Source organism: Homo sapiens, chromosome 1 (genome assembly GCF_000001405.40).
Source record: "Homo sapiens chromosome 1, GRCh38.p14 Primary Assembly".
In the NCBI taxonomy this organism is placed as follows: domain Eukaryota; kingdom Metazoa; phylum Chordata; class Mammalia; order Primates; family Hominidae; genus Homo; species Homo sapiens.
Window position 1 is genome coordinate 168,363,868 of NC_000001.11, and position 274,040 is coordinate 168,637,907.

A 274,040-nucleotide genomic window follows, 5' to 3' on the forward strand; every position below is an offset into this window, starting at 1 on the left:
GACAGTGTGGCAGAAGTCCCCTGTGTACTGCCCCACTTCCCCACCACATGAATGCTCATATTCCCATTGAGCTCCAGGTGTTGGGAGGACAGGCTTGCCCTGCAGATCTGGCTCATACTGTGGATTTGCGCTCAGTCCCCATTCAGCAGCTTCTCTTTTTGCTAGTTCTTCAACTCCCAGTTATGCTGGTTGGTGATATGTAATGTGTCACTTTGCTGGCACGAGATTATTTAGTTTTCATGGTAGCCTTAATAATCTTGTGACACCAATTACTGTTCTATAATGGTAAGAAAAATAATGGCTACCATGTTAAAAAATGTATCAGATACCAAGCATGGTACCTGGCTGTTTACATGTGATATTTCTTTTAATCTTCATTTCCTTGAGGAAGATATAATTTTTTCCATTTTGTAAGTGAGGAAACGGAGGTCAGTAATCATTAAGTAACTTTCCCAAGGTCCCAGAGCAAGGAAGAGTAGGAGCTTGGATTTCTAAGCCTTTGTCTGACTCCAGAGCCTGAGCTCTAAACACTGTACTATATTCTCCCATCATGCAGATGGGAAAAAGAAAGGTGAATTTCACCATTACCTTTGTAAAATGCCAATAGTAGATTCCTTAGGCTAGAGCTTGCTCTTCTCTAACTCACTGTAATGTTTACTTTTGAAGTAGAGAAACTCCGTAAGCATGAAACCAATGTAAGCTTGCCCTCCAGCACAGCCACATAGATACGCTCAAACCACACCAGGCAGACATAAGCCACCCAGTCAAGGTGGACTGTGAGAGGGGCAGGTGGCAGTGTCAGCTCTAATATCTTGTCCTGGCCACAGTCTTTCTTTCCCTACCTGGAAGAACATGCAATGCATTGCCCGCTTCCTTTCCCCTGTCTTGCTTGTCTTGGTTTTTCTCTTCTCCTCCCTTTCCCTCTCCCTCTCCTCTTCTCTCTTTTCTTCCCTTTTTTCTTCTCTCTCCCTCTTGCTTTCTTTCCTTTCTAGCTTAACAATATTCCCCACCTTATCCCCTGGAATTTTGCCCAGGTACTTTAGAAGAATCTCCCTCCTTTACTTCCTTTTCTTTTTTCCTCCTTTATCTCTTTTATTTGTTTAGTCCATTTGTAGACCATTTTTTAAATTATCATTGATAAATGCATGAATATTGCCATCAAAACATCAGTGGAAAGGAAAGTTCTATATCTGAGGGTGAAATTAGGCAACTGGTATAGTCAGGATCAAAAATCCTGGGAGTCATTTTAGAAAAGCCAGGTCTGGCGTGGTGCCTCACTCCTGTAAACCCAGCACTTTGGGAGGCTGAAGCGGGTGGGTCATTTGAGGTCAGGAGTTCGAGACCAGCCTGGCCAACACGGTGAAACTGAAAAAAAAAAAAACCAAAAAACAAAAATTAGCTGGGTGTGGTGGTGGGCTCCTGTAATCCTAGCTACTTGGGAGGCTGAGGCAGGAGAATCGTTTGAACCCAGGAGATGGAGAGTGCAGTGAGCTGAGATTGTGCCAGTGTACTCCAGCCTGGGTGACAGCGTGAGACTGTCTCAAATAAAAGAAAAAAAAAAAAGAAAATCCACACAAGTTTTTAGATACATCTGAATACAATTTTAATGAAAACTGCTTTTTTCTCAAGCACTGAAATGAGTAAAAACATTTAGTGATGGGCAGTCGGCTAAGACTGGGAAAGCAGAAAAATAATTAAATAAGAAAAAAATCATGCACTCAAAGAACTCCCTATCTAGTTTTACCCATTATTTAAAATCATCTTTGACATTCATTCCTAGTATCAGAGTTATTTGTCTCTCCCTACTAGGTGACTTTTCTTTCAACTACATTTTGGATGGGAATTTTTGCAGGTGGTTTTGGAACGCAGCCACCTTTTATAAAAACAATTCTATGGGAAAATGCATTTTTAAGTTCACAGAAATGGACTTGGACACGAGTGGAACACAATCCCTTTGTACATGAAGGCTGCTCTGTGAGCTTCATTGGACGACTACTCTCTGTCACTAGGTTGACTTACGGCTGAAAGAAATCTGTATCTGGCACCACCTGGTGTTTGAAGGAAAGGAAGTGCTGCTGTCAGCATTTGTCCCAACCTTTCACCTTATCATGACACTAAGAAAACTCCAAGCTGGCAATGACATCCACAGGGGTAGAAGCAGTTTTCTAAATGGGACTGGTATTTCTACCAGCCATTCAGTTTGATCTTTGGGTTTTAGCTTTATGTCTGTCCTCTTGTTACAGCCCTTCCCTGCCACCTTTCCTGGCTCCTGCCACTCTGTGACACTTTCCTCTACCACGAGTGGGTCACTTTATCCACAGAAATCATGTGGTGGCCTGGGAATGCTGTAGCTGTGGAGTGGCCGGCAGGGGAAGGGAGACGAGGGCCCCTGAGAATCTTGGTTGTGCACTGACAGCAATTGGAGCAGGGTGAAATAGATAAGGGCCATGAGAGGGCTGTGTCAGCTGTGGCTAGCACTGTTAGGATGGTAATGATGATGATGATGCCAGATGGAAAGCTTGGGCAGGGAAAGAATGGAGGAAAGGAAAGAGGGGAGCGTCAGATTCTTCTGTTACTGGAAGGCTCGTGAAAGAAACAGCAGTACTGGGTATTTCATAATACATGCCACTGGGTGAGAAAATGAGTTTCCTGAAATTATTATTTTAAAAATGGCAGTAAAGAGAGTCTACTTAAGTAAAATTAGTCATGAAAAGTATGGGGTCCACAAATCTGGAGGTAGATTTAAATCAGGCAGAGGGCCCAAAAGAGGATGGGGCAGTTTGATAGATTATTCTCTTTACATTTCCTCTAAGCTTTGATTTTTTTCAAAACATCAATGCTGTGACCATGGACTTATGGAGATGAGGTTGGGAGGTGGTAAGGAGAGGAGAGCTCAGAATGTGTAGATCTCTTAGCTGAAAGAGCTGCTGGTGTACAAGGGAGGTGACTGCATAGTTATTTATGAGACCATCGGCAAACTCGGAGGCATCTTGTTTTTTGAAAACTATCTTCAGGAAAACCAGGGCTCCCTAAATATTATGGCACATAGCACCATTTTCTGAACACTTATGAATGCTCGGAAGATATATAATTCTGTCAGAGAGTTACTTATTTAGCCAACCTGTGTTTACTCAATACAATTCTCTGGCTAACAGAATAGGAGGCAGGGGGTGAGAGAAAGGTGTAAAAATAAAGATAGGGCCCCTTTCTTGAGAAGCACATATTCCTTATGAAAAGACGATACTAATACGTAGGGATCAATGAAGGCAAGATTGGAGGCAATACATAAGGCAATATGGTACCATGTATAAAACCTGTAAATGGAGACCAACGGGGAAGGCCAAAGCCCCCTGGGTGGGCTGGCTGAGGAAAGTGGCATGAAGGAGTTGGGATTTGAGTTGGATCTTGAAAAGTGGGAGGATGTCAGGTTGGCAGAGGGGAAGGAAGTCACTGTCGGTAGAAGAATAACCAGCTGATGAGGGAATAGGGAATAGATGTACTGAATTGGCACAAAGGGCAAGATTTGAACTGAGTGGAAGTTGGGAGTTAGGGACAGGCCAAAGTGAGAGTACACAATCCTATTAGCCAGTGTTGTGTTGATTTTTTTTTGTTTTTTGAGACAGGGTGTTGCTCTGTCACCCAGGCTAGAGTGTGGTGGCATGACCATGGTTCACTGCAACATTGACCTCCTGGGCTTAAGTGATCCTCCCACCTCAGCCTCCTGAGCAGCTGGGACCACAGGCGCATGACACCATGCCTGGGTAATTAAAAAATTTTTGTGGAGAAGGGGTCCCACTACATTGCTTAGGCTATTCTTAAACTCCTGGACTCGAGCGATCCTCCCACCTTGGGCTCCCCAGGTGCTGAGATTACAGGAGTGAGCCACTGCTTCTGGCTGATTCTTGATTCCACAGGTGATGGGGAGCCACTGCAGATGTTTGGAAAGGAGGAATGACATGACTTGAATCATAGACACACTTCATTAGAGTTGGAAGAATCCTTAGAGAGCATAAAACTCAAATCCTTCATTGCATATGTGAGGAAACTGAGGCCCAGAGAGCAAAGATGATTTGTTGAAGGTTGTCCAGCAAGTTAGTGGCAAGGCCAGGTCTCTGATACCACCTAGCAGTCCAGAGGCCCTTCCCTAATGTTTCAGGGTCCTGTGCTCTTTGGCATATTCCAGTCTTGAGGACAGAGTCCAGGTCTGCTCATGGTTGCTGTCTTCTGCTGACCCAGACTCTGCCTCTGCCTCTTCCCTGCCACAGTCCCTGTTTTCTATCTAAGATTTGGACATCCTTGTGAGAGAAGCAGCTTCCTTTTGGTGCAGAGAGCTAATTCCAAACAATGATTGTATTCAGAATGACTGGGGAGTTGGAAATACGGCTGATGAGTAATCTATCATACAGCTTGGACATTTGTTCTTTCATCAAATATTTACTGAGCACCTAGTAGGTAACAGGCACTGTGCAACATGCTGAGAAGACAACTGGGTTTTTAGGCTAGTGGAAAAAAGAGAATGAGAACATAGCTTAGGAAGTGACATGGGTACAGAGAGCACTGACCCAGTGTGGAGCAGGGGTTGGGAAGGCAAGGAGCAGTTGGGCAGGCAAAGAGATAATGGGGAAGGAAGGAGGGAGAAAGAGAGAAAGGGAAGAGAGAGGGAGAGAGAGAGAGAGAGAGGTGATTTCAGGGTTTGCACGAGGCTCAGTGTGTCTGAAGCAGTGTGTGCTGGCTTGGGAGACTGGGAGATGGGGCTGGAAAGGTAAGTGGAACAGACTGTAAAGTCTTTTATCGACCATTTAAGAAGCTTGGATTTTAAATAGCAAAGAGTGGGGAACAACAAGTGTTTACAGATGTCTACTCTATCCCAGATATTGTCCTAAGCCTACTACTAACCTCAATCAGTTTTTAAAGCAACTCTAAGAGACTGGGGCTATTATTATTCCCCTTTTACAGATGAGAAACCTGTGCTAGAAATGAGAGTCAGGATTGAAACCAGGTAGTCCAGCTTCAGAGACCATGCTTTTTAGCACAGCCCCTGGCCTTTGTGGCCTCATTTAAGGGTTTCAGCAGAGAAAGGACATGGCCAGATAGAAATATTGGAATGGCAGAAGTAGCCGGAATCTCAGAAAGACTGACTGACTGACTCTGACAGGATCCGGGGCTGAAGGAAGGAGGCGGTGACCATGGAGTTAGGTGAGCTGCTCTACAACAAGTCTGAGTATATCAAGACGGCATCTGGGAACAAAGTCAGTCTCCAGTCAGTGTTGTGTGGAAGCCAGAACATACTTCTCAATCGCAAGACCATGTGGTGAATGACTGTATTATCTGAGGGGATCTGGAAAACATAAGAGATGGACTCCATTGTGTTGTGAAAAGTTGTAGTGTCATAAGGCCACCATTCAAGAAATTCAGCAAAGGTGTTGAATTCTTTCCTTTACATATTGGGGACCATGTCTTTATTGAGGAAGAGTGTGTGGTCAACGCAGCTCAGATTGGTTCTTGCATTCATGTTGGCAAGAACTGCGTGATTGGGTGCCGGTGTTTGTTGAAAGACTGCTGCAAAATTCTTGACAACACAGCATTACCTCCAGAAACTGTGGTCCCACCATTCACTGTCTTCTCAGGCTGCCCAGGATGCTTCTCAGGAGAGCTCGTGGAGTGCACTCAGGAGCTGACGATTGATGTCACCAAGAGCTATTATCAGAAGTTTTTGCCCCTGACACAAGTCTAGCATCTCTGCCTCATGTCTTGAATCTGCTTGAGCTCTAAGATGAACCTGGGGACAAAGTAAGCTAGTCAGCACCTACAAAGAGCTCTTGTGTCTTTGACATCTACCACCCTCCTTCTTTAAAAAAATTTCTTTAGAATTTCTCAATCCTCAAGGCTCTAAGCTCTTAAGAATTTACTAACAGATGGACCATCTGGAGGAGTTGTCTTCAAATGCTGTGCTTACACCTTATCTGTGACCAGTCACTTTGTACCATTATCCGTGGAACACAGAATCATCTGTTCCCAACGCTCCAGCCCCTTGGTCTTGTGCATGGCTGGATCCCACCGGAAACGGGCCTGCACAGCAGCAGCACCCTCCTGGTGTGGAGGTTATGTAGCTGGTGAGCTGCTCACAGCCATACACTGCCCATGCCGAGCACCTCCCACACAGGTAATGCCCAGCTTTTCTGCTGTTAACACATTTGGCCAGTTGTTGCAATTGCTCATAATCCTGGGAAAAGGTGTTTGTGACTTTTCAGAGCCCAGATTCCTGTTGGCTATTAAAACTTGAAGGGAGGGGTGATTAGTGTTTCTCTCTCTTCTTCCTAAAAGGACCTTAGCTGTCCTAGGGTAGTTAGTAAAAGGCTTTTTACCATTTTGACCTAGGGCCTTTGGCTTTCACTAAAAGTGGGGACCTCAGCATCCCAGATTTTACTTCTGCCAAGTGTTAGATTTGATTCTCTCATGTGGATGCGTTAGTCAGGTGGTTACTCCTTGCCTCAAGGTACTTACCTTATTTCATTGAAGACACCGCATTTGTGAACTCTTGCTCCCTGGCCTAGAAAAATTCAGCCTACCCTGTTTTTGCCATAAACTCCACAATTCACACCAAAATGTCTGTACTTAGAGACCATTTGCATCTATACATGAAGGACTCTTGAAATCAGTTTGTGGGCACAGAGCCCCAGGAGTAAATGAAGTTGCTAGGGCTATTCTGACCATCTCCTTCTGGCCAACAGCACAACCCTTCCTGGTTCTGCTCTGACCTCTTAGCTTAGAAGGAAGATTTAGAAGTGAGGGGCTGAGAAGGTTGGCCTTGCTTAATGCTCTGATCTGTAAGTGAATAGGGCAGAACGGTTCAGCCTTGAAGGTTAGAATTTAGCACGAGCTATCCTGACTTAACGTCCATTTGTGGGGTTTGCAAAATAGAACAGCTGTATGTAATCATTTCCACTATTTCCATGTAGAACTCCTTTCTAGTTTGTCAGTTTTTAAAAACATTTATACATTAAAACCACCAAAATATATAGCTCAGACAAGATGGAAGTTAATTTCTTTCTACCTTAACAGTGCAGAGATAGTCACCTGGTCCAGGCCAGGCAAGTGGCTGGCTCCATGATGGCATCAGGCACCCAGGTTTCTACTGTCTTGCCATGTGACCACAGTTACCAACAAGGGAGGCTGCAAATTTAGTTTCTACTTGGGCAGCCAAAACTCTGAGGAAGGAGATTCTGCTAGTAAAAAGGAGTGGGGGGAGAATGGCCACTGGGAGACGACAAGCAAACTCAACCAGGCCTCTGTGTTGGCTTCCTTTCCTCCTGCTGCACGTGAGCCTTCTCTGTGCCATTTGGGGCCATAACAGCTGACAGCTCCAGTCCTGCATCCTCCCAGCTTGAGGGTCCTGAATAAAAGGTTTCTTCCAGTCCAGTTCTAATTCGGAAACTCCCAAAGTTCTCAGTGGTTTGTTGTGAGTCCCCATGCCCTCTTGGATCAGTCACTGTGGCCATGCGTGTTTGGCCACGTGATTAATCCAATCTGGGTCATGACCTTTTCTCCTCCAAAACAAGGTGCTAGGAAGACAAAAACAATAGCTACTACGAACAGTAGGAGTTTATAATTATGTGCTGATGTATTTGAAGATGTTGATGGTCGTGAGTGTGTATCCTCGGAAAGGCCAGCTGGACTCTGTCTCCATGGTGGCTCTCACCCTAGGGACCTAGGAACAGTCCGTCACCACAAATTACTTTTATAACCCTAGAGAAGAAAGTCTCCTTGTCCTCAGAATACTTCCTGAAGAACAACCAGATGGGAAGGACCTTGATTGGGACTCTTTCCAGTGGGCTTGGGGCAGAGGGAATTTAATGGCTCACATAGCTGAAAAGGCAGGGCTAGATTGGGCTTTGGGCTGCATCCCAGAACTCCAAACAGGGATCTGTCTCTTCGGCTCTCAGCTCTGCTTTCCTTTGAGTTGGCTTTATTCTCGGGCTCCATGGTGTGGCCCCACAGCACCAGTTATTGGTAAAAAGAGCTCCCATTTGCTGACAGAACTGCTGGATTTAGTTCTCATTGGTCCACACGAGGAAGGTATCCAGCCTCAAGTCATCACTGTGGCCAAAAGATGGAATACACTGAGTGGACAGGCCTGGCATGTGTATCCACAGAGACTGAGAGTTGGTGCTGATGGTATGGTGGTGGATGAGATTACCAGAAGAAGGGACAAATGGGTGCTGGGCAGGAAAAAGCATCAGCTGCCCAGTTTAGGCCTCTCCTCTTTCCCTGGCGTCTTCACTTTTCCTCCCTATCCCTGCTGTTCCTTACCCTCTGCCCAGTCTCTCAGTACTCCTGGTCTTGGGAAGGTGCCTTCTGAGGATGCTCCTGGCACGGGTACCTGAGCCTGGATTAGAGGGCAGGGGGAGGATGTCGCCTAGCCAAAGTGGGTGTTCAATAAAGAACCATTTGGAGATGGTTAAAAAAAAAGAAATGTTAGAATGACCACTCTGGCCACAGTGAGGGAAGACCTGGGCCAGGTAAGGAAAATGAGCTGTGAAGAGCTGCCCTTGAAAAGGGTGGGGCTGTAAGAAGAAAATCATTATCTTCAGCAAACTGGAAGACGCTGCTATCTCTGATTCTGGAAGTGGCAGTTGCTTCCTTCACAGTGCGGTCAGGAGAGCCTTATGCACACTGAGGCTTTTTAGCTGCTGGAATAGATGCACATTTGTGGGTGTTTAGGAGAAAGTCACAGAGCTGACTGAGGAAATGGAGGAGGGACGATGACAGTCAGAATTATGTATGACTGAGCCAAGTGCCTCCCGAGGGCTACAGTGGAAAGCACTGGAAAAAGTCAGATGGACAGAAAGCAGGAGGGCGTGGGGCACAGGAGGAAGGTGCAGCACCAGTCTACACACCCTTGATGGCAGAGAACTCTGTCAGTATGCCCCATGCAGGAGCATCGTTCCCCTTAAGGCAGAATAGGGAAGAGAGGCAACATCTTGGGTGGACATTAGGAAACACCCCCAGCAGCAAGGGGATGCGGGGAGATGATGACCCCTGAGTGTCCAATCAGCTCCTCTGTCAGGCGTGAGTCAGCCTCAAAGAGGAGCTTCCCAAGCTCAGCTCTGGATTCTGGCCATACAGAGGTGGCCTGGCCCCTCACTCATGGCTCTGCTCCTGGGGCAGAGCCTCTAGGGAGAATAACGCAGAGAGGCAATGGGCTGGGAGAAGGAAGGAATTCTGCAACTGGGGATGACGTGCCAGTGTTCAGCTTTGCCTTTTCAGCGATAAGGCCTGTCTGTTGCTGAAGGGTGAGAAGATAAAGGAATAATGGCCACTGGGCCTGACCCAGGAAGATCCTGTTCTTCACCCTTCACAGCCTAAATTACTAACACCTAACACAAGGCTTAGCATGCAATTCATGCTCAAAATGCCTGCAGTGCACATCAGGAAGTCCTGCAAAATCAGATTGATAGCTGGAAATAGTGACGGCATGAGGGACCGACAGATAGGAGAGGTCAAAAGTGTATATAGAGTTTTGCGTTTTGCAAACCCAGACTGGGGAAGAGTTGAGTGGGCATCAGTCTCGCTCTGGAGTGGGACAGTGGCTTCTGAGACAGGACACTTCCTTTATAATAAGGAAGCCTCTGAGACACTCCTCTTTTGAAAACAGAGAGAAGGGACTTGCTTATTGGGTTAAAAGCTCATCTTGTTCCAAGTCTTTGCTATTGTGAATAGTGCCACAATAAACATACATGTGCATGTGTCTTTATAGCCATAAAAAATGATGAGTTCATGTCCTTTGTAGGGACATAGATGAAGCTGGAAACCATCATTCTCAGCAAACTATCGCAAGGACAAAAAACCAAACACCGCATGTTCTCATTCATAGGTGGGAATTGAACAATGGGAACACATGGACACAGGAAGGGGAACATCACAAACCGGGGACTGTTGTGGGATGGGGGGAGGGGGGAGGGATAGCATTAGGAGATATATCTAATGCTAAATGACGAGTTAATGGGTGCAGCACACCATCATGGCACATGTATACATATGTAACAAACCTGCACGTTGTGCACATGTACCCTAGAACTTAAAGTATAATTTTAAAAAAAAAAGCTCATCTTGTAAGAAAACCCAGGTTGGCTGTGGACTTTTCATGGGGAGGATGCTGCAGCCTGCCTCCCTCCTGCTGCAGGCTGACTCATTCCCTTCTAGACAGACAGATTGTGTCCTGCGTGGGAGTCGCGATGCAGAGCCCAAAGCTGTTCCCTGAGAGTTACAGGAATTACAACCTGCTGAAGGGAATAATTGTTCTAAATATGTTCTTTTTTAGTATATGTGTGCTGAAGCGAGCACTAAATATCTTCTTTTAATGAGACTTTATTTTTATTATTATTTTATTAATGGAGTCCTAAGAGGAAACAGCAAGAACCACTGTCTTTAGAAAACCATTTGCTTTTCTCTTTGGAGGTGTTTGGTCAATTGGCTCTGAATTCTAAACCCTCCAGTCAGGTCAGGCCTGACTTTTAGTGCCCCTGTGTTTGGAGAAAATCCTGGGCTAAAATCCCCCAATAAGGCTGCTGCCTTGGGATCAGAGTCTCTGGGTGATCTCCCCTGGTACATAGCATCACCTAGGGATCTAATGCTTAGCAAGGACCTGAAGAAGCATTACTGGTTCATTATGGTTAGGACCTGTCAGAACAGAGCTGACGGCTGTCAAGGCCTCCAGGGCAAAGAAAAGAGCACATATCATACATGTTATTTTTCCATGTGCCCAGGCAGAAAGCTCACCTCCCCAGGAGGAAGCTGGGCTGGCAGAGGTCCTCATTGCTTGTGTGTGGCACCTCCTAACGTCAGATGATTGCTTTTGGTTCTGTTCTGCTAGAGATGTGGCAAGAGCTAAATTTTTAAACATTCCTAGTTTGCAAAGCTTGGGTACTGTGCCTGGTGGTTGCTGATAATGCAGGAGACATCCAGGCCAATTTTTACTAAGTGAATATGAACAAGAGAGGGCCCTGAACAGCAAGATCTCCACTGGGGGTCATCAGGAGGTAGGCTGCACACAGTGCCCAGCTGGCTTGTTAATCCAGCGCAATTTAACAACTGTCTGCCGAGTGCCTGTTGAAGGCCTGGGGCGGGAAGGTGAAAGGTAGGCCCACCTCAAGTTGCTCGTGGATAGCAAATTCTTCTTTGATAAAAGTGCTGAGAACTCAGCTTTATCATGTATAAAATGGAAGTATAGAAACCTAATGGTGTCCTTGGGAGAATTTAAAGGTACAATGCATGTAAAGTATGTTATACATGCCTAGCCCATAGTAGGTGCACATTATTTGTTGAAGGGATAAATGAATGAAAGTGAATCAAAGGAACAAATATGAGTCAAGCATGCATATTGTGCTGATAGGTAGTAAGTCTGAGCTAGTATTTTAACCCACTTCCAGGTGGGGGAAGGTGCAGGTTAATTTGGGATGGGCTGACCTATTACATAAGTCAGAGAGTGTGAAGGCTGAGAGCTGATGATCAGAAATGGGTCTCAGAGTGTTGGGTTGAGTTGGAGGCACACAGCCAAAGTGTTATCGGACCAAGGGGGCTTTGGGAGATTCTTGGGAGCCAGGGCCCAGCATTAGTGGTGATCAGAAAGGCAGGGCCAGATCAAGGGTGTGCAGACAGAATGGGCAAATGAACAGTAAATTTGGAGGCCTGGGGCCCTCCCTGCTGCTGGAGAAGTGTTTGCACGGGTGGGCCTTGTCTTTGAAAGGAGGTGGAGAAAGGAAGCTCCTTCTATGAGGCACTTAGATTCATTTCTATCTTCCTAGCCTGAGCACAGAGAAGTATTATATTAATACATACTGGTTTAAAGGTTGTTTCTCTTTCCACTGCTTCCACCAGTTTACAGCTTAGCCTAAGAGATAAGGGTGTAGACTGCGAGCCAGGTTCCTCTGTCTACCTCTGCTCTGCCTCTTACTAGGTGTGCAGTCTTACTAGGCAACCTCCTTCTGTCTCAGTTTTCTCATTTGTTAAATATGAATAATACCTCATAGGGCTGTTATAAGGATTGGATGAGTTACCATAAGTCAAATGCTGAGAATAGTCACTCATGCATTGTAATTTCTCCAGCAACTCTTAGGCATTATCATTACCTTCACCACTGAAATAAAGATCCATAGAACTCTGGCAGGTAACCAAGCAAGAGAGTCCTGATTGGGAGGAAGGACCTTTGGATCTCATCCTACAATGTTGTATCCTAATGCCTAGAGCCTGGCGCACAGTAGGTACTCAATAAAAATTTGTTATTGTTGAATTGTATAGAGTGGGGTTGCTGGTGCAGGGTAGGGAAGGAAGGACAGGACCCAGGGTCCTTTAGGCAATTGCCTGACTTCGGGAAAATGAGGCAGAAAATTGGTGAGGGTCTCCGGACTTGGGACCCAGGCACAGCTGGGATTCTGGGGCCACAGACTTGGGGACTGATCAGTGTGGGGAGCAGGAGAGGCAAGGGAGAGGGAAGAGTGAGAATGACTCTGACTGTGGCCAGCTCCATTCTTGGATAGGCAGAAATCTCGTGTTGAGTCTGTAATCAGCTCTTTAACTTGCATAGGATAGGAGTGTTGGGTCAATATTTCTGGTTATCAGGAGTCTTTTATGTAAAATGGAAATGATAATACCAAAAATATGTCCTGCTTTTCTAAGTCATATGTTTGTTAGTAAGTATCAAATAAGGCTATACCTGTGAAAGTGCTTAATCAACTGTAAATTACCATGGAAATATTATGACCAGTATAATTTTCTATCTCATTGAAACCTTGATTCCTTAGCATGTCTTCAACTTTTCTGTCTCTGGGATATTTGCATTTTCAGAGAGAGTCTAGAAAAAAAGCCTTAATTATGTCAACGGAATGAATGGTGAAGACTGAAATATCAGAAAGGTGCTTCTGTGCCAGAGAACTTTCTAATCCTGCACACGAGTACTATGATCGCTGGGAGAGAAGAGCCAGGGAAGAAGGTTTAATAAAAGGGTGGCTGCAAAATGCTTCTAATTTCCATTACTGCTAACCTCCACAATTCTGTCTGTCCTTCTTTTTTAATCTCACTAAGTTGTAAAGTGTCACAGAGGGTCAGGATGGGAACTCTGTCCGTGAGGCTAAGGTGAAGGCAGGAATTGGCCTTGGGGGACTTCTGTCCCCAGAGAGTACAATGCCTGTTGCTTTTAAATATCTCTTATAAATAAATTGAAAATATCATGTTGCAGTAATATTGAATCCACTTGTACACATGCAAAAATACCTCCAATGAACCCTCCAGGGAAATATTCCCCTTCAACTTCTTTCCTTGTGCATGTAAACCTCTTTTTTCAATATTGATCAATCTACGTACAGCAAATCATGTATAGCAGGAAGCAACCCCTTCTTTTTTGAAAGAGGGAGTGTCATTCTCTTTCCATTTGGAAGATGATTGGGAGAGATAAGTTTGATTCTTATTTCCCACAGTTTAGTGAGGAATGAGTGGAACAAACTAAGGAAGGTTTTAGTTAGGGAAGTAACACAGTTCTGTAGAGAAATCACCACCTAGTTGCATTTAAGGAGCTGTCAGCCTTGAAAGTTAAAAGAGTGGACTGGGCGCCGTGGCTCATGCCTGTAATCCCAGCATTTCGGAGGCCAAAGTGGGAAGATCGCTTGAGCCCAGGAGTTCAAGACCAGCCTGGGCAACATAGCAATACCCTATCATAAAAAAAAAAAAAAAGTTAAAAGAGTGAGTGAATTTCAAGTGCTTCCTGGCAGGTGAGGTATCCGCTGTTTATCCTCACACAGAAATGTTTTCTACCCTCCTTTTCATTGACTATCAGAGCTACCTGACCAGAAGAATTGCCCTTATGCATAATTTCCCTCTCAGCTCTCTTTCTCATGGATGTTGATTAGTTAATGCGTACATTTGCTTAAAGATATTAATTGAGCAGTATTTGATTTTATAGTATGGCTTTTAATAGTAGCAAAGTGTGTGGGTTCTGCTAAAAATTTACCCCCAAATGCAAAGTCTCTTTTCTCTTTGCACTCAATTTTAAGGAATTCCATTCAAACATTGGTAAGAGAATACATTACTGCGAAGATGCAACGATGAGGACGGGGCAGCAGAATGGGGACAATGTGGCTGGGGCATGGGGTCAAGTCCAAATGAAGAGGTCAAGCTATTGAGAAAACAATTGAGGGCAAGATTGAGAGAAGTGTGAAGGAAACAAAAGAAGGGGTGAGTTCCAGTGCATGTGTAGAAATGAGGATACAGACTCAGATGATGCTGCACTCACAAATTCTTGGTAGGGAGGGCATCTTGAACCTAAGCACAGCTTGTCCTAGGGTCTAGACATGAAGAATGAGAGAAGGGCCTGCTGGGGATCTTTCAGCATGAGGACATGCTTCTCAACCTCCTCCTGTTCATGGTCTACATAGAGAATGATCGCCATGGTATGCCACATTGAGGTAAACTGAGGGGCTGCTGTCTGCACAGGGGGTCTGGCTCTGCAGCTTTTGACCTTCAGTGCCAGCCCAGCAACCCTGGAGACTTCAGGGGAAGGATATCTCCTGGCACACCAGTGATCTATCTGCAGCATGCTTGTTGGAAAGCTCTGGTTTGGGGAACCTACTTGTCTTCCCCAAGGGAGAGAGAACTGAGCTACACAAGCTTTTTTTGAAGAAGGCAGGTGAATCACGAGGTCAGGAGATCCAGACCATTTTGGCCAACATGGTGAAACCCCGTCTGTACTAAAATTACAAAAATTAGCTGGGTGTGGTGGCACGTGCCTGTAATCACAGCTATTCAGGAGGCCAAAGCAGGAGAATTACTTGAACCAGGGAGTGGGAGGTTGCAGTGAGCTGAGATCGTGCCACTGCACTCCAGCCTGGTGACAGAGCAAGATTCCATCTCAAAAAAAAAAAAAAAAAAAAAAAAAGAAAAATGACTTGGAGGTCAGAGATAAAGGACAATTTTGAGTGTAGCATTCATTCTGCAGGACTCCGTCTAGCCCAGGCCACTGCATGTTAAACAATGTTTATTGGGCTCCTGCAAGTGCCACACTGTGTGCAGTGAACAGAGTGCTCCACTGAATATTGAAGAAGAGGAAACTGTTTTCTGAAATCTCGGAGACAGCCCAGCCCAAAGTTGGGAGGGCTTCTACTGCATTATTGGTCAGACACTGTGGCCCTGGCTGTGGTGGGATGGGAGGCATTGGCACATTTGTAGCTCTGGCACCAGGAGCAGCTTCTTGGGGCTGGCACTGCAGATTCAGAGGAAACAACAGGAGGCTGTGGCCTTGGCCATGCTGAAGGCTTTTCTCCCATGGTGTCCATGGAGACTTTGTGCTTTGGCATCACCTTTGAGTTTCAGAGACCTCAGGCATTGCAGCAGGGGAGAAGAAAAATGGCTGAAGCCACGTGGTGGCCGAGAGTACACTTTGGTGAGCACATATGGAGACATATTTTGGGGATTTCCCCAGTAGATATGTTGACTTAGGAGGGAGGTTGGGATTCTCTAATGATGAGTAAGGGCAGTGTTAAGTAATGCTAAGGAATGAATGTTTGTGCCCTCCTTGTCCCCAAATTCAGATGCTGAAGCCCCAATTCTCAATACGATGGTATTTGGAAATGGGGCTTTTGAGAAGGAAGTATGGTTAGATAATGTTATGAGGGTGGGGCCTAGGTCTGATGGGATTAGTGGCGTTATAAGCAGAGACATCAGAGAACTCGTTCTCTCTCTCCCCACCCACAGGCACTGGGGAAGGGCCACATGACCACACAGTGAAAAGGTGGCTGCCTACAAGCTGAGAGATGAGGCCTCGGAATGAAACCTGCCTGGCTAGTGTTTTGATCTTGGATTTTCCTGCCTCCAGAACAGAAAATAAATTTCTGTTGTTTAAGTCCTGGTCTACGGAATTTTGCTATGGTAAGTAGCCCGAGGGGACTAATACTAATACTAATAATACTAGTAATGGCCAAACCTTGCCATCACTCTTATTTTAACTCCAAAGATGTGCAGCCCAGAGAAACATCTATACATGCTTGAAGGCAAAGCCCATTCTCTAGCAACGGGTATTCTTTAAGCCACAGTACTTATGGTGGGCAACGGGTGTGGGCAGAGCAGACCCTCACGGTACCTCAGCTGGACTCTCTGCTGGGTCCTTACAGATTGTGCTACTTACTTTTCATGACAGCCTACAGAGTGGGTATCATTATCTCCACTTTACAGATGAGGAAAGTGAGATTCAGAGAGTAATTTCCTAGCAAGGATGGTATCCAGATTTGGATGCCTGTCATTTGATTTACACTCAAGTTCCCATTCTCTTGAGCAGAGCTTAAGCTAGGGAGTAGAGAAGCTAGTATTGTATCCAAGAGCTATCTAAATTTGAATTTCATATTCTTTTCACTCTATCACTCTAATTCTCTATACTCTGGGAAGACAGTTTGTTTTTCAACTATTTTAAGTCTCCATTTCATTCTTAAAAGAATCATATTTTACTCTTAAAAATACATAGTTAAATGTTATTAGAAAGTAAGACCTACATTTTCAAGAATTGAGACAAAATGTCTTCCTTGCTTCTCTAATGAAAATTTGGTTTGGATAATTTGTTTTGTTTTGTTTTTTAAGACAGGGTCTTGCTCTGTCACCCAGGCTGGAGTGCAGTGGTGGGATCTTGTCTCACTGCAACCTCTAACTTCTTGGCTTAAACGAGCCTCCCACCTATGGCCTCCTGAGTAGGTACAGGTGTGCACCACCACACCCAGCTAATTTTTATATTTTTTTGTAGAGGGTTTTGCCACGTTGGTCAGGCTGGTCTTGAACTCCTGAGCTGAAGCAATCAGCCCAACTTGGCCTTCCAAAGTGTTGAGATTACAGGTGTGAGCCCTGCCTGGTTTGGATGATTTTTACATGAAAGAAAGGGTCTGGTCAAAGCATTGATATAAGTGGATTGGACTCCCCATTACTTCACTTCTGTCCAAGAAGCTTCCATTTCTTGAGGGCTAGAGAAGGCAAGTTTGGGAAAGCTAGAGGGGGAACTGAAAAACAAGTGACTATATTAAATGCATTTATTGGGCCTAATAGCTGGTGAATTTGGTTGAAATTGAATATAAAATAGAACAATTGTGAGTCAGAGGTTAAATGAAGCCATTTGAAGGGTGTTTCGGGGAGACCATCTTCATCATCATCATTATCAACACTGACAGTTATGTAGCATGCTAAGTACTTTCCATATATTACTGTATTTAATCTTCACAATGGCTCTAAAAGTAGGTACTGTTAATATCCCCATTTAACAGGTGAGGAAACTGAGACTTAGAGATATTGTTTCCCTAGGTCACTGGCTGGTTAACTGTGAAAAATAAGGGATTTTGGTATTGCTGAGTGTTGCCTACATGAGTGGGGGCAATCGTGGTGTTGTGCCATTTGGGGGTGGTTTGATTTTGATTCACTAAGCAGGAAGATGTTAGTGAAGTTTAGGGGCAGAAGGTGATGTGTTTAGAGCAGTGGTTTAGGACAATTAGCCAGCCCTATCCACGATGTATTGAAGCAGGAAGATTGGTGCTCTGAAGACCAGCTAGGAAGGTATTGTGTGATTCAGAGGAGAGGAGATGAGTATTTGAATTGGGTGGTGGCAGGAGGTCTGGTAATGAGGGGATAGATGCAAGAGGCTGTCAAAGGAAGAGGGCATGGTCTCTGGATGAATACTGAAGTTGAAGAAGGATGAAGGACTTGAAGCTGATTTCAGGATTTCAGACTTGAGCAATGAAGGAACTATGAGGCCTTCAGCAGAAGTGGGAAGTGAGCAGGTGGAGCTTGTTTGGTTGGAAGAAGAGGAGTAGAGTAGGTGCCTTGAGCTTTAGTAGAGAATCTCTGGATGGACTTATAGAGCAGGCTGGCAAGAGGTCAGTTTTAGGGGTAGAGATTTGGGCAATACCTGCAAGGTGGTGATAGTTGTAACCTTGGAAGTGTGTGCTTCCAGGCTGGGCTCCTAAAGCCATGGGGTCCAACCTTGAACCATCCCTTGGGGCTTGGCTTGCTCATCTCATCCCTCTATCAGGCCTGTCATCTAGTCCAGGTTGAAACCTAGTATGGGATAGAAAATAACATCCTTCCTCAAGATGCTTTTCTGATATCTTCCACAAGTTTGTCAAAATAACTATACAAATCTAAAATGATTATGAGAAAATGGTGCCCCCTGGAGTTGTGCAATATGCACAACAAGCACCAGCATAGTCATCCTGCATTAGCCCTTATGGTCCAGATATTTTGGCCTCCACATTCACCCCTCCTTCCAAGCTTTCCTGGCTGGGTTTGGCACATTGGCTCTGGACTGGGCACTTCTCAACCAAATCAATGCCACTGGGTTCTCCACTATTATGTGCCTCAGGTATCAGGTTCTGTAGCTGCTTCAGTGTTTCCCTAGCTCTCCCAGCCTCTCACTCTGTCCAAGGTCAAGAGAAAGGAAAGATTGAGATAGTAGAAAGATAGTCAATATCAGGACTTTAGGGATCACCACTCTTATAGGTGGAAGAGACAAAGTGACAAGAACGCAGAAGTTGAATGACTCAGAGCCCCAGTGTTTGGGCTCACAGTTCAGTACTTGTTCTACTGGCCTATGCTTCCTCCATTTTACAAGTCCCAGGCAGCAGTGCTTGATCTTAAAAGCAGCCTTAACATATTATAAAATGCAAAGGCTGTATGTGTGTGGATTTATTTATTTATTCTCTAATAACTATTGTATCACTCAACTTATGTCAAACTAAATTGCAATTTCTGAACTGAGTACTGTCCTCCAGGTCAGTTCTCTTTCTGCCATTCTATACTCAGATGTCTCTTTTGTATGCAAGTACAGATTTTTCTCTGCTTGATTGGTAGACATCTAGAGACCAAGTGCTGCATCTGATTAATTTGTTTTTTATAACACTTAGCATGATGAAGCAGGCAGATAAGTGCTAATAAGGGGTATTGGTGATTCTGTCATCTTCCTGGGAAGAGGTCTAGGTGGCTTCAAACATAGCTATTTGTTAACTTGTAGGTCAGTGGTAAGGATGGGAGCCAACAGGGTGATGGGAGGATAAGGAGTGGAGGGAGGTGGAAAGTTCTGTCTCAGAAAAAGCCATATTATCCACTCCTTTATAGTAGAAAAGCATTGGGAACATAATGGTTAATTTAATATTGGTATGTATGAACATACACATTGTGGCAAATTTCCAAAATTTTCTTTCTGTTAAACCTAACTTTGGTTCGTTACAAAATATCAGGAACACCAAAGACACCTTGAAAGCTAATCAAATTGGCAAGTAGCAAAGCTTTGTAAAAGCAAAAAAGTTGAGGCTAAATTGATTGCTGTTTTGGTAAAATAATAGTTGGTTGTGCTGGATGGGGAGAAGCCAGTATTCTGAGGATTTAGGAAACGAAGTAATAGCATTCCTCCTTCACTTGCTAAGTTTAATGTAATGCTGTCACAGCAAATCAGCTGCTTTTGACTGTTTACCTGGAAGTATTTGAGTAACAATTTGATGATTAAGGCAGATGGTGTAGTGAAACATCCTATGTTATGTTTTCTTATAGGTGATATTCTAAGCATTCAATTTGTCAGTTTCTGAGATTTTCTTTCCATCTTAGTTTTTTAGAAGTCAGAAAATGACTTTTCACATTCAGTTAGGGTATATAACAATGTTAACGTAAGTTTATGAGCTGAGTAGGTAGTTAATAAACATCCTTTTAAGTTGTAATGCTTTGAAATAGCATATTAAAGGGTTGCAAGGGAAAATTGGAACATCAGTGTGAGTTATTTTACAGTCATTTGTAGGTCTGTTTGTGACCTTGGCCTTTTCACACTTGTTTGTCTATCACCTTTAGTATATTACTCTTTGGCACAGGTTGTCTAATCACATTAATTTTTGCATCAAAAATCCCTTGGTTTAGTGATTCTTAATGATGTTTATTTTGGAAAGTCATGGACCTGAATTCTTTGAGTAGTTCATGAAAACCATATACCTTTCCCAGAGAAATGGGGTGCATATAATTTCAGGAAGTTCAAGGTAGGGAAAACAAGCTAAAAATCCCAACTTATTTCATCTCGAGAACTTAAATTGCCAGCTGTATTCTCCTTCTTCCCTTTCCTGAACCCCTTCATTTGCCCCTTCCTAAACCAGCAACTGCACAGAGTGGCGAGTAAGAACACAGCTTATAGTAGCAGATCAATCCGGAGTAAAACAGATACCCACTGACTCTGCTTCAAGAATACTGTGCTAATGAAGGCGAGATACTAAATTTGAACCAAGCCCACTTAAATCATGAATTCATATAACAAATAGCACTTGAGCACCCACTATATTCCCGGCTCTGAAACAGGTCTGAAAATGAACAGTGACTAAGATGTGACTCCCAAGGGGTTCAAGTCCAGTGCTGTAGATCAGCTTAGAAACAATTAGTAAAATACCAGGTCTTGGTTCCTTTACAAGGTCAGATAGCATCTTGAATCCTAACCAAGTCACCTCACAGATGCATAGTTTCTAATAAAAAGGACTGACAAAATTTCATGGGAAATACACCTAAAAAATGTACGTTTTATTAACCACAAGCACCTCTGTACAGATTTGTCTAGACATTTCCAGTGTTGGAATACTTCTGTTGTGTAAGTTCCTGGAAATGGACTTGCTAGATCAAAAGGTTTGAGTATTTAAATTTTTAATAGACAGAACCAAATTGGCTTTCAGAAAAGGTTGTGTCAATTTCCTATAAAATCCCTGTCATTTATGAATGGTAATTCTTGTTCAGTGATTAATTTGCCAAGAAATATTGATATTTCCTTACATGGGCCTCTGTGTAAGTTTTCTTTCACTTCTTTAAAGTCTTACTTGTCTTCTTCTTCTTTTTTTTTCTTTTTTTTTGAGATGGAGTCTCGCCCTGTCACCCAGGCTGGAGTGCAATGGCGCAATCTTGGCTCACTGCAACCTCCGCCTCCTGGGTCTAAACGATTCTCCTGCCTCAGCCTCCTGACTAGCTGGGATTACAGGTGCCCACCACCACGCCCAGCTAATTTTTGCATTGTTAGTAGAGACAGGGTTTCACCATGTTGGCCAGGCTGGTCTCGATATCCTAACCTTGTGATCCCCCCACCTCGGCCTCCCAAAATGCTGGGATTGTCTTACTTGTCTTCTGTGGGAGAATCCTGTCATACAAATGACCTCATCCTCTATTGCATCTCTGATGGATTGTTTTTGGAATCTCACTTGTCCTTGTCCTCCTTGTAGCCTTCCGCCAAATGCTCACCTCCCAGTTTCTCTCCCATCGGCTGTTCTGGGCCTGGTCTCCATTGCTGCTGGCCTGCTTTGTCCCTATTCTCGTCTCCAGCAGCACATCAGGGCCTCTAGGAGTGAAATTTATTGCGCCTTTCTCTAGACCTTTGAAACAAAGAGCATTCCTGTCTTTTCCCTTGCAGGAAGGGAAAGTGGATTTAGCTAAGCATGGATAAGATTCTGGGTTGAGGAGGAGAAAAGGGATAAGGAGGGAAGAGAGAGATAATGTATTTTTCATTTAGCAGTGGCATCAAGCTTTTCAATTTTACTTTGGTCATTAGAGAATTTTTTTCGTTGCGTGTGACTTTTTGTTGATGCTGGCTTGGAAGTGAGAACTCCGTGGCCTGGCCTTCAAGAATCACAAAGGTCAAGGCTACTACCAGCCCACTACCCTCATGCCAGGCATATAAAGTGCTACCATAGGTGCGAGGTTAGACACAAATGGCACCTCTGCATACATTTTTAAAAGCATCAGGTGGAGGCAGTCCTAAGCCTTTTCTTCAGGCGAACTCAACTCGAAGCCAGAATGCCTGGTTTGGTAAGAAAAAGGCAGGTTGTACTTCAGCCCCCACTTACATTCTTGGCTACATGTCTTTGTGCAGTAACCTATGAAACTGCACACAGCAGTCCTCACGGTAGTTTCCATACCTAGCTGCTGCTCTAAGGGTCTCTGTGTCAGTGGCTTCTAGTGTGCTCAGGGAGACACACATATGACCTGAGGACTGAGCAGAGGCCTCAGCCTCAACAAATTCATCTTCCTTCAAACTTCCCTGCCTCGACTGACTGCCCTGTCTGCCTCTTGCCTAATATCTCTCCCGTGCCCTGGAAGCAGCCACATTGAGGTGTTTTGCTGTAATATGTCTTGTTTTAGTTAGAGCAAGTTTTGTGTTCAGCTTTGGTTGATGGCCCAGCTGTGCTGGCACCTCTGAACCCAAGGCATGTGTCATTGGCTTAACCTTGCTGGTGATAAGGCTGTGTAAGTTAATGCTAGCTGCCGTAACAGAGACACTCTGAAATCCCAGCTGCCTACCACAAGAGAATTTTGTTTCTAACTTACAAAGCAACCCAATGGCTGTGTTCAATGGACAGTTGGCCCTCTGTATCATGGGTTCTGTATTTGTGGATTCAACCAACCATAGCTCAAAAATACTTGAAAAAAAAATGGAGAAGAACAATACAGTATAATAACTATTTACATAGCATTTACATTGTATTAGGTATTATAAGTAACCTAGAGATGATTTAACCTATATAGGAGGATATGCATAGGTTACACGCAAATACGATATCATTTTATAAAAGGAACTTGAGGATCCTTGGATTTTGGTATCTGTGGGGATTCTGGAAGCAACCCTTCCTGGATACTGAGGGACACCTGTAGTGATTTAGGGATCAAGGCTCCTTCTATCTCCCTGCTTTGCCATCTTAGCCTGAAGCAGCAGGAGAGAGAGAGGGTGGAGATGGCCTCATTTTGATTTGAGAATGACCTATATCACTTCTGCTCAGAGCCTATTGGTAGGAACTGGTCACATGGGGCCTGAGTGCAGAGGCTGCTGGGAATGCTTCTCCAAAACAGTTTTATAGCATGGAAGGGGATGGCTAAACTTTGGTGGCAGAAGGCTGTCTCCACCACAGGGGCTGAGCTGAAAACGGCATCAGGGTCTCTAGCTTCCTCTTCTCTGCCCAGTGGTTACCCTTTTCTTCCGTGGGGAGAAATCCTTATACTTATTGATTGACGGGCTTTGCCCAGAGATTAAGTTAATTGAGGCTTCAAGTAGGAAGAGAGAGGTGAGGAGAAAGAGGTTTTAACCTTTCTTGATCAGATTTGCCTCTGTTCCTGCCCCACAGAGTGAGCGCAAACCCCTTCCCAGTCTCCCGCTGCTATCCATTTTCTCATTCCTCGGATCCCAAAGCAAAGTCACAGATACATTCGCGTGGGGATCATTCGGGACCCCTCCCTGGTTCCCTGTCCTGGTTTTTTTTTTTTTTTTTTTTTTTGCTGATTTTGCCTTTTAATAAAGGCAGCTTCCTCCCTTCCTGTGTTTGCTGAGGTGGGTGGGAGTGGGAGGACAGCTCTTGGAGTTCTGGAGAAGCTCAGGGAATCAACCAAGTCTGACACAGGCCAGTGAAGCCCGCGGGAGGCGCGGCCGCGTGGCTGCGGAGGTGTGCTTGCTCAGTGACGTCAGGCGCGGCTGCCGTTGCCTCGGCAACCTCACCTGATCCGAATGCCGTGGGCACACACGCTGACTTCTGGGCTCTCTGCTTTAGTGACGAGGAGCTAAAAATGAATCGCACTATCCCGAAAAAGCAACTTAATCATCAGGAGATACTATCAAGTACTCATGCAACCTGTAGGTGGAGACTGCTCAGGGGAGTGGATGATGTTGGAATAACCTGAAGGACACGTGGGGGACCAGGAATTCTTTCTTTTCACATAAGATCTTTATGTCTTTCCAGTTTCCTTTTTCCAAAAGGAAACTGCTAGTTTGCCGTCTAACAGTGCTGTTCAGTTCCACCTGTTTCACATGTAAAGTCTCATTGAATTACGTGGCCCATTACCCGTGAGGGTTCTGGAAATATCACAGAGGTGGGCACCATTAGATGCCAACATGGTAGAGAAGGGGAAATGCCTCCACTCAAAGCCTACAGATCCTCAGCTACCCACGTTCAACAAATGTGTTCTTTTTCCTCTCATGCTTGTTTTTTGAGCCGCTGAGATGTTCGAATGTGCCAATTTGAATTACATGCAAGAAGCAGGTCACAAGAACTAGTGGTTGAGACAGAATTGCTTTAGTGGCCAAACACCTAGGCATTTGCATGACACTGACCCACTGGCTCTACCACTTCCTGGCTGTGTGATCTTGACCCAATTAATTAACATCACTGAGCTTCAGTCTCATTGTAAAATGATAGCAATAGCTACTCCATGGAGTTTTAAGGAATAAGTGACATAATGCATGTAAAGTGCTTCAATAGGTACTCAAATAAATGATGGTTATTTCTCCTCTTTAGAATACTTCTTAAAATGCTTCTGGTCTGGGGCTGACATTTGCACACACTGAGCCTTTGCACACATTAGAAAAAGTGCCTCAGCTGGCATACAAATTCAGCAAAGGTCCTTCCTCCTCCAGCCTAATGCAGGCCTGTGCAGGCTCCCAGAGGCTTTATGGTTTGGCAAAGAAAGAGTAACCTTCACATCAGCATGGAGCAGCCCTGGCTCTGAACTCCTACATCCCTAGTTTCTCTGTAATTTTCCTGGAAGGCAGCTTGGAAGAGTTAAGTCTAATAGAAACATTTAAAAGATTCAAAATACATAAGGGATGGGGAAGATGAAAGTTCTACATAGATCTAACCATCCGAAATCAGGTGTCAGTTCAGCATTGCTGGTTTCCTCTCTCCTCTCACCACAGGCCTGCTTACTCCCAATGGCTACCCTACCTGTTACAAGCTGCAGGCAGCATCAGCAGCTTGTTTTTTTTTTTTTCTTCCTTCTTGTTATTATTATATTTTAAGGTTGGCTTGTTGTGAGCTGGCACTGGATAAGGTGTGACCTTGTTACAGGTGGTGTAGAACTTAGGAGAATTTGATGCCGGCTCCGAAAGCCCCTGCTCAAAGCTGGCTCCTTGGGACTGTTTTCTCCATTGGGGTGCAGCTATGATGAGTATTAGAACCATTCACTCAATATGCATTTGCAGAGCAATATCATACACCACAGCCTGGTCTGAACTCTGGGATCTGACAGGTTGGACATAGTCCCTGTTCACAGGGGACTTGTATTCTAATGTGGGAGAAGAAAGAAAGTGGTCATTTGGTCTTGTATATATATGTACACCTGGGAATCCTTGATTGAATGCTTGGATTTTATATAAGAATAACATCCAGTTAGCATCTGGATGATTATAACTTTCTCCAAAGAGAATTTATCTCTGCTTCTGGCAGGCTGTTAAACTAGGGGTACATCACCTTAATCCTGTTTGGGATTGAGAAGATTCACAGCTGTGTTTCAGTTTTGTGTGAATTTTTCTATTTCTAAGTCACTTTTACTTCAAGGATGTGTCTGCTGAATAATGACTCCCCAAAGACATCCACATCCTAATGCTCAGAATCTGTGAATATGTTGGGATATACAGCGAAGGAAGAAAAGTTGCAGTTGGAGTTAAAGTTGCTAATCAGCTGGCCTTAATATAGAGAATATCCTAGATTTCCGGGGTGGCTCCAACATAATCACACGGGCCCTTAAAACTGGAAGAGGGAGGCGGAGGAGGAGGTCAGAATGATGGACTGTGACGAGAACTCCATCTGGGCTTGCTGGCTTTGAAGATGGAGGAAGAGGGCCACCAGCTGAGGAATACAAGTGGCTTCTGCAAATTGGAAAAGGCAAGGAAACAGATTCTCCCCTAGAGCCTCCAGAGGGAAAGCTGCCACCTTGACTGGAGCTCAGTGAGATTATCGTCAGACTTCTAACCTACAGAGCTATAGGTTAGCACCATACCTTTGTGTGGTTTTAAGCCATTACATTTGTGGTAATTTGTTGCAATAGGATACTAATGTAAGGGGTCCCTGCTGAAAGTCTTGAGTGTTTCTGAGAGCATCCTCTTGGTGGGTCCTGAACTCCAAGTTTTGTTTCCGTATCTCTGTGAGACTGCTAAAATCCTTCCCTTTTACCCAATGGTTTCTGCTTGCTGCTTACAAATCAGCAACTGCTTGGAGTGCAAGAGCTGTCCAGAATTCAGAATCACTTCTCTGCATTTCCTTTCTTTTAGGAATCAGTTCCCTCAGGTTTGGGCTGCCTTGGTAGCCCTGAATTCAAATATATGTCTCTCCAGCCATGTGGCACTTACCAGCTTCTCAGTGTGTAGCCTCAGGCTGCTTATGAATGAACAGATATATATGCAATAAATAATTGTGAGCTATTTGTTGCCGTTATCATTAATTGAGTTTAGGAAATCCTGGCTCAGCCTAATGGCTTTGGGCGAGTCATTGCCCTTCTCTGGGCTTCTTTTCGTTCATCTATATAATGAGGGTTTCAGATTAGATTATCTCCAGGTTCTTTTCCAGCTCTTGCTATCTGCAATTCTGGGGTGACCTCTATGTGCAGGAGAGCACTGTGTGGACTGGTTTTGTGAGGGTCTAAAAGGTGGAGTCCCTGTGGAGAAAAGGGAACTCTTGCAGACTGTTGGTAAGAATGTAGATTAGTATAGCTGTTATGGAAAACAGTATGAAAGTTTCAAAATAAATTAAGAATAGGAACTACCATACAACCTGGCAATCCCTCTGCTGGGCATACACCCAAGAAAAATGAAATCACCTTGTAAAGATATCTGCACTCTCATGTTCATCGAAGAATTATTCATAATAGCCAAGATATGGAAACAACCTGAGTGTCTGTTGATGGATGAATAGATAAAGAAACTGTGGTACATTATTACAATGGAGTGCTATTCAGTCCTAAAAAAGAATGAGATCTTGCCCGTTGCTACAAAATGGATGAGCTTGCAGGACATTATGCTAAATGAAATGAGCCAGATACAGGAAGAAAAATATTGCATGATCTCACTTATATGTGGATTCTAAAAAAATTTCTAATATACTGAGATAGAGAAAAAACAGAGGTTACTGGGGGTGGGATGGGGGGAGGAAACGGTGAAGTATAGGTCAGAGGATACAAAGTAGCAGATATTTAGGATGAACAAGTCTAAAGAGATACTATACAACATGAGGACTATAGGCAATAAAATTTCATTGTAAATAGGATTCACACTAAATGAGTAGATTTTAGCTGGCTCCCCCCAAAATAGGTAACTGAGATGATGAAAATGTTAATTTGCTTCACTATAGTAATCTTTTTACTATCTATACGTATTCCATAACATCATCTTATGTATCTTTTTTTTTTTTTGAGATGGAGTCTCGCTTTGTCACCCAGGCTAGAGTGCAGTGGTGCGATCTTGGCTCACCACAGCCTCCGCCTCCCTGGTTCAAGCGATTCTCCTGCTTCAGCCTCCCAAGTAGCTGTGATTACAGGCGTGCGCCACCACACTCAGCTAATTTTTGTATTTTTTTAGAAGAGATAGGGTTTCACCATGTTGGCCAAGCTGGTCTCGAACTCCTGACCTCAGGTGATCTGTTTGCCTTGGCCTCCCAAAGTGTTGGGATTACAGGCGTGAGCCACAGTGCCTGGCACTGTTATATATCTTAAATATACAAAATGAATTTTTTTCTTCCTGGGCCTTTTTACACAATGAAATTTACTTGAAAGTGAAAAAAATGGTGAAGTCCTTGCCCACAAGGTGATCCCAGTATCCTTATTATATTGATGAAATAGGCCTATTTATGCAGAAAAAAAATTAGAGAACCAAATAGCATATCATCAAATGATGAGACGATACAGAGCAGGCAGAGAGCAAGATTTCAATTTTGATCTAATGAAATGACACAGCCAAATATTATGAGCTCTTGTCTCTAGAAAAATAGCAACCATAAGCCTTAATACTTTCATGTCAGCACAGTTTGGTTAATTAATCCATGATTAATCAGGAAAGTTAATTGAATTCACAGAATTTAACGAACTAACATCATGATGGATTTAGGATCCCAATGGAGTTGCAAGCTTTCTAACATTGGTTATTTGCACAAGCTGTGATTTTGACCTGACGATTGAGGTTCTTGTAAGCAGTGTGGCAGTTAAATGGATGGCAGTGGGTTCCAGATTAAATAGGATGGCATTAGGTGGTATTTTGCAGGCTCTGCAGTTCAGTTTGCTTTCTGGGAAGGGAGTCAAGAAAAAACCAATAAAAGCCCTTGATTATGTAAGCATTAGACCAAAGCAAGGACTCCTCAGAGAGTTCTAATTCTTATCGTCTTTGCCTCCTCAGTGCCCTAGTGCATTGCTTGGCACATAGTAGATAATTAGCTAACTAACTGAATGAATGCATGCATGAATAAATAAACAAACGATTTCTCCATCCATCTCTGAAATACATATTCAATAAATTACCCTGTTCCAGGAACTAAGGTAGGTACTGTATCTAAAAGGTGACTAATAAGCCCTAGTCCCCGCCCTGGGAGAGTGCCCAGTTTCATCAGGGTAGCTGTCTTCCAACAAGTAATTGCATACAATTTGACGTAGTATCAGGTCAGTGACTAGAATGGGAAGGACAGAGAGAAGGATCTGAGGGAGGCTTTCACAGAGGAAGTCACACTTGATCTAGATCTTCATGTGCGAATAGATGTTTGCCAGAAAGAGAACTGGGGAAACCATAGTCCACAGAGAAGGATGGCGTTACTGTTAGGAGGTGCAAAAGCAGAGAGCCTTTGAGGAATGCTGAGTGGCTTTGTGCAGCAAGAACGTGGGAGGAAGCAGAGGGTGGAACCAGAAGGAGGATTGGAGCAAGTTTGAAAAAAGGAGCCGAGAATGCCAGTTTAGGGAGCCTCAACTTTATCTGGACCTAAAAGGGAGTCTTTGGAGGATTTTCAGTATGTGAGTGACATGGTCAGATTCATGTTGTAGGAAGGAATTCTTGTAAGTCGACTCAGGTGGGTTGGAGGAGAGAGAGACTCACTGCAGACTCTGGTTAACAGTTGGTATAGACAGGCACAGTAAGACGGCAGCAGGTTGGGTGGGGAGGATAGGTGGCCGTGGTGGGAGGAGGATAGAAGGGCACAAGCTCTGGTCAAGTTAATTTCTCTGAGCATCCTTTAATCTGTAAAATGGGAAAAAATAATTCCTGTCTCATAGGGTTGAGATTTTGATGAGAAATTGCATGCAAAACTCTAAGTATTTATTACCTGGCTTGTAATAAGAACTTAGTAGATATTAGCTGTTTATGATTCACCTGGAGAACAATTATAAGAGCCCCAACTAAGGCAGTAGCTATAGGGATGGAGCTCAGGGATGAAAATGAGAGACATTTAGGAGGTTGACTAGAATGCTGAGTCATGTTGTTGCCCCTGGAGCTGAAGGCAGTTTTATGCTGACATTTGCTGCTACACAGTCGGCTCTGCTGGCTTCATTATAAACTTCCCATGAGGCCCTGGGTCATTTGACCTTGGGCCATCCTGGGCTGTCAGGTAGAGCCCACAAAACTAAGTCAGCCTCCATCAAGAGAGGCCCCGCTCTGGTTGACAGCAGCTGTACCTGAGCATCATTGCTCCTGTCCTGGCAGGAGCCCAGGGCATGTCTTGCCTATGTGCTGTGATGCATGGTGATCAGCTTCACTCCTGAGCAGCAGAGCCACATGGGCCCTCCATGTGGAGCAGCAGACGTGATCTGCATTGAGAAGGAGGCTCAGGTGCAGATAGCAGCTTCTGTGAGCCCCAAGTAGGTGCTACTCACCGGGAGAGACTTGAGGGGTGCCGGGAAGGACCTCTGCCCACTGACTTTTCTCTTGGTCTGAAGCCCTGCTGTTAGGAACCTAATCGTTTGTATTTAAATGCTCTTTGTCTTCCACTGAATGCAAATACCCCAAGGAAAGGTAGTATATTCATTAAGGGAAGGGATAATAATGGTAACAGAAATAATAATAATATTGTGACATCAAATATTTATGGAGAACTGTTTAGTATCACTAAACACCATGATGGGCACCTTCTATGCATTGCCTCATTTGATTGTCTGACAGTCCTATTAGGTGAATATTATTACACATGCAGAAATGAGAACTGTGAGAAGTTAAGAAACTTGATTAAAAACACACAGCATGCCATGCATCATTGAGAGCACTGTGATAGAGAGACCGAGAACTAGGGCAAGAGTGAGAGTGAGAGCTGGAGAGAGGCAGATGTTGGGTATGGGATGTTGAGTAGGTGTCCCTGCAGGGGAGAAAAAAGGAGAATGGAAGGTAAAGGAGTAGCTAAATTCTGGCCAGGACTGGTTCTGCTTACTTCATAATCATTAAATTTACAGATTTGCTTCCCTCCATGCCACTGGTGCTATCTTAGTTTGGAGGCACAGAGATGATCACAGAGCTCCTAAGATGGGTTGGGTTAAAGACTCTAGAGAGGACTAGCTTGACTGTCTAAGAGATTCAACTTTCTCTAAGTCTGTCCAACCACAGTCAGAGAGAGCAAAAATCCCTCAAGATCCAGGACTGGGGATTAATAGTTTTTGCATTCCCTATGCAAGGCACAGGGCATGGCACTCAGTAGGTGCTCAATAGATGTTGACCTTAAAACATTACCTAAGGAGTCCCACCAGAACTCAGGTTTGTTCACCTCAGAACCCTGCACACCCCTCTGACTGCTCTCTCTGTTTCCAGTGATAAAGGAATCAGAGCTTCTTTACTTACGCATTCAGGAGGGACCACAGGAGAATCAAATGGAATTGAACTGCATTGTTTATTAATGATCGCTCATCTGAACTATTTAAAATTTTAATCCTAAATTCTAAGTTTTCAATCAGAAGTGGGCAGAGAAGACACCGATGGACAAGGCAACTAGCCTGTTCTTCAGGGTTGTGGTAACACATGTATCTCAGACACAGGGTCAGAATGGCTTGATGGTCTCCAAGAGGTATAGCATCCTAGCAGTAAACTGTATATAAACTGTAAAGGTAACATGGGCAGCTCCAAAATGACACTGGAGAGAGCACTGGAAGTTAGGAGGTCCTGGTTTTGCCACTAGTTGTGTGACCTTGGATATCATGTTCCCTCTTTGGGCCTCAATTTGCTCATTTGTAAAATTGGGATATTGGATTTGATGAGTAGTTTTCAAACTGCATTGAGATTTGGAGTTTTGATAGTTTTACAATCTATTCCAACTCAAACCTGTTACATTTGGCTTCTGCCCTCCCTATTGCACTGAAATGGAGTCACCAATGCTCTGCAAAATAAAGAGCACTTTTTATTCTCTGCATTCTTTCTGGGAACCATTTTCTTTTCCTTCCTTCCTTCCTTCCTCCCTTCCTTCTTTCCTTCCTTCCTTCCTCCCTTCCTTCCTCTTTCTTTTCTTTTCTCTTTTCTTCTTTTCTTTTCTTTTCTTTCATCTTTTTCCTTTTTTTTTTTTGGCAAGGTCTTGCTCTGTCACCCAGGCTGGAGTGCAGTGGCATAACCACAGATCACTTTAGCCTTGAACTCCTGGACTCAAGCGATGTGATTCTCCCACCTCAGCCTCCAGAGTATTTCAGAACACAGGTGTGCACCACCACATCTGGCTAATTTTTAAAATTATCTGTAGAGACGAGGGTCTCCCTATGTTATCCAGGATGGTCTTGAACTCCTGGGCCCAAGTAATTGTCCCGCCTCTGCCTTCCAAAGTGCTGGAATTGCAGGCAAGAGTCACTGTGCCTGGCCCTGTGTAGACCATTTTCTTCCAGAAGTTCTTTTTCCTTTTGACTTCCCAGATCATCTTGAAGCCACTATCTTTAAAGTCCTAATATTTTAATGGTAATGAACTTAGGCCATTTATATTTAATAAAATTTGTAGTTTCCTTAGGAAAATGCCCATATAAATTAATCACATAAATGAATGGAAACACACATACAAAAATACGTGGGAGAATGTGTTTTATGTTACAAAAATGTGATTTATACTCAACTTTCTAAAGCACAATTATAAAGTAAGGAAAAGTGCATAGCTTTAAGGAAGTAAGCAAATTTATTAATAGATTTTAATATTGAAAAAATAAAGCAACTTGAGAATATTTTGCTCCTTCTTTAGGAGGTGCAAATGGTTGCCACTGGAAACCATTCTTGCACTGTTCACAGATTGGACAATGATGCATCTAATTAGAACAAGAGTGTAACGGAGAGTGTTTTCCAAATTGTGGGTCAGGTATAAATAATTAGAGGAGACGTTGGCAGGCTTATTATTTGTGTCTAGCTTAATTTTCTTCAGATACATGTTCATATGCAAGACTGCATTAAGATCAGACTTAATTTTCACTTAATCCATCAAATAATTTTTCTTAAGCTCAATCAAGCAATGGTACAGTGATTGAAAGAAGCAAATTGTTCATATACTCCAACATGGCTTCATGTATCATTATTACAATTGATGTCATGACTTATTCCTGGAAAAATATTAAATAGCTATCATCCTGGCCTCATAATTGAGGGGATGGGTGATTTAAAAAAATTTAAAAGATATCTGACTTGATTTGTAAGTAATTTTGACCCATAACATAATTAGGGGCCAAGCTATAAACCATGCATAAATACATGGAATACATTTTGGCGAAAACAAAATTAAGATTAAGATTGTCATTATGAATCTCTTAAGTGGAGAAAGAGAAAGTCATTAAAGATTCCACATAGTTTTCTCTTCCTGGTTGCTTAGTGTTAGCACTCAATCAGATTCATTGAAAAAAGTAGTCCTATGCTGAAATAAGAGTGTTGAAAGAATGTGTGGATGTATTTTAGTGCTGATACCCAGTTACTATTCTAGGTCTATCACTACGATAACTTTTAGCAGTTGTCATGTGTTCTTAGGCAAATCTGCTAACTTCTTTGAGCCCCAGTGTCTTCACCTGTAAAAGAAGAACAATACTAGCAATCACACCCACATCATAGGCCCACTGGAGGCGTAATGACTTTATATATGGAAAACTCCTACCACAGTGCCTGCAACTTGGTAGGTCCCCACTCAATCCAGCTCCCACAAATGTAAACAAGCAAACACATGTGGAAAACACATGGGCTCAGGCACAGAAGGACAAATATGACTTTCATGTAGGCATGAAGATTGTCTCATGGGTCATAGAGCAATGAAGACAACCTAAAGAAAAGGAATGGCTCAGGCAAGCAAGTGGACTATTTCGTAGAAACCACTTGAGGCAAAATTCTTCATTTTTGGTGATCATTACTATGCTCATTTTATATGCTTGTTGGTTGCTAGTCAGCCATGACATCTCATAAGAGTTTCTAAAAAGGAGTAGATTAAAATTTATAATATTGTTTCTTCCAATTACTCATCCCCACTTAGCCTGCAGGAATAGCTGATAAGGATCTTTTGTAAACTGGTTTCTCAGAATCACGTTCATAAAGCTATAATTTAAAGCCTTTTCATTCTGTGGAATGTGATCCAATGTTATTTCTTTGTGGAGTGGAAAGTGGTAGGTGGAGAGTGGTTGGAGACTGAGGGGATCAGGGCAAGGAGAGTGAGAGTAAAATTTGGTATAAATATATGTCACCATCTTCTAAATTAAGTATAACATTTGGTCTCTTTCTTAGATATACAAGTTGTCTCTGAAATATTGGAACATTTTCCTCTTATTGAAGGTTCTGAGAAAAGATTCCTGAGTTTCCCCAGGGCAGGATCTGCCTACAAGTAGCTGACAAGGTGGATGAGTGATTTGCCAGCTTGAGGCTTCCCGGGGACTGCTCTGAGAATTGGAGGGGGCCCAGAGCCAACTTAGGGTGTGGTTCTAGGCATGGGGCCATTCATACTGGGAGCACCCGGGATGCTCTTTTCTAGAGAGCATCTGGGTAAGAGTGGTGGTGGCATCTGAGCACCAGTGTGCAAGTCCTAGCTCTGACAAGTGAATGATTTCAGGGAAGTCACTTAACCTTTTTGTTTCTGATTTTCTGTGTCTGAAATGTGCAGATTATGGTATCTGTCCTGCTTATCAGAAAACACTGTTTTGAAGAGCAAATTGTATAATGTATATAAAGATACCTGGAAAACAAGAAAGCTTAGTACAAATACAAACCATTCCAGGCTAAAATGGAGATTCTGCGCTGCTTGAAGGAGGAAGGTGTGTTGGAAATGGTACCAACAGGGCTATCCTGATAAGTGGAGGGGTGTGGCAAACCGAGAGACAATATGGAGTGGTGGCTTTTAGCCACCTGAGGTTGAATCCTGATGCTACCACTTACGGCATGCACATCAGGATCATGTTATTTAACCTCTCTTAGTCTCAGTTTCATCATCTGTATAATGGGAATTATCAAATATTTACTACCTGGGTTGCTGTGAAAATGAAATGAGAAAATACATGTAACGTGCTTGCCATGTTGTAAGCCCTTAGTGAATATTAGCAACATATAAATAGACATAACAGCTCTTCTAGTTTTGTGCTATGGGCTGATTTCATGTATATGACACTTGTTTTTTTTTTTTTTTTACACAAGACCTTTCCCAAGTTCTTTGTGCCCTACATAGGGGAGGTAAAATGAGGGAAATCACAAAAATTGTGACAATTTCTAGATTAGACATAGTGTAGGTGTTGTCATGTCTGCAGTGTAGAAGTCACCTTGGAAAGAGTTTGCTCATATTTCTTAAACATTTTTTAGGGTTGTCTTAGAGATGATCCAAGAACATTTTCTTTCATTCATTCAACAAACTTTTACTGAGCACTCAGTGTGCGTAGGATGAGCTAGGCTAGGAGATAAGGATGCAGTGGTGAGTAGGATAAATAAAATTCCTCTGCTAAAGAAGCATATGCTCTAGTAGGGAAGACACAAAAAAGTGTATATTTAGCATGTAGTATGTAGCAACTAGAGCTAGGAGGAAAAGTAAGATAGGGGAAAGGGACAGCATTGTCTTTGGGAGGACCCAGGGTGGAGACAGTAGCCACTCTCCCCTGTTCAGAACCCAGGAGCACAGAGTGCAGGTCACAGCTCAAAGGGCATTGTATTTGGCTGTCCAATGTGGCTGTTCTTTTTTTTTTTTTTTTTAATACAAGCATCCATTTTTGTTTTAAGACATGAAATGAGGGAATGACCACATATCCTCTCTGTCTCTAATTGGAGACAGTGAGTTTGGGCAGTTAAGATCCTGGGATCATAACCAGGATAAGGCAGAGGTGACGATCTCCTCCTGCCTGGACCCCTGTCCTGGCCCATCACTACCCATAGGGTAGGGGTGTGTGTGTGTGTGTGTGTGTGTGTGTGTGTGTGTGTGTGGTCTGAGTGGGATGGGAAGGTGGATGGCTTGGTATACATAAGGTCTTTTTCAGAACACTTGAAATGCAGACCTTGTCTGATAATACTTCTGTGACTCGGGTATATTATCTTCACAGCTCACAGTTTCATGGGACATTTGTGCAGATGAAATTGATCAGCAGCAGGAGGAAAATAGTCGTTGCCTAGGCAACCAGTGGATGACTCATCCAGGCTTTGAAGCAGCCAAAGCCATGAGACTGCAGTAATTTTCCAGATGCTTAACTCGCCTTCCTCTTTCTCTTCTCTTTCGTTGTTTCCCACTCTCCATCCTTCATTTCTTTCTCCACACCCACTTCCCTGGATGCTGCTCACTAGATCCTGAGCTCTCTGGAGCAGGTATTGAGACCTTATCCCACCACTGCATATGTGGCTTGATCTGCTGCTGCTCCTCATTCTAGCAACCAGGGGATGGATGGCCAGGCTGCAAAAGTCTTATTGCTACAGAGCTCCAAGATGCTGCTTGTTGCCTTTAATCATAAAAAGTTTAAGTGAGTGTAGCACCTTTTCTCCTAATTGAATCTAACCTAAGCTTATCTGTTTGTCTTAGAGATCTGCAGAGCATTTCTTTGAGGAGAGGCAGTTAAACCTTGGGCTTCCCCAAGCAAAGTTGTGGAAATGATATTTAAAGGTGACAAAGCCCCTTTTGACAGCAGCTCTCTCTGCTGGGTCTTCTCATCCTCTTGGCTCACCTTTCCTCACTCATAGTCTGGGGTCTGATTTTCCAGGCTCTTCTTAATTATCCACCATATTCCCCTCTAAAAAGCAAAGTGATAGACGTTTAAACCATTCCCCTTTCCAAAGGCATTTTCATTTTAACAAAGAGCTTTCAAAGGCAAAGTATTTCAAGACCCCAAAGAAAAAAAAAATCTTTAATTAGCTTTTCAAATACAGATTTAGGCAGAGGGGCTTTGGTGGTGGTCTGTGCCTGGTAAAAAGGTTTTCCCCTGCACATCGTATGTGCAGTACCTTCTTTGCTGCTGATACTGACTTTAAAGACATTCATATTGGATACTTGTTGGTGCCTCAATTTTGTATCCCACCCCACCCCCCATACATGTGTATTCCATTCATATGTGTACACACACACACACCCTTGAGCAGCAGGAGCAACTGATGGGGAAAAAACAAACCCCAAGTGATAAACTTTAGTTCACTCGCTTTTACTAATTGGATGTATGTCAAGCATCTATTCAATGCAGAACATGGTGGCCATCATTGGGACTGGGATGTCTCAAAATGGCTTACAGTCAGAACAGATTAAAGGCAAGCAGACACACACTTCTGTGGGAATGAGTAATACAGTTTGGGGAGAGGGTGCTGCTTATGACTGCCTCTCAGAGTTTGCCCTCTGGGTCCCTTTACTGTTCTTGGTCTTAATTAATTCAGTTGGCTCAGGCCCATGAGAGCTTCCTCACTGGTGCTCCACCTGTCCCACCACAGTGTCACTCCACCTTGAGGTGACCTGCCTGCACAACCACCAGAGTCACAGACAGATGCTCGTTCCCTTCATCCTTTCCTGAAGACAGCTCTCCTTCTGGTTGCAGGGACCTTCACAGTCTGAAAAGACGCTGAACACATATCCTTCCAGTCTGTTTGTGCATTTACACATACAGAAACACACATGACTTCTGAGATAGGTGAGTCCTTAAAGGGTACACACTCCAGCCATCTGTCTAGTGCCGGCATCACTTTGAAAGCATCTCCAATGGTCATCGTTGTCATCTCACTGCACTTGAATGCCCCAGAATGAGCAGCTGCTTCTCACAAGAAAACTCCTTTGTTTTTGGACAAGTTTTAATGTGAATTTATTTGTGCACTTATTGAACAATTCCTTTACTCAACAAAAATGAATTGACCTGCCCATGGTTTTTAGACACTGGAGGTGCAATGGTGAGCAAAACCATCATTGCCAACATGGCTTATGGTCTTCAGGGGAGGCAAAATTAACTGAACAATCAAACAGAACTATATTACCGACAGGGAAGAGTCCTGGGAGGCAGCAGTGCCTGGGAGGGAGCAATGAGACCATAGGGTAGGGAACTCTGGGCCAGTGAAGATGGAAGGCAGGGGTCAGGGAAGTCCAGAAATGGCTTCCTTGGGAAAGTGATGCAGGGGCCAAAGAATGGAGTTAGCTGGGCAGAGCGGGGTTGGGTGGGAGGAAGAGCATTCCAGGCAGAAGGAATAGATTGTTAAGAGATTATCTTGAAGTGGCAGGAACCACAGCAGGTTTGAGAAAGGGAAAGGAGGCCAGTGTGGCTGGAGAGTCCAGAAATGGGCAGCAAACATGGCTTCCAGGACACTGTGGTGGAAGCCCCAGCTTACTCGCAGTGCAGTTCAGATGAGGGAGCGATAATGGTTTCTTGCTTTTTCTCTCCTTCTTCCTCTGCTCCATGTTGCCCTCCTCCTCTGACTTCTTCTGTTTTTTTTTTTTTTTTTTTTTGGGAGCTAGTGCTCTATAACTAATTTGGTCTTTCTCAGAAACCCCATCTGCTGAGGAGCAAAAATTTCAGTTTCAAAGCTTAGTGTGAAGTAAAAATATAAATACAGACAGTCCCTGAGTTATGGTGGCTCAACTTAATGATTTTTTGACATAATGATGGTGTAAAACTGTCACAAATTCTATGTAATGTACAGTATTCAATAAATTATTTGAGCTATTCAATGCTCTATTATAAAATAGGCTTCGTGTTAGGTGATTTTGCCCAAATGTAGGCTGAGGGAAGTGTCCTGATCACGTTTTAAGGTAGGCTAGCCTAAGCTACAATGTTCAGTGGGTTAGGCTGTAGTAAATGCATTTTCGACTTATAAGATACTTTCAACTTATGACACATTTATCAGGATGTAATCTCATTGTAAGTTGAGGAGCATCTGTCACCTTTTGTGAGTAAACATGCTCAGATGCAGCAACCCTGACCTGCAACTCTTCAAGATGGTTTTGAAGAGTAGGGTGGATTTTGGCTTACTTGGTACTTGTAACAGTAATGAAAAAAGAGACCTTGGAACCTTGCAGTGACTTGGACTGTCTTCTGCTTTTTTCAGTCTCTTCAGAAGTGTCCTTGTCTTCCTGGCCTCCAATTGCTCTGCTGATGTTGGTGGCTGTGGCCTGCTACTTGTGCATCTTGTAGCTGGGTTCTTTTTCCTTTTCTCTCTCAAATTGGTCAGAGCCCAGCATCTGCCCCCAGGATGATCTGATCTTGTCTCTGCTCTTGCTGTATTTTTGTCATGTTCTCCGATGGCTTTGTCCACATGTCCACCTGAAGTGTGTGGAGTAAAGTCTTCTGATTTCTGCTCCTATAAGTCCTGGTGCAGCAGGATAATTTAGGAATCAGAGAGACCAAAGGTCGAGGAGGATATATATTATTTATTATTTAGGTGCACCGGCCCAGTCAGATTAACATCCAAAAAGATTGAGCCCTGAACAAAGAGTCCGGTTACTTTTTAAGTATTTTGTGGGCCGGGGAGATCTGTGCAGGGGGAAGTATATTACAGAAGAGAGAAACAAAGACAGTTATTCAATTGAGACATGCATTACATTATTTCTTACTTTCCAAGGAAAAACACGTTTTATGACTTGAGTTTATCTGCCTAGTGACCTTGCAGCTGCACAGCTAGAGAAACAGGGTCTTCACAATGCCTGGGAAAGGTGGAGAGATAAGACTCACTAGCCACAGAAAAACAGGCAGTTAATTTTTAAAGGACTTCAGCTCTTCCTCTTCCTCAAGGGGAATTGGGTTTTCTTATATACAATGATATAATGAGTTTTTGCTTACACATTCTTTAATTTCTTTTAATTCCTGTTTCACTGGTAGGCTGTGGGCTCTCAGCTAGGAACTCACTGTATAAGGGGATGTGTGCAGGATGAGAAGTATGGACTAGATGTTTTGTTTTCTACCACAGAACAGCAAGGGGAACCTTCTGTGTTCTGTGGGGAACCCATGATTTCGGCAGCCAGACTTGATTCTGGATTAAGCTAAAAGAGAGGATAAAGGAATTCAGGAAATCTTTTCTTGCATGACTACTGGCTTGCTGCAAAATTCCATTTTAAAGTAAAAAATCAGAATATGAACTCTTCCTCCCAGCTTCTTTGCATTTTTCCTTTACAGTTTTCATCTTTCCCAGAGCAGATGGATGGCTCTGGCCATCTAGGGGATACATTTACTTTTTTGGGTTGGCAGAAGAGAAAAGTGTGTGGGGTGTGTCCATGTTTCAAAGTAGGATTTCTGTTACTATACTATTTTAAGGATTTTGGGTGCTTCTCCCTAGGATCACTGGGAAGTCACTGAAGCATTTTTAGCAAGGGAGTGACAGATTCAGATTTGCATTTTTATAAAGACCTTGCTGTCTACTGTAGAGAATAGATTGGATGGGGCAAGCTACATACAGGCAGATCAGTCGGCAGTTAGTGTGTGGTGGCAAAGGAGATAAACAGAGACAGAATTGAGGGATGTCTAGATGGTCAGACAATAGGATAGGGAGACGGATCAGATATAGGGTTGAAGGAGAAATAGGTATCAAGAAAGAACCTCAGTTTCTGCTTTATATGACTGGAGAAATCTGGGGACCATTTACTGAAAAAGGGAATAGAAGGAGATCCAGATTTAGAGAGTGGTGAAAAAATGATGTCCAGTAGGACATTTTGAGTTTAAAGTATCTCAGAGAAATGCAAATGGAGATGATCAGTAAGTGGTGGGATGTTTGAGTCTGAAGCCCAGGGCAGAGTCATTTATGTGTAAATGTCTTAGTCTGTTTGAGTGGCTTAACAAGATACCACAAACTGGGTAGTTTATAAACAATGGAAATTTATTTCTCACAGTTCTGGTGGCTGGAAATCCAAGATCAAAGTGTCAGCAGATTTGGTGTCTGGTGAGGGCCCACTTTCTGGTTCACAGATGGCTCCTGCTAGCTGTATCCTCATGTGGTAGAAGAGGCAAAGCAGCTTTCTGGGGCCTCTTTTATAGGGGCACTAATCCCATTCATGGGGGGTTCCATCCTCATGACCTAATCACCCCCTAAAGGCTCTATCTCCAAATACATCACATTAGTGACTCACTTTCAACACATGTGTTTGGGGGCACATACACATCAGACCATAGCTGTAAGTGAACATATGTGCAGTGGAAGCAAACAACCCAGGGAGGGAGCATGGAAGGAGAAGAGAAGTGGGTGTTGGATGATGAAAGAAAGCACAGAGGTCTGGTGGTAGATAGAGGTGACTTATATTAAAAGTATACAAAGAATTTATAGTAAGAGAGGCTTTTCTTGTTAAAGAGGGGAAAGCCTTGAGCACTTTTAAATACACAATCCTGAGATAGTGACAAAGTGAAGAGGAGAGAGTAGATGGATTTAGAGCACAGCTTCCCTATCTCCTTTCTCAGATAGGGAAAAAGAAACTTCCTCTATGACATAAAGGAGGGAGCAAGGGTTCACCTAGAGAAGATAGATTTGTAGTGGGGAGACCAGGACGTGAAGGCATTACCATCTGATGATCTCCGTTTTTGTTGTCATGTAGGATACAAGATCTCCTAGAAAGTGGATTGGCTTTTAAGGATGGAGTTTTGGTTGGGGATTTAAGGATGTGGTAAAGGTGTTGCTGTGAGGTAATGGGAGACAGGTGAACTGGGACAAATAGGGTAGATGATAGTATTTTGTTGTGTCATCTCCAGCCTTAACTTTATGTGTTTTTCCCACTCTGGCCTTTTCTTCTCTGACTCTTCCCAACCACTGGTTCTCAGGATCTATTGCCTTCTCCATTGGATTCTTTCCCCATCCCACCCCTAATTACTATCCTCAGACTGAGAAAATGATGCACCCATTGAGTTAACAAATCAAAGAATCACTCCATAAAGGTCAACCATTTGTTATTTGAATAAAACTTTAAAAACGAAACAAAACAAAACACCATTTCCCTTAATTCTCTGTAGCAAATTCTAAAAATTTACTTCCCTTCTTCCTTTTCCCCAAACTAGGTGTGCTAAGATTCCCTATGAGTTGCCCTTCTGCTAAAAGATTAAGAGAGGAGAATAAGTTCATGAGCATGGCAAGGCTGCCGGAAACTGCGAGATCCAATTAAGACCATTGTAAGCTTTGCTGCCATTAGAGGAAGAAAAGTTAATTGTATGAAATGAAGAAATATTTGAAAAACACAGTAATTTCAAAACATCTAAAAGCAATTATTTTGTTTTGGTCTGCGTGGAAAACATTAGAGTAAAAAACAGATTGAAAAATGAAGATGGCTAATGCTATTAATGACAACTTTATAATAAGAATACACGAAAAACAGTATGTATGACTGCCCTTCAAAACCGTAATATATTCTCAATATGTCAATATATGAACAATAAAAATATGCATAAAGATATAATGAATATATTGTACAATAAAAATATACATGAAGATATAATCAATATATTGAGAATATATTACCGATTTATTGGAGTGTAGCAGGATAGCATTAGCTACAGAATATAATTCTTCCTTTTAGAATTGTGATTGAAGTTCAAAGCTGAGCACAGAAGGTGCAAAGAGCATATATTCTACCTTCAGAGGACCATTGTGAGTTGCTGAGGCCAGTCTTCAGAGGACTGTACATAAAGAGGAGAACTGAAGAGAGAGGAAAAGGCTATCTTTTACAGGAATGCAGTGTTTGTGTTAAGGGATGATTCTTTTTCCTCCTCTTTGCCTCCTCCCCCTGTGGATATTGCAAGAGAGCTACCTATAACATTACAAATGGCTAAGGCAGGCCCTCTTGTAAGTTTCAAAACCACTGGGGCATCTGATTGTTGGTGGCTATTGGGGTATGGAGAAAGTCAAAGAAAGAAAGTGAGAGAGAGAATATAAATAAGGAGCTAGAATACATTTCCCCTGTTTGGTGTGATAAGAATGCTGTTGTTGAAATTAGATTTGGCTGCAGGTGACAGAAAACCTAACATAGCAGTATGACTTAAGTTAGATACTTATCTTGCTCTCTCATATAAACAAAGTCCATGGATCTGGGCAATCTAAAGGACTTCCAGTTCTGGTAATAATAGAGAGGCAATCTGGGCCAGCCACCGCTGCCAAAGGCAACAAAAAGCTGGGAAGAAAACCTCTCCTTAAAATCATCAAAGAGCTAGCAAGATAGTGAGACATACCAGGCTATGACCCAGAGAAATGAGTAGCACCAGGCCGCTTTTGTCCTGGGGGTACTTTTCAGTTCAAAGGAGACCAGAGAGACTGATTCGTACTTTCTGGTGGCTCCTGAAGAAGAGAGAAAAAGCAGTAATTGGTGGACCCTGGTGAATCACCTCTGCTTTATGCTGTGGCCCCAAGGGGCTGTACTTTAGGAGTGTAGATAAAACAGAAATTTATTTCCTTGCACAAAAGTCCAGTTTCTTTGTGTCATATGATGTTCCACAAATCCAAAGGCCTTCAACTTAGATTAAAGTGGTCTTCTACTGCTAATGTCTCTAGTGCTTGGTAGAAGCCAACAAAAATGCCCTAAGAAAATAATAATGTGTTAGGTCTCAAATTATTTCAGCAAATACTTTTGTTTCAAATAAAATATGGAGTACACCATCAAAGATAATGCAGCACATGAGGAAATAAGACATGATGAATAAGAACCAACAGAAAAAAAGACAGTTTAGGTACATAAGTGATAATAGATATTGGAATTATCAGACAGAGACTATAAAACAATTGTTTGCTCTCTTCGAGAAAATAAATACTTGAAAATTTTAGCAAAACCCAGAAATTCTAAAAAGTGACAGAATAGAGTTAAAAAGAGTATCAAATAGAAATCCTAGAACTAAAAAGCTCAATAAGAAAAGAACTCAGATGGAATTAACAGAAAATTAGATATAGTTGAAAAGAGAATTAGTAAATTGAATATTATTAGAAGAATCTATCCAGTATGGAGAGCCAAAAGGATAAAAAGACTGAAAAGAGGGTAAGAGACAGGGAGAGTACAGTGAGAATGTAGGACAATCATCTGACTCTTAGAAAGAGGGGAAGAAAATAGTGCATCTGTCAAATTTTTCTAATGGGGCAGAGGTGATATTTGAAGTGATAATGACAGAATTTTTCAAAACTGATTAAAGACATTACTCCATAATTCTAAGAAGTCTAATGTGTTCCAAACAATATATTTAAAAAGGATCCATGCTTAAACATATCATAGGAAGAAATATTAATACCAAAAAAATACCTTGGATTACCTTGAAAGTAGGAATAGTTTGGCCAACAGCTAACTTCTCAATAGGAGCAATGGGATTACAAATACAGAGCACTCAGCATTCTAAAAGCAGAAAACACCAAGTTAAAGCTCCATGTCTAAGGAGAATAAAGACATTTCCAGACAAAGCAAAACTGGGAGAATATGTCATCAGCAGATCAACAGAGAAGGAAATACTAAAGGATAAAGAAGAAGGAAAATGATGCCAAATGAGAGAATTTAAGATGAATGAGAATGTTAATATGCAGATAAATGGAACTAAATAATGCTGTATAAAGTAATCATCAGCATCATCATCATGTCCTTTGGAATTTAAAAAAAATCTACAGAATTAAATATAGGACAACAGTTGCCTACAATGGGTGGAGGAGGGGTCAGAGAATGGAGTTAAAATGTTCTAAGGTCTTTACATTGTCTAGGAGGAGTGAGGGTATCAATTATCATCAGAATTTGTTAAGTCATAAATACACATTATAATTTCAAGGGCAATTATTGAAACAATTCAAAAAAGTGTGTAATTTATGAACTAGTGGAGGGGAAGAAGTAAATGATTAAAATATAATCAAATACAGCAAGAAAGAAGAGAAAAAATGTAGAATAGGCATGTAGTAAATAACCGACTTAAGTGCTAACATGTCAAATTATGTTACATGTAAGTGGAGTTAAATACCCTAACCAAAGTTATCTGACTGTATTAGAAAGAAAGCATATACTCTTTACAAGAGAACAGCTTAAAGACTGCAAGTAAAATGTTAGAAAAAGATATACCATACAAACTGAAACCAAAACCAAAAGTCAAAGTACCTATTTTAAAATCAGATAAAATAGACTTTAAGAGAAAAAAAGCATTATTAGAAATAAACAATCTCTAGATAATGACAAAGGACAATTCCTCAGGTTATAAGTCACTTCTAAATTTCTGTACTCCAAGTAACATAATCCCAAAATACATAAAGTAAAAATTATCAAAACTTCAGGAATAAGTAGAGAAACTGACAACCATAGTGGATGATTTTACTACACTTCTGTCAGTAATGAATAGAGCAATCAGACAAAAATCAGTAAGAATTTAAAAGAGTTGAACAACACATTGAACAAACCTGAGAATATTTGGGGAACTGTTCTAGGTACTGGGGAAAGAGCAGTAGATAAAACAACAATCTTGGCTCTCATAGGGAAAGCTATGAAGAAACATCAAGCTTAGAAGGTAATACAGTGTACTAGGGGTTGAAGGGTGGTTTGCAAATTTTAGTGGGGTGGTCAAGGAACACCTGACTGAGAAGTTGACATTTGGGCAAAAATGTCAAGGTGGTGGGAGGAAAAGCATTCCAGGAAGAGCGAATAGCAAGGATACTCCTAATACCACATCCCAGCTCTCTCCCATTCCCGAGGGATGACCTCAAATATGAGGAAAGAAAGGGATTGCGTGAGAAAGGGAGTGGCAAAGTGGAGGGAACTTGACCTTGGAAAAGAAATCTAGAGGCAGAAATAAAATTTTGAACTTTGTCTCAAAAAAATTCTAGCTCTGGTCTTGGCTCAGAGGAAGAATAAAGTTGTAATGATGAATTTTTATTTTACAGGAATTTATCCATTTTTTATTCTATAGTCATTTATGCATTAAATAAAATTTCAAACCAAACACAGAGATCTCTAATCTCACCACCTTTGCAGGATTATTTTCATTAATTAGTTTGCCTTCTTGTCTTATCTATATGGATGCCTCTTTTTTTCAACTCATAAAACACCTTTATTGAGACCAGATATGAGTCACAGAGTTAGGTGACTCATCGCCCACAATTTCTTTGAGCCAGAATCTGAAGGTGAAAGGGTGATGATTTCCACGGATACCCTGTGAAGAATGGTTCTGGGGCATTCAACTGCACGAGTTGCTTGGTAGCTCCTGAGGGCATGATGGGTAATAGAGGATTAGAGCAGTTGAGTCAGAAGTCAGGGTCCTCAAAATAGGAAGGGCTGGGGCAAAAGCAGCACAAATAAGCCTAGTTTCTATTCTGTACACATGGGCAAAAAGGCAGCAAACAGCAGCATAAAAGGGAAGGAGGCCCAAATTAAAAAAAAAACTCACAAAACATAACACTTTATCAATAAGAAATCAATTTTCATCAGTCCACCCTGAGAGAAGCCATGGAAAAATTTAACCTCCTCAGCAGAAACTTATTCCTAAATTTCTAATGAATGTATACTCTTCACTGCAGATGTGGGTTGGTTCTGAATTTAGAATTATTTTGGAAAGTGATGGAGTCCCAAAACAGGAGGCTTGGGTGGATGGGCACTTTCTTGTCTTCAGAGTTGTGCTTTGCTGCTTTCCCCAGAAATTCCAGACCCCTCGGAAATCAAGTGGATGGGTTTCCTCTGCACTGCTGCTGTTGACTTGTTAGCCCATACAGTATGGCTTTAGCTGCTGCTTCTCTCTGGCTGGCTTTTACCCCAGCTTTCTAGGGCCCTATTGTATTTTTCTTTTTTAAGCTCTTAGCCAGAGTGGTGTTGAGTTTCATTCTTAGACTCCTTAATGCCAGGAACTGTAGACTCCATGTTTTGCACTTTCTTATCTGTCACATACTGGGGCCAATCATTGGGTCTTGTTGGTAGGAAATCCCACTGTCAGGTTGCTGGGAGCATTGCAAAGCAGACTGAAGGAATTCCCTGATGGGTAGGTGAGGAAGCCGTGAAGGCACCTCCCGACCCAGGCCATGCAATGTGAGGCTGAGGTGCCAGGTACTTCAATGGCGGGATCCTGGTGACCTGGTGCTGTCCAGGGCACTTCCTGTGCTCAGCTGTTAGTCTGGGCCCTCTAACAAGCCAGTGCCAAGATGGGATTAGGTGTGTGAGATTTTATTAAAGGACCATGAGAGGAAATGGGGAAGAGGCTGGGAACACTGGGAGAGCTATAAGACTGAAATGCAAATCTGACCCCAACGGAAGGAGGGAGGAAGGGGAAGGTAGGTGGAAGCATTTTAGACTTCTGTGTAGCCTAGGGAATGTTCAAGAAGGCCTTTGACAGTCCTGGAGCCTCAGAGTGCCATGTCTCACAGGAGCGGGTCAGCTGTAGCATCCTTGCTGCTCTCATCTATGACCAGAGCTTCTGGGGAAGCAGGGCCTCCATACAAACACCACAATGGGTTTCAGAGAGCAATGCATTTCACAGAGCAGGAGCTGGCACTACTGTCCATTATGCTCCAGGGTTGGAGTGGTGGTGGGAGGTGCTTGTGGGGGTTTGGAGGTTTGCAAGGTGCGTACCCATGGCTGCTATATAAAGTTCTAGAACTGTCTTACTAGACCGCAGATAGGTGTGAATCTTCACCTCAGTAGGTGCTAACTGTGAAGTGAAACCAATTATATTCACATGGAAAAAAAAAGTATCTCTCTAGTAGACGTGACCTCAAAGGAAGGAAGCAAAAGCAGCAGGAGGGAAAAGGGCTCCAGGTGGAGGGAGTTGAGCCTTTTATTTGGGCTGTGAACAGCGCCCTTCACCATTAGACTCCATCTTTACCGCGCTTCATTCTTCGCAGCCTCCTCCTAAGACACTAACTAGCAATTCCAAATATTTCATCTTCACTCACAGGTTATACTCCTTTATATGACCTCCGAAGGCTAGCTGATGTATTTTTCCCTTGAGGATTGAGGTAGGACAGAAAAAGAATAAACCATATATGTGGGCTGCTGCCTGCAAAAGTCTTTCCAGATCTCTAGTGAGTGACAGCCCAGGGTAGCGTTTGGTGTACCAGCAAGACCCTGCAACCCTCAGTCAAGAAACTCAAGTTCTAGTCATTTTTTTTTGTCCATCAGTTACTTCATGATCCAGGCAGTTTGTTTCCTTCTCTGAGGCTTTAATATCCTCAGCTGCAGAATGAGAGAGCAGGCAACTTTTTTCAAAGGATTGATATTCTATAATGTCTATATGTTATTTTATTTTAAAATTAATTAATTATTTATTTCAGAGCCAGTGTCTCACTCTGTCTCCTGGCTGGAGTCAGTGGCATGATCATAGCTGACTGCAGCCTTGAACTCCTGGGCTCAAGGGTTCCTCCAGCCTCGGTCTCCCGTGTAGTCCTCTATTTTAAAATGGCAGGTGTGTACGGGAGAGGCAGTGGGCTGGAAATCAAATGTCCTCAAGTTTTACCAAACACTTCTTTCTGCCATTTTTCTACTTCAATTATTGCATTTCTACAGTCCTGAATTGTCATTGTTTACTTACATGTCTGCCTTTAAACTGTGAATTTCTGGAGGGCGGGATCCATATCTCTCCTATGTTCCAGAGCCCCTTACACAATGCCTAGTACACAGCGAGTGTGCCGTGAATGCTGGTGGGATTGGCTAAAGAAACAGTGATGCGGCCGGGCGCCGTGGCTCACGCCTGTAATCCCAGCACTTTGGGAGGCCGAGGCGGGCGGATCACGAGGTCAGGAGATCGAGACCATCCTGGCTAACACAGTGAAACCCCGTCTCTACTAGAAATACAAAAAATTAGCCTGGCGTGGTGGTGGGCACCTGTAGTCCCAGCCACTCGGGAGGCTGAGGCAGGAGAAGGGCGTGAACCCGGGAGGCGGAGCTTGCAGTGAGCTGAGATCACGCCACTGCACTCCAGCCTGGGTGACAGAGCGAGACTCCGTTTAAAAAAAAAAAAAAAAAAAAAGAAAGAAACAGTGATGCAGTGGCTAGATGTGGTTAGCACTGTGAGAAACTGTGAGCTTGACATGCCTGGGTTCAAATCCTAGTTTTGCCACTTGCTAGTTGCGGTCCTTGGACAAGTTACTTTTTGAGCCTCCATTTCCTAATTTTAAAATGGCTGTAATAGTTCTTACCTGGCAAGGTTATTGTGAAAATTAAGTGAGATAATTCATGTCATGTGCTTCTCAGCACATGGCAGATGCTGTTTTGAAGACTTTGTCACTTTGGTCCTGTGACCATTATGCTAAAGGCTAGAAGTGAAGGTTGGGGAGATTAGTAATTCGATTGTTAATCCATAACAAAATATTTCAGGATATTTTGGTCTGCATTTTGCAGGAAATATCTTAATTCTAACCTGCATTTTATCATCTACCACAGACCTAAGTAGTCTTTTAATTGGCAGTAGCATTACTGTCTCTGTCTGTGAAAAATAGGCAGTTCTCCAAAGACCTTTCCATGTCTGTGCTGAAAGGTACAATGCAGAATTTTGCTGTAGTGAGTCTGCAGGCACTGTCTTGCTGAGGAAGCATCTTAGACTTCCCGAAGCTGGCTTTGTGAAGTTGCTGTTTCACATAATAATACATTTGGCCTAGAAAGGGCCTCAGGAACATCACTGTCTTTTATACTGTGAACCCGATTATATTAAAAAACTCCCAAAGAGCAAGTCAATCACTTTTCTCCTTGGGCCTCTTTGATGCCATTTAGAAAGGTATCTTGTCAGTGGAGTACTGGTACCTGTACCTCCCTGTGATCTATATGGTCTGGGGCAAGGTGCAAATCAAATGCCCCCTGCCTTCTGTTTGTAGAAGAAGAAAAGCAAAAGACAGGAAAATATATTCATATTTACTAACCTGGGACTTTCTGATTGGAGACTGATTATCACTTGCTGTTCAAGTTTAGATGGGTCAACAAAAAAATGTATCTCCATCCTCAGGAACGTCATTCCAGTTGAGTTTGATTTTATTTATTCATGTGCTTGTAACTAAAAGTTTCCTCTGGAAGGAATAAAGTTATAGGAAATTAAACAAAATTATTAACAGTTTCTCTGTCTTCTTAATGCCACAATTAAATATTGCTCCCACTAATTATAATAGTAGTTATCCTTCATTGAATAATTAGTATATGTTAACTATTGTGCTAAGTGCTTTACATGTTTCATCTCTTTTTCATTTTTAAAACAATTTGCAAGGAAAGAAGTATTTATTCCCTATTTTGCTGTAAAGGAAACTGAGACTCCACAAATGACAGATCTTTACCTAATTTCATTACAATGTCCTTCATTTAATACTCTGCTTACCTGACACGCAACTCTGCCTTCTGAGCCCTCGTGTCTACATTTGTAGGCCTTCAGTCTCTTCCCTCACTGTTGTTCCAAATGCAGTCTCAGCAGTGACCCTAGTATCTGAGTATCTGAGCATGGGCTGGCTGCAGTCCATCACTATTGGTTGTTCTGGGACCTTTTTGCTTTTTTGCTTATATTCTAGGTAGATGAGGATATCAGGTCACTACCAGAAAGGAGCTATGGTGCTGTGTTATTTTGTAAAACTGGTGGTAAATATATGGCATTTGATAAATCTTGAGATGGTATAGGCTCAAAGTAAAAGTGGGTTTTAGAAAGTATTTAGGCAGGCCGGACATGGTGGCTCACACCTGTAATCCCAGCACTTTGGGATGCTGATGGGGGTGGATCACTTGAGGTCAGGAGTTCAAGACCAGCCTAGCCAATGTGGTGAAACCCTGTCTCTACTAAAAACAAAACAAAACAAAAATTAGCTGGGTGTGGTGGCAGGCGCCTGAGGAGAAGGTAGCAATATTCAAACAATGTGATCATAGGAAACAGGGCAGCGCTTCGCAGCTAACCCAGTGAATTCAAGTCTATCTCTGACACCAGCAGGATGTTTCCTGCTACAGCTTAATGGTTTTCTCTGTTCTTAACATCCTAACTTCCAATTAAAATTGTCTCTTAAGAGACCTGTGGATCCAATGCCCTCATTTACAGATAAGAAAACGGGGCCGGGCGCCGTAATTCACGCCTGTAATCCCAGCATTCTGGGAGGCCAGAGGGGGAGGATCACGAGGTCAGGAGTTCCAGACGAACTGGGCGACAAAAAAAAAAAAAAAAAAAAAAAAAAAAAAGTAAAGAAAAAATCTATCTCAAAAAAAAAAATAAAGTATTTAGGTAAATGTATACAAGAGGTTTTACTACGAATATGCGGACTAAGATTCCTATGGCTATCACCTCTTCTTTTGTTCTGCTTCTCTTGGGAACATATGTTCCTCAAGTCCCAGCAGGCATCTTCATCAGTTCTACTGGACAATGTGTGGTGCCACCCAGCCCATCATTCTGGTACTCATTTCCACCAAGTGTGGATGGCGGGTTGGTGAGGGAGAGTGAAGAGGTGCCTGGTATCTGCAAGCCTGGTTTCTCTTCTCAACTGTACCACCCACCAGCTATGAGACTTTGGGGGAAGTCAATTAATCTCTCTGGGCTTCAGTTTTCTTTTTTTTTTTTTGAGACACAGTCTCGCTCTGTCACCCAGGCTGGAGTGCAGTGGCACGATCTTGGCTCACTGCAACCTCTGCCTCCCAGGTTCAAGTGATTCTCCTGCCTCAGCCTCCTGAATAGCTGGGATTACAGGCGTGTGTCACCACACCTGGCTAATTTTTGAATTTTTAGTAGAGACGGGGTTTCACCATGTTGGTCAGGCTGGTCTTGAACTCCTGACCTCATGGTCCGCCTGCCTCGGCCTCCCAAAGTGCTGGGATTACAGGCATGAGCCACCGCACCCGGCCCAGTTATTTTATCTATAAAACGAGGGCACTGGATCGACAGGTCTCTTAACAGACCATTTTAATGGGAAGTTAGCATATTGAGAACAGAGAAAACCATTAAGCTTTAGCAGGAAACATCCTGCTGGTGTCAGAGATAGACTGTTGAATTCATTGGGCATAGCTGCGAAGCGCTGTCCTATTTCCTATGCTCAAATCATTTGAATATTGCTACCTTCCCCTCAGATGTTGAAAGCATGTCTTCCTTTTTCAGATGAGAGATCCGAGGCTAATTTTGGCCATTGGTTGGCCATGGACTCTTAGTTATTGCTGATTACTTAATTTGCAGGGCAAATGCAATGTCAAGGAATGGCAGATGACTGGCAGCTGATGTGATGGTAGCCAGGAATAATTGCCAGTAAATGGAGAGGGCTGCCCTACTTTGCTTTACTAAAGTTAGCAGGCGCCTGCAGAGACTTGTATGGCTCCTAATGATTTTTGTTAAGTTTGGAGAACAGTTGGACTGTAGATTAATTTCACCATGTTTCTTCCTGACATTTTTCATTTAAAAGGTGCTAAAATTCTAAAATGAACAAAAATCAAGTGTCTTCTTTACTCAAGGGGAAAATTGCCTCTTTGCAGAAATGCTTTCTAAGGAATATTGACTTCTTGATTTGACTGAGACATTCATCTGTCATGAGCTTCCTCACTGACACTACTTACCTTTCTTCTTCCAAATATTTGTTTCTATGCACGTTTGTTCTTTCTTCTCTTTTGTCTGAGATAAAAAGATAGTGTTCTTCCTTTCTAAGTACCAACTCTTCCACCTGCACTCTGGAATTATCTTTCTGATTTCAAAAGTAATACATATTTATTGCAGAAAATTTGGAAATTGTGGAGATGTAAAAGAAGAAAATAATATCACTCATAATCCCACCACGTAGAGACAGTTGCTGTAAACATTTTGAGGTCTTTCTGATTTTTTTCTAAGCACACTTTTTAAAATAATAAAATTGGGATTCTATTGTACACTAATTTGAATGGCACTTAAAAAATTAATATACAAAGAGCATTTTCCATGCTATTAACTTTTTTTTGAGAACCTTGTTTTAATGACTGTATTGAATTTTATTGTGGGATTGTATGCTAATTTGCTAAACTGTTCCTTTCACCTGGCATTAAGGCTTGTCCCTGCACTTTTGATCCTGTCCTTTCTTAGCTCCCCTGAGAGTGCGCCCTTCCATCATGCCTCTGCTCTTCCTTCATCACCGTGGCATTTTCCGCTGATGCTTTCTTGCATCTTCAGGCACACAGGTGCATCTCTACTCTCATCTCTAATCTGCTGTGTCATTTTGGATGTTTCCCATTTCAGCCTCTGGTTTTTTCATGGTATCATAGTCTATGAACTGAATGTTTTGTCTCCTACAAATTAATATGTCGATATCCTAACCTCCAATGCGATGGTATTTGGAGGTGAGGCCTCTTGGAGGTCATTAGGCCAAGAGGGTGGAGCTCTTATAGATGGGATTACCGCCCTTATAAGAAGAGGCTTGAAGGAGCTTACTTCTGTCTTCCACTGTTTGCCATGTGAGGATCAAGGCTCATTTTTCCTCCACATGCACCCCTTGATCTAATCTAATTGTATTGCACGTGTACACCCAGACATTCTGCTCATGACCTCCTTTCTGGCCGTCATGCTTAAGCATGATACATATTCATCGAAACTACTGACAAAAATGTCAAACCTCAGCCCTGTGGCTCAACATTAGGGACTTACAAGATGAAGCCAATCTACTTATCAACAGTCTTTAAGCAAAGATGATTTAGCCAATTGTTTATATAGAGAATGGTTGAACATTGCAGCCCATGTTTCTCCATTCTGCCTCCTGGAATATTGTTAGTGGTCCATTTGAAACTTTGGAGTAGGTCAGACATGCTGCACCTCCACATTTCCCTAATCATCACATCCAGCTTCTCAGAGCAAAAAGGGAGGAGACATTGTCAGGTTCTGATCTTCATGAGGCCATGCTGGCTCCTGGGGATTACTGCTGCCTCTTCTAAAGGTTCAGAAGATTTCTTATTAAGCCACTCCAAATTTGTGAATTTTTTTGCTCCCTGTTTGAAAAATTGAAACTATCTGTGTTGATTGTTTGTTGATATCCATAAGGTGACAGATGGAGGTTGCAGGCCATGTGCCTGGGGTGCACTTGAAATGGGTCCGTGGTCTTTGTAGGCATTTGTTGTGGGGAGGACTTAGTTCTCCTGCTTTCCCTCTGTTCCATGACCCTGAACTAAGGCCCACTGCCCCTTCTAATGCTGCAGCCACCAGCTGCACATAGTAGGGTGGTAGGCAGAATAACACTCCTGAAAGATGTGCATGTTCTAATCCCTGGAACATGTGAACAGGTTGTCTCACAGGGCAAAAGGGCTTTGCATATATGATTATATTAAAGATTTGAGATGGGGAGATTATCCTAGATTATCTGGGTGGGCACAATGCAATTACATAGGTCCTTAAAAGAGTTAAAAAAGGATTTGAGGATGGAGGAAGGAACTATGAGTCAAGGATGCAGGCAGCATCTGGAAGCTGGAAAAAACAAGGGAGCAGATTCCCCATAGAGCCTTCAGAAAGAACATAGCCCTGCTGACACCTTGATTTTAGCCCCGTGAAATCCATTTCAGATTGCTGATCTCCATAACTGTGAAATAATAAATCTGTGTTGTTTTAAGCCACCAGAGTTGTGGTGATTTATTATCACAGCAATAGGAAACGAATACAGTAGGTAACCAACAGACATTTTAAATTCTTGAGTTTTGAAAAAGGCCTTAATACCTGTCTACTGTGATCCTTATCCTGAATTCCCCTTTTTATGACTTCTGTCAAAGGGGAAGCCTGTGGTGGGAATTGGGATTGGAAAGAAGAGTACAGCCAAAGGAAAATGGGAGATGAGAAAGCATAGGTAAGTATGCTTTATTTTGGAGACATAATTCATGTAACATTTCACCCATTTAAAGTATAGAGTTCAGTAGATTTTAACATATTCAAAGAGTTGTGCGACCATCACCACAATTGATTTGGGAACATTTCATCATTCCAAAAGGAAATCTACCTATTAGCAGTCATTCTCTAATCCCTCTCACCCCCAATTCCTGGCAACCATTAATCTACTTTCTGTCTCTATAGATTGATCTATTGTAGACATTTTACACGCATGGAATCATACTGTATGTGGCATTTTATGTCAGGCTTCTTTCACTTGGTATAATATTTTCAGGGTTCATCCATGTTGCAGCATGCATCAGAACTTCATTCCTTTCTATTGCTGAGTAATATTCCATTGCATGGATAGGACCACATTTTGTTTAACAATTCATCAGTTGATGGACATTTGGGTCGTTCACACTTTTGGCTTTTATGAATGATGCTGCTATGAATAATTGTATGCAAATTTTTGTGTGGATATATACTTCCATTTCTCTTGGCCGTATACCTAGGAGTGGAATATCTAGGTCATTTGGTGACTTTATGTTTAAACCTTTGGGGAGCTACTAGTCTGTTTTCCGAAGGAGCTGCACCATTTTCTTATACCTTCCCACAAGCAATGCATGAGAAACCATCATCCACAGGAATTCTTGCTGGCCTCTGAAAGTTAGGTAAAGGACATAAAATGCAAAATGTGGATAAGAAAGAGTGGCCTGGATGTTTTCAGAAGTAAAACAGCATCAAAAGAAACTTGGGTGACCAGTTGGCCTGGAAACTCTTGAATGATACCTGGATTTTTTTTTTTTCTTTCTGAGAAACAGTTCATACTGGCTAAAATCTATCGGCAAATGGCTGCAATAAATTATTTTGATGATTTTAGTCTGTTTGGTTTCTTTGCATTTCATTTGATTAGTTTTTGAGAAATTCTGATGACTAATGCCTCTGAAGAGCTTCTTGAACCACAACACAATGGGGCAGGACTAAGTGCTCCATATGAATAAACACATACTATTATTCTTAGTTAAAAATAACATCATTTCAAGTTGAAAAGCATTGTGCATTTTGGAATTTTCATTAATTTGTTAGGGTTGACATAATAAAGTACCACAGACAAGGTGGCTTAAACAACAGAAATGTATTCTCTCATAATTCTGACGGCTGAGAGCTGAATCAAGGTATTGGCAGGTGTTGTTTCCTCGGAGGCCTCTCTCCTTGGCTTATAGGTGGCCATCTTCACCACCTATGGGTATGTCTTCACATGGCCTTCCCTTTATGTGTATCTGTGTCTTAATCTGCTCTTGTAAGGATATCAGTCATGAGGGCCCCCCTTGATAACTTCATTTACCTTAGTTACCTCTTTTTTTTTTTCTTTCTGAGACAGAGTCTCACTCTATCACCCAGGCTGCTGTGCAGTGGCACCATTTCAGCTCACTGCAACCTCCTCCTCCTGGGTTCAAGTGATTCTCTTGCCTCAGCCTCCTGAGTAGCTGAGATTACAGGTGTGTGACACCATGCCCGGCTAATTTTTGTATTTTTAGTAGAGACGGGGTTTTGCCATGTTGGTCAGGTTGGTCTCGAACCCCTGACCTTGTGATTTGCCTGCCTCGGCCTCCCAAAGTGCCTACCTTAGTTACCTCTTTAAAGACCTTACCTCCATATACTGGGGGTTAGGACTTCAACATAGGAATTTTTGGGGGATACAATTCAGCCCAAGACAAAGTTCAGTATCATAAAATCATACTTACTATACCAAAGGGGTCTGGGCTAGTGGAGAAAACAGACTTTAAAAATCTATATTATTTTTACTGTGTGTCTTTAGGTAAAAGCATAAGCCTCAAGTCCTTATTAAACATGGAAAGATGTTTATTCTTGGTGCAAGAATGAAGGGTACTGTGCGACTTAGAGCAGACTCGAGAAAAGGTTAAGTGGATGGATTCTTAATTGTTCTTCTACCTTCCCCTACGTTTCCCCCTCACTCATTACAGTTAGGTATCAATATCTTCTTGCTGTAACCCTTCCATTAAAACCTGTTCTCACTATCTGCAACTTATTCATGCTATAATATGAATGTCCGACAACCACTTCAGGAGTTTTTTTCTGCTTAATGTTTTATTTTTCCAGAGACCCGAGCCTTAAGCCAAAGGAGTCATGCCTTAAAGGAATTTCAGAGATCAGTTAGGGGATGAAGAAAGTATTTCCTGAAATCCTTTTCAGTACCCTGGATATCACCCCACCCAGATAATTGCTTACTCACCCTTTTACAATGTCAGCCTTGATGATAACTCAGACGAAAGATGTACTTAATTAAAAATAAAGCCCAACACCAGAGAAAGATGTCTTGTAGACAAATTTTCTAGCCCTAGTGTTACCCACCTGTGTTGCTAATGATGGTATACTTTTTAATGTGAGTCAACACGTGCTGGCTCCCATTTTCAGTGTTCCTAGATTTTTATCTGCCTGCCTTATTTTCAGAGGAACTGGCCTAACATCTCATGAGTGTTGATACTATTAGAACTGACCAATATTTGGGTTGGTTGGGGGGTGGGGTGGGCCTGGGAGGCTGGCTTTCCTGTTGGTCTCTAGCCTGTAGAACTGTTGTTGTCGATCATGTAGAATGAAAACTCCAACTTTAATGGTGCTCATTACATCATTCACTGTCTGAAGAGCATGCACACTGTAAGTTACCACAAGAAATGATAGCCGAGGATGGAAGCCTGAATATATTTGATCTTCATGATTTCAGTGTCTGGAGTGATGACTAGATATCTTTGTACCACTTTCCTTTCTAGTGGCTGAAAAGGTGTCTGATTCAACAGAAAAGTCCTTCAAAGTTTATACAAAACAATTTGTCTCAGAGCTTCTTGATTATGTAAAGGCCTCTTTAGCTTTGAAATGAGAAAATAATCGGAATCTTCCTATTACATTCTGGGAAACATACTCAGAGACATAACAATTCAGGAGGAAAAAAGGACAAAATGCCTTCCCGTCTCACCAAAATTGAATTAAATAAGTGGAGCCTGGCAAAGGGCAGGCTTTATGTAGAAGTGATTTCCCCCTAGATCTAGAGATGACCTGATAGCCAAAGGTTGAGATTCATTTGATTAAAGCCTAAACTTCCATCTTTTATGTTATGAGTCTCTTTGAGATTTATAATCCTCATTTATAAAATGGGATTAATATTTTTACTTGTTAGTGTTACAACAAAATAAGATAATATAAGGTTTGTAAAGCACCAAGCACACAAATATTAGATTACTTTTCCTTGCCTTGGTAGCAAAACTCTCTAAAAAACTCACTTATTATGAACATGTTGAATTTGTTTGAAAAGTAGAAAGAGAATAGTAAGATGAACACAACTTAAGATGAACACACCTAGATTTAACAATTGTTAACATTTTACCATATTTACTTAATCTCTTTTTAGTTATTTTCTGAAGAATTTGAAGTAAATTACAGACATAACTTTATTTTAACTTGAAATATTTAACATGTGCCTTGAAAAATGAACATATTCCCCTATAACTACAGTATCACTTTAGTCTAACAAAACTGATAATAATTTCTCAACATCAGCTGATACTTAGTCTATATTGAAAATTTCCGGTGGTTTCCAAATGTCTTTCAAAGCTGATTTATTCAAGCAAGATCCTGATATGAGCATCTCATCAGGGAACTCTATTTTATCTCATTGCTGCCCACTAAGGGGGCCAACCTTGTTCTGTTGTTTACTAGTCAGCAGATCTGAAATTCCTCCGTAAGTCAGGCTAGGAACATACTTTAAGCTAACTCAATACACAAACTTAAAAAGATAAATTGTGCACAACAGCAAATGACTCATATGTTTTCAGGGACTGTTTGAAGACTTGAAGTTGTGGTCTTCCTTTTGGTACATCTCAGCGTGCAAGCATAGGTGCTTGAATGACAGGAAGATGATTAGTGATAGTGGGTTTGGGGTGATGCAAACAGGAAGAAAAACTCATTTACATGGGGAATCTAAAATAATTAAATGTACAGAAGCAGAAAGTAAAGTGGAAGTAGGAAGGGAAACTAAAATTCGGGGATCCCAGTGGAGGAGGTGGCTTTGCATGAGGATGGAATGGACTCATCAGTACCCCACATAGGTTTAACTTACCACTTATCATGGCTCAGTGGAAAGGCACAGATCTGGGTCCAGATCCCAGCTCCACTCTTCTAGCTGCATGACCTTGGGAAAATTACTATACATTTCATACTTTAGTTTTGTTTTTTCTTCTGTGTTGTGCTAATACTTTTGTCTACTTTCCATAGATGTTGAAGAGATTATAGCAGGTGAACATAGAGTTCTAGTTATATAGTAACCGCACATAAAAAGTATCTATCTATCTATCTATCTATCTATCTATCTATCTATCTATCAATCATCTATCTTCATTATTATTATTATTACAATACTTTACCTCCTATGGTGGTTGGTGCTTCCAGCTCTATTGATGAATGCATCCCACACACAATTGTGCTCAAAATGTCATGACCTAAAGTGAAATAAATACAGGAGACATAGAGACTTATCATAGGATAGGGGTTTTTTGTCATATTTCAAGCAAAGCAGTTCTCCCCTGATCCCTGTCCATCTCCTAACCCTCTTGGTCCATATGGAGGTACTGCAGCTCAAGGTCACAAGGCTATCCATGGCTGAAGCCTCTCTCTAACTCCCAGATGCCAAGACCTTGCAAAGCTCTGCCTCCTGCTGGCCCTACTTCCCAAGGTCAGTCCTGGACCTAGCCCGGTGGCCAGAGGGTCTTATAAGCACCCTCAGCTCAGCTCCAAAGAGAAAACTATCTCTCCCAACTACCTTGGTGGCCAAATTATCCTTTTCTAAAGCAGCTTTATTCCTATAGAATTTAGAAAGCAAAATACTTTTGTTTTCCCAGGAGAGAGGTTTTCACAACAGTGTTTGGCAGGTACTTGTCATTGCTCAAGGGTTGCTAGGAGACAAATGAAGGCTGGCTTAAGACAGTTGCAAAGCATGGAATTCTACTCTCTAGAACTGCAGTCTTGATTTCAAATTTTAGCTTGCATCTGAATCACCTGGGGGTAGTTAAGATTCAGGTTCCTGGGTCTCTGGGTCTGGGATAGCTTGTGTTTCTAATAAACCTTCTAGTATAGATGACCCAGGGATCAGGATCACACTTGGAGAAACATGGAAGCAAGTCAACTTGCCTAACAGTGAGTCTGTGGAAGTACCTCTCTGGCAATTGGTTTTCAGTGAATTGATTAAGAGCTGGGAAACATTTTCCTAAAGAAAATAGGGTCTTTTCAGCATGATTTCAGGGATATAGATCTCCACAGTCATTTATCAGTGCTGGAGTGGTGTTCGGGATTCTTTGCCTTTATTATCAAAAGCTTCTGTAGCCTGTTATCATTGACCTGATCATTGACCAGGTAGCCAGGAGAGGGAAGGAGGAGCTTTCTAGGCCATGGAACGTCACGTGAAAGGCCTGTGAAGGGAAACATATGAAGAGCTGAAGGATCTGAAAGGTATTCAGCAGGTAAATTAATATGATTTGGTGCTAGATTGGCTTTGGGGAATAGCATGGAAAAGATGATGCCCATGATGGGTTCTGGTTTCTGCTTATCCACCTGGTTGGTATCATTCAGGAAGTTAGGAAACACTAGGAGAAGAGTCTTGTCTTTTTTTATTGTTTCTTTGTCTGGAGGATTGGGAGATGGAAATGAGGATTTGGTTTTGGACCTGATTAATCTGAGATGCTTTTGAGATATCTAACGGAGATGATAAGTAGGCAGCTGGGCTGATGGGCATGGGGCTGGAAGGCATCTGGGTTCGACACAGAAAACTATGGGTCATGTGGGAATTGGTGGTTATGGAAGCTGTGGGTATGGGTGAAAATTTCCAGGGATAGTGTAGAGGGAGAATCATTGAGTTCTAATGATTGACCCTGAGGAATCTTAACAAGTAAAGTACAGGGAGAAGGGGAGGAGCCAGCGAAAGGAAGCCTGAGGGAAGCTAATTTTTCTCAAGTGAAAAGTTTAGGCATTAAAAGTCAACTGGAGGGGCCGGGCACAGTGGCTTATGCCTATAATGCCAGCACTTTGGGAGGCAGAGGCGGGAGGATCGCTTGAGGCCAGGAGTTTGAGACCAGTCTGGGCAACATAGCAAGACCTCATCTCTATTAAAAAAAATTAACTGGAAGAAACCAGTTGTTAGAAGGAGGTTGAATGTACTAGAGAGAGAAAGATTCCACATGAGATGTACATAGAAAGGCAGGAAGGATGGGACCTACAGCCCTGTGTTCCAAAGAGGTTATGGTGACACTGTCACAAAATATTTTGCTGAATATCTGTCAGGACACAGGTATTCTGAGAGTGTCACAGGGTTTTTGATCTCTGAAGGGCTAGTGTGCTTTGGCTTTGGCTTTCACGTTGACTCCTCTGCCTGGGGAAGAGAAGTCTCTATGTACATGCAAGAGCTGTGCATTTTTACAGAGACTCAGGGCTGAGAAGGGTTTCTGTGTGGGAAAGTTTATCTCCAACATTGCCTTCAACCAGGCTGGTCATGCAGTGTCCATAGTGCTCTGTGCCCTGACTTGGCTTCAAAAGGAATGGCCTGGAGAGACCAATACTTGTTTATTCTTTTCTATTTTCCTCTACTGAATTATGCAGCCATACAGGATTCCTATTATAAATTCCATGAATCAGCTCTTCCTAATGAAAGATTTTTGCATTTTGGGGCAATTTTTGTGGAAATATTTTGCAAAATGTGAAGTGACAGCTGCCTCTTGTCAGACACCCTGATTCCAGCTGCACTAGCAATTTGGGTTCCAGAAAGTTCTCAGACAGGAAGGAGTCATGCTATAGACACAAAACAACCCATACATTTAATTCCACTGGAACTGCATTTAGATCCTACGGTCATGCTAGAGAAAGTTTGTAATTCTGGAATGGTTGCTGAGAAAGACTGTTTCCAGATTTTTACGCATCTATTTGTAATTTCTTGGTACCGATGATCAGTTTAATGAATGTCAACTGAGCACTTTGTCCAAGTCCCTGGGTGGGAGACAGATGAACAAGGCATGGTCCACATTACCAGAGTGCTGGGGATAGATGGATTCACAGACACAAAGTCATCATCTCTGCAATACAGAGGAAACAAAATGAAATGAAACAGTAACACAGAAGCAGAGAAGGTGAGGGAGGTGATGGAGTGTGTTTGTGTGTGTGTGTGTGTGTGTGTGTGTGTATTTAAGGGTGACACTGGCAGAGCTAGGACAAAGGCTGGAACTGGAAAATGCTCATAGAGCAGATGACAGTCAAGTTGGATCTTGAAACATGGGTGGGAGTTTGAGAGGCAAAGATGGAGGGTGAAGTGGGGAAGCCAAAGTCAAACACAAGGTCTGTTTGGTTATATTTGCTGAGCAGAGCTGTTACTTTGTACCTCTCTAGTCCACACACCTTTGATGAATTCCCACCACTTGCAAAATAAAGCCTAACCCTACAGCCAGTTTGGAGTAGGGAATGTCTGGCCATGCAGTTGATCTTCATTTTGCAGGTAGTGGAGAGTTATTGAAGGAGTTTGGCCTGGAGAGGTCCGAGGTAACAGCTCTGCTTAGCAAGGTCACCAAGGGGAGAAGCAGAGGAGTGAGTTGCGGGGCAGAGAGGCCTGTTGGGGGGCTGTGGCAAAATCCTAGGTGAGAATCCATGAACAAGAATGAGAATAGGAACAATGGGACTGAAAAAAAAAGATGGCAGCTATGAGGGAAGGACATAGAAAGGAAAGGGTGAAGTCAACAATGAATTGGAATCAACAGACGTATTTACTCAGCAGAGACAGTTAATGTTTCTCCCCTACCCCTAATATTTCCTCTCTTCCTCTTCTTTTGTTATGGAAATACTAGCTAGGTACGTGGTTACTCAGGATAAAGACTACATTTTTTTCCAGCCTCCTTGCAGCAAGGGGTCTCTAGGTATCAAGTTTTGGCTAACAGGATGCAATGGGACAGTTTCTGCATGCTCTCTCTTCCTTCTCCCCCTACCCCCATTTCAATTCTTGGATGTGGCTGGGATGGTTGAAGCCCCTTCCAGTCATTAACAAGGGCTCTGCAGGACTGGTCAACAAAAGAGAAGGAGTCTTTGTCCCTGACACCATGGACCAGCCTGGTAAGCACCCAGACTTTTATGGGAGGAAGTAATAACTACGGTCTTCGTTAAGCTACTGTTATTTTGGGTTTTCAGTCACTCACAGGTAAACCTAATTTGAGCTGATATAAATGGTGACTGATTTTGGCTTCTGCTGACAAACCCAGAGACTAAAGGTAGGAGCCTGGGCCCCAGGAGAGGGGATGTTGGAAGGAACATCCCATTCAGGAGAGCAGGGCAGGTTCTGAGCACAAGGTAGCAGGCTAATGCTAAGAAGAAAGATGATCAGGAAGAACCTCTGCCCATGTGCTGTCTTTCGGCCCTGGTAGAGTTTGTCACATGCTAGAGTCCTTAGTTAGCAATGTCTTAGGAAGTGAAGGGGGATGCCAGTGTCCAGGCTTGGCTTTACAGAGAACAGGATGAGCAGCTTGGGCAGCCAGGAGAAGCTGTTATGAGTTGGCCAGGGATAAAGGACAGAGAGGGGGTATCTGGAAGAGGCATAAGAGACATCTTGGACAACATAAGCACTTCTGGGCATCCTTAGATGTATTTGGGAGGGTACTGATAATTTTGTCTTGCATAATGGGGGAGCTCAGATGGTCATCTTCCAAATATCAAAGGGGACAATTTGCATTTGGCCTTAGGTTAGAGGTTGGCCTAGGTGACCTCTAAAGCTATTTTCAAGTCTAAGAATCTATGATTCCATAAAACAATCAAATCACTAGCTTGATTTCCTAGTAGACATCATTCTTGTTTCCCCTCAACTGACTCTAGGCCAGAATCTTTTCTGCCAAGAGTAATGTGTTCAGATGGTGTGCATGTACTGGCCGGTGGGGCTAGGATAGTAACATTGTGATTGGGTTTTCAGTCCACTAAGGTCCTGCTAGTGCTGACCCTGAAATGGGACCAGACTTGAGAATCACCTGGGAGGAGGGCCAGGATGCGGATGGAAATGGAAGTCCTGGAAAGGAACACTGGGGTGAGTGCCAGGCCATACGATACTTATTTTTAGAAGGTGTAATGATCAAAAACAAATTTTTGAGCAGGAAGCATTCCAGGACTGGATCTGGGGGCTGGGATCCCAGGAGAAGGGAAGCCAAAGGGACAGGTAAGGTCCAATCTGATGTGGCTGGTGGCAGAGAGGGTGGCTTCACTTGGGGAAGCCTCTGTCTGTTTATTTTTTAATGTGCAGAAATGCTGAATGAGAGAGATATGATTTAAACTAGGGAATTGGAACTAGCTGCAGAAACTCCATTTACATGTCAACCAGTACCAGGGGGCACTGTGGAATGTGCAATGATGTGCCTTTTGCTTAATCTGTGCATATATTGTATCCTGAGACTTTCTGACACTGTAGAATATGCTTTCTTATGGAGAACTGGGTAGGCAGCTGGGGAGGAAGTTCCTGATTCCGGAAGCAAAGCTTCTGAAAGAGAAATGCCTGCTGCCCTGGGTGGCAGCTCTGGAAAGTTAGCCAAGTGGTGGCAAAACCAGGAGGGAGATTTCATCATGAGGACCAGATCTGGGTATATTTTATCTCCAAATTAATTAATTTATTCTTTTGTCATCTTATACCATCTATATATTTATATCATTCATGTACATCTTATATTTATTTTATTTACCATCACATAGCACTAAATCCTATATACTGCTTGGCACAAAATTGAGTCTGTCTATCTACCTATCTATCTATCATCTATCTGTTTTTGGAGGGAGCTTAGTTGATCACTTTTTTTATTTTTTTGGGATGGAATCTCATTATGTCGCCAGGCTGGAGTGCAGTGGTGCGATCTTGGCTCACTGCAAGCTCTGTCTCCCGGGTTCACGCCATTCTCCTGCCTCAGCCATCCGAGTAGCTGGGATTACAGGCACGCGCCACCATGCCCAGCTAATTTTTGTATTTTTAGTAGAGACAGGGTTTCATCATGTTGGCCAGGATGGTCTCGATCTCCTGACCTTGTGATCTGCCTGCCTTGGCCTCCCAAAGTGCTGGGATTACAGGCGTGAGCCACCGCGCCCGGCCTAGTTGATCACCTTTTAAAGATCGTGAGAGGCATTTTATATTCTGCTCCAGGTTGGCTTAGATGATCTGTAAGGACATCTATCAATTGATCACTGCTCCCCCTCATCATCTATGTCTAAAGTGTTTTTAGAAATAATCCCTTCAGCAAATGCTTATTCTGTCGCCTCCTCAGTATATTAACCCTTTGGGACAACTTGCCCAGAAAAACATTTCCAGACATATCTTACTCAGTAAACAGAGGGTTATGTTCTACGGATAGAACACTGTGAGCCCAGGCAGCTCTGCAATTGCAAAGAAAAAAGCCCTAGTCCAGAATTATTTTTAGAATGCAAGAGAGGCCAAATACATTGCTGTACTATATCAGAAAAAGGAAAAGTGGAGAGGGAGGGACACTATGGAAAAGGCAATGAGCATAAGAATGAATTTCAGGGAACCAAATCAGCATACAAATGGTGAGAGGCAGCCCCACTGGAATCCTTCATCCTGACAGGTCCCAAGGCACAAGCTGGGCACCTTCTTGAGGAATGAATCATTTCAGCCTGCAGTGGGGGGAGCTGGACAGCCAAGATCTGCCAGAGACAGATGCTTCTCTGCAAGTGAAGAGTGAGGGCACTGCAGCCAAGTGTCCCCGGAGCACAGTGTGGCTTTGCAGAGGGGAGAAAAGGGCAGGAAGCAGCACTGAAGGACCCTTTCCCTGGGAACAGGCACTTCCACCCATCTGCTCCCCGAGGTCTCTGAACATCCCTCAGGGGCTCAGTGGACTGGTGTGAACTCAACTCTCTGTATTTTCTTGTGGTAGCCTTGAGGTCTCATGCCTTTTGAACTCGTGGGAGGCAGTATGAAGTTGGAAAAGCATTTTTTTTTTTTTAAATGAGATCAACTCAGTTTGAATGCTGGCTCAGCCTCTTAGATGTAAGATCTTGGACTAGCTACTTAACCCGTGTAGGCCTCAATTTCCTTGTCTGGAATGTTGGGATATCTCCTAAGACAGTTACAGAGACTAATTAGTAATAAACAACAATACTTTTAGTGTTTTTGATCTATAGAGGATTCTCAGTAAATGTTAATCCTCTTCCCCTGGGACCATGTTTTAGACCTGGCACCTGTGGAATTTGTATGATTTTGTAATTAATGGCTACCCCACCTAAGATGGCACCAGCAATATGCCTAATGTCACTGGACCCAGGTGAAAACTGACCAGCTGAGAATGCTTCACAGCCTTCACCAGAGAGGGGACAGAGCCACCCGCTTAGGAATCCCTGACCAGACAACACCAGCTGTTTAGAAAATGCCCACCCTGTACCCTGCTCTGTGCTAGGGACAGTGAAATAAGTATACATAGCTATTTAGAAGAAGACTTCTGCCCTGAAGGCTTTATAATCTGGATGGGAGAGGAACTCTGACACTTGATAGATTAGAAGCTCTGAAACTTAGAAACAGACGTACAACCCCAGACATGGTCTACATTGCAGAGTACCTGAGGGACTATGACGTTCTGGCCAAGAAATTCTCTTTTAATGCAGCAAAAGATGGCAGTGTCCCTAGGGCTGAAGCATCTCATGCTGAATTAAACAGATTGAGAAGGACTGATAAAAACAAATAAGAGCTAGTATTTCTTTAAGGGGTTTTTTGTTTTTTTTTTGTGTGTGTGTGTGCCAGGCCTTGTACTAGTCACTGTACTCGTTCATCTTTATTGCAGCCTGACAAGGATAAGTAATATTAACCACAGTTTAGAGGTGCAGGGCTGGATGCTCTGGGAGGCAACCCAGCGTCACAAGGGAAGGGCCAAGATTCAAACCTAGATCTTTCTGACCCTAAAACTCGATGTTCCTTTGACTATGATGTGCTGCCTCTCACAGAATTAGGCAGCACATCCCTAAGAACTGCTGAGTAGGTAGCATTTCCCCTAAGAACTCTCAGACATTCGTTTGGAGTGAGGACACCCAACCCTGGTAGAAATATAGCAAGTGGCTCATTACAGCATCACAGGTAGAGGGAGGGAGTTAGGAAGGTTGAGTTGAAAGCACCCCTACCAGTCTGCTCCTCTCTGCAGAGTGCAAACGCTCCCCACCACAGCCAGCTCTGGGTCACTTCCTTGGCTCTGAGGGGCAGAGGCTGCCTGGCAGGTGCTCTTACCTCTCCTGGGTCCCCAGAATGAGGTGCTTTCCTCAGGGAAGGACTATTGCAGCCAGGTGAGACAGATGGAAAAGGGGAGCACTTTAGTCCCGGGTCCTTGTTCTAAGTCTTCCCTTTCCTGACTGGTCACTGAACCATCCAGGCCTGAAAACTGGGTTAGTTTTACCATCTCCTTCCCAGGGTTTTGAGGGAGTAAGGTAAAGTCCTAGAGTGAGAGAGCTCTGTAAAGTGCTGCATCCATGCCGGGTAACATTTGACCATTTGACACATAGCACTGTGGTGGGTGAGGGGTAGCTTTTTTTTTTTTTTTTCTTAAAGTGTAGGTTCTTAAATTCTCACTGAAAATAGACTCGAAACTACATTCTTGGCAGAGTACGAGAGAAAGGCCTGACTGAAGCCATCAAACTTCTTTCAGGGAGCTGTTGGCTGCAAGGAGAGCCTCAGCTGAGGACAGTGTCTGAGAGAATAACCTCCTCAGGCCCCGCGGAGGGACGGATGCGTGCGGGTCACAGCCAGCCATTGCTCAGAGCAGCGTGGGCGGCCGGGAGGGCCCACACAGCACTTGACTGCTGCGCTGCAGCCATCATTCCCAGCAGGGCATCTTCTCACTCCACTTGTCTGGCATCGGCAGGGCTGCACAGAAGCCCAAAGATTGAGCCAACTGGGGTGGCAGAGAGGAGCAGTAAGAACGGAATGAAAAAAAAAAGAAAGAAAAAAAACAACCTCCAGCTAAATGCTATCCTACCATGAAATATCAGACTTTTCCCTCAAACCCTCGGTTCCCCTTTCACCAATCCCAAGCAAAATAATGGACAAGTCTGATTCTGTAGCTACAGCAGACACATGGTCTGGAAATGGGGGCTGTTACCTCCATTTCAGCCCTGGGTACCTGGAGGGTGGGGAGGGAGGCCGTGGACTGGATCACTGGGCTGCTCCTGTCCTTTACTCGGGGTGGAGTTTCTATCCGGGGTCTGGGTTGGCCCTGCCTTGGTTAGTCCTGGAGAACTGCAGCCTCCTCAGTCTTGCTGCAGATGTCAGGAGCATATTTTATAAAGATTGGATTCTCTTGCTTTGATCTCCTTGGGAGGGAGGATTGGTGGCCCCAAATCTGAGGATACTTCTCCTTTCAGAACTTGAAATCTGAAGGGATCAGAGGAGTTCCAGGGTATTCCATAAGGATTTGGATGGGCTTTGGGCTTCCGTTCCAGCAATTAACCAACCTAAGGAAACTGCTTAGGGTCTGGGCCTTTGCAGGAAAATCAGATTCCAGAATACGGAGGGTGAACAATCAGGACTCAGGCCACTACTCCCAATCATGAGCCTGTGGTAGTCAATGCCAGTCAACTATGATACTCTCTGAAACTGAGCCCAGTCTCCTTGGCATTAATCCCAGCACTTTGGGAGGCCGAGGTGGGTGGATCACAAGGTCACGAGTTTGAGACCAGCCTGGTCAACATGGTATAACCCCGTCTCTACCAAAAACAAACAACAACAACAACAAAAAAACTGGTCATGGTGGCTTGTGCCTGTAATTGCAGCTACTTGGGAGGCTAAGGCAGGAGAATCATTTGAACTCAGGAGGGAGGCGGAGGTTGCAGTGAGCTAAGATGGCACCATTGCACTCCAGCCTGGGCAACAGGGCGAGGCTCCGTCTCAAAAAAAAAAAAAAAAAAAAAAAGAAAAAAGAAGTCTTTTCAACAGAGAACTCTCTGAAAGTGTTACCATTTGTCAGGAGCTGTCACTTGAAATTCATTTTTTCATTCAATCGTGTGACAAATATTTACTGAGCTTTTACTTGATGTCAAATACGGCAGTAAGCATTGGAATAAAATTCTGGGTAAAATCAGAGAGTATTCCTGCTCTGCAGAGCATAAAGTTCAGTGGGAGAGCTCAAATATATCAACAAATGTAAAATTGCAATTGTGACAAGTATGTGTTAAGGGAGAAACATACAGTGCTCATAACCAAAAGATTTCACCTGGCTGGGGAAATCAGGGATGAAGGGATAGCTGAGCTGAGATCTGAAGGATGAGTAGGAGTTAACCAGGTTAGGTGGAGGTGTGGGTGGAGGAGCTGTGGGTGGAGGAGCACTTCAGGCACAGGGAGGAGCCTGTACACAGCCTGTGGTGGGAGGGAGGCTGCAGAGTGTGAGGGCTGAGCACAGATGAGGCTGGAGAGGCAGATGGAGCCTGTGGTCTGGGCTCTCTGAGCCAAGTTAAAGGGGTTTTGCTTTTATCCTGAGAGCAATGGGAGGTCACCAGGAAGGTTTATGTAGTGACAATGTGTGTTTTGAAAAGACCACTCTGGATAGAGTGAGTGTGCAGAATGAATTGGAGGAACTCATCAGGAATGTGGGTAGATCAAGGTTCTAGGTGACGATGTTACCTGCATTTTGTATGGTGGGTTGTGTTCAAAAGAATCTGGAAGTCACTGCTCCAGAGACTTCTAAGGAAATGGATCTGTTCTGGGGTTCTAAGCCAATAGGAAGGAACTCAGCACTGAATGGGGAGGGACTAATACCTATCAGATGATGACTGAATCATTAACTGCAGTCCTGGGGCCTTGGCCATGGGTGGCTGAAGGTTTTCCAGGGTGGTTTCACATTTCTGGGCTCAGAGACAAGTAAGCACCTCAAGCATCTAAGTCAATGCTGGAGCCAGGATTTAAATCCACATCTCCCAAATCCCAGGCTTGCTACCTGCAAAAAAGGGAAGAAGACACAAGTAGACAAATTTGCTTTTTTTTTTCTGGAGACAGACTCTTGCTCTGTCACCCAAACTGGAGTGCAGTGGTGTGATCTTGGCTCACTGCATCCTCTGCCTCCTGGGTTCAAGAGATTCTCCTGCCTCAGCCTCCCAAGTAGCTGGGATTACAGGCACGTGCCACCACACCTGGCTATTTTTTTTTTTTTTTTGTATTTTTAGTGGAGATGGGGTTTCACCATGTTAGCCAGGCTGGTCTCGAACTCCTGGCTTCAAGCTATCTGCCTGCCTTGGCCTCCCAAAGTGTTGGAATTGCAGGCGTGAGCCACTGTGCCCAGCCCAAATTTGCTTTTGAGGGCTCATGACTGCCACACGGGGCCCATCCCTGCAGAACATGTTCACTGCCTAAGCTGTCATGGGTTGGCAATGACTGCATCAGGTCCAAGGCTTCTTTTTGTCTCCATGAAGTTCTTTTCCAAAGTCTTATTGGACCAGTGACAGTCTGCCCCATTTCAAGAGATTTCTAGGAATGAAGGCTCCTGAATCCTGTCTTTTCTACATTTCCTGTGTTGGGCAAAGACTTTATTAAGATGCTCCCATCCTGCATCCTTGTACCTGTGGATCAAGCTCAGGATCAGGGGCTTCTGAGAGTATCAGAGCTCAGACATTTGGGATAACGACTGTGTTCCAGGCACCCTGTATTTAGAAATCTGACAAAGAGTGATGATATGAGCTGTGGAGAGCTGGTTCCTTGGGTTGCCACAGAAACCAAATCGAGCTGAATTTAGCATTAAATTACAGGGTACTCACAGAGATGGAGTCAAACATTTGTCTACTACTGCTTTTTTCTTTTCTTTTCAAATTGAACCTTCCTGGCAAGTGGCAAAACACCTGTTAAGTTAAATGGGGGCAGCAGGTTGTGCTGTGCTAAAGGTGTGGGTGTTCTGGAAGCTTGATAAGTGGCAGGGACTTAGCTTTTCACCCAAAGCAGGATTGTTGCCCAAGCATCTCCCTCCAGGTCTAGGCTCCTTCTGAGGAAGGAGTACCTCGAGAGGATAGCACAGATAATTGAACAGAGTCTGGAGCTATGGGTTCCAATACAGTTGTCACTAGCCACTTGTGGCCACTGAACACTTGCATTGTGACTAGTTCACACTGGGATGTGCTGTGAACATGAAACACAGGCCAGATGTCAAAGACCTTGCATGACAAGAACAATGTAAAGTGTCCATTAATTTACAAATATTGATTGCATGTTGAAATGATAACAGTTTGGATATATTGGGATAAATATGATTTGGTATTGAAATGAATTCCTCCTGTTTTTTTAATTATTTGTAATATTGTTACTAGAAAATTTAGCATTATATTTGTGACTCACATTGTATTCCTATTGGACAGTCCTGGTTCAGACACTGTTGTTCTGAGGCTGGATTGATTTTCCATGAACTGAAGAAGTTGTTTAACCTTGTGATACTTCAGATTCTTGATCTGCAAGATGGCAGTATTAATGCCATCCCTAGCTTCTTCATAGACTTGTGTTGGAGATTCGATGCTGATGTGGGCTCTGTAATGCACTTTCCTAATTTCCCTTTTAAGGACGAGGTACTCACTCCCCCAGCTGTCAAAGTGTTGGCTGCTGAGGACTCAGCCAAGTCCCTCTTCAGGCATTTACTGTGGCTGAAGAGAGCCACCCATGATGAGCTGGGCTCTTTTAGGTGAGTCTCTAAGATGCAAGTGGTTCATTCAGTATGAAGTACAAGCAGAGCCAGAGATCACCAGGAGCTATATGAGCAGGTGGCTCAGACCCCCACATCACCACTATTGTTTCCTCTCCCTCAGCAAGTACCCATGCCTATGGCTGCAGTGGAGGCTCCCTGATGAACAGCTGAGAGAGGAGAAAAAAGGTCAAGATGGATCACAGATGGGTTGGCTTTGTATGTGGGTTCCAGTTTCAAAATGGACTGCTATGAACTAAAGTTCCACTTGAGGGTGTCCCTGAAAGAGAGAGATGAGAGGAAATTCTCTCAATATGCAGAGCTTTGGAAGGTAGACCTAGTCATTCTTCTGTATGGAAAGAGAAGTGGATTAAAGTACAAATATATATTGGCTCATGAGGAACAGTGAATGGCTTGGCTGGTTGGTCAGGGGCCTGGAAAGAAAAAGATCAAATGGCCGGTGTCAGGGGCTGGGGAAGAGCATGGGGATGGGCAATGGGAGTGAGAACAAAGCACTGGAGTCTATGTATTGCATGTTAATGCCACCTGACAGCAGCTATTGTGGAAGAGGCACCAGATAACCACATAGACCGAATGACTTTGCCAGTTGACATCAGCCAGTCTTAGTCTTCAGCCATTCCAGTGTCTGAGCAATGGGTATGAAGGTAGAACAGCCATGGTATTAAGGATTCAGGTGACAATGTGGTATACCCTGTAAATCAACCACCACTGTAGGGGGCTGTGCTGCAAAGGGTGGAATTAATGGGTCCTGGAATTGAGGGGTGAATGTGGGAGTGGCCCTGCTTACCATCCCTCCCAGTGACTCACGGTGGATCCTGTTGCTCTCCATCCCCCCAGCAGACTCTGTGGGTCTAGAGGTGCTGGTTTCCAGAGGGAGAAGGCTTCCATCCAGGTATATGATAAGGGCCCATTATACTTTAAGCTGTCATTGCCATCTGTCTCTTCTAGCTCCTTGTACCAAGATATTCAGCAGGCAGGGAAAGGAATCTCCAAACCAGCAGGAGCCATTGGCCCTGATATCAGCAGGATATCAGTGCTGCTGTTATTTAAAGAGGGCGGGAGATAACCTGTTTGGCATTCAGGGGCTACATTGGGGTGTCTCTTGATACTCCCCTGCCCAATTTGAGGTAAATGTACAAATGTAGCAGCTACGGCCAGAGAACAGTGTGGTGACCAGGGGCTCAGTGTCCTCAGTGATGAGGGCTCGAGTCACCCCACCAGACATGTAGGCCAGCAGAAGCGTGGGCCAAGGGTGAGAGGACTCTGGAAAGGATAGTAGAGGAGGGGCAGCGTAAGACTCAGTGGCAGCCTCAAGATCAGAGCAGTAATGGCGATTGGTCCTATTAGTATCCCACTGAGAATTTCCCCAGGTGAAGAGAGCAGCCAGAATAACAGTGAAGTTGCTCCCAGAAAGGGCACACTTGGGCTGTGAAGCAAGTGAACTGGTGGTGCAAAGGGTGTGCTGTCCAGATTTCCCACACAGAACCGAGCTACTTGTCCCCTGACTGCTGGGAGTATTGATGGATGGCCAACGGCTCTCTTCTGAGTCCGTCTATAAAGATTACCCACAGTGGTTGGTGTGGAATACAAAGGCCTGGTTCCTTTGTCTTGATTCAGGACAACCTTGTGGCACATCCCAGCTCCCGGGCTTCCTGTAGGATTCATCTTCTCCTTCTGCCCAATCTTACTCCTCTCACTCCCTTAAAGATGTTATTTCTGAGAGTACTCCCCAGTAAACATCCTGCATACAAATCTCTGTCTCAGAATACGTTTCCTCGACCACCTAACCCAAGAATGATGTCCCAGTCACTGTATGGTGCAAAGCATGCTGAACTCGGCCTTGGAAGCTCTAGGTTCTGGTCAGGGCTCTGCCCTTTCATGGGTTGTCTGGCTGGCCCAGGTTCCCCATGTATGAGTTGGGGACAGCAAGGAAGGAGTTTGGACCAGGTGATCGAAGATCCCTTCCAGCTGTGACTTTTCATATGTGTGAAATGGACAGGGAAGGATGAGTTACATGAAAAGCTGGAATGATCTTTGCGAACCCTTCAGATGTCCTCTACATGTACAGAAACTAAGCATCGCAAGGGTGATGTGATTTTTTTCATGGCTTCCCTGCTAGAAAGCAGCAGAGCTGAGATTTGGACCCAGACTTCAGTCTGCCACGTTGTCTGGGTATATCCCCTTCACCATCTCTGAATCTGTAACATCACTGATTAGGGGCAAGGTGCAACAGTGGGTAGGACAGAATTTGAAGGTTGTTTAGAAGGTTCTGGTCAACCAGCTGCCCCTGCTGCATGTCTCTGGATTCTGTTACCCAGCAGGCAAGGCAAGCAGTCACTACACTGGCAGGGGTCATTCACCCTGAAAACAAGGAGGAAATTCTGCTATTTACTTACCTCAGATTGCTAGGATGTTATAGCCTTTGTCCTAGGACAGTGTTTCTCAAACTTCAACATGCAAATGAATAGCTGGGATCTTGTGAAAATATAGATTCTGATTCAGGAGGTTTGGGGTAGGGCCAGAGAGCTTGTATTTCTAACATGCTTCTAGGTATGGGTGCGGCTGGTCCTTTGACCACATTTTGAGTAGCCAGGGGCTAGAGTGCAGCTCGCAAACTCTGGGTGCCTCAGAAACCCCTGGGAACCTCTTAAAACTACTCATCATCATAGATTCAAATTCAATAGTATAGGATGAGCATCTCTAATTTTAACACACTCTCTAAGTAATTAAGGTAACTGCCAACACTTGACAACTATGGTTCTATAGCAGTGACCTTCACAGTTGCAGCCAACACTTGTGTTCCTGAATAAGCTGAACAGGTATCACACTACTGCTGCATGAGGAAGGAGACACAACTCTAGCCTGAATCACTGGGGACACAGGTGCTGAAATACACTGAGTGTTCAACATGGGCTAGGCACAGATGACCACAGAAAAAACCCCTGGGACTTGCCAAAATTACCCTAAGAGGGTTATAGTTTTATGAAAACAATCAAAATACAGAAATAAAATTTGTGATTACTTATAAAACTTATTTCCAAGGTAGTTGTAACCTGCATAACAAGGAGCTTTATGTCTATCTCAAGGTTGATGGGCAGTCGATGGGTTACTTGTGAGTTACACGTGAGGCCATTTCATGGTTTTTGCAACTCTGGCAAAATTGAGATTGAGATTGTAGACTTGGGATGCAGGAGCTGAGGGTCCTGCTTAAAAACACATTGCTTCATTCCCTGAGCTTCATTCTAGGGCTTGTCCAAGATGCCAATCTAGTTGGCATCAGCATTTTATACATGGCTTTCTTAGCCCATTTAGGGTGTGAATGGGTTCTTCGGTGACATTGGGTGGAGAAAAATAGACCTACCTTCCCTAACTGTCTCCAGGTGGCTCACCTGCTAACCTGCTTCTCAGAAAGACCCCCTTTTTCACCTCCCTGCTCACTACCAGCTGCCTGGCGAATGGACGTCCTCAATGCTTGGTAAGGGAGAAGGTTCTGCTGCCTCAGCACAGGGTGGGTTGGGCATGAGAGTGAGTAATGGAATGTCCCCAAGAAATCCACCCTCCCTGCCAAATGTGCGTGCCAACTTACACCTACGGAGAGTCTGGTTGCCTTTGCTTGTTCATCAGAAGAAAATAAGATGAACCCTGAAGGGAGATGCTGTTGGCAGGACAACCACCATGGCAGGCGTGGACTTCCCACAGGGCCTCTCAGTGCTAGGGGCTGGGGAGAGCAGTGCTGTCCTCAGGCAACCGACCTAGGACCTGCTACAGAAAGCCTCCTCTACTTGCTGGATTTACAACCCCAAGCAATTACTGCAAGTTGGGATAGCACAGGAGTGCAAGAGGCCTTCAGCACAGGCAGCCTGCAAGGAGAATGGAAGGCAAAGGGGTGGATTAATGGAGCCGAAGTCAGCCAGGACAGCAGGACTGGCCCCGTTCTCTAATGAGAGAGGTGGCCCAGATGCCTGTGGACAAAGCTCCGTGGATGGGACCTGGAAGCAGAATGGAAGGCCTGGGTTTTGCTTTATGGCCACCTTTTTTTTGAAGTGAAATGATGAGATCTCTGGACTCTTCTCTTTCTCTCCCCCCGCATCTTTTCAAGGCATCTTTCCTCCTGGTACTCACTGGCACATCCCCCACAGTATTACTCCTTATACTTCAGCTGAGCCCCTGCTACTTTCCTTGAAGATTTTTGTCCTTTATGTTCTATTCTCTTGTCATCAGGTTTGTTTTATGAAATAAATTACCTAATGAATTAAATAACCATCGACCATGGACTTAATTTTTGCTATATACCACTCTGGGGATTAAATGACCTCATTTAATCCTCAAATAAGGATTTTCCTATGAGTAAACACTTTTATTCTGGCCATTTTACAGATGAGGAGGATGAGGCAGACTGGTTATGTGACGGTCTGTGGCTGTGGAGCCTCCTCTGGTGGAAATCGTGGCACTGGTTTTCCTGTCCTTAGGCTGTAAAGTTGCAGCTCCACTCTCAAGTTTCTTTTTTTGGGGGTGGGATGAGAGCAAAGATAAGTAGAGTTCACAATTGAGTATTTTCTTTTGTTTCAGGAGATAATCATTCAGAAAAATCTCAGGAAACTTTGTCAATTGCAAAAACTGTTGTATTTGTTATCTCATCTGTTTGCTGGTAGTGATTAGAAATAAAACTTTTGAAATATTAAGGGCTGATGTAATTTTTTTGGGGGGGTGTTGAACAGGAAAGAAGATACTAAGCGAGAAACCAGAGAGCTTGTGTCCTTTTCAGTCATTCTTGGGGAAACAGGACCCCTAAGAGAGCAGTAGATGATGACAGCTTTAAAAAGACCAGGAGAGTGGATTTGATTTCTGAGGCCCTTGAGAAGAAATAGGGCATGGGGAGCTAAGTCCCCAGATGCTTAACTAGCAGGAAGTCCTCCAAAAGGCTGCAAGAATTAATCAGGTATTGGCCTCCTTTCAAGAGACTTGGGTTCTAATAGGGGAGCTAACATTTGAACATATACAGCTATACTACAAAGGATAATGTGGAAGAGAGAGGGGACTGTAGCTGGGATCATAGTGGGTGAGATCAGCAAAGCAGTAGTGAAGAAAACTCTGTTGCAAAATTTCTACTGCGGGCAAAGAGAAAGAAATCTGAAATGCATAAATTCGATCCAGCCTTTACTTGGCGTGGGAGAAGTCTGTGTTGGGTCTAGAACGGGGCCGCTGTGTGACCTTGAGCATGTCTCTTTACATTCAGATCCTCAGCTGAACGACAAGCCTCTAAGGCTTCCATCTGTTCTAAGCTGGAGGGGAGAAATGAAACTGTAAGAAAGGAGAAGGATGCGTGCTGCAGGGCTTGTCCAGGGTTTTCCTGGGAGAGTCACTGGTTCACAGTGTGACATGGGGTATCGGTACGAATTTCATAGGTGCCATTTTCTCCCCTCGCTGTGGAGAGCGGATCTCTTTAGGCACTGAGCCGCTTAGAACATCACTGCGGTTTTCAAAGAAATATGGTCTTGCAGTCCAGAGACAGGAGGTGGCGCTCTTTCTCCTGAAACAGATTGATGTCTGCAGCTTGGCTTGCAGACTGTGCGGGGGATGCAAACTGAATAAGATCTCTGCAGTCTGAAGGCATCCAAGGAGACCTGGGCAAAATGGCTGGTCAGGACTGCCTGCCAAGTATAACTATTCCCTCACTTGAATGCGCCCTAGAGGCGCCAGCTGTGCTTGGGCTGCAGCACCGACCAAGGTGAACACACACAGCCTCCTTTCCACAATTTTACCGTTAAGTTGCTGCATTTGCAAAGGAAAATCTTCATTGTCACAAATGATGACTGTATCTGTCTGGGCTTTAGATTGTGATAGGGAAGAGCCTCTCCATCTCTTTTGTATGATAAGTATACTTATCACTTATTACATGGGAAGGTGAGCGGTCCAGGGTCCTCCCTGCCATTTTAGGTGAGACAGCATCCCAGGAGAATGAAGAAAAAAAAAAAAAAGGAAAAAAAAAAAAGCAGGATCTGGGAGAATGTCTTACCTGGAGGACCTGGCTTTTACCTGGGAGATGTTGCAACTTCTCAGTGAGGAAAAACCTGACATTAGCTCTCCTTTGAAGACATTAAAGAAAAGCAAAAACAAAACAAAACAAAAACAAACGAACAAACAAGAAAACAAAACCAAACAATTTCATAATGAAGTGAAAAGATCACTGGATTGGAATTCAGGAGTCTAGTAAGGCCACTTACTGGCTGTGAGACTTAGTCAGGTCACTTACCTCTGGTCCTCAGTCTCACTTTGATTTTCAGTAGTTATTGATTACTACTGAAAATCAAAGTGAGAAAATTACTACTATTGATTCAGTAGTTATTGATTAATATCTCTTCCAGCACCACATTACATAGCATGTATATGTGTGTGTGTGTGTGTGTGTGTGTGTGTGTGAGAGAGAGAGAGAGAGAGTGAAGAGAGAGAGAAGAGAGGCAGGCTATCAAATAGAATAGCTTTTGGGGGGAAATTTGTATAAGGCAAGACAGAAACATACATTATTGGGGACTGAGGAAAGCCTTTCACTTTAATTTCCATTTCAATCATTGAAGCTCATAGTGACCATGCCCAGTGAAAAAGCCATGCCATTTTCTTCTTCTGGGAACTGAGATAGATCCCTCAGAAGTATCACAATCAATATATACATATGTACCTATGATCTCCATTCAGTTGCTAGAACGGCTGTGTGCCTTCCATCGAAGCCTCTCTTCTGGCTTCTGAGGTGGGGGGCAACTTCAACAAATCAGGTTCCAATGGGGAGAGAGAGGGAGCTCTTCCTTTGCTCCTGGGGCACTGGAAGCATGTGGTAGAGGTGAGGAGGGAGGAATCATGGTGGGGGCAGGAGGTGGTGTTCCAGGGACATGGGAGGAAACTGCAGTATTGCACTCCTACTTGATGGGCTTGGCCATTCATCAGCCATCACCAGCTGTCAACATGAACTGAGAACCTCCTGTGTGCAGGCTAGGCACTGGGGATGCCTCTGGAACCCCACGCAGTCTTTGCTGTCAAGGAGCTCACTGTCTCATCAAAAGAGAATAGATAGAGTCTGTTTTCCCTTTAGCCTGAACAAGCACATTTAGGCCCTAAGGGCTCAGAGGGCTCTCCTTCCCAATCTTCCTACCCCCTTGCCCAAGGTTTGGCTAGACACAGTCAGTAATAAAAAGGATGCTTTTCAGACCAATGGATGCAGCTTTGCATGTGCTTTGCCCAGTATGCAGATGGCTGCCAGGCCGCCCTATTGAGGATTCTGTTTGCGGGAATGTGCTCTGTTTCCTTAACTGTAGGCTTTGGGGACCAGAAGTGGCCAGGGGCTTAAAGGCAGCTGAAGTGAAGCAGCTCTTCTGCACACTCATCAGCATCAGGCTTCAAGCTGCAGTGAGGCATGGACCTGAGATAACTGCAGTGCCCCAGGTGGGATGCTGCAGTGTCCTTGGGAATACCCGTGGCTGCTGCAGGACACACTGAGCACAGTGGGCCACGGTTGGGTCTGAGCTGCCAGCTGCAGGGTGAGCTGCTGACTCACTGCTGCAGCCATGAGACCTTTAGCCACTGGAACAGCACGGGGAATTCTTTCTTACTTTAAAGGAGTATGTGATGGAGAGGAGGTCAATGGGATGATAAGTCAAAGTGTGAGCCTAAAAAGCAGCTATAAAAATTTTCATAGAATTCTTGGGCAGAAATGTTTTTATCAGCCTTGGAAGAATGCAGTCATATTGGGGAAGTTATTCAGTCAGTTGGTCAGCATGTATTAAACACCCATCGTGTGCCTAGCGTTTATTGTGTGCTTAGATTATAAGGGGTAAATGAGGAGTAGAAGATGTTCCTTGCCCCACTTGGGGATTATGATAAGACTGGCACTTAGAGAGCCTTATTCTGTGCCAGACACAGCATTTGACGTGCGCTAGTTTATGTAATCTCACAGTAACACCATAAAAATTATAGGTATTTTAATTTATTCTACTGTAAGTTGAGAAGTTAGGATTTGAACCATGTCAGTTCAAAGTCAGAGCTCTTTACCACCATGCAATTATGTTGTTCGAGAAGTGCACACAACTGGAGAACAATACAGGGGGATTCATGGTTAAGTGCTAAATCATATTTATAATACAAGCATTTATGATGAGTCCAGAATAAATCCCTATCAATCTGCAACCCTGGGTCAGCTGAAGTGTGTAGATTTGCTTATGTTTAAGCAAATATTGAGCCTGCAGAGCGAGTTTTTGAGAAGGTGGAGGGTCAGAATGAGCACTCGTAAGGTCAGGGAGTGGCAGCTGTGGGTACCATCAAAGGGATAGCATCAGGTGACCTGCTGTGAGTCTCAGGCCACTGCGTGCCCAGAATGGTCCTAATTGTTGGGGAAAACACAGAAAGATAATTACACATATTTTTGCCCTTTGAGAATTCAGTCTGGTTGGATTTACCTGATCAATTAATCAACTTAGGAACTATTAGCAAAATAAGAGGAGAATGAGGTTCATAAGGAGTTGAAGAGGGCCCATGACCATCCCATTCAGTCTTTAGTGGGTCAATATTTGTGTTAGCAAGGAGACCATGAGCCTTTTAACAGATGATACTGACAAAGACTCAAAAGCTCTTAAATGTTCCTGTGGAGATACTGACTATACATCTGTGGCAGAGCTGACCAGAGCTACCTAAGCCCTCTGGTTTCAAGGATGAGAGATAATCCTGGGCAGCTGTCAGAGAAAAATCTCTCATGAAACTGATGAAATGCCTTTGTCTTTTGGCTGGTAGAGCTGATTTTTCCCGGGACACAAATGTGCCAACTCTCTGACCCAAAGCCCAGTGTCTCATACACTTCTCGGGCACTCATTTGGGCTCATGGATTTAGGTTACAGTATCTCCTTGTCTCTCTTTCTCTAGTATTTAGCTAAGGTAGTGACTGATACTATTGACCTGATCCTACTTCTGCTTTGCCCATAGTTATTAATTTTTTTTGATCCCTTTCAGGGACTCTATAGACTTTAGCTGGCTGGCTGAGTTCTGATGGGGGTTTTAGAAGCTTAAACATTGTGAGGAAGATGAAGAAATGAATAAGATCAGGTAAAGATACCTTCCTGGACAATATCCTTTGGCGGAATGCCAGAAAAGTAACAGATGAGTTCAGGAAGACTTCAAGGGCAGCATCTGAGACCCAGACCAAATCAGGGTCCCGGAAACCATGGAGAAAGCAATTTCCGTGACAGCCAAGCAGAAGGAAACTTATCAGCTCATACCTGAAAGAAGTTGCTCTGGCACTGTTTTATGGGAATGGAATTATTAAGAAGGTGGGGGTGGGTGGTTATGGGCAATGAAGAATAGATCAAGCAAAAAAATTTGAGTTGAGGCAGGGATAACCAGAGAAGACTGATAACCATGTTGACTAGTCCCAAGCTAAAGAGAATGCTGAGGCTTAAATTACAATGATCAAGTTATGTTTCTTCTATTGAAAGGTCTCTATTCAGAGAAAATAAAGTTGTTTTTGAACTGGGAGTACCTGGCTGTACCTGTTCTGTACTGAAAGAGACCGAGCGAAGTGGATTAACACAGAAGAATAAAGGGGAGAAGCCAGGGCCCAATAACCTGTTATTTCAAAGTAAAACCACCGCCTTTGCGTGGTGGTGATGTAGGATTCTTTCTGTGTGGTTAGACTCACTGAGCAGCTTTCTCTTTGGGGCTCTCCTAGGCCTATTTCCTGGTGCAACCAGTGACTGAGTGAGACCCATATTCCGTGGTAGCTAAGAAATGGCTCTGGGCATGGGCTGGAAATAGAGATACTTAGAAAATTGTTAATTTCTCAGCTGGGGGTGGTGGCACATGCCTGTGATCCTAGCATTTTGGGAGACTGAGGTGGGCAGATTGCTTGAGGTCAGGAGCTCCAGCCAGCCTGGCCAACATGGTGAAACCCCATCTCTACTGAAAATACAGAAATTAGCCAAGTGTGGTGGTGCATGTCTGTAATCCCAGCTACATGGGAGGCTGAGGCAGGAGAATTGCTTGAACCCAGGAGGCGGAGGTTGCACTGAGCTGAGATCGCACCACTGCATTCCAGCCTGGGCGACAGAGTGAGAGTCTGTCTCAAAAAAAAAAAAAAAAAAAAAAAAAAAAAAGAAAGAACGAAAAAGAAAATTGTTAATTTCTTCAATGCAGGGTTGTGTCTCACTCATCTCTTTATCCTCGGCACCTAAGAAAGTTCCCAACACATCATAGTAAGCCAGTTATATATGTTTATTGAGCCATTTTAAATGATTTGTGCTTTGGGATTGGCTATGTGGAAGATAAAAGATCTAAAAGACAGTGTCCTGTTTCTGTTGCCTCAGAAGTATTTCTCAGATAATAAAATATTGGCAGATTTCTGATGATTCTCAAGAAAACTGGGAAATAGAGCTGAAAAACATGGAGGATAATAAGTTATCCCAGGAATAGAAGAAAAGAAAGTCCCTTCAAGAGAACTTATTGAGGTTTTGGTTTCTCCAAGGATAGTGTGGTATAAGGAGGCAAATTGTTGGAGCAATGTTTGCAGGAAATGTTTTCTCAACATATGAGGTGTTTGTCAGGTGGATGAGGACAGTGTGTGCAGGACGGATGTGGTACAAAAAAGCCCAGCCAGTGAACTTCCTGGGGTGGCTGTTGGTGGGTTGGTTGGGAGTTGGTGTAGCTGGGGCACAGGTGAAAGGTGGAGATGAGACTAAAAGGGCTACAGCTGTGGGTAGTATGATTCCATTTTCCTTCTAGAAAGATGACCCTGGTGGGGTGGCTCACGCCTGTAATCCCAGCACTTTGAGAGGCTGAGGCAGGCGGATCAGGAGGTCAAGAGAACTAGACCATCCTGGCCAACATGGTGAAACCCCGTCTCTACTAAAAATAGAAAAATTAGCTAGGCGTGGTGGCATGCGCCTGTAGTCCCAGCTACTTAGGAGGCTGAGGCAGGAGAATCACTTGAACCCAGGAGGTGGAGGTTGCAATGAGCCTAGATAGTGCCATTGCACTCCAGCTGGGGTGACAGAGTGAGACTCCGTCTCAAAAAAAAGAAAATACCAGAAGGAGGCCAGGCGTGGTGGCTCACATGGCTCACATCGGTAGGCAGAGGTTGCAGTGAGCCGAGATCGCACCACTGCACTCCAGCCTGGGCGACAGAGCGAGACTCCATCTCCAAACAAACAAACAAACAAACAAAAAAACAAAAAAAAAAAAAAGAAGAAAGAAAGACAACCCTGGGCATAGTGTAGAAGGAGAGGGGAAAGGAATGATGGGGAGGCAGCAGGTCCAGGTAGGATTCAACTGCAATAACCTGAGTGATAGCTGATAAGAACCTGAGCTGGCACAGTGTCAGCCGGCGGGAGAGGAGTCAAACTGGGAAATGAGAGGAGTTGCACCAGACTGAGCTTATCAGTTGTCTGGGGTTGGGGATGACAGAGCAGAAAGAGTCTGGGAAGGTGAACGTTCAGGGTTTGAGGTCCTGCTGCAAGGGACAACATTCTTTGAAATGTTTTTATCTTAAACATTCATGCAAATTTCTATTTTTTACTTAAAAATGTACCAATGTTTGCATTTCTATGAAAATAATATGTAAAACAAGTTTACAGACCGAACTTTCCTTTCCAAAGCTTCAGAGAAAATGGACATGTAAGAAAACTGCACCATGGTCGTGTGTGGTTTCTGATGCTCCCAGCAAATACCCCTTTTGAAAAGAGTGGAAGTCTTCCATGATCTGGCAACATCTCCCCTTGTAACCTTCGTTTTGGCCAAACTGATCTATTTACGGTTCCCTTAGCCTTCTCATGAATATTCTACTTCTCTGGTTTTGTATGTTTCAGATTTTCTGGTGCTTCTCCAGGCCATCTTCCAGGGCCAACTGAGATACTGCATCCTCCCTCCAGCCTTCCAGAACTATGAACCCCTTCTAGCTCCTTTCTCTGAAATTCAGCAGACTTTTTCTGCGCTGCTTTTATAATTTAACGGTAGATAAAATCATATGTAAAAAGAGCTAAAAAAAGTATTGTGACTATTATTATTATAGTGCTTCAAGGTTGTATGTTTTGTTTTTTTTCAAGCAGATTTTAAGTCCTAGAAGTCAGGGACTATGTCACTGATGTCTTTGTTGCTGCACTCAGCTCAACATATACTTTTTGGATAGATGCAGTCATTCTGTATATAGAAAACAAACTTATATTCAAGTAGAGGGAACAGATGGTAACTTTTTTCCCCCAGAATATATTTGTGACTTTAAGTTGAATGTTTATTCCCATTAAATGAACTATTTTATTTCCTCTGTAAAGCAAATTTAAATATCAGAAAATCAGGATATCTCCTCTCTTTATGTTTTCTCCTTTGATGTGACAAGTAAAAGGTAGGGCTTGGGTCACCTTAGGTGGCTGTGATTCTGATATTGTGCAAGTGCAAGCACTTTTTCTGTCAAGCCTGCCTGAGCCCAGTTCTTAGCTTTTAGGCAGACATTTCCCTGCTTGCAAAATCAAAAGCTAAGAGAAGTATGATGGGAAATTGCTTTCTAAAGACACCCATGCAGAAGCTTATGGCTTTCCCTGAAGGCCTCCTCTCCTTACACTAGGTTGGGTATTTCCACCATGTCACACTTTATTGTTAGTGTTGATGGCCTGGGCTCCCCAGTAGTGGAAGCTCCCTGGGGGGATGTCTGTGTCTTATAAGGCAAAATCTCATCAAAGAGTGTATTGGAGTTATTTCTTGAGAGAACATATGAAGAGAAAACTGGAAAATGTACCAGAAGGAGGTAGAAGGAGACAAAGATCATTTGATACTTTTTCAGTCCACTAAAGGTCTGAATCTGGTAATTATGGGTTGAGAAAATGGAGAGAAAAAATGCAGAGAATTTCTGGTGAAGCTGTTGATACAAATAGAAAGGCTGAATGAGGGAAGTCAAATAAAAAAAAGCAGAAAAGTATGGAACAAATGGATGAGGCTATGGTTTGGAGGAATCAAAACATAGTATATCGGTTAAGTGACTTTAGATTCAGAGAAGAAAATGGAGTCTTTTGAGTTCACTTCATCTCCTTTCATATCATCCTGGAACCACGTTCCAACTGGCAAGGCACTAGTTATCTACTGGATCTCTAAATCCTTTAGGAGGTGAATTTAACCTCCAAAATGTGCTTTGAATTGGTGGTTTCTTCACCATCATTATTATCGACGTCCTATGGCTGCCGTAACAATTTACCACACACTTAGTGGCTGAAAACAATACAAATGTATTATCTTATAGTTGTGTAGGCTAGAAGTCTGATATGGATCTCATTGGGCTAAAATGAAGGACTTGGTAGGGCTGCATTTCTTTCTGGAGGCTTAGGAGAGAGAATCTGCTTCTTTGCCTTTTCCAGTTTTCAAAGGCCATCTGCAGTCCTTGACTTGTGGCCCCTTCCCCTATCTCCACATCCAGCAATGTTACAGCTCTCTGCCTGGCTTTCATGATCACATTTCTTTCTCTGATCCTTTTTTTCTGCCTCCCTTTTCCACTCTTAAGGACCCTTTGATTACTTTAGGCCACCCAGATGGTCCAGAACAGTCTCCATATTTTAAGGTGAGTTAAAAGTTTCCATCTGCAACCTTAATCCCCTTTTGCCATGCAGCCTAATGTAGTCACAGGTGCTGGGAATTAGGGAGTGGACATCTTTGGTAGGCGAGGCTTTATTCTGCTTACCACAATCCTTGGTCACCATTATCCTGACCTGGATTGCTGCAAAGCCTGAGCTCTGCAGGCATCATACAGCCAGCAAAGAGCAGAGCCAGAATGTGAATGCAGGAGTCAGGCTGCCTGCATTCATTTTCTGGCTCTGCCATTTGCTGGCTGTATGATGGATGTTAGGAAGGCAAGCCTCTCTCAGCCTCAGTCTCCTGTTAAAGGAGGACACTAATTGCACCTACCTCATGGGTTGTTATTGTTGTGAGGATTAAATATATACCTGTCACGCAGGGAGCACTGTGTTGGCAATTGTTATTATTGTTACTGTTATTAGCTAGTTTCCTGGCCTCTACTCTCAACCCTCTCCACTCTATCCATACTGAAGCTAGAGTGATCTTTCTTAAACACAAGCTGATCACAGTCTTCCTTTTCATGCTATGAAAATCATTTATGCTATGGTGTTTGCTCCCCAACCTCTCTACATTGAGTCATATTAGGCTATTTGAAATCCGTTGAATGGGGCAGATATTTCACGTCTCTGTGTCTTTGTACACAGCACTCCTTTTGCCTGGACTTCCTTCCTCCCCTTGACTCTGTGTCCAACTTCATTCATACTTCAGAGCCAATTCTCTGAAATCCTGGGCAGAGCTGATTACCAACTGAACTCTTCTGCACCAGCTACGTATCTGTGCTCCACACCACTCACACCCGAGTGAGCCACACTGGCCTCATAGCTTCTGCCTGGAGTCTGGCACATACTAGATACTCAAGAAAAGAGTGTTGAGAGCACTGTGCTGGGAATTTATTCTTTGCAATTTATTGGAGTGTTTTCCTCATGAATTTTTTTCTGGTGTCTCCCTTCCCATGCTGCCAGAAGCATCCATTTGCCTCAAGGAGGAATAGGGTTTCTATAATAGGAATGCAAAATGAAAACTATCTAGCTTTTGATGCCCAGAGTAGGAATTATTTTAAAAAATCTTTTAGTTTTTTTTTTTAATTTAATAGTTTTGTGAAACCAGGACTTGCCAATTAGAAAGGGCTTTTCAAAACTTCTTTGGCCTTTTTAGTGTATTAAAAGCCAGCTTAGTCGAACTAGGTCTTAGAGATTCTTCTGTAGCATAGAGGGGACACCGTTTTCTGCAATTAACCTGGGCATGAAGTTTTGTTGCCCTGAGAAGAAGAAAGACAAGTGGCAGAAGAGCATTCCAGAGAGGAAAAGAAGTGAAAATCTCCCCCTTGAGTCCTGATGAATTTTGGGAAGGAGAGAAGACATGGGGTGGTGAGAATCTTGCATCACGCTTCTACCTGGTAGATATGGGAAAGCCAGAAGCAGAGGACATTTACATTTTCCTAGTTTCCTTTCAGGACTCTGGGAGGAAACTGCTTTGGAAGATATTCCTTGTGTCATATGGAACAGTCATGTTAGAGCAAAGAAAATGGCGAGCTACGGTTAAGCAGAGGGGGAATTTGAGCTCAGCTTCTAGAGGTCTTCCTCTGCTCTCAGGTAGAATGAGAAGAATCCAGAAATTTCTTCCTGCCCTACTGAGTGATGTGCCCTACTGAGTGATCATTGATGAACAATCATCCATGAATTCCTGAAGTTGAATAACAGGAAACTGTACTTGTTTTTCAAACCACTTGGCTACTGTAAGAAGCTGCTGGTCACAAAATGCATGTTCAAAAAACTGCAGTCCTACTGGCAACCCTTGGTTTGAGAGTGCAGCAGGGATACTCACTGCTGGCAATCCTGCCATATTTACAGCTTGTGTAAAAATATCATTCTGGGAACTTCGTGTTCTGTTGTCTACTTTGATGAACTCCGAATATGGTACTGCCTCACTTAAGATGGTGGGAGTTAGGAAGACGTCTGCTCCAGAGTTAAAAGCATTTGCAAAGTCATTAGCAATGAGACGTCGCACTTTTCTGTGCTTTGATGAAATAATTTTCCCAGTTTTCTTTTAATAAGAAAAAGTTTCCTGAGAGAATTCTTCCTCTCACCACATCATTGAACGCTTCTTGTCTAGTTGACGCATACATGGCTTCAACCATGGGTGGACACACTGAGTGGACACATCAGTGTCACATCTGTGACTACATTGTAGCCCATCAAGTCTTGCCATATTTAATGCCACTCCTGATGTGCACGATACATGATAGCAGACAATTGAATAACTGGTGTGAGGAATGGATACTTCAATTACTTTGGCCCCTTCAGACTCAAGGAGGTCAGCAGCTTTGGACCAAAAAGACTGTACTTCACTTAATAATTCTGGCACAAGATATTCCTTTGGAATTTCTATACATAGTTTGCTCACATCTGCCAAACCAAATAAATGGTTTAATAGGGTCCTATACTGTGGTACAATCATTGGTGTCATGTCCAGCCTGTACACTCAACACAATTGCTGCATCATCCACACATCTGGTTAAGATTCCTGGCACATCCATCAAGTTCACCAGGAGAATGAGACCATGATGGGAAACTAAACCATAGCTTGGTTTGAAACCAACAAGCCTGCAGTGAGCAGCAGGATTTCTGGTCGATCCTTCTGTAGCTGATCCTAAAGCCGACATAGCAGCCTCACTCCCACCTGAGCTTCCTCCAGTTATCAGCCAGTCTGAATCTTCATTCTTGCTGTGGGGATTCTGCTTCCTCTTTTCTCTATATTATTTTGAATAACTCAGGGGTTTTTAACTGGTCCAAACACACCATCTGTTCTTACAGATCCAATAGCAAACTCATCTAAATTTGTTTTTCCTATTAGTAGAGCTCCCTGATCCAACAACTTCGGAACTACTCTAGCGTTATAAGGTGGTACATAACCTTTCAGCATATTTGATGCACATGTTGTCTCAATGCCAGATGTGCTAAAGTTGTCTTTTACTGCAATAGGAATTCCATCTAAATCCCCAAGTGACTGTTCATGCTTATATCTCTTTTCTGATTCTTCAGCTTGTTTTAAGGCCACCTCTTCTGATGCAGTAATGTAGGCATGTAGAAACTTGGTCTTCTTGATAAGAGAGAGACATTTTTGACAGAGCTCTGTTGGCGTAATCTGGCCTTGTTTCAGTGCTGCAGAAACTTCTCAGAGGGTCCGGCCCAGCATGGTCCTCGTGCCCAGCCTGCCACCACAGGGGCCAGGCAAGGAGGAGAAAGAGGTCACCAGTTGCTAGTGACATTACATGGGCGCAGCCATCTTTAATCGTCACTGCGGGATTCTAAAAATTTTAAAAGCCACCTAAAGAGTGTTCCCAGTTTGCAGCAGGGTTATAATTCAAAATGTCACTTGCAAGTTGGTTATTTGGAATTCACAGGGGATATCTCTACATAGAAATAGTGTACTTACTAGTGACCAGGTTTCTAGCCCAAGTATAACTTAAAATGCAGCTGAAATAGAGCATATTTGAAATAAATAGTTGAAGATCATAATGGTACAATGCCAAAGTTTTTAAAAAAAATAACAAAAAAGAATTAAACTAAACCAGTTTATTTTGAATAGACTTTGAGGGAAAACACATTTAATTAAAAAGGGATAAGAGGTAAACGAAGATCCTAAAGAGGATGTCTCAGCCACTTTCAGGGTTTCACTGGCTCTTTGTAAATCTGATTTTCACTTGAATGTCTACAGATTCCCCTTTTCTTGTTATTGCTGTTTCTCAGGCATCAATCTTGTATATTGACTATGAAAATAGATTTCACATTTTTGGGTGGGAGGGGAGACTGGGGAGAATTCCTGTTATGTTCCAGGCCTGGAATCACTTGAGATACATCAAGGGACAAAACAAAGTTTCTGTTTCTGAGGAATTTTCTTTCTTCTGGAGATATTCAGACACCAAACTAATGAAAGATAGATATATCATAAAATATCAAGTAGTGATAAGTGCTTTGAAGAAAAAAATTGGCATAAGAGATGAGATTTTAGATACACTAACAAAGGCAAATCCCTTTGAAGGAGCTGCTGACAGAGTTCCTCAAAGAAGTAGGGAGTAATCAATGTGGCTCTGCAGGAGGAAGGATATTCTAGGCAGAGAGAAGTGAAGCTTAAAGCCCCATGCATAGGCAGTTTCCAGGAACAGCAGAAGACCAGTGTGAGTTGGGTGGTGTGGCAAGAAGACAGCATAAAATGTGGGGTCAGGGAGGTCGGACAGCCATGAAAGTACTCTGTGTCATACTCTAAGCGTGATTTTTTTTTCTATGTGTGAAGTTGTAAGTTTTTCCACGAGAATCATGAAAGACTTGTGTACAAGAGAAAGAGGTAATGGTAAAAGATGGATGAAAGAGGGAGAAAGCATTTTTTTTTGTCATATTTCTGAGTAAATAGATAATTTGAGATGTATTTACTCAGGGATAAATAGAAGGGGTAGAGCAGGGAACTAGTGAAGGTGGCAGGGGTCAGATAATTTCCAGAGCTGACCGCTAGATGGTGTATTTAGCCCAGGACAGCTTGGTTACTGTCCAGAGCAAGCCTGGGGTGGGGAGGAACAGAGCAAAACCACAAATTTACTTAGACTAAGAAAGTTTATGCTTCAGTGTAAAAACTTGTCACTTGCTGAAATCATGGGAAATAATTTTCCTAAGATAGAAGATAGTGAAAATTATGAGTAATTTACACAACCTTTATTGTTTTGATAACACTAATGTTCCTTCCTGCTTTCACATCTTTTTATAGGAATGAAGAGGGAGCTAAGACTTCCAGGTGCTCTAGATAATACCACCCCACCCCAGAACAACCACATGATTTACAGGAGAAGTGGAAGGGGGACTGAAAGTCTGTGTGCTCCTGCCAAGACTCCAGCCCCTTCTTCCTCAACATACACAGCCTCTCCATGACCATCAGACCACAAGGCCTGACATCATCTGGTTCTTGATCCCATTTTGCATGAGTTACTACAAGAATTCTGGGACTCTCAGGTCCTCCTCAGCCTTAGACTCTAACTCTCATAAGGGTCTCTGCAGGGTATGGCAATGGAGCCTCCCCATCCGCTTGCTCTGCTTTCTGATTCTCCATGGCACTTACGGCTCCTGCCATTTATATAGCTTATGTATGCTAGTGGGAGCTCTATGCAGGCAGAGGTTTGTGTCTGTTTTGTTTACTTCTGTATTCCCAGGGCATAGAACAGTGACAAACAGCATTTAATAAATATTTGTTGAAAGGTTAAATATTATTTACTTGGAAGAACAAGGCCGGATCTAAGCAGGCCTGTGCATGCATGAGAAGTGGAATACGGGATTTTCAAGAGCTTCTGCAGGCAAGGAGACTAAGTATTTCCTGCCACCTGCCAACTTTCTCTGTTTCCTTTGATCCCAAAGACCCTGTGGAGTTCTTATTGAAAGGATGGTTTAAATGACAACTTTCACATGATCTCTGAGAGCTGTGCAATAGTTGGCATTTGCCTGCAGGCTCTCCACCAAGGGAGGCTTGTTAGCCTAGAATGGGGTTACCACAGGGGATTGTACAATCTAATTTTCTGAGTGTCTTGGGATGTTGCTCCTCTCCCCACTCAGACAAGGAAGGCGTTATAATATAAGCCTTTGTATCATCTCTTTCACATCTTAATAATCAGTACAGGGAGTCCCCCTGCCCCTCAGGTGACATTAAAAGTGCTCAGTTTGTATAACTTGCATAAGGTCCATATGGCTTCTGCCCTTCCCACTACTCAGAGGCTACTTGAGAGGCTGCAGGGAAACACCCAGCTGTGGGAGTATGGCCTGCCCATGAACCCTTTAGCATGTTCCTTCCCCTTAAGTTTAGCTGCTTTATAGACTGTGAGCACCTTGAGGGCAGGTCTGGGTCTTGACCATCTTTGTAGCCCCGCAAACCAAGTTCAATCCCCCAAGCTCCCACTGCCAACCCAAGGTAGTTTTGTTGGTCTACAGCAAATGGTAAACTTGGCTGATATTGGCATGGTGATGACTTTCAGTTTTAATAGGGAGTGTCACATTTTGGCAGCAGGCATTGCAGTACCTAGGCCCCTGCCTGTGAGGACATTCCTTCTGCCTCTTGACTTGCTCCATTTGCTTTGTGTTGTGTCTAATGCATTGCCCTTAAGTCAGAACAGCTGGATGGATCTCTGTAGAATATTTTTTATTTAATGTTTTTTGAGAACCGGCAGGGAGAGTGCTGCTTGAAAGCACACAGGCCATGTCTATTTTCTTTCAACATCTACAACTTACAGAAAGAAGCTAGATCACAGGCACATGGAAGCTAAACTCTACCTTTTCTAATGTAAACAGGCCTTTTCATCTGCTTTCTCTCTTTGTGAACAGGGAGATCTGTAAGTGACATGGGTGAGTGATGGCAACAGTTGGCTCCCTAGGTGGTCTGATGGTGACAGTGACTCTGCTGGCACCTTGTGATAATTTTGATACTCTTTCCCAGTTTGTGAACATCCTCCTTTCTCCCTCCAGCAACTTGACCATTTCACTGCAGTTAGCACTTCCAGAAAGGGATAAACCAAGTAAGGGATGTGGACAGCAAATGAGTCAATTGTGCTGCAAGTTGGTCATTCCAAAAACATGTGCAACAAGAGGGAGAGGCTGAAATTAATGGCCAGGATAATGATTTGAGATTATTTATGGCACAGTGCTTCCCACTGAATTAGGTTGAATAATTCTTTTTTTTTTCATTAGCTCAGAGGGCCTTATATGTATATCTGTCAGAACAACAGTTCATTGAGGTGGGAGAAGAATGTTGTTTCTATCATTGCAGGAATGATGACAACCTCGTACATATCCCCTTTCTTTTTATGTAATATCCTCCAAAGTGGGGTACAAGCATTCCTTCTGTATGATAATTTCCTGGAGCACAGGAGTAAAATATTAGAGTTTCTATTTATTTGTATCTAAAATAAGAAAGAAATTAAGCTCTAAAAATATATACTATATGGGTTGACAGTAACTTACATATAAAATTTACAAGTAAATATATTTTGGGGGCACATGCTCAAAAGTTTTTACTCATGGGGTGGATGATCAAGAAACTTTGGACACAATGATATAAATAATCATGAGGAGAAAAACCCGTTGGAATATTAGAAGTTTCTCTGAATCAGGTAGTATTCAAAAGAGGAAAGATATGTTCATGTAAGTCATTATTATAACAACAAAATTTAAAATTGTAACTCAGGGATTCTCATCCCAGAAATATTACTGCATATTACCTTAAAGCTCATGTCAAGACAAGATGTCAAGACAGAAATTTAAACATGTCATGAAAAGGGCAAATAAAATTGACTCAAGTTGTGATTTGAATATGGAGAATGACAGAAGAGTTTCTGAGACACACTGTGGGGAAGGTGTAGCAAAATGGTCCCTAAAGGAGAGGTCTTAGTCTCATGTGCAGGCACCAGAGGTGTCTTGTGCAGGGAGCACTTGGTAAGTGAAGCATTGCTGTGCCATCCCTGCAATAGCACCAGCGATAGCCAGTCAGGATGGCCGTGCAAGAGCTGAGCCCCCTTTTCTCTTGCCCTTTCTCTTGTCAACCTTTTCTTCTTATTATTCTATTGAAAGGCACATTTTCTATTACTTGTTGGGGTATCTGCTGAGAGGAGATATGTACCTAAGAGATTAGACCAAATATATCATGAGATTCTTAACAGACTGAGAGTTCAGTGGGAATATTAAAAAGCAGGCCAGACACAAAGGCTGATTTTTCTATTACTGCCTTACTCCAAGACCATTCCATTCGGTTGAACTCTGCAAGTCAACTAATGCACAGCTCATCTCTCTGGCTGGAAAAGGGCTGCAGTTTCATCTTTTGGGCAATGCTAAAAAAAGTCTCACTCACTATTTTAAACTTGAGTTCTCCTAAGCAAGTGAAATAAGTCTTTGTTATAGATATTGAAGCTGGATGACTCCTCCCCATGGCCTGGTGTGGACTCCCTCTCTAGAAGGCATAACTATTGCTGGGTTAGCTGACTCAGAGGTTCATATACTCTCTGGCTGTGGGTCATTCTCTCTTCTGCTCTTTCAAGGGTCCTTAAGTAGGGAAGAATCAGAGTGGGAAACTGCTGGGTAGTGTTCCATCAAGGCAGCTATGGGAATGTTCGAGCCAAAGGAAGGTGGCTGAAGACATGGAGGGCAGGGGGCCAGTGTACAGGGAAGACCTAGTGGGGTCAGGACTGGTGTCAAGGCCAAGGTCAGTTATTGCACCCAGTCATGTATTCCTCATTGATGTCTTTATACAAAATGACAAATGTATACAAAATGACATGCTGGAAGCCAGCCAGCATTAGGATACAGGGACTTATGCCCCCTTTTCTGTGTTCTACTAGTTTGCTAGACTTTCATCTTTATTTTTGATATTTTTCCCCTCAAATTACTGGAGAGACTTTGAAATATGCAAGAGGTATCTCTTTTTTCAAATTCCATCTCTTGCCATCAGCATGAGGACCACTTTTGGCTTATGGACAGTCTGTAAGACATGTGGCATGTGCTGGTGACTTTCTTGTCCTTGCAAAGTCACAGGAATGTCACTGCCTGGATAGGCTTAGGAATCACAGCTCTGGCTTAATACCTGCTCTTTCTCTCCATCTATCTGGGGATGTTTGATGACTTTTCAGTGTAGAATGCAAACAAATGAAGATGTATCTAAGATGCCTTTGTTTAGCAACTGGCTGGCTATTTTATCATGGCTTTAAATTTAGCTTTTTACTAATGACTATGTGCATTTGGGAGGAAAGGCTGGCTTTGCAGGTAAGAAAGCAGCTGTGTGTGTCTTGTTTAATGCCTTTATCATATTGCCCTCTACAATCAAACTTCTTTTTCATTAGCTACAGAAATGTTTGAAATTAAGCCTATATTCAGGGCAAGACTGAGCACTTCAGAGGATTCAAAGAAGTAGGAGCCACAATTTCTTTTTTAGAAATTTCTTTCTTTTCTTTCCTTCCTTCCTTCCTTCCTTCCTTCCTTCCTTCCTTCCTTCCTTCCTTCCCTTCTTTCCTTCTTTTCTTTTCTCTTTCTTTCTTTCTTTCTTTCTTTCTTTCTTTCTTTCTTTCTTTCTTTCTTTCTTTCTTTCTTTCTTTTCTTTTTTTCTTTCTTTTCTTCTTTCTTTCCTTCTTTGACTTTCTGGAATGCCAGATAAGTAAGACACCCATGGGGAGCCATGGGCGGCTTCTGAGGAGAAAAGTCTCCTTATTGCCTTCATGGCTGTATGCCCCGAGAGCATAACGGCTCAGTGGCATGCCACAGGTTGCTCGGGGAAATAACACTGCCTTGAAGCAGTGGAGTATAATCAAACATCTTGGCTCCTCCTGAAACCTACTCCCACCCATTTCAGTCCCGATAAGTTAAAGATCTTAAGTAGTTTAGACACACGCCTTTGCTCGAGGAAATTCACAGAAACCACCACTGCTATACATCTTATTGAATGACTCACAAGTTCTCCTTCACTGATTAATCCTTTTCCTCATCCCTTCCTACCCTCCCATTTGCCCTAAGAACAAAGAGCTTGTAAACCAATAAATTGGGTGGAGGCTGAGAGCTCGGGGGTGTGAGCAAGCCTCCGAGGCTCTGGTCCTCTGGACCCACCTTTTAAACTCTTATTCTGTCTCTTTCTAAATCTTTTGTCTCTGCTGGACTCGGGGTACCCGCTGGGTGGTGTGGGGCTGTGGGGCTGGTTTCCCCAACTCTCTCTCTCTCTCTTTCTTTCTTTCTTTCCTTCTTTCTTTTCTTCTTTCTTTCTCTTTCTTTCTTTCTGTTTCTTTCTTTCTTTCTTTCTTTCTTTCTTTCTTTCTTTCTTTCTTTCTTTCTTTCTTTCTTCCTTCCTTCCTTCCTTCCTTCCTTCCTTCCTTCCTTCCTTCCTTCCTTCCTTTCTTTCCTCCCTCCCTCCCTCCTTTCTTTCTTTTCAAACGAAACTATTTCTTTTCAAACGAAACTATTCACTCTGATGATAGTTTCATTTGCTGTGCAGAAGCTCTTTAGTTTAATGAGATCCCATTTGTCAATTTTGCCTTTTGTTGCAATTGCTTTTGGTGTTTTTGTCATGAAGACTTGCCCATGCCTTTGTCCTGAATGGTATCGCCTAGGTTTTCTTCTAGGGTTTTTATGGTTTTGGGTTTTACATTTAAGTCGTTAATCCATCTTGAGTTAATTTTTGTATAAGGTGCAAGTAAGGGGTCCAGTTTCAGTTTTCTGCATATGGCTAGCTGGTTTTCCTGGAACCATTTTGTTGAATAGGAGATCCTTTCCCCATTACTTGTTTTTGTCAGGTCTGTCAAAGATCAGATGGTTGTAGATGTGTGGTGTTATTTCTCAAATCTCTTTTCTGCTCCATTGGTCTACATGTCTGTTTTGGTACCAGTACCATGTTGTTTTGGTTACTGTAGCCTTGCAATATAGTTTGAAGTCAGGTAACATAATGCCTCCAGCTTTGTTCTTTTTGCTTAGGATTGTCTTGGCTATACAGGGTCTCCTTTGATTCCATATGAAATTTAAAATTTTTTTTCTAATTCTGTGAAGAATGTCAATGGGAGTTTGATGGGAATAGCATTGAATCTATACATTACTTTGGGCCGTATGGCCATTTTCATGACATTGATTCTTCCTATCCATGAGGATGGAATGTTTTTCCATTTGTTTGTGTCCTCTCTTATTTCCTTGAGCAATGGTTTGTAGTTCTCCTTGAAGAGGTCCTTCACTTCCCTTGTTAGCTGTATTCCTAGGTATTTTATTCTGTTTGTAGCAATTGTGAGTGGGAGTTGATCTATGATTTGGCTCTCTGCTTGCATATTGTTGGTGTAAAGGAATGCTTGTGATTTTCTCACATTGATTTTATATCCCATGACTTTGCTGAAGTTGCTTATCAGTTCGAGAAGTTTTTGGGCTGAGATGATGGGGTTTTCTAAATATAAAATCATATTGTCTACACACAGAGACAACTTGACTTCCTTTCTTCTTATTTGAATATCATTTATTTCTTTCTCTTGCCTGATTGCCCTGGCCAGAACCTCCAATACTATGTTGAATAGGAGTGGTTAGAGAGGGAATCTTTGTCTTGCACTGGTTTTCAAAGGGAATGCTTCCAGCTTTTGCCCATTCAATATGATATTGGCTGTGGGTTTGTCATAAATATCTCTTATTATTTAGAGATATGTTCCATTACTACCTAGCTTATTGAGAGTTTTTTAACATGAATGGATGTTGAATTTTATCAAAGGCCTTTTCTGCATCTATTGAGATAATTTTGTGGTTTTTGTCTTTGGTTCTGTTTACGTGATGGATTACATTTATTGATTTGCATATGTTGAACCAGCCTTGCATCCCAGGGATGAAACCAATTTGATAATGTTGGATAAGTTTTTTGATGTGCTGCTGGATTCTGTTTGCCGGTATTTTAATGAGGATTTCACCTCAAGGTTCATCAGCGATATTGGACTGAAGATTTCTATTTTTCTGTTGTGCCGCTTCCTGGTTTTGGTATCAGGATAATGCTGGCTTCATAAAATAAGTTAGGGAGGTGTCCCTCCTTTTCAATTTTCTGGAGTAGTTTCAGAAGGAATGGTACCAGCTCTTCTTTGTATTTCTGGTAGAATTCAGCTGTGAATCCATCTGGTCCTGGGCTTTTTTTGGTTGGTAGGCTATTAATTACTGCCTCAATTTCAGAGCTTGTTATTAGTCTATTCAGGGATTCAACTTCTTCTGGTTTAGTTTTGGTAGAATGTATGCATCCAGGAATTTATCCATTTCTTCTAGATTTTCTAGTTTATTTGCATAGAAATGTTTATAATATTCTCTGATGGTAGTTCGTATTTCTTTGAGGTCAGTGGTGATATCCTCTGTATCATTTTTCATTGTGTCTATTTGACTCTTCTCTCTCTTCTTATTAGTCTAGCTAGAAGTCTATTTTGTTAATTTAAAAAAAAAACACAGCTCCTGGATTTGTTGATTTTTTTTTGGAGGGTTTTTCATGTCTCTATCTCCTTCAATTCTTCTCTGATCTTAGCTATTTCTTGTTTTCTGCTAGCTTTTGGATTAGTTTGCTCTTGCCTCTCTAGCTCTTTTAATTGTGACATTAGAGTGTCAATTTGAGATCTTTCTAGCTTTCTGATGTGGGCATTTAGTGCTATAAATTTCCCTCTAAGCACTGCTTTGCTGTGTCCCAGAGATTCTGGTATGTTGTCTCTTTGTTCTCATTGGTTTCAAAGAACTTATTGATTTCTGCCTCAATTTCATTATTTACCCAGGAGTCATTCAGGAGCAGGTTGTTCAATTTCCGTGAAATTCTGTGGTTTTGAGTGAGTTTCTTAATCCTGAATTCTAATTCTATTGCACTGTGGTCTGAGAGACTGTTTGTTATGATTTCCGTTCTTTTACATCTGCTGAGGAGTGTTTTACTTCCAATTATGTGGTCGATTTTAGAATAAGTGCCATGTAGCACTGAGAAAAATTTATATTCTGCTGATTTAGGGTAGAGAGTTCTGTAGATTTCTACTAGGTCCACTTGATCCAGAGCTAAGTTCAAGTCCTGAATATCCTTTTTAATTTTCTGTCTCATGGATTTTTCTAATACTGACAGTAGGGTGTTAAAGTCTCCCACTATTATTGTGAGGGAGTCTAAGCATCTTTGTAGGTCTCTGAGAAATTGTTTTATGAATCTGGGTGCTCCTGTATTGGGTGCATGTATATTCAGAATAGTTAGATTTTCTTGTTGAATTGTTCACTTTACTATTGTGTAATGTCCTTCTTTGTCTTTTTTCATCTTTGTTGGTTTAAAGTCTGTTTTGATGGAGACTAAGGTTACAACCCCTGCTTTTTTTTGCTTTCCATTTGCTTGGTAATTTTTCCTCCATGCCTTTATTTTGAGCCTGTGTGTGCCTTTGCATGTAAGATGGGTCTCCTGAGTACAGCACACTGATGGGTCTTAACTCCTTATCCAATTTGTCAGTCTATGTCTTTTAATTGAGGCATTTAGCCCATTTACATTTAAGGTTAATATTGTTATGTGTAAATCTGATCCTGTCATCATGATGCTATTTGGTTATTTTGCACACTAGTTGATTCATTTTCTTTGTGGTGTCATTGGTCTTTATATTTTGGTGTGTTTTTGCAATGGCTGATACCGGTTTTTCCTCTCCATATTTAGTGCTTCTTTCAGGAGCTCTTGCAGGGCAGGCCTGGTGGTAATGAAATTCTTCAGCACTTGCTTGTCTGGAAAGTATTTTTTTTCTCCTTCGCTTATGTGAAGCTTAGTTTGGCTGGATATAAAATTCTGGGTTGAAAATACTTTTTTTTTTTAGAATGTTGAATATTGGCCCCCAATCTCTTCTGACTTGTAGGGTTTCTGCTGAGAGGTCCACTGTTAGTCTGATGTGCTTCCCTTTGCAGGTGACCTGACCTTTCTCTCTGGCTGCCCTTAACAGTTTTTCCTTCATTTCTACCTTGGAGAATCTGATAATTACGTTTCTTGGGGTTGAACTTCTCGTGGAGTATCTTAACGGTGTTATCTGTATTTCCTGAATTTGCATGTTGGCCTGTCTTGCTAGGTTGGGGAAGTTCTCCTGGAAAATATCCTGAAGTGTGTTTTCCAGCTTGTTTCCATTCACCTCATCTCCTTTGGTACTCTAATCAATCATAGGTTTGGTCTTTTTATGAAGTCCCATATTTCCTGGAGGCTTTGTTCACATTTCATTCTTCATTCTTTTCATTCCTTTTTTCTCCATTGTCTGCATGTCTTATTTCAGTAAGGTGGTCTTCAAACTCTTATATCCTTTCTTCTGCTTGATTGATTTGGCTGTTGATACTTGTGCATGGTTCACTCGTGCTGTGTTTTTCAGCTCCATCAGGTCGTTTATGTTCCTCTCTAAACTGGTTATTCTAGCTAGCCATTTATCTAACCTTTTATCAAGATTCTTAGCTTCTTTGCATTGGGTTAGAACATGGTAGGAGCCACAGTTTCTATCCTCAGTGTGCTTACAGTTGGGGAAGTAAGACATTTTGGAGCAGGAGAAAGAGTGAGGGCTTTGAAGTCTGACAAACTTGAGTCTGTATTTTATAATCTGTAAAGTAGAAATAATAATTTATACCTTGCAAAGTGATTTTGTGATAAAGAAACACAAGATGTAAATGTTTGAATACTATTAAACATTATCATTATTAAAAACAGATGATCTTGCAAGCATATCTGTGAAATGCTGACCAACAGCACAAAGAAAGATCACAATCAGAGGGAGTTGGAAGCTGGTTGGTAAAGGCTCCATAAAAGAAGATTGTTGTATTGTCACTGATATTGTTAAGAGGAAGGACACCATGTGTGTCTTCATTCATTGCTTATCTCACACAGTGCTGCTGTTGCTAATGGACAGGTTGGATCCTGCTGTCCTTGAGAAATGGACTATGTCCAGTACGCCATATATGTCCCCCTGGGAGTTCATGAGGAGGTTCACCTGTGTAAGAGCAGGAGCGGAGCCACTCAGGCCTGTTGTAGGCATCACAGTTGGTAGAGAATAGAAAAGAGTCAGAGAAAGGGGGAAAGTGTGCAGAGAACTTCAGGTCTCTCAGACAACTGCCCAAGGGCAGGGGACGGGGAAAAGGGCCCAGGGGAGAGGGAGTGCAGTAGAGAGATGGCCTCTGCCGCCTTCTCACCAGACCACCTTTGCTGTGTTTCTGGGCCAAGGGTCTTGCCTTCATCTTCCTTTTCCATCCTTTTATCCGGGAGGATTGGGAGAAAATCCTTGTTAAGAAAAGGTCTCTTGGCCGGGTGTGGTGGCTCACGCCTGTAAACCCAGCACTTTGGGAGGCTGAGGTGGGTGGATCATGAGGAGATCGAGACCACCTTGGCCAACATGGTGGACCCTGTCTCTAAAATACAAAATTTAGCCGGGAATGGTGGTGTGTGTCTGTAGGCCCAGCTACTTGGGAGGCTGAGGCAGGGGAATTGCTTGAACCTGGGAGACGGAAGTTTCAGTGAGCCAAGATTGTGCCACTGAAATCCACCCTGACGACAGAGTGACACTCTGTCTCAAAAAAAAGAAAAGAAAAGAAAAGAAAAGAAAAAAAAAGGTCTGCTGAGGAACACTTTAGATAGCCCATATGCAGGAGGTAGTCCAGCATTCCTCATGTGTTGCCATTCTTTTTTCTTGTATTTTCATCCACTCATCCTTTCCTTTACCTCTTTCTACTCAGTTTTGTTCCTCTTCTCTCTCAGGGTCAAGGATAAGAGAGGAGAAAGAAGAGAAAGAGTGAAACGAGGGAAGGCAGCATAAGTGTGGTTATATCTAGTTTCCCTCTTGGGTGCTGGGCTGCTGGGAAAACTGGCACTTCCAGTGAATTCCTTCAGGGTTATGGAGACTGAATATCTTAATTAAGTGAGGTTGCCTTTTAAAAAGCCACTTGGATCCATTTTTATTGTGGTCTATAGTGCTTATTTCTTTGGTGTACAAATCTGATGGGAGAAGATCCATCAAAAGAAAGGGGAGGGGATAGAGGAGGAAAGAATGAGAGATGGGGCACTCTTGGTAGTGTGTCAACCAAGCCCTGGCTGCCTCAGGTACTGATTTGCACCCCTCCACTCCCTCCTCTGCCATCCAGCCTGGGGACCCCCATGCATGCCTTGTGCTTCTCAAATCTGCCTCTGCTTTCTTTCCAGGAGCCTTATTTCAACGCAACAACTTAGAGTTATTTCCTTCTCCTGTATTACTTTATTCCATCTTGACTTTCTCCCACTGTAGCAATGATCACACTGTAGTATATTAATTATCTTTTGGTTGCCTTTCCCGCTCAGTAGACCATAGTCTTGTTGGGTGGAGGGACTGTGCCTTTTTCTTGTTGCATGCATGTACTGGACACTCTAGTGATATTTGCTAAATGTTAAATGAGTGAGCAAATCCTGCCATGTGTAACCTGGCACTCATTTACCTTATTCCCCATCTCCTGAAACCTGGTTTTCCCATTTCACTAGCACAATCTTCTCTGGTGTCCAGTGTGAGAGTTGGCATAGAGTTCAGCTAGCACCTGCAGAGCCTTCCTGAGACTCCATTCTCAGAACAATCACAAAATGTGGTCATAATGAGCCAATGTCTTTTCTTTTTTTAATAGTTTAAACTTTAATTTTACATTCAGGGGTCCCATGTGCAGATTTGTTATATGGGGATTGTATTAGTCCGTTCTCATGCTGCTAATAAAGACATACCTGAGACTGGGTAATTTATAATTGAAAGAGGCTTAATTGACTCACAGTTCAGCATGGTTGAGGAGACCTCAGGAAACTTACAATCATGGCGGAAGGGGAAGCAAACACATTCTTCTTCACATGGCGGCAGCAAGGAGAAGTGCTGAGAAAAAGGGGGAAAAGCCCCTTATAAAACCATCAGATCTCATAAGAATTCACTCACTATCACGAGAACAGCATGGAGGTAACTGCCCCCATGATTCAATTACCTCCCACCAGGTCCCTCTCATGACATGTGGAGATTATAGGAAATACAATTCAAGATGAGATTTGGGTGGGTATATGTATATAGATATACCATATCAGGTATAGTGTGTGATGCGGAGGTTTGAGGTATGGTTAATCCTGTCACTCAGACAAGTGAGACAGAACCCAGTGGTTAGTTTTTCAAACCTTATTCCCCATTTCCTCCTCTCTCTAGTACTCTCCAGTGTCTATTGTGGCCATCTTTATGTCCAATGTTTAGCTCCCACATATAAGTGAGAACATGTAGTATTTGGTTTTCTGTTCCTGAGTTAATTTGCTTAAGATAATGGCTTCCAGCCACATCCAAGTTGCTGCAAAAGACATGGTGCATTTAGTGCTGCAATGAACATGCAAGTACATGTGTCCTATTTATTTTCTTTTGGATGTATACCCAGTAATGGAATTGCTGGGTTGAATGGTTAAGTTCTTTGAGAAATCTCCAAACTGCTTTCTACAATGGCTGAACTAATTTACGTTCCCACCAACAGTATATAAGCATCGCCTTCTCTCCACAGCCTTGACAGCATCTATTGTTTTTGACTTTTCATGTAATGACCCATAGGCTCAAAGTAAAGGGTCAGAGAAAGACCTATCATGCAAATGAAAAACAAAAAAGAGCAGGGGTTGCTATTCTTATGTCAGATAAAACAGGCTTTAAACGAATAACAGTAAAAAAGGACAAAAAAGGGCATTACATAATGATAAAGTTTCCAATTCAACAGGAAGACTTAGCTATCCTAAATATATATGCATCCAATATTGGAGCACCCAAACTCATAAAATAACTACTTCTAGACCTATGAAAGGACTTAGACAGCTACACAATAATAGTGGGGGACTTCAACACCCCACTGATAGTGTTAGAAAGATCACTGAGCAGAAAACTAACAAAGAAATTCTGGACTTAAACTTGACACTTGACCAATTGGACCTAATAGACACCTATAGAATACTTCATCCAGCACCCACAGAATACGCATTCTTCTCATCTGCACACAGACACAGAACATACTCCAAGATCAACCACATGCTTGGCCATAAAACACGCCTCAATAAATTAAAAAAAAATCAAAGTTATACTGACCATAATCTCAGACCACAGTGGAATAAAAACAAAAATCAATACCAAAAAGATCTCTTGAACAACACAATTCATGAAAATTAAATACCTTGCTCCTAAATGACTTTTGGGTAAACAACAAAATTAATGCAGAAATAAAAAAAATTCTTTGCAATAAGTGAAAACAGAGACACATCATACCAAAATCTCTGGGATGCAGCAAAAGCAGTGTTAAGAAGAAAGTTTATAGTGCTAAATGCGTACTTCAAAAAGTTAGAAAGATCTCAAATTAAACATCTAACATCACACCGAGAGGAACTAGGAAAACAAGGCCAGTGCCTTTACCTTGTAGCCCCAAAGAAGTCTGACCTCAAGAATTGGAATGTAGGATTTTTGAGGGAAACGGTGAGCCTGAAAGCAGTTAGGAAGTAACCTAATTCTCTAGCCACTCACAGAGGGTGCAAAATCTCAGACCAGCAAACAAGGCAGGGCAGAAAGGCACACACTATATATCAACAGGCCATGGATGGTCGTCACCATTCAGACTCTCCAATATTCCTTGTTAACAAGCTGAAATCAGATGATCCTCATTTTCACTTGAGCCCAGGGTTATAATTTCTTGGAAAGTGCAAAGGGAGGCAAACTATAATGGGAAGGAAGAGCAAGTCAACATGAATCTGAGGAAGGGGAATGCTTTTCATTCTGGTTTTTGAACAGGTGGTGGTCAGAGCTGGCAGAAAGCCCAGGATATGTCAGCAGTCCCGGAAAAGAGATGTTCTTGTTGTAAATCTCATGTTGATTCTTGCCCCTCCCTCTCCACCTCCCACTCTTACACATGCTCACGCTTCTTAGTAAGTACACTGGAGCTACCTCCCCCATGCCCCACAGCACATTGTACCTCTGCTAGCACAGGGATCACGTTCTGACTTACAGTGGTTGTGGGTGTCTCTGTCTCTTTCTCTCAAAACAAACATATTGGAGTTTCTCACTCATCGACATTTCTGCACCAGTGCCTGCAGACAGTTTTCCTCACTGTGAGGACTCTAAATACTTTCATTTACTGGAATTAGATTTACCCTTTTGGCTAAGGTGTCATATGGACAGGGGAATTACCAAGTCCAAGAGTAGTTTTGGCTTCCTGATGGGAAAGAGTTGTTGTATAACAGGAATCCTACCTAGGCCTCCTATTGCTCATTCCCAAGACAATTTCTTAGGCCCATCTTTGTCTTCCCAAATTGCCCTTATTTTTTGCCACTGCCAAGGCCCTATGGTCTCAGCTGGCTTCTCTCTCCTTTTAGGCCATTCTCCTTGCTTTGTCCCTTGGTACGCTTTAAACTTAACAGTTCCCTAAGACTGGTTCCAGAGCAAGGTCCTGCTTCCCTGCTATGTCTCATAGAGAAGTGAAACCTCTCTTGCTGCTTTTCACAGGGGAGAGAGACTGGGTCAAAAACAAAACAGAGAATCATACAAAGCTGTTCTTTAATTCCTGACTCCCTCATAAGACAGACTAGAAACTCTGGTGAAGTCTGTGATTTGCTCTTATCCATGAGGATGAGACTCTCTCAACTCCCTTCTTAAATACAGGCTGGAGGATAAAACTGAGGTCCTGCAGTTTGCATAATAGCTGACATCTATTGAGAATCTACTGACTACTAGGAACTATATAAGTTGTGTACATACTATTTTGTTTACTTTTTCAATTAACCACATGAGATAAATACTATTGTAGTTGCATTTTGTCAATACAGTAACTGAGCCTTAAAGAGATTAAGTTACATGTTCAAAATCCCCTAGCCATGAACTGATGGACTAGGGTTTATATCTTATTCGAAAAACAATAGTATTAACTAATGGTTACTCAAAAAGGATGTCTTTTAAATTCCAGTGAGAAGTTTGCATCTTTGAGAATGTTAGGATGGATAAACATCCATGTCACTGCTTCTCAATAAAAAGAACAATTATAGTATATTTTCTTATTGCTAGTCTAACCGGAAATAGTCTGGTTTATTACTTATAAACTAGTTCTTGGAACTAAGACCGTAAACCTTGACTTGGTGCAGGAAATGGTGTGGTTTTACATGCTCAGGAAACAATGACCAGAGTAAAATATTTGACAAATTTTATGCTCTGATTGAGAATTGGAGGCCTGGGGGAATACCTGAATGACTTGCATGCTGCTAAATATTTTTCCACAATATTTTTTTAATGGTTGCACGGTATTCCATTGTATGGTTGCAATATAATTTAGTTGCATGACATCTGGGCAATAGGGGAGTTTCTAAGAGCAGGAGGAATTTTAGAAAAGAGAAACTGAGTATTAGGTGTTCAGTAGCCAGCTTTTCCAGCTTTAGGAATTTTCTTGGGACTAGCTCTGTCCAAGGGGTAAACTATACATGCTGTATACTTTTCCAGGCAGGAAGGGGAAAGACCCATGCTTCTTAGTCTAGCTGCCTCCCAGAAACCTTTGCAAAGGTCATCCAACTCAATCTTGTAGTCTTGGAGAAGGCCAATTCAGATTCCAGTTCTCTTAAACCAGCTACAGAAAACATAACTTTTGTAACTCAGTAGGGTCAGGCTTATTTGTAACTTAGATTGGCTGAAGCCTTTATTAAGTGAAAAAAGATGGAAGCATAACAACATTCCTAACTGAATGCCATTCATGGAAAGAATGTCTGGAATGGAATCCTCTGTCTTGGCTAAATTTGAAAGAATAGCATATCCTGAAAAGAAGCATGAAGGAGATTATCTGATCTTACCTACTGGCTAAGGATCAAAATGTTAAGAAAAGCACACGAGATCATCTTTCTGAAGCAGGAAGAGTCTACGAATCAGACATACTGAATTAAGTCATGAACCAGAGTCATGTCCTAGAATTGTGTCCATGAACCTGGCCAAGACATTTCCTATTCCATTTCAGGTCCAAGATTCTCATAGTGCAGAGCTACCTTTCGAAACATTTAATCACAGATCTTCTTTCAGACTGGACAGTGATCATGGCATCTTTCAGGCAGAAAGAGGAGGGTTAACTTGGCTGGGAGAGGAGATAAGGAAATGTCTAACCAGTCTTCTCACCACCAAAAAACAAAACAAAACAATTCAAAACGAAACAAAACAAAAAAACTATTAGCACCTGGCACAGCACCTGTCATATAGTAATAGAAGCTTAATACATATTTTGTGAATAAATATAAAAATTAGAGGTTGAAGTAGAACTGCGGACTGTCCATTACCATGCTTGATACTTCAGTAGAATGTGTGCCAAAGAATATGGTCCCAGCTCCTCTCTGGGCTTAGGTCTGGTCTCTCCTCAGCTTCTCAGCTTTATAGGTCAGGAATTTCCCAAGCTATCATTTTACTTTGATCCTCTCAGGAACAGAAGTGAGAAAGAAGAGATGAGGTATAGCTAGAAATTTATGAGAAGGGATGGGAAGGAGAAAATAGTGCTGACTTGACCCTGTACTGACAGGGACACCTGCCCATCAGCAATGCTTTGAGCTGCAAGTAGAAGCTGGGGGGTCAGGGAGAGGCTATGTTGGTGGCTATAGAGTAACAGATGACCTGGTTGACCTTGATTATTGACCAACCTATTACAATGAAATGGTTGAGGGATTACAAGTACAGACACAAATAATTTTATATGTAATAAGTAAATTAATACTTTATATGTTTTTTTTTCTGGGAAGATGGAAAGCTGTTTGTTAGAGCAAAGAATTCTAATAGTGCCACATGTGTAATAAAAATCAGATTCATGACCATGACCTTCAGTTCCTGCTTTATGTTGGATTAGCCTTGGGCAAGTCAAATAAACTAGAGAAAAGAGTATTTCCATTTTCCTCTGTAAAACCAAGTTGGCCCAAACGTATATTCCTCCTTTTATATGATTAGTGTGAGCGTTCAAGCTGGGTGGAGGCAGGGCATCTCTTTTGTAATAAGTTGTCACCAGAAAGTCTCATTTTGTTGAGAAGAGAAACCCCTGCAATTGATGGGACTTGGAACAAACTTTCTGGGACACTAAATGGCAGGAGAGCCAGTGTTTTAAGAAGTCATTTCTGTCCTGGTTTGTTATTAAACTGTGGAGCTTCCTTTTCAAGATAGTAAAGATAGTAATAAGTCATGTAATACAAATTGATTCAAAAGGAGACTTAGGGGCTTACAGAATCCCAAGACAGACAAGCATTAAAAGTGCCTGCGGATCCGGCAGGAAGCCAATCCCCAGATGTTACTTTTGGCTGGGAAGGGTGAGGAGGAAGCGGTGGCCTTGCTCTGGCTTAATCTGCAGTGACAACCGTGGCGAGCATGAGTCACTCTGGGCCTCATCTGAACCCTATCTTGGCATCTTGCTTGTGGAGAGGCAGTGCTGTATAATGGTTCAGAGCAGGCTTTGGAACAGACTGCCTGGACAAGCTACTTAATTGCTCTGTTCCTTAGTTTCCTCATCTGCAAAGTAGGGGGAAATAGCAGCACCTACCTCGCTGGGTTGTTGTGAAGTTTAAATAAATTAATACATGTGAAGTACTTAGAACATTGCCTGGCACATTTGCTAGATGGTCAATAAATGTTGCATATTATTTTATATGGGCTATTTCTTCAGTTCAGTATTCTGAGTCTCTAATCTGAGAAACTTGGTGGCACAAATATTTCCTAGTTAGGCAAGCACTTTGTAATGTTTTTAATTTGTAATAGAAAACAAGGATAACTTAGCAAATGAATACCCACAAGCAAACACTGCACTTCATTTTAACCAGACAATCCAATATCTTTCCCTAGCACACTTTTGTTCTGAGAGGGAAATCAAAGAAACTAGAGCTTTCTTTCTTTCTCTTAATCCTGCATACCTTCCACTGTAGGTACCAACTGTCATTTAATAAAAGCTCTGCAGCAGAAGAGAAAACAGGCAGAGCAAACAGCCCTAATAATTTACTTATTTTTGATTCACATCCTAATAATAATGGTCACCATGGTTTAGAGTAATATTGAATTCCTATTACTTGCCACCTGTGCTGTAGTTAAAATGTCTTTTCTAACACTGATACCCCCTTATGTCCCATTTCCTCCACGATAAGAATTGTTATCTATATTTTTACCCATTTCAGCAAACATTTGTGGAATATCTTTCATGTGCCAGGTAATGTGCTAGACTTAAGTAGAATAATGTCCCTTCCTTCAAAAAGGAAGCAAAGGGGACATATGAGAAAAGGCAATGATCGGTAAAAGCACTAAATGTGAATATTTGGGAAATAAATTATTTAAATCACCATTTATTCCCCCTTGGAATAAATGATGATTTTCTTTAGCAGCGCATGTTGATAAAATTTTCATGTGTTTTAGCCACCCCCCCAAAAAAATCCCAAGTGCATTCAAGGTGAAATGACTCAGGAACCAAGCCTCATTTCAAGGCTCTAAGCAGCTTTCATACAGAACTGAGTCAATTACAAACATAAGACTGGCTTGGGAAGCTTAAAACAACAGGGACATGATGAGAATAAAATTTAAGCTTTGCATGGCTGACTTAAAGCTTTCCAATTAATTTCACAACATAATTGACTTCAGACTCCGTATTTTGTCCTGCTTTGGAGTAAATTATGCATATCATTTCACCACTGAGTGATCTCTGATGAATGAGTTTTCCTTCCCACCATAAGGAGGATGGCTCTAGCTTTCTTTTTCTCTGGGAGTATTGTTTTTCCCTTTTCTTCTGGTCTCATGGAGTTCCAGGGTCTAACCACTAAGGCAGAGCAAAACTAGAACTAGTTGGAAATCCCACTGATGAGTCAGAGCCCAGTGAATTAGTAACAGTGCTTGAGGCATTCCTCCTCCAGGGATCTTTTATGAAAGCTTTAACTCATGCTCCATTTTCAGAGAGAACTGGCAGGTACAACTCTCAAGCCCTAAATTTTCTCCAGAACTTGGACCCTACATATATATATATACTCATATATATACACACACACACACACACGCATATATACATATGTATATATATGTATATAGGTATATATGTGTGTGTGTATATATGTATGTGTGTGTATATATATAAAAAAATATAAATATATAAAAATATATAAAAGGCCGGGCGCGGTGGCTCACGCCTGTAATCCCAGCACTTTGGGAGGCTGAGGCGGGCGGATCACGAGGTCAGGAGATCGAGACCATCCTGGCTAACAAGGTGAAACCCCGTCTCTACTAAAAATACAAAAAATTAGCCGGGCGTGGTAGCGGGCGCCTGTAGTCCCAGCTACTCGGGAGGCTGAGGCAGGAGAATGGCGTGAACCCGGGAGGCGGAGCTTGCAGTGAGCCGAGATCGCGCCACTGCACTCCAGCCTGGGCGACAGAGCGAGACTCCGTCTCAAAAAAAAAAAAAAAAAAAAAAAAATTATAAAATATATAAATATATATATAAATATATATAAGTAAATATAAATATATATATAAATATATAAATATATAAATATATATATAAATATATAAATATATAAATATATATATAAATATATAAATATATATATAAATATATATAAATATATATATAAATATATAAATATATATAAATATATATATAAATAAATATAAATATATATAAATATATAAATATATATATAAATATATATAAATAAATATATATAAATTTATATAAATATATAAATATATATATAGTACTGCCTGCTGGAGAGTCCATTCTAGATAACCAACAAACCCTCAAACTTAGTTCACTATGTTTACTCCCCAAATCTGCTTCCCTTCTCATGTGATGCCAGAAAAGATATTAACATTCATCCCCTTGCCAAGGCTGGGAACTTCAGAATCATCGTTTTCTCACTCATCACCACCATCCAATATGTCACCAAGTTAGGCTGCATCTCTGAAGATCTCTTTAATCTGTCCCAGCCTCTTCATACAAAGTAACTGCCAATATCAAAGCCTGGTAGGAGGGGAGCATTGCCAGAAACCAGGGTTGGGGAGGAAGGATCGTCTCTTATTCTTGGAGCTGGCATTTCCATCCTCATTTTTTATTTGGATTAATGTAGCAGCTATAATCTTGTCTTCCTCCAATACATCCTCCAAATTGCTGCCTAAGTAATGTTTCTTTTCTATTTTTAAGGTAAAATATTTAATGGACAAATAAAGATTGTGTATATTCAGGGTGTACAACGTGATGATTTGATATAGGTATACATTATGTAATGATTACCACAATCAAATTAGTTAACACATCCATCACCACTCATGCTGTTCCTTAGATCTGCAGAACTTGCTCATTTTGTAACGAAAACTTTGTACTCTTGGACAAACACTGCCCCATTTTTGTCCTCCTGCCACGGACCCCCAACCCCTGGTAACCACTGTTGTACTCTCTGCTTCTGTAAGTTCAGCCCCTTTAGATTTCAAACGTAAGTGAGATCACATAGTATTTGTCTTTCTTTGTCAGGCTTATTTCACTTAGCATAATGTCCTTCAGGTTCATCCATGTTGTTGCAAATATCAGGATTTCCTTATTTTTTATGACTGAATAATATTTCACAAGTAATACTTCTAAAATGCATCTCTCTTACAAGAATTGTTAGGTATCTTTTGAAAAAAAAAGTAATGAAAGTGATATGTTTTGGCTGTGTCTCTCCACCCAAATCTAATGTTGAATTGTAATTTCCAATGTTGAGAGAGGGGCCTGGTGGTAGATGATTGGATCATAAGGGTGGATTTCCCCTTTGTTCTTGTGATAGTGAGTGAGTTCTCATGAGATATGATGATTTAAAAGTGTGTAGCACTTCCCCCTTCACTCTCTTACTCCTGCCCCACCATGATAAGATGTGCTTGCTTCCCTTTCACCTTGTGCCATAATTGTAAGTTTCCTGAGACCTCCCAGCCATGCTTCCTGTATAGCCTGAAAAACTGCAAGTCAATTAAATCTTTGTTCTTCATCAATTACCCAGTGTCAGGTAGTTCTTTATGACAGTGCAAGAACGAACTAATACAGAAAATTGGTACTGGGAGTGGGGCATTGCTATAAAGATACCTGAAAATGTGGAAGTGACTTTGGAACTGAGTAATGGGCAGAGGTTGGAACAGTTTGGAGGGCTCAGAAGAAGACAGGAAGATGAGGGAAAGTTTGGAACTTCCTAGAGACTTGTTGAATGGTTTTGATCAAAATGCTGATAGTGATATGGACAATGAAGTCCAGGCTGAGGAGGTTTCAGGTGGAGATAAGGAACTTACTGGGAACTGGAGTAAAGGTCATTCTTGTTATGCTTTAGCAAAGAGACTGGTGGCATTGTACCCCTGCTCTAGATATCTGTGGAACTTTGAACTTAAGAGAGATGATTTAGGGTATCTGGCAGAAGAAATGTCTAAGCAACAGAACACTCAAGAGGTGATCTAGCTATTTCTAAAAGCATGTGCTCATATACAAGAACAAAGAGATGATCTGAAGTTGGAACTTACATTTAAAAGAGAAGCAGAGCATAAAAGTTTGTGAAATTTGCAGCTTGACCATGCAATAGAAAAGAGAAACCTATTTTCCATGGGTAAATTCAAGCTGGCTGCAGACATTTGCATAAGTAAAGAGGAGCCCAGTGTTAATAGCCAAGACAATGGGGAAAATCTCTCCAGGGCATTTCAGAGACCTTTGCAGTAGCCCCTCTCATCACAGGCCTGGAGGCCTAGGAGGGAGAAATTGTTTTGTGGGCCAGGCTTAGGGCCCGGCTGCTCTGTGCAGCCTCAGGACATGGTGCCCTGTGTCCCAGCCACTCTAGCTCCAGCTGTGGCTAAAAGGGGCCAAAGTGCAGCTTGGGCCCTTGCTTCAAGGGGTGCAACATATGAGAAAGCCTCACTGACTTCCACATGGTATTGGGCCTGTGGGTGTACAGCAGGCTAGAGTTAAGGCTTGGAAACCCCTGACTAGATTTCAGAGGATGTATGGAAACTCCTGGATGTCTGGGCAGAAGTCTGCTGCAAGGGCAGAGCCCTCATGGAGAACTGCTACTAGGGCAGTGCCGAGGAAAACTGTAGGGTTGGAGCCCCCAGAGTCCCCACTGGGGCACTACCTGGTGGAGCTGTGAGGAGAGGGCCACTGTCCTCCAGATGCCAGAATAGTAGATCCACTGACAGCTTGCACTGTATGCCTGGAAAAACTACACACACTCAATGCCAACCCATGAAAGCAGCTGCAGGGGCTATAACCTGTAGAGCCACAGGGGAAGAGCTGCTCAAGGCTGTGGGAGCCCACCCTTTGCATCAGCATGCTCTAGATGTGAGACATGAAGTCAAAAGAGTATTTCTGAGCTTGGAGATTTAATAACTACCCTGCTGGATTCTGAACTTGCATGGGGCCTGTAGCCCCTTTGTTTTGGCCAATTTCTCCCTTTTGGAATGGGAACATTTACCCAATGACTCTACCACTGTTGTATCTTGGAAGTAACTGACTTGATTTTAATTCTACAGGCTCATAGGTGGAAGGGACTTGCCTTGTCTCAGATGAGACTTTGGACTTGGACTTTTGAGTTAATGCTGAAATGAGTTAAGGCTTTGAGGGACTGTTGGAAAGGCATGATTGTGTTTTGAAAAGTGAGAAAGATATGAGATTTTGGAGGAACCAGGGGTGAAGTTATATGGGTTGGCTTTGTGTCCTAACCCAAATCTCATGTTGAATTGCAATTTTTAATGTTGGGGGCATGACCTGGTAGGAGGTGATTGGATCATGGAGGCAGATTTCCCCCTTGCAGTTCTTGTGATAGTGAGTGAGTTCTCATGAGATCTGATGGTTTAAAAGCATGTGGCCCTTATCCCCACAGGCCCCTGCTCCATCATAGTAAGATGTGCTTACTTCCCTTTCACCTTCTGCCATGATTGTAAGTTTCCCGAGGCTTCCCAGCCATACTTCTTGCACAGCCTGTGGAACTGTGAGTCAATTAAACCTCTTTTCTCATAGATTAGCCAGTCTCAGGTAGTTCTTTATAGCAGTGTGAGAACAGACTAATACAGAAGGGTATGGGAGCACTTAGCCATAGCAGATAATAAAACATGAAAACAAAAGCAAACCAATGGAGCAAAAAAAAAAAGTCTAGAAATAAACCCAGAAATACATGGACATTATTCATAAAGAGATGGCATTTCAAATTGGTGGGGAGAAATATGGATAAGTAAATCCATAGCCGATGGGTGTGATGACTTATGCCTGTAATCCCAGCACTTTGGGAGGCCAAGGCAGGTGGATCACTTGAGGTTGAGAGTTTGAGACCAGCCTGGCCAACATGGTGTAACCCCGTCTATATTAAAAATAGAAAAATTAACCGGGCGTGGCAACAGGCGCCTGTAATCCCAGCTACTTGGGAGGTACTTGGGAGGCTCAAGCACCAGAATTGCTTGAACCCAGAAGGCAAAAGTTACAGCGAGCCAAGATTCTGTCACTGCACTTCAGCAACAGAGCGAGGGCAACAGAGCGAGACTGTCTAAAAAAGAAAAATAAAGAGAAAGAAAGAAAGAAAAAAAAAAAGGTAAATCCATTGTCCTTCTTGTCTCCTAGCTTTGACTGCAGAAAGGAGGTTCTTCTTTGTCTATTTATCCCCCTTGGTCACATTTGAAGTTGTGTATGAGAACATGAGCTCCCGGGGGCCTGCACGGTTTTCCTGGTCTGTTTTATGCTGCTGCTGATTTGATTTCAAGGTCCACATAACTTCTCCTTATAGTCCATTGGTCAGCTACATCTACCTGCAAGGGTGGTTGGAAATGTAGTTGCTAGATAAGTGACCATGTGCCCAGAAAGAAGGAAAAGTGGATTCGGGGGTGGGGGTGGGGGGTCGGGGGGGGCGTTAGCACTCTTTCCCCTTCATTCATTCCATAAATATTTCAACACCTAATGTGTGCCAAGGACATTCTAAGCATTATGGATACAATGAACAAAACAGATAAAAGATCCATGCTCTTATATTCACCCTTAGAGCAGCAATGGGGGAACACCAAAAACAATAAAAAATATCAGACAGCAATAAATGAAGTGGCCAAAATAAAGCAGACAAGCAGTGTGGGGAGTTCAGGGAAACGGGGTGGTGTGTTGCAATCTTAAATAGGGTGGTAAAGGAAGGTGCTCTGGGAAGGTAATATTTGAGGGAAGACCTGAAGGAGGTGAGGGAGTAAACGTGCAGATGCATGTGAGAGAAGAGGGATCCAGGCAGTGCTAAGAGGATGTGCAAACATCCCAGGCAGGATCATGCTTGCAGTGAGAGGAAGCTCGTAGTTGAGGAAGAACAAGGAGGTTATTATGAAGGGAGCAGAACAAGCCAGGGCGTGAGTAGTAGGAAAGGAAGTCAGATAGATAGCGGAAGGGATAGGGATGGGCTGGCAGATTGTGTGGAACTTTGAAGACTACTGTCAGAACTTTGGCTTTGACTCTGAGTGGGGCCACTGGAGAGTTTTGAGCCAAGGACTGTCATACTCTGACTTACATTTTTGAAAGGCTATTATTTTGCAACTAGATTATGAGGGGCAAGGACTGATAGGAGACGATTGTAAGGTAGGAGGCAGGGACTTGACTCCAGACCAGATTGAAGACTGGCTGAAACAAGGAGGAGGCACCGAAAGCACCTCTCCATAAAACACACCCACCAGTGCCATGACAGTTTACCATTGATTGCCATGGCAACACTCTAGAAGTTACCACCCCTTGCCATGGCAACACCTGGAAGTTACCACCCATTTTCTAGCTAATTCTGGATAACTCACCCATTAATTAGCATATCATTAAAAAGGGGTATAAATACAAATGCAGACCTTCCCCTGAGCTGCTACTCTCACACACTTTTTATGGGGTATCCCTGCTCTGCAGGAGCTGTCTCGAAGCTGTAACACTGCCTGGCTGACCAAGTAAAGCTGTTTTCTTCTACCTCAGGCTTGCTCTTGAATTCCTTCCTAGATGAGCAAAGAATCTGCCCTGCATCAATTGCAGTAGCCCAGGAGAGAGACAGTGTTGGCAAGAACCAGGGTGGTGGTGAGGGTATGGGAAGTGATTACAGTCTCTACATCCAAATATGTTTTCTAGTCAATTTGTGAAGAAGTCCTCTCCACCATGTACAGGTATTCTAAATAAATTAATGAATATATGAATGAATAAGCAAACACATTTACATTTATATCTGAATACGTAGCTCCTCTGTTTGAAGCACTCTGTTGTCTATTGGGTTTGACATAGTGAGACCTCCAAGATGTAGCCTTACTTATATTTGCAACCTCATTTTCTTTCATCTCCTCCTAGATTGAGTGCAAAACTGTCTCCTCTCTTCCTCTCTCAGCCTTTTCCCCTCTCCCCACAAGCCTCTCTATGTGAATCTCTTCTGCCACCTTCACAGGCAGAGACCATCTTCTTATAGTTTGCCCTGCATAATTCTCAGTTCCTGGCCTAGAGGAAGTATTTAGTAAAGTTTGCTAGACTGAACTAATTTCCTAACTCTTGGCATCCCCATCTATTTCCTCACTCCCTTATGTCATTTTTGTACTCTGTTTTCTTTTTAGTTTTTTTCCCTCTTTCAAAAATGAAGATGATACAAATGAGCTTATTTAGGACAGACACTAAAATTATCAACTGTTGAGAAGGTAAAACATTTATTTTTCTCAGTGTCTCTCTTTTTTTCCTTCTTTTCATCAGAGACACTTGAGTTAAAATTCTTACTTGCTAAGTTTATGACATTTGATAGGTTTCTTCACTTTGAGGTTTCTATCATTCTATCTGTAAAATGGGGACAACAGCGCTCACCTTTCAGATGTGGTTGCAGGTTGAGTAAGTAATATATACAAAGCATGCTGCTTTTATTTGAGTCTCATAAAAAGCTTTATAGAATTATAAAGTATTATATTCTCCCATCTTTACAGATGAGGTTCAAATTCACATGTCTTAAGTGAGAGAACCAGATAAGATTTCAGGTCTTTGTTTCCTAATTGTTTCCTATTTCACTGGCTCTTTCATTTGACTCCAGGGCTAGCAAAAACCAGTGTCCAAGCTGGGTGTGATGGCAATGCCTGTAGTCTCAGCTCTTTGAAAGGCTGAGGCACTTGAGCCCAGGAGTTGGAGGCTGACCTGGGTAACTTAATGAGACTCTGTCTCTAAAAACAAACACAAAAAACACACCAACAACAGGCAAGCAGAGAGTCAAATCATGAATGAACTCCCATTCACAATTGCTACAAAAAGAATAAAATACCTAGGAATACACTTAACAAGGGAAATGAAGGACCTCTTCAAGGAGAACTACAAACCACTGCTCCAAGAAATCAGAGAGGACACAAATAAATGGAAAAACATTCCATTCCATGCTCATCGAAAGGAAGAATCAATATTGTGAAAATGGCCATACTGCCCAAAGTAATGTATAGATTCAATGTTAAAACTCCCATTAAACTATGGTTGACATTCTTCACAGAATTACAACATATAATAAACTATTTTGAAATTCATATGGAACCAAAAAATGCCTGAACAGCCAAGAACATCCTATGCAAAAAGAACACAGCTCAAGGCATCACACTACCCAACTTCAAACTATACTACCAGGCTACAGTAATCAAAAAGCATGGTACTTGTACAAGAACAGGCACACAGACCAATGGAACAGAATAGAGAACTCAGAAATAACACCACATACCTATAACCATCTGATCTTTGACAAACCTGACAAAAACAAGCGATGGGGAAAGGATTCCTTATTTAATAAATGGTGCTGGGAGAACTGGCTAGCCATATGCAGAAAATTGAAACTAGACCCGTTTCTTACACAACATACAAAAATTAACTCAAGATGGATTAAAAACTTAAATATAAACCCCCAAACTATAAAAACCCTAGAAGAAAATCCAGGCAATACCATTCAGGACATAGGCATGGGCAAAGATTTCGTGATGAAGATGTCAAAAGCAATTGCAACAAAAGCAAAAATTGACAAATGGGATCTAATTAAACCAAAGAGCTTCTGCACAGCAAAACAAACTATCAACAGAGTGAACAGACAACCTTACAGAATGGGAGAAAATTTTTGCAATCTATCCATCTGACAAAGGTCAATATACAGAGTCTATAAGGAACTTAAGCAAATTTATGAGAGAAAAACAAACAATCCTATTAAAAAGTGGACAAAAGACATGAGCAGACACTTATCAAAAGAAGACATACATGCATCCAAGAAACATGAGAAAAAGCTCAACATCACTGATCATTAGAGAAATGCAAATCAAAACCTCAGTAAGATACCATCTCATGCCAGTCAGAAAGGCTGTTAATAAAAAGTCAAAAAACAACAGATGCCAGTGAGATTGTGGAGAAAAAGGAACACGTTTACACTGTTAGTGGGAGTGTAAATTAGGTCAACCACTGTGGAAGGCAGTGTGGCGATTCTTCAAAGACCTAGAGGAAGAAATACCATTTGACCCAGCAATCCCATTACAGGGGTATATACCCAAAGGAATATAAATCATTCTGTTATAAAGATACGTGCACGTATATGTTCATTGCAGCACTATTCACAATAGCAAAGACATGGAATCAACCCAAATGCTCATCAATGATACACTAAATAAAGAAAATGTGGTACATATACACCATGGAATGCTATGCAGTCATAAAAAGGAATGAGATCATGTCCTTTGCAGGGACATGGATGGAGTTGGAAGCCATTATCCTCAGCAAACTAATGCAGGAACCAAAATCCAAACACTGCATGTTCTCACTTATAAGTGGGAGCTGAATAATGAGAACACATGGACACATGGGTGGGAACTACACACTCTGGGGCCTGTCGGGGAGAGTGGGGGGAGGGAGAGCACCAGGAAGAATAACTAATGGATTCTGGGCTTAATACATAGGTGATGGGACATGGCACACGTTTACCTATGTAACAAACCTGCACATCCTGCGCATGTACCCCTGAGCTTAAAATAAAAGTTGAAGAAGAAACAAGCAAACCGCTAGTTGCAGAATTCTCAATATGGACTGGGCACTTCTGAGTGGGTAGTTTGGAATTTTCCTAAGTTGAATCCTAAAATGACCTCTGATCGATCAACATAATTAATGAGCTCCTTGCTGTGTGCCCAGCACTGCCAGTAGCTGCTTTAAGGGCCATAGATGTAAAATCACATTTCATGCTCTCATTGAGAAGGCAATCTAGCTGTGCTGACAATGCTGACTTCTGTGGAACAATAGTGGATATGACAAGCCAGAATATAACAAGATGTGGAGAAAGTGGTGTGCAAACTCTAAGACCTGCTGGACCAAAGAGCTGAATGAATGAGGAAAGGTGAGGCTGGGCTTTTCAAAGGCAAGATGTGAGAACTGTGTCCTAAGAAATGCATAGGATCTGGCTGGGGAAGCAGGAAATGGGGCATTTGGGGAGAGGAGATGGGGAGCAGCCTGTGGGGCAGCAGCAAAGCTGCCAAACTTCTGTTTTTCATGTACTCCATGTAAGTGTAGTTATCACAGTTTAAAAATATCTGAAGGACAGTGTCAGCAGCAATGGATTTCCACTAGATAGTTGGGTTACAGGATTAGAGCATGCAGGCTTACGCAGAGCCTGTTCCAATAGGTGACCTTGTCTGGGACTCCACATCAGCAGGGCTCATCCTGTCCTCTGTCCTGCTGTGCTCCGCTGTGGGGCCTGTTGCAGGCTGAGAATTGAAGGGGAAGAATCAAGTGCCAGGAGAGGGAGCTGGGGGAAGCCAGAGGCTGGCTCACCTGCAGAAGGGTGGGACACCTCCTAGCTGGAAGCTTGTCAAGCTTGGAGCTAAAGCTTAGTGTTGGCCACCTCTTGCTGAGAGGGAAAGGGAGGAAGTGAGAAGGGGGCACTTGTGTTCTCCCTGGGGCCTGGGATTGCTAATCTCTTTTAGGGAAGCAATGATTTGGGCTTCAGTGATAGTCTGACTCCAAACTATGGAGTTCTAAGGAAGCCAAAAGAGAAAAAGATTATCCCTGATTGAGGAGGAAGGACTCATGCTGCTCACACTCAAATAGCAACGTGAAATACAGTTTTCTTTAAACCACCCCTTAAGGAAATAACCACAAGGTTTAATATGACAGTTTTTGAGATAGTGAGAAAACTACAAACAAACTAAATGCTCAAGAATAGGGTCTTGATTAAATGAGTTATAGGGAGTTCCTATCAGGAGGTACAAAGCAAATATCAAAAGCGAGGCTGTAGAGCAGAAATCAGCGAACTGCGGCTCATGGGCCAATCTGGTGAGCTGCCTGATTTTTTTATGGCCCTTGAGCTAGGAATGATTTGACGTTTTAAATGGTTATCTAAGAGCTTACATAATAGCCTCAATTTTGCTTTGTAGCCTGCAAAACTTAAAACACTATGTAGCCCTTTAAGAAAAAGTTTGCTCACTATTGCTATAAAAGGAAATTTAATGAGATGCAAAATTTTTATTATTAATTAGGTGAGAATATAGTGTTAATTTGTGTCTAAGTTATCTGTTGCTGTGTAACTACCCTGGAATCTGGCATTTTAAGACACCTACCATTTTGCTTGCTCATTATTATGTGGGTCATGAATTTGGACAAAGCAGTGTAAGGATGTCTGGAGCCTTGGCCAGGATGATCTGAAGGATGAGGAGCTGGCTGGGATGGTTCTATGGGTAACACATGTGTAGGGATTTAATTGTCTCCATCTGTGACTGTATTCTTCTCCATGTGGTCTCTCCATGTGGCTAGCTTGGGCTTCCCTACTGCATGGCAGGCTGAGGGTAGATGGATTTCTTACATGGCAACTGGTTTCCCCAGTGCAAAAGCAGAAGCTGCCAGCCTCTTAAAGGCCAGGCATAGCTTCATTCTGCTGCATTTCACTGAATGTCCTAAAGAATTTCAAAGGTCACAAGGTCAGCCCAGATTCAAAAGAGGTGGAGAGATAAGCCTCCTCCTTTTTATGGGAGGAGCAACATATGTGCACAGAAGGCTGTGGGTGGAGCAATGTGGAGCTGTCTTTAGAGACCACCACTGTGGATAGTAAATATACACAGAAATGTACCTACATTCCACAATTTTAAGGGGATACAAAAATATAAAGGAATGGCCCTACCTATTCTATAAATTTGTGGTAGACATCTGTCATATTTACGCTTACCCGTCATCTTTGAATAACATTTTTAGATTTGAGTAAGTGAACCAATGTCTCACCTCCTTGCAGCTAGGATGCAAACATGTGAATATAATATTTTCAACAAAACAGAACAAAAAAAGTGTTAAGAAATCTTGAGCTTTGGAGCCAGACCATCTTAATTCAAATTTCAACTTTGCCACTGATTGTTCATGTGATCTCAGACTAGTTACATAATTTTATGTGCCTCAGTTCCTTCAGCTATAAAAAGGGATATTCATAGTACCAACCTTTTAGGGTTGTTTTGAGGCTTAAATGAGTTAATGTTTCAAAGAGCTTAGGATAGGCCTAGGCTCTGCCAATCAGACATAAACATGAAACTTTAATTCAAATATGAGACAGCAACTGACTCTGGATCTGTAAAGACATCCAACTTTTACCCTAGTCACAAGATCAAAATGGAATTGGTACTGGTGGGAGGAGTGGCTACAGAATAGTCTAGTTCCAGGGATTTATATGTTGTTTCCCCATTGAATTAGTTCTGTGTGATTTTGGGCATTATTCCTGAAAGCTTCAGTTCTAATCTGTTTTTCCAGCTAGTTCAATAATTCTGAGGGCAAATGTGTCTTTTAAAAACCTCCCCACCATCATTTTCCCTCTAAACTATATAGAGTGGATACAGTGGATTCTGTTGTTCCCAATTAAGAAGTGTGGCTGATATAAATGTGGTATGGTTTCAGGGATGCAAAGAAAGGCCTTTTGGACAATTTTTTATGTCTGGAATTGTAGCATCTGGGAATTTTCTCTAATGCTTTTATGTTGATATGCAAACCCTGGAAGGAAGGTGTCATATACAGAGTTTTTAATTATTTTTGTGTAAAGTGCTTTATTTGGAGCTGGAGTGGGGGCACACTAATTTGGATTCCTGTCTAAGCAGCTTGAGTCTGGAATGAGAAGTGAGATCTGTTCTGATTAATTTTTCTCCTTCCTTGTTCTCCAGAGTTGGGCAACATTACATTGTTTTGTCATCTCACATTTCCAAGGTTGCCTGATAATAACCAGAACTTGTTTTTGCCTTAAAATGTTTCACATTCTTTCCCCTGGGTGACACATAAGATTTACATAATTTCCATATTTGTCTGATTCACTTAGGCTAAATCATTCAGTAGATCCAAGAAATACCTTTGATGTCATGATTTGGAGCATACCCACATCCATCTGAAAAATGTTCAGTGGTCATTGGCAGGTACTGTCAAAAGATGCCAAGAACCTCGTGGAAGAAAATGTAAACATTTCTATACTAGAAGTGAAGCAAGAGCGGCAGCTAGGTTCACTTGAATATGTGTGTAATAGTTGTCATGAGAGGAGGGGTTGAAACTTAAAGAGGATTGTAAAAAATTTAAATGGAAGAGAAAATTTCTGGGTGGGTGGGGAGGGATTGCATAAATTGAGTGCACACCTTTAACCTATTGCAGGGACACCTTGCCAATACTCATAATGCTGCAAGAATCATGATAACAATGTTATTTCTTAAGATTCCATGAGGCAAACTACTATCATCTCTATATTACTCCATGGACACTCAGAATGGGTTATGGTGCCAGTCATTATGACCACTTTCAGGCAGATGAGTCCATCAGGCCTTCTTAGAGTGTTTGCTCTCTGCAAGATGGTGTTACCCCTGTGGATGGGGACAGAGAGACACATGGGCTAGGTAGACATGGTGAGGCACTCAGGCAACCCAGCATATCAGAGAATGGTGTTGGCTAAAGTATGGATGGGGGCAATAGAAATGGGTTGAGGGAGGGCAAAACAAAACACCACAGGTGATGAGAAGGGCCACTAAAAATAACATAAGAGCTTGTTGGAAACAGATTTCACACATGTATTTTACATTTTACTAAGAGGACACCTCTGCTTAAATGTTACAGAGGTCTGTGGCTTTTCTGTTTTTTTTGTTTGTTTGTTTGAATAGAGTATTTCTATGAAACTCTGCTTAAAAATGAGAAGCGCTGGGACCTAGAAATCAGAAGATTACACCTGGGTTCTTAGATTCATTTTTATGATCGGTGTGTCTTCAAGCCTGTTGGTTTACTTGGTTATGTCAAAAAGGTAACATCTGTAAAATGAGAAAGTAACATTCATGTTACTGTTGGTGGATATTTGATTATGAATTATAGACGAGATGATATTAGATAATTATTAATTTTTTAGGTATAATAAGGGAAAATGACATGTTGCTTGCAATTTACTAAGATACTTCAGTTTTTAAAAAAGACAGATGAATAGTGATTTGTTCATATTGTAAGTTTCAGGAGATGAATAACACCATTCTATCTACTTTTCTATCGGTTGGAAATTTTTCTTAATTAAAAGTTAGAAAAGAATACTCATCTTACTTATCTCACAGGATTGTTGTAAGTACCAAACAAGAAAATGGATGGAAAATGTTGTATAAACGGAAAAGCACTAAACAAATATGAGTAGTAGTTTTTTAAATTGTTCTTAAGAATAATACAAAAGATTACTGAGGCTTGAGTAGGCGGTTTTCCCCTCCCAGTGTTAAGGAAGCTGCCAGGAAGTTTGTACTGGGTGGAACTCACCGCAGTGCAGCAAAGCTATGGCCAGACTGCTTCTCTAGATTCCTCCTCACTGGGCAGGGCATCTCTGAAAGAAAGGCAGCAGCCCCAGTCAGGGCCTTGTAGATAAAACTCCCATCTCCCTGGGACAGTGTACCTGGGTTGGTGGGGTGGGGGTGGTGGGGGGCGGCGTGGGGGGGAGCTGTGGGCACAGCTTCAGCAGACTTGAAAGTTCCTGTCTGCTGGCTCTGAAGAGAGCAGTGGATCTCCCAGCACAGCATTCAAGCTCTGCTAAGGGACAGACTGCCTCCTAAAGTGGATCTCTGATCCCCATGCCTCCTGATTGGGAGATACCTCGTACAGGAGAGCTCTGGCTGGCATCAGGCGGGTGCCCCTTTGGGATGAAGCTTCCAGAGGAAGGAGCAGGCAGCAATCTTTGCTGCTCTGCAGCCTCTGCCGGTGATACCCAGGCAAACAGGGTCTGGAGTGGACCTCCAGCAAACTCCAGCAGACCTGAAGAAGAAGGGCCTGACTGTTAGAAGAAAAACTAAGAAACAAAAGCAATAACACCAACATCAACAAAAATGATGCCCACACAAAAACCCTATCTTTTCTTCACAGAATTAGAAAAAAACTACTTTAAATTTCATATGGAACCAAAAAGAGAGCCCTTATAGCCAAGACAATCCTTATCCAAAAAAAATAAATAAATAAAAAAGAAAGCTGGAGTCATCAAGCTACCTGATTTCAAACTATACTACAAGGCAAGAGTAACCAAAACAGCATGATACTGGTACCAAAACAGAGATATAGACCAATGGAACAGAACTGTGGCCTCAGAAATAAAACCACACATCTACAACCATCTGATCTTCGACAAACCTGACAAAAACAATCAATGGGGAAAGGATTCCCTGTTTAATAAATGGTACTGGGAAAACTGGCTAGCCACATGCAGAAAGCAGAAATTGGACCCCTTCCTTACACCTTATACAAAAATTAACTCACGATAGGTTAAAGACTTAAATGTAAAACGCCATAAAAACCCTAGAAGGAAACCTATGCCATACCATTCAGGACATAGGCGTGGGCAAAGACTTCATGACTAAAAGGCCAAAAGCAATTACAGCAAAAGCCAAAATTGACAAATGGGATCTAATTCAACCATAGAGCTTTTGCACAGCAAAACAAACTGTCATTAGAGTGAACAGGCAACCTGCAGAATGGGAGAAAATTTTTGCAATCTATCCATCTGACAAAGGGCTAAGATCCAGGATCTGCAAGGAACTTAAACAAATTTACAAGAAAAAAACAACCCTATCCAAAAGTGGGCAAAGATATGAACAGACACTTCTCAAAAAAAGACATTTATGTGGCCAAAAAACATATGAAGAAAAGCTCATCATCACTGGTCATTAGAGAAATGCAAATCAAAACCACAGTGAGATATCATCTCAAGCCAGTTAGAATGGGGATCATTAAAAAGTCAGGAAACAACAGATGCTGGAGAGGATGTGGATAAATAAGAACACTTTTACACAGTTGGTGGGAGTGTAAATTAGCTTAACCATTGTGGAAGACAGTGTGGCAATTCCTCAACGGTCTAGAACCAGAAATTCCATTTGACCCAGCAATCCCATTACTGGGTTTATACCCAAAAGACTATAAATTATTCTACTATAAAGGCACATGCACATGTGTGTGTATTGCAGCACTATTTACAATAGTAAAGACTTGGAACCAACCCAAATGCCCATCAATGATAGACAGGATAAGGAAAATGTGGCACATATACACCATGGAATAGTATGCAGCCATAAAAAAGAATGAGTTCATGTCCTTTGCAGGGACATGGATGAAGCTGGAAACCATCATTCTCAGCAAACTAACACAGGAACAGAAAACCAAACACCACATATTCTCACTCGTAAGTGGGAGTTGAACAATGAGAACACATGAACACAGGGTGGGGAACATCACACACCAGGGCCTGTTAGGGGGTGGGGAGCTAGGGGAGGGAGAACATTAGGAGAAATACCTAATGCATGCGGGGCTTAAAACCTAGATGATGGGTTGATAGATGCAGCAAACCACCATGGCACGTGTATACCTATGTAACAAAGCTGCACATTCTGCACATGTATTCCAGAACTTAAAGTGTAGTAAAAGAAGAAAAAAAAAAAAGAATAATACTAAGATTATCCCACTTTGCTCTTATCTAGGTGGATACTCTCAGTTTCTCTTCTTCTACTTTTAATACCTGGGTAATAAGAACAAAGAGGACCTATTCCAGACAGTTCAAGGGGAGGTTTTCTCCTAATGGTTTCTTACATTGTGCAGAATGGAGGCAACAAAGTCTACAGAGAATACTGGGGAAAACAGAGCGCTGGACTTCAGTCCTCTCTGTATATAGGGAATGGTCTCTAGATGCTCATGGTTTCAACGAATTTTAGTATACCACAGTACTCATTTCTACTCTCTAGCTCCCTGACTTCCAGAGAGAGCTACATGCTTGATTTCTAATAATGCTTTCAGTATAAGAGAGAAGAAAATAATGCAGGGTTAATTGCTGAGGTATTCTGGGATCACCTTTCAGTCATATATCTGGCATTTGCCCTAGAACCTTAAATCCTTGTGGAGAGAGAGTTTTTGGATAAACTGTACTAGCACAATGTCTATAGAAACATTTGTTCTCTTCTTGCATCTTCCTAAACTCTAAGGGTTATTCCTAAGAGTGGAATATAGCTACATTTTCTCCCTCATATTTTAATGAAAATATATTAATGATTAACCTGCTATACTTTGCTATTTTATTCACTTTTTATGTACAGTAGATTCAGGTTTTCCTAAGGGGTTGGAAGCACTCTGCTTGGTAAGAAAATATACTTTATATTTAGCTGTTTGCATATTAATGCTGCTGTACCAGCTCTTGTAGGGCTAATGCATTGGTGACACCAAATATTAAATTGCTTGTTCTCTTGTAGTTTGAATACAATGATGAATTGGAGAGCACAGATGTCCAGGCTGGCTGGAAGCCAGACCTCTCTTTCCTTCCAAACCACTAACACAGTGGAACCTTGGGTAACCTCGAAAAAGTCACTTTCCTTCTGCTACTTTCTCTACCTTTGTGAAATTAGGGCAATGATGTGTTCAACCCATTTCTTTCCTTAGGGGATATGAGTAAGGAAGAGGATGTTCATCAAGTACCCTGGCTACTTTAGAGGAGATGTTCTATTGAAGGCAGTAATAGGAAATCTTATAAATCATGAGACCTCTTGGGGGTGTGTTGCCTGGATACAAAATATTCATACTATTATTTTCTCTTTTGCAAATTATATCTATTGCACAATTGGGATTAAATTGGATGGGCATTTTTTTCATCCTCAGAAGTTATGTTGTTGTTTTGTTTTAAGAACCAAAAAGAATCCTCACTAAGTGATATAACGATAAGATTGACAAAATATATGAAATTCTTCTAGTGGCTTGGAGAGAAATATTTTACTAAAAAAAAAGCCCAGAGAAGCTATTCAGTTGATCATTCCTAGTAGAAAATCACTGTAAATAATTAAACATCAGGCACCCTTCTCAATGATTTCCACAGCCCTCTTATTAGGATAGAAACCTAAAATCATTATGAGAAAACCTCCAGACCCTTGTCACCAAAATGGAGTTCATTTCACAGCAAAAACTGACGTCTTAACATGAAAGAAAGCATAACCCTTGGTAACCTAGAATACTTCTTTTTTTTTTTTTTTTTTTTTTTGAGATGGAGTCTTGCTCTGTCGCCCAGGCTGGAGTGCAGTGGCGCGATCTCGGCTCCCTACAAGCTCTGCCTCCCGCGTTCACGCCATTCTCCTGCCTCAGCCTCCTCAGTAGCTGGGACTACAGGTGCCCGCCACCACTCCCGGCTAATTTTTTTTTTTTTTTGTATTTTTAGTAGAGACGAGGTTTCACCGTGTTAGCCAGGATGGTGTCGATCTCCTGACCTCGTGATCCGCCCGCCTCAGCCTCCCAAAGTGCTGGGATTACAGGCGTGAGCCACCACACCCAGCCTCTAGAATACTTCTATGTTTGGTTTCTGAGAAGAAGGGGCAAAAGAACAAATTGATATCCCATATTTATTTTGAGGAGACATTTCTAGGGCAAGTTCTTTAACTGTGGAAGACTAATTCTTCTTATTATTAGTCCTCCTCAATAGTCTTCAAAAGTCCTCTTGTAATTCTGTAGGATGAAGCTATTTGGCATGATAGTCCTGAACCACTACGAAGTCACAGAATCAAGAAGATTAGGGCTTCAAGGAACCTTAGAGACTACTAGACAAACCACTCTCCTTCACAGAAGAGGAAACCAGGGCCCACAGGAGGCCCTCATTGAAATGTATTTGATAGGCTGGGTGCAGTGGCTCACACCTGTAATCCAAGGACTTTGGAGGCTGAGGCAGGAGGATCACTTGAGGCCAAGAGTTCGAGACTAGCCTGGGCAACATAATGAGACCTTATATCTACAAAAAATTATCAAATTGGCTGGGTGTGGTAGCACACACCTGTAGTACTAGCTACTTGGGAGGCTGAGGTGGGAAGATCATTCGAGCCCAGGAGTTTGAGGCTGCAGTGGGCTAGAATTGTGCCTTGAACTTCAGCCTGGGGTCTAGGTGACAGAGCAAGAACCTGTCTCTAATATATATATATGTTGTCATGTGCAAAGTGTTTATTCATTAGTTCAACAAATATTCATAACACACCTGCTGTGTGTCAAGCAAACATTTATTGATTACCTCCTCTTTGACAGGTTCTTCAAAATACAATGGCGATGGATAATAATCCTCAAACAGAATAGGGTTTAATAGGAGAGGCCTCCTGCAAGCATATAATTACAGTGCAATAAAACATGTATGAAGGCAATGGGACGTAGAGAAATCCACTATTTCAAGAAATACCATAGAATAGCATTTCTTACAGTTTACCCTACAAACTACAATAATCTATAATATGAGGGGTATTGAGGAAACAATATTCTTGGCTATATAAGGTCAGGAAATGTTGAATACTTTTTTTGCTGGAGATGCACAGTGCCCATTAATGTATTAGAGAAGCATGTTAAAGAAGTTCTGCAATTTAAACATGCTTCTCAAATTTATTTGAGCATGGAAAATATCCCTCAACTCAACATTCTTTCCTGTCCCTCTTTCTCCTTTTCTTTCTCTTTCTGGTCCTCATCCTCTTTCTATTCTGGCAGAACATTTGTCTATATCTCTGCTCATGTTACATAGCAGAGAAGTTTTAAAAAGTGTTTTGGCCATCTCTCAGTTCATCAGAGAGCTCCATTAGCTAAGAGGTCATACTCTCAAAAGATTCAGCTAATGGAAGTTTACTGTAGTTCCAAGACATTGCTGGAATAAATGTCCCAATAGTAATAAATTAACATCCCCTCATCACATATGTAGAATGTTGAAGCAATAATGAATATAATTTGGGAAATTTGATTATTAACCAGAAGTGAAATAATTTGAAATGGAATATAACAAACAATTGCTTCTTGCTCTGCTACAATTAATCTAATATGCCTGAGATGAGAGATAATTCAGAAGGTATAAGATTTCAGAGCAAACACCTATTTGAAGAAATGCTATTAGCCACCAATAAATGCAGACTGGACCACATGTGTTAAAATACATCGGTTCTCTATTGCCAAACCTTTCTGACTGAAAGCAAACGTTTTTACAGTCATCTATTATACAAAGCCCTGAGTTATCTCCCCACACCTCCCCTCCCCACTCCCGCCGACCCTCGTGGTACTTCTCTGATTTTATGTTACTCTGTTCCCCACCTCACCCTGGAGTAGATTCCTCAAGCACAAGGTTATACACCCACCTCAAAGCTTTTTATCTGACTTTTTACTGTACCTGGAATCTTTACTGTACCTGGAAATCTTTTCTCCAGATATCTCCGTGGCTATACCCTGACCTTCTTCAAGTTTTTGCTCAAATATCACCTTTTCAGTGTCCACTCTATTTAATATCACGACTTCCCTCGACACCCAACGCTCCCCGCACTGCCCACATCCCTTTTCAACTTAGAACATAATGCACAATTTTCTTATAGGTTTATTTCCTATTATCTGTTTCTCCCTACTAGAATATAAGCTCTGGGAGGGTAAGAGTTTGTGTTTTCATTTACTATATATCCCTTATGCCAAGAACAGTGCCCTGATCATGGCATGTGCTCAATTAATAACTGTTGAATGAAGGAAGGAAAGACTGCTAAATTTTTACATTTTAATTGATGCTTTCTGCAGCACAGCACCACTGGGATTTGCAAAACAGGAGTTCAGGGCAGTCCATGTAATGTTTTTTCAGACTTGAAGATTATGCTGTGTTTATAATTTTAACAATTTTTAAGATAGTCTTTTAGTTTTTCCTTTTCTTTTTGGTTTGAAGGGTCATTGTATTGTCATGCTTTCCTCTGATTCCAGCTCTACACTTTATTTACAGTTCAGCTTTCTGGACCTCTCTTGTTTTTCACAAGAGTGAAAGTTTCTGGTGTGGCTGCCTGGTCATTTTTATAAAGCCTATGATTACTCTGATGTGTATATTAATCTCTCCAGCAATGCCCAGCAGTTTGGTGGAACTTTGTCCTCAGTTGCTTGAACTTAAAAAATGTCTAGAATCTGTTTGCCTAAGCTGTAGAGGCCTTTTTTGGATTGGACCTATTAATCTGTCAATACAGTTTGATTTATGTTCCTATTGCCTGTTTTTCTGCTTCTTTACATAGACAGAAAAGAATGCTCTGCAGTTTCTGTTGACTGATTTGACATTTTGCAATGAGGAGTACTTAGTGTTACTTGCTACTAGGAAATTTCATCGTGTACTCCCTCTTAGCATGTATAAAAAGTTTAACTAGCATGTTCCCTACATTCCCTGGCACAGATCTCCCAAAGATAAGCACTTTGCAGTTCTGCCACCTCAGAAACATTTGTCTATCCCTAGTATTTGCCTCCCATTTCCAAGGCTAGTTCCTTACACATGGCCTCCTATCCTGTATCCATTTGTTAAAAATATCTTTAGTGGTACAATTTTGAAAGTCATTGAGGCTTTAAATCAAGTGGCTTTGTAGGCTCTACTTAATTCTTATAACTATCCTTTCAAATAGCTTTTGTAGAATTTAAGCATGAAATAATAATAATAATAATGATAGGTAATTCATATATTTGAGTAGCCCTTTACAGTTTATAATGCTTAGTGGAAAGGGCATGAACATTGCAGACAGCCAAACCTGAATTGAAAACTCACTTGAACATTTATTAGCTTTGTAATGCTGAGCACCTTACCTCCCTCATCTTTCTAAGGGTGGCAGGAACACCTTGCAGGCTTACGGTATTGTTGGATGGGGGAATGGTGCTTGTACAGGGCCTAGTGTGTGCCTGATGCAGAGCGCTGGTTGGGTGCTCAGTTCAAGAGTGCTCCTCTATTTCTCCGCTCTTATACAGACTCTCTTGTTGTGACCTCCTGTTACCGCTACACCTGTTCTAGGTACTAGGATTTCTTATGAAAAAGAAAATCCTTACCCTGATGGAGCTTACCTTTTAGAAGTGGAGGCGGAAAATAAGAACAGAGAAAAACACACAAATATGTAATACTAGATAGTGATACGTGTTAAGGAGAGAAATAGGGTAGGGTGAGGGGGTAAGGATTAGGAAGAGGATGAGACGTGGGCAAGGGAGGCTAGTTTAGACAGTGGACCAGAGAATGTCCCGGAGTGAGTAGGAGAAAAAGTAGATGTGAATCTATGTATCTTGACTTTAATGGATTGTTTTCATTTAAGAGTTTGATAAAGCTGCCCTCACATTTTCTCCAGCTTGCCAGATGTGGAAGGAAGACACACTGGCCTCAAGTTTCCAGGTTCTTGTTTGGAGTTCTTAGGTGCAGAAGATACCTCAGTTGTCAGTTCTGAGTCACAGTGGCCATTTGCAAGGGCAGCAGTTCTTGATTTTTACTACCCAAATAATCCTATAGTTTTTGCCTCCAAAATCTCATTAGAGATGAGAACCTGTGTCTTATTTATATCTCTATCACCAACACTAAGATGCCATCATCTGTCCTATGGACCACTGCAAAAGCCTCCAACCTGGTCTGTGTGTATCAATTATCACCCCCTTCAATGTATCTTGAAGTTTGTCTGCAGCATCATTCTGGTGCTCAACCTTCTCGGAGAGAGTGCTCAGAGGAAGCAGCAGCAGGAATCACCAAGACCTATTTGCTGGCTTTGAGGGTCTGAGGGGCCATTGCTGGGGTAGCTTCAAGAGCCTGGCATCCCGATTCCTGAATCGCAGCCATTGGGATGAGTTCCTGAATGCAGCATTTCCATGGCCTAAAGGTCACAGTCACCCTAGAGAATCTGTTCAGTACCCTGAGAGTCATTTGTGGAACACCAGTGCACATGGTGCCCCTCCAGTCAGTCCAGTGACTATGCAAACCTTTCATTATATTCCGTCTTCTTGAATACCTAGAGTGCTTGCTATTTTCTTCATGGAATACTGACTGATGCTACTTGTTCTCTTCCATTTCAGTGCCTGGATATCCCTTTAAGGAAGGCTTGCTCTACCTTTTTCTCCTTTTAAAAAACAAAAACCAAACAACGATAACAACACTATTTTTGGGCTTAAATCACATGATTTAAGACCTCAAACTCACCACAATGGAGGAACCATATACTTGTATGCCTCTTTTCTATTTAACCCGACGGATTTCCAGATTCACTCTCCAAACACACCTTTTTTTATTATCCTCATTCATCTTTCAAATTCCCAGTTATTTCTATTATGTGCTTACCAATAAAGACTATTGTGAAATGAAGGATGAAGGGTCTTTGGAGAGATGAGGACTTGTTCTCCTTAATATTCTTCCATTCCTTTGACAACGAAATTATCCTGAAAATGAACTGTCATTATGATACCTGTGGAAGCAGAAAAGTCTAAAACAACACTCAAGATGGCTGTTTGGGAGAATATTCTTGATAAGCTATGCTAGAATATAGGTCAGATCAGCTATATAAATATCTAAGACAATGCTTTCAGGCACTAAATGCTACTCATAAAAAATTAAGTGGAATTTAGAGTGGTTTTAAAATTTATTACAAATGACAAATTGAAAAATAAGCCAAATGGGAATATAGATTTTATTTCTATATTTAGTGTAGGAAAGTCATAGGAATCCCTTGGCCAGTGATTGTGGAAAATTTAGTTTTGGAGCTGTAAGTGTTGAAATTCCCATGGTATTAAATTATTTTGATGAGTTCAAAAATATCCTAAATAATTAAAGGAAACATGTTATTAACTGTTTTTAACACTACTAGAGTAGGTGGTTTCAGATAATTTTTATGCTAATGGTTTTCTCTCCTAGATCTAATTTAATGGTCTGGAATGTTCTCCATTTGACCACCTGTCTCGATGGAATGAAGTCAACTAGTTTGCCTACTCCTGCTTTTTATCTTCCAGTGTAGATATGAAGAATAAGAAGAAGAGATTTTAAAATGTAGTGATGATTATACTAATATATTTAAGTGTATCTCCAAGTATTTTTAAGTATGTCTTTGGCTAAAAATGAGAACTTGTATTTTTAATTCAATGAAGGGGTCTATACTAATTAGAAAACCATTTTTTGGTGGGGAGAAAAGAGCAGTTATTACACATTTGCGCAATTTGTTATCTTCTAAATAAATTCATAATCTTATGTAGCATTCATACATTATTAATAAATTTCAGGACTTTTCAGCAGGAGTCATAAATTTTTAAAACTTATTGCATAATTTAAAAAATTAGGAGGGGAAACAAAATTTGGAATAGTGACATATTTTAAGAGAAAAATATATTCTCAAACTCTTGTTATGCTGATAACAATTTGCTAATTGCAAATCATCTCTATTTATTAAAGCAATTTCTCTAAGGACTAATAGATTACATGTTTTCAACCTCATATATTATTTTAGGTGTATGTGAAAATAGTGAAACTGTATTTCTTTAACAACATATTTTTTCTTTTTCTTTTTTTTTTTTTTGGGACAGAGTCTCACTCTGTCGCCCAGGCTGGAGTGCAGTGGCATGATTTTGGCTCACTGCAACCTCCGCCTCCTGGGTTCACGCCATTCTCCTGCCTCAGCCTCCTGAGTAGCTGGGACTACAGGTGCCCGCTCCCACGCCTGGCTAATTTTTGGTTATTTTTAGTAGAGTCAGGGTTTCACCGTGTTAGCCAGGATGGTCTCGATCTCCTGACCTCGTGATCCGCCCGCCTCAGCCTCCCAAAGTGCTGGGATTACAGGTGTGAGCCACCGCGCCTGGCCAACAACATATTTTTTCATTCAGACTTTTTACTTACCAGGTGGATCTTCTCCTGGTTTAGTGCATTCTGGAGATTAGATTATGGAGACTATTTCTGTTCATGAAAGTCACACTCTAAATCACTTAAGTTTCTGTGGTTTCCAGAAGAAGTTAAACATTTACGGGAAAAAGTCAACATCCTCGATAGCTCCAGTGTACTTTGGCATTTCCGTGGACATGGGAAAGAGAAACATGGTTCATAGCTCTCTCTGGCTTCTGCATAATGTTACACCAAATACCATATGCTCTGTCGGTGACAATTTTCTTCACTCATTGTGTCTTTTAACTCCAAATGTTCACATTTTAATAATTTGCTTGAGAAGAATGAAAAGTGACACACATATTACCTTTAAAAATCTATATTCCTTTTGGATATATCTTTTTGAAAACAGAATTCATATTTAGTGCTTTGGGTAAGGCAAAATTAAATTCAACCTTTTAGTTTATGTTCCTGAGAAAGGTAGTTTCAGAGGCATCAGAGAAACAATGAGTTCAGATTACATCATTTATTTAACATTTCCAAGTGATATGTTTTCAATTAAAGTTTTATCGGCCATGTATTGAATATAAATTCTTCTTTCTATTCAATATCTATTATAAAAGAATATGATTTCACCATGGTGTATGCCTATGTATTCAATTAAGAAAATTGCTTAGCTTAACTTCCTAAATTTTCCAATCAGAAAAGTTTTCCAACATTGAAATTAGCCTGCATCTCTGGGAAAAGGTAAGTGCCTTATGGCTATAGACACCAGACAGGTGCTGGAGGGCCGTCTCCTAAAGACACTGACAACGTTCCTTTTAGAGAGAAAGACTGAACTGGCAAGGGAGTATTGTCAGCAGCCATAAGGTTTTATATCCAGCTGCTGTGACTTGATACTGCTGATATAACTAAATCTGGAGAACATTTCTTTTAGTCTCTCCCTTTCAGGCAAGGGTTTTTGTCAGAAATACTATTCCCTGTTAGAGCAAGGACACTCTGTTGAGATGGGGGTTAGACATCTAGGTACTGTTCCTGTTCATCTACTAACTAGCTACACAATTGTGAGCACATTGCTTCTTTATCTGTTTCTCTAAGTCCTTCTTCATCAAAATAATTTGAATTTCCATTTTGCTGGGGTGAAACAGTAATTCCTAATATGGTGCTTCCCTTCCCCACATCCACTGGTTGTCTCAGAGCCTGCTCCCAAGACACATGTTGTCTTCAACTAACCTTGCTTAGGTTTGCAGGCAGGTAATTAGACAAGAGCGTCTTGGCATTTCATCTTCATCATGTCTATCTGTTTCACTAGAAGAATACAGTATTGAAGATTCTGTGTTATTGAAGTTTGGCGGGCATAATATTAATTGCATTATCTGATATATAATACAATTTTTCAAACACATAAATATTTTTTGAATACTTACAATGGGCAGTTAGCTAGATACCCAGTGCATGGGCTAGGGTTATTATATTAAAATAAAGGATTCAGGTCTTATTTCAAACTGCTTACAGTCTACTTGGAGATACAAGTCCTACAGAGAGAAATACACCTAACAACAGAAGGCTTGCTTTCTTACTTCATTTGGCTACAGCTCAATGTCACCCCCTTAGAGAGGCTACCATTGACCACTCTAAATCAAGTAATACCAAGACATACTCTCTGTTTCCTTACCCTGTTTTATTTTTTCTCCATAGAATTTATCACTAGTTGACCATTTATATTTTTATGTGTGTGTTCTCAAATTTGTTAGTTGCTTTTCTCCTTCACTCAATTTAGGTTGTATAAAGGTAAAGGCTTTATTTGGTAATTGTTAGATCACTAGTGTCAGCAGTAGTAGGTGGCACAATAAATACTTGTTGAATAAAGAAAGGAATGATGTATAAATTATATGCCCAGGGAGTAATAAACACAAAAGTGGACAATTCTGATAAGAAACTCTCAAGAAAATGGAATTATGATGGACACTTACTCATCTTTTAAGAATGAGTGAGAAATTCTAGACAAGCAGGGATAAGGGAACATTCCGAACTTGCTCTCTAGGCTGCTTAAGCAGGACTTGAGACGAGGCAGCAAAAGATACCTGGTTGAAACCACCAGTTAAATAGTTACCTATAACCTCAGCAATATACATTGGATAATCTGTCCACATAGGTTTAGAGAGGATCTAAGGGCAACGACCTACAAAACAAATAGTGGTTCAGAGGGAAAGGTGGAAGGGCTCATGTCAGCTGAGAGCAAGGGGGCAGAATTGATACCCTTCAGAAGGATACTCTCCAGCCCCACAAGGGTGCAAGACTCAGCACACAGGCCAGCACACTATTTTTCCTAGGATGAGGTGGGCAACTCAGTGATTCTTTGTATTCTGGGGCCATGCCACTGTACTTTAAAATGGGTTCTAAGACTGGATCTTTCCTGTATTTTCATACAGTTATGGATAAATACTAAATTTGCATATATTTGTTGAACTTAAAAAACTCATGTCATTTTCATAGTTGATAAAACCCAGAAACCATCAAATCTAGCACCTCAGTGAAACCAGAGCAGCATTCCCTTTTTGTCTGTGAGTCTTAAGCTGGTAAACCGGGGGTTGGTGAAGAAAGTAAACTCTGGGGTCTTTTGACCTCTTAATGTCCTTCACAGGCTGAGAGAAATCAAAGACTCTCGAGGAATTTTCCAGTGCTGTAGGATTGATGACTTTAGTCAAGTGTTGTAAAGAGACTGTCAGAAGATAAAAGCCAGTAGAGGTACAACATTAAACAGGGAGTGGGTTCACTTGAGTTTCTCTTAGCAAACTGCTCAAGCTTTCTTTCTTTGTCTTCAGATGAATGTGGTGTTTGATTTCACTTGTCACATGATCCAGCTGTTTCGGGAAAATACTTATGTTTTCCATTGAACAGTCCTGTTGCTATTTTTAGTTGATATTGTGCAGGCACTGCATCTTCTTGCAGGCATCATCTAACTCTCCAGCTGGCTGGTGTTAATAAGGCCAATATTGTGGGCTTGGTAGCTGGTTTTATGCCAATAACTTACAATGTGCATGTAGCTAGATACACTGGGCCCTCTCCCATGGGCAGCACCCTCAAGCTTCCTCAGGGCCTTCATGCTTTTGTGCTGTTGCTCCCTGTGCTGTTGCTTCTGGAATAAATATCTCCCAGAAGAGAAGATAGAGGCATCTTCTTCAGTCTGAAGGGCAGGGTATTAAATTATTATTGATTTGAATTAAAAATGGTTGCTTTAAGTGAGAGATCATGTATTTGTGGGAATGCTACCAGGCTAGAAGTTTGTAAGCCTGCCCTCTCTCTGGTTTGACCACTATTTGTCTGTGTGAATTTAGGCTATCACATAAACTCCAGGTCCTTGTTTGTTCATCTCTAAAATGAGAGAGATGGTCAGCGCTTCTCAATATTTTCAACAAAATTGTCTTCAATAGAAAAAAGTAAAAGCATATATATAAAATTGCCATGTTAGAGCATGCCAAGTAGTTCACAGTTCCCTTTTGCCTATAGGATAGTATAAACTCTTTCACTAAACATTCAAGGCCCTCTACAGCCTGGATCCAGTTTATCTTTCTGCCCTGCTGTGATATCACTCACTTCCATATATGCTGTCTGCCCGTGTGCCTTTGTTCATTCTTCCATCAGCGTGGAATGTCCTTTCTCCTTTCCCTCCCTCTTTATATCCAATGCATCTCTTAAGGCCTGCTTCAAATGTCATTTCCCATGCAAATTTTCTTTGATTCCTTCAGAAATAATCCCCTCCTTTTTAGTTTAACCATGCCTCTCTTGTTGTACACCCTTTCTGCTTTGCTTTTGAATTCATTTTCTTATCTCTTCTGCTGCTTTGTATGTTTCTTGGGGGTCATTATGGTTTCTGTTTCAACTTGGTATTCCTCTTACTTCCCTCCACTAGTTCGATATCTAGTACAGAATCTTATATGCTAGCACAGAAGCCTGTTTCCATTAAATTTTGTTGAAATAGTAAATTAGTCATAAAGAGGTTAAAGCAAGACAGTATTGCTGAAACAACAGCATCTATCTGCATTGCTGAAAAAAAATCCTTAAAGAAATTTTACTGTTGATTTTTCATCAATACCATAGCTTTTTAATTACATAATATTTAGTTAACCCTTCATTATTTATGGTCTTTTAAAAATATGTGATTACCTTTTATTTCTAAAACAGCCTTTGTAGGTATATAAACAGGCATACCTTGGAGATATTGCAGTTTCGGTTCCAGACCTCCCCAGTAAAGCAAATATTGCTATGAAATGAGTCACAGAATGGTTTTGGTTTCCCAGTGCATATAAAAGTTGTGTTTATGTTATACGTTAGCCTATTAAGTGTGCAATAGCATTATGTCTAAAAGATAGTGTACATACCTTAATTAAAAAAGATTTTATTGCTTAAGGAAACTGATGATCATCTGATCTTTCAGCAAGTTGTAATCTTTTTGCTGGTGAAGTGTCTTGCCTCAGTGTTCATGGCTGCTGACTGATCAGGGTGGTGGTGGCTGAAGGTTGTGATGCCTGTGGCAATTTCTTAAAATAAGACAACAGTGAAGAAGTTTGTCACATTGATTGACAATTCCTTTCATGAAAGATTTTTCTGTAGCATGTGATGCTGTTTGACAGCATTTTACCAACAGTAGAACGTCTTTCAAAATTGGAGGCAATTCTCTCAAACCCTGCTGTCACTTTATCAACTAAGTTTATAGAATAGTCTAAATATTTTGTTGTCATTTCAACAATGTTCACAGCATCTTCACCAGGGGTAGATTCCATATCAAGAAACTTTCCTTGCTCATTTATAAGAAGAAATGCCTCACCCATCCAAGTTTTATCAAGGAATTGCAGCAATTCAGTTACATCTTCAGGTTCCACTTCTAGTTCTAGTTCCACAGTTACTTCCTTTACTGATGTCTTAAACACCTCAAGTCATCCATGAGGGTTGGAATCAACTTCTTCTGAACTCCCATGAATGTTGATATTTTCACCTCCTCCCATAAATTACAAATGTTCTTAATGGCATCTAGAATAGTGAATCATTTCCAGAAGGTTTTCAAATAACTTTGCCCAGCTCCATCAGAGGAATCACTATCTATGCCAGCTAGAGCTTCGAAAAATGTGTTTCTCAAATAACAAGACTTGAAAGTTGAATTGATTCCTTAATTCATGGGCTGAAGAATGAATGTGCTAGCAGGCATGAAAACAACATGAATCTCTGTATATCTCTATCAGCGATAGGCTACGTGTGCTGGGTGACTACGTGCATTGTCAATGATCAGTAATATTTTGAAAGGAATTTTTTTTAATGTGCAGTAGGGTTCAACAGTGGGCTTAAAATATTCAGTAAACTATGCTGTAAACAGATGTGCTGTCATTAGGCTGTGTTGTTTCATTTATAGAGCACAGGCAGAGTAAATTTAGTATGATTTTTAAGGGCACTGAGATTTTCAGAATGGTAAGTGAGCATTGGTTTCCACATACAGTCTCCAGCTGCATTAACCCCTAACAAGAGAGTCTGCCTGTCTTTTGAAGCTTTGAAGCCAGATATTGACTTCTCCTCTCTAGCTACAAAAGTCTTAGATGGCATCTGCTTCCAATAGAAGACTGTTTCATTTACATTGAAAATTTGTTATTTAGTGTATCCACCTTCATCAATTATTTTAGCTAGATTTTTTGGATAACTTGCTGCAGCTTCTACACCAGCACTCACTGCTTCATCTTGCACTTTTATGTTATGGAGATAGCTTTGTTCCTTAAAAATTATAAACCACCTTCTGTTAGCTTCAGATGATTCTTTTGCAGCTTCCTCACCTCTGTCAGCCTTCATAAATTTGAAGAGAGTTAAGGTCTTGCTCTGGATTAGGCTTTGGCTTAAGGAAATGTTGTGGCTGATTTAATCTTCTATCCAGACCACTCGAACTTTCTCTGCATTAGCAATAAGTCTGTTTGGCTTTTTTATCATTCATGTGTTCACTGGTGTAGTACTTTTCATTTCCTTCAATAACTTTTTCTTTGCATTTACAACTTGGTTAACTGTCTGGCACAAAAGGCCTAGCTTTCAGCCTATCTCAGCTTTTGACATGCCTTCATCACTAAGCTTAATTATTTCTAGCTTTTTATTTAAAGTGAGAGATGTGCAAACATTCCTTTCACTTGAAAACTTAGAAGACATTGCAGGATTATTAATTGGCATAATTTAAAAATTGTTGTGTCTCAGGGAATAGGGAGGCTTAAGGAGAGAGAAAGAGATGAGGGAATGGTCAGTTGGAGCAGTCAGAACACATACAACGTTTATTAAGTTTGCTCTCTCATATGGGCATGGCCCAAAACAATTATAATAGTAATATCAAAGATCACTGATCAGAGATAGTCATAGCAGATAGAATAATAATGAAAAAGTTTGAAATATTGTGAGAATTACCAAAATATGACACAGAGACATGAAGTGAGTACATCCTGTTGGAAAAATGATGCTGATAGACTTGCTCAACATTGACTTACCACAAACCTTCAATTTGTAAAAAATGCAATATCAGTGAAGTGCAATAAAGTGAAGCTCAATAAAATGAGGTATGCCTAACTCCAATATAATGATGACATTAATCACCTGAAGTTAATGCAGACTCCACAACTTAAGGATGCAGTCCCCCACAAGACTACCCTCATTTTAGATGACAGACACAAAGTCAGGGGTTCCCCAGGCCACCTGCTATGATGAACTGGCTATGAATTTGGAGATTTCCATCATCTTCTCTGGTCTGATATTTGCTAGAATGACTTGCAGAACTCATGGAAGTGTTATAATTACAGTTATAATTATAAAGGATACCATTGAGGACCTGCTAAGTGAAGAGACTAACAGGGTGAGGTCTGGCAAGATTCCAAATGTAGAGCTTCCATTAACCCCTACCCTGTTGTCAGGATGCATATCTCTAGGTACGGTGATGTGTATTCCCCAAGCAGGAAGCTCCCCTGAACCTCACTGTTTCGAGTTTTTATTGAGGTTTCATCAGGTAGGTGTGATTGGTTAACTCACTGGCCACGTAATTAAGTTCAAGCTCCAGTTCCCTCCCCTCTCCAGGGGTCAGGAGTTTGTATTGTTAACATTTGGTTCAAACCCTTAACCTTGTAATCACACGGTTGGCCTTTCTGGCATGACCAGCCCCCATCCTAAGTTGTCTCCCTGGTGTAAACTAAGGTGTGGTCCAGGGTCCCACCATAAGTAACAAAGACACACTTGTCCCTTGGGAAATTCAAGGGGCATAGAACACATTTTTCCAGAAACCTGGGAAAAAGACCAGGCATATTCTTTATTATATAACAGTGGGAAAGAAATTATTACCCTCATTTTCAGATGGCACTGAGGAAGGCAAAGTGACTTGTTCAGTGTCACAAGGCTCAATAATAATGGAGCCAGAATACCAATCCTGGAGGTCTGACCCCAAGTCTCAGCCTCTATCACCGTGATAGATTCCCTACAGGGAGGCCAATTTCACATCATAATTGTCATTATATCTTTCAAACTTTTTTGAGTAGCTGGATCTGAGCTAAATGTTCCTTTGGGAACCATGATCACTGTTCCTGGTGGTTAGTAAGAGATCCTCCTCCTCTGGGCTGTGGCCCATTGATGCTGTGAGTGTGGGGTTGGCAGCCCTCTGATCAGGAGGTCCATTGTATGACAGGTACAAACAGTTCTGCAGACTTTGAAGGTGAGGCACAAGCCAGAGCTACCCTCTTTGTTGAACCATGAGGATAAGTGGATCAAAGGAGTCACAAATCCTCAATTTTAGTGTCCTTTTTTTCTGTAATTTCCACTTATGATAAGAGCATTTGTTATTGGCAAGCTATCTATCTATACGTTTACCATCTGTGTATCCAATCTATTCATCTAATCTATTTATGTGTCTGTCTGTCTATCTTTCATCTATTGACAAGCTTTCATCAGCCTTAAAGGCTGATTGTGGCTGTGGCCTGTTTCTTATAGTGGGGAAGGAAGTATAAGTAAGGTTGAAGGTCCCAGGCATGGCTAAAATACAAAATGATGATTTTTCTAATGTTGCTTCCTTCTCCCTTCTCCTCTCTTTCCTAATACCCCTCCCCCTCCAGTCTTTCCTACTCCCTTCTTCCTTTCCCAGCTTTCAGAATGCCTTTTTACTTCTCCTACATGGAAACATCATCTTGGTTGAACAATCATTCCTATGTGCCAGATATAATTCTATGAGCATTATGCCTATTAACACACACCATCCTCACTACTATTACCATCATTGTAAGTGTGAGAAAGCTGAAGCAAAGAGACGTTTAATGAACTTCCCAGAGTCTCCAGCTAGTTTGTAGCAGATCTGAGAGCTTCAAACCCTGGTAACCAGATGCCCGAGTCTGTACTCTTTACCACCTCACTAAACTGCCTTGATTAAATAAAAAGAATTTCAGCTTTGAAAGTTGGGTTAAGTTGCTGGCTTTTTTCCTTAAGACATATGTGACCTTAGTCATGTTGTAGAAGCTGCCCAAGCCTCAGTTCATTATCCTTTAAACAGGGTAAAGAAACCCTTCTTCAATATGATGCCACAAAGACAGAATGAGGAAATGTATTGAGTAATATACTCTCCACTCACTTCCGTTTTTCTCTTCTCCCTAGGACAGGGGCATGGAAGGACCTAGAGAAGGCGTTGATTCATGCTCTTCAAGACTCATGCTCAGCTTTGGGAGTGCAGTTGGGTTGCCTTTGCAGGAATGACCTTTTGAGACGTCACCCAGCTGCAAGCTGGCTCTGGCTCCTTATTGCCCCACCACAGCTATTGCCCAACTCACTGTAGGGAAAGAGTGGCTTGGTTTTTTTTCTTCAAAACTAAGACTTTCAGGAAAGTGAGCTGCAGTATCTGGAAAATCCAGATATGTTAAGTCACAGTATAAAAGTCTCTTTTACTCTTTCAGGACCATTTTTCCTTCTCTTCTGTGACACCTTCAGCCTTTGCAGAGAGATTGTGGGCAGGAGACCTGTGACATGGGTGTTTGCCTCTAGGAAGCACAGCAGAGACCAAAGCAGGGCACAGTCATTTCCACCCTGGCTTAGACTGTACTGCTCAGCACCGTGACTGGAGGTTACAAGGCCTTTGGCTGTAAGTTTACCTCTACAGGTTTTACTACTTAAGGAACTCCTGCCAATGGACTTTTCTTAAGCCTCAAGGTCAAGTTCAAGTTCCATGCTGGCTCTGTAGAGTTTTCTTGTCCTTTGCAACACAAATAATGGCCAGTCTCTTTAATTGATTCCCCTTAGTTCTGCTTGATTTTCAGTTTTTCACCTTACTCTCTCTAAGTATTAACAGTGACCTTCATGGGAACTGTGGTTGTTACCTTATTTCTTTCTTTGTTGAGTGCCTAGATCCTTGCCTGGAACTTGGCTGATGTCTAATAAATGACTGTTGAATTGAATGTTGACTGCCTGCCTTCCTTTCTGCCTTTTTATATATTACTATGGTTCCAGAACTTTCTACCATCTATCTCACAGATTCCTCATTAGACCCTTACATTGAGATTGTTCATTTCATTGGTCCTGAGGGATTCCCTTGACCTTTCCCCACTCTGTAAATACCAAGTTAGTCTAGCAGAGTGAAACAAAAAGTGAAGTTGGGACTAGACAGACTGGGCTTGGAATACTCATTTTTCAATTTACTTACTGCTCTGACCATGGGCAAGTGGTTCACCATCTCTGAGTCTTGCAAAATGGGGCGATAATGTCCAGAGCTGCTGCTGATAGCCCAAATAGCATCTTTGTGTGAATTAGAAAAGGGAATCTCCAGTGGCCTGTGGACCCTTCATGTGGCAAGCCGGGTGTGAGTTGGATTTTTAGCCTTTACTTGCTCCCTTGGCTGGTACATTCTGTAAAAATCATTCAAGGCAGCTCTTAAAGGACCTCTCTCCCAAGGCTGGCATGAAGGCTAAATGACACTGAGCAAGGGAAGAGCCTGGCAGAAAGCAGGGAATGAAAATGTTTTATTTTTTTGGTGCCCAAAATGAAAATAACACCATGTTACTTACAGTGTACATCCACTTTCCCTCCCATTAACTCCCACCTCTGCCAACCCAAAGTCCTCTATCTGTCCTGTACCATGGGAAAATCCTAGGCAATACTGAATTATCAGTGAAGTTAGCTACTGGAGTCTCACATCTCTTCTAAGGGTATTGTGTCCCCACCCCTACTCCAGCTTCATGAGCCCATTGCCTTCACTCTCTCTCTTTCCTCTTCTCCCTGCTCCAAACAAATTTTGTTTCTGGAAAGAAGCTGATCTCCGCAGTTTGAGCCTTTTCATCTTTCTAATTGTGTACTTACAGACTTTCTCTGCTTTTGGAGATAGCTCTGGCATTACTAAATACATGTGGGTCACAAAGTAATTACTTCTTCTGAGACATAAGGCAGATCTAAAAATGGACCCCTACAAGAGCTAGCATCTTATTGACTGAAACAGATCTCCCTAGATGCCCCAGTAGATACATGACATTTTGATAATTATATCTTTATCAGACACTAAAGTAAACTAATGCACTTTAAACCAAGCAATGTACACACCAACATTTCCTCTATATCTCTGACCCCATCCCATCATCAAGTCTTACAAAGGTCTGGTTGGTGTTTCTCCCCCTTTTTCTTTCTGATCTCTCCTGTGTACTGTAAGAGAGCAGTTAGGATTGCTCACATCTTTGTCCTTAAAGCTCCCAGTGGCAGAATATAGGAGGGAGAGTGGGAGGGGAGAAGATGCTAACTTCATCCTGCTCCTTGGTGTGCCCTGAATCCCAAACAGAAGTAGCCCTGAAGCACACTGGGACAGAGGTTTCAAGACTCTACAGTCTCCTAAACCTCACCCGAGTCTTGAGCTGGATGCTTGACAGGATTGCAGAACTCCTTTGCACAGTGACTCCGACCCAGTTTAGAGGGCTGAAATTTTAGATGTTGAACGTCCCAGGAAACCAAGCAAATCATGAATAAAGAAAAGGCTCACAAGCCATCGTTTTACATCTTGGTTAAGTTTTTGCTATGGTTTTTGTTGGTCTATTGTCAGTATAGCAGAGTGACTAAGTAATGGGTCATGAAGTGGATGATCTGGGTTTGAATCATCGCTTACACTTGTGTAGCTGTGCGAATGTGGACAAATAATATTTTGTGTCTCAAATTTCTTTTCAGCACAATGTGGATGATAATGGTACCTATGTAATTAGATTATTAGGAAGGGTAAATGAAATAGTGCTGATAAAGTGCCCAGTACAATACCTGGCACATTGGAAAAGTGCTCATAATCGCTAGCTGGTTATTCCTACCAGAGATAATAGTGACAACCAAAAGCATTCTCTTCTTTCCTGAGGAAGATTCATTTGAAATACATTTTTTGTTGTTGTTAAATATGCTAATTGGGATTTTGGAGAGCTTTCCCTAGCAAAGCAGGGAATGCTGCAGTGTGATGTTATGGAATGACCATCATTAGACTTGAATAGAAAGACCCAGCAAGGTATTAGTTCTGTTTCTGTCTTTATTAGACTATAATCTTGAACTCTTCACCCAAGAGGGCTTCACCTCAGTTTCCTAATCTGCAGAACAAAAGGATTGCATGAGATTAACTCTATGATCCTTTCCAGCTGCAAAGCCCTGTGATTCTTTGTTTATACTGAATATCTCTGGCTCAGGGAAGAGGCTGAGTCCGGACTCAGGTCCAAATGAAGGCTTGGCATATTGGTCAGTAGTTGGAAGGCCTGAGTTGTTGCCATTCTTGCCTTTGATCACTCACATTTGTTTCAGCAAACCGAACAGGTGAAGTCAGGGCTCTATCAGCTTGGACTTCCACATTCTTGCCTGAGCAGGTGGCCTTACAGCAACAGGCTTCCCAGGCAGACAGTTAAATGTTGGCAACTTATTCCACACAGAGACGCCAGAGGCCTGGGTGGTTCTTATTACTGCTGCCTAGTCTCTCTTGTTTCCTAGTTCTTGGGGAGGCCAAAATATTAAAAAGTGAATTCAGACATCTAATTAGACTCCAAAGCTGTGCTCTTGGGCAATCTGCTCTGCTGCATTAGTAATACTGAATCTTTATTATAAAAACTCTGGCAATTAGTCAATGGAGATGAATTAGTTGATGAGTAATTATCTATGTGAAAATTAGTCTATATGCAATAACAACTTCTTATAAAACAGAAATAAGACAGCATATGGGTAGGTTGGAACAGACATACAGACCATGAGGCCTTAGAGTCATTTGTGGCTAAAAAGTCCTCCACTCTTGGGGTCAAATGGCTGCTCTGTTACTGTTGGTCTGCTCTGATACTTGGCCATCCTCTCTCTCCCTCCCTCACAAAGAAGTCGTGGCCACACTTGGATATGTGGTGAAGGAACTAGCAATTGCTGGCTTTAATTTTAGGGCATAGAGGTTACTGGAGAGGAAAGCTATGCAGGTGACACAGATTTGTGCCACCCTGAATTCCCTCCCCAGGTAACTCCAGGAAATCTTGTCTACGTTTCCTCCAAGAAGGAAGTATGACAACTAGGCCACCCTGGCACTGTCACAGATGGATAGCACCAGAAGGGTCAAAGTGGACTGTGAGGATATTAGGGCTGATTTGTAACAGGTTCCCGTGTCACTAGAGCTCTTACGTGATCCCTTATAGGCACCCATAGAAGACTCAAACAGCACTGTGTACATTGGCTTTGGGGATCATGGGGCTAAAGGGTCTGAGGGGATGCAGTCTTCTTGTAATGCTGGATGGGAAAACACTTCCCATGAAGATATCATAGTTATTGTTTGCTCCTTAAATCTTAAGAGATACAAAAGAGTTTTCAGGTGGCTGCCCTAAAGAAATTGGCCAGTGGTTGCTCCCAGAGCATAAGAATAGATGGCTTCTCAGCGTGCTCATATATGCAACCCAGATGTTTGCTATGATTATTTGCCTTTTAAGGTTCAGATTTGACTCAACTGAAAATAATTTTACTTGGAAGCTCAATGCCTTTTCTTAGATTTCTGCAGTTTCACAAAGGGGCTTATGTTTCATAATTATCGTTAGTTCTGAGCCTCTGTGGCCATTGAATAGTTTAGCTTCTAGACCATTTTTTTTTTGTGTGTGTGTGTATAATTGTTGTTCTGCACTGGTCAGTGTGGCTAGGAAACTCAGCCCTGGTGTTTGATTACACGCACACACATACACACACACATACACACGTGTCATTTTTGTTGTGGGTCTAGCAGACTTTACCAAAGGACTGAAGGTTGGAAGAAAAGGCAAAGAAGTGTGGCATTTACTTCAAGCAATCAAGCAACTTAAAAATTTCAAATTTATTATGAAATACTTTTGTTAATAAAGGACCTTTGGATAGTCTACTCTGTTACTTGGCCATCCTCTTCCTCTCCTTCCTGCTTATTTTTTGGCTTGTTTACTCGATCTACTCATATACTTGGGGTTTCACCTTCCTCCCCAGTGATTCCCTAAAGATGGCTCAATCTCTAAGGAGATTCTGATGCCAGATGTTCACATAATACCTTCCTGCACATGCTACATATGTAGCATTGAGAGGAGTCTTAGGGCAGAGCTAATTTCTGATCTATGTTTATGTCTCAGCTGTGAAACAGTGGTCAGTCAAGCTGTACATGCTTCAGTCTGTTTCATCTCCAGGCCATTTTGTTTTATCCTTTCAAGAAACTGATTACCTTGTACAGACCATGTACCTTTATCACTGGAGTGAGTTACTTCAGGAATCTCACTAAATTCTTAGTCAATGATTGCTTACTCCTCTCTGATGTGTTAACTGGTGGCCCTTCTGGAATTCTGCCTTCTATCTATTCCCAAGACTGGGGCTCAGTAGTCACTTCCCCTTTGCTTTCTTCTTTGCGTCACTGAGAGAGAGCCCACACTGACCCCTTACTCTGGAATCTTCCTTCCTCTGGGCTCTATGCTAGCAAAGCCATTTGAAGATGTGTGTGCCCATAGTCTCAGGTGGATAGATGTATGTCTGAAGACTCTCAAGTCAGCCAATTGCCATTTTCCTAGGTCTCTCTTCCTCAGAGAAGTGCTCTTGAATGGTATTTTTTTCCATAGAAACTTCCTTTTAAGTCACCAATTAGTAGAAACTTGTTTAGAATCCACTACATTTTTGTGATCATGTATTAGTGCTGTGAATCATTATATTCTGCCCAATATTGAAGTTTTCATCATATTTTCATTCCTACTTTATATCTGATCTAATCAGGAACATATTGTGTTGGGTGAGTATAATTTAAATGCTCATTTCTGCTATGTGATACTTAGCCCCAAGCTTTTCTTTGGTCTTTGAAGGGCAATCTCATTCGTTTTACATTGCTCAGAACCCAGAATAGGCTGACTTGAATGCTTAAAATAGCCCAATGTCCCCATAAGCAGTGTGTAGTGGAGTCAAGTCACTGCAGGGGAAAGTCCACATCTCGGGTGTTATTGTGGTCAGAAGAAAGGTAAATGCCACAACTCCTTTCAGAGCTGCTCCTGAACGTCAGAGGGCTGCACCGTCTCTGCAGAGTTTGTGAGAGAGCTGGGCTGAATGACAGGGCCTGCTGTGTGACCTTACATGGCCTGCTGAGTCCTGGTTCCCAGGTCTGCCTTCCATCTTGCTGATGCAGAAAGAGACACATTTCCAAAATCTGTAATGAGACAGAACTGGGGTGGGAGTGCTCAGGAAATAACCCCTGATAGAGCCCAGAGGGAGAAACCACTGCAATCGAATGAAAGGACACTTCTTTCATGAGGCATCTGCATAGGGTTGAGAACAGGACTAAGGCATGTTGTGGGTGGCTAAAAAGCGGATGGGGTGAAAGTCCAAACTCACTGTCAAGAAGGTGATGTGTGAAGTGTGGGGGCTGAGGCTGAGGAAATGGGAGGACAGAGATCTGGGCTGGCAGAACCGAAGGAGGAGTGTTATCTGGGGGTAAGGGATGACTTGCTGGGGAGGAAGGTGACTTTCCATCTCTTCGCAGTGGTGCTGGGTGGTGGGAAGAGAGGAGGAAGCTGGGCTGGATGACGTAGTTTGAGCTGGGTGAGGAGCACATCATGACTTGTTATTATTTGTTGAAGATGTCTGATGCACGGCAAGATCATGGAGGAACCGCACATGTGGGATTGACTGACGTAACCAGCTGAATATACTCATCTGACCTGGAGAACCCTATAGGGGGAGAGTTAAATGTATTGACTTTCGCTCTAGACTTTAGTTCTGATGAACACAAAGTCATATGATTATTTAGATCCCAGCCTCACTGTTACTTCTTCAAGGGACTTTCCCTGATGCCTCACATTAAATTAAGTATCACAGACATATCCACACTATTAACAGCTGCAATTTTCCTTATTAGCACTTATTGGTATAATTAATCGATTCTACGTTCATCTGTTTAATGTCTTTCACCCTCTAGACCATTATGTTTCACAAATGCAGGAAGTGTTTGTGTCTCATTTATCATTGCATTTCAAAACCCAGCATGGTTTAATAATTTTTTGTTGAATGCATGAATACACACAAAAAAATGTTCACTGAGCACCAACTGTGTGCCAACTCTGAGGTGACTGCTTTGAGGAGATGGCATGAGAAGTCGGTGACAGACCTTCTTCACTGCATGGCTTGCAGGGCTGTGGTAGAGTCACACACACAACAACACAAGGCAAAGCACAGAACCAGCCATCAGAGAGGAGCAAAGGGGCTCACAGAGAAGACGGCAACTAGTAATGCCCTGTTTATAATTACCAGTTGCAAAGACTGTGAATGAAATAATCAATGAATCCTCACAATGAGACTGTGGGGAATGCAGGGTGGACATTATTATTTCTTTTTCACAGAGTGGAAATCAAGGATCAGAGGTGGTCTGAGATTTGCCCAGAGTGGTGGTGTTAAGTTTTTCCCTAGTACACCAATTTCTCATTCTTTTTGAAACAGATCTTGAAGATTGAGAATTCTTTTTTGTTGTCTTATACTGTGAGAGAAGATTGACAATCAGAAATTGACGGAAGGAATGGAGACAAAGCATTCAAGAAGGAGGGAACAATATTAGAAAAATCACAGATGTTGAACATTCTAGGATCTGGGAATCAAAGCTTCGAGTTCATTAGGGCTAGAGGAAATTTAGATCATTTAATCCAAGTCCTTTATTTTATAGATGCAGAAACAGACCCAGAGAGATGAAGTTACCCTGTCCACAGGCTCAGGGCTGGTTAATGTTAGAGGGATTAGCTGGGAGCAGGCCTTTGCTCATATCTACTTCACAGCATTCCTATAGCATCCTATGAAGTGGATTCTGGAATTGTCTCTAGTAGAGGAAATTGAGCCTTAGGAGATTAGGAAATTTAAATTTGCTGTGCTACTGACCAGGAAATCTAGGATTTAATCCTGTGTCTTAAATGATCCAAAGCCTGAGCTCTTCATTATGGTCTTCTCAAGTCTTTAGAAATAGTTTTGGAGGCTGTTGCTGGGACTCAGGGAAAGCATCACAGTGAGACGCTAACAGCAGGGTTGGAACTGGTGTCTACAGAGTTGAAAGGCAGGGCAGCTCTTTTCTACTACATTAAAGACTTAGTGTAATTTTAAGGATGTGGAGAAGGCTCTCCTTCCTAATAATAACTCTGTGTCATCATTCTGCTGATATCAGGAACTCTATTAACCTAAAGGATTTTTATTTCATGAGAGAATACTTAAACATAATTCCAAGTAAAGCCAATTCACTAGGTTGTGGATTTATTGGGGCTAACGGCAAACCCAAGGTGAGTTTTGAGCACACTGAGTTTGAGGTAAATAACGTGAAATAAAGTTAGCACTTATTAGTGATAATCATATCACTGAACTTGCATCTTGTGCTGCCCCAGCACCAAGCCCAGGGCATACAGGTTACCTTGTGTGACCTTTCAACCCCCATGTGGAGGACATTCTGCTTTCACTCCATTTTACAGATGAGGAAGGGGAGGCACAGAGAGGTGAGGACATTTGCGGAGAGTTACAAAGCCAGCAAATGGTGGATCCAAGATGTGAACTCAGGTAGGCCGTCCACTCTTTTAACTACCCCATGGGTCCAGAGCTCAGGATGAGTCATGGAAAGTTTTAATATGGTTGATCATCAGAGACATTACTAAGAAATGGAAATAGCCTATTAGGTTAGCAAGTTTTTGATATTACTCTGCTTCTACACCTGCCATGGGAAACTGTGGCATTGTTTGTTTTCAGGGAATTTTTCTGGTCTAGTTTAAGAAACTTAGAAAAGTGTGAGAAATCTTGCCACCGTATCTTAGACACCTGCTAAACCTCACATCACTTATCCTCAGGTTCAACCTGTCTTCCGGCTGTTACTTCTGTTAAATATTGCCTCCTGTCAGATACTCCATTGACAGAGTCGCAGATTTCTGGTATTCAGTTCCAATGATCCATCTGAAGGCTCCTGTGCTGTTTGCTGATGTCACCTGATGGACTGGCATTTTACTAAAGTGCACACAGGCCCTTTGATGTTTCAGCATCATTTAGCAGTCATTTCCTATGTCCAAAAGGTTTCTGGGGAAACCTGAAAGGGAGGGATTGGGGGAGGGCAAGTGTCAAGAAAGGTTAAATGTCAAGGAGGAAACTAAAGATCACTGACACGGGAGTTAAGGCATCGGATAAGGGCTCCCAGCACCCTCCAAGGTTCTTGTGCTGCCTCGGGCTTTGAGGTGTCATAGAAAGTCCATGACGTTTTGCATGCCAGCAGTGTCCACTGAGCCTGAGGTGGAGTACTGGCTTTGACAGGCTGGACTGCTGAGGTGGGTCTGGCTTCAGTCAAAAATAGATGCGTTTTGTGATAGCTGTTGCGAGCAGACGGTGCTGCACTTACTTATGTTAAAAATAAAAGTGCTGCCAAATGCTAAGGGACTTCAAAGTCACAAAGAAGTGTACTTGGGGGAATCTGCCACTTCCTGTCGTGCATATGAGAGTTTAGAGAGAGACTGACCGCAGCGTGTGCAGCATGGAAGCCAATTTGATGTTCGTAATGTACAGGGAGAGTGGAGAGCATTGTAGCGTCCACTCCCTGATGCGACGGAGGGCTGGATACAGATTTATTCGCCTCAGAACTCTGATGTTTGTGCAGGGCACTTCCAGCACACCATGTAACCAAATCCTATCCATTTACAAAACAAACAAACAAACAAACAAAAATCAATTTACTGCCTCCTTGCTTTCTATTTCCCTCACTGCCTGTGGTCTCCTGAAGGCCAGGGCCTGTGTCTCACTCAGAATCTCCAGGGCATAGCACAGCGCGCCAGAGAATTCTCTTTTGAATAAAGAAGTCTCCGTCTAGAGCACTGTGTCCATCCCCTTCTTGCCTCATCAAGGATACCACTCCTTATTGTTTCTTCTCTTTTTGTGGCAGATAAATGATCCCGTTTCCACAAAGTTTGTCTTCAGTGGCCACTGCACATTCTACCCCAATGCCTTCCACTGTCCTACCATGCCCTGATGAGAGGGACTGCAGGGGGAGTCTTCTCCCTGCCACCTCTCTGTCCCTGGTGTGATGGGCAGGTGAACCTCATTGCCAGTGACTCTGTTGGTGTTATGGGTAGATGGGGGCACTTGTCCCAAAGGAGTCAAAAAAGTCGGAGTGGAAACAATGACTCAGCTTGTCTTGTTCCGAGTCCGTGATAAAGAAGTCTGCTTTCTATTTGGCTGGATCTTTGACTTGGCTTCCTAGAGTCATCAAGAGAATACAAACAATCAGAAGAGAACTTCCACCTGCTTCCGTCCCCACTTCTCTCAATCTACTTTTCCTCCAACGAATGAAACATCTCTGTTCCTACCCAAGCCAAACCTTCCTCCAGGGCCCTGGACCCCATGTCCTCCTACCCATCAAGGGCATCACTCCAGCTTTGTTTCTGCTCTCTGGCATCTCTCCCACCCCTGGATTTTCCAATCAGCATATAAATATGCAATGTTGTCCCATCTAAAATTAAATCTGTCTTGAATGTACATGTTCCTTGATCTATTAGCCTATTTCTCTGCTCCCCTTTTGAGCCATAAGCTGAACTCCTCAAAAGGGTTATCAGTACTAGCTGTCTCCACTTCCTTTTCTTTTGAACACATTACAGTCAAGTTTCTTTTTCCTTTTTTTTTAAGTTTCTTTTCTTTCATCACTGAAAAACCAAAACAAAACAGAAATCCCACCTGCTTTTGTCAAGGTCACCAGTGATTAGGATGGTGATTTGTCTTACTCTATTCGGATCAGTTCTGGCTTTACGCATGTTGTCCTGTCATGTTTTAATTATCAAGAGCTTCTTTCTTCACTCTGAAAAGTGTTCTGATTTAGGCAACAGATTATTATATGGCCACTTATATCTCAGTAAATGACAACTCCTTTTTTTTCACTTTCTCGGGCCCAAGTCCTGGAACCATCTTTGCCTCCTCTCTTTCTCTCACAGACCCATATAATTCATTAGCAAATATGACATCTTTAAATTCAAAATATATCCACAATAGCATTATTTTTTTCCATCTTCTCCAATATTCCTGTAGTCCAGGCTACTGTCATTTTTACCTACTTTTTTAGTCACCTGCTAACTGGTCTTTCTGCCTCCACCTTGCCCCTCACTCCACCTAGAGTCTGTTGGTTACACAATAGCCAGGATGATTCTTGAGGCTCTCCCTGACCTGGCCTGGTCATCTACCTCTCTGCCCTCTACGACTCACCTTCTCAACTCCAGCCACACCAGCCTCTTTGTTCTTCAAGCACACCAAGAATATTCCTATTTCATCTCAGTATCTTTGCATTTGCTGTTCCCTCTTCTGAAATTCTCTTCTGGGTTTCCCTGTGTCTCACTTCATCATGTCTGTTCAAATTTCAGCTTATCACCTTTCCAGACAGCCCTCTTTCTATACAGTAAGACCACTACCACCATTACCTCCTCACAAACACTCTCTGTTTCCCCTTATCCCTCTTAATTTTTCTCTGTTATAGTTAACAACCCATGACATATTCTTTCTGTCTCTTCTGCTATAAGATAAGCTCATGAAGACAGGGACTTTATTTTGTTCTAGGCTTTATCCCTAGCACCTAAAACAGTTCATGGCATGTAATAGGCACGTGATAAATATTTGTTAAGTGAAAGAATGTACAAATAGATTTCTAGCCTTAAAAATGAGATCAATGACACATTTTTCAAAAACTTAAAAGTTGGTATCCATTGTGTACTGCAAGAGATACACATAAGATATGAAAAAAACCCAAAACTACAAAGGCTGTTTGTTTTCCAGCTTTTTTGAGAATAATTTGACACACTTACTTATGTTATTTGTATATATTCATGGGGTACAAGTGCCATTTTGCTACACTGATAGATTGCATTGTAGTAAAGTACATTAATCACTGGAGGAACTAAAAGGTCTTTTTGATATAAAAAGGTGACAACCAAAATGTCCCCAAACAGAGAATTTTATTTAAATTATATTATACCCATATGGAGAATATTATATAACCATAGGAATGATCAATAAATAATGGCAAGTGCTTATAATATGATGCTAACACAAAAATGAAAAAAGAAAACTAACTGTAGAGTCTCAAATATGTAAACATATGAATGTGTCCTTGGGAAGAAAAACCATGGAAGAAAATGCTCCAAAACATGAATAGTGGTAATTTCTAGATGGTAGAACTACAGGAAATTTAAATAGTCTTTATTTTTTTCTACCTTTTCCAAAATTTTCATCACACATATATTTTGTTTTACCATCAGAAACAATAACTTATTATATATTTGGAAAGTGATGGCATTCTAAATTCACTGAGATAAGATGTTTTCTTTGAGTTTTTACAAGTGTGGTAAAGATTTTGATAGGTCCACACATTCTCTCCTGAATCTATTAAGGCTAACACTGTTCATTTGGAAGTCAGCTGGCTGAGTTGGTAGCCCATGACCTAGGAAAACACAGGTTCAAAATTCTTGGTAGCAATATTATCTTTACTCATTAAAACAAGCTTGTTGGGGTTAGTAGTTGTTAACACTGGGTTGCCATTATATAATGAATAGGGGGTTGTTAACATAATAATATTTAATTCAGTAGATCTCTGAGTAATACAGAGTACACAAGTAACTATTATTAATCTTATTTTGTGAGGCTTTATTTTAATCTTTCATTAAACTTCTTCTCTTCTTTGTGCAAAGAAGGTGACAACATTCTTCTTTTAATTATTAGAGATAATAGTTTAAGTCTAAATGCTTGTGAGAGTGCTAAAAGTATTTTATGAAGTTTTAATTTATTGCAGAGGAAGGGTTGGCCAAACATAACATAGGTCCACTATTCAAAAAATCTGAAAGTCAAAAATCAAATTAACTGTTAAGATCCATGGAGTCAAATTTAAAATTTCTGTTCTTATTCTTCTTTGCCATCTGACTCTCGTGATAGAAATATGGAGACTAAACTCATGAGAATCTCAGGTAAAGATATCATGAATATGCATGTGCTCATTTCCCTCCTCCTTTGAATAGCTGTCTAAGCTGGGACCCAAGTTTAAAAGGGTCATCCATTAAAAATTTATATTTTGGGGTGAGAAGGATTTGACAGAGTAATAGTGAGAATAGGCAGCATTGTGCTGCCGTTAGCCAGCTTGGGAACTAGCTTGTAAATTGTGGAGTCTCATCTTTGTCACCGATCATTAGAAAAAAATCTTAACAATAAGAGTACAATTTAAAGAATAACAAAATGAACAACTGTGTATGTAGCCACCATGTAGGTTAACAAAGAGACTACAATAAGTAAAATGTTCTCGTGAGTGTCTCCCCAGTCTTACTATCCCTCACCCCTGAGATAACCACCTTTCTGAATTTTGTGTTAATCACTCTTTTGCTTCGATTTATAGTGCAATTACATACATATTTCTACACAATATGTTGTTGATATTTTGCATATTTTGAGCTTTACATAAGTGGAATTATACTGGATATATTTTGCTAATGTACGTTTCTTATAATATTAATTGAGATTTTTTTCAAATCAATCCATGCATCTGGAGTTTATTCTTTTTGCACAATATTCCATTGTGTGGACATACCACAATTTATTAATCTATTCTACTTCTGATGGACATATGGGTTATATTCAGTCATTGCTATTACAAAGGCTGCTATAAATATTCTTTTAAAAAATATGTGAAGGTAGGTATCTATGTAGAATGAGAAAATAAATCACAATAGATTATGGGGGCGTCTCCCCTCTGAGGCAGTTTTCCAGGCAATTTACCAGGGGTCTTCTCTAGAAATGCTTTCTACTTGTAATGTGCCTTCCCATCTCCATATAGAATATTCTACAACTCTCAGCAAAAACTCTTGGCCCATTAAATGGGCCACTGCAAGAAAAAGCCTGAAGCTTAAGCTTCATGAGTTTTTGGTACATCCTCTTTGGCTGGGCTCCCATCTGGGTTTAGAATTGTGGGCAGAGTCGGATGTTGGATGGGCCAGACTCTCTTTCAGTGAGTGGAATGGTCCAGTCACAGGTAAGAGCCTGATGGGAGAGAGCTAGGTCTTGCTGAGTCCCTATCATGTGCCTGGCACTGTGCATGGCATATTCTAGGTACTTCTTTCCCCTTCCTCTGTTAGCTCCACTTCATTTGTGGAAATATGTAAGACTCAGAGAGGTGAAGAATCAACCTGGATATGTCTGATTCTGTCTTTTTCTCACTTGGTGCTGCTAACGCCTTCCTACTGGAAAAGTTTTCATCTTGGTGGAAGGAGATTTACCTGTTCTTGAGGACACATTGGGCTCAGAAAGCAACTTGTGTATCCATCCAATGTAGGAGTAAAACAGCATACACACACTCATGTTGAGCCATCTACGTATGCGTTCCTGGCTTGAGGAAGGAGTTTTTAAAAATCAGAAGGAAATGATTCTTATTTGTGGTCAAATGCAAGTGGTGTTGAGGCTTCACTGATGAGAAAATTACCACTGACATCAGTGGGGAGCTCTACTTTCATTCCAAAGAAGTCTGGTGTGTTGGTTTTTTTTTTTTTTTTTCTCAGAGCTACTTCTAACTCTTCTTAAACTTATGAACAAATTTTACTGTTTGGGCCGCATTTTTTCCATTTATAATCCAACAGTTCTCAGTCCTCTAGGGTCATTATGATGATTAATGTGAAAAGAGTTTAGCCTTTAATAGGCCTATTTGGATACAGATCACATACAGCTATGAAAAGCATTGGTATTAGTTTTATTGGTATTGAGAAAAACATTTGCAAATAACAGTAATTTAGTTCCAAAAAATTGATCTCCCTTTGATGGAAGTGAAAAATGTATTATTTTTCCTTTTTATTATGAATATTATATAAAGAGTTTATGTTCATTATGAGCATTCTTAATATATCTCCTAGAACACATGTTCAAGAGCTTCTCTAGGTATAAACCTGGGAGAAAAATTCTGAGTCACTGGATATGTGCATGTTTAGCTTTCCCGAGGGTGTGCCAAACTGCTTTCCAAAGTATTTATACAAATTTATAAACCTAGAAGCAGGGAATGAGAATTCTCCTTTCCTCTACATATTTGTCAACACTTGTTATTGTTTTACTTTCTTATTTTTAGTAATCTGGAAGGAGAGACTTGGCATTTCATTTAGTTTTATTCTTCTCCTAATTACTAATGAGGTTAAAGTTAAGCACGTTTTCATTTAATTTATGGGTTCTTTGTGTTTCCTCTTCTATGAAACACCTGTTCATAGATTTTGCCCATTTTCAAGATTTTTTTGGTCTTTTTTTTAAAAAAACTAATTGTAGGAAGTATTTTTTTCTGGATATAAATTTTTTTTTCTCATATGTGTAGCAAATATTTCTTCCTAATGGTGTCTTGTATTTTGCCCTGTTTATACATCTTTAAATGAGCAGAAGTTGTTAATTTAAATGTCATTAAATTTATCAATCTTTTTCTTTAGGGTTTTAGTTTTTGTGTGTTTGTTAGTCATAAAGATCTTCCATATTTTCTTCTACAAGTCTTTTATTTTTTTCCCCCACATTTCTTCATTGTTGTGAGATAGGGACCTTATTTCATTTCCCTCTGTGTGGTTGAACACTAGATCCAGAAGCACTTATTTAATTGTCTGTTCTTTCTCCACTGATCTACAATGCCTGGCCAGTTATAGATTAAGTGGGTCTGTGTCCACACTCTTTCTCTGCTCCATGGGTCAGTTTGCCTATTCCTTCCTGATAGCACACTGTCTTAATTACCTGCCTTTAAACCAAGTGTTAATCTCTACCTATCTTCTAGGGTATGACCTGTCCTTCTCCTCTCTCCATCTAACTCGGTAGAATTGTATACTCCTGACACTTTATTTTTAAGTAGAAAAGTATTTTAATCTGTCACTGGCCATACAGCCAAAAGTGAATGTGCCACCTCTCCCTTTTTTCAAGGACTCTTTATCTTACAGAGTTGTTTTGAAAATCACAGAAGACATAATGAATGGAAAGGGTACTAGAGAAAAAGAAAACAGTCTTCAGTAATTTCTAGGATTAGGGAATTTTCCTTTCTTTTAAATCATTCTCTTTACTCTTCAGGTTTATTTTTCTCATCAGCTCATTGTCTCAATACATGTAATATCTCAGCTGATCTGTGAAATGAATTCAAAACTTTCAGACTGAAAGTGTAGATGCAGGAATACACTTTAAAGGTGCAACTTCCTGTGGCTGCTCATTTTTATTCTCTGCTTCTTGGACAAAATAGGTTTGGTGATTACACACCAGGCCTTGGGGCTGGGAGACATGAATATCCTTGGAAAGGGTACAGGATGAGCCGAGCCTTTAGAGACAGAAATAAACCTCACCTGTGTGAGACCCTGCAGGTGCCCCCTGCCCTCCTGCACCTACCCTCTCGTGCAGTTCCTCCCCTTCACATGCCTCACAAGCTTGCCTGGGAGCAGGGGGCCCAGGTCACAGCTCCTCCTACTCTTTTCTCACTGCCGAGATCCATCCTTTAGTAGGCAGGGGGGAGTGACAGTTAAAGACTCTGTGGCTTTCTCTGCAGTCAGTTGTGGGTGTGACCAAGCGAACGGGTACTTATATATGTTAGTATATGTCATCATGGGGGAAAAGAACAATAATGCTCTACTATCACTGTGGTGGGTTTTCCTCTCACCCAACTCAGCTCTTCTATTTTAATCTATAATTGTCCCAGCCCTTGCGCCCCTTGCAAATGTCACTGCATTCTTTCCTGCCTCCCCCTCATTCTCTTCTGTGACTTTTTAAGACTTTCTATGGGGAGGGCTTTAATTTAAGGGGGCTGGATGAATGATGCAGGATGCCTCCTCGCTTCATGTTCAGGAGGGCTGAAAACCACGTTGCTCAAGTCCAGCATATTTGCCTAAAAGAAACATGTTCTGTCACAAAATATTCTACTTCCTAACTTACCATACGAAATGACATGGAAAAATTTCCCTTTTTTTGGTCCTCTCTTTCATGCTAATACCTGAAAAGGGGAAGTAGATGGAAGTAAAGCAAATTTACATGAGGCTGAGTGCACGTGATTGAGTTCATCACTCTCCACTGAGAACTCTTCCAATGTGCACTTAGACTCTGTCCCAGTATCAATCCCAAATATGGGTACAATGAGGTGAAGAAAAATATTCAGACTGATTCCTTTTGGAGAAGATGCTATATTTATTTGTTTGGAAGAAATACTTTGATAAATTGCTTGAGTTGAATTGTGAGATTCCAGGGCATGTGCAAGCAATAACACTTGCTCTTCTAATTGTAAGGGTGAGATAAAGAGTACAATGCATTTTGCTTTGAAAAGGAGGGGTGCTAAGAGAGAAAAAAGGGACCAAGAGTGACTTGATGGAAGACTGTGGGCTATATGACGTGATACCATCCTTTCATCCCCTACTTCCCTGAAAATCAGAAAAGTTACTATCTTCCAAGTTCTTGATGGGAATGAGATATATATATATTTGCAGAAATCTGAGGAGCTGAGTGTGTCTTGTCAGCACAGATATGGAGTTGAAACAGAAACAGTATATTTAGAGGTTGGAGATGGAGGCAGGAAATATGACAAGAAAGGAGGAGTCTCTAAGAATTTGCAGAAACTAGAGAGCTTGCAAAAACTAGAATTTGCAGAAACTAGGGAGGAATTTGCAGAAACTAGAGAGTTGCAGAAACCAGAGTTTGACTTTACAAAGGCTGTGGAATTTGAGGCTTTAACCTAAACCTGGAGGTCAGAGAGACAGGTTATGACCATGAGGTTGCAGGAGGAAGGTGATGTGGTTATCATAAAGAACTGCAAAGCCTCTTATCTGGTGCAATACAACTTAGCTACTTCACAGCAGCTTGATTAGGCCCATCTCCCTTTTCTGCCAACTCTTTTTGCTTGCTGACTGTTGTACTGAAACTCTGGACAACTTGCATTGTCAGTGCTTATATGTGCTAGACAAATACTGGGTGTTTAATCCTTTCAGACTCCAGGACTCAAGGAGTTCCTTGACCACAGAAAACCTTGTAAGTATGTGTGTAGCAGTGAATCTATACACAAGCCAAGGTCTTGTCTCTTGAAACCAGAACCAGTGGCCTTCATCAAATCAAGGTACTCTCTACTTATGAGAGAAGTCTATGTGCAAATTTAATTTTGAATATTATATAAATTGAATCACATTTTATATGTGCCATAAGCTAACTCTAACCTTGAGAAAACGTTTGGAATTAACAAATACTCTGAATCTGGATCTTTAAATTCTTAGATTCTGAAGAGATTTCATAAGAAACAAAGTATGAAAAAAATAAAACTCATCTATTAATAACTTGAAACAGCAGGTGACTCTAATCTGGTAATCAGAGAGAGGACCCACATCATAAGCAATATTCACATAGTTATTTTGTAGACATGGACTAACATTAATTCTATCCATTTTATAAGACTATTTTTAAATAACAAAAATAAAATAATAAAGTTAAGGATTTATGTATACATTAAATTTAAGAACAAATGTGTAGATCACTTCCAGTCAATACAGCAAATGAAACTGATGTATACAGATCCCCTCCATTTCAAGTACATTGAAGTGCTGAGTAAAATATAAGATAATACGATACAATGTGAAGTAATTAATTTCTGGATTCAAAACTAGGGAAAGGAAATCTGGAGGTGCTAGAATAGAGAGTGAACTTAAAGACTGAACAGTGTGCAGGAGCTGGAGCTGAATAGGGCACAGCACCCAGAGAAGCAGGTGTAGACCTTACAAGTGGGGTGAGGGCTGTGATTTTCATGGGTGGAGAGACAGCAGGAGGTCTCAGCCTCCTATAAAGTGAGAAGTTGAAAATGACCTCTTTGCACAAAGCCAGACAGAGCAAATGCCCCATCCACAAAATAGACTGGAAAATATCTGTTTGACAGTCTGGAACAAGCGTGCCAGTGGGTCACATATTTTGGGAAGTGTATTGAAAAAGGGTGACCTAAGAAAAATCAAAACGTTAAACCTCTGTTGGGAGAAGGTATACAAACCTAATTTATACTACCTGTATGGTGTTGAAACTGTAAGCAAAGAAACCAACAGTAACAACAACAAAAAATCTCCACAAATCAAAAAATAGTGAAACTAGTGGGATACCAGCAAAGGCCAATGTGACACTGTTCCATGAGGACCTCTTTACCACAGACAGCAAGAGAGGGCGCTCCTTCAGAAGAAAGCATAAGTCAGAAAGTTCACTTACTTACATAAAGTACACAATATAGATAGAACCCCATGACCAACAGGGAGAGAGAAACAGAGAGAGAGAGAGAGAGAGAGAGAGAGAGAGGAAGAGATGACAAACCCAGTAAATGAGAAAACAAAATGCGAGGAAATACAGAACATAGAAAATAGAGAAGTCTGCAGGGAGTTATTTTTAAAATAACAACAGTTAAAATATTAAAGTAAATGGGCTGGGCGTGGTGACTCATGCCTGTAATCCCAGCACTTTGGGAGGTCGAGGCGGGCAGATCACCTGAGGTCAGGAGTTTGAGACCAGCCTGGCCAACATGGTGAAACCTTGTCTCTACTAAAAATACAAAAAATTAGCTGGGCATGGTGGTGTGCCCTGTAGTCCCAGCTACTCAGAAGGCTGAAGCAGGAGAATCACTTGAGCCTGGGAGGTGGAGGTTACAGTGAGCCAAGATTGCACCAATGTGTTCCAGCCTGAATGGCAGAGCAAGACCCTGTCTAAAAAAAAGAAAAAAAATTTAAAAAAAATGAAGTAAAGGATATAAAGAAAAAAATTAGAAAGAGCTAAACAAACATATTGAGAATGATAATTTAAAGAAACCTCAACAGACAGATTAAACATTAACTAGACATATTTGAAAAGAAAATAGGCAAATAGGAATTTAGCTCTGAAGAAATTAGTTAGAATACAGAACAGGTAAGGAAAATGTGGAAAATGTAGAAGAGAGGTTAAGAAAGATGGAAGATAGAATGAGAAGGTCCAACATATTTCTAATAGGAGCTCCAGACAGAGAGACTAGATGCAATAAAGGAGAAGAAATATCAGTGATGATGGCTGAGAATTTAACAAAACTGATGAGAGATGAGTTTTCAGATTGAAGAAATGCATTCAGTTCCAAGCAGAATGAATTTAAAAATTTCTACACCCAGACATATTGTAGTAGAAGTGGAAAACATCAAAGACAGAGGGAAAATTCTTAAAAGCTACTAGAAAGAAAAGATACATTTCTTAGAAAATAACAAAAAATTTCACAAGCAACGATTTTTTATAAAAACAATAAACACTAGTTGATATCTGTATTAGGTAATTCTTGAAGCACTATAAAGAAATACCTGAGGCTGGGAAATTTATAAGAAAAGAGATCTAATTGGCAGGCTGTTCAGGAAGCACAGTGGCATCTGCTTCTAAGGGGGGCCTCAGGAAGCTTCCAATCATGGCAGAAGGCAAAGGGGGAGCAGGCACATAATGTGGCAAGAATGGAGAGAGAGAGAGAGAGAGAGAGAGAGAGTTTGTGAGAGAGTGTTTGTGGGGAGAGGTGCCACACACATTTAAACAATGAGATCTCACCAGAATTCACTATCATGAAGACAGCACCAAGCCATGAGGGATCTGCCCACATGATCCACACATCTCCAACCAGGCCCACCTTTGGCATTGGGGATTACAATTCAACTGAGATTTGGGCAGGTACAAACATCCAAACTATATCAATATTATAAAAAGATGTCTTCAAAATGAGAATAAAATGTTTATGTCAACCTGGAGTCACACGGTTACATAAGCATACAAATGTGAGGCAAATAGTGACATTTTCAGAGATACAAAAACTTAATTTCCTAGTTACTTCAGTGAAAGAACTAATAAATATTACTCCTGGAGAAAAAAAATTAAACCTGAAGGAGGGATTGGGATGTTAGGAACAACTGAGGCTAAAAAACTGGTGTTATGCAGGTAATTCCAAATTAAGTACAGATGTACAAAAGGGATTAATTATTTTTAAGACAAATGGTTAAAAACTAGGTAGAACTAAAATATTATACTGTGATGGCACAGAAGATGGAACTTTTAAGACTAGAAGTAAAAGTTCTAAAATTCTTGTCTTAGCAGGGAGGACTATAGAGGATTCACTAATATGTAGATTTTCTTAAGCCAATATGCTTGTTGAATAAAACAAATAAACAAAACAAGTGTCTCTCTCCCTCAATGGGTAAAAGATTTAAACAGCTACTTCACTAAGGAAGACATAACGATGACAAATAAGCACATGAAAAGGGGTGTGATCAGTAGCTATTAAGAAAATGCAAATTGATACCACAATGAAATACCACTACCTACCTAATAAGTGGCTAAAATTAAAAAGACTGACCACATCAAGTCTTGACAGGAATGTAGAAAAACTGGAACTCCGACACATTGATGGTGGTAATATAAATGGTACGACTTTGGAAAACAGACAATTTTTAAAAAGTTAAACATGCACCCACAATATAATTCAGTGATTCCACTTCTAGGTTTTTGCCCAAGAGAAAAAGAAAATATGTCAATATCAATACCTGTATATTTATAGCAGCTTTATTTTTAATAGTCTCAAAGTGGAAAATACACAGATTTCCATCAACAGATGAGTGGTTAAATAATTGTGGTTTATCCATACAACAGAATATTACTAAGCAATAAAAAGAAATGAACTAACAATGAGAAAACATGGACGCAGGGAGGGGAACATCACACACCAGGGTCTGTCGGGAAGTGGGGGTAAAGGAGACCGAGAGCATTAGGACAAACATCTAAGGCATGCGTAGCTTAAAACCTAGATGGCATGTTGATAGGTGCAGCAAACCATGGCACATGTATACTATGTAACAAACCTTCACGTTCAGCACATGTATCCCAGAACTTAAAGTAAAATTTAAAAGATAAAAAAAAAAAAGGAAAACAACCTGCAGAAACATTTTGATTACTAATAGGGGAATTTGAATAAAGACTTTTGTATTCAATAATGTTAAGAAATTACTATTAATTTTGTTATGGGTAACAGTATGATTGTGGTTGGGTGAAAATGTCCTTATTTGTTGTTATGGCAATATATACTAAAATAAAAAAAAAAAGAAATGAACTACAAATACATGCAACAATTCCATGCTCATAATAATATCAAGTGGGCCCAGTTTGGTGGCTCACACCTGTAATCCCAGCAATTTGGGAGGCCAAGGTGGGCGGATCACGAGGTCAGGAGATCGAGACCATCCTGGCTAACATGGTGAAACCCGTCTCTACTAAAAATACAAAAAAAAAAAAAAAAAAAAAAAAAAATTAGCTAGGCGTGGTGGCGGGCACCTGTAGTCCCAGCTACTCGGGAGGCTGAGGCAGGAGAATGGCGTGAATCTGGGAGGTGGAGCTTGCAGTGAGCCGAGATCGCGCCGCTGCACTCCAGCCTGGGCGACAGAGCGAGACTCCGTTTCAAAACAAACAAACAAACAAACAAAACACCTGAGTGAAAAAAGTCAGAAACAAGAGTGTATAAGGTATGAGTCAATTTATACTAAACTCTAGGAAATGCAAACTAATCTATACTTGCAGAAAGCAAATCATTTGTAGTTTGGGGACGTGGGGGCAGGGAAGGATGAGAAGGAGGGTTATGCATGAGAAAACTTTTGGGAGTGATGGATATGTTTATTTTCTTGATTTTAACTTCATGGGTATATATATATATATGTCAAAATCTATCAAATTGTACACTTTATGTGCAAGTTATTGTATGTTACATCTCAATAAAGTAATTTTAAAAACAAAAATATTCATGTTAAAACGTAAGAATGACCACTAAAAGACTAGAAATAGAATGTATAACCTTTAAATTAGTAGAGGGAAACTAAGACAGTAAATATGACTTGATTCACCCAATGAATATGGGACAAGGGGGAAAAAATAGAAGAAATCATGTCTAAAAGAAAAAGTAAGATGGTGTAAATCTGGGGTCAGCAAGCTTTTTTGTAAAAGGCCAAATAATAAATTATTTTGGCTTTGTAGGTAATATCCTTATTGCAACGATTCAGCTTTACTGGTTGAAGGATAAAAGCAACCATCCTAGATGGCTGAGAGTGGCTATGTTTCACTAAAATATTATATACAACAGCACACGCTGGGCTACATTTTTCCCATGGGCCATAATTTGTCAGCTCTTGATATAAAAAATGTTTGTCAATAATCACAATATAAATAGAGTAACCCTATCTATTAAAAGAGTAGATTAAAAATTCAGCTATTTGCTACTTACAAACACACTTTTAAAAACGTAATGATAAAAATAAGTTGAAAGACAAAGATTGGAAAAGACGTGCCAGTAACCTAGCAAATAAAAGTCTAGAAAACAATAGCAGTCTAGCAACAACCAACATTTCTAGAGCCAGGCACTGTGGTTAGTGCTAAGGTCATGTAGTTGGCAAGTGCCAAGCTGGAATCCAAGCCACGCCATTTGTCTTCAAAGTCCACATTTTAAAACATCACTGTATTTTGACTATCAAACAAAACTGAATTTGAGGAAAGAAATAGTTAAAGGTATACAAAGTGATTTTACTGCATGAAAAGTGGTGGGAAAAGTGTCTAAACATGTAACAGCTGTGAACCCATATGCATCTAATAAAATTGGTATGCACGTGCATGCGTGTGCGCATGCACGCGTGCACACACACACACACACACACACACACACACACACACGAGCATTATATGGAGAAATTGACAAATCCAGAATCATAGTAAGGAATTTCAACACATCTTTTCCAGATCACGCAGATAAAACATTGCGAAGAAATACATGTATAAAATATATCAGTGCAAGTAACAACCTTGATCTCATATATTAAAATTTACACTCAACACATAAGAAATATTTATTTATAGAATTATTATAAAAATTGACCACAGAGATAAACATCCCGATCAATTTGGCTATTGTTTTCATTAAAGCAATGAGGTACTTAGAAATAAATCTGACAAAATGTTTGGAGAGACGGCATGCCGTATTGGATGAGCACAAGAACTCTGGGACCGAGTTGCCTGGATTCAAATTCTGATTGTTATACTTTCCAGATGTGTGACCTTAAGAAAATTAGTTAACCTCTCTGTGCTTAAGTTTCCTTATTTGTAACATGACAATAGAATGGGGGAAAATAATTGTTATATTTCATAAGATTGTTGTGAGTCTTAAATGAATTAATGATTTATGAAGTGCTTAGAATAGTGGCTTGGTACATATAAGTGTTCGTTAAATATATACCTAAACGTGAACAAAACCCACACAGAAAATATTGGAGGATGTAAAAATAAACCCAAATCAAGGAAAGTTAGACCAAGATTTAATATTATAAATACGTCTATTCTCCTCAAACTAATGAATATATTCAAAACAGCTTTAATCAAAATATAAAAGTTTTGTTTTATTTAGGCAAAGAGTATCTAAAATTCACATGGAAAGATAGTCAAGAAATCAAGACTAGTTTAAAGGATAACATGAAGAAGATGTTAACAGGCCATACAAATAAAATACCATGATAATAGCACTATATTAAATAAAGTCCACAGAATTGAATAGATAGGTCAGAAGCAAACCTAATCACATATAAGACCATGATATATCATAGAAATGTTGTAACAAATAAATGGGAGAAATAATTGACATTTTTTAGTGTACTCTAAACGTTTTCAGTCATAACCCACAGAAAAAAATATATTTTATTTTATGTTTCAGTACTCAACCAAAGCATATGTGTGTATGTGTTCTGTAAACACTGTTTACCTTTACTATATGAAATGTAGTCTAATATTTTCTATATAATTTAGTTTTTTAAAAAATGGTAGTTACAATCCACTAATTTAAAAAAAGCCCCATTAATATATTACAAATATAGAGTCTGAAAAATACTGGATTAGCTATAAATGTATAGAGAAAACTACCTTTCCATACTGAAAAATATAAAAATAGATCCTTACTTCATACTATACTTCAAAAAAAATTCCAGATAAAGTGGCTAAATATGAAAAACCTTTCAATCAAAATATAATACTTTGATGTTATACTTTTATGTTACACAATGATAAATGACAAAGAAAAACATCAAATAGTTTGAAAACTTCAATTTAAAACTTCTCCATTACTTCCATATAACTAAGAAAATAGGCCGGGCTTGGTGGCTCATGCCTGTAATCCCAGCACTTTGAAAGACTGAGGTGGGAGGATAATCTGAGGTCGGAAGTTTGAGACCAGCCTGACCAACATGGTGAAACCCTGTCTCCACTAAAAATACAAAAATTAGCTGGGGGTGGTGGCATGTGCCTGTAGTCCCAGCTACTCAGGAGGCTGAGGCAGGAGAATTGTTTGAACCCAGGAGGCAGAGGTTGCAGTGAGCTGAGATCGAGTCACTGCACTCCAGCCTGGGCAATAGAGTGAGACTCTGTCTCAAAAAAAAAAAAATCTATAGGATTTGTATCCAGAATATTAAAGAATTATTAAACATCAATAAGAAAAATCTAACAACCTAGTGGGAAAATGGACAAAACATACGAAAGGACCATTCACTGAAAAGGAAGTTTGAATGGCCAACCCAAATATATGAAAAATGCTCAAACTTCCTAGTAATTAGGGAAATGCAAGTGAAAACAATGAGACACTATTTCACAATGATCAGATTGGCAAAAACATAAGACTAGCAATATCAAGTTTTGGGAGGACAGGGGAAATAAGAATTCTGATACCATGCCATTAGGAGCAAAACATAAAACACAAACAATAAAAACATCCATCAACTGCTGGATAGTGCTTGCCTCTGCCCAGGGAGGACAGGAAATAGGATGGGGGATGTAGATCCTAAAGGATGTAGATCTTGTATTACTTTACAAAATATCTGAAGCAAATAAGGCACAGTGTCAATTGCTAATTCTGAGTAGAAAGTACATTGATATTTGCTATTTTATTCTCTGTATTTTTCTTCAAATTGAAAACATTTTCTGTGTTTTAAAAAATATGTAAAGAAAGACACTATTATCAAATTTACTTTCTCCTCAACTGATGACATGAACCAATAAATAACTATTGGTGACAATACAAATCCCCAAAAGGCCTTATTGCTGTACATGTTGTCATCAAAGTCCTCAATCGGAGTGGTGGGGGGTCGGGGGATGGGGCATAAATCTAACAAGGAAACTTGCCCCTCAAGATTGAGAAGAATCATTCCTCTGTTCTCTGTTTAGGTTTGTGTAAGCTGCAAGGAGGACCTTCAGAATTGGTGTGTAGAAAATCTTAACCCTTTAAGGGTTCTCAAGTGGTGGAGGAGGGGGGTGCAGAGTAGGGAGACGTGTCAGGATCACCCGGTGATTTTTTTTTTAAAAAGATTGAGAACCAGTGCTCTAGGCTGACTTTTCCTAATTCTACTTTAACTTCATCATGTTTCATTTGTGTGACCCAAATATCCATTCTTGGGGTATTTGAATCAATCAACTTCATATGGTGAGTTCAGTCAGTAGTTGTTTATTGAACACCTATATCATGCCTGGCACTGTAGTCTATTCTGGAGGTATAAAAGTGAACAAGAAACCACTGTTCCAAGGAGCTTAAAATCTATTTGAAAGGAAGCTTAGTGTATAGAGTAACTTATTTCTTCTGTAGGTTAATCAGATTAATGTTTTAATCATGGACTATTGGAGATTGCATTCTGATTTTTCTTTTTGCCAGAGTGATGATTGATGGTGCTCTGTTCATCCTTTAGGGCATCAATAATAAAATCAGCATTGCAACCATTCAGTCCTCAGCACAGTCTATGCCCAGCTCAGAGAACATAGAATGCTGCCAGCTATAACTTTTCATCATTTTCCTCAGAAAGTTTGAGTATGGCTTGAAACAGAAGTCTTCAGTATTTTATACTCTATTAGGGCTGCTGTGTTTAGTTGAGCAGTTTGTACATTGTATAAGGGTATCCAGCTGAGGAGGCAGGAGGAAGCTGAAATTCAGCCTAAGCTCTGCTCTTTTAGCCCTCTATGTGACTCCTTCTGCACAGAAAGACACACTTTTCCAAGTTGTCTGGCCAGAGGGGATGCCTTTTTATAATTTGCATGAAGATGGCATATGAACTAGTGGGTGGCCCTACTGACCACAACAATTTCCTAATTCAGTACAATCCGCAGAGCATATGTTTACTGCAGAGGTATCATTTGGAATACTAGGGACCACATGTTTATCCCAAGAAAGAAATGACTGAGAAAATATATTTATGAAACTTTAAAATGTTAAGACCAAAAAGGATTTTTTAGAAAACAAGTTTAGCCATCTAATTTTCCATGTGTAGAAAATGACTTTGAATTTCAGAACTTAACGGAAAGTTGGAGATCATTATGTTTAACTCCCTCATTTCATAGATGAAGAAATCAGTGCCCTGAGAGGAGAAGCAACTTTTCCAGGGGTCACAGTCACCCAGGTCTCCTAACTCCTAATCCAGTGTCCTTTTGATTTTACTATATTTATCACCACACAGCCAGTTAGTGGCAGAATGAGTGCAGGCCCCAGGCCATTGATACAAGTCAAGTAATATCAAGACAGTTTCCTAATTCAAACACAGGCATCTGCCACTAAAACTGGATGGCTAATCTTACCTTCTCCTTGTGAAGCAAGGAGAATATTGGGCAACCAGGGCATATTTCACCTGTGTCACCTCTGAAGAGCTCCACTTAAGTAGTCATTCTCTCTTCTCTCTGATGTCTCTATATCCTGTCCCACTTCTGAGTTAGGTGCAGGAACTGTGGTTGCTGTGATTGTACTTTCACATGTAATCCACCAGCAAAGATTGAGAAAAATCACTTTCTCTTCTGATATACTCATTACCCTGTAATCTAGGGAAAGCGGAGGGGGTAATCTAATTATCTTAGTCTTACTCTGAACCTGTTGTGTGTTATTTCCCCAGATGGCCAATAATTGGTCTTAGGCAGTGCTTACGTGTGAAGGTGACACATCTCAAGGTGAGCTGTTCTGGTGGGAATTGCTCTCTGGTGGGAGCATGTTCTTACTTCTTCAGGTTTCAGAGAATTCTGGCATGCTGCCCTTCTTTCCAGAGCTAATGAGGCATGGATAACCATTCCTTTTACAGTTGCTCTGTCTGACATGGATGGCATCATTGTCTGGCAACTTGATGAAGTATATATTTTGGAGGTGAATGCATGAGATGTGGGTTCTGATGGCCTACCTCAAGTCCTGGCTTTGCCACATAGTTGGATGACTTAGGCCAGTCACTTTATCCTGTCTGCATCTCAGTCTGTTCATGAATACAATGGACACGATCATACCTGCTGTTTTCCCTTACAAGGCTCTTAGGAGGATCAAATAAGGTAAGGGATGTGCAAGTGCCCATAGTGCCAGAGAGTTCTATAGTGTAAGCATCACTAGGCTCTATAGCGTAAGTCAGAGAGCTGACTGGGGTGGGGAGGCAGAGAGCAGGGTGGGGAGATGAGTGGGATTGTCTATCACAGGGTCCTGAGGCCCTCTTGGGGATTCCTGGCAATGAGCTTTCGAGCCAGGGTTGGGAGGGTAGGTGGGAGGTGCGGAGTAGAGGGATGGGGTTGGGGGACTCCTGCCAGGTGGAGAGGCCCCAGATGCAGCCTCAGCTTCCCACAAGATCCCTAGGTGCTATCAGTATGGGAATGCAACTCCTGAGCATCTGGTACCCATTCTCAGAACTTTTGCCTCCTACTTCTAAGGCCACTCTCATGGGATCCTTATTTTTTAAAAAAGAAGAGCAACAGGGAGTAGGACCTCTCTTGTAGACAGAGAAAAACTAGAGCAAAACTCTTAATGTGTTCAGTTGTGCATGACCAAGCATCTCCACAGAGTTTCAAGAGACGGGAGGCTGCATGCCTTATTCCGTGCTGACCCTTCTGTCTATGAATTTCAGCCCACACCGTGGAGTATTTGCATGATGTTCACCTGAGCTTCTCCCTTAGTGGGGGCGAGCATGGGACACTAAGAATGGAAGATGAATGTGTGTCTCTGACTATGTGTCTTTGTATTCCAGAGCCAAAAAATAAATACCCTGCAATGTGCTTGCTTTACGGTGCAAGCTTCCTTTAATTTTTGGTGTCACTCATCAAGTGTTGAGAGTAATAATTATTTATAGTGTTTATAACTGCTTTTGGCATCATGCTGCTTCAATATTCCTGATAGGGGGAAGGGAAGAGTCCTGTGGAGAGGAGGTGGGTATAAGAAAAAACTGGTTAAGGATTTTAGAGCTCGAGGATGGAAGGAACCTTGGAGAACATTTCTTCTCACCTTTTCTCTCTTCTGGTAAGTGGTCCTCCAGACTCTGCCCAAACACATTCAGTGATGCATAATTTACTGCTTCTCAAGTCAACCTGCTTCCTTTCTGGACAATTGCAATGGGATAAAATAATTTATAGAGTTATGCTGAAATATGCTTTCTTCTATTTTCAATTCTTTGGTTTTAGTTATATCCTAAAGGTATTGTCTCTCTAAAAGGATCAACCCTACATGACGCATTCAAGAGACATTGTCATAATAGTCCTACTGTTGCCTATAGGGATTCAATCAGAGTTTCAGGCATGGTAGAACCTGAAATTTCTCTAATAAGCAGTTTTGTAGATACCCTTTATGAGTTATGTTAGAGGAAGTTTCAGTAGAACCTGCAAAATGGTAAGGAAAGGGAATCCCAGATAGCGGTGGGATCTATAAAATTCAGGAATATTTAAAAAATCCTTAAGACAATGTACAAAGGACCCATTTATTGCCCACATATTATGCCAGACACAGTTCTGGCGCTGTGTCTACAGTGGTAAACACAATAGGCAAAGTACCTGCCCTCCTGAAGCATACCTTTAAATGAGCACAAGACCCCAAATCAAATGAGTAAACTAGTCAGTATCGTAAAGCGATAAACACTATGAAGAAAATGAATAAGGCAATGAGATAGACAGCAACTCTGTGTTTATCTGTAATTTTGAAATAGGAAAATATATCAGATTATTTTTCTTTGTGAGTTATTCTTTGGGAATATAGTTATGGAATCTTTCCCTCACCCAGGTGTAATAAAGATATTCTCCTATGTCTTCCTTGTTTCCCTTCCTTCCTTCTTTCCTTCCCTCCTTCCTTCTTTCCCCTTCTGCCTTCCTTTCCTTCCTCTTTCCTTCTTTTCCCTTCCCCCTTCCCTTCTTTTCTTTCTTCTTGCATTTAATGTATCAGAAGTCTATTTTTATACATGGTGTGAGGTAGGAAACTTATTTTATTTTTCTCTGTAAAATAAGCAAAAGCTTCCAGCAATATATTGTGAATAATATACCTTATTCTCATCTGATCATAGTTTATATATACACATACATACACACATATGTATGTGTGTGTATGTAGATGCATAATTTATAAACATGATTCTGAGCTTTCTATTGTTCTCGTTGTTAATCTCTAAATTAACACTACTGTGTTTTTTATTATCACAGCTTTATCTTATGTCTTAATATTTGATAGGGGAAACATTTACTCTTGGTTTTTCTTTTCCTAACTTGTTTTAGCTATCTGTGAATGTCTTTGTGTCATATAAATTTAAAAATTGTATTAGAAAGTTTTGCCCAAAAACTCTGTGGAAATTTTAACTGGAATTGCATTGAATAGTAGATTGATTTGGGGAAAACTGATATCCTTACAATGTTTGTCATCTGGTTCGTAAATATTTGCATCTTTTTTGTCCTTTAATAGAGCCAAATATTTCTTTTATATTAAAGCAATATAAATATATTATGAAGCAGAATGCAAAATCATCACAAATTTTAAGATAAATAATGGAACTTCAAGGGACTGTTACACTTCCAGTGTATTATAACTCCTTGCTACCAAGGCTTTCTTTTCTTTAGGAGAGATCTCTCTCCTCTGCCCTTGAGACTTGGCTGGACAAGTTTTGCCCTTATACATCATCCTGCAAGCAAACTCTCTCCTGAGTGGTTAAGTAGGTGGCTACTGGAGTCAGATCAGTTGTATTCAAATCCCTAATCAACTATTTATTAGCTGTGTAACCCTGGACAAATGCTTTAACCTTCCCAAATTCTTAGTTTTGTCAGTAGCAAAATACAGAATCAAGTAAGATAATGTGTGCCAAACGTTTAGCAGAGTGCTGGAGATGGAATAAGTGCTCAGCAAATGTTAGTGACTATTATAAGCAATTTTAAGCTATACTTGTTATGCTCTAACACATGGGCATGTGACTGTACCTGTCAATAAAAAAACAGAGAAGAAATATTTGCCCTATCAAACATTAAATGAGGTTTCTGAGGCAACTGCAGTCTAAAGCTATTCCTTGTTCTCTTCAAAATGCATAACTATTAAAAAAATCAAATGTGTGAGGTTAATCTCAATAAGCAAAAAACTAAAACAGACTACAAAAGAGTAAAGTTGAGGCATCTGGTAGGAGAGAAGCTTATACAATATTAAGTTTTTAATAGAAAAGAGATAAAAAGCTTTGCAATGGGAATTGTGAATGATTTTGTGGCCTAAGTTATAATATCCAGAATGAAAGTAGAGGCCAAGAGGCTAAGAGAGAAATCCTATAGTTATTACTTAGCAGAGTTTTCACTACTCTTGGCTTGGGGCAAGGGCAGAAGCAACAGGAAGGAAGGGTTGAAGGGTGTTTTATTATAAAGTTAAGCTGCAGTTGGGCAGGAAACCACAATGTCGAAGACATTCTCTTGAAGGAACTGTTAAGGTAACACCAAGAGCAAGTGATAATACTGAAGTCAGTGAAAGGGACTGCCAATGCAGGAGCTACTTCTTGAATTACCTAAAAAGTTGATGTACCACTCCCATTAGGGGGGATCAGGGTCCACAGATATCAGACTTTTAGGATAAATCAACTTTACTGCCACTGGAACTTTGAATAAACATCCAGGGTTAAATAAATTACTAATCAGTAGTAGTTGAAAGAAGAGGAAGACAGTCTATGCCTGGGGAAGTTTCATTTTAATTTTGAAATCAACAGTTATTTTTTAAAACTGTTACAATGTAAGGGCAGGTAATTTGTGTCAAATGGCTGTTTATAAAACTCTTAATGAAATCATATTTTTATCAAAAATGTATAATTATGATGGGTTCTAACAATGTATTATTTATTATTTCTTTCTCTTATCCATACCAGAAAACAGTTTAACTGCAGATCAAATTGCTAATACGATTAGTGCCTAGTGGAAATAATGAAATTGAAAATGTAAAGAATCAGGAGTACATAACCAGTTTCTAGGGGCATGCATTTATGAATTCAAATTATTAAGAAAATAGCATATATATATATATAGTTGATACACTGGATATTATACTAAGTGTTAAACTTTCCACTGAATCATTCCCATTAGTGTACAAACTTGTTATTTTTTCTCTCATGTAAAAATCAAAATAAACAAACAAAACACCATCTCTTGACTACACTTCCACTTCAGCTGTAGTTCTTTTTCTCTGCAAGCTTCTTTTTCTCTCCAAGCCTCTATAGTGATGCTTATGAGACAACTGTCGTCTAAAATTATTCTCTTTAAAGAGTTGTCATTAATTCTTCTCCCAGGCCTTCTCAACCCTTCTTCAAAAGTTTCTGCTCTTACCAATCCACTGACGCTTTTCCCCTTATAGTCATTCTGTGACAGCCATGCTGTTAAATCCAACTATTTTTAAGTTCTAATTTCTGACTTATTTACAGCATTTGGCAAAGTTGCTCACTCTATTCCTGCAAACATCCTCCTGCCTTGATTTCCAGGATACCACACAAGATTGGGTTTCCTCATATCTTTCTGACTTCTTCCCAGTTTTCCTTGCTGGTTCCTCCTCATCTTCCCAATCTGTGTCCAAGGCTCAGTCCTTGAACATTTTATATTTTGATCAACTCTACCTACATGCTTTGCCCATTATCAAGGCTTTAAGTGCCACATATAAGCTAATGACTCCAAAATTAGTATTTCCAGCTTAGACACGTCCTCTGGATTCCTGACCTAGCTATCTGACTACTTGACATTTTCATATGGATGTCTACTAAGCACCTAAACTTAACATGACCAAAACAGAGCCCCTAATATTCTCCCGAAAACCAGCAACTACTGCATTTTCCCACCTCAGTTAATAACAACACATTCTGCTAGCTTTTGAATGTGTTTGCTCTTGCTTCTCTAGTTCTTTTAATTGTGCAGTTAGGGGGTCAATTTTAGATCTTTCCTGCTTTCTCTTGTGGCATTTAGTGTTATAAATTTCCCCCTACACACTGCTTTAAATGTGTCCCAGAGATTCTGGTATGTTGTGTCTTCATTCTCATTGGTTTCAAAGAACATCTTTATTTCTGCCTTCATTTCGATATGTACCCAGTACCCAGTAGTCATTCAGGAGCAGGTTGTTCAGTTTCCATGTAGTCGAGCAGTTTTGAGTGAGTTTCTTAATCCTGAGTTCTAGTTTGACTGCACTGTGGTCTGAGAGACAGTTTGTTATAATTTCTATTCTTCTACATTTGCTGAGGAGTGCTTTACTTCCAACTATGTGGTCAATTTTAGAATAAGTGAGATGTGGTGCTGAGAGGAATGTATATTCTGTTGATTTGGGGTGGAGAGTTCTGTAGATGTCTATTAGGTCTACTTGGTGCAGAGCTGAGTTCAATTCCTGGATATCCTTATTAACTTTCTGTCTCGTTGATCTGTCTAATGTTGACATTAGACTCTATGGAAATTTTAACTGGAATTGCATTGAATAGTGGGGTGTTAAAGTCTCCCATTATTATTGTGTGGGAGTCTAAGTCTCTTTGTAGATCTCTAAGGACTTGCTTTATGAATCTGGGTGCTCCTGGATTGGGGGCATATATATTTAGGATAGTTGGCTCTTCTTGTTGAATTGATCCCTTTACCATTATGTAATGGCCTTCTTTGTCTCTTTTGATCTTTGTTGGTTTAAAGTCTGTTTTATCAGAGACTAGGATTGCAACCCCTGCTTTTTTTTGTTTTCCATTTCCTTGGTAGATCTTCCTCCATCCCTTTATTTTGATCCTATGTGTGTCTCTGCATGTGAGATGGGTCTCCTGAATACAGCACACTGATGGGTCTTGACTCTTTATCCAATTTGTCAGTCTGTGTCTTTTAATTGGAGCATTTAGCTTTGTTCTTTTGGCTTAGGATTGTCTTGGCAATGCGGGCTGTTTTTTGGTTCCATATGAACTTTAAAGTAGTTTTTTCCAATTTTGTGAAGAGAGTCATTGGTAGCTGGATGGGGATGGCATTGAATCTATAAATTTCCTTGGGCAGTATGTCCATTTTCATGATATTGATTCTTCCTATCCATGAGCATGGAATGTTCTTCCATTTGTTTGTGTCCTCTTTTATTTCATTGAGCAGCGGTTTGTAGTTCTCCTTGAAGAGGTCCTTCACATCCCTTGTAAGTTGGATTCCTAGGTATTTTATTCTCTTTGAAGCAATTGTGAATGGGAGTTCACTCATGATTCGGTTCTCTGTTAGTCTGTTATTGGTGTAGAGGAATGCTTGTGATTTTTGCCCATTGATTTTGTATCCTGAGACTTTGCTGAAGTTGCTTATCAGCTTAAGGAGATTTTGGGCTGAGACAATGGGGTTTTCTAGATATACAAGCATGTCATCTGCAAACAGGGACAATTTGACTTCCTCTTTTCCTAATTGAATGCCCTTTATTTCTTTCTCCAGCCTGATTGCCCTGGCCAGAACTTCCAACACTATGTTGAATAGGAGTGGTGAGAGAGGGCATCCCTGTTTTGTGCCAGTTTTCAAAGGGAATGCTTCCAGTTTTTGCCCATTCAGTATGATATTGGCTGTGGGTTTGTCATAAATAGCTCTCATTATTTTGAGATATGTCACATCAATACCTAGTTTATTGAGAGTTTTTAGCATGAAGGGCTGTTGAATTTTGTCAAAGGCCTTACCTATTGAGATAATCATGTGGTTTTTTTCTTTGGTTCTCTTTATATGATGGACTACTTCTATTGATTTGCATATGTTGAACCAGCCTTGCATCCCAGGGATGAAGCCCACCTGATCGTGGTGGATAAGCTTTTTGATGTGCTGCTGGATTTGTTTTGCCAGTATTTTATTGAGGATTTTTGCATCGATGTTCATCAGGGATATTGGTCTAAAATTCTCTTGTTTGTTGTGTCTGTGCCAGGCTTTGGTATCAGGATGATGCTGGCCTCATAAAATGAGTTAGGAAGGATTCCCTCCTTTTCTATTGATTGGAATAGTTTCAGAAAGAGTGGTACCAGCTCCTCTTTGTACCTCTGGTAGAATTTGGCTGTGAATCTGTCTGGTCCTGGACTTTTTTTGGTTGGTAGGCTATTAATTATTGCGTCCATTTCAGAGCCCGTTATTGGTCTATTCAGGGATGCAACTTCTTCCTGGTTTAGTCTTGGGAGGGTGTATGTGTCCAGGAATTTATCCATTTCTCCTAGATTTTCTAGTTTATTTGCATAGAGGTATTTATAGTATTACCTGATGGTAGTTTGCATTTCTGTGGGATCAGTGATGATATCCCTTTTATCATTTTTTATTGCATCTATTTGATTCTTCTCTCTTTTCTTCTTTATTAGTCTTGCTAGCAGTCTATCAATTTTGTTGATCTTTTCAAAAAACCAGCTCCTGAATTTATTGATTTTTTTTTGAAGGGTTATTTGTGTCTCTATCTCCTTCAGATCTGACAAAAAAGAGTCTGCATTGCCAAGACAATCCTAAGCCAAAAGAACAAAGCTGGAGGCATCAGGTAGTTGAAGCTACCTGACTTCAAACTATACTACAAGGCTACAGTAACCTTGTAGTATACTACAGCATGGCACTAGTACCAAAACAGAGATATAGACCAATGGAACAGAACAGAGCCCTCAGAAATAATACCACACATCTACAACCATCTCATCTTTGACAAACCTGAAAAAAACAAGAAGTGGGGAAAGGATTCCCTATTTAATAAATTGTGCTGGGAAAACTGGCTAGCCATATGTAGAAACTGAAGAGGGATCCATTCTTTACACCTTATACAAAAATCAATTCAAGATGGATTAAAGAATTAAATGTTAGACGTAAAACCATAAAAACCCTAGAAGAAAACCTAGGCAATACCATTCAGGACATACGCAAGGGCAAGGACTTCATGACTAAAACACCAAAAGTAATGGCAACAAAAGCCAAAATAGACAAATGGGATCTAATTAAACTAAAGAGCTTCTGCACACCAAAATAAACTACTATCAGAGTGAACAGGCAACCTACAGAATGGGAGAACATTTTTACAATCTACCCATCTGACAAAGGGCTAATATCCAGAATCTACAAAGAACTTAAACAAATTTACAAGAAAAAATCAAACAACCCCATCAAAATTTGGCAAAGGATATGAACAGGCACTTCTCAAAAGAAGATGTTTATGCAGACTGGATTTTGTTCTCCCTTATTCTATAAATAGAATTCTATTATAGAGACAAGTTGAAATAGATCTCAAATTGTTGCCATTGTCACAGCTGTAACTTGTGACTGATGTGTAAAGAACCATTACAAGCTGGACTCTAAGAGTGATCGATATAGCTTTCACCTCTGATAGACACTAGCCAGAATCTCTTCCATTATGGTTACCATCAAAGAGAGGTACAAGGTCAGAAATCAAACAACAATGATACACTACCTTTCCCTAAATATAATGAATAGACTAGGGAACTATTCTTAATAATAAATAATTTATTAATTAGAACATATAAGTGAATACAGAAGACATTTAAAAGTAAAAATACAAAGGAATAATTTTATTCATGCAGTGCTTTCATAAAAGGTGAGTATAATCTCAGTCCATGAGGGTGTAAAGTGAAATGAGCTGGCTGGCTGGAGACGGACAGGGTGCCAGAGACTACTAGCCAGTCAGGGTCACAGCTGTATTGGTCGATTGCTGGGTTCCTGTTGGCTTGGTCTGGATCATGTTATTTCTGGTGTTGGATTTCCTGTCCATGCTCCTGACCACGTCTCTCACCCACGTGGCTTGTGGATCAGCACAGACTTTTAGGCCACGTTTGGTAATAAAACTGTAACGCAAGGAAAAGACAGATGAAGTTAGCCACGTTCTCAAAGCCTCAGGGTCAGGAGTTAAGATCAGGGCAGACATGAAGAGATCTTGTGCAGAAATTACTGCAAGAAATAGTCTTTCAGAGCCATGAGATCATAAATGAGCACCCTTCTTCTGCCATCTATTTTAACATAAAGGAGAAATATCTGCAAGTAGTATCCAGCCCCTTTGTTCACCATAATTCACAGGCTCCTTTTCTCATCCATGTCACCAAATGTTGTAACAAAAAGACATTTGAGGCCATCTAGTTCCATTATTATATAACCTCTTCCTTTTCAAATTTGAAAATACTCATCTTATTTTTTTTAAAAAGGTGATTTTTACATTTTCATTCTTTAGAGCAAAGCTTGCAATATGTATTGGGAAGAGTTATTACTTCTAAAAATGAGATTCTGGTAGAAGAAAGGGACCATGTAGGTTGTGCATTGACTCATTTTCTTGAAATATGGCAACTGATAAAGTATGGGACTCTGCCTAACTCAACCCTAAGATCCCCCAACTCCAGTGAGGCTTGCAGGGAAACCCTGACATGAGCCAGCCATCTCTAAACCCAGATCTCAGAGCTGTGCACAGTATTCAACAGACTCTTCCACTAAGACAAATAGAGGAGGACTTCTATTCTTTCTTTGGCAGCCCAATTTCTGCAATAATCGCTATTCGGTTGGGCTGCAGAAAGACATGGTTGATAAGGAAAACTAAAGAGGTTTTTGGTTAAGTTGAGGTGTTCCTCTATGCTGACCTACTTTTCCTGAGGATGGCAGCATTTCTATAGAGTGTATTTCTATACCTCTAGGTACCCACCCAGCCCAACTTCTGAGGAGGCAGACTCACATTACTGCTCTCAAGGAGCCTTCCGTGATGGTGTAGGTCTTGATTCTGCTAACTGGCAGTCGCTGGGTAGTGAGGCTCACACAGGTCCTCCTATGTGAGACTTCACTCCCTACACCTGATGAGGAAAAAAAAACAACAGACAATTAAAAATAAAGCAATTACCCAGATCACAGGAACAATCGTCTGTTAAATTACTCTGAGAATGTTGTGAGAATATAAGGCCATTTGCTTTTTGGGGGAAGAGAGGACTGATAGGCATCCCGAATCTCTTGCCCGTCACAGATTCTTAGTAAATATTTGACTAATTTAAAAACTCAATCAACAGAATTGTTTCAGGAATTTCATGCTGAGAGAAAATAACAAGATGTTATCCCGTCTCTGTGTATATTTTCACTTAGACATTTGGGACGGCTAGCAAATGCCCCAGTGACACGCATTCATTCATTTATACAATGGTGCCTGTTGTGTCCCACATGTTTTATTAAGACAGACATTATCCCTGTTTTCATAGAGCATATCTTCTCATGAGGGAGCCAGGCAGCAGACAGGCAAACAGAAAAGATCATTTCAAATAGTGCAACATGTTACAGTACCATAAGTGAGATGACAGAGTAATGCGTGAAGAGTACTCTAGGCAAGGCAACATTCAGTGAGGGAAGGAAGCATGCTTTTGACTGAGTAAATAAAGGTGTTCCCCTTTTTAAATGGTCAAATTTCCCTCTCTGTCAGCTGCCTAAGATGCTGAAAAGAAAGAAGGCCAAAGGAAAGAAGGTGGCCCAGTCCCTGCCGTCGTGAGGAAGCAGGAGGCTAAGAAAGTGATGAAACCGCTGTGTGAGAAAAGGCCTAAGAGTTTTCTTAGGCAGGCATTGGACAGGACATCCAGCCCAAAAGAGACCTCCACTGCTTTGTGAAATGGCCCCGCTATATCTGGTTCCAGCTGCAAAGAGCTATCCTCTATAAGCAGCTGAAAATGCCTTCTGCCATTAACCAGTTCACCCAAGCCTTAGACCCCCAAACAGCTACTCAGCCACTTAAGCTGATCCACAAGTACTGACCAGAGACAAAGCAAGAGAAGAAGCAGAGACTGTTGGCCCAGGCTGAGAAGAAAGCTGCTAGCAAAGGGGTTGTCCCCACTAGGAAATCACCTGTTCTTTGAGCAGGGGTTAACATCATCACCACCTTGCTGGAAAACAAGAAGTCTCAGCTGGTAGTGATTGCACATGGTGTGGACCCCATCAAGCTGGTTATCTTTCTGCCTGTCCTGCGTCCTAAAATGGGGGTCCCTTATTGCATTATCAAGGGGAAGGAAGGCAAGACTGGGACATCCAGTCCACAGCAAGCACTACTGTCGCCTTCACACAGGTTTTGTATTGAAAACATTGATTTGCTCCAGAACATACATCCTCTGGTGCATCCCCATATTGTAACTGAACTCTCTAAGATTTTGATAATTTATCAAACTATATATTAAATGGGCAAAACCTACAAATGCATTTATAATCATCACCTCTAATCCATAGCTAACATTAATCAAAAAATTACTGCTTGTAAGGAAATCTGATGTTATTAAATAAACCATAATATTTATTTAATCTTAATCTCAGGTGATCATGTCTCTTATTCTATTCAGTTTATACATAAATAAGCACAGGCCCTGAGTGGTTAAGGAATTTACCTGAAATTACCCAATTAGGAAAAGTAGGAGCCCAGATACTAATCAAATTCTCCCTGTTTTGGAAGTTTACGAAGCCCTCTACAGTCAAAATCATCATTCCTTTCTTGCACATGGGAAGTTTAAGGCTCCCCTGGAGACAGCAGTTTAGTCCAGTCAAAACCCGAGTCAAACCCAAAATGTGTGCCCACCTGCCTTGCCTCCCTATTCTTTATCTCACAGACAGCTTCTCCACTTACCTTCCACAATGTATGCAGTGAGAGAGCAGATGCCAAGGAGGGCCAGGATGAGAAGTCTCATGGCTGAGGTCCCGCTGAGCTGTGCAGGGAGAGTGAGGATCGGGCTCTTTGAGGATCTCTTTTATGCCTCCAATGGTCAGTGCACTTCCTGTGGTGAGAGGGGGCTTTCGAGGTGGGTATAGGATCATGGAAAGTCTTTGCAATACTGATGCTTTTATTTTTCTTAAAAAAAAAAAATGTCCCTTTCCCTGTTCATACTAACCTATCGCCTTGTGGCCTTTACCCCTTTGTCTGTGGTTAATGTGTCAATTAAACCAAATGCATGCATAAAAGAAAACGTGGTTGTGTTGTCTCCTGCCACCAGCCTGAATTCAGATCTTCCACCGTAGACATGCCTGAAGGCTGTTCACTGCCATGGCCCACCACGGAAGCTGTAAAGGAAATGAGGTGGGGTGGTCACTGTGTTCCATCCCACCTCATGTGACATCCAGTGTGACATGAGGCTTCCACAACCATGGATCATGAGTCCCTGATGCCACCCTTTGACTCTCTCAGGAGGGGAAGAGAGGCTGCTGCCACACTGAGCTTCTCGATCCTTTGCTTTCTTGGTTCTCATTTTTCTCCTCCACCTTCATTCAAGTCACCCCCCTTTCTTCACCCCATCTCCCCAGGTACCCAAGAAACAATTAAATAACTGTTTAAGCATGTCTACATGCATGTGTTTGCTTTATTACAACTTAACATACACATTTATAGAAGCTTTTGAAAAGCTGTGCTGTACCAATTTATTTCAAATTAAAAAAGAAATAAAATTATAATCTTACCATCTGACAGTTTTCATTTTCAATATTTTTCCAGTGAATCTGCATTGGCATACATGTGTTCTCATAATTGTGGTAATTTTAAATGCTGTTTTAACACCAATTTAAATATCTTCCCATTTTTTTAGCCTTCATATTTCTACTTCGAGTAAATATATACACATACAAATTAAACCATTTTCTTATAACTTATTATAAAGATCAGAACTATAAGGTCGATTTCATTAATATACACTGAATTACTTCCCTTTAATAACCAGGAGTAGGATTACTGGGAAAAATGATATGATCATCTTTATAGCTCTTATTATATATTGCCATATAGTCTCCCAAAATGTAATTTTGATTTGCAATACTCCCAGTAGAATTTAAATATACTGATTGCACTGGAACTTTTCTGCCACTGAGTTTGTTGTGTGGTGGTTGTTCTTTATTTTACATAGGTATCTATAAAATGTATTTATTAAATATATGTGTAGTTAAAGGTCCTTTGCTATTAGGAATATGAAAATAAATTCCTATGTTTTCATAAAAAGTATAGGTTAACCTCTAAGAGACTTCCCACTAATCGCATTTGATTTTTCACCCAGACTTCATTCTAAACTTCAAACTGGCTCTTTAATGATCTCTACCTTACTGCACAATCACTCCTTGAACACTGGACACATCTTCTATTCAAACTGCTTCTCCTCATATTAGTCCTTAGCATGGAGCAATGTGTTCTCTTCCATCTAATTTCCAAATACTGATATATAGGGATCATCTTAGACTCATTGCTATCCACCTACATGTCATTCTCAACCAAACTGGACTAAGTATACCTTCTAGGTAGTTCTTTGAGATGTGTCCTCCTTTCTTCCCACACTGCTCAAATGTTAGGCCAATTACAGTGGACTAACTGGTTACCCAGACCAGGGCCTCCTCTCAGTCTGTTCTCTGCAGCTTTGCCAGGGTAATCACTGTAAAGCCTCAATCTAATCATGCCATTTCCCTACTGAGAACCTCTTTGCTAACTTCCAATGCCTACAGGATGTATTTCAAATCTTTCATTGTGATATATAAGAATGCTCAAGATCTAGTACTGCTTTCCTTTCAGACTCACCTTCCACCATTCACTCACACACTCCCAAACCTTAACAAACACATACATGTGCAGCCAACCCAATGGGCCAGCCTCTTTTATGCTCCTCACATGTTTCCTTTAACTGGAATACCCATGACAGCTCCCTACATAGTTACTTGTAAACTCCTCCTCTCTGTATAAGTTTTCCTGAATTTTTTTGATAAAATTAAGTTGTGCCACCCCTTTATGCTCTCTTAGAACTTTGTTCTGTTCTCATGGCTGTTCTGCAACGAATCTCATTGTGTTCTCCTACTCAATTACATTCCTGCGTCTCCCACTAGATGGCAGACTCTTTGAGAGTAGGAGATTCCCTTGTTATCTCTGGATCCCTGGCACTTGCAGAAAGCCTGTTACGTAATAATTGCTCAACAATTAGTTTTTAAATAAATGAATTATTTTTAAAACGCCAAAATTACAATGATTGTGCATTAAGTGAAAGATGACCATCTAAAAACATAAAGCCATGCTTCATGACATTGGTCTAAGCAAATAAAGGAAACAAAGGCAAAAACAGACAAATAGAATTACGTCTAACTAAAAAGCCTCTGCACAGCAAAGGAAATAATCAACAGAGGTAGAAGACCGCTTATGAAACGGGAGAAAATATTTACAAACTATACATCTGATAAGGAATTAATATGCAAAATATATGAAGAACTCAAGGAACTCATTAGCAAGAAAACAACACAATTTAAAAATGGGCAAAAGAGTGTAAAAACATGCCAAGTTATAAAGACCACCAATGCTAGGAAGAAACTGCATCAACTATCAAGCAAAATAACCAGCTAACGTCATAATGACAGTATCAAATTCACACATAACAATATTAACCTTAAATGTAAATGGCATAATGCTCCAATTAAAAGACACAGACTGGCAAATTGGATAAAGAGTCAAGACCCGTCAGTGTGCTGTATTCAGGAGACCCATCTCACATGCGGAGACACACATAGGATCAAAGTAAAGGATGGAGGAAGATCTACCAAGCAAATGGAAAACAAAAAAAAGCAGGGGTTGCAATCCTAGTCTCTGATAAAACAGACTTTAAACCCACAAGGATCAAAAGAGACAAAGAAGGCCATTACATAATGGTAAAGGGATCAATTCAACAAGAAGAGCTAACTATCCTAAATATATATGCCCCCAATCCAGGAGCACACAGATTCAAAAAGCAAGTCCTCAGAGACCTACAAGGAGATTTAGACTCCCACACAATAATAATGGGAGACTTTAACACCCCACTGTCAACATTAGACAGATCAACGAGACAGAAAGTTAATAAGGATATCCAGGAATTGAACTCAGCTCTACACCAAGTGGACCTAATAGATATTTACAGAACCCTCCACCCTAAATCAGCAGAATATACATTCCTCTCAGCACCACATCGCACTTATTCCAAAATTGACCACATAATTGGAAGTAAAGCACTCCTCAGCAAATGTAAAAGAATAGAAATTATAACAAACTGTCTCTCAGACCACAGTGCAATCAAACTAGAACTCAGGATTAAGAAACTCACTCAAAACCGCTCAACTACATGGAAACTGAACAACCTGCTCCTGAATGACTACTGGGTACATAACGAAATGAAGGCAGAAATAAAGATGTTCTTTGAAACCAATGAGAACAAAGAAACAACATACCAGAATCTCTGGGACACATTTAAAAAAGTGTGTATAGGGAAATTGATAACACTAAATGCCCACAAGAGAAAGCAGGAAAGATCTAAAATTGACCCCCTAACATCACAATTAAAAGAAATAGAGAAGCAAGAGCAAACACATTCAAATGTTAGCAGAAGGCAAGAAATAACAAGATCAGGGCAGAACTGAAGGAGATAGAGACATAAAAAACCCTTCAAAAATCAATGAATCCAGGAGCTGTTTTTTTGAAAAGATCAACAAAACTGATAGACTGCTAGCAAGACCAATAAAGAAGAAAAGAGAGAAGAATCAAATAGATGCAATAAAAAATGATAAAGGGGATATCACCACTGATCCCACAGAAATACAAACTACCATCAGGTAATAATATAAACACCTCTATGCAAATAAACTAGAAAATCTAGAAGAAATGGATAAATTCCTTGACACATACACCCTCCCAAGACTAAACCAGGAAGAAGTTGAATCCCTGAATAGACCAATAATAGGCTCTGAAATTAAGGCAATAATCAATAGCCTACCAATCAAAAAAAGTCCAGGACCAGAGGGATTCACAGCTGAATTCTACCAGAGGTAGAAGGAGGAGCTGGTACCATTCTTTCTGAAACTATTCCAATCAATAGAAAAAGAGGGAATCCTTCCTAACTCATCTTATGAGGCCAGCATCATCCTGATACCAAAGCCTGGCACAGACACAACAAACAAGAGAATTTTAGACCAATATCCCTGATGAACATCGATGCAAAAATCCTCAACAAAATACTGGCAAACTGAATCTAGCAGCACATCAAAAAGCTTATCCACCACAATCAAACTGGTTTCATCCCTGGGATGCAAGCCTGGTTCAACACACGCAAATCAATAAAAGTAATCCAGCATATAAACAGAACCAAAGAAAAAAACCACATGATTATCTCAATAGAGGCAGAAAAGACCTTCGACAAAATTCAACAGCACTTCATGCTAAAAACTCTCAATAAACTAGGTATTGATGGGATGTATCTCAAAATAATCAGAGCTATTTATGACAAACCCATAGCCGATATCATCCTGAATGGGTAAAAACTGGAAGCATTCCCTTTGAAAACTGGCACAAAACAGGGATGCCCTCTCTCACCACTCCTATTCAACATAGTGTTAGAAGTTCTGGCCGGGCAATCAGGCTGGAGAAAGAAATAAAGGGTATTCAATTAGGAAAAGAGGAAATCAAATTGTCCCTGTTTGCAGATGACATGCTTGTATATCTAGAAAACCCCATTGTCTCAGCCCAAAATCTCCTTAAGTTGATAAGCAACTTCAGCAAAGTCTCAGGATACAAAATCAATGTGCAAAAAATCACAAGCATTCCTCTACACCAATAACAGACTAACAGAAAACCAAATCATGAGTGAACTCTCATTCACGATTGCTTCAAAGAGAATAAAATACCTAGGAATCCAACTTACAAGGGATGTGAAGGACCTCTTCCAGGAGAACTACAAACCACTGCTCAATGAAATAAAAGAGGATACAAACAAATGGAAGAACATTCCATGCTCATGGATAGGAAGAATCAATATCATGAAAATGGCCATACTGCCCAAGGTAATTTACAGATTCAATGCCATCCCCATCAAGCTACCAATGACTTTCTTCACAAAATTGGAAAAAACTACTTTAAAGTTCATATGGAACCAAAAAACAGCCTGCATTGCCAAGACAGTCCGAAGCCAAAAGAACAAAGTTGGAGGCATCACACTCCCTGACTTCAAACTATACTACAATGCTACAGTAACCAAAACAGCATGGCGTTGGTACCAAAACAGCATGGCGCTGGTACCAAAACAGAGATATAGACCAGTGGAACAGAACAGAACCCTCAGAAATAATACCACACATCTACAACCATCTGATCTTTGACAAACCTGACAAAAACAAGAAATGGGGAAAGGATTCCCTGTTTAATAAATGGTGCTGGGAAAACTGGCTAGCCATATGTAGAAAGCTGCAGCTGGATCCCTTCCTTCCACCTTATACAAAAATTAATTCAAGTTGGATTAAAGACTTAAATGTTAGACCTAAAACCATAAAAACCCTAGAAGAAAATCTAGGCAATACCATTCAGGACATAGGCATGGGCAAAGACCTCATGACTAAGACTCCAAAAGCAATGACAACAAAAGCCAAAATAGACAAATGGGATGTAAGTAAGCTAAAGAGCTTCTGCACAGCAAAAGAACCATCAGAGTGAACAGGCATCCTACAGAATGGGAGAAAATTTTTACAATCTACCCATCTGACAAAGGGCTAATATCCAGAATCTACAAAGAACTTAAACAAATTTACAAGAAAAAATCAAGCAGCCCCATCACAAAGTGGGCAAAGGAGATGAACAGACACTTCTCAAAAGAAGACATTTATGCAGCCAACAGACACACAAAAAAATGCTCATCATCACTGGCCATCAGAGAAATGCAAATCAAAACCACAATGAGATACCATCTCACACCAGTTAGAATGGCGATCATTAAAAAGTCAGGAAACAACGGGTGCTGGAGAGGATGTGGAGAAATAAGAACACTTTTACACTGTTGGTGGGACTGTAAACTAGTTCAACCATTGTGGAAGACAGTGTGGCGATTTCTCAAGGATCTAGAACTAGAAATACCATTTGACCCAGCTATCCCGTTACTGCGTATATACCCAAAGGATTATAAATCATGCTGCTAAAAGACACATTCACACGTATGTTTATTGTGGCACTATTCACAATAGCAAAGACTTGGAGCCAACCCAAATGTCCATCAATGATAGACTGGATTAAGAAAATGTGGCACATATACACCATGGAATACTACGCAGCCATAAGAAATGATGAGTTCATGTCCTTTGTAGGGACATGGATGAAGGTGGAAACCATCATTCTCAGCAAACTATCGCAAGGACAGAAAACCAAACACCGCGTGTTCTCACTCATAGGTGGGAATTGAACAATGAGAACACTTGGACACAGGGTGCGGAACATCACACACCAGGGCCTGTCGTGTGGTGGGGGTAGGAGGGAGGGATAGCATTAGTAGATATACCTAATATAAATGACAAGTTAATGGGTGCAGCACACCAACATGGCACGTGTATACATATATAACAAACCTGCACATTGTGCACATGTACCCTAGAACTTAAAGTATAATTTAAAAAAAAAATAGCAACACCTTTCTTCCAGGTGCTCACATCAAAAGCCTTGGTCTCATCCAAGCCTTGATCTCATCCTAGCCTTGGTCTCTCCTCATTGTCTAACATTCTATACCCAGATTGTCAGCAAATCATGTCAGTTCTACCTTCAAAATAAACCAGCGTTTGAGCCTTCCTATTGAGCTCTCTGGTTCAATAGGAGGTAATACCCTCCTAAGTGGTATTCCTGTGTCTATCTTAGCCCTCTGCAATCTACTATTAGCACAGCAGCCAGATAAACCCGTTGAAGTATAGGTCAGATTGTATTACACCTCCTCACACATTTTCCCAATGTCTTCATTTCTCACTCAGAGCAAAAGCCAAAGTCTTATCAACAATCTATAAGAGCTAGAATGGCCTTGCTCCCCGTCATCTCTCTGACTTCATTTTTTACCCCTCCTCTCCTTTGATTTCTCAAACCACCTACTTTGGACATCTTGACTATTTCTTGAATACATCTGGCACATTTTTGCCTCAAGGCCTTTGAACTTGCTGTTTCCTTTGCATTCCTGGAGTGCTCCTCCTCTAGATAGCTGTGTGGCTAACTCCCCCATTCTCTCTAGTTCTTTTCTCTAAAGTCATCTTCTCAGTGATGCCTGTTTTCCAGCTACCCTATCTAAAATCTCAATTACCCCCTCCCCAATATCTCATCCTCCCCCTCCATCCTTTATTTTTTTCTCCTTAATGTGTAATAACATCCTGGTTTATAATATACTTGCATAAGTATAATAAATTTTACTTTTATAATCCTGTGGATTAACTTTCCTTTCCATCAGAATGTTTGCTCCATGAATTCAAAGATTTAGATTGTTTTGTTCACTCTTTTAGCCCTGGTTCTTAGAAATAATGGCTGACATGTTGTAGACCTCAATAAATATTTGTTTCATAAATGAATTAAACTAAATGTAGACAAAGATAAATGATTTCTTAGAACCCTATCCTACCATTGTTCCTTCTAAACATACATTTAAAAAGAATTCTTTCATCCTTTCGAGTGGAATAATTTTTATCATTCTTAGCCACAGCACTGTTGTAATCTTTAGTCACCAGAATTTTCAAATATTGACAAATGACAGCATTAGTGTTACCTAACCGTACCGTATTTTAATCAGTCACTTATGGAGTACCCATTTTGTTCCTAGAACTGGGTATTTGCTGAATTGTTACTGGAATGGAGATATTTGGAAACAAACAGCTCTCTTATTTACCAACTGTGTGATGACCCCGTGCAATCACTACATCTCTGGGCCTCAGTTTTTTCCTCCTTAAATAGAGACAAAAACACACACCCCTCCTAGTTGTTGAAAGCTGTATGAAACTTCAGTCTATGCATACTTTCACCACAAGAAAAACAACTTCATTAGAAATAATAATTTTTCTGGTATTAATATAAATTTTACCACATATGCTTTTGCAAACATTACAGATATTGCTGCCCATTATTGCCTGCTAGGTGGGTAGAGAAAGTAGTGTACTTGTAAGGGAAGATTAGAACAGAGGCATATTATTTTAACATGCAAGAGAAGCCTTAACTGACTCTACATACTTGCAGAGCCACTAACAACAATAACAATTTACCCTCTACAATATTTTACTGCATACAAAGCACTTTCTCATGTCTTATTTCATTTTGAAATCATATTTGGTAGGCAGGATTTATATGATCTCTTCCATTTTTTTAGAGGGGAAATTGAGTCCTCATTTAAGTGACTTGTCTGAGATGATGCAGTGGGTCAGTGGTGCAGCTAAGACTTTATTTCTGATTCCTTGAATAACTCTCTTTGGAGTATCTGATGCTCCTATATTAGTAATTCTGTCAGCTGGGTGAGAGTCTAACAACAATTCACTTTACTGGCATCTACTCATTGAAGTATTGGTGTTTTTGGCCAGAGTTCAAGATTTCATATCCTTCAAAACACCCTCTTCATTATTTTGGAGAGGTCCTCTGAGGCCAGTGGAGAAATGCAGAAAACAACACAGAAGTCTGAGCTCTTTTTTGACATCCTCTTAGGTACCTGGTAGGATGACAGAATGTCCATGCTTCATGAGTGTCCAAAGAAGAAGCGGAGCCTTGAAATAGAAAATAACAGGTCAACAATTCCTCTTCAAGAGTCTATTATGTGCCTGACCCTAAAGGGAGACAGGCCGGATTGGAGCTCTAATTTTAGTTGAATGGCTAACAGCCTCATCTAGTTCTCTTACCTACTGTTTAAATTCATTACTACAATGCTTAATCTCCCCAGCAGACTTCAGGTCCCCCAGACACATTGAGGTTAAAATCCACATGTGTTGGTTTACAAGGCGAAGTCCTTTGCTGTCTGGCTTCTTCCTACCTTTGCTATCTTAGAGCTCACACCAAATCAGCTTGCCCCATTATTATCCAGGCACTTGATTTCTTCATCCTCTCGACGTCATTAGACTTCGCCTTTGCCGGGAATACTGAGGCACCCTTTCTTCCTCCTTTATCTGGCTAATCTCTACTCATCCTTTAAGACTTGTCTGAGTCACCAATCCTCTGTAATTCCTTCTCTTCCATCCTGCCCTTACCCACTGGGAGAGATGCCCCTTCTCTGTGGTCCCACAAAACTCTTTGCTTTTTTCAAATACTGCATTATTACTATATGTTGTAGCGGCTTTCTTGACTCACCCTCTGTCCCCAGTGCTGTCACTGGGTATGGAATTGTTAGATGCTCAATAAGGCATCTTTTGGATGAATGAATGAAATATGAGTGAATGTTGTCAAATATGAAGCAATGATTGGCAAATCAATTTTATTTTATTTTTTATTATTTCTTCTTATTTTTTGAGATGGAGTCTCACTCTGTCACCCAGGCTGGAGTGCAGTGGCGCGATCTTGGCTCATTGCAACCTCCGCCTCCCAGGTTCAAGTGATTCTCGTGCCTTAGCTTCCCAAGTAGCAGGAATTATAGACACACAGCACCATGCCTGGCGAATTATTTTGTGGCAAAGCAATTTTAATTGCCTACACAGCCTATGATATAAAAGATGAAACTCAGCATACAATGAATATTCAGACGCATGACCTCAACTCTCAGTTTGGCTCTTATGTCCCTCCTGACCTTTGGACTTGATAGAGTTTAAGTCTTAGCTAGCCTGACACCAAGAATGTGACAAGAACCCTCTCTCGTAGAATGGAGCTATGACATGTGTCCACAGCAGTGTTACACAAAGGCTATGTGAAACAGCAGCTATTGTGAGTATGTGGGTGTCAGAGGCAATAGTTTGCTTTTTCCACATGTACCCCACGGAATACAGTACACAGAGCACACACTGAATTAAAATGCTGGAACCCTGCCTCAGATGGGGAAGTTTCATGAAGAGAGAGTCAAAATGTGAGCCTTATGTGGTGGTGAATGGAGCAAAGGTCAGCTTTTCCACTCATACAGTAGCTCACTCAGACCACCGATTTCTCTCTCATGGCCTATCCCAAGCAGATGGGCCCCTCTCCAGGCTGCTGGTTAGGTGGGTACACTGGTGGTCCTACACCCAGGGGAATCTCCAGCTCAGAACCTTAGAGTCACCCATGGAAAGTTTAATGAGTAAGATTTTAAGTCAGAAAGCAGCAAAGGGTGAGAAACTTGGGGGCCAAGACGCAGGTCAGAGACTTCCTCCTCTGTCTTTAGCTCTCCTCCCCTCACTGCTCTCAAAATAGAAATTATTTCTCACCTGCTCCACTGCCTGCTCCCAACCTCAGCTTCAGGGTGGTCTACCACAGACATTCTGTCCTGACTGACAGCAGAGAAATCACCAACCTTTCTGCTGCCAGGCATCAAGCAGAGGAAGATTCAGTCTGGGCCAGGTCCCACCACCCCCTAAAATCATTTTGATCTTTGGCTGGCCAGAGTGAGGAAGCAATGAGGGTGACGAGGGAGCTCTGGAAAAGACACATTGCCTCTTGCCTCTTGTGGGTCTGAATGTAAGCAGGGGAAAAAGACATTGAACATCTGGAAACTTAGCTTGGGAGATCTTTGAGTATGGGAATGAATTGTCTTCTATACCTCTGAGCCTGCCACTGGCATAATCCCTGGCATCCAGTGGTCATTCAAAAATGATGATTACATCATTGAATAAAGGAAAGAGGGGAGATGGGATTATTTCCCAGAAGGTAACTAGGTGCTTGTTAGCTCAGGAGAGCAGAGAGGAGATAATTTTCTTTTTGTATTTTTTTTCTAAGGGGTCAAAGAAGAAGCAGGAATGCTCAATTATCTCCTGTAAATAACAACAAGGAGCTTGCAGCATGAGAATATGTCTAACTGCTTAGTAGATGCCATTTAGCGCTAGGGACAAGCTATTTTAAGTCATGATTAAGACCTAACTTGGCTAGGGGGCAACTTCTTCAAGGGCTGCTGGCTTGGGTACTGAGTAATAGTCTCATTTATTACCCCGGGCAGGGCAACTGGACTCACAGATGGAGTAGACCATCCTAACCACGGTTTGACTTGGGGGAAGGGTGATTCAGGCAGAGGAAACAACATGTGAGAAGACCCTGAAGTATGACAAAGCAGTGTCTTAGAAGTGACTTAATAAATGAGGAAGAAGCAATGAAACTTAGCCAGTAGTACTAGAAGTTCTAAGCAAAGTGAGAAATGTAGTAATTATTTCCATTTCGCCTAGTTTGATGGAATCATGGATTAACTTTTAGGGTGAAGTATCTGCAAATCAGAGCTTGGGTTTAGGGTTAAAGCTTTTGAGGCCACCTCCACTCTGCCCCTGCACCCTTCCTTGCCCTCACCCTTCAAAACATTACAGAAAAGGTATTGTCACTTTTGATTCTTTCTGGAATAAACAAATCTCCACATTGCCTCAATTTTATTGACAGAAGGAAAGGGGGAGTTTGCTTTAACAGTGGCTGTCTGTTACTTGCTGAATCTGATGATCTCAATTTGAGTTTCAGAATGTGCCCTCTTGATCCTCTTTGTTTTGTTTTCATTTTTGCTTGCGCGTTTGTTTGGTCTTTGATAAGTTACTTTTGTCAGACACCTATTGTTTGTCTGCTTGTTTCTCCTTCCAATTTTCTGAAAACTACCCCTTCTACCATCCTATACAAATGTTTACCCCTGTCCCCCAGGAATGTTGAGTGGGGCTTGAGAGATTCCAGTTTCAGTCTGGCTGGGACTTTGAACAGAGAACATGGAAACCAGGGTGGCTGTGATGTCCCATATGTTCTGTTGTGAGGTAAAGAAAGCTATCCTGCTGTGAGGGAACGTGAGATGGAGAGTGAGGCCCCCTGGGGTCTCTGAAAGGCTCCAACCCTGCATTCAGATTGTTCTCTGGGCCTGGGTGCATCTCTGCCCATGGCATTTATGAGCTTCCTTTTGATAATCCAGGTTATCCAGTATTTTATCTGGAGACCCTGGTTGGAGGAGACCTCAAAGGAATTCAATACAATTTTGATACAGAAATATGCTTTGCAGATCTGGTTCCTGTCCCACACTCCACTTCCACATTCCCTCTTCAAATAGAAACAAATCATATAGGAACAGACTCTTCCTGGCTAGGATTTTGTTTTCAAAAACCAGACCTCAAACACAAAAGATGAAAAGTTTAAGTTTCCTGGTAAATCAGGAAAAACTCCCATTCAGGTGTCCAGTTATTTAAGCAAAAGAAATTGTTTTGTTCTCCCTTTACTGAATTAAGTTACTAATTTTCCTCAAGTAACATTACTCTAAAGTATTCTTTTAAGAACTTTCATTCTCACATACGTAAGATTTTGCATAATATTAACACTATATTGATAACATGAACCAATAAATATTGAGTGTTTAATACATGCCAGGAACTCTTCTAAGTATTTTGCATGTGCTAACTAATTTGATTTTTGCAGCAGCCTCATCTGGTTTCTTATTATTTCCATTTTATATATATAAGGAAGCTGAGGCACAGAGAGGTTAAATGCATTAAGTAGCTTGCAGGAGGTCACACACTAAGTGATCAAATGGAAATGAACATGGCAGTTTGGTTCCAGAGCCAGGGCTCTAAACCACAGCAGATTACTCTTAGAGATAGATATTCCACACATAAACAAAATCACATTAAATTAAAAGAGTTTACATTGGGTGTTCTGAGGTCTGAAACTGCATATCTGGTTCTACAACTTTCATAGAGTTCCTGATTTTGACTGCTTGGGTAAATGGCTGCACATCATGGCCTCTCCTGCAAGCCATTAGCTTCCATGTAACACCTAGTGTGAGAAGTTACTAAAGGAGATTAGTCTGTTGGCTAGATCATTCTTCTCTGTAGTTTTCTCCCATTCATCCTAGACTGATCTGGTAGATCATATAAATGACAAGTAATCACTTTCCAGTAGTTGAAGAGCAGTCTGCCTTTCTGGGGTGCTCTTTGCCTTGGTCCAAACACTTTCAGCTTTTCCAACCATTGCTTTGAGCTATCAGGAATAATCCAATCATTTTTGAGTTCTGTGATTGTGCATGGATATTTTCTCCTTGGGCATAAACCTGTCTGTAGAAATTTTCTTATCATAAAACTTTAGTCTATGTTCAAATAAAAAATATAGCCTTTTACGGGATACTGAAAAAAATCCTTCTTCGTGGGCCTTTGGAAAGGAAATTCTGTCCTTGTAATTTCCCACGGTGATTCTAAGTGTATGGTCTTTTCCATAGCAATTATTGGCAATGAACAGTAAAAATGGTAAAAATACTTTCTTTTATATTTTAAGCCTGCTACAGTTTTAAAGAGTTTAAGTATAGGGCTTTATGGTGAAAGCAAATTATGAAATCCCCATGTTTATCTTCTGCATGCCAGATGAGGGTGTATCCCTAATTCTTTCCCTGTTTGTCTTTCCCAATTTCCCCTTTGAAAGGCAAACCTTTAAACTGAACAGACATTTTGAACTTCTACTTGCATAGCCTAGCATCAGAACTTATGGAAACATGTGAGGGAGCAGATAAACTAAGACAAGGAACCTGGCTTACCTGATCACTGATGTTACCAAGGACAAGCAGTGGCTGGAGAAAGTTTGGTACATGTGACTAAGATTAGCCTCTGAGGAATGTCTGATGGTGGTCGGAGTGTAAGGACTAATGGTTTTGAAAGTATTCATCACCATTGGTGATGAAATTTCACTGCAGTTTTGGTTACTTTCAATAAACCACGTAGACTCACTGTGGCTTCCCTTAATGTGATGTAGCTAACATTCAGCAAAGTACGTACCAGCAAGACCATGCATTAAGGGTAGTGTGTGTGTGTGTGTGTGTGTGTGTGTGTGTGTGTGTGTGTGTGTGTGTGTCTATGTGTGCATACATGACAGAAAGAGAGAGAAAGACAGAGAGAGAGAAAGAGAGAGAGAGAGAGAATGGAAACTTGTAAAAAAAACAGCAGTGGTATAATTTGTCTTCCACATACTCTGTCTACAGTATCCCTGCTGTTCTTTTAGGGTAAGCCAGTCTTCAGCAATAGTACCAGTGCTGTTAGTAGGGTCATTTCTACCATGATTTTGTGCTACTTTATACAAAGCAAACCCAGACTTGTTTTTAATCCTTTTTATTGAGTTGTATTCTGTTTATATAATGATACTCATTCATGAAAACCAATAGATACAATTTATTTAACCCAGAAGTCGTACTTCTTGGAATTTGTCTAAATAAATGATTGGAGAAGTGCAAAAAGATATATGGGAAAGGATATTCTTCGTAGTCTTTTTCATACCTTCTTTCCACTGTGGAAATTACCTGTTTATCAATAGGTGTATAGTTAAATAAACTTTGTTACATGCTTTTAAGAGAATTCTTTATGGCCATTAAAAATGATATAGTTCAATTTTCAGACCTGGAATATGCTCATTTTTTCATGTAAAAAGAAAATAGGGTAAGTAACAGTATATATAGTTCATTCTTATATCTGACATCTATCCATCTGTAACTAAATGGGTAGGAAGTATTCTGGAAAGGTAAATACCAAAATGCTGGCAATAATGATCTCTGTACAGTAGAATTATAGACGATTTCAACTTCATTTTTGATTATCTGTTTTTCAAATATTTTTATGTAATTAATAATCATTAAATTGCTTATATAATGAGGAAAAAGTAAAATTATTTTTCACAGAAATAAATAGACCAATAATTGTCTTTGTTTCTAGTAATACCACTTCCTCAGTGAAACTATCTGCAAGTAACTGAAACAGATAAAAGAAATTCAACAACATGTAGTTCAAACATATAGCTTCTATGGATCCACTTTGGCCACAAGATATACTAATTTCTTCTTTTGTTTGGATATGATACTATTACACAATTATTATTTTTAAGTCATAGAGCTGCTACTATTCAAAAATTTGGCTCACTCATGCTTAAAACCCCTGTGTTGCCTGAAAATATTTAATTATTTTCCCTATTGTTAACCATTGTTCCTAAGCTCGTACATCCAATTAGATAGAGAGCCTTACCTTGTCTTTTAGGCACTTTGGAATAAAAAGATCAACCCATGTTTAGCAGAGAGCAACTGTAAAAAGCATCAATTGAGAACCCACTATAATCTGTTAAATTCTTTTGATTAATATCACTTACTTTTACAAAATAACCCAATGAGACAGAAATTATCCCCATTTTCAGAAGAATAAATATAGATTTGGGAAAGCTGGTTGACTGCTAGCATTATAGAGTTAGCCATTGGCAAAGCCAAGACTTAGACCTAGCTCTTTTGACTTTAGTTACCATTTATTTTCTCATTTCCATAATGCTTCAAGAGGAGTAATAAAGAACTTAATACATTTGGCAACTTCCTATCAGAAGCATATCTATGCTGTCTATAGAGATCATTCTTTCGGTCTGAGTTTTTAGTTGCAAACAATGAAAGAGGCTTTAATCAGGAATAATTCTCAAATCATATTTTGTCTACAGGTGTATCCGCACAGCACTCATCAGAGGCACAAGCTTGAATTTGAGATACTGCATGGGTCATACTCACTAGGACCCCTGCTATGGTGACTTCTGAAAACTCAGTGACTACAGCAATCAAGACAGTGCGGTATTGGTAAAACAACAGACAAATAGATTGGTCAAACAAAACAGAGAGCTCAGAAATTGACCCACACAAATATGGTCAACTGGTCTTTGACAAATAAGTAAAGGCAATTCAATAGTCTTTTCAACAAATGGTTCTGAAACAAGACATCAACATAAAATAAATTTAGAAACAGATCTTTTACCTCTTACAAAAATGAACTCAAAATGCATCATAGGCCTAAGTGTAAAATACAAAACTATTAAACACCTAGAAGATAACATAGGAAAAAATCTAGATGTGTTTGGGTTTGGAGATGGTTCTTTAGATATGTCACCAAATGCACTGTATACATGAAAGAAAAGTTGATACATTGGACTTCATTAAAATTAAATATTTTTGTTCTGTGAAAGACACTGTCAAGAGAATGAGAAGTAAGCTACAGAGTGGGAGAAATATTTTCAAAAGATATATCTGAAAGAGGACTTGTTACCCCAAATATAGAAGGAACTCTTAAAGCTCAGCGATAAGAAAACAAACAACCTGATTAAACAACCAGGGTAAAAAATCTGAACAGACACCTAACCAAAGAAGATATACACATGACAAATAAGCATATGAAAAGATAGTCTACATTATACCTCATTAGGGAACTGCAAATTAAAATAACCACCACTCCACACCTATTAGAATGGATAACATCTAAAACACTGACAACACTAAAAGCTGATGAGGATGTAGAGCAACATGAACTTTCATTCATTGTTGCTGGGGATGTAAAATGGCACAGCCACTTTGGAAGACAGTCTGGCAGTTTCTCATAAAGCTAAACATGGTCTTGTCATATGATTCATAAATTGTGTTCCTTGGTATTTACCCAAAAGAGTTATGTCCACAGAAAAACTTGTCTCCACACAAAAACCTACATACATACATTTATAGCAGCTTTGTTCATAATTGCCAAAATTTGGAAGCAACCAAGATGTTCTTCAATAGGTAAATATATAAACTGTGGTATATTCACACAACTGAATATTTTTCAATGCCAAAAAGAAACAAGCCATGAAAAAACATGGAAGAACCTTAAAGGTATATTACTAAGTGAAAGAAGCAATCAGAATAGGCAAAACTATGGAGGCAGTAAAAAGATCAGCGGTTACTGGAGGCTTGGTGGGAGAGAGGGAGGAGGAGTAGGTGAGGTGCAGGTGATTTTTAGGGTAGTGAAACCATTCTGTATCAATACTAAGAGGGTAATACATGTTATTATACATTTGTCAAAACCCAAGAATGAGCCCTAATGTAAACTAGGGGCTTTGAGTTACAATAATGTGTCAATGTCATTTAATCAGTTGTAACAAATGCACCACTCTGGTAAGGGATGCTGATAGTGAGTAAGGCTATGAGTGTATATGAGCTGAGTGGGTATATGGGAAATCTCTGTACTTTTGCTCAATTTTGCTGTGGACCTAAACTGCTCTTAAAGATAAAGTCTATTAGTTAAAAACCAAACAAGCAAACAAACTCCACGACTCTTGTCAACAACCATATAGCTTTCCCCAAAAATGAATTTCATGTGGAGTCTTCTTTCTCTTTGATCTCTTCCAAATCCAAGCTTGTGGAGGTGGTTTAATTGGTTCAGTCTACGTCATATGCCAAGGGTAAGTTGAAAATGGAGTTCTGGATTCTACTTTGATGAAAAGGGCTATCATATGGGAACTTCCATACACATCGGAAGCCAGACAGTCACTATTGTGGCAAATGTCCACCATAGACACTAATGTAGAAAGAGAGAAAAAAACTCTACATTAATATTTTTCAATAACTAATTCCATTACAGGCACAAAAGCCTAATGATTAACTTTTTTTTTCCATTGGAAGGGAATTAAGGTCTTCTCTATTTTGCTATTTGCTTTCTTTGATTTCTATATGTTCACTTTTTCTGGGGGTAGGAGTGGGGATCCTTGCAGAAATGCCTTAAGTACACCTATAAATTTTTCCAACTGCTTTTGATACATTTACTTCTAGGAACTGTTTATTAAAAGAGTTAGCATTTTCCCCCACTAACACTTTAAGCACAAAATAAGTAAAGTTTACATATTTATTAAACTTCTTTCATGTCTGTTATACAAAGGCAATTGCCTTTAACAAGATTATTTTGGCTATCTGTTTCTGAAAAAAACACAGATGCTGGAGAAATATTCAAAGACTTTGTTAAACGTTAGGATTATTAACTTATTATATCAGTTGAAGGATGATTTCACCTTTGGCTTTTACAATAAACTCAGACATTAATGGACTTGGCGATTCTAATAGGAAATAAGGATAGAAAGATTAAGGAAATTTCTACAGCAGGAACAATATAAAAGACAAAAAGAAAGGAGAAGGAACAAGAACATAAAAAAGGGCAGGCTCTGAGAGAGTAGAGGTCAATGCAGTTGTGGCAACTGTCATCATCACTATAGACTCTGGTTGAGACTCAAAGTAAGAATAATCATGATCATAAAGAGAAGAGGAAGTCCTATAAATAGCAAAATTAAAAGAAATTCGAAAAACCAAAAATCCCAACCCATGCTATTAAAAGTGGGCAAAGGACTTGAATAGACATTTCTCAAAGGAAGATATACAAATTACTAATAGATGTATAATAAGACAATCAATATTATTAACATTGGGGAAATTCAAATAAAAACCACAGTGAGGTATCATGGTATCATGTCACACCTGTTAGGATGTCTATGATCAAGAAAAAATAGATAACGAGTGCTGACGAGGATGTGAAGAAATTGGAACCCTTGTACACTGTTGGTTAAAATGTAAAATTGTTTAGCTGTTATGGAAAACAATACAAGATTCCTCAAAAAATTAAAAATTTAAAAATTTAAATTAAAAATAGAAATACCACATGATTCAGTAATCCCACATTTGGGTATGTATCCAAAAGAATTGAAATCAGGATTTTGAAGAGATAGTTGGATTCCCATGTTCATTGCAGCATTATTTACAATGGGCAAGATAGAGAACAACCTAAATGTCCATTGATAGATGAATGAATAAAGAAAATGTAGCATTTATGTACAATAGAATATTATCCAGACTTAAAAAAGAATGAAATCTTAACATAAGCAGCAGTATAGATGAACTTAGAGAACACTGTGCTAAGTAAAATAAGCGGACACAGAAGGACAAATGCTGCATGACTCCACCAACAGGAAGTATCTAAAATGGTCAAACTCACGGAAACAGAGAGTAGAATGGTGGTTGCCAGGGTCTTAGCAGGAGAGGAAAGAAGAGTCATTGTTCAACAGGTATAAAGTTTCAGCTATGTTTTTGTTTGCTTAATTGAAGATCAGTTGGTTGTAAGTATTTGGGTTTATTTCTGGGTTCTCTATCCTGTTCCATTGGTCTATGTGCCTATTTTTATACCAGTACCATGCTGTTTTGCTGACTATGGGCTAGTTTGAAGTCAGGTAATGTGATGCCTCCAGATTTGTTCTTTTTGTTTAGTCTTGTTTTGGCTATGCGGGCTCTTTTTTGGTTCCATGTGAATTTTAGGATTGTTTTTTTTCTAGTTCTGTGAAAAATTATGGTGGTATTTTTATGGAAATTGCATTGAATTTGTAGATTGCTTTTGGCAGTATGGTCATTTTCACAATATTGATTCTACACATCCATGAGCATGGGATGTGTTTCCATTTGTTTGTGTCATCTATGATTTCTTTCAGCAGTGTTTTGTAGTTTTCCTTGTAGAGGTCTTTCATCTCGATTAGGTATGTTCTTAAGTATTTTATTTTATTTTTGCAGGTATTGTAAAAGGGGTTGAGTTTTTGATTTGATTCTCAGCTTGGTTGCTGTTGGTGTGTAGCAGAGCTACTGATTTGTGTACATTAATTTTGTATCCTGAAACTTGGCTGAATTCATTTATCAGTTCTAGGAGCTTTTTGCAGGAGTCTTTAGGGTTTTCTAAGTATACAGTCATATCATCAGGACACCCTATTTAACAAATGGTGCTGGGATAATTGGCAAGCCACATGTAGGAGAATGAAAGTGGACCCTCATCTCTCACCTTATACAAAATCAACTCAAGATGGATCAAGGACTTAAATCGAAGACCTGAAACTATAAAAATTCTAGCAGATAACATCGGAAAAATGCTTCTAGACATTGGCTTAGGCAAAGACTTCATGGCAAAGAACCCAAAAGCAAATGCAACAGAACAATGAGAAATAGGCGGGACTTCATTAAACTAAAGAGCTTCTGCACAGCAAAAGAAACAGCAGAGTAAACAGACAACCCATGGAGTGGGAGAAAATCTTCACAATCTATATATCTAACAAAGGACCAACATCTAGAATCTACAAAGAACTCAAACGAATTAGCGAGAAAAAAAAATCCCATCAAAGAGTGGGCTAAGGACATGAATAGGCAGTTCTCAAAAGAAGATATACAAATGGCCAAGAAACATATGAAAAATTCTCAACATCACTAATAATCAGGGAAATGCAAATCAGAACAATGCGATACCACCTTACTCCTGCAAGAAAGGCCATAACCAAAAAATCAAATAAGAATAGATGTTGGCATGGATGTATTAAAAAGAGAACACTTCTACACTGCTGGTGGGAATGTAAACTAGTACATCCACTGTGGAAAACAGTGTGGGGATTCCTTAAAGAACTAAAAGTAGAACTACCATTTGATCCAGCAATCCCACTACTGGGTGTCCACCCAGAGGAAAAGAAATCATTATACGAATATGGAACCAGCCCAAATGCTCATCAATCAACAAGTAGATAAAGAAATTGTGATATGTATGTACAATGGAATACTACTCAGCCATAAAAAGGAATGAATTAATGGCATTTGCAGCAACCTGGATGGAACTGGAGACTGTTATTCCAAGTGAACTAACCCAGGAATGGAAAACCAAGCATCATATGTTCTCACCAAAAATGGGAGCTAAGCTATGAAGATTCAAAGGCATAAGAATGATACAATGGTCTTTGGGGGCTCAGGGGAAGGCTAGGAGCTGGGTGAGGAGTAAAAGACTGCAAATTGGGTTCAGTGTATACTGCTTGGGTGATGGGCTCACCAAAATCTCACAAATAACCACCAAAGAACTTACTAATGTAACCAAATACCTCCTGTTCCTCCAAAACTTATGGAAATAAAAAAGTTTTAAAAAAAGTATCAGGTATGTAACATGAGTAAGTTCTAGAGACCTGCCATAAAACATTGTGCCTAGATATAGTTAACAATACTGTATTTTGTACTTCAAAATTTAAGAGGGTAGGTCTCATGTTAAGTGTTCTTACCACAATAAAACAGACAAAAACAATTAAGGATCACACACACACACAAATAATAAAGAGAAGGGAAAGGTGAGTTGTAAAAGCCTAAGCAGCTAAGGAGAATATAAAATTTTTCCAGGTATTAGAGAGAAGTTGGTATGACTACAGCTTTACATCTATGGCTTATTATTAAAGATATTAAAATACCATATGATGAAATTGTGGGTATTCAACACAATTCTTTAAAGGAAGATGGTGATTAACATTTCGAATTTTTAAAACGTTGCTCAAGTAATGCCATTTACAGAATAGCAGGAAGTAGATGTGATTGAATTGTGTGGATTTCTCAGGTGGCGCTGAGGGTTATAATTCATCTTACTTTAAGGTCTGTACTGGCCAAATGCACTGAGGTGCAGAGAGGATCAGCAGAAGAGGAGCCTCTGAGGAGGATGGAGGGAGGACTCGGGTGCAAGCCTGAATTCACCACATGAATCCTTCACTTCACCCTTTTCCAGAATGAGCTGTGTCTTGCATAGATGGAAAAGCAAGCAAAGAAATGTATTAATCTTTCTCCCTGATATACAGCATATTTTATTTTTGTTTGTAGTGGTCTTCTGACTCTCACTGAGCCTTGCTAAGGGATGTGTCGGAACAGAAGTTTGTTCTGTGACATTGCCCATCACTCTAATTTGTTTTCCCGTCATAAAAAGACTGCATAATTTCTCAGGTCTATTCTAGCCACTATATCTTTTGATCTTTTTTCCTTGTATTATTTGCCATACTAGGATAATATCAGTATAAAGTAGCTAGCTCCAAGTTAAATTGAGCAGAGCTTCTGCTTTTAGTTCTTGTAGGAAAGAAGACAATGACAAGACAATTAGTTTATATTTATTTATTCAATCAATAAATATTTCTTGAGTTCCTACATTATAAGCGCTGAGGGTTCAGTAATACAACAGAGTCTCAATTCTCACGGATATTGTATTCTGTAGGGGGAAAACCACAATACACAGTATATAAAAATGTCAAGTGGTGATGATAAGAGCTATAAATTACAATAAAGCAGGTTGCAAGAAACTATGGGAATGGGGAGGAGCTGCTATTTTATACGAAGCAACGAGAGCAGACTTCTGATAAGGCAATACTTGATTAATTTGCTTCCAGAATCAACTCTGAAGCTCCATTCAGATTCAATTCAATATCATATACCCTTTAAGGTAATGCTTGTACTTTAAGAATTCTTCTAGGTTCTGTGCAATAGATTACTGGCTGAGGCACTAAAACTAAGTAAGCCTCTGTCATCAAGAATTTATTTTTCTATTCTGCTCTACCAGAAAAAAAATGGGAACATTTTCAATAAAGGTTGAAATAAAAAATAATTTTAGTTAATCTGAAAATTAGGTAATGCACAGCACTCCATGCCCTCTTATTCTACCATAAAAAGGTTTTGTATGTGTGACTGATCTTTTCATTGGGAAGATGAAAATGTCTTCCAGCTTGATATCAATCATGTGCAGTGATGTGCATGCTTCTTCCTCCTGATATTTCAGATATAGGGAGGAGGCCAAGTATGGGAGAGCAGAGAATAATAGACCTGGCTGATTCCATAAAAATCATTCATTGTTATTTATAATAATAAAATAGGCCAGATGTGGTGGCTCATGCCTGTAATACCAGCACTTTGGGAGACTGAGGTGAGTGGATCCCTTGAGCCCACAAAGATCCTGGTTAATCTGGTTTTACAGTTCATCGTCCCCACTACCATAGGTGGCTTCTCAAGGAAAGACTCCTTAGGATGGCTTTTGACCACTGACACTGGACTTCAGTTTCTGGCTGGTACATCTATCTTTGGTAGGCAGATTTAGTCTGGCCAATGTCCAACTTAGGAAATCCATAAATGCTTTGGATTCTGTACCACAGAGGGTTTTGTTTCTAGTACACTTTATGGCACAAGTGGCAGTCGTCTGAAAAAATACTCTTCTGCTTACTAGTTTTAGCTCCCTGAAAGAGTGGTTGGTTTGCCGTCATAGAGACTGGTGTCTTTTTTCTTCCCAACCTAACCTTCCTTGGAGAGTTGGTTACTTTGACTCAATCACCTGTTCTGTTTAGATTCACCATTGATCTGTTATCAATGAGCAATGTAACCAAAACTATTTATAAGCAATTTCTGAGTAGTGGTCAACTTGCAACACTTCCTCTGTTGGGCTTGTGGGTTCCTGGCCCTGAGTAATATATGCTATATAGTGCAGGGCAGTGGTTTTTAACCTTTTGATAACCACAGATATTTTTAGAAATTTTTTTGAGATTTTTGGTGGCTGTGTATCTTTTATTAAAAAATGAAGGAGACTATAAACCCACCTGATGAGAAAGTACTGCATGCTAATACCACATACTTTCACTAAAAAGAAATAAGTAAATAAAATAGCTAATAAATGATACAAGGGCATGAAATGTGAGAAGCTATTCTTACTTTCCCAGCTTGGCCATGAACTTGGTAACTTCCTGGTGGAATTTTTCATTGTTAATGTTTTGGTGTACTTTAGGTTTTTTTTCATCTCTACTTACTTTACGTGGTTGATATCCCATTGAACACAACATTTTAATAAATATGAATCAGGGTCTGACCCAGAGGTCAGCAAACATTTTCTGTGAAGGGCCAGATGGCAGATATTTTAAGCTTTGATGACCATGCAACAAATCCACTTTGCTGTTGCCGTGTACAAACAACCATAGCCAATATGTAAGCAAATAGGCATTGCCGTGTTCTAATAAAACTTTATTTACAAAAACAGAAGGCAGATACAGTGTGTTGATTCTTGTGCTGTGCTATTAATATGAAGTTATTATACATAATATTTGTCAGGTATAGATATAGGTTGATGCAAACGTAATTGCAGTTTTTGCCATTAGAATTAATTACCAGTGGCAAAAACTGCAATTACTTTTGCAACAACCTAGTAATACCTATCTAGCATATTTCATTTGAATTCACTAATTTAAACAAATGCAGTGACTCAAGTTATTAAATATAATTTTACAGATTTGACCCATTACTTGAAGTCCATGGCAATAAAATACCTATTTAATTGTTTTTCTATACAATTCTTGATTTTTTTGGAGAAAACTATTAATTCTCTTTGCATAGTATCTCATATAAAAATAAAAAGAAATTATGTAAAAGTTAGGTCATTCATTATTAGCAATTTCTGGAGTAAATAGCATCAGTTATTGTTTTAAGTGGTTATCGAGTAAGACTAGGGCTAGATGAGTTTTTTAAACTGTGAGAAAAAGAAGAGGTCCAATTACACATTCCCTGGTACTGGAAAATAAGCAGAAGCAGAATAGTAATCATGAATAAAAGTACCACAGAGCCAAAATTTTTCCCCAGGCTTTGGAATTCCACTAAAAACTGTATAATCCAACTGGATTTCTGTTTAGTATCAAGTTCTCTGTCTTTGCCTGTATTGAATTCACCATCAAAATATCTCCAACGTCTCTTGCTTAAGACTTAAACACTAGGGGAAGACCCTAGTGTTTAAACCTCACCTCCAAGACAAGATCCTTTTAGTATCACCCTCCCTAGGGTGAAATATATCTCCAGTTGGTTAAAGTCTTCCATGAAAAATGGTTCTATAGTCAAAAATATTTGGGAAATGTTGGATTAGCCAAATTTTACTGTAGGACTTCTCAGAGGCTTTAACATACTGATATGCTCTATGAATTAGTAATGCCCCATATTTCTCAAGTTTATTAGAAATGGACCTCTCTCCCCAGATGGCAGAACAGATGTTTGGTATAAAACACTTTGGGAAATGCTGGTAGATTCATCCCTCCCCCTGTTCTTCCTTCAGAACTTAGCTTCACTGTGCATTTCCTTAGGTGCCTTCTCTGTTTTGCAGAGTGACAGTCTATCATCAATGTATTAACCAAAGTCCAATATTAATGCCTGAGAATGAGGAGTATATGCCTTATTCACTCCAGAATCATCAGAGTCAAATTCCATTTCAAATAATTGATCAAGCTACTGTAGCACTTATGTTGCAGTGGACAAGCAATTGAGAGCTATCTGATATGGTATCAATCTTCCAGCCAGCTTAATTTTCATACATTTAACCTTTGTATACCTTTTAAAGAAAGCAGTAGGTACAAAAGTAAGAGACTCTTCAGGAAGCTTCCTGGAGGGAGCTTATGCTAAAGAGATGTATAAGCAAATATGCAAAGTTCAAAGAAATGTATATTCTTATTGCTGTGTAGTCCATGGTTGAATAAAAAGGGAAATAATTTAAGGACCCATCAAGAGGGTATTAGTGGTGTATCAAAATATCTGACAGTATAGGGCACTGTGTAATAGCTTGGGCTTGGAGTCTGGTAGACTGGAATTTGAATCTTTATCATCACCAAGCTTTGTGATTTTTAGTGAATTTCTTAAGCTCTTTAAGTTTCAATTTTCTCATCTATAAAATGTAGAGAATAATTCTACTTATTTCATTATATTGCTTTAAGGATTAAATAAATGGGTTAATGCCCTTTTGTACTTAGCATAAAGCTTCACACATTCCAAATGTACAATAAATCTCCAGCCATTGAATGCTGTAGAAAGATTGTGAAATGATATACATAGGCATATTTACCTAGAGATCTGTTTGGAAGAAGGCCCATCTATTATGGTTAAGTGGTTTTCTCTGGGTAGTGGACTTTGGGTGAATTGTACTTTCTTAAAAACCTTTTCTGGACGGACGCGTTGGCTCACGCCTGTAATCCCAGCACTTTGGGAGGCCGAAATGGGCAGATCACGAGGTCAGGAGATCAAGACCATCCTGGCTAACACGGTGAAACCCCGTCTCTACTAAAAATACAAAAAATTAGCGGGGCGTGGTGGCGGGCGCCTGTAGTCCCAGATACTCCAGAGGCTGAGGCAGGAGAATGGCATGAACCCGGGAGGCGGAGCTTGCAGTGAGCTGAGATGGCTCCACTGCACTCCAGCCTGGGGGACAGAGCGAGACTCCATCTCAAAACAAAAACAAAAACAAAAACTTTTCTAGAGTGTCTGGATTTTATTTACAGTAATCATACTGTTTTTCTAAGAGAAAATACAAGAACGCTATTTTAATTTAGGGAAAAAAGATGTACAATTCAAGAGATGTACTGTGGGCACGTTTCAAAGAAAATAATAATCAGAGTAATCTTGCTTTATTTTTATCCTTTAGAAACTTGAACCTCAGGCGCACCATCAGATTAATCATAATCTTATTGCTATGACAGGTCGTGCTAGACCTCAACTGCTCTTTGTTTCAAGCACTGATCCAGATTACACTTCCCAGATGGAACTCCATTCTCTATTCTCCCACTCTGTCCTTGTTTCTTAGATGGACCAGATAACTGGTTCTCAGCCGTCATGTGAGACCAAAGAATACATGTCACTTCTAGATAAGAGGAGGTGTGCCATGCTCTCTCTCATTCTTCATCCTGCAGCTGGAAGAAAAGGACTTCCAGGCTTTAGGAGATGGTATTATTCAGAGGTGAAAGCAGCCTAAATTCCTGTGTCACTTTCTGGAGGAGAGCGTTCAAGACAGACAACCGATTAGGAATATCTACATTGATTTTTTTGTTATTCTAATCTGAATGATGCAATTACACATTATCTTCATTAGTCTACAGGTGACCTTTTTCTACTCAGTTAATTACTTTGTATAATATGCCACTATAAACCTACCTACAACTTAGGCACTTGAACATTCCAAGTAATTTACGTTTAATGCTCCTTTCCTCTGAAATTCTCTAAGTATATATCTAGGAGCAGGATTTCCGGAACTTCATGTTATGCAAATGCTCAGCTTTACATGACAATGCCAAACTGCTTTTCAAAGTGTTATACCAATTTCCAAAGCCATGAATAATATATGCTGCTTCACATCCTTGCAAAGTACTAGTATCAGAGTTCTTAATTTTGACCATTTTGAATGGGAAGAAAATGGGGTCACACTGCGGTCTTGACTTTTGTTTGAAAAATTACTAGTGAGCTTCAGGCAAGATACTTCTGAAGAAAAAGAAGAAGAGGGCTTGCCTTACTAAAAACTAAAGTTAAGTTATAAGTAATTACTTAGGTAATGAAGGTAGAACGGTGTTAGTGAAGGATGGACAGATGGACCAGTGGAGCAGAATATAGACTCTGAAATGGATGCATATATATGTGGGGGCTTCATATATGAAAAGTAGTGTAGGCAAAGGTAGAATTATTCAAAAACCGGAGCTAGAAATGTTGGATGTATAAAGAAAAAAAGCCTTTGGATCCCTTTCTCATAGTCCATATAGAAATGAACACCAGAAAAATTGAAAATTTAAATGTCAAACGCAAGACTTTAAAATTTTTAGTAGAAAATAGAGGTAAATCTCTTTCTGACTTTGGAGAAAAGAAGAATTTATTAAGGCATAAAAAGCATTAACCATAAAATAAAATAGTGATAAACTATCTTAAAACTATATATTTTTGTTCATCAAATACATCATAAATGTAGTGAAAGACATACTATAAACTGAGAAAATATTGCAACACCTATGACAAATAATTAGTAAGATGAACATATAAAGATTCGTTACATACCAATAAGAAAAAGAAAAATTGCCTAATAGAAAAATTGGAAAATTATGCAAACATGTTTTATAGAAGAAGAAATCTTTATATGGATTGCATATTATGTGTGATAAAATGCAAAATAACTTGTCAGATGAATTAAGATATTCAGACCAGAAAGTCATAAGAAAGAGAAAACGTTGAGTTTCCTTTACTTGTACCCCTTATGCTTCTGTCTTCTTCCCTCAACAATGAATGCTTTCCTTCAAAAATGGATTTTCCCATTCCACTGTGTGGTCACACATGCATGAGCAGTGTCAATATTCCAGAGCACTAGAGTTTGCAGGCATAAATGTTGATGTTTGCACATGCATATGCTTGCTTATACACTCCTGCACGTACACACCAGATATACTTGTATTTATTCTGGATATATAAATTAAGCAGCTCCTTTATGCCAGGCATTGTACAGGATTCTGAAGAAACAGCAGTGAAAAAGATAAGGAATTCCTGGAAAAAGACAGACAAAAAAAATCAGCAAGTAAATTGCTGCTATGTTTGAAGGTGTTGGGAGTTCTGAATGAGAATAGAACAGCAAAAATAGATCAAATGATACCAGAATGGGCATGTGTACAAAGTTTTAAATTGGGTGATCAGGAAAAGCCACAATGAGCAGCATTTGAGTGAAGAATTGAAGGAGGTGAGGGTATCAGTCATGCTGACATCTGAGGGAAGAGAGTATTAGGCAGAGGAAACAGTAAATGCAAAGGCTTGGAGTCAGGAGCAAAATTGACATGTCTGAGAAACAAGGTGGCCGCGTGTTGTGTTGATGTAAGAGGCGTAGAGAACAGCAGGGGAGGATGTCAGAGAGTGAATGAGAGAGAAGAGCACAGGGCATAGGCACTTGTAATCCCTTGCAAAGACTTTGAATTTATCTCCTAAGAATGGAGAGCCATCGAAGGATTTTGAGGAAAGAAATGACATTTTCTAATGGTCACCTTGGTCGATGTGGTCAATTAAGGCAAAGATGGAAGCAGAAAGAACAGTTAGGAGGCTACTGCATGACTCGACTAATCCAAGTGAGAGGTGATGGTGGCTTGGCATAGGGTGGTTTGGGGGTAGTGAGAAGTGTTTAGGTTCTATTTGAAGATAGAGAGCCTGCAGTATTTGCTGATTGGGTGTAATATCCATGAGAAAGAGAAGAGTCAAAGATAAAAATATTCATTATGACAAGTATGCCTCAACTGATTGTTGTCAACCAATGTCCACCCATTAGCAAGTCATGCCCACTTTGCGCTAGGTTTCTACTTTCTTGTCTGTTATTTAAATCTTCCCCAAATGACATTCTAGTGCATGCTTTGACAAACTGAAAGTGAACAATTCATTCTGAGAGTTTAACAAATTCCATGTCAGTATGCTAAATAAAAATTCAGCCACTAGTCAAATTGTCGATTTCATTGAAAACATGAGAAAGCCTCAGGCACAATCTCCTGAGTTCACACCTTTATTTTTTACTTCTTTTTATTATTTATTTTATTTTAAAAAATTGACAGGTAAAATTGTATGTATTTATTGTGTAAAAGATGATGTTTCAAAGTATATATACATTGTCGAATGACTAAACCTAACTAATCAATATATGCATTACCTCACATAGCTATCATTTTTTGTGAGGAGAATACATTCACTCTAGCATTTTTCAAGAATACAATATATTTTTAATTACAGCCACAACGTTGTATAATAGATCTCTTGAAATTATTCCTTCTATCTAACTAAAATTTTGTATTCTTTGACCAACATATCCCCAACCCCACCCCACGCTTCTCAACCGCCCCAACCCCTGGTAACCACCATTCTACTTTGTATTTCTATGGAATCAACTTGTTTAGATTCCACATGTGAGTGGGATCATGCAGTATCTGTCTGCACCTGGCTTATTTCACTTAAAATAATGTTTTCCAGGTTCATCCACGTTTTGGCAAATGACAGTATTTCCTCCCTTTTTTTTGGCTGACTAGTACTCCATTGTGTATATGTACCACATTTTCTTTATCTATTTAGGTTGATTTGATATCTTGGCTATTATGAATAATGTTGCAATAAACATGGGAGTGCACATATCTCTTTGATACAGTGATTTCATTTCCTTTGAACATATACCCAGTAGTGTGATTGCTGGATCATATGGTAGTTCTATTTGTAATTTCTTGAGGAAACTCTACTGTTTTCCATACTGTCTATACTAATTTAGATTCCTGCCAACAGTGTGCAAGAGTTCCCTCTTTTCCATATCCTTGACAACACTTGCTATCGTTTGTCTTTTCTATCACAGCCATCCTAACAGGTGTAGGGTGATACCTCATTATATTTTTTTAAAAAATTTACATTTCCCTGATGATTAATGATGTTGGACATTTTTTCATATACCTGATTGCTATTTGTGTGTTTTATTTTGAGAAATGTCTATTCAAGTCTTTTACCCATTTTTAAATTGTGTTGTTTTCTTGCTAATGATTGCTTGAGTTCTTTATATATTTTGCATATTAATTCCTTATCAGATGTATAGTTTGTAAATATTTTCTCCCATTTCATAAGTTGTCTTCTACCTCTGTTGATTATTCCCTTGGCTGTGCAGAAGCTTTTTAGTTAGACGTAATTCTATTTGTCTGTTTTTGCCTTTGTTTCCTTTATTTGCTTAGCCCAATGTCATGAAGCATGGCTTTATGTTTTTAGATGGTCATCTTTCACTTAATGCACAATCATTGTAATTTTGGCGTTTTAAAAAAATTGTTTTACTTAAAAACTAATTGTTGAGCAATTATTACATACCAGGCTTTCTGCAAGTGCCGGGGATCCAGAGATAACAAGGGAATCTCCTACTCTCAAAGAGTCTGCCATCTAGTGGGAGACGCAGGAATGTAATTGAGTAGGAGAACACCATGAGATTCGTTGCAGAACAGCCATGAGAACAGAACAAAGTTCTAAGAGAGCATAAAGGGGTGGCACAACTTAATTTTATCAAAAAAATTCAGGAAAACTTATACAGAGAGGAGGAGTTTACAAGTAACTATGTAGGGAGCTGTCATGGGTATTCCAGTTAAAGGAAACATGTGAGGAGCATAAAAGAGGCTGGCCCATTGGGTTGGCTGCACATGTATGTGTTTGTTAAGGTTTGGGAGTGTGTGAGTGAATGGTGGAAGGTGAGTCTGAAAGGAAAGCAGTACTAGATCTTGAGCATTCTTATATATCACAGTGAAAGATTAGAAATACATCCCATAGGCATTGGAATTAGTAAAGAGGTTCTCAGTAGGGAAATGGCATGATTAGATTGAGGCTTTACAGTGATTACCCTGGCAAAGCTGCAGAGAACAGACTGAGAGGAGGCCCTGGTCTGGGAAACCAGTTAGTCCACTGCAATTGGCCTATGATTTGAGCAGTGTGGGAAGAAAGGAGGACACATCTCAAAGAACTACTTAGAAGGTATACTTAGTCCAGTTTGGTTGAGAAAGACACGTGGGTGGATAGCAATGAGTCTAACATGATCCCTATATATCAGTATTTGGAAATTAGATGGAAGAGAACACATTGCTCCATGCTAAGGACTAATATGAGGAGAAGCAGTTTGAATAGAAGATGTGTCCAGTGTTCAAGGAGTGATTGTGCAGTAAGGTAGAGATCATTAAAGAGCCAGTTTGAAGTTTAGAATGAAGTCTGGGTGAAAAATCAAATGCGATTAGTGGGAAGTCTCTTAGAGGTTAACCTATACTTTTTATCAAAACATAGGAATTTATTTTCATATTCCTCATAGCAATGGACCTTTAACTACACATGTATTTAATAAATACATTTTATAGATACCTATATAACATAAAGAACAACCACCATACAACAAATTCAGTGGCAGAAAAGTTCCATTGCAATCAGTATGTTTAAATTCTACTGGGAGCATTGCAAACTAAAATTATATTTTGGGGAGACTATATGGCAATATATAATAAGAGCTGTAAAGATGATCATATCATTTTACCCAGTAATCCTACTCCTGGTTATTAAAGGGAAATAATTCGGTGTGTATTAATGAAATTGACCTTACAGTTCTGATCTTTATAATAAGTTATAAGAAAATGGTTTAATGTGTATGTGTATATATTTACTTGAAGTAGAAATATGAACGCTAAAAAATGGGAAGATATTTAAGTTGGTGTTAAAACAGCATTTAAAATTACCACAATTATGAGAACACATGTATGCCAATGCAGATTCACTGGAAAAATATTGAAAATGAAAACTGTCAGATGGTAAGATTATAATTTTATTTCTTTTTTAATTTGAAATAAGTTGGTACAGCACAGCTTTTCAAAAGCTTCTATAAATGTGTATGTTAAGTTGTAATAAAGCAAACACATGCATGTAGACATGCTTAAACAGTTATTTAATTGTTTCTTGGGTACCTGGGGAGATGGGGTGAAGAAAGGGGGGTGACTTGAATGAAGGTGGAGGAGAAAAATGAGAACCAAGAAAGCAAAGGATCGAGAAGCTCAGTGTGGCAGCAGCCTCTCTTCCCCTCCTGAGAGAGTCAAAGGGTGGCATCAGGGACTCATGATCCATGGTTGTGGAAGCCTCATGTCACACTGGATGTCACATGAGGTGGGATGGAACACAGTGACCACCCCACCTCATTTCCTTTACAGCTTCCGTGGTGGGCCATGGCAGTGAACAGCCTTCAGGCATGTCTACGGTGGAAGATCTGAATTCAGGCTGGTGGCAGGAGACAACACAACCACGTTTTCTTTTATGCATGCATTTGGTTTAATTGACACATTAACCACAGACAAAGGGGTAAAGGCCACAAGGCGTTAGGTTAGTATGAACAGGGAAAGGGACTTTTTTTTTTTTTTTTTTTAAGAAAAATAAAAGCATCAGTATTGCAAAGACTTTCCATGATCCTACACCCACCTCGAAAGCCCCCTCTCACCACAGGAAGTGCACTGACCACTGGAGGCATAAAAGAGGTCCTCAAAGAGCCCGATCCTCACTCTCCTTGCACAGCTCAGCAGGACCTCAGCCATGAGACTTCTCATCCTGGCCCTCCTTGGCATCTGCTCTCTCACTGCATACATTGTGGAAGGTAAGTGGAGAAGCTGTCTGTGAGATAAAGAACAGGGAGGCAAGGCAGGTGGGCACACATTTTGGGTTTGACTCAGGTTATGACTGGACTAACCTGCTTTCCCCAGGGGAGCCTTAAACTTCCCATGTGCAAGAAAGGAATGATGATTTTGACTGTAGAGGGCTTCGTAAACTTCCAAAACAGGGAGAATTTGATTAGTATCTGGGCTCCTACTTTTCCTAATTGGGTAATTTCAGGTAAATTCCTTAACCACTCAGGGCCTGTGCTTATTTATGTATAACTGAATAGTATAACAGACATGATCACCTGAGATTAAGATTAAATAAATATTATGGTTTATTTAATAACATCAGATTTCCTTACAAGCAGTAATTTTTTGATTAATGTTAGCTATGGATTAGAGGTGATGATTATAAATGCATTTGTAGGTTTTGCCCATTTAATATATAGTTTGATAAATTATCAAAATCTTAGAGAGTTCAGTTACAATGTGGGGATGCACCAGAGGATGTATGTTCTGGAGTAAATCAATGTTTTCAATACAAAACTAAGCCCCAAATGACTGGAAGTTCAAACCTTCATGTCCAGAAAATCAATATTACCTTCAAGTACGTGGGGGACTCTGTTAGTAATGCCATGACTATTACTATTTATGAGAAATTTTCTGTTTTTGTAAGAGAACATACAATAATAACTACTACCAAATAGATCAGCACCTTATACACAGTTCAATAAACCTGCAAGACACATCCAGGTAAGATTCAGATATACCGAGCCCTTACCTGAGCATTCAGTAGGTATTTCTTAAGGATTAATTTTTCCTATGACTGGAGTGAATCTGTCGACTTATTTGTGTTCTAGTTGGTAGGCTTATTACTTAGACTATGATATTATAACTTAATAATGGGTCCCCAAGGGGTTCCATGAATAAAGGTGGCTAAGTCTGGAAGTCCTTGAAATTATGGATAAAACAAAAAAATACTGATGAAACAAAAGAGTTTGATTACTACATTAGGCCACATGTTGCTACCTGGCTGGCATTTTGCTGAGACAATGGGCATACCATTTGAGGGAGACTCAGATCTGAGTAGGGGAAAGGAGCTCTGTTAGAGGCTGAGAAGAACTGCAGACACTGGTCTCAAATTCCCAAGTTTTCTAGTTGAAGGAGCTCTATAAGTCCCACTGGTGCTTAGCTTCTTACATACAAAAATGAGGGAAAACGGTCTCTGCTTTGACTCAATTTTGCAACCTGAGTGAAGGTGATATTTTAAAAAATAACACAGACACTCAAACATTGCTGACAATAAGGAAAAGGCTTTGTGGTTTCAAGCATAACAGGATTCCCTGAGTCTTAGGAGTCCACTTCAGATACTTCACAGAGAGAAATATTGTTTCTTAAATATGAGAGAAACAGAGAAAAAACCCAGATTTTTCCTCTTTCATTGGCTACAGAAACAATTCACCACTAAAAATAAATTGGCAAAGGTAGAGGATAGCAATGTGCAGACTGGCATTGAGAGTGAAGAAATGATGAAGAAAAGCACACAATGAACACTCTTTGTTTAGTCCCTTGCTTTAAAAAATGCCTTCTGATATTAGCAACACTACAGACCAATGTTGGCCATTATCAGTGGTTACTTTAGATGCTTTTTAGCTGCCTATTTCCCTGGGAAGCAAAGACCAGTGTCTACAGCTAAGGAGAAAATCAGCACTTAGAAACTTGGATTAGATTTCACCCAACCCTTAACAGTATTAATTCTCCCAAGTTATTTTTCCTCTTGCAATGTAAGATGATTCTCTACACTTAATAGTTTAATTCCTTTGGGCCATTACTATTGGGGATGCATATTTAAGGGCTGACTTCCTTTTATATATATCTTACCTTTTACCATTTATTAATTTTTTGGAGAGTTTTTATTATTTTTATGTACAGAAAACTCAACAGTGTACATTTAACCCAGTTTAGTGGCAAGTTCCTCTGCCTTTGCTATTTCCAGCTTGGCATTGTGAGCCACAGATTTTGGACTCGGGACATTGCAGATCTCATCATATCCGTCATTGTAATTTGTCCTGATAGCTTCCACCAGCTTAGCCAAAGCTCCTTTGTCTTCCTGGTTAACTTGTGTGAAGGCCACAGTGGTGCTTCCTGTGGACTGGATGTCCCAGTCTTGCCTTCTTACCCCTTGATAATGCATTAAGGGACCCCCCATTTTAGGACACAGGACAGACAGAAAGTTAACCAGCTTGATGGGGTCCACACCATGTGCAATACCAGCTGAGCCTTCTTCTTTTCCAGCAAGGTGGTGATAGTGTTAACCCCTGCTCAAAGAACAGGTGATTTCCTAGTGGGGACAACCCCTTTGCTAGCAGCTTTCTTCTCAGCCTGGGCCAACAGTCTCTGCTTCTTCTCTTGCTTTGTCTCTGGTCAGTACTTGTGGATCAGCTTAAGTGGCTGAGTAGCTGTTTGGGGGTCTAAGGCTTGGGTGAACTGGTTAATGGCAGAAGGCACTTTCAGCTGCTTATAGAGGATAGCTCTTTGCAGCTGGAACCAGATATAGCGGGGCCATTTCACAAAGCAGCGGAGGTCCCTTTTGGGCTGGATGTCCTGTCCAATGCCTGCCTAAGAAAACTCTTAGGCCTTTTCTCACACAGCGGTTTCATCACTTTCTTAGCCTCCTGCTTCCTCACGACGGCAGGGTCTGGGGCCACTTTCCTTCCTTTGGCCATCTTTCCTTTCAGCATCTTAGGCAGCTGACAGAGAGAGACATTTGACCATTTAAAAAGGAGAACACCTTTATTTAGTCTGTCAAAAGCATGCTTCCTTCCCTCACTGAATGTTGCCTTGCCTAGAGTACTCTTCACGCATTACTCTGTCATCTCACTTATGGTACTGTAACATGTTGCACTATTTGAAATGATCTTTTCTGTTTGCCTGTCTGCTGCCTGGCTCCCTCATGAGAAGATATGCTCTATGAAAACAGGAGTAATGTCTGCTTAGTAAAACATGTGGGACACAACAGGCACCATTGTATAAATGAATGAATGCGTGTCACTGGGGCATTTGCTAGCCGTCCCAAATGTCTAAGTGAAAATATACACAGAGACGGGATAACATCTTGTTATTTTCTCTCAGCATGAAATTCCTGAAACAATTCTGTTGATTGAGTTTTTAAATTAGTCAAATATTTACTAAGAATCTGTGACGGGCAAGAGATTCGGGATGCCTATCAGTCCTCTCTTCCCCCAAAAAGCAAATGGCCTTAAATTCTCACAACATTCTCAGAGTAATTTAACAGATGATTGTTCCTGTGATCTGGATAATTGCTTTATTTTTAATTGTCTGTTGTTTTTTTTTCCTCACCAGGTGTAGGGAGTGAAGTCTCAGATAAGAGGACCTGTGTGAGCCTCACTACCCAGCGACTGCCGGTTAGCAGAATCAAGACCTACACCATCACGGAAGGCTCCTTGAGAGCAGTAATGTGAGTCTGCCTCCTCAGAAGTTGTGCTGGGTGGGTATCTAGAAGTATAGAAATACACTCTGTAGAAATGCTGCCGTCCTCAGGAAAAGTAGGTCAGCATAGAGGAACACCTCAACTTAACCAAAAACCTCTTTAGTTTTCCTTATCAATCATGTCTTTCTGCAGCCCAACCGAATAGCGATTATTGCAGAAATTGGGCTGCCAAAGAAAGAATAGAAGTCCTCCTCTATTTAGCTTAGTGGAAGAGTCTGTTGAATACTGTGCACAGCTCTGAGACCTGGGTTTAGAGATGACTGGCCCATGTCAGGGTTTCCCTGCAAGCCTCACTGGAGTTGGGGGATCTTAGGGTTGAGTCAGGCAGAGTCCCATACTTTTATCAGTTGCCATATTTCAAGAAAATGAGTCAATGCACAACCTACATGGTCCCTTTCTTCTACCAGAATCTCATTTTTAGAAGTAATAACTCTTCTCAACATGTAATTGCAAGCTTTACTCTAAAAAATGAAAATGTAAAAATCACTTTTTATTTAAAAAATAAGATGAATATTTTTAAATTTGAAAAGGAAGAGGTTATGTAATAATGGAACTAGTTGGCCTCAAAGTCTTTTTGTTACAACATTTGGTGACATGGATGAGAAAAGGACCCTGTGAATTATTGTGAACAAAGGGGCTGGATACTACTTGCAGATATTACTCCTTTATGTTAAAATAGATGGCAGAAGAAGGGTACTCATTTATGATCTCATGGCTCTGAAAGACTATTTCTTGCAGTAATTTCTGCACAAGATCTCTTCATGTCTGCCCTGATCTTAACTCCTGACCCTGAGGCTTTGAGAATGTGGCTAACTTCGTCTGTCTTTTCCTTGCGTTACAGTTTTATTACCAAACGTGGCCTAAAAGTCTGTGCTGATCCACAAGCCACATGGGTGAGAGACGTGGTCAGGAGCATGGACAGGAAATCCAACACCAGAAATAACATGATCCAGACCAAGCCAACAGGAACCCAGCAATCGACCAATACAGCTGTGACTCTGACTGGCTAGTAGTCTCTGGCACCCTGTCCGTCTCCAGCCAGCCAGCTCATTTCACTTTACACGCTCATGGACTGAGTTTATACTCACCTTTTATGAAAGCACTGCATGAATAAAATTATTCCTTTGTATTTTTACTTTTAAATGTCTTCTGTATTCACTTATATGTTCTAATTAATAAATTATTTATTATTAAGAATAGTTCCCTAGTCTATTCATTATATTTAGGGAAAGGTAGTGTATCATTGTTGTTTGATTTCTGACCTTGTACCTCTCTTTGATGGTAACCATAATGGAAGAGATTCTGGCTAGTGTCTATCAGAGGTGAAAGCTATATCAATCTCTCTTAGAGTCCAGCTTGTAATGGTTCTTTACACATCAGTCACAAGTTACAGCTGTGACAATGGCAACAATTTGAGATGTATTTCAACTTGTCTCTATAATAGAATTCTGTTTATAGAATAAGGGAGAAAATAATCCAGTCTTCACTGGGTTCCCATTCTGAGGGTCCACTACTCAAAAATTTGCTTCACTCAATTTTTTTCACCTCTTTGTGTTTTATTTTGGTGTCCTATTAAAGGAATAAAATGACACAACTTGTCCCTTTTTTGTCCCATTAGCAAAAATTAGAATTTTGGTATAAAGAAACTTTATTCAAGTAAAAATCAATACCCTTTGAATTGGACAATAATCTCACTACCTTATTAGGATTTCTGTATTTGCCATTACGCTAGTTATCATGCATGTTATGCTTTACTGCGAATAAGCTTTTAATGCTCCAAATGCTGACCCATGCAATATTTCCTCATGTGATCACAATTTGCAGTAAACTTTTAATTAAATGCTCATCTGGTAACTCAACACCCCAGATTCATGCTGTCTTGTATGCTAATTAAATTGCTGATTTGTTTCATGCTTAGGGTTTTACTATCCAAGTAGCTGACGATGTATACATTCTCTTCTATCAGACTCTGAATAGGAAGACCTGACCTTGCCTTGATAGTTTTAAGTGAAAAATATTGGCTGTTGTTTATTCTTGTGGGGGCATTTAACAATATCATGAATTTTCAGAGGGTAGATGAAAGCAACTTGTTCAAATCTGCTCACTTCTAGTCATACAACTAGTGAATCAGAGTGGAAACTACTAAAAAGTTGCCTCCTAGCAAACGGTGTGGTCACCTATCCATGTTCATTGATATTTGTCTAAAATAAACTTCAGAGGTGGTCTTAGAGAAAGCAATCCCTTAATAAGAACAGACATCCTGCTTCATGAAGGCTGAAAAATAACAAAGTCACAAAAGATGAATGGAATGGTTTGTCTGCCAAATGTCTCCCAGACCCTAAGGATTTATTTGGGATAATAATAATAGGATGTGTGGAAGGATATGGGCAGTGCTTGACTTTTCATTTTATGGCTGTTCTATCTTTTAAATAATAAATAGTTGTTAAAATATATAACCATAGCTATTTTCTTGCTGTACAAATATGAGCTCACTTAATCACATTACAGAGCTCAATTAAAGACAAGACAACGGAGGCATAAAAGGGTTAGTTAACTTTCTGAAGGTCCCTTGGTCTGTGAGGGGTAGAGTTTAGATCTGAACTCATGCAAGATTCAGGGTGTTGACAACTGTGTCACGCTGTCTTTCTCACTTCAGAAGACAATTCCCTTCGGGCCAAACCATATGTAAAGAGATGATTCAGGGGTTATCCTTATTTAACCTACAGACTTCATTCATTCATTCGTTCAATAAATGTTTACTGAACGTTTATTATATGCCAGAAACTGAAGACACAGCAGAGTGAACAGGACAAAGTCACTGCTTTCTTAGAGCTTACATTCTGGGAAAATCTTTCTTGCTTCCCTTCCCCAGGAACTCACTCCACCAATACATTGTTATTGCATGCCTAATGGATTCCAGATGCTTGGCTGGGCACTGGAATGCAATGGTGAAACCTTCAGGTGTTTATCTTCTGGGGGTTTACACTGGGGAGACACACAAGTAAGCAAACGATTTCAATGCAGTGTAATATGTGGGATGATGGAGAAAGCAGAGGGTGTGAGCTTTGGACACACAGGAGCAAACCTATCCAGATCTTAGCATGAATGGAGGGTAAAGATGAGCTTCCCCTTGAAAATATCCTCTAACTTGAGACCGGAAAGAAGATTTAGAGTTATGCTGAAGGTTTCAGTGCATTCTAGGCAAAGAGAACAAGCATCACAGGCAAAGGCCTGCAGGTAAGAGGAATCCTGATGAATTAAGGAAAGGCAAGTAGTTTAATATGACCGAGGGACAGTGCGGGGGTTAGGAAGTGGGTGCAAAAGGTGAGGTCAGGGAGGCAGAGCAGATACTATGAAGGGCCTTGTCTGCCAGACCAAAGAGCATGTACTTCGTTTTAAAGGCTGTGGGAAATGACATCAGCTGCCAGGTGGAAGATGGAGCGTAGAGAACAAGATAGGAGTCAGGAAGCCAATTGGGAGGGGGCTCTGGACCTCGTGACTTCTGAACTTGGCCTGGCGTGGTGCAACACCTTTTACCTTTACTTCATGGGCCTTTACTGCTTAGCCAGGGAGCACATTAGTTATGCATGACTGTGTGACTCACGCTGTGGCTCAGTTGTGCATGCCGAACACCTTGGGCCAGTGACTCCTTTCACCAATTTCCTTGGCTGTAGAGAGCCAGGGCTTGGATGGGAGAAAATAGCATTCCTGGAAATCACCTTATTACTTTCATTATTCTTTGGCTAAGCTAAAGTTGGATCAGTGAGAACACAATTGGAGCCAACCACCCAGAGGAAGAAGGAGGCTGGGTTGTATCAGTGGAGTTTCAGAGATCCACAGACCAAGCCTTTTCTAATGTATTCAATGTCCTGAATATTTGCTGAGCACCTGCAGAGCACATGGGAACAGGATCTAGCCTGCTGTCCTGATGCTCATGACAGTCATCAAAGCCATTCCCATTTGGATGTTCCAAATGGCCCAGCTCAGGGCTTGACTTCCCTTGGAGACCTTTCTGATGTCACCAGTCTAGATGAGCCCCATCACCCCCATGTACCTGCTCAGCCCCTGGGCTCATCTCTGTTACTGCTTATATCATCCTGAAATACCATTTTATTTGACTTTATTTTCTGTCTTACTTAGAAGTAGGTTAAGGACTATGAATTTGATGTCTATGTACTTGTGCCTGGGACATCATAGCCTTCCAATACATTTTTGTGATAAGTACTACCTTATACATATCTGTCCACTAACAGTTATCATAAAAAGCTATAGGAATACAGTCTTCTGTGTATTTAAGTCCACCCTGGGGAAGTTAGGAAAAGCTTCGCCGAAGAGGTGCCTTTGAACCTGAGAAAGAGCTTGCCAGGAAAAGGCCACGGTAGGCACTCCTGCCAGAAGGGCCAAATGAATGAAAGCACAGATGCAGGGAAACTGAGGCATGTGTGGGGGAGCTGCTTGTTTCCAGGATGGGTGGGTTATAGAGCTCAGGTTTATAGAGGTTTATAGAGGAAAGGTAGCTTGAGGCCGGACTGAGAAGGCCTGAGTACCATGACAATGGATAGGATCTTAGACAGAGGGACCCAGGTTGCAGCATGCTCAGATGAGGGATGGAGAATAACAATTTGGAGGAAAATGGTTGAGGGCAGTGGGGGCCATTAGGCAATCATTGTCTTGGTGCAGGTTGGAGGAGATGTTGGCCTGAGTCAGGTGGTGGCAGTGGAATAGAGGTGAGGACCCCACGATAGTGCTGGACTGGCCTGGTTACCCACTGGGCAATGGGCGTGAACCAGCTAGAGGCCTGGAACCAGCTCTGAGGTTTCCAGCATGGGTGACTGGTTCAGAAACAGCACAACTGCTTGGTAAGGCTAAAGTCTGACTTCTGGTGAGGCTACTAATAAATCCTGAAGGAAATAACAAACACCAAGGAGAGGGAGGCGAGGAGAAGAAAAATTCTGGAAAAGTGAAAACCTGGTTATCAGCCTTAATACTCACGTTATTCTGACAAAAGCCCAAACTATATTTTTATTCCCTTCTTACAGACAATTCTTTTACAAGACCGAGGCAAAAATAAGCCTGAATTTCTGTGAAACTCTTCATGCCCCTTGGGGAATAAAAAAGGTACATATAAATGGAATACAGTATCTGCCGGGTGAGTCACCAGAGCTATTTTAAAAGGGATTTGTCACATGGCAGTGGGAGGCAGAAAGGAGCAGAGATGAATCTGTAATGGGACAAAAAGATAAATGAGGTGAAAGAGGTTTAGAGTGGAGATCAGGGGCACACAAGCATGACTGAAAGGTGGAGTTTGATGAGGGAAGGTGAGGAAGAAGCCAAAGGGACTTTTTTTTTTCTTTTTAGGGGAAGAAGTAGTAAACATTTGAACAGACTGCTGAGGGTGGAAGAAGGCTAGAGGAATAACCTGGAGCTATTATTCTGGAGGCTAGGAAGGAAAATTAGAGGATTCTCAGCTAAGAGAAAGTTCCTCCTCATCAAAAGACATTTCAACCAAATACAAGTGATGTATGTTGACTTTCTGTCACACTGTGCTGCCTAGAGTAATTGTTAAGACTGGATTTATAATCTGCTTCTTTCCAAAACTTGTGATTTGTCTCATCAAGGTGGAACTGCTGAATGAAATATTTGAAAGAAGTTCCACCGTGTAGAATAAGGAAACAAAAGACCGCATGGCCAGACAGAGGTTATCTTACTTGGAGTCACCAGGTGTTGTATGAAGGAAGAGTGACTTCCCTTTCTCTGAAGACTGGATGGAAGGTTGAAGGTTGGGTGGGTGGGGAGGTAGATGAGAGAGTAGAATATTGGAGAACTAAACCCATCATAGGCAGTGGATGAAAGAGGGAGGGGCCATCATCTGATCTCTCTCTCTCTCTCTTGCTCTCTCTGGGGAAGAAACTTGTGTGGTTGCTAGGAGCCTTAGCTCTGCCTGGATTGTACACTGGCTCCACCACATACCATACAGGTGGCTGTGGGGAAATTCCTTAATTTCTCAGTGCCTCAGGTTGCCTCACTTATATAATCGGAATAATAATAATACTAGTGCCAAACTTGTGGGCTTATTGTGAGGGTTCTAGCACTTAAAATAGAGCCTGGCACATAGTACAGGCTCAGTAAATGTCAGCTTTTGTTAACCTTAGTCAGTGGAGTAGGATGCGGTAAAATGGAGGATGGATGGAAAAGGGAATAGATGTATCAAGCATCTTCAAGAGTTCCTGGTAGCTGACAATTTACTGGTTGAGATCTGTCTTCATCATTTAGGCAAGGCTTTTTAAAAATATTTTCTATAATTGCATATAACACATAAATCATAGAGTGGTCTATGTAATACTTATTCCATGAGAGCCTCCACTAAAAAAAAGACTCTACGGTCACATGTATTTAGGAAATGATCAAAACATCCCACTCCTCTTTGACATAGCATGTCAAAATCTCTAAGAAGTACTGTGGAATATATAACCATTAAATATCACCTATCTTAGTGTTTCCTAAGGTTAATATGAGCACAGAACCCCTATCCATGTACTGTTTATTAATATCCCAGGATCAGCTATTGAACGCACATTCTTAAAGCATTGTTAGAGACCAAAAATGTGCTTAGATCCATTATCCTGAAAGAATAATGCTACAATTCATTAAAAGCATCAACACAATCCAACAGAGGAATTTGCTTAGGTCCCCTCACTTCTGGTGTCTCTGTAAGTTGCTAGAGACTGGAGTCCCACTTTTGGAAATGTCTGTTGTTTTGGAGTTTGCATGTGTGCTTGTGTGTGTGAATATGAGGTGCTCACAGACTCTTTGGCCCCTGTAGATTGTTAATTTACCAGTGCCACCTAAAGTTTCTACCTACTAGCACTCATTGAGTACTGTATTAGTCCGTTCTCATGCTGCTAATAAAGACATACCCGAGAATGGGTAATTTATAAAGGAACGAGGTTTAATTGACTCACAGTTAAGCACGGCTGGGTAGGCCTCAGGAAATTTACAATCATGGCAGAAGGGGAAGCAAACATGTCCTTCTTCACATGGCTGCAGCAAGGAGAAGTGCCTAACAAAAGGGGGAAAAGCCCTTTATAAAATCCTCAGATCTCGTGAGAACTCACTCATTATCACAAGAACAGCATGAGAGTAAACTCTTCCATGATTAAATTACCTCCCACTGGGTCTTCCCTCTGACATGTGGAGATTATGGGAACTACAATTCAAGATGAGATTTGGGTGGGGACACAGCCAAACCATATCAAGTACCTACTCTGAATAAGATGCCGTACTAAGTATTCTTGGGGCCAAAACAGAATACTTGATGGATCCTAACTTTCCTCTTCCAGTGGCTTTGCTTAGGCTCTTCTTTGCGCCTGGAGAGCAACACTCTGCCTCCTCTTTCTTCCTTCTGCCATCATCAGCATCCATCTCAGATGCTACTTTCTCCAAGAAACCTTCCTTGTCCTTTGAACCAGATCTAATTTTATGGCTTTTCCAAACCTCGAGGCCTTTCTTTTGGCATTCATTTTATTCTTCCCTGAATTGTAGATATTTGTAAACTTCTCATCCCTCAAAAAAAGATCAGGAGTTCTTGGAGCAGGAACTATGTCTTATTAATCTCTATATTTCCTTTAGCATCTACAAGAGGGCTTTCCCATGGTCTGTGCTCAACACACAGTTGCTGAATTAGAACTAGTAGAAGGAACATAAGATCCAGTCCCTGCAACTTATGTATTACATTGTAGTTGTAGAGGTATACCTATGCATGAGGATATGATGACAGTGAAAGTCAGAGTTCACTGATAACTGCCTAGTAAATGGAATGGACTGAGGATGACAGTACATTTCTTTCATAATATCAACTCCAATTAATTGGTAGTGGCTGTGGACTTTCTGTGTTGAATGAGACCTTGACATTACTTCCTGGCTCGGCAGGGAGTGCTATGATCAGTTATTGATGTCTGCATTGTGCTGTAAGCTGGCTCATGCAGGCCTGCCCTTAGATCATTCAGTGACTCTGGTATGGTCCATAGCATATGGGGCTCAGAGAAAGCCTGTGGGCTGACTGGGTTGGTCAGTGAAGGTTTGTGTCACGGATAAAGAGATTTTGACTGGGCCATGGAGGGTGAGTTAATTTAAAAGCCAAAGCAAATGTGAGAGGTAATGTAGGCAAAAAGGTGTGAAGGTGGAAGAGACCAAGATATTTTTGTTAATTATTTGATCAATTTGCTGTTTCTATTAGACTGCAAACTCCATGAAAGCAAGGTTCACTTTTGCTCTATTCATGACCATATGCTGACACTGGGCATAATGAAAACACTCAGCAAATATGCACCAAGTGGGCAGGGAGTATGACCAGGAGAGTTAAGATGACAACTAGGTTCAAACAAGAACGGAGGAGCGGTGACAGATGAATGAAAAGGTGACTTAGGAAAGGGTCCTTGAGGCTGAAGTTCTCTTGTAGGCATTTTGAAGAGTTAAAATTATTTAGGAGAAAACTTGAGTTCCATTGAGATGTAAGTAGTATTTGAGAAATTTATCTCATAGCTGAATTAATCTAGTTCATTTAGAATCATTTTCTGTGGTTGGTCTCATCACTGAATCACATACCTGTGCCCACCCCAGTAGGAAATGCAAATCACGACAAATCATGGACATCCAGACAAATTGCTGGAGCTGCTCAGCTGAGACTGAGCATCTTCGGTGCCTCAGGGGATCCATGTTACAGACAAGCAGGCCTTTTGCCAGTGGGCTGCAGGCCCAAGACACATAGTCATGAGCAGAGAAACCCAGAGCAAACGGTCTTCCTTATCCTTAATGACACCACCAGGGCAGCTTATACTTTGGGAAGAAGGTTCGTTTTGTACCTCAGGGCACCTTTAAGAAAGAGCTGTACTGTCAGGCCTTGAAACATGTCCACATTAAATGGGTTGAGAGGGAAAAGTGGTTGTTTATAAATCCACACCATTAACTTTAACCTGGGCTGAATAAATACAGGCCCTAGTGTATGTTTTTTATTACAAACAGAATAGGCAAACTGGTTATTAGTGTAGTGTAATGATTGTTTTCACCATTTTTGTAATTATTTTTCTCCCTCGACTGGAATTCCCTAACTTATTCATTCATTACGTCATTCAGATGTTGTGGCATGTTTGTAAGAAGTTGTCTTGGGTCTTGAATGAGAATTATTTGAATATTTCAGTTGACAACAGCAGAGGAATCTAATGATTAGATGGGCTACACCTCATTGAGATCAACAATCCTTTGATATGTGTCAAAGGAACTGTGCTCTGTATGCTTGAATTAGAACTTATATTTACATAATTGAATGTGAATATACTAAAAAGTTTACATTCCATCTATTAGATTTGTAACATTTAGTAAAAAAGACATTGGAGAGGAACATTAAATTCACAAGTGAGTTGCTTACGGCAGTTGAGATTTTGTTTCTTGATCTGGGTGCTGCTTATATAGGCCTGTTCAGTTCATGAAAATTCATCCATTTGTTAACTTATAATATGTGTACTTTTTTGATTTATATGTTATATGTCAATAAAAATGTTGAAAGGAATTCATTGCTTAGTTTCCTCTCTTAATCATGATGGATCATGTTTAAGACTGGAATTCATTAAGAACACAGGAGAGCTAAATTTGACAAAATTGAGAGAGCCAAATTTTAAAGGTGGAAGATTTAGGGTGGCTAGAAATGGAGGAAGATGGCTAATTTCTAGTCACATTCATTTTGAAAAATTAATTTTGTGGAGTTTTTATAATATTAATCATGATCACCTGTGTGATTCCAAGAATAAAAAGCATTATAGGTAGAGATGAAAGATTAAGTGCTTGGAAGTTTTTTTCCTTCGAATCAATGAAGTGTTTTTCCATCTATCTTGTCAAATGCTAAGAAGCAATGTCAACAGGGATGGAAACGTTGCATGAAAATGAGAAGATCCCAGTACACTCTGCTGGCACATTATTTTGATGCCCTGAAACAACATCAAATGCTCCTGTCTACAAATGTCCTTTTAAAAACATTTTTACTTGCATTAATTCGCTAAAACTTCATAGCCAAAGGCAGGCGGGATGAGGTAGGAAGAAGGGCGGGAATGGTTGCAAAGTTTATAGACCACAGAGCCATGGTAAAAACTCAGCCAGAGTTCTTTCTTTTGTGTGTTTCAAATGTTCTTTACTGAGTTTTCTAATTTTTATAATTAGAAAAGATGTAAAAAAAACACACCCACAAACACTTATTGAGTGTCCATTCTATGTAAAACAGATCCCTGGCTGCATCGAACAGTGGAGACAATCGATAAACCTTTTCTAATTGATTTGTGATCTCTTCCTCCAGCCAAATTCTTAGCTTTCTCTGAAATTCGATGGGGTAGGTTTTCCTAACCACAGGCAAAACTACAGTGACTTTTGCGCTGTGTTTTCTCTCAAGACACCAGTAAATATTCTGTGTTTAAAGCTCTGATGACCTGAATATAGTCACAGAAGTCAAAATGTCATGATGAGGAGACAAATCACCCTCGGTTAGCACAGCCAAATACAGAGCCCGTGAAGAGACTGGGGGTTATCCACAAGGATAAGGTTGAGGTGAATGATTTCTAACTCCAGCTCCTATCAAATAAATGTGATTCAGTGTTTTATGTGCAAATGTAGTGTTGCCCTTATCCTCTTGTTGAAGAAGGATGCATGAGTGATGTCCAGGTTTGGACTCTGTGCCCTGCTACCATTGCCGGATAGCCTTCACAGCAGACTCTGACTAAAGACACTTCGTAACAGTGTCTTGCAGGAGGAACCACAGAGATTCTGTATAAATTTTCTGCAAATAACTTAAAGTTGTAAAGACAGCTGCAGGTTAAGAAAAGAAAGGCTTCTCTCTCCTTGGTGACGGCTTTGGATTGGTATACAACAGCAAGCCTGAAATATGGAATCAGTTTCGCCCCCATCGGCCATGATTACGTCATGATGCATTTGTTTTTTAAGCACCATGTTAGGTTTGTGCTGAGCTCCTGCCTGGGGTTGAGATGGTTGGCTGTAGGATACTTATTCTTGCTTCCAATAGAAGCCATAGTGATGACTTTAGTGATGGATGCCTCAGCTCCATCCTGTTGTTCCTCAGCTTCTGGAACTCAGGAGAAGAGACTAGGGAGGATACGCCTGCTTGTCTTTCTGAGTAATTGGTATGATTCTTGGAGCAGCATTGTCTTTTGTACAGCACCATCTCTGTATATTCAGAACTTAGGAAAAGGATAGGCACATCATAGGAATTAGTAACAGTTTTCCCAGTGTGTTTTAGAGAGGTGGATTATGCTGTCAATTGCTCTGAGAACCACCTTTCCTTGTTCCTTTGATTCTCTCTGGCACTGATATGCTTAGAGAGTCCTGGGGTCACAACTGGGTTCATAAGTACCTGTGTATCTTGGGAAGATTTCTAAAATATAAAAGAAGATATAGAAGAAAGGAAACAGTAAAAACAGAGTCTTTTGACATTGAGATGGGCATTAGTGTAAATAAATATTTTACTCTTTTCTTGATTTATTTTGTGGGTACAGCTTTTGAGCAAAGACACAATTTAAAAAGGCGTAGCTATCCACTGATTACACAAATAAATCACACGGTTGCTATGAAGAGGTGTAACAGATTATGCTCTGGAGGAAGAAAGAGATTGTGATGAATTGGTATCATCCATCTTAAATATTCCTACACTTCTAATCTTAATGTTAAATTGGATTTATGTAAGTGCTTGGAATTTTTCATTTTTCTGAAATGTGTTTATTTCAGGTTATAGGAAATGTATTTCAGGTTATAGATTTATTTCAGGGTTGGCTTCTCTACAGGATGGAACAAGTGTGGGGAAGACAGCATTGCAACTGCACTTCCTATTTTAGTACTACACAGATCTTGCTGATGTAAAAAAAAATCAAGGGATTCAAAATCATTAAGACCATTTTCTAGGATTTCAGAGGAAGAGAATAAACAAAACTTTGTTCAATGGGATTTGGTTTAACTGCTTTTCCTGGCATGCTCTCTTGGTGTAGTCAGTGTAGGACTTGGTATAGTGAGTGTGGCTCCATGGCATTGATGTCAGACATCATAGTCTTAAATTCCAGCTTGGATAATCATTGGCAGAGTGACCTTTAATAAACTGCTAAATCTCCCTGAGCATCATTGTCTTTCTCTGTAAATAAGATGGCCTAACTTACATGGTGCTTGTAGGAATCAAATGAGATATAGCGATGAGCAAATAGACAAGAGGTAAGACCCTGTCTTCATGGAACTTCTTTGTAGATGGGGTGGTCATGGGAACTACACACAAGTGCACAACACACACACAACACACACACACACACACACACACACATCAATCAAAGTGTACCAGGAGGTGATGAATACTACAAAGAAAAACAAAGCAAGGTAATAGGATAGGGATGATGTGGGGGTAAAGGGAGGAAGGAGCAGTGCTCTACTTTAAATAGAATGTGGTCAGGGATGTCTTCTCTGATAATATGCAGGAAGCATGAAAGACGTGAGAGAGTGGCCATGAAGATATCTCAGGGAAGAATATTGGTTGTAGATGGGAGGAGTATGCAAAGGTCCTGAGGCAGGAATATGATTGATGTGCTGAAGAGCAGCAAGAAGACCTGTGTGACTAGGACTGGTGACAGAGAGGAGAGTCATATAAGGGGACTCAGCGAGCTCGTGGAGCATTGCAGGGCTTTGTTGGCCATGGAAGGACTCTGGGTTTATCTGGGGGAACCACTGGATCTGTTTGAGCAAAGACATGATGCAATTTGTTTTTCTGCTAGCCGTATAAAGAGTAAATTCTAAGGAGTCAAGGCTAAAAACAGAGATTCCAGTTAGACTATTAAAATAATCCAGGCAAGAGACGATAGTGGCTGGGATGTTTAGCAGAAGAGATGGTGTAAAAATGATCTTATTTGGGACTTTTTCGGTCTGTATTTTCAACAACATTGTTGTGCTATAATTTATATACCATAAAATTTATCCACATTAAATGTACAACTAATGTTTTCAGCACAGTTACAGAGCTGTGTGATTGTCACCACAAGCCAGTTTCAGAACATTTCCATCACTCCAAAAAAGGTCCCTCATTCCCATTTGCATTTAATTCTTTCTCCCACTCCCAGGCAGCTACTAATCTCCTTTCTGTCCCTATAGATTTGCTTTTCTTTGACATTTCATATAAATGGAGTTGATATATGTAGTCTTTTGAGTCTTGCCTATTTTCACTTAGCATTCTATTTTTGAGACCCATCTATGTTGTACCATGTAGCCGTAGTCTATTTCTTTGTTCCTGAATAGTATTCCATTACATGAATATACCACATTTTGTTCATCTATTTACCAGTAAATGGGCATTTGGAAAGTCCTACTTTATGGCTAATATGAATAATGCTGCTGTGAATATTCATGTACAAGTATTTGTGAGGACTTACGTTTTCATTCTTCTTGGGTAGATACCTAGCAGTGGAATTGCTGGGTCTTACTGTAAGTCTGTGTTCAACTTGTTAAGAAAGTGAAAAACTGTTTTCCAAAGTGAACGTATCATCTTACTTGACCTTTAAACAACGCATAAAGTTTTAGGTTTCTCTACATCCTTACCAAAACCGGTGAAAAAGAACCTGTAGAAAGGATAGTGGATGGCTGATCCATTGCAAATGTAGAAAACGTAGAGGAATTTATCAGGAGAGCTTCATGTGGGTTGGAAGGTTTGGTGGTTGGAGCATGATGGGGCTTGCTTTTGATGGATCTTACTGTTTCCAGGGTCATCAGTTGAGAGTGGAAAGGAGGAAAGAAATGCATTGTTAGCTTGGAAAGAAAGAAGAAAGCAAGAAATTGACATCTAGAAGAGTGGCAGAGCTACAGAACTAGGGAAATGTGGTTAGACTGAAGGAGGGAGAGGAGCAAGGGCATTTTCGGTGTATGCAAGGGAGTTAGCAATGCTAAGCTGGGAAAGGAGGTGAGTGAGGATGTTAGGGAGTGACAGTCAGTGCAAAGGTGGTAAAGTCAAAATATTTGGGGACTTAGTGGGGCTGAAGAATTGTTGGGATTAAGATACAAGAAGAAAGGAGATACAAAGATAGGGTGTGCTGGCCAGGAACCAAGGTAATGCATGAGATGCCATGCATTGGTGATGACAATATATGGTCATGAAAGATTCCAGTTAGACTATTAAAATAATCCATGCAAGAGACAATAGTGGCTGGGATGGTTAGCAGAAGAGATGGTGTAAACATGATCATATTTGGGACTGAAATAGGGTCTGAAATAGGGTGGAAAGAAGAGATCAGACCAATATTTAAAAACAAATAGTCTGCATGGATAGTGAAATCAGCAAGAATTATAGTAGAAGTAACGATGGAGAGACGAGAACCACATGCTAAAATATTCAAATAATGAAGGCCAGGATGTTTGGATTTTGGAGAGGGCTGCAACAGGAGAGGAATCTGGTTTCTGGTAGTGTTACCTCAAGATCTTATCTTCAAAGTCTCTGTGTAGGGAAGGTCAGGGCAAAGGAGAAATAGCGGTTTGGAAACAGCAATAAAATGCAAGGAGGATGCTTAATCTGTTTTCATACTCGCTGTATATGAAGTATGGGAAGCAAAAACTCTGCCAGGTGCCTGGTACAAAGCAGCTCCCTTTCATAGTCAGCAGCAGAGGTTCTCGAGGTCTGGATCTCTTACTTTTTAAATTAATTCTTTGGTTTAACTAAAATCTGTTGTGGCTTAGCATTTGCATTGCTTTAAATCTACTTTTAAGCATATTAATGTTTTGGTTTGTTTTAAATGGCACTAAATATGTCCTGGGACACGAAACATCCTTACACATATACACACACCCACACACTCACATGCACAGATCTTCAAGAATATTCACCAAGCAATTAAAAAAATGTCATTTTTCCTCAGAGTTACACATTTTGGGGGTGAGATGGCTGGCTCAAGTTCTCTTTCTGTGGCTGTGAACTTATATTTTCTCTATGTAAAGCTATTAGCTATAAAGTTATAACTATCAGAGGAATAAAAACTGGTACATGAATTCTCCATTTCCTTTTTTTAATATTATTATACTTTAAGGTCTGGGATACATGTGTAGAACGTGCAGGTTTGTTACATGGGTATACATGTGCCATGGTGGTTTGCTGAACCCATCCACCTGTCATCTACATTAGGTATTTCTCCTAATGCTATCCCTACCCTAGGGCCCCACTCCCCAACAGGCCCCTGTGTGTGATGTTCCCCTCCCTGTGTCCATGTGGTCTCATTGTTCACCTCCCAGTTATGAGTGACCACATGCAGTGTTTGGTTTTCTATTCCTATGTTAGTTTGCTGAGAATGATGGTTTCCAGCTTCATCCATGTCCCTGCAAAGGACATGAACTCATCCTTTTTTATGGCTGCATAGTATTCCATGGTGTATATGTGCCACATTTGCTTTATCCAGTCTATAATTGATGGACATTTGGGTTTGTTCCAGGTCTTTGCTATTGTGAATAGTGCTGCAATAAACATACATGTGCATGTATCTTTATAGTAGGATGATTTGTAATCCTTTGGATATATATCCAGTAATGGGATTGCTGGGTCAAATAGTATTTTTAGTTCTAGATACTTGAGGAATTGCCACACTGTCTTCCACTATGGTTGAACTAATTTACACTCCCACCAACAGTGTAAAAGTGTTCCTATTTCTCCCCATCCTCTCCAGCATCTGTTGTTTCCTGATTTTGTTGTTGTTGTTTGAGATGGAGTCTTGCTGTGTCACCCAGGATGGAGTGCAGTGGTGAGATCTTGGCCCACTGCAACCTCCACCTCCTGGGTTTAAGCCATTCTTCTGCCTCAGCCTGCCAAGTAGCTGGGATTACTGGCGCCTACCACCACACCTGGCTAATTTTTTGTATTTTCAGTAGAGACAGGGTTTTGCCATGCTGGGCAGACTGGTCTTGAACTCCTGACCTTGTGATCTGCCTGCCTTGGCCTCCCAAAGTGCTGGGATTACAGGTGTAAGCCACCGCGACCGGCCTGTTACCTAACTTTTTAATGATTGCCATTCTAACTGGCATGAGATGGTATTTCATTGTGGTTTTGATTTGCATTTCTCTAATGACCAGTGATGATGAGCTTTTTTTCATGTTTGTTGGCTGCATAAATGTTTTATTTTGAGAAGTGTCTGTTCATATCCTTTGCCCACTTTTTGATGGAGTTGTTTTTTTCTTGTAAACTTGTTTAAGTTCCTTGTAGATTCTAAATATTAGACCTTTGTCAGATGGATAGATTGCAAAAATTTTCTCCCATTCTGTAGGTTGCCTGTTCACTCTGATGAGTTTTCCCAACACCATTATTAAATAGGGAATCCTTTCCCCATTGCGTGTCTTTGTCAGGATTCTTAAAGATCAGGTGGTTGTAGATGTGTGGCATTATTTCTGAGGCCTCTGTTCTGTTCCACTGGTCTATATATCTGTTTTGGTACTAGTACCATGCTGTTTTGGTTACTGTAACCTTGTGGTATAGTTTGAAGTCAGTTAGCATGATGCCTCCAGCTTTGTTCTTTTTGCTTAAGATTGGTTCCGTATGAAATTTAAAGTAGTTTTTTTCTAATTCTGTGAAGAAAGTCAATGCTAGCTTGACGGGGATAGCACTGAATCTATAAATTACCTCGGGCAGTATGGTCATTTTCATGATATTGATTCTTCCTATCCATGAGCATGGAATGTTTTTCCATTTGTTTATGTCCTCTCTCATTTCCTTGAGCAGTGGTTTGTAGTTCTTCTTGAAGAGGTCCTTCACATCCCTTGTAAGTTGTATTCCTGGGTATTTTATTCACTTTGCAGTAATTGTGAATGGGAGTTCACTCATGATTTGGCCATCTGTTTGTCTATTATTGGTGTATAGGAATGCTTGTGATTTTTGCACGTTGATTTTGTATCCTGAGACTGCTGAAATTGCTTATCAGCTTAAGGAGATTTTGGGCTGAGATGATGGGGTTTTCTAAATATACAATCATGTCATCTGCAAACAGAGACAATTTGAATTCTCCATTTTCTGATGTTATATTCCCTAGTGTCCCAGATATCATCGGCTTTTAGTTATAATATTGTCCTAGCAGTGTTAATGCTGGGACTGCCAGGCATTAATGCCACACCTGAACCTCTTGCTAAGCCCCTTTCCCCAGGAATTTCTGTAACTTCTCCAGTGACCTTTTACACCTACCCTTGAAAGTCCTGCTTGCATCTCTCTGTGGCTTCTGTTGCTGTGGGAGCCAGCTGGCCTCATTGCTAGTGGAATCTCTATTCCTCCATATTCTGCGAGGTATGTGTCAAACTGAGTGCTGGTTTTCTCCTGCTTGAATCCATCACATGGTGTAGACCCTTGGCAACTGACGTGGACTCCTGATGCTCTTTGGATATAAGAAAGAGAATGTGCACATCTTCTAGTTGTTAGGAATTGGGAGGGTCCCACAAGAGAATTGCTTGGGTCCTGACATGTTAAAGAGAGGATCATTTTTCAGTAAATTCCATAGTCCCTTTTCTCCTAGCCTCATGCGTCTATATCAGGGCAGCTGAGTTAAGGCAATTTCCAAACAGCTTTGTCATAAAGAATGTAGAAACTGTGACTCCCCTACCACTTTGAGACCCTGTTGCTGAGTCTATTCATCATAACGGAGTTCTTTTTAAAAATGTCAGATTCTGTCCCATGGCCCTACAATCTCTCACTCCAACCTGACTTCAGTGACAGCCTCTTCCACCAAGTCCCTAAAGCAAAGGGGGTCCTTTAGCAATTTCTGCATATATCTCGGTGCCAAGTGTGGATCCTGTGTAAGTTTTTTCTTCTTTCTCTCAATTTTTCTGACTCCACCCCACCCTCAGCCTCACTGGCACTGTTGTGGATCAGGGGATAGAAGTAGATGCTTAGTGGGAGGGGTGTTGCCACCTCCATCATAAAGGAACACCTGCCAACATCTCATTATGCTTCTGTTCCATCAGATCAGACAATAGAATCTCATCTAGGCACAAGCTGAGGCAAAAATTCATATTATGAGCATAGGGACCTTCACAAAGAATGGGTAGAACCTAGACCTAGGCACATTCCATTTCCTATCACTTTTGACTCAACTGGGTTAGACCCAAGTTACTCAGTCTGATGTAAACCACAGATTCCTTTCAGTCTTAGTTTTCATTGATCATACTTCCAGTCGGTCCCAGGTATCCCAGTAGGCCATAGTTATTAAAGAGCATACGGTTTTCAAGCATTTTTTTCTCACCAGTACTTACAAATTTATCCCCCTCAAAACGTAAAAGGTAAAATTATGATAATAGTAAACCTAGAGAATGCACAATAGTAAAAAAAGAAAATCAATGATCTTATAATCCACAGATTTCATGGAGTTGTTACTATTTCTATTTTGCTTTCCCCTCATGCCTCTGTGATTTCTTAAAAATTGAATTGGGATCATATGTAATTTCATACTTTCCTCTAAAAATATTGTGTCATAAAACCAGAGATTTAAGATTCTATTATTAATTTGATTGAAGAAGTAAAAAGACAAAATAAAATTGTATTACAGCTAATATAAAACGTCTCCATTACTGATTTTTCTTTGAAGCAATCCTAGAAGCTTCTTTCAGAGGCTGACCCTTTCCTCATCTACAACTTCATCTACCACTACAAGAAAAAGAAAAAACAATGAAATAAAAAAATGTGAGGTGACATTTTCAATTTCTGTCCTGCCTCAATGTAACGGAAACCCTTTGCCTTCACTTCCCTTGAGTAAGTGGCCAGTTGCTATGATTGGTAGGTTCCATTGTGACCCTGAGATGCTGGGAAAGGGACAAATCATAAATGCTACTCAATAATTCTGATTTTAGAGAGATTTTTATCTCCACCCAGGAGATGCCTGCAAAATGATTCATTGGTGCTTTGAACAGGGTTGGCCAACCCTTATTTCAAGAGAATTGAGAAAAGGGGATTTATGATGACACAGTCTGCCTGTTTTCCAGGCTGATGTTTGCAATTTGTTTTTGAGAGCAGGTCAGTTCTGCTGCTATTTCATTCTCCTGGCAGGCCTTTACCTTCCACATGGCAGGGTCCCTTCATGTAGGAAATTAGCTAACAAACTTGAGATTGACAAGAAAGACAGGCACATAAATTTGTTGTAATAAAGAATGCATTAAGGCAAACTTTCTTCAAAAACAAAAAATACGCACTTATTTTTGACTATGTATGATTATATACCCAATGACAATGGGTTATATGAATAAAGGGCTCATACATGCTGATTTCTAGAATGCCTGCTGTCCCACTATCGTTTTTCATTTTACCCGCTCTAACACCCCCTCTTTCATGCTTAGATTGGGAACAGAAATGTAAAAAGCATGACAGGAAAAATTGTTCATCTGGTTCAGGAGGAGCTGAGGCAAATGGTAAGTTAACAATCTGACAGGTGAAGCTGCTGCTCTTCTGAAATTTACTGTCCAATTTTGCAGCTCAAATTGGATTGGGTAAAGTTGTATCCAGTGCACGTTTACAAAAGGAAAGTATTCAGGCTGATCTTGCTCTGTGACTTGAAGCCTACTGCCCTGCCCTCTCTTGCAAGGTAAACTATGCAGCTAAGTCACATGCATAGCAGTACTGATAATGGACCATGGAGCTAAGGGCCTCTCTTATTCCTTTCACAAGTCAGCACACACAGCTGGTGAATTTGCCTATTTTTGAGATCGTCAGAGAGTCATATATAGCAAATATATATTTCAGTCAACAAGCAAAAGTGTGCAATAAATAAATAAATAAATAAATAAACATAAAAAAAAAGAAACAAGTTTCTTTGTTTTCCAAATCTCTACTTAATGTTATTTTCAAGCCCATTTCACTAAGATTGAACAATGTAGTCTCACTCAATTTGGAGTCTCCTCTTCCTCCTGCCATTCTAGCCCTAGACTTGAGTCTAAGTCTCAGGAGATGTGAGTAAAGCTGACACTTCCTGACAAGAGCTCATCCCGACCTTGGTGCACACAGGTACCCACTGTTCCACACGGGTCATCACTGGGACATCCCTAAGTCATGTCCACATGACTCTTTCCTCTATTTCCAAGCTATGGAGTTATCCTGCTGCTTTTGTGCCCCATTAGGAGTTCCAGAATTTCTGGTAGGGGCTTAAAGCTCTAGCAGAAATTGCTATCCATCTGCATAGTATGTGGTCCTGGCCAGAAGAGCAATCCTCTTGCTCATCTCATTATCCAAGACCTAGTTCATGCCTCACATACTCCACGAGTCCTCTCCTTTTAACTCAGGAGCCCATTTTTCTCTTTTCCCTTTAAGATCCTGTAGCACTGGGCCGGGCTTATGCCTGTAATCCTAGCACTTTGGGAGGCCGAGGTGGGTGGATAGCCTGAGGTCAGGAGTTCAAGACCAGCCTGGCCAACATGGTGAAATGCTTCTCTACTAAAAATACAAAAATTAGCCAGGCCTGGTGGCGGGCGCCTGTAATCCCAGCTACTTGGGAGGCTGAGGCAAGAGAATTGCTTGAACCCGGGAGGCAGAGGTTGCAGTGAGCCAAGATCGTGCCACTTCACTCCAGCCTGGACAAAAGAGCAAAACTCTGTCTCGATAAATAAATAAATAAATAATAAATAAATAAATAATAAATAAATAAAAATAAAAATAAAAAGATCCTGTAGCACTCATCTAGCACTTGTTATGAAGGAACTGTCTTGTTGTTGAGCTTTCCATGAATGCTTGCAGGGCATTTTAGGGATGGGCTTCATCACCTTTACAGTCTAATGAGTATCCATATGCCTTCCTCCTATAAATTAGTACTCCATCTTGAAGCTGAAAAGTCCACATGCTCATGTAGAGAGGCAAAGAAAGGAACCACAGGTAATGGGAGAAGAATGAAGGTTCATGTTATAGGTTATACAGATCATGCATCAACAAGTAAAAAAACATGCCACACATATATTTTATCTTCTGCACTACGTTAATAAGCTCAAAGGCAACGTCTCTGTTTTAACCATCTTTCGTTTATTTCAGCCCAATGACTCATTTGATGGATGATAGCTGTGCTGTATGCTGACCCAATTACAAGTGCAATGAAATCACAAGGAGGAAATTAAAAAATAAAAATTCCCACCAGAACATTTATTCTCAAGATAAATCAGGAAATGGTATCTATGAATATGATTAATGGATAAGCCCAAAGACGATTCCTCTATCATCACTTTATTGGTAACTCACAGCAAGTTTGGTTCAATTCAGTCCAAGTTTGTTGACTTTCTACATATTGCTGCTGTATGAGTCTCTGGTGATACAGAGAAGAGATAGACATGATTGTGGGGTTACAGTGCTTGGAATTTCTTAGCAGGTGGGCATGCTACATAGATATAAATATGAATACAGGTATTCAAGAAACTATTATTTTCTTAAATAAAATATTCATTTTTGAGGACAGTGCCCCAAGAGGTATTTTTGTTGGAGAAAAAAATATATATATATATAAGGTATGGTGCTTTCAGGTGGGCTGGAAGTGGGCTGCAACTTCTCAAGCCAGGAAGCTCATCCAAAAACAAAACAGATGCTGTTTAGGGGTAGTTAACTAAGGAGCAATTTTATGCTAAGGTGCAGTTTTATGCTAAGGAGCAATTTTATGCTGTATACAGACCTTTATTAAAAATCCTAAGCTTTGCTCTTATTTGGGCAGGTCTTGAATTGGGTACACATACATGTGTATAATTATCTAAACCCAGACATTTTCAAAAGCAAAAAGGGGCACTATTAATAATTATGCTGTGACGAAAGAAGGCATAAACCTGAAAGTATGGCTTTCCAAGTCTTGCAGAACTGACTGTCAGAGTTAATGAAAATAATATAAGGGCCAACTAAAACAAACAATGACACCTCTGAAACAAACCTCTCCTGAATGGAATATCACAGCTGCCGTAGAAGTAGTCATTTCCCATTTGTGGTAAGAATGAAGCAGTCTCCCCAGAATAATTCCACAAACATATTTGCTTCCTCCAGAATTCACTGTTTGCAAATTCCCTGACCTGGGGGTTTACTGTTCCCAGATCTGAAGTTATCACAATATTTACTTGGTCTTGGGCTGATAGGGAAAAAACTTTAGAAAGATGATGAATATTAGATACCAACGAAACAGTATTATTTGAGTGTGTTTCTTTGCATGAGGCATTGAATTTGTGAGTGATGCTGAGGTTTGAATGTATATTTATGTAACTTCACTGTAGGCTATTTTAATAGCATTACATGTTATTCCTTTTATAAAATAGTATATAATACTTCTTGTAGATCATTTTAAAAATACAAAAAAATACAGAAGAAAATAGAATCATATGTAAACCCTAGAGAGAGAACATTTTGCTATCTTTCCATTGGTGTATTTCATGTAGTTGAGTTTATACTGTACATAGAGTTTTTTCTTCCCTTTCCATCTACTATTATACTATTTTAATGCAATTATTATGCAGTATTCAATAATGATATCTAATATTTATGGATGCTAATATATATGATATAATTTAAACCATGTGACAGTCCTACAAGGTAGGCATGTTCGTGAACCCATTTTGCAGATGAAGAAACTGGGAAGTTTGGTGAGGGAATTTGTTCAAGGTTTCACTCACTTAAAACAGATCTTGGGATTGAACCAAGTCTAAATCATACCAGAGTTCAGGTCCTTAACCAACAGGCTCTGCTGTATCAGTTAAGTTTTGGTTCTGAAAATGGAAGCCACTCTAAGTTTTTTTCACTATAAAGGAAGCTGACGTAGGGAATAAGGCTTATACAACCTTTATATATGCCTCCCATTGGAAGAAAACAATGATCAGGATGGCTCTAGATCTAGAAACACAAATATTGCAGTGATATCACTACTACTGAGCTTAGCTGCTTGCAGCATCTGGGAGCTGCTGACAAAGCCCCACATCAGCCATTTGCTGATACCCAGACGCGTGCCTAGATCTTTACTGGAAGCAATGGCCCATCTTTTTCTTCTGCTTTGCAAACTTCACAAAGTGCCACCCCAATGATATTCAAACAGGCACTTGAGAAACGTGATTTCCATGCTTTCAGGCCCTGTTTTACAAGGGGAAAGCTTAGAAGGACAGAAAGGATACTGAACATCCACAGATAATATCAGGCTCACAGGTTATGAGACAAAGCATAATTTACCTGATTTTTTCTATCATTATGCATTTAGGTTGTTTCCTAGCTTGTGGCTACACACTTCACTGGCTCATATGCCCACCTGCATATATATTTTAGCCACACACCCAATTTCAGTTCTCCCAGGGAGAACTGAATATGCAGGTGGGCATATGACCCAGGCAGAGCTGAAATTGGAGTGTGTGGTTAAGATATATCCCAGGTGAGCTCACAAATGTTCTGCTCTTCCACTCCTGGCCCCCTGCTGATGCTTACTGTCCAAACAGCCGCTTGAGGGCAGCACCTCCCCACTACTACAGATGCTGGCACCTGGCATGGTGATGCTGGCTTGCCTCCCTAGGCTAGGTCTCCTTATCTTCCCAAAGCTGCAGACCCTCAGGTTGCCAAGGCACATCATCCGTCTGTGCTGAACCCAACCAAGATTCTTCACCAAGTGAAGAATGCTCTGCACTAAGTCTTCTAACTTCTCCCCTGAGTACTAAACAGAGTTTTCAGGCCTCTGTGTCTCATTTATGGAAACAGCTTCTTTAGTGTCTGAGGGTGATTCTCTGTCCCTTGTGGCTAGACTGACCTATGGGCCTGGTCGGAGGCAGATGTCTCATTGTCTGCCATCTACTCCTCTCTATCGCTTGATGCCCAACCTCTGAGAAATTCTTTCCTTGATGAAAATCAACTCATGGGAAAGAAACTCCAGTTAACTGCCAGCTCTGACACTTCACAACACATGCATTTATTGTTTGAACCCTTAGGTTGAGAAACTTTCTGTATAATCTACTGCTACAATGAAAATTTTGGCCATCACTCTTTGTTCACATTCTCTCCTTAGAGAAGGCTGTGATACATATTGGCAAATTTCTTCCCGAAAGATCACACCAATTTATGCTTCCACCATCCAGTGACAGTGCCTGTATTTGTACCCTGGTCACTGCACTCTCCACTGAATGGTATTTTATCAATCTATGGAGACATTATATTTATGTGTATGTGCATGCATATATATATTTATATGTGTGTGCATGTATATGTATATAAGGGTGTGTGTTTCCCTCAGGATGTTCTGCTCACCATATTAAAATAAATCATGCCCAAATTCTCTCTGCTATATTCTTGAGACCCAAAGCACTGAGCCTTCCAAAAATGTGAGGACGGCAACAGCCCCAACATATCTGTTTAGTCCATTGTAACTGTGATCATTGCAGCTGTTGATTGATTGAAAGGTATTCTTCCAGAGGTTGAAGGGGTGTATTGCTAAGGAGTAGGTTTAACTGCAAGTGACCAAAAAGCCAAAATAAGAGTGGCTTAAACTAGATAGGTTTTTTTTTTCTCTGTCCTCTAGGGACAAAATCAGTAGTTAACAAGGCCAAGGCTGGTATGAGATCCCTGGAACCCAGGTTCTTTTCATTTTTAATTCTCAAATTTGCATCCACTTTCCATCCAGCAAGAAGAAGAAAAGGGAAGAAAAAGATGGGTTTCTTCCTTCAAAAGACATTTTCTAGAAGCTGTATGCATAACCCCAAGTATATAGGTAAGTTCAGCTGCAAGAAAGTATGGGAAATTCAGTCTTTATTCTATGTAATTGTTTTCCAGCTAAAAATAAGAGGAGTTAAGTAAAGAACAGATCTAAAGAGACAAACAGAAGTCCCTCACCTGGAGGTATATAAGATATGATGTCTGTTCTTAAATTACCCACAATTTACTTATTTCCTGGAAAGCCTGTGTTCCTCTTTTACATGGTAAACAAAATGTTGTGGATAATGGCCTATTTCTTTCTTCCTTTTAATTATAGTCTGATTTTCCTTTGACACAGATTATAGTTTCAGAGATGCTTCACATTCATTTTGGACTTCAAGTGGCTGAAGTTTCTCATACTTTACTTTCTTTCCTAGCCAGCCTCTCTGTCTGGCCATTAATGAATCTGAGAATAAACACTCAAATGCAGCTGGTAAGTGTGAGCCTGAAGATTTGTTTCATATCTTTTCCTTGACAAAAGAAGGATGAAACTGTACTAAAACACAAGGAAGCAAAGAAACTGAGAAAGAGGGAAATGAAGACAATGAATATAACCTCCATTATTCAGATTAAAAAACCTAGTTTGGCCATTCCAGGGAACTTTAATGGAGATATACATCAGTGGGCTTAGGGCAGTTTACAGAGGCAGGATTTCACCATGGTACTATATGTATCTTGTACATCTCATAAAATGCACAACAGCAAAAAATTAAGGTAATATAATTTAATAAGTTACTGGTGAGATGAATAAAGATGGTGATATAAGCTTTATTGACTAGCAACCTTAAATAAATAACAGGTATATCTTGGGCAATGAATCCCAGAAGTGTTTCTTATCACTCATAACCACTTGGCAAATGGTCCTTCTGCTGTCCAATTGGTTGGGGAAAAGTTTCCCTATTTAATTTTACATCCATCTTTATTTCCAGCTTTCTCATTTTTTGCCTGAACCATGCATCTATGCAGTGTGCCTTACTCAAGAAGCATTTTCTAAATGAAGCAATTTGTGTACAGTTGATACCCAATTCAGATACATACATTGATTGAGGGCTTTTGTCTGAGGATTGTATTACTAGAATGTGCTTTTAAAAAAATCTATATACCACATCTACTAGGATGGCTATAATAAAACAAAACCAGAAAACAACAAGTATTGGTGGGGATGTGGAAAAACTAGAATTCTCATACATGGCTGGTGGGAGTGTAAAATGATGTAGTCCTTATAGAAAATATTATAGTTTGGTGGTTTCTCAAAGAGCTAACCATAGAATTATAGTATAACCAAGAAATTCTACTCTGAAAAAGAATTGAAAACAAGAACTCAAGCATATACTTGTATGTCAATATTCATTGCAGCATTACTCACAATAGCCAGAGGTGGAAACAACCCAAAGATCTGGCAACAGATGAATCAATAAACAAATCTGTACATATGTACAATAAAGTATTAGTCAACCATGAAAACAATGAAGTTTTGATATATGCTACAATATGGATGAAACCTAAATACATTATACATAATGAAATAAGCCAGACACAATAGGACAAATATAGTATAATTCTACTTATATGAAATATCTAGAATAGGCAAATTTATAAAAAGAACATAGGTTAGAGATTACCAGCGGCCTAGGGAAGGGGATAGGGAGTTATAGTTTAATGGGTACAGAGTTTCTGTTAGGTGAGATTAAATAGCTGTGGAGAAAGATTGTGATGATGATTGCATAACACGATGAATGTAATTAATGCCACTAAATTATTCACCTAAAATGGTTAAAATTACAAATTTTATTGTATGTGTTTTACCTTAATAAAAAAACAATTACTTTAATCTTTCACACTTAAATGGGGCTATGGTTTGAGTTGGTCCCCTTGAAATCTCACGTTGAAATTTCATCCCCAAGGTGCTGGTGTTGGCAAGTGGGCCCTAGTGGGAAGTGTTTGGATCATGGGGGAAAATCCCTCATGAATGACTTGGTGCTGTTCTCATAGTAGTGAGTGATTCTCCCTCTGGCCAGAATGGATTAGTTCTCATGGGAATGTTCCCACAGGAGTGGGTTTTTACAAAGCTAGGATGCTCCCTTGAGTTTTGCCTTTTGCCTGTTTGCAGATGTCTGCTTCCCCTTTGACATTCTCCATCATGTTATGACGCAGCTCTAAAGCTCTTTCCAGGAGCCGAGCAGATGCTGGCACCATGCTTCTTGTACAGCCTGTAGAACCGTGAGTTAATAAACTTCTTTTCCCTATAAATTACTTAAACTCATGTATTCTGTTATAGAAACACTAAATGGACTAAGACAAATAGTATTCCATTTATAGTTTACAAAGGTTTGCCATATCTGATTTAATTCTCTTATCCCCACAAAGTGGCAGAATATCTAGTATTCCCTGAATCCACTTGACCCTTACTTGCCCTGACCCTGCTTTAATGATGATAAAGCTGTTTCGAGAACTTAGTGAGTTGCAGAGCCAGCATTGGTACCCAAGTCCTTAGACTCCCTGCTCAGAGTTCAAGTGTTGATCCTCTTAGGAATTCAAGTCTTGGAAATCATTCTGAGGTCATTGATCTGCAGCTGCCCTTACATAAGCTGTCACTATAGACATTTAGCCTCTGGTTAAGATTGGCCTCCACCTCACCTCCACTTTGGGCATCTGAATATCTGACTGAATGATTGTTTGGGGTGTCAAAACAGGCCTGGAAAGAGACTTAACTTCAGAGTTCAAGGTGCTCTATTCATTAAAATGAAGATGCACAAGGAAAACATACCCAAAATATTAAGTATCTAGAGTGGATCCAATGACTCCCAATACTGGGGCACAACGTGAATCAGTATGGGAAACCAGGACTTAAGACATCCTGGGAATTGTTGTTCAGGGCCTCAGACTTTAAGAATCATTGGAAGCCCATTCTACATATTTAATCCTCACAACAATGGGGGTAGGGAGAGGAGCAGGAACTGTTTTCCACATTTTATAGCTTAGGGAAGGTTGGTGCTTGTCTAAGGTCATACAATCAGAGGGTACCAAAATGAAAATAGAACTCAGGTGTCTGGACTTCTAGATCAGGGCTCTTTCCATTAGGTTGCAGCTGACTGCTTCTAGGAGACCAAGTCCAATGCCCAGTAAATGCCATGTAGAAGGCGGCTGTTACTATTCTAAGTTTCAGGCAGGGGATGGGGACAGCCAGGAGTGGAGTGTGGGGATGCCATCCCGGATATGGAGTCATTTTTCATGACTTATGCCACTCTAACTGGCATAAACAAGACATAGCTGAAGATTAAATGTCCTGAACATTATTAGTCCATTAGATTTCTTGACACCTTTTCCCGTAATGCTGTCTTGTTTACATTCCCAATCAGGTTCTGCTTATCAAGTTTCTAAAATGTTCATGAGGAGTTGTCCTCTTCCTTACCAGTCTCCAAGGAGCAAATACTCTCTTGTATACTTTGGGAAGAAAAAAATATTTCTTTTTAATTGAAAGCTCAAGTTGCCAAGAAGAAATTGCTTTACCACCTCTACCCTTGCTTTGTGGTGCCAACTTGTCCCAGTCTGCCCAGAACTTTCCTGGCTGAAAGTCTGTGTCCTCCCCTTAATCTAGGGAAAACTGGGGTGGTTGATCACCCTACCATGGACCTAATTTTCTTCACTAGTTCCCCTCCCTGAATCCATACCCCTTCTGTTCCTATATTTAAGACTAGCTTTTGAGAACTGGATCCTGCTGGGGTTGGGAGCTTGATCACAGCAAATAGGAATCTTAGGAGTTAGTCCTGGGCAGAGGGTGATGTGGCTTTTTTGGCTTTCCCAGCCTAGGTATGTTGTGTTGATTGTAAGCAGTTCCTTCTTCCTGCCTCTGCAGGTGATGAACCCGACCCTATAAAATGCTTTGTCCTCACTAGAAAGATATTCTGTGGCTCAATTCCACCTAATAAAGGCAGATGGATTGGTGAACTGGGCTTGATGGTCTTTGCTCTGTAAGACAAGGAGAATCCACATGAAGGTGAAGTACAGATATTTTAGGGCCTGAGCTTCCTGGGGTGAGACTTCAAAGGCTCTCAGGAAAGCAAGAGAGTGGCTGTGGCTGGTCAGAGGCAAAAGGAGGAGATGTTGGCGCCATTCACTCTCGCCAGCAGGAAACTGGGACTAGCCCATGGCCCCAGGGAAAATTCTTAATATTTTCACTGTAGAACATTCTAGTAAAGCCAGGCGGGAAGCAATTACTGACAAGGTCAGTCTATGAAGTGAGGTAATTGAGAAGATTTAGCACAAACCAGTATGTCCTTCATTTCTCTTGGCAAAGTAGATTTGATGATTTTGGCTGGCTTTACGCGGCTGGCGATTGTCGCAGCAGGTTGGGTGACGCGCTGTGCTAGCAGAGAGGTCAAAGCACTGACTCACAGGCCTCCTTCTCAAGTGTCCCTACTTCCTTAGGAAGAAGAGTTCGCTGTCCATGGTTAGATCAAGCTGCCTTTCTGACCTGTCACAGGGTATTTGTTGTGCTGGATTTGTCGTTTCAGGGCATGACTATTTGACAGCTCCTGAGAGGAGGACAACCTAGTAGCATTTCAGCTTTCACTGTCTCGCCCGGGGTTTTAATGATAGAGATGAATTCACTGCATGTGTGCACGGGGCTTATGTAAGCTGCAAGCAGTAGCGCAGAGTGGAGAATGGGAAGACATGCGGGGGCGGCACCGCAGTGCAGATCAGAGCTTGGAGAGCTGGGCTGAGTTCGCAGCACATGGAGGTGCAGCGACTGCAGGCTGCAATGCAGAGCCAGTCAGAGAGCCTGCAGCAGGGGAGGAGGGGGCAGCTTAGGAGCTTCTAGGGGTGGCGCTGGGGCATAAAGCCCTAATTTGGCCCTGTTCAGAGGGGAGGGCTGGGAATGGTGGGGAATACTGCCCTACTGGGGCTTGTTTGTGACAATGGGTGGGGTATGAAGTGTGGGAGGTTGCTGAGGAGACAGAGGGGGGAGGGAAAGGCCAGATGCCCTGGAACTGCGGTGGAGGGGTGCGGTATTAAAGCAGCAGGCCCCTGTAACTGATTAGCTGAACAATTTCACTTTACGGGCTTCTCCTTTTCTGTCTGCTCAAACTACTCCTTCCTCCCCACCGTCACCCCTGCTCCCCCCACCGCCCTCTAAGTTCTCTCTTCTTTATAATCCCAGCCAGACTCCTCCCCATCTTGGACTTTCCTAAACCATGGCCTACAGCTGCCCACCCCAGCACCTAGTAAATAACACCTTTCCTTGATGTCTCAGTGGGGTGATGGGCAGATATCTCTGCTGGAGTCATCATGTTTGAGGATGCTCAGGATCTCAGCTGAGTGGCCACCTCCACGTAACACCAGTCTGCCCCAATCCCACAATCTTTATTTGAGCTTATTCTGCATAAAGAACTGGGCTAGGTCCTTCAGGGAATGTTACTGCCCTCTAGGGCTGGCAGGATAATGGTAAGAAATAGGACAAGAGCTCAGATGAATAAAGCATCCAGCCGAACACGGTACCTGAATACCTCAAGAAAGATGCAAAGTGCTATGTTTGTGTGTGTTTTCTATAGGTTCAAATACCTAACATCTCTTTTTTTCGAGCTGATTTACTGCTTTGCAGGAACAGTATATGGATTATTTTTTTTCTGATCTCTAAATCCGATGGGGTTTTCAATAGGGCAAAGGCTGGAGGTATATCTCAGTTTCTGTTACTGTCTTTTTGATCTAGCAGAGAAAGTTTGCCTTTAAAATCAGGCAGACCTGGGTGTAAATCTTGGCACTGCCACTAACATGCTTTGTGATGTGGGGCAAGTAACCCCACTTGCCATCTGTTTTTGCATCTGTAAAAGACAGATTAAATAAAAAGTGGTTAAGGAGCACAGGCTCTGGGGTTAAACTGTCTGGGCTTGAATCCAGAATCCACCAAATACTGTGGGATCTTGGGTAAGTTGCTTAACTTCCTGGTGCATCAGTTTCTTCATCTGAAATATGGGAATAATAATAGCACCTATCTCATAAGTTTACTGTAATAATGCAATATGTCAATACATGCAGAGAGCTTAAAATAGTGGCTGGTATAGAGTAAGTATCTTCTAATATTGATGGAATCAATATCAGTTATATCACAAGGATGCTGTGAGATATAAATTAGACAACATACATAAAAATACCTGGAAAATACATATGAATATTTCTGAATATCTTCTTCCCTTGTTTATCATGAGTTGGAAACCACAGAAAAGCCTTCTGTTCTAACATTCTGTAGCACATAATTTAGTCTAATATGAACAGATTTTTTTCTTTTTTGCCACTTTTCTTTAAAAAAATGGAAACTTAAGTTGATATAGTGAGTGATTACTAATATGATATAGTAACTGTTAACATTAAGCCAAAAAGTTATGCTAAAGTACAATTTTCAAAAAGGTAAAATCATGACTCACATGCAAATGTAACATGAATAAATGTCAAAAATTTTACTTAACCCATTAATTAATTAGGGAATGAGTAAGATGCTAAAATGAGTTCAAGGAGAATTTGAAGAATACACACACACACACACACACACACACACACACACACAAAATCAGGAGTGCTGAAATGAATTTGCTAAAAAGATAAATGACGAGTTAATGGGTGCAGCACACCAACATGGCACATGTATACATATGTAACAAACCTACATGTTGTGCACATGTACCCTAGAACTTAAAGTATAATAATAAAAAAAACAAAAACAAACAACTGCAAAAGGTAGAAAACTGATTAATAGCCTACAATGCTGTAAAGTCAAATGTTTGGCATTAACTTGTTTTACAGGATGAAAATCAATCAAATTTCTACCAATCTACTTGCATTTCTCTAGATAAGAATAATTTACTTTACTCTCAGTTTTCTAAAACTTAAATTCTATTCCTTCAGGGTTGTAAAATTAACTAGTGAATGAAAACAGTGAAAGATGCACACCCTGTGGAATCAGATGACCCCCGAGAGTCTGCTAGCCAGTGCTCATCCCCTTACTGAAAGGGCCCCCAGAACCTCATAATTCAAGGCAAATCAAAGAGAAAATACCTTTGGAGTTAGATAGGGGAGTTTAATTTGTGAAAAGTACACTTGTCAGTTGATTTTATAACCTAAGGAGAATCTGCATTCGTGTTGTTACCTTGTCACACACCTTGGATTCCTAGATTCAAGACCACCATCCCTAAGATGTGAGATATCTGTAGAGGCCACTGAAGTGATGGCTGGTGCCAGAGGCTGCTTTTTGCTGACTGACTTCTCAGAGAGACTCCATGGCCTGATAAATCCTCTTCCAATGGTGTTGCAGGCTTGAGAGAGAAATCATGCCACACGTCTCCGGGGCCTGCAATAGGAAACCCAAGAGAGGTGGGGAGATCTAGACTCCAGGTAGTGGGTTGATGGATGCTAAGCTGCTGGGCCACAGTTCAGGGTAGCTCTCTCTTCAGACTTCTTTCTGGGGCTCCCAGTAGTGCCCATCACAAGTCCCTGAGCCATATACATATTAACATGTTTATAAAGTAGCAGAAAATTTCTCTGACTTTTTAAATCCCTCTGGGTATAATCATGGGCTAGTGGAGATGCTTAGAATGAGCATGATTAGGACTCCCTGGAAAGTTTTCTCCAAGAACTCAGGCTGAGTATGTCCTTACTTTCCAGAAGAGAGTCGGCTATGTTCCCCAAAGCATGGCCTGAGAGCCCCCTAAGTGTCAATCACTTTGAATGTTACCTCCAAACTCATGCGGATGGGGACACTTAAATAATCAGTGGGCCAAATGCTCTCTTTTCTCCTCTTTCTGGAGCTGAGACCAGCCAGTTTCTCAGTCACCAATGGGAGGAGGAAGGATAAGGGAGAGACGGCAGACACAGAGGCTCTTGGTTTGAGATGCTGGGTGATATGGCAAATTGACCACAGTGCTCCTCTATTCCTTTTGAGTTTGGGGGAACCAGGGAGAAGTGAGGGCAAACACGGTGGAGTAAATCAAGTATGATTTATTCATGGACTGGCAAGGAGCTCTCTCTTTCTTGCTTGGGCCACATAATTAAGTCTAATTAATGGAAAGTGATTGTAGAGGGAGTTCAGAGCCTATTTCCGGTTATCATTATCCAAAGACAGCAATCAAAATGTAGATGAGCTGTCTCTATCTTACCCCAGGAGGGAAACATGACTTCTTGATAATGAAGGGGAAATGGCAAATGGATGCTGCTTGTGGCTTCCCTATCCACAGTGGCTGCCAGGGTGATGGTGGGGGATGGAGGACCAGCAGACCCACTTTGTGTTCTGAAATGATGCCACCCTGTCTCCACTGTCTGCTTTCTGCCAGGACAGCCTAAGTGCTGCACTAATGCTCTCTTCTCACGCTGCTGGGAGAGAGGCAGGAGGCCAAGGAGTCTTGTTTCTTCCTCCCTTCACCCTAACCTCAACAAAGATGAGCAGCTAAGTAGCTTTCCTCAAAGTACACCAGACAATCAGGATTTTTAACCAGAAAGGACACTTTGGAGCATTGCAGTTTGGCAGCATTAGAGATCCACTCTCATTCTGACCTTCAATCTAAATAATTAGAGCCTTCTCATCTAACTAAACAAAGAAGATCTGGGGCAGCATGGGACAGAATTAGAAATAACCACCGGGAGATCCGAGCCCAGCCTGAGGAGGACAGCCCGGTGCCATAGCCCAAATGGGAGAAAACAAATCAGATGGAGGCAGACATCTTCCCAATCTGCATCTGTTTTTATTATTTTTGAAAAACAGAAAAATGACTCACAACAAACCCCTCTAAGAACAAATCAGCCTGGGATGAAATTTCCAGTGCACCTCTTTCCCTGACAGGATCATAAATTAACCCTGGGCTGCAGCAGCTGCTGGGGCATCACTCTGGCTGCTTCCAGCCTGTCCCGGGAGAGCCCCCTATGGCCCCTCCCTCCCCGCCTATGTCAGCGCCGCTAAATTTAGCTCTTCCAGCATGTGCACAGTTTATATTTAGTGCCTAAAAGTCAGAGTTCAATGTGCAATTCATCAAGTCATCAATCATCCCTCCATCCAAGCGACACATTATAGAAAAATACTTTCAAAAGACTCGCTTGCTCTCCACAAGGGGTAGAAGCCATTCTAAGAAGGAATTCACTGGGCCAGAGGGGTTTTCTCCTCACTCTGGTGTGTGAGGAGTGCCTGAGAATGCCAAGCTTGGAGTGGGGGTGAGTGGAGGGGGGAAGAAGAGAGGGAGGGGGAGGACTCAGAAAGTGGACAGCAAGCCCCGCTACACTCAGTCTGTCCCTGCTGAAATTCAGGCAGCCGGCTGTGGGTCTTAAGGCCCCTGCTTAGATGTTCGTTCCTGTTGGGAGCTTGCCTTGAGACCCTGCAAAGAAATTGGGAGGCACCCGCTGCACACATTGTTTTCTCTGCCACTCTCAATAGCAGCAAACAAATCACCCAGGATGTTGCTGAAATGCAGGTTCCCGTTTGGTATGTTCAGGGTAAGATCCTGCACTTCTAACAAGCTCCCATGAGATTCCCAGGCTGCAGGCAAGGTCCACAGTTGAGAGGCAAGGGCCCTGCTGTAATCGCCTGGAAACGGAAACGTGCTATCTTCTGTCACAGACCGTAAACTCCCTGAGGGCACTGACCTCACATGCCCCCGATACATAGTCAGTGCTTAATAAATATTTTTAATGTATGAAAACAGTGATCTGATTCCTCAGGAAGGTCTTCTAAAGCCATCTCCTATTTTGATTCACTAGCAACAGGAGCAGCTAAAATGTATAGGACTTTATCATTGACAAAGCATTTTGAGGTTTACTTTAATCCTTATAGTCACCTTATGAAATATTATTGTTGTTATCTTAAAGTAATTTTTTAATAGAAAAAACCTGAGAGAAATTAAACGATTTAGCAAAAATCACACAGCTTCAAAGCACAGAGTCAAGAATCAAATTTTGGTCTTCTGGTTCAAAAGCCCAGTCATGGAGCCCAGTGACACTGTGGATGTGCCCTTGGCCAGGAATGGGAGAATGTGCCTCCTCCAGAGCATGGCCCAAGAGTGAGGCAGTTTTGACTCTTCTTTGGGGTCCTCCAGAGACTCTGGAAAGGAGCTTAAGTCTGACGCAATGTCCATGGAGGGGGGCCAGAGCTGTTGTTGATCTCAAGGTGTAAAAGGCTTGGGTAGGGCAGTGGAGGGGCTGCTCTGAGGCAGAGCTGATGCCAGGCTGACCTGCTGTAGCAAGCTCAGATGTTCCCTCAGGGGATGAGCGTGTATGTTCATGGGTGAAGGAGGATGTTAGGTGAGGAGAAAGCTAGCAGGTCTTCATTTATACCACACCCCACAACTACCACCATGATTGCAGGGCAATGGAACTGTACCCAAGTAAGGGAGAGATCCCAGTACATGGGCAAGAAGGCTTGTGTTCATGGATTTCAGTTCAGGCCCTGAGCTGCTCATGCTCTCTCACCCAGAGATCTCCCTTTCAACAGAATCAACAATGAGTATCGCAACTGGGGGTGTGGCATCAAAGCACAACTGGGGCTGGTGTGGAGAGGCTGGGTTTTCCTGCTTCTAAGGGGCAACCCAAGAGACAGGTGGTTGACTGAATCCATGCAGGGTTCAGGATAATAGTGAACTGACAACAGAGAGTGGGGAAAGAAAATGTACTATACAATTAAGGAGGTGTTTTAGTTGAGGCTATTGAAATAGGGAGAATGTTCATTAATAAGCATTGTCTCAAAGAAAAGAGAGGAAAACCCAGGGTTTTATAAAGGCAGATAAATAAAAGCATCATAAGGAAGGGTCTTATCTTGGAATATTCAGGATATCGCAGGGCAGGGTGGTCTTTTGCAGTAGCTGTTTTGGAAACACAAAAGGGTAGAGGTTTCAGAGAATATAAAGAGGGGAAGATTCTGAATCTTTGCTGTTTTCCAGGACCACAGAGATCAGATGAGTTTCAACACTGTCAGAGTATAAGGCAGTCATTGTTAGGTGTTGGGTGGGCATGGCTGTGGGACAGGTGCAGCCCAGGAGTGTATCAGGAAGTTAGTAATCGGGAGGCCTCTGTGGACCAGTGTCACCTGGAAGCAGTAGGATGGTGGAGCTGGCACGAGCCCACTCTCAAGAACTGATTGTTAAATATACAACAATATTGTGACAAAGATTATTTGCTTGGCCAAACTTTAGTCAGGCTTCTGAAGCTTCTCCTAGGCCTATTTGTGTATTTCCCTTGTAAAACCAGTCTTGGCAAAGAGCCCTGCTAAGTTAGTTTAGCAACAATCTACCACCCTACATATCTGATCAAATTCCTCATTCTTCACCATCCCCGAGGTAATGTCAGATCACTCTAGCCCATCTTCAGTAAACATGTTGTTAGGTAGACTTAGCCAGAATCCCCCTTACCCCTGATGTTTCCTCTCAATAATTTTTCATTTAATAGCTCCTACCTTGATCCCATTTTCCCAGCCTATATTCCGAGTTAAGCCTCATCTCCCCTCTTCACTGTAAGACCCTGTTGCAGTGGTCCCTACCACCTATAGTGAAGATCTTGAATAAAATCATTCTCGCTGTGATTTAAAAAGTATCATTGAACACTTTTTTCTTTAGCAATTGTGAAGTGGCTGTTAAACCACTGGTAGTTTGAAATTGGATGGTGAGAGTATTTATACCATGAAAACTGGCAAACACTATAAATCAGGTTTCCTCCATTGTCCACACACCCAGAGAACTGGTCACACCTTTACCAGTATACCACTGCCCAGAAATCCCTGTGGAGGAGGCAAAATTTGAAATCAACTGGAAAGTTGGGGAAAAAAAAGTATCTTGTATTTCTCCTCCACAAGCCAGTGCCAGAAAACAGAGGGTTAAGACTTGCAATTCTTAAACTCCAAAACTAAGTACCATGAACTGAAATAGAAATAAATTAAAAGTTGCTATAAGTAAGGACAGATAGATATAGTCTGAACAAGGATTTTTATTTTCTTTTTGAAATAGGACAGAAGAATTGCCCCAGAAAATTTGTGACACATAGATACAGTACCCATGCGTCATTCTATCATACAGGGAATTCTGTTTAACATATGTTTTCTGAGTATCGACAATCTGGTGATTATGAGATTTATAGTGCCTTGTGAATTTTCAAATAAAAAATAGGCTTCTTATTGTTTGACTCTTGTATATTTTGTGGTATTATTATTTTTTTAAAGTGTGTATAATAACATCTACTTTTTTTTTAAAAAAAAACAAATTTTGGTTAACCCATATGTTGAATTATTCAAGCAATTCAAGAATGGATAAAAACATAGCTTAGTGCAGGCCTGAAGAAAAATCCATGTTATGTTATATCAGAGTAGGATACTCAGTTCTTCTAGTGTGTATCCTCCTTTAAGGTGATTCTATAATTCAACCTCTAGCCTTATCATCCTTTTACCCTGACAAATTATTTGCATCATAGTTCTGTCTTCAAAGATGCATTTAATTGTCCTCCCAACCTTTTTTTTTTGAGACAGAGTCTCACTCTGTCGTCCAGGCTGGAGTGCAGTGGCACAATCTCGGCTCACTGCAACCTCTGCCTCCCGGGCTTACGTGATTCTCCTGCCTCAGACTCTTGAGTAGCTGGCATTACAGGCATGTACCATCACACTCAGCTAATTTTTTGTGTGTTTTTGTTTTAGAGACAGTGTTTCACTATGTTGCCTAGGCTGGTTTCAAACTCCTGAGCTCAAGGAATCCACCCGCCCTGGCCTCCCAAAGTGCTGGGATTACTGGTGTGAGCCACTGCACCCAGCCCAGTTCTCCAGTTTTTTCATATGAACTGTTGAATTGAGGGTGATCAGAGAGAAGAGTAGAATTATATTTGGGCAAACCTATTTCTGCTACTGACACAAAAATGAAAAGAAACCCCTCAAAGCATATATCAAATTCAGAATTTTGCTTTGCAGAATAAATAGAAGTTAGCTAGACAAGGGAGGAGAAAGGGATTCCAGTAAAAGAAATAGCATTTGGTTATGTCATTGTACTATGAGGCATTCACTGTTGTCTTATTTGAAATATAAATACGTTTGAGATGGGACAAAGATGGAGTAAAATGAGGAGGAAGAAGAGCAGTTAGGCAGTAGTCACATCATTCAGAGCCTTCTGGGTTAATCTTACTTGTGAGCTTGAGCTTTACTCTGAAAGCGCTGGGGAGCTCTCCAAGAACTGGAATCAGGACAAGGGAAGTGGTATGTTTTCAGACTGTTGGAGGATGACCCAGGAAGCTGTGTATTAGGGAGGGATGATAGAAAGTGCTGAAGACCTGAACTGAGATTGGCAGAGGTTCAGGGATTCTAAAGAGATCCTAAGGAGGAAGTATCTGCAGATTTTGGTGACATGACTGATTGGTTGACTGGTCATGGGGATTGAGAGAGAATAAGGGATAAAAAGATTCAAAGGTTTCTGCATCTAAAGACTGAATGGGTAGCATAACATTTGCCAAGACCGGGACTACAAGAGGATTTTTGAGTAGATGCATTCAACCTGTATCTGGTGAAGAGCATCCTTGGGCAAAACTGCCAACTTCTTATAATTCTTTATTCTCTTTATTAACTCGTTATATTTCAATAGTAACATGACTTAAGCTGTCTGTCTTCATGATGGCTAATTATGGGCATATGTTAATTAAGGGTATAAAGCGAATACTATATAGCTAAGAATGAATCAGTGTAAGTCTGTATAATAGTGAAAGCCTCCATTGTAGCTAGCCTTGTTCAGCTGAGCGATGAACTAAGTCATCAGCACACTCATCTGATTTTCACTGATTGCTGTATAATCTTTTTGAGAATCACTTAGGCATTCTTAAGCTTCTATTTGTAATTAAATAACTTTAAATAATTATTTTATTGATTAACCTTTTAAAATAGCAATGCAAACAAATGGCATTACTGTTTTTAATAAAATGAACTCACTGGAACTCTTTTCTGAGCTCCAAAACATTGATATCCCTTAATATAATGGAGCCCTGATATTAAATTAGAATATGTGCCCCACAGCCATAATATGGAATATTATTTGTTAGAAAGAAAATCCATCAAGAATTGAATTCTGTTTTAATGTAATAGTATTTGTTTCCTAAGAATTTGATATTGATTTAAAAACGCATTAACTTAGTCAATGAAAGTGAAAGTTTTGAAAGTGGAACTTTCTAATCTGCTGAGTCTGCACATCATCGTTGGCTTTTACCCCCACTACCTGCAAGCTTAACTGCATCAGTCCTCTCCTCCTTTTCTGTCTCATTAGAATGCAAACCCCACCTTCTGTCTGAAGCTGTCCTTTTCAACTGAGCTTCCAAGTTCTTATCTCCTTCTGCTTCCTCTGAGGCCATTCAATATCTCTCTCTACTGTATCTTCAATCTCTCTTTCTAGTAACTACCCTTAACATGGAAGTATGCTCACATCTGTTCCCTCTTATGGAAAAAATCCCTGGCAGGTCTAAGCCACCTTCATCTACTGTCCTGTTTTGCCCTTCTGTTCACAGCCACATTTCTCAAAAGACTAGTTTATCCTCATTGTCCCTGCTTTATCATCTCTAATTAACTCTTCAGCCAATAAGATTTTCATTCCCACTAATGCTCTGAAACTACCCTTATTATCTGGGCAGCCATTGGAGGGTTATAAACAGAGAGGTGACATGATGTGGCTTATGTTTTGTCAGGGCTACTCTGAAAGGTGCGAGTAGGAAAGCATGGAGACCTACTAGATTGTTATTAAAATAGTGCTTATAAGATACAATGGTGGCTTGGACTAAGATGGTAGCAATGAGGATAATGAGAAGTGGTCAGATATGGTGGATGTTTTGAAGGTAGAGTTGACAGAACAGATGAAGTAGAGATTGAGTGTGAGACAAAGGGACGAGACAAAGGTGATTCCAAGGTTTTTACCTGAACAAAGAAAAATGGGAAAATGCCAGTCAATGCTATTCTGTAGTGTTGGGCTGTCATACAGATTATCTTAATGCCCCACTGCAGATGGTAAAGACTTTGGATTTTACTCTGAGTGACAAAAGAAGTACAGAGATTTTTGAGAAGGAGAGTGACATGATTTGACTTACATTTAAAAAAATTACTTTGATTTCTTACTAGAGAATAGGCTATAAGTGAACAAAGATGGAAGAAAGGTGATTAGTGAGGCAGCTTTGCAGTAATGCAGGAAAAAGATGATGGTGGCTGGAGCCAAGGTGATAGCAGTCCAAGTAGTGAGATGTGGTCATATTCTGGTGATAATTTCAGAGAAGAACTGACATAGTATGTTGTTATGGGGGTTAACAGGAGAAGAGGAATCAAGGATTACTTTAAGGTTTTGGCCTGAGGAACTAAAAGTTACAGGACAGGATGGAAAGTTAAAGAGTTTATTTTTTTGGAATGATAAACTTGAAATGCTTATTAAAAATCCAAGTGGAGATATTGACTAGCGATTGTATTTACAAGGCTGGTGTTCAGAGGAGGAGTTAAGCTAGACATATGAATTAGGGAATTTTCATCATAGACATGGTATTTAAATCTACAAGACTGGGGGAAGATCACCAAGAGAGTGAGTATAGACGCTGAACATCTAAAGAGCCTGTGATCCTGGTCCTGTACACATTTAGATGGCAGGCATATAAGTAGGAACTGACAAAGAAGATTGAGAAGGAGCAGCAAATGAAGTAGGTAGAAGGCCAAGAAAGAAAGATATTCCAGAAAAAAAGTACTTCAGGAAGGAAACCATGATCCTGAGTGTCAAATGCTGCAGAATCAAGTGCAATGGCCTATGGTAATTAAGCCCTGGATTTGACTATGTGTGTATGTGTTGTAGGTGGTGGGGAGAGGGCATGAAGACTTTTGCGAGAGCAGTTTTAAAGGTGTACTAGGAGGGAAAGTTTGATTGGAATGGGTTCAAGAGAGAATGGAAAGAACAGAAGGGAAGACACCAAGTATAGACAACTTCCGATGATTGCTAAGAAACAGGGCAATAGTTGGAGGCAAAAATGGGTTTGAGAGATGGGTTTTAAAACGAGATAAACAACAGTGTGTTTGTATGCAGATAGGAGAATTCATTATGGAGTAAAGAGATGAAAGATTGGAGGGAGCAAAATCTTTGAGAAGGTAAAAGGGAATGGAACTCAGAGCACAAATATCGGGGTTGACTTCAGCTAGAAGCAAGGAGTTCATGCGTCGTAACAAGAGTTAAGACAGTGCATATAGGTAGACTGGTGGATGGGAGCACACGGATGTTCTGTTATAAGCTGCGAATATAAGATGAGGAATTGTAGATTTGAAGTGGGAGGAAAAGGTGTGAAATTCTTGTCTAGAAGAGAGGGAGACTGAATGAATTAGAGATATATAATAGGATGAGAGGATACCACAAAAGGACTCAGGGAGGTTAGTGGCTGTGCGTTGAAAGTGACAGCAGTTAGCCTGGCTGTGTGTTTTCTCTAGCTGGGGTGGAAGTTCAGAGAGGAAAGGGTGCACCAACATCTCTCTTCTTTTCCTTATTTTTTCTTGCAGCACACAAAGCTCCTGAAGCTCTTGGCTGTTTGCTCCAAGCTTTGAGTTCAGTCCTGGATGAGAGCTGGGGGTTGAAGACAGACAGCACTTTCTTTGGAATGTCTGCTCTTCCTGCCAGTCAGCATTCATCTGGCAGGCTGGCCTTTGACTGTACTGGTATTTTAAGCATTCAAATGTGTTCTAAGCCAGTCTAGCAGACATTCTATGCAAGTCAAGCCACTGCCCTTTAAACCAGAAGGAACTTAGGGACCCTGGAAATCCTCAGTCAGCAGAGTCTGGTTTGAACTGCAATGAAATCCATTTGCCCAGGGACACTAATAGACGCAATTCAGAGGTAAACAGATCTGGAGATTTCATTTAAGAAAAAAAGAATGTCAAGGAAGGAAGCATCTGGGAAAGGAGTAAAGTTTGGCTATGACAAACAAAATAGGCTTCAGATAAAATGGTCTCCCCCCACCCAAAAATAAAGCACATAAAGTAGACGAGATAGGAGATCAACCTGTAACCTGTCACCTATATATGTACTGATGTCCTCATCTCTGTGAGCTGGGAATTTTAATAGAAATTACATTATAGGGTAGTTTAATATTAATACCTAAAAGGTATTTGGAACATTATTTGACAGAGTAAAGCTCAGTAAATACTAGAAAACATAGTAGTACTGATAAATAATTGTTATTATTTTATTATTATGCCTTGGCTAGTGCTGAGCTGCTTCTTGTTTCTGTGTCTTTTTTTAGGCTATGAAGAAAATCTTATTTAAATAAACAACAAAAATTAACAGATTGATTAATGTGGTTCCTGTACAAGGATGACATCCACATTCGTGATGTGGAGATAACATCAGGTAGTAACAACGTTCATGGTTTTGAGCCAAAGACCCCCTCAGCCAGCCCAAGCATTTAACCAAACTGCTTAACCTTCAAGAACCTTACTTCTTTGATATGTGAAATGGAGAAAATGATACTAATTTTTGAGATTTTTATCAGAGTTAAATAAATCAATATATATAGAATGTACCTTGAACAGTGTCAGGTATATAGTACGCATTCAACAATGTTAGGTATGATTATTAATAATTCTGGTGAATCCTCAGTAGGAAAAATCCTTCCTGTTCTTCTCCAGGTACAGAAATCCTCTCCACCTTTTCAGGACCAGCCTCTGAAAGAATCCTGTCCAGAGTCTCCTAGTTTCTTCCTCTGGGCTTCTGTTACACTTTGTTCATGCTTCTGTTGCATCAATTTCCCCCTCGGTTAATTTTGAAAGTCTTTTTCCTTGTATGTTTGTCTCTTGAGCTAGAGTTAATATTTTGTTTGTTTGTTTTTTTAATACACCTATAGACTTATTACAACTCAGCAGAGAGGCTAGGATGCAGTAAGAACCCAACAAATATTTATAGAATTAACTGAGAGTTCTTTCTAATCTTCAAAGCAGAGAATCTGACCTACATTTAGAAGAAACTCCTTCCCCCTCTTTCTTCAAATTTTCCCTATCAGAATTTTGGGAACAATATAGAGTAGTGACTGAACATATGGTCTCTGAAGTCAGTAGACCTCTTCTGAAATTCCATTTCAGCAATTGGCATAGCATTGCAAGGAAGGAGGGGATATACAAAATGCAATGAGAGCATAGTAGAAGACCAGCATTTACTAGTCTCACTTGATCTTGGAGCACAAGTATGTCATGGCTCACTCCAATCAAGAAAAGATCATCGTCCAGGCATGACAAAGGAAACAAACTGTTCTTAGGTTGTCTCAATTACTTCCTGCACCAGCTGATCAAAGTAATTAGAGCAGGTAAGAGTTCGGTAAAGACAGGCAAAAAATGGATCCTACTTCCTTGCCAGGGATAAGATAGCATGTTACGAAAATATCACTTAAAACTCTGAGGACAGGCATGAGTCATCAGATCTCCAGTTACCGAAAGCATCTCAGACTTGGTGTAGGAAAGTGGCGGTGAAAGGGAAGGTCAGCCAGAGGAGGACCTCTTAGTCACTTAAGCTGCTGCTGGGCTCTTCTCTGCCACCAGCTGGGCTCATTTTATCAGCATCCAAGAAGAAAGCAACTGAAGTTGTAACACATGTGTCAGTGTAGTGTAATGGAAAGAAAAGTAGATTCAGATCCTGGGTTTATCACTTACTAGCTATGTGGCTTCTTCAAGTTATTTAATCTCTGTGAATATCATTTTACCAAGGACAGTTGAGAGAATTAGAGATGATGTAATATACCTACTATGTACTCACGAACTGGTAACTTCATCATTACCGTGCAGCTGATTCTTTCAAATTAGAGATGCATAATCAAATCTAACTCAGCATAAACAAAATCAATTTCAGTTGAAAGATTCTGGTTATTCCTAGTTTGAGGTGTGGCCCTCCTGAGACTCTTTGTGCCTAGATCAAAATCTCATGAGACCGTAAAGTTGGTTTCTTTCTATTCTGGGTCTACTTGCTGTACCCCAAATCTCAGCTTAGAATATTCTTGAGATTTTTTTTAGGGGTATGAGCTGAGGCATGGGAAGATAGCAATACCCGCTTGCTCCTTCTGTGGAGAAAATCGATCAAGGGTACATGTCCCAGTGATGGTGGATTAGTGATGTCATCTTCCCTCATGAAGGACAATGCTATTAATATTGCAATGATTCACACTGTAACTCCAGGCCTCCAGGGATTTGATGGAGGGAAAGGGTAGGAATAAATGTAAAAGAATATGGAGTGTGGTAGAGAAGGACTAAGACTTAGATGGATTATTTTTGTTGTTTTATTTTATTTTTTTTGAGACAGTCTCACTCTGTCGCCAGTCTGGAGTGTAGTGGCGCAATCTCGGCTCACTGCAACTTCTGCCTCTGCCTCCTGGGTTCAAGTGATTCTCCTGCCTCAGCCTCCAGAGTCGCTGGGACTACACGCACGTGCCACCACGCCCAGCTAATTTTGTATTTTTTAATAGAGACGGGCTTTCACCATGTTGGCCAGGATGGTCTCAATCTCTAGACCTCGTGATCCACCCGCCTTGGCCTTCTAAAATGCTGGGATTACAGGCGTGAGCCACCGTGCCCAGCTTAGATGGAAAATTTTAAACGGGCAGTGGCACCTTCTTTAGCTTTGAGAGAAGAGAAACACGGAGGTCACTGGTGGGCTTAATTAAGGATAGCAGAGAGAGGGAAATTAGAGGGGAGTTAGAAAAGGAAGAAGAAGAAAAAGAAGTAAAGGGAACAATAAAGGAGGGACACATTAAAAGAGAAAGAAAAAAAGTGGCTTGAGGAGGAGGCAAGAAAAGAGTGACATTATTTAGAATTGAAACTCAAGCTTTGGGGATGACCAATGAAAGACAATTTAATTTGTAAAATAAATTCAGAGGTCAAAGGGGTCCCAGAAAAAAGGTGTTTAGGAACATCTAACTCAGTGGTGAGATGTTTTGGTGAATTTGATGAAATTCATGGACAAAAAATGCATGTAAATTACAACTTCTCTGTACAATTTGATGGAGTTTATACATTTCCTAAAGCCAATCTGTGGATCCCTTCTTAGGAGATTTTGTTTTATGTGTTTTTATACATCGTTCTGAGACAGCGATAAATGTAGTTTCCTCAGGAAGATCTGAAAGTCAAAACAAAAAGCTTACTAATATTTTCTTGGTGTCTTCTCCACAGCATGAATATCACTTTTCAAATCTAGCTGTGATCATATTTAAATATTTAGTCAATTTAGGCATATCTTTTTTTAATTTCAGGTTTTGTCTTTTTTTTTTTTTTTTTTTTTTTTTTTAGAACGTTACTATTAGTAAATGGTCCAAGGGCTCTGGGCCCAACAGAAGAATATCGTCACTTTGAAGAACAAAATTTACCTTTGGAGTGTTAGACTTTTTCAGGCTGGAAGTCAGAGGTCCTCTGGTGACTCCTCAAGTGACAAGGCTTGTTTTACATTTACACAATAAATTGAGGAGAATAGAAGTTTCATTGCATAGTGTCATGAAGGAAAGGAGAGATGATTGTTTAGGAACTGGGCCATCTAGGTTAGTGTAGGTTGAATACCCTGGTTTTCTAGTCCACCCAGCAGCAGGAGTCTGTTGATTTCCCCTCTCGTGCTTCCCTGTGGTGCTGCCTTTGATACCGTCTGTCATTCCCCCTCCTGCCACCTTCTTTCTCTTTAACAGATTCTGCCTGCTCAGCTTTTGCCTTGCTGTTTTCTCCCTCCAAGTATTTTGTTTTCTTTTCCCCATTTTTAAGTGCTGACCTCTTTGAATGTATTCCAGATTGCCCATGAGAGCCACTGGTGGATGCTTATTCACCATCACTTATGATGGAGACTTTCATGGTCATTCCACAGCAGCGGCTCCTGGGGCCTGTGTCTAGCCTCGGCCAGTCTCTGTGACCAGTGTCACCATCATGTAGTCAGTGCCCTTCGCAGCATAACAGTTTCTTCTCCAGTGTAATAGCTGTTGCACTTTGTAGGTTTACAAAGCTCTATTCTCATATCCTGTGCATTGTCTGATCCTCACAATAATCTTACAAGGATTATTATCATGCCCACTTTGCACACAAGGAAATGGAGAGTCAATGGAGTTGCAGGGAAGACTCCAGGTCACTCAGTTATCAAATGGGAGAGCAAACTCAAATCCAGGTCTTCTGATCCCAAAGTCTTCATGGATAGCAGTAAAGAGAAGAGAAGTTGGGGGCAAGGCAGGAGAGATGTGAAAACTGATATGGAGATAAAATGACTATTTCAGAGGGTGAAAACATTGGTGTGCATGTATGTGTGTGCTACCATTTTGGTTGGAACCAGCTCTGGGGGGTGCACTAGGGAAAGAGAAAGGGTAACAGAGCGGCAGATCCAGCAAATTCTCCAGGCACTGGGCACAGGTGCCAAGGCACGTGTTCTTTCACCTGCCTATTCTTGATCTAGAGATCAGCAACATCAGAGGAAAAGGATAAGGGCCTCAGCAGTATATGCAGAAGGACCTGCAAAGGGTCCTCTGAGCTGCAAAGCTTCCCGTCTCCCCAGTGCCATTTAGGAATGCGCTGTACGTTGAGAGTCACTTCTGGCCTGGCCTGGTAGTAAGTGAGATCTCTTGACTTCCTCAATGCCTTTTGGAGGGCTTGAATGCTGTGTGTCCCTTTTCCTAACTTCTTTATTTTCAGCTGTGGGCTCATTAGCATAATGCCTCTGACTGACTCAGGCACTGATGGTGAAACACTCTAAGTTGCCTTCCACTCTTCAGTCAAAAAAGGGGCAGCATGGGACTTCTGTATGGTGATTACTCTCACGATCTGATGTATTAGTGGTTCTCAAAGCTTAATAGGTATAAGAGTCATTCAAGGAGTTTGTTAAATTACAGGTTTTCAGTCCTGTCTGTCAGATATTCTGAATCAGAAGTTTGAAATGGGGCTCGGGAAGATATGCATTTCAATAAAGTATCTCAGGATATATTTATGCAAATGATTTTTGGATTATGCAAGAGAAACATTGTAATTTGGATGAGTCTTGGTTTATTTTCACTAAATAGAATAATAAGATTTACTTCATCAGACTGCAAACAAATCCCTTGAGTGCAGAAACCACGTGTGTATCTTCTACCTTAATTCTTAGCACGTTGCCTGGCATAGAGTAGGTTAAATTCAGTTAGCCACAACTCTCAGTACCTCTTTGTTAGACTGAGCTGGGGGACTGCAGAAGACTTGGTTCTCAGTCTCTGGGGCTGAAGAAGAAATTGGGGTACACCGCTCGGGGAGCTGTGGCATGTGCTGAGGAAGTGATGTTAGTTTTCAGAACATAAAATTCTGCCTATGCTGTTACATTTTTATATGAACCTTTAATGTCTTTTATCTGGAAGCAATTTAAGTCTTAATGTTTTGTGTCTTCTACAATGCCTTACTTTGAGTAGGCTGTCAAATAAGGATTCCCCAACCTTTACTTCATTTTCCGATGTTCTTAGCAATCCTATCTAGTAAATTCTCATTCTTTATGGTTTATACCATGCCTCAGTGTTTTCTATATTGGATGTGGGGTGAAAAGTTGAACATTCTGGCAAAAGCATTAGCTTAGTTCATGATGTGCTCTGAGCAGACTCAATGATTGGTGGAAAAGTACATTTGAGTGCATCTGACTCCCATGGAGAAATGCCATACAGTGGCAGGTAGAGAATCTGACCTTTGGGAGTAATGCCAATCTAGTGTCAATAGCCAGGACCTGTCTAAACATCATGGAAAATCTAACTCTTTGACAAACAAACCAGGAGTCATCCATAGCTTCCTGAATTACACCCAGGAAGGAGAGATTGAATACTCCACACACCATTTTCCGAGATGTTCCAGAGGAAATCAGCAATTTTAGCCAAGTTTCCAGGAAACCTCAGAGGTTTATCACTTCATACAGCCAGGAGCAGGGATTCGGATGGATAGATTTTATAGATTCTTTCTTTCAGAAGAAAACAGACTAAATCAGCAAACCATTGGTCCAAAATAAAATTTTGTCTATGACAGAGTGTTCCATCATCTAGCAACACATAAAATGTTTTAATATGAATCCTTGAGAAGCAACTGTTCTTCTTTTAACCAAAGCAAATAAAGAAGTTAACATTGGAGTCCCTCATATTGGAAAGGATTTGCTGAACATCTGCTGAGAGGAAGTTCTGTTGAGATTCCTCCTCTTTTAATTCTTTACCTATTAAGTGCCTTTACAAAAAAGTGGGATGCTTACTGCTTGAAATGTCAGCAGCACCTCCTGTACCTTAATTTTCTCAATTAAAGAATGTAGACTCTGACACACTGTAGGAAGAACCATCTGGTTAAGTGGTGTTTCTGTTGGTTTCCAGGTTATCCCATGCAACAGTGCATGGGAAGTGGAGGATTCTTTTTTTTTTTTTTTTTTTTGAGACGGAGTCTCGCTCTGTCGCCCAGGCTGGAGTGCAGTGGCGGGATCTCGGCTCACTGCAAGCTCTGCCTCCTGGGTTCACGCCATTCTCCTGCCTCAGCCTCCCAAGTAGCTGGGACTACAGGCGCCCGCCACTACGCCCGGCTAATTTTTTGTATTTTTAGTAGAGATGGGGTTTCACCGTTTTAGCCGGAAAGTGGAGGATTCTTAAAGCTTCTTTAGATTTTATCCTCACAGATAAAATAGGTGGTTTGAGGAGGAATAAAATGGTTCTTAATTGTCCTAAGTAGCTTGTTATGATAGCTGATGTCTTCATTTTTGGTGAAATGATCTTTCAACTGAGTATAAGTCTATCTAATTTAGGGGAAGATTTTTGGATGACTAGTACTCAAATGTTTGCCCACTTGGAGCCTTCCCTTAAATAATTTAAGTATCATTTGACTGGTCAAGTCTTGGTTAATGGACAGGCACATTCAAGGGTTCAATCCTATCACTGTTCTTTCTCAAGTTGCAGCCTCTCCTCTCCTTTCATCATTTATAACTTCCCTGAGCAAATGTATCTCATCTTCCCAAGAAGCCTTTCTGACATCCTGCATGCCTGAGGTTTTTGTTTTAGCTGCTATGAGTCAGGGTTTACACATCTATTCCCTTATACTTGTCCAAGTGTTTTTTCTACCTGTTGATTGTCATTCTAGCTGAAGCCTATCAGATGGCCATGTGGAGATGTAGGAGGGGCAGGTGGAGTCTCTGAATTCAAGGGGGAGGTCTGGGTTGGCAATATTCATTATGAAAAGAAGTGACTAAATAGTCACTTAGTCACTACTAGATGACTAAGTAGATGAGGTGGTATTACCACTCCCTCCTTGGAGTGCTCTCCTTATTTGGCTTCTGTGACACTATTCTCCCTTATGTCTTCTCTTGCACCTTCTTTCCATTTTTCTTGGAAGACTCCTTTTTCCCCATCAGCCCCTTTAATGCTATATTCCATAGGGTCTTTTCTTCTGTATTTATCTCACTCCACTCACTCTTACTTGGGATCTTATCCATGTTTATGCTTTTTACCACCATTTAATGCACCATCACACGATGCTGTAATTATTTGTTTACCTGTCTCTTTCCCTCACTGAACTGTGAGCTCCTTAAGGATAAGGACTATATCTAGATCCTTAGCACCTAACATAGCACCTAACTATGGTAGGTGTTTTATAAATAGTTGATGAATAAATAAGTGCATTTATTCATGTATTCCTTTGTTCCACAAAAACAATTAAAACTCCTCTATGCCTGCTATTGGAGGAACTAGGAGAAATGGTAATGATGAACAAGAGAAGGACGGTATCTTCCCATGACCTATTTTTATAAATGATGACTAGTTAGTTATTCAGACCAGTTCATGAGGCCTATGTTACTCAAAATAGGGCACTAATTGCATTATTTCAATTCCCTCTCAATGCTGTACATAACATGGTGACCATGGGAAAATGCACTTAGAGTTCTAAGCAACCAACTTAGACACCTTTGCTAAAGAAGTTTTTCTTTAGTAGTCTGTCTATTACTAGTCCTGTTCTTGGTGCTTGTTGATGTAACTACATTGTCATTCTTTGATTTGGGTCCTTTATCCCTAATCCACATAAAATAACAGGTCATGGGTCAAATGTAGAAGACAGCGTGACAAAATGTAGAAGGGGGACACCATGACGAAAAGCACAAGACCTAATGCTCAGTTGCCCAAAACCTGAACAGAAGCACTGAAGAGGGGGAAGCGCACGGGAAGGAGGGGAGAAGAGGAGTAAGTATTTGCTGAAAATAGATTCGTACCCCCTCTAAACCGATTTATAGAAAAACAACAGAGATGGTCAAAGTGAGTGTTGGAGAAGTAGATTAAAAATTATGATAAATGTGGGTGGAGCCATGAATGTTTTCTTGGTTATATGGAATTGCCTGTTTTATGGTTTTTGAGGACTTCTTGCATGAAGCAACCTTAAGAAAGGTCATTTAACTGTAATTAGCTTCTTAGCTAAATTAAGTATACTTTCTTCTTAGCTGGACTCAGAAAACTGGGCCAAGGTGGGAACCTATTCTCTCTTGGGGAAGCCCCACTTGCTTTTGTTGGAAGCTCTGAAAAGCTTTCAGATCAATTGTTCCCTCTGGGTGTCAGGTATTTTCCAGGGAAACTGGCTCCTTTTTCTGAGTGTTTTCTGGGGCCAGTTGCTGGGTGCCCTCAGAGACGGAGTATGTCCATTGCCTGCTCTTCAAAGCATTAGGATAATGTGTGTGTGCAGGGAATGGGTGGGTGGATATTTTTATCCCCCCCATAACCAGGTGCAAGAGGGACAAGAAAAATCTACTTCTAAATTTGAAAGGTGAGTATTAAATTGTATGCCAATTGTCTGTTTGTAATAATCTAAGGCAGCTTCTTTCTGGGTTAGCTCTGTACAGTGCCACAGAAAAGGTCAAACCATTTCATTTTCTATTTTCTAAGTACATAGAGATAGCTTTTCTTACATTGTTTGACCTTCCTTTCTCCTCACCTCGCAGAAGGAGGTTCAGATGTGTTGCTTGTCAGATGCAGGAAGGCCCTTTCTACCTCAGACTGATGCCCCCGTGTTGAGCTGCCCCAAGATAGAGGAGGTGATTGAGATGTTGAAGGTTAAAAGACCAGTCACATAAGATTAATTGGAAGAGAAGAATAAAGAGACTTCATGACATCGTATTGTGGCAGGCCTAATAGTCGTATCCACACATCTGAAGGATTGTGATGAAGAAGAGTAGGAGTCGAGTTATTTTATATTGCTCCAAAGAACAGGACTGTGGAAGTTGCAAGGGACAGATATTGGCATAGTACGAGAAACCATCCTATCAGGAGAATTGCCAAGAATCCAGTAGGCTTCCTGAAGTAGCAAACTTTTGTCTCCATGTGTGTTTAAGCAGGAATAGGACAAGCGCCTGCAGGATGGAGTTGGTAGGATTCTTCTTGGGGAGAGAAGCCTCAAGGATTCTAAGCATCCTTCCTTTTGTCTTGCTTTCTTTACATTTCCTTCTGGTGCATTGGGAATAATTGCTTTCGTCTACTTTGTAGGAGCTAGGAAGGAGTCAGGGAAAGCTTTCTACATGCTTTGAGCTCTGATGGTTAAAACTGCTTTGCAAACTAGAGTGCTACAACTTGGGGGTGCTCTTCTGGGGCTTCTCGTTGTCAGTTTTAGCAAGCATTATTTCTGAATCATTGTGTGCTCTCCTAGCATCTGTCCTCTAAGGATGCTACTTTTCAGTTATCTCTGAAGGTGGCCTGAGGGGACACTTTCTTTTTTTTTAAAGTTTCTGTGCTGTCTTTTTTCTTGGGTGCCCCTTTCCTGTTTCCTCGGGATGCTGAGAATGTGTTGGACAAGTGCAAGTAAACGAAGCAGAGTCAGCTTGGAAATAAACATTCCTTCCCTGTCAGGAAAAAAATCACTTGTCTAGTCTGTCTAGATTTTAAAGTGTGATCCTTAGTGGCGTCCTACCATCATCTGTGTGCTGGTGTGGGGTGTACCATGCCCCCTGCCCTGCAGCACACGCTGTTCTTCCTGGAAGGCTGATCACAGGCAGAGATTGTAGTGGCTACTTGCATACCAAGGACCAAGACACACCTCTTCTCAAACATTGCCTGCTCTCCTCTGGAGTTCAGGTAAGTCTACTCGCCTCTCCTGAGCTCACCCTACTCAGTGCTTAGTAGTGAGAGTTGTAATTCCTTCTAACAGCTCCAAAGTTTTTCTATAATATGGAAAGACTCTCATTTGCCTTTTAAGTCTTTCAATTAGTGGAGGTCAATATAGGTCTTTGAACCTAGGTAAGATTGTTCTGGTTCCCATGTAACTTAACGCCTTTCAGCTGGCCAGCTTACTCTGTACTATGGATGCCTGGTCCCCAGCTGAGGCCAACGAATAGGTAGCCAACAAACAGACAGGTTTGGCCAGTTATCATGTCTATCGCATCCTGCTGCTTTGGGTTACAACCCTACTCTAAGCAGACATAGAAAGACTTGAGTCCCTAATGTAGCCCTCAAGAAAGAGATGATTCAGGTGTCCTCTCTAGTTATAGGGCACTGATGATGTAAGTGCCTTCCCTTATTATTTTTATTATCTTCCTCTTTCTCTCACACATACTCAAATGCACACACATAAAAAAACACACACATAGAACAGGCTGCACCCTCACTCAGCTCCCCTAGTCTTTGTTTCTCCCTTTCCCAATTTTCTTTTATTCCTAGAAAATAATGGCATTAATGAGGAAAGCCACCAACTTCACATAGCCTGATTTTGAAGAACTGTGGCTGATGTACTTCAATGAACAGTTGGCTTGATATTTCTCTTTGACATTTATGGGGCCAGGTCCCACTGTAATGGTATGAGAGGCAGGTTGGGTAGGATGCAGAAGACATTGGGGAATGAAAGACACTTGCTGGTGAAATCAAGGGCTTACTTTCTGGAAAGGAGGCTTGTTGGTGAAGAGAGATGGTTGTATCAAGGGGAGGGTCAGGTAAGTAGTTTTATTTCAGACTAGAAAGTGATACAAAGTTATGCCAGGGTAAGCCAAGACAAAGAGTTATTAATAATTTTCTAATTCCTACCTCTAGAAAAGTTTCCATTATTTATTTACTTTTGTTTATTTTTTCCTAGCTTTCATTCTACCCCAAAACAACACCAAAGAAGCTTCTATAAGTTTTAACCATCTAAATAATGACATGATAACAATAACATTTATTGGTCCCTTATTATATGACAGGAAATGTACCATGCACATTTATTATCTCATTGAAATAATCTACATGTATGATGTATATAATTGTCACCCGCAAATTACAGATGAAAACAAAGAGAGATTTGGAAATGTTAAATGACTTTTCCAAGGTCACACTCCTAGTTAGTGGCAGAACAGAATTGGACACTTTGATCTTTTCAATTTCAGGCCAATGCTTCTTCCATTACTTTTTGGCTGTTCTCAATCTCTCTAGGTACAGAGGAAATGGTGGTGGCATTGAAAAGTTCTCTAATGTAAGAAGGCACTGTAGAAGCCTGATCAATCAGAATTCCTCAGTGGCAAAGGAGAGATTTAATGCACAACAAATACTGTCATGACAAAAATAACACCTTAGACTAATAAATTCATTTATTTAATAATATTTATTGAACATATATTATGTAAAGGGCATTATTCAAGGAGCTAGAGATACATTGGGAAAAAAGAGACAATAGATAATTCCTCTGCTCATGAAGCTTATATTCTACTCAGAGAAGATAGATAATAAAGAATGAAAAAATTGTTAAGTGCTCTGCAGAGAATTAAAATCAGCCAATGGGATAGAATCGTAACATTATCAGATCTTAATATTATCATAATCTTAATATTATGAGATTTCAAGATTTACTAGAAAGCTTCAGTAATCAAGATAGGGTTGTAATTTACAGTAAATCTTGAAATCTGTTAATATTAAGTCCCTAAACTTCATGTTTTTTTCAAAATTTTTTGGACATTTATGGAGTCAGGTCCCACAGTAATATGTATATAATGTGTATATACACACATATGAAAGACATAGATCAAATGAGCAGAAGAGAGTCCAGGAATAGACCACATATATATGGCCAAGTGATCTTCTGTATCTTTTTTAGATTATTTATAATGAACACAGCCATCGCTTCCTAAGTTGACCAATGTACTTTCATTTGTGGTTCTGTGATTAGTTCTATGACAGCAATAGTGTCACTATACTTTTTCCCTTTTCATACAATGCTTGGAAGGATTTGCACTTTTACAATAGCCTTTGTGTAGAAGAGGATATAAGTAAATATGAGTATTGTAGTGTAAGTATATAAAAATGATGGCATTGAAACATTTCTAATTTTTTTAATATTAGAAAAATCTAAGACTAAAATGTGTTTATTTTAAACATGAGACATAAAGTAAATTAAATTCTGAGCAATAATAATGTTATAAAAAAAGTTGATGATTGTTCATCAATTAATTCTTGATAAAAGTGCCAAAGCAATTCAATGGAGAAAGGATAATCTTTATAACAAATGGTGTGAAAACAATTGATATCCATGTGCAGAAAAGACCTCAAATCTTACCTCATATCTTGCATAAAAATTAACTTGATATGGATCATCATAAACATAAACATAAGAGTGAAAATTGCAAAACTTTTAGAAGAAAAATTAGAAAAAAATCTCAGTGACCTTGGGTTAGGCCAAGGAGGCTGGAGCCCAGTCAGTGAAGGAGTGAGGAACCAGTTACGATGGGGAAGTGGACAGGGCTGATCGTGTTCAGGTTTGTTTCATTTGTCAAGAATGTTTTATAAAGTGGTTGAATACCTCTAGAAAGAGGTACATGGTGTTTGGCTGTCTCTTGATTTATGTTTTAAAATGGTCATCTTGGCTGTCATTTGGAGAATGGTTCCCAGTGAGGGCCAAGTGTAAAGAGGGGGTTCGATAAGGAGGATTGACACTGTTACATGGCTGAGATGAGAGCTATTGGGGCCTTGTATCAGTGTGATATCAGTAGAGATGGAAAGAAGTGAACAGATGGAGGATATTTGCCTATCACTTTATGGTTTGCAAAAGACTTTCAGATACTTTATCTCTTTTGGTTTTACAACAATCCTTGCGAGGTAGTAAAGATATAATTCTCATTTTGCAAGTAAGGGAATTAGCCTCTGAAAATGTAGATTTGTTTCTATCCATACAGCTAGTAAATGGAAGGGCTGTGTGGGGAAACTCAGTCTTCTTGATACAGTAGAGATGTTGCTTATTCCCTACCAAATTCCCTCCCCTGGAGCCAGAAGAAATCCCACACATGAGCATCATCGCCATAGCTAAATACAGTCACACTTTTTGGCTCTTTTCTGCTATAGCTCTATTTTGGGTTAATTTACCTCGTACTGACTCTCAAACAGTTTAACAGCTATTTCAGGCATCTATTTCTGCTCAAAGATGCACTGCTCCTATTTTTGTAAGCCAGATGATGCAGAGAATAGGTAATGCGATAGGAAAATTTTGCCCCTCATAAATCACTGACTCACATCATAACAAGATTACCAGAGATCCAAATATGTACTGTCTAATGACATCTGTAAAGATGACAGCACATGATTATATTCCTCTTTGATGTTTTAATAGTATTTACACAAAATAAAGACTATTTATAAAAAAGATACAATATTTGATATTTTACAGATATTATCTCCACTATTTTTTGCAATAATGCTGATAGGCTCAAGGACGTTAATTATCCCAAATACTTAGAAAGTGCTTTGTTTCAATGTTTGAATTCAAGTCTCTAAGGCCAAAGGCCAAGTTCTTTCCACCATGATACTGTTTATTAGAAGAAAGAGTAAAACCATTATGTACTTTCCTTCTTGGCATTTAGTATTTCCATCCCAGCCAGCACCAGCAGTGGGAAGCAGGCACGATTTCCCATAATTGAATACTTTAGTAAAGAATTTACAACTCAGAAGCACCACAAAATACAGTTCTTAGACTTTCTTCTAGATCATACCTACAATAAGAATCTTTGATCTTCTGCAGGCGTGACACTTGTTTATTATTTTATTTTACATGACTCCAGCACTCCTTCTCTCTACAAATACTACATGAACAACCCTGCTATTCAGCATAAGTGAATTAAAATGAAATTTTCCCATTTGTTCTTTTTAGGGATTTTTGCAAATGCTCTGGAAATTTGCAAGACCAGTGATTTGTTGACATCAGATCTATAGCCGGTAGCATTGTCAGCTGACAGCTTTCCAAAGAAGATAGGAAGTAATCAGTGCAACCTTTGTGGAAATTTGTTTAATAAAAACCCAGAGCAACATTGAATCTATATTCAACAAGAAAGATCTAAGTCTTAATATTCATATTGAGAAACTGGTTTGGAATGTTGATAAGATAAGTTGAATATAAATTATTACCAAACATAAACCTCTTTGGGGGATTTTGCTTATTTTCATTATCAAATAATGGCAATCAGTTTAGTTTTGCTGGTCAGTGACTAACCCTAAACCTCTTAACCTAGCTGGGAATAGGATGTCAAGCTTTGGTAGTGAGAGCTAGATGGCACTATGGTGTAATTCTGTGGGGTGCCCAATTATGAAGAGTTTGTCTGATTGTGATGATAGAGGTTTCTGGAATAAGAAATTCTGCTCTTTTTTGCTCGTGTCTTCTCTAACTGCACTTCTCTAAGTGCAATATAGTACAACATAGGAAGGCTAGGAAGAAGTTTCTGGTGTAGGAAGGCTGAAGATGAGCATTGTCTTCTGTCTTGCTCATTCACTCCTGCTCTTGATTTCTTTCTGATAAGCTGTGTGTGACATGCACAGATACACACACACACACATAAACACACACACACCCTTGTTGAGACTTTTTCTTTAAAAATCAATTAGGAGTATTTCAGACAAAAGATGATTTACACTCCTTCTAACCCATGTCCCTGATTCAGCAGTTTTTCCCTCTGGTGACACAGGTGCTATTTATAGGTCATACACGAGCTGAGGCCAGAGCCTACTATGTGAACAGCTTGTACTGTGGCAAGAAGGACAATGATTGTGAAAGCTAATCATATGAATTGGGGCATTCTTGTTATACCCTACTAAAACAGGGTGGAGAAGCCAGGGGGAGAAAACATTCCAAGCACATGACATTGATCTAAGAATGTAATTCTCTGCAAGCCTAGTTGCTGAAATTTCCTGCTGAAACCTGATTTATCTAAGAGCTGCTGAAACAACCCCTTGTGTTTTACCTACTGCCTTCAGTCACCAACCAAATCCTGCCAACTCTCCCAGACCTTACTAGTGCCAGTGAGCTTTTGCGAAGGACAATATGTAACGTTTCCTTTTTTAAAAAATAAAACCCCTAACCTCTTTGTTTTTGGGACATGCTAAAGACAGTCTGCATGTATGGCCTGAATTACCATTGTTTCCTCCCCACGAAATGGCTTAATTTCAGAGATTCATCTCTATGCTTTATTTGACTTTGACAGTACTTTAGAATTGGAAGAAGACATTAGCAGTTTCTCAGTTCAACTTCCCACTACCGGATGTTTGAAGTTCATCTCCTTAATTTTGAAAAACATTTGATTTCCTGATATTTGAGTCTATTTGCAGAAGTTTAGGAAGGCTAGGAAGAAGTTTCTGGTGTAGGAAGGCTGAAGATGTCGGCCATGACTGTGCAGTCTCCTATGATAGAGCAAGACAGGATGAAACTGAAGGGCCAGGAGATTAACAAAATGGTACCTTCTAAGTGTGTGCTGCTATGTTACATGGCATCCTGTAGGGGGAGCTAAGCCATTCAACAGCTTTAGCTGTAGCATTTAAGGCAATGATATCTTTTGCGTCTCACAACTCCTCTTTCTTTACCCTCCCTCCGTAGCTTTCCAGCTGCCAGAAATGTTATAAATACGTCATCTGCCCTCGATACAAGAAGAACAGACTATTCAGAGCACAGGAAAGAGAAAGACCATGATGGAAGAGATGATTGTGTGAGGGCCTCTAGGAAAATTTCCCTTCCCTCATATTTCCCCTTCAACCTGTCTGAGGATCATAGACACCCATTCTCAGAGATAAAGTGTATTTCTGAATTGAGGCTAGTTTTAC

At 40.7% G+C, this 274,040-nt stretch overlaps 2 protein-coding genes, 3 long non-coding RNA genes, 1 other non-coding gene and 4 pseudogenes across 16 annotated transcripts, besides 13 other annotated features; 4 read left to right on the forward strand and 6 right to left on the reverse strand.

The window, feature by feature from the left end:
- Window positions 4,224-4,518: a silencer, noted in NCBI's record as "tiled region #2596; K562 Repressive non-DNase unmatched - State 7:EnhWF". NCBI's record gives its function as "represses a minimal TATA promoter and a strong SV40 promoter by Sharpr-MPRA in K562 cells {active_cell/tissue: K562}" and the evidence as "EXISTENCE:reporter gene assay evidence [ECO:0000049][PMID:27701403]".
- On the forward strand, window positions 5,111-5,308 carry LOC441914 (dynactin subunit 5 pseudogene; annotated as a pseudogene).
- Window positions 11,657-11,754, forward strand: MIR557 (microRNA 557). The gene has a single exon (NR_030284.1). It is a non-coding gene; the product is annotated as a microRNA 557 (primary transcript).
- Window positions 22,971-23,552: an enhancer, noted in NCBI's record as "H3K4me1 hESC enhancer chr1:168356076-168356657 (GRCh37/hg19 assembly coordinates)". NCBI's record gives its function as "activates a minimal SCP1, AML or CMV promoter by ChIP-STARR-seq in primed H9 embryonic stem cells {active_cell/tissue: H9 hESC(primed)}" and the evidence as "EXISTENCE:reporter gene assay evidence [ECO:0000049][PMID:30033119]".
- Window positions 23,377-23,436: an enhancer, noted in NCBI's record as "active region_2060". NCBI's record gives its function as "activates an Ori minimal core promoter by ATAC-STARR-seq in GM12878 lymphoblastoid cells {active_cell/tissue: GM12878}" and the evidence as "EXISTENCE:reporter gene assay evidence [ECO:0000049][PMID:35858748]".
- Window positions 23,553-24,133: an enhancer, noted in NCBI's record as "OCT4-NANOG-H3K4me1 hESC enhancer chr1:168356658-168357238 (GRCh37/hg19 assembly coordinates)". NCBI's record gives its function as "activates a minimal SCP1, AML or CMV promoter by ChIP-STARR-seq in naive and primed H9 embryonic stem cells {active_cell/tissue: H9 hESC(naive and primed)}" and the evidence as "EXISTENCE:reporter gene assay evidence [ECO:0000049][PMID:30033119]".
- Window positions 24,134-24,715: an enhancer, noted in NCBI's record as "OCT4-NANOG-H3K4me1 hESC enhancer chr1:168357239-168357820 (GRCh37/hg19 assembly coordinates)". NCBI's record gives its function as "activates a minimal SCP1, AML or CMV promoter by ChIP-STARR-seq in naive H9 embryonic stem cells {active_cell/tissue: H9 hESC(naive)}" and the evidence as "EXISTENCE:reporter gene assay evidence [ECO:0000049][PMID:30033119]".
- LOC100505918 (uncharacterized) lies at window positions 36,324-58,789 on the reverse strand. Of its 3 annotated transcripts, none has more exons than NR_176059.1 (5): window positions 58,723-58,789; window positions 58,263-58,337; window positions 48,926-49,069; window positions 43,372-43,451; window positions 36,324-38,476 (listed from the first exon to the last, which is right to left on the reverse strand). It is a non-coding gene; the product is annotated as an uncharacterized LOC100505918 (long non-coding RNA). The 3 variants fall into 3 exon arrangements; NR_176058.1 differs by lacking the exon at window positions 43,372-43,451 and adding an exon at window positions 49,725-49,820; NR_037851.2 differs by lacking the exon at window positions 43,372-43,451.
- Window positions 36,324-131,773, reverse strand: LOC125312414 (uncharacterized). 7 transcript variants are annotated; one of them, NR_176086.1, is made up of 9 exons: window positions 131,721-131,773; window positions 130,179-130,257; window positions 121,706-121,864; window positions 121,376-121,439; window positions 100,446-100,506; window positions 58,263-58,337; window positions 49,725-49,820; window positions 48,926-49,069; window positions 36,324-38,476 (listed from the first exon to the last, which is right to left on the reverse strand). It is a non-coding gene; the product is annotated as an uncharacterized LOC125312414 (long non-coding RNA). The 7 variants fall into 7 exon arrangements; NR_176085.1 differs by lacking the exons at window positions 49,725-49,820; window positions 130,179-130,257 and adding an exon at window positions 43,372-43,451; NR_176090.1 differs by lacking the exons at window positions 49,725-49,820; window positions 130,179-130,257 and adding an exon at window positions 43,372-43,451 and having other exon boundaries at window positions 36,324-38,640; window positions 100,410-100,506.
- Window positions 64,136-64,677: an enhancer, noted in NCBI's record as "OCT4 hESC enhancer chr1:168397241-168397782 (GRCh37/hg19 assembly coordinates)". NCBI's record gives its function as "activates a minimal SCP1, AML or CMV promoter by ChIP-STARR-seq in primed H9 embryonic stem cells {active_cell/tissue: H9 hESC(primed)}" and the evidence as "EXISTENCE:reporter gene assay evidence [ECO:0000049][PMID:30033119]".
- Window positions 76,072-76,221: a silencer, noted in NCBI's record as "silent region_1544". NCBI's record gives its function as "represses an Ori minimal core promoter by ATAC-STARR-seq in GM12878 lymphoblastoid cells {active_cell/tissue: GM12878}" and the evidence as "EXISTENCE:reporter gene assay evidence [ECO:0000049][PMID:35858748]".
- QRSL1P1 (QRSL1 pseudogene 1) lies at window positions 85,809-87,448 on the reverse strand (annotated as a pseudogene).
- LOC101928565 (uncharacterized) lies at window positions 100,247-131,773 on the reverse strand. 3 transcript variants are annotated; one of them, NR_125956.2, is made up of 5 exons: window positions 131,721-131,773; window positions 130,179-130,257; window positions 121,706-121,864; window positions 121,376-121,439; window positions 100,247-100,506 (listed from the first exon to the last, which is right to left on the reverse strand). It is a non-coding gene; the product is annotated as an uncharacterized LOC101928565 (long non-coding RNA). The 3 variants fall into 3 exon arrangements; NR_176057.1 differs by having other exon boundaries at window positions 130,179-130,276; NR_176056.1 differs by having other exon boundaries at window positions 130,179-130,320.
- Window positions 110,550-110,750: a silencer, noted in NCBI's record as "peak443 fragment used in MPRA reporter construct". NCBI's record gives its function as "represses an SCP1 promoter by STARR-seq MPRAs in K562 erythroleukemia cells {active_cell/tissue: K562}" and the evidence as "EXISTENCE:reporter gene assay evidence [ECO:0000049][PMID:32103011]".
- Window positions 118,430-118,630: a silencer, noted in NCBI's record as "peak444 fragment used in MPRA reporter construct". NCBI's record gives its function as "represses an SCP1 promoter by STARR-seq MPRAs in K562 erythroleukemia cells {active_cell/tissue: K562}" and the evidence as "EXISTENCE:reporter gene assay evidence [ECO:0000049][PMID:32103011]".
- Window positions 146,091-147,290: an enhancer, noted in NCBI's record as "BRD4-independent group 4 enhancer chr1:168479196-168480395 (GRCh37/hg19 assembly coordinates)". NCBI's record gives its function as "activates an origin of replication core promoter dependent on BRD2, P300/CBP, MED14 and CDK7 cofactors, and independent of BRD4, by STARR-seq in HCT116 cells {active_cell/tissue: HCT116}" and the evidence as "EXISTENCE:reporter gene assay evidence [ECO:0000049][PMID:35650434]".
- Window positions 146,333-146,392: an enhancer, noted in NCBI's record as "active region_2061". NCBI's record gives its function as "activates an Ori minimal core promoter by ATAC-STARR-seq in GM12878 lymphoblastoid cells {active_cell/tissue: GM12878}" and the evidence as "EXISTENCE:reporter gene assay evidence [ECO:0000049][PMID:35858748]".
- Window positions 148,540-149,739: an enhancer, noted in NCBI's record as "BRD4-independent group 4 enhancer chr1:168481645-168482844 (GRCh37/hg19 assembly coordinates)". NCBI's record gives its function as "activates an origin of replication core promoter dependent on BRD2, P300/CBP, MED14 and CDK7 cofactors, and independent of BRD4, by STARR-seq in HCT116 cells {active_cell/tissue: HCT116}" and the evidence as "EXISTENCE:reporter gene assay evidence [ECO:0000049][PMID:35650434]".
- XCL2 (X-C motif chemokine ligand 2) lies at window positions 176,901-180,130 on the reverse strand. The gene is made up of 3 exons (NM_003175.4): window positions 180,037-180,130; window positions 178,126-178,240; window positions 176,901-177,253 (listed from the first exon to the last, which is right to left on the reverse strand). Exons 1-3 carry the CDS (start codon window positions 180,095-180,097, stop codon window positions 177,085-177,087), a joined length of 345 nt encoding a protein of 114 aa, NP_003166.1. The 5' UTR covers window positions 180,098-180,130; the 3' UTR covers window positions 176,901-177,084.
- RPL7AP19 (ribosomal protein L7a pseudogene 19) lies at window positions 178,839-179,489 on the forward strand (annotated as a pseudogene).
- Window positions 180,131-212,737: 32,607 nt separating the features above from the next.
- On the forward strand, window positions 212,738-218,202 carry XCL1 (X-C motif chemokine ligand 1). Its single transcript, NM_002995.3, has 3 exons — window positions 212,738-212,831; window positions 216,196-216,310; window positions 217,185-218,202. Exons 1-3 carry the CDS (start codon window positions 212,771-212,773, stop codon window positions 217,351-217,353), a joined length of 345 nt encoding a protein of 114 aa, NP_002986.1. The 5' UTR covers window positions 212,738-212,770; the 3' UTR covers window positions 217,354-218,202.
- On the reverse strand, window positions 214,734-215,596 carry RPL7AP21 (ribosomal protein L7a pseudogene 21; annotated as a pseudogene).
- Window positions 261,328-261,829: an enhancer, noted in NCBI's record as "NANOG hESC enhancer chr1:168594433-168594934 (GRCh37/hg19 assembly coordinates)". NCBI's record gives its function as "activates a minimal SCP1, AML or CMV promoter by ChIP-STARR-seq in naive H9 embryonic stem cells {active_cell/tissue: H9 hESC(naive)}" and the evidence as "EXISTENCE:reporter gene assay evidence [ECO:0000049][PMID:30033119]".

Bases quoted from the DNA above. Each gene is read 5' to 3' on its own strand.
- XCL1 (NM_002995.3), top strand. From the start codon at position 212,771: ATGAGACTTCTCATCCTGGCCCTCCTTGGCATCTGCTCTCTCACTGCA. The intron at 212,832-216,195 runs GTAAGTGGAGAA...TTTCCTCACCAG, and splicing joins CACTGCATACATTGTGGAAG to GTGTAGGGAGTGAAGTCTCA. The intron at 216,311-217,184 runs GTGAGTCTGCCT...CTTGCGTTACAG, and splicing joins GGCTCCTTGAGAGCAGTAAT to TTTTATTACCAAACGTGGCC.
- XCL2 (NM_003175.4), bottom strand. From the start codon at position 180,097: ATGAGACTTCTCATCCTGGCCCTCCTTGGCATCTGCTCTCTCACTGCA. The intron at 178,241-180,036 runs GTAAGTGGAGAA...TTTCCTCATCAG, and splicing joins CACTGCATACATTGTGGAAG to GTGTAGGGAGTGAAGTCTCA. The intron at 177,254-178,125 runs GTGAGTCTGCCT...CTTGCGTTACAG, and splicing joins GGCTCCTTGAGAGCAGTAAT to TTTTATTACCAAACGTGGCC.